Source organism: Homo sapiens, chromosome 13 (assembly GCF_000001405.40).
Source record: "Homo sapiens chromosome 13, GRCh38.p14 Primary Assembly".
NCBI classification, from domain to species: Eukaryota; Metazoa; Chordata; class Mammalia; order Primates; family Hominidae; genus Homo; species Homo sapiens.
Window position 1 is genome coordinate 62,636,198 of NC_000013.11, and position 288,358 is coordinate 62,924,555.

At 33.3% G+C, this 288,358-nt stretch overlaps 2 long non-coding RNA genes across 5 annotated transcripts, besides 1 other annotated feature; both read right to left on the reverse strand.

The window, feature by feature from the left end:
• Positions 6,585-7,784: an enhancer, noted in NCBI's record as "P300/CBP strongly-dependent group 1 enhancer chr13:63216915-63218114 (GRCh37/hg19 assembly coordinates)". NCBI's record gives its function as "activates an origin of replication core promoter dependent on BRD2, BRD4, P300/CBP, MED14 and CDK7 cofactors, with strong dependence on P300/CBP, by STARR-seq in HCT116 cells {active_cell/tissue: HCT116}" and the evidence as "EXISTENCE:reporter gene assay evidence [ECO:0000049][PMID:35650434]".
• On the reverse strand, positions 36,088-171,162 carry LINC00448 (long intergenic non-protein coding RNA 448). 3 transcript variants are annotated; one of them, NR_047029.1, is made up of 8 exons: positions 160,363-160,495; positions 158,299-158,374; positions 96,466-96,535; positions 96,097-96,167; positions 95,897-95,998; positions 64,419-64,500; positions 49,808-49,897; positions 36,088-36,261 (listed from the first exon to the last, which is right to left on the reverse strand). It is a non-coding gene; the product is annotated as a long intergenic non-protein coding RNA 448 (long non-coding RNA). The 3 variants fall into 3 exon arrangements; NR_120403.1 differs by lacking the exons at positions 36,088-36,261; positions 49,808-49,897; positions 64,419-64,500; ... (2 more) ...; positions 96,466-96,535; positions 160,363-160,495 and adding exons at positions 152,837-152,973; positions 171,126-171,162; NR_120404.1 differs by lacking the exons at positions 36,088-36,261; positions 49,808-49,897; positions 64,419-64,500; ... (1 more) ...; positions 96,097-96,167; positions 96,466-96,535 and adding an exon at positions 152,837-152,973.
• A 28,633-nt stretch (positions 171,163-199,795) lies between these two features.
• Positions 199,796-275,348, reverse strand: LOC105370234 (uncharacterized). 2 transcript variants are annotated; one of them, XR_942014.2, is made up of 4 exons: positions 275,220-275,348; positions 268,227-268,422; positions 261,176-261,316; positions 247,953-252,019 (listed from the first exon to the last, which is right to left on the reverse strand). It is a non-coding gene; the product is annotated as an uncharacterized LOC105370234 (long non-coding RNA). The 2 variants fall into 2 exon arrangements; XR_942013.2 differs by lacking the exons at positions 268,227-268,422; positions 275,220-275,348 and adding an exon at positions 199,796-203,056 and having other exon boundaries at positions 251,770-252,019; positions 261,176-261,216.
• Positions 275,349-288,358: the final 13,010 nt, after the last annotated feature.

Consider the following 288,358-nt stretch of genomic DNA (forward strand, 5'->3'; position numbering starts at 1 on the left):
AACATTATTTAAATAAAGAGATAGAAACTTATTGACTCACTCAAGGATTTATTCTGCTAAAAATTGACCAAATGTAATCAAGACCTTTTTTTTAACGTTGACTTTATATTTACTTCAGATTGACTAATCATATGCAAATTCAATGTCAGTAATAGTATTATTTTGTAGGCAAAGACTAATTTTCTTAAGGATTTTTGTGGTTGATAATTCAAATAGCTACCTTTACTGATGTTAGTACCTGTTATAAATACATTTTTTATTTAGTATAGGATTCTTTCTTTTTTTGCTTGAATATGACTTTTAAAAAATTGGTCTTCCTTCTTAATAGGTCTGAAATAATTATAAATGCTGATTTTTGTTTTGGCAGACCTTCATTACTGGCCTAAGTAAAGCAATATATAACTCATCATCAATCAGCCAATGTTAAAACTATTTTTAATTAAAAAAATACAGGCCTCCAGAAAGTCACTTCAGTTCTCCACTGGAATTTGCTTACTGGCCAAAGCATATATTAATGCTTGAGGCTGAATAAGATGAACATATATGTACCTATTTTCATACTGTTCCACTTGACTACCTCCCATTGGCATTGTTATGCTTAGTATCACATAACACTCTCCTATCAACAGTAAAATAAACCCCATATTGCAAATGTTCAGTGATGTACACAGGGTGTGTATTGGCCTCTGTCTAATGTAGTCTGGTTTCTATAGGTTTAAGAGTAATAAAGATTATTTCCTTTGCTCATATATTACAGATGGTTGCATTAGTCTGTCTTTTCATTGCTATAAGGAACTACTTGAGACTGGGTAACTTTTATAGAAAAAGAGGTTTAATTGACTCACAGTTCCACAGGTTGTACAGGAAGCTTGTCTGGGAATGTTTCAGGAAACTTAAAATCATGGTGAAAGGCAAAGGGGAAGCAGATATGTCTAACATGGCCAGAGAAGGTGGAAAAGGGAGCAGCGGGAGGTGTTACACATTTTTAAACAACCAGATTTCGTGAGAAATCATTCATTATCACAAGAAGAGCAAGGGGGAAATCTGCCCTCATGATCTAGTCACCTCCCACCAGGTGTCTGCTCCAACATTTGGGATTACAATTTGACATGAGATTTGGGCAGGGACAAAAATCCAAACCATACCAGTCATGTTTAAGGCAGGTGTTATTTCTTAGCTTTTTAAAAAGTTTACTTGAAGTCAATAATTACGTGTTTGTTATTTATTTTTTTTTTACTTTTTACCCATTATTTAATATTGTCTTTGATATTTTAACAGGTAATATAATTTAAACAAGAATAGTACTCACTTATAATTAAATTATCACAATATAAATTTTTTCATTAAATAAACTTAATAGCCAAAAAGAATTATTCACAAATACATGTCTTTTTCATGGTGATAATGATAATAACATACTAACATAAATCACTACAATCCCAAATTCTTTGGGAAATAATAATTTGTATTTTGTATTAAATTATGCATATGTTTTTCCTATGCATAATTTGTATTTTTGCATTAAATTATGCATAGGAAAAACATAAGCATAATTTCATAGAAAATGTCAATTATTATTTCCCAAAGAATTTCTGTTAGGAATGCAAACAGTATCCTGTTTAACATAATATAATCCTATATAGACTAATCCATACATTTTGTTTTAAAATAAATTCTAATGTAAACTATTTAATATATGTGTATTTTAATTTTTCCAATATTTTATATGTAAAAGGAATAGTAATTGATTAACTCTACCCCATCTCCTTCATCATTCTGCTATCAAAAGTATCATATTTTTCAGCCTTATATACTTAGACTTCTTAATATCTGTATAGATGTTTTCTGTGATTTATATATGTGAGATAATATAATCTATTTGGACTACACAGCTTTTTTATATAAACACTTTAAATGACATTTTTTTCTTTTTTACCTGATTACCTTAACTGTTTACAAATTCTACTTTATAGTTTACAAGACATTATGTTGTTTCAGAGAAAAGCTCCTATCAACTGTGTTTTTCCTCTGTTCTCCCACTGCCAAGTCAATCACCAATACAGAAGCAGACTGCTGTGACCAAACGTGTTGGTATTTTCCCCACACACCAAGCTGCAGACACCAGCGGAGTGTCCTCCAATTCAATTGTCACACTATCTACCTAGAGATAGTGTCAGATCCCACATGTTGGGTGCTGAGTCCCCAAGATTGCCCCACTCCCTTTAGATGCTTGTCACAGGTCCAAGCCTCTGGAACTTCTGACCCACTGGTTTCAAGTTGGGGTTCCCATGAGCCCCTGTTTGGGTCGGATTAATTTGCTGGAGCAGTGCACAGAACTCAAGGAATCACTTACACTTACCAGTTTATTGTAAAGGATATGACAAAGGATACAGATGAAGTGACACACAGGGCAAGGTATGGGGGAAGGGGTGTGGACCTTCCATGCCCTCCCTGAGTACAGCATCCTCCAGAAACCACCATGTGTTCCACTTTGTAGAAGCTCCTCAAACCCAGGCCTCGGGCTCTTATGGAATCTTCATGATGTCAGCATTCCTTCTCCCAGATTGTAGGGTGGACTCCTCTCTGGAGAGGGTCTTAAGACCCACAGTCAGAAAGGCATGGGAAGTTTAGAGCCCTGCCTTTGGGCAAGTACAAGGAAGGTAAGAGCGAGATTCTGTTTCCTGAGTTCTAAAACAGCCAACATGATAACAAAAAACTTTAATAAGGGCTATGGGAGTTATAAACAAAAAACCATGAATGAAAACCAATATATATCATAACACCACATATATAAAAAATAAGAACAAACAGAACTATATATAACTGTTTGCACAAATTCATCTTGCTAATTTTCCAAATATTTAATAGTGTATATATTATTAAATCTAATATAAATGTTAATGTCTCAAAAACAGCTGTATGAACCCAGGAGCCAAAGCAAAACATTTCAAAACATTTTTCTCAGATTTTGTCACACGATCACTTATTATTTATGTTCTTGATACCAAAAATAATATATATTTATTTTATAATGCTAAATATTTCTGTCATATGTTATGACTATAGCAATGCATAACTACTTTTGGAATCTTAGTGTGATATTTACCTAGGTTAACAATAGAAAATAATATTTTCAACATACACTTTAGTCAATTTGAAATGCAGAAACTTTTTTAAATGAATATTATATCTAATTTGTACACTAATATATTAAATAGATATAATTCAGATATCTTTCACATACCAATTATACTTCACAATTATAGATCAAATCAAAGTTGTCTATTTATAATATTTGGAGTAAGTGAATAGTTTAACATATATTTAAAGAGTTCTGCTTCTTCCTCCATAGTCAAACAATTATTTCTAGCTATAACAATAAATAAATTGAGGCACTAATCATGTTTTATGATGATTATGATATAATTTGCTGTTATAAATACATGCAGTTATGATTTTTTTTCCAGGCCATAGAAGCACTCGAAAATTTACACAGACATATAAATATTAGCACATTTATTTTAAATTACTCAAATTTATAACTTACCAGATTTTTATTAAATTGATGCAAAAGTAATTGCGGTTTCTGCCAATAAAAGTAACGCCAAAAACAACAATTGCTTTTGCAGCAACCTAATATCATACAGGAAGAAAGCAGTGATACGTTGGATTCCACAAGGCCTGGTGTTCAACACCAACATTAACATGAATTACAGCATTCTTAGAAACAGGTGCTTTTAGTCACCTCAGGCTAAGATTGCACGTGTCCAGTGGGAAGTAAATCAAAGTTTTCTTAATAAAATATTGCACTGAAACACATATCTGTTAGAAGAAGTGAGTTATTTTATTAAACATGTCTATAGGAATTTAGGATGTTTTATGAAAGTTTTATACCAGTATATACTACAAACTTGGCAATAGTTCCATTTCCCCTTAGAAATGATTGGTCTAGCTATAAAAATCCCTCAAGTCAATTTCTGGTCTTCTATCATTTCCTAAAATTTCTGGGAATTAAGTTGTCTTTCATCAGGCTGACAGAAAACTAGACCTCTGGAAGGGGTATGGGTGTTCCTTTTTAGAAAGTAAGATTATCCTGATGAGTACACTCTAGACTTTCTGCTTTTCTCAAGTGTTACAGTGAAACCTCAAAGACTTCTATTCTGAGTTACTTCTTAAATCTTACATAAGATATGCAAGATAGAAAATTTATATACATTTAGAAAATATACAAATATTCTTTATTATATTGAAAATATTTTATATAGAGTCACTGAAATCTAATAAAATGCAAACATTCATTTGCTCAGCAAATTTATATTGAGTATTTATTAAGTGCCAGAAATATTTTAAGGACAGAAAATAGATTAGTTTATATAATGAAAAAAAATTTTTGTCCTCATGGGCAAATATATCTTGTCTCTTATGTTCTGTGTCAGGAATCTAGTAGCAGTTTACCTGTGTGATTTTGACTCTAGCTTTCAATGTTACTGCAGTCAAAACTAGTCAGGCAGGAATGCAGTCTTATGTGAAGGCTCACATGAGAATGAATCTTTTTTCAAGCTTATTAACATGGCTTTGGAAGGCCTCAGTTTCACATCTACTGTTAGTTCCTCACTGCATGTCTGTCTCTATAGGCTAATGGAGTATCCTAATAACATAGATGCTCACTTCTGTCAAATACTATTGGTCACATAAAAAGACTCTTGGAAAATGTGTAGAGACCACAAAAGGGTGTGAATTCAACTGGCTGGAGATCGTTGTGACCACTTTGGAGGTTGAATATCACAAGGGGTAAAGAATATTATTGCGGAATCCCATAGAAGGTTTTAAGTGGAGAAATAAATGTAATATATTTAAGTTATTGTTAAGAAGGAACAATCTGGCTATCATGTTAAAAATGGATTTAGTTAATAAACCTCTCTAACACGAAGTGTGCAAGCTCTGCTGTTCTACTACAGAGTAAAAGCAAAAGTTTATGTATACATATACACATACACACATATACATGTACACATACATGTACATATATACAAACAGGTATGCATATACACACATACAGGCATACGTATACATACAAACATAGATACATTTAAGCTTCTAGAAATGGCCCTAAGGATAAACAGCAAATCAAGAAACATTTCTTCAAGAAAATCTAGAAATATTTAATAAGAAAGATGATAGTCTGTGGCATTTGAACAAGACCACTTCTTTCTTCCCCACTCCCAGCTCAGTGAGGTGAAGACTGCATTCTAGATTGCTTCAAACAAGAACAGGGCTCCTTCTATACCCATTTTTCAGTTGGAGTGCTTTCTGTTTTAAATAATCAGGACTTGGCATTTCAAATCCTGCCTTAGATATCCAAACATAAGCCTAAGCCCAAGGTTGGTACAGTTGAGAGGTGAGAATTTCCACCTGCTGTCCATCTTCCACCTATGTACTAGAGGCTCTGCCTAGGGCATGGCATGCATAGAATAGTGGGGTCCTCCTTGACCTTGCCCCTGCTAATGCAGTGGCTATTCCATGCCATTAGAAATAAGCCAAGAGGACCTTGGGATGCTGCCTTCACACATCCACATGACTGAGTACTCAGTTTCTAGAACAGGGGGACACTCAGAGAAGTGTAGGCCATTTTCAATCCAGTTCCAGTGCCGTCTCTCAGTGATTTTTTTTCTCACTGAGGGGATAAGCAGGGCTTACAAAAGATAATTTCTTTTCCATTTCCAAGGGTACTGACTTCATTTGAAAGAGTTTGGGAAAATAGATTTGACCTGACAGTAGAAACAATTAGCAAACTTGAAGATAAATTCATTGAGATTATGCAAGCTGACAAATAGCACAAAGAATCTAAAAAATAAACAGAGCCTCAGAGAAGTGTGGGAAATCATCAAGCACACCAATTCACATGTAATAACAGTACCAGAAGGAAAGGAGAGAAAATAGAAACAAAAAAAATATCTTTAAAAAACAATGGCAAAAATATTCCCAAATTTATTGAAGGGCACTAATTCACACATTCCAGAAGCTCAACAAACTCCAAGTAGGATAAACACAAAGAGATCCACAAACAGGCACATCAAATTAAAAATACTAAAAGTCAAATACAAGGAAGAAAATCTTGAAAGCAGCAATAGAAAAATAACTCATAACAAAAAAATCCTAATAAAATTAGCATCTAATTTCTCAGCAGAAACAACGGAGGCCAGAAGGCAGTGGGATAATCAAAATACTTAAAGACAATGACTATCAACCAAGAATCGTGTATCCATGGAAACTATTTTTCAAAAATTAGCAAGACTTTGTAGATACACAAAAACTGAGATAACTTGTTTCTAGCAGACCAACATGAGAGATATGAAAGAAATTTCTTTAGGCTGAAAGCAAATGACCTGAGATAGTACGTCATATACATACACAAAAATAAACGGCATCAATAGGATTATTGTGATGGTTAAATTTATGTGTCAATTTAAGTAGATCACAGGGTGCACAGATTAAACATTGCTGCATATGTTTCTGAAGATGTTTTCTGATCTCATTAGTATCTGAATAGGTGAACTAAAAACAGTAGATTGTTCTCTCCAATGTGGGTTGTCCTGATCTAATCTGTTGAGGGTTTGAATAGAAAAAAGGCAGAGTAGAGGAGAATGCATCTGTTACGCCTGATTGCTGAGCTAGGATATCAGTCTTCTGACTGATTGTTAAATATAAATTCTAAATTTTTCTTCAAAGAATTAATATGTCACTATATTCAATTCTATGCCTTCTACTTTTAAACTTAACTTTCTCGTAAGGCAACATTTCCAATTGCCTACTCCACCCTGACTCATTCTCCATCCTGACTTATTCTTCACCTTGACTCATTCTGATTACCTGCTCCACCCTGACTCATTCTCTGCCTTGACTCATTGCGATTACCTGCTCCACCCTGACTCATTCTCCACTCTGACTCATTGTTATTACCTGCTCCACCCTGACTCATTCTTCACCCTGACTCATTCCAATTACCTACTCAACCCTGACTCATTCCGATTCATTCTCCACCCTGACTCAATTCATAACCATTTTTCCTGCCAAACCACTCACCCTGTCACTCTCTTTAGTCAATCGGAATTAGTTTAGCCTGTGCCGTCTAACCCTAGCCAATAGGAGAACCACACAGCAGTAGGGACCACATGCATCAGGAATAAGAACACCTTTCCCTCCCTTGTCCAGGTGTGTGCTCACCATTGCTCCATCTTGAGGGCATACCCTTCTATAGAAGTACTTTGCCTTGCTGAGAATTGAAAATTTTATGTTTGAGTACTGTTTCTTCTGCAGCACCAAAACTTTATTTATAACACTGATGACTTACTTAAAACAGTGTCTACCCTGGTCCTTAGGACATCAGACTCAGATTGAACTATACCACCAGATTTCCTGGGTCTCCAGCTGGTAGACAGCAGATAATTTTACTTTTCAGCCTCCATAATTGTATAAGTCAATTTCCCTTGTTGCTTTATTTTCTATTTATCTGCAGAACCTCAGATTTCAATTCAAATTTTAGTACCACCCCAGCACCTCTCTTTGCTTCTATACTCAAGTCTCAGCAGGCTCCTAAGGGTAAGATACAAAATATCTGAGGAACATGTGTGGAAATGAATACTGAGAGTGTGGGATAATCATAAAAGAAAACATAAAGTTGGTTCAGGCCAAATTTATTGATATGGGCTCACTAAGCAAACATTCTGCATTTAATTTTGCAGCTTGGGGAGGTAGAAAGTGCACTCAGAGTTTGTGTGAGTAGTTGGGTGAAACTGTGATGGAAAGGTAGCCCACAGTGAGCAAACCGGAAATGCTGCATCTGCTTTCATTTAATGGAGAAAGAGATTCAAAGGCTTAAAGAAATGGAATGTTAGAGTAGATTTGTCATTTAAGACCCACTCACCCACATGGGAGAGTCCAGAAGTCATTCCTGTCACCAACACTGAGAAATTTGTGACAAGAGCCCCAGCATTTTTGAAGAGCTCTGTGATCACTCTGCTCTATAGGCCAGGTCTTTCAGTGAGAACTGCAGGCACTCAATTGGAAAATCTAAATGCAAAGTAGGTAATTGTGTCCTGGGGCAGCAGGGGCCAGGTGGCGGAACTGGCAAGTTGTTGCACTTAACTGCCAAAAGCAGGGTAGGTGCAGTTACCATAATTAACAGCAGAGCTAAAGCAGCAACTGATTGACACAGACACATGGCATTGACTAGTTAATCATGCTATTCCTAGAAGTTAAATAGATAGGAAGCCTACTAAATTCTTACTTGATCTGTGCAAGCAGAAAAGCCTAAGCAAGTAAACAGAAGTCTAACCTGAATCATAAAAACAGAGAGTCATGTTCTCTCCATTAATTTCCAGACATGAGCCAGTTTATAGATCCAGAAACCCTTGAATTAAAAGAAACCTGGGTCCTTTGAGGAAGGACCATGGAACACTGCTGAAAATTTAAACTGTTAATCTCTCTCCCAGTCATCTCCAAAAGGACCAATAGTCTCATCACAGTAACTGTGAATTGGAAAAATTGAAATAATTAAACATTTCTGGGACTACTGGACACTGGCTCTGAATTGACACTAATTCCAGGAAACAAAAAATCATCATTGTGACCCACTAGTCATAGAATGGGCTTGATGAAAATCAGGTGATTAATGGAGATTTAACTAGAGTCTATCTCTCAGTGGACCTAGTCAGTCCAGAACCCATTCTGTGGTTATTTCCCCAGTTCTAGAATGAATAATTGGCATAGATGTACTCAGCAGTAGACAGAATCTCTACAGTGACTCTCTCTCTTACCTGTAGAATGAGGGCTATTATGGTGGGAAAAGCAACTGGAGGCCATTAGAATGGTCTCTACCTAGAAAAATAGTAAAACAAAAGCAATACTGCATTCCTGGAGGACTTGCAGAGATCACTGCCACCATTAAGGATTTGAAGGGGGCAGGGGTGATGATTTCCACCACAACATCATTCAAATCAACTATTTGGCCTGTTTGGAAAACAGATGGATGTTGGAGAATGACAGTGGATTATTGTAAGCTTAACCAGGTGGTGACCCCAATTACAACTGCACTATCAGATGTGGTTTCATTGCCTGGGCAAATTAATATATCCCTTGTTACCTGTATTAATCTAGAAAATGCCCTTTTCTCCATGCCTTTTGATAAGGCCTACCAAAATGAGTTTTGTTTCAGCTGGCAAGGCCAGTAATACATCTTCACTGTTCTACCTCATGGGGATATCAACTCTCCAGACCTGAGTCATAATTTAGTTCACAGGATTCTTGATTACCTTTCCTTTCCACAAGATATCACACTAATCTATTACATTGATGACATTATGATGATCAGACCTAGACAGCAAAACGTAGCACCTACTCTAGACATATTGGTAATTCATTTACATGCCAGAATAAAAGAAATAAATCCAGAAAAAGCTCAGGGGCCTTCCATCTTGGTGAAATTTCTAGGGATCCAGTGGTGTGGGGCATGTTGAGATATTTATTTTAATGTGAATAATTAGTTGTTGCACCTGGCTCCTTCTAAAGCCAAGACAAAGGCACAACATGTAGTGAGCCTCTTTGGATTTTGGAGGCAACATATTTCTCAACTGGGTATGTTACTCCAGCCCATTTACTAAGTGACTTAAAAAGATATTACTTTTTAATAGGATCCAGACAGAAGAAGACTCGGCAACAGATTCAGGCTGCTGTGCAAGTGGCTCTGCCTCTTGCACCTTATCCAATAGTGCATTAAATGTCAGCAGCAGAAAAGAATGCTGTTTGGAGACTTTGGCTGGCTCCTATTGATGAATCACATCACAAATGCTTCAGATTTGGAGCAAAGCTCTGCCATCTTTTAAGACACAGCCCTTGACCTGCTACCATGTTTTAGTAGAGACTGAATGCTTAATATGGGCCACTAAGTTACCATGAGACCTGAGATGCTTATCATGAACTGAGAGATATCTGACCCACTAAACCATAAAGTTGAGCTTATACAACAGTATTCTATCATCAAATGAAGGTGGTATATACATGCTCAAGCCTGATCAGATCGTGAAAGTATAAGTAAGTTGCGTGAAGTGACCCAAATGCCCATGGTCCCCACTCCTGCTATAGTACGTTTTCTCTCCCAGTCTGCAATTATGGGCTCATGGAGATTTTTCTACATTGACTTAATGGAAGAAGAAGAGTCAGGTCTTGTTTATAGACAATCCTGCATAATATACAGCAACCATCTGAAAGTGCACAGCTGCAGCACTATAGCCCCTTTCTGGGACATCCTTGAAGGACAGTAGTGAAGAAAAATCCTGTCAGTGGGTAAAACTTTAAGCAGAGCACCTGGATGTGCACTTCATTTGGAAGGAAAAATGACCAGACGTGATTATAGACCAATTCTTTGCCTGTGTCCAATATTTTGCCTCAATATCCAGGAACTTGGAAGGAAGATAATTGGAAGAGTGATGGTAAGAAATTTTGAAGAAGAGGTATATGGATAGACCTCTCCAAATGGGCAAAGACTTTGAAGATATTTGTCCCATGTGAATACTTACCAAAGAGTGACTTCAGTAGAGGAAGATTTAAATAATGAAGTGGATAGGGTAACCTATTCTGCTGAAACTAGTTGACCTTTTTCCCCAGACATCCTTGTCATCATACAGTGGACTCTTTAAAAAAGTGTCCATGGTGGTAAGGGTGGTGATTATGCATGAGCTTTGCAAAATGGCTTTCTACTTACTAAGGCCAACATGGCTAAAATCACTGCTGATTAATGCTAATTTTAAGGGCCAATTGGACACTACTCCACTATGAAGAAAAGGAACAGTATGCCTGGTATATAAAAAATCTTTTAGAATGTCTTTTAGTATTTCCATGCCCTGTGATTAAGGTCAATGGAAAATTACAGTGACCTAGTCCAGGCAGGACTACTAATGGTCCAGACCCTTCAGGAATAAGGTTTTAGGTTATTCTACTAGGTAAAGAACCATGAGAAGCTGAGGTGCTGCCTGAAGGCAAAGGCAAAACAGGGTGCTTAGAGGTAAAAGGTAATAATAAATACCAGCTATGATCATGTGACCAGTTACAAAATTGAGAATTGTAATTGTCATAGTTTGTTATGAATACATTTGTGTGTGTATATTTGATTTGTTTCCTTTCTTATTACCCTATCATGTCACATAAGAATATTAACTTTATATCATAACATATAAATATTGATACTTTTGTATCATATTATTTAAATTACAGAAAATGGGCAAAGAGAAAACAACACTCAAGGACTTTACCTCTTTTGAGGAGGGGTTTGTGTATTTTTGATTGTACACAGGACAGTTCTATCAAGTCAGACAAATTTATAATCTTATTGCCTTTATTTAGAAAATAAGTATAGTGTAAGAAAATGCATATGGGTGCCAAGTCAAAGATTTGACTTGTGATAGTTATATACATTAACTTGACTGGATCCCAGGATGTGCAGCTATTTGGCTAAATATTATTTCTAGATGTATCTGTGAATGTGTTTTTAGATTAGATTAGCATTTGGAGAGGTAATAATATACTCAGTAGAGCAGATTCTCCTCCTCAATTTGCATGGGCGTCTATTCAATCCAATGAAGGGCTAAATAGAACAAAAGGCAGAAGAAGGAATAATTCAATTCTGCTGTCTGACTACCTGAGTGAAACTTAGGTCTTGTACCCTTGGAGTGAGACACACCATTGCTTCCCATAGTTCTCAGCCTCTGGACGTGTACTGAACCACATCACTGGTTTTCCTAGGTCTCCAGCTTATTATTTATATTATCTGAAATATTTTTAGAAACACACAGAAGCAAGTAAGTTGTGTGTATATGCTTTCACAAATCAGCACAGTTTAGGAAACATACTCTCCTTGTGAATTTCAGTTATAATGCAAAGTTACATAATATGGACATAAGTTTTTTTTATTATAAACAGAAATATATTAGGAACTGTGTATCTGTTATAAATTGAACTAAATATAATCATGGTCTTCAATAGCCATTATGTTACCTAATGTTTAAAAGTTCAGTATTCTTAACATCATCACTAAAAATAAATTTGTGATGAACACTTAACTTAATATTTCATATTTAATTATAGAATCATATCATTTTAACTGCTGCTACTGATAACTTTTTGTCCAGCTTCCTTATTTTATAAAAGGGACTTTATGACACATTTTTTTCATTCTGATGGTTACGTTAATAAAGAATGAAGAAGTATTATTAGAGAGACTTATAGTCTTTTAGTGTAGAGAGACATTATTAAACTAATTTTAGACGACTGACTATAAAATCTAAGAAGCTTTTTTACTTGCTTAGTTATAAATTAGTATTAAATATAAAAACAAGCAGTATTGAAATTGTAGTGCACATTCTGGTAAACATTTTCTTTGAAGAGGCAGATAGTAAATATTTTTATGTTTTGTGGGCCAGTCTCTAATGCAGCATGGCAACCCTATAGCATGAAAACAGTCATAGACATACACACAAGGATGAGTGTAACTGTGTTCCAATAAAAATGTAAATAATAAATAGAACATGAGTTGGATTTGGTCAATGGTCCATAGTTCACTGACTCCTAATCTAGTGTTCTATAAGATAATTATGATTTATGTGCCTAGAAAACTCTTTACCTTTTTAAGTCCATAGAATTCACATAATTTATGTTGTTGGCCTGACATTAGATAAATTCACATTAAAACCGTTTTGGTACAAATTTAATAAAGACCGTTAAATACATTACGTTGATTGAGTCCAAGGCAAAGTCTATGCTCCAAAATTATTGAACGATTATTATTAACCCAATTAAAGATTTATTTTGCTTATTTTAATTTGAACTATGTTCAAGTTTCTCTTTCATGCAAACTTATTAAAACACTTTAGTTCTAAGGTAAATAGGAGTCATTGACTTATTTTTTGTTTGTTTTGTAATTTAGACTTACCTCTCTTTGAAAACAGAAGATTGAGACTGATTTATTGGTATGGATAATACAAAAGCAAACTACTCAATTCCTCCACATCTTAGGGGATTGGCTTTGGATTAGAGGTGCCAGAAGGTCGGTATACAATTTCTGTAAGGTTATTATTCTAAACATATTTTTGGATGATTATTGTGTGTTAGGTGCTGAGACAGATATAAGGATAAATGAAGAATTTTTTCCCTTGTACAATACAGTAATTTTTGAATTCCAGCTGTTATTAGTACTTGTGTATGTCTCTAACAGAAGTCACCTCTCGTTCTGTACATATTTCTGAAACTCACTCACCACTGATAAATTAACAGTAAGCACTTGATATTCCTTCTGCCCTGGAAGTTTTCCATGCTAGCCAGCAGGCTACTACTAATAATTTTCCATTCTCCATCTTTCAAACTTAATGAAAGAATGATGAGTGTTTTCCAGGATTTGCCCTTACCACCTGATATCTTCTGGTAAAAGCCACTTTTAATTCATTTTCTTTGTCTATTTCTTTTTCTTCTCCTCCTGCTTTCCCCCTCTTTCTTTTTATTCTTTTTGTCAAGATGTTCAATTTATTATAGCTATTAAAATAATATAACTATTTCCTCCTAGGGATATCAGCAAAAGAGAAACAGAAAGAGATGGTTAGGGAAAATAACTATACATGTTACATAAAATTAAAATTTTTTGTAAATGACTACTTTTATTATTTACTGTTATATGAAATGAAACAACAATTTTAATTACCATGCCTTTTAGGCTATGGATAACATGTTGGAGTTTGCTGAAAAAGAATGATCTAAACTAAAAAATTAGCTATCTTCTGTATTGTCATTTTCAAACTAAAAGTAATCTTTATTTTTAGTTTAGAATTTTGCATTAAACTTTAAAAATGTGATATTTATCATCTATCACAGAATATTTCAAATTAATGTTTCTTAATATAAACCAGTGAAGTGATAGAATATTTCAAGTTATTTATGCTTTTTTGTTTTCACCAGGAACCAGATTGTGAGGCTTCTTGATCTGGAACTCCCTAGACTCTGGAACTGTGAGAAATAATATCTCTTGTTTAAGCCATCAGTCTATGATATTTTGTCATAGTAGCCTTAGGAGACTAATACAGTTGGGATATAGGCAATGGAGACCAGAGGAGAACATTCTATTTAATCTGAATGAATTTTTCAGTAATATTAAATCCTCAAACTCATAAATACTTAAAATGTGCTAGATTCTGATTACTTAGTTATTAGGTAATTTAATAATTATAACCACCATATTTTAGTTTTCCAGGACTGTATAACAAATCGCCACAAACCGTGTGGCTTATACCAATAGAAAATTATTTTCTCACTGTTTGGGAAGGTGGACATTTGAAATCAAGGTATAAGCAGAGATGTCTTCTCTCGAAGATTCTAGGAGTGAATCTATCTCATACCTTTCTCTTAGTTACAGTATCACCATCAGTCTCTGGCAGTCCTTGACTTGCAGCTGCATGAGTCCAGTCCCTGCCTCCATTGTCCCATGATATTCTCTCTGTGCATCTCAGTCTTCACATGATGTTTTCTGTTTTTATAGGGACAGCAGTCATGATGAGTTATAACCTGCATTAATGACCACATCTTTATTGATTATATCTGCAAAGCTTATTTTTAAGTAAAGTCATATTCACAGATACTGAAAACTGAGACTCCAACATAACTTGTTGGAGGACACAATTCAACCCATAACACAGACTATGAGAGAAAAATATTTTTAAAAACAATTGTTATTATCTACATTTTATAGATGAGGAAATTTGGGTCTTGAGCACTTAAATGATTTACCAGGGTCAGATAATTAGTAAGTGGCAAAGCTATACTTTGAAGCCAGAAAGCTGGGCTAGAAATTTATTGTCTTAGTCTTGAGCCATATCCCAGAAAGTATAAAACATATGTTCATATGATAATATTAAATTTTCATCCTTTGCCTCTCCTTTTAATCTAGGCAAAATAAGTTCCATAAATTGCAGTGAAAATGAACTGGAATAAACATCCTTAAACAGAAATATGCACTTAAACACAAATATGGGTTGTGGAAGTATATTTAAAAAAACATACTTTCCCTCCAAACTAAAAACAACCTTTGCAAGTATAGTCAGCTTGGAACTCAAATACCAAGGAACAGAGCCTGATGACTTTGAACAGTACTGTTGTCTCTTATTTTACACTTTGACAATCGGTCATCGAACACTGCCCATAATTTACCAGTGTTGGTGCGACATATTTCAGCAGTTTGAAATGATTTGTATCAGTTTCAGGAAATCAAATAGAAATGTTGTATATTCTTCCCCATGAAATATACTTCCATGTATGGGATTTTATTTTAATCATGCTGGAGGAAGATGTTTTTGTCAGCATTTTTTCTTTGAAATTGGTAAATAACAATAAAAATATATTTTTAAAAATGTATACTGCGTTCAAATTCAACAGATACATAGTGAACACAAAGAAGGGGTATTTATACACAATGCACAAGCTTCATGAAGGCAGGTTTATGTTGATTTATATATATCTATACCTCCAATGCCTAGCATATTGCCTGAGGAAAAATCTATTATTTGCATGAGTGAAAGATAGATACTGTTCCTTCTCTTCACGAGCTCTGATTTTAAAAATCAAGGTAGATTATTTATAAATAGGGGTAGACTAAATAACAAATAAATATAATATAATTCAGAATATTATTATGAGATGGTGGAGAAATAGCAATGTTTTTTAAAAACCCAGAAAAAGAATAGTTCACATCCATATGAGAAAAAGTTAAAGTTTAGAAAGTTTAGCTATAATTTGAAAGTAAGGGAGTAATACGAAGGCTGAGGAAAAATAAGTTCTTTGAATCTCTTAGGCACAAATATTTGTAAAATTTTTAAATCATGCTACCTGCACCCATGTCTGCACATCCCATCCATCAGCAAAATCTTCTGATTTGCTGATCATATCCCACCTCTTTCTCTGCAACTACCTGAGTCCAAGACACCATCATCTCTCACCTACATTATTGAAATAGCTCTCTAACCCATTCTTCTATTTTCATTCTTGCCTTCATTCATCTATTCTGAATATAGCAGCTAAAATGATTCTCTTCTAGGATTTCAGATAGATTGTATCATTTCCCTACTCAGCTCTCCAGTGGCTTTTCATCACATTTAGGTTAAAAGCCAGTTCTTATAATAGCCTACAAAGCCTTCTGACCTTTCCTTCTTTTTGCTTGGCTATTCCATTCCAGTCATACTGATCTCAGTATTTCTCAAAGGGTATAGGAATGGTCCTACTTCAAAATTTTTGCACTTGTTCTCTCTTCCTATTTTATTTTTTTCTGAAAAACATCTGCTCCATTTGACCACTCAGTTTTTCCAAGAGTCCAATAAATGTCTCCTTCTATGTGTGCCTTTTCTGGCTATCCTATATATACATATTTATCTTATACATACATTTATGGTTTTATTTAGTCTTCATCATCACCTCATCATCTAATTATATATAATATATATTTTATATATATTTTATATATATAATTATTATATATATAAAATATATATATATATATATATTTTTTTTTGAGACAGAGTCTTGCTCTGTTTCCCAAGATGGAATGCAGTGGTGCCATCTTAGCTCACTGCAATCCCACCTCCTGGGCTCAAGAGGTCCTCCCACATCAGCCTCCTGAGTAGCTGGGACTACAGGAGCATGCCACCACGTCTGGCTAATTTTTCTATTTTATTTTTTGGTAGAGATGAGGTCTTGCTAACTTGCCCAGGCTAGTATTGAATCCTTGGGCTCAAGTAATCCTCCTGCTTTGGCCTCTCAAAGTGCTGGGATTTCAGGTGTGAGCCACTGCACCCAGGCTTCTAATTATATATTACCGATCCAATTTTTCTTTTTCATTTTTATTCTGTCTTTACTGATTGGTAACCTCTATGATCCCAGGAATTTAACTCTTTGTTCACTACACTATTTCTATTTTTAAGAACTATAGCTGGAACAAATTATATACCCAGGGATTTTTGTTTGTTTGTTTAATGAATGAGTGACTGACACTTTACATTTTGAACCTAAAAATATATTGTATTATGTATCGTATCATAATTCAAAAAAAGGAGTTTGGAAGACACCATTTTTTTCTATTCATCTATTTTTTTCTATTCAATTGTCATTTTTTTCTTGGTATTAGAACCCTAATTTTAAAAAATGTGTTACACAATGTTATGCTTCATAGGTACCTTCCCCAGCAATCCTGCTAATCAGTAAATGACAGTTGCTTTGCCAGTAGTATGCTTAGGCATGAGAATCTGACTCCTCTAAATAATGACTCATAAAAGGAAATCTTTTTTATGGGCTCATGAGAAAGTTTATGTTCCTAGTATTAAAAAGAGAAATGTCCTTCCTATCTTTTTTATGTCATTGTGTGAGTATACAATCATTGATGTATGGCCATCATGAATAAAGAAGGAACAAGTCAAGGGAATTGCTGAAATGCTGCACTGAAACCCTGATGATGTAGAAACAGCAAAAGAACAATACAAATAAACACAAACAAATAAACAACAAAAAAAAACTATATCATTTCTGACCCTGAGCTACTTTTAATGTGAGACAATAAAACTCTTATTCCTTCAGGCCATTTTATTTGGATTTTTTTACTGCTGACTTACTGAAACTATCTCATGTAAATTATGCCCATGGTTTATAAAAAAGGTAATTCAGGAGGAGATCCTCATTCTATTTGTGTTGGATTTTAAATTTATGTATGTATTTTTTAGTTTATCTTTCACTTCTACCAAAATAGGATTTAAAACAACCTACCAAGACATATATTTAATACCACAGAAGGGATATATTTGCTATATAATTTATATATATAAAAAAACAAGAAAGCAAAAATAAAGGTAATTGTAAATTACATTCTAAGATACACAACTGAATAATTAAAGCTAAGCTATTATTTATTTGTGAATTCTTAAATAGCCAAATCAGAAATAAATACAATAAATTATGAGAAGTTCAGCATCCATATTGTGAAATTTTTCTTACAGTTATTCGGGAGAAGCACAGATGTTCCTGGTACTAAGACCCATGGAAAACAATTTTTATGATTCCTGTGAGCAGCATACTCAGCAGCACACCTAGACAATTAAAAAGTTTCTAATTACCACTTTTGCCCATCCCCATGTCACTACCTCATACAACGCCAACATTTTATCTCGTCATTCTGACTAGATCACTGTTCTATTTTATTTCCTTGAGTCCAGGTTTACCCCCCAACACATATAATTAAATCCTATTATAGACTGACAAGATAGTTCAGATAAAAAAGTAAAAATGTAGACGTTGTCTTAACTCTAAATTAATTTGCTGTCTAGACAGTAAATGTATGTAAGTAACATGACAGGAGACTTCTGGCTTTATCTGTGAAGGATAGCTTATGGAAGATGAAAAATCTAAACCAGAACAACAGCAATAAAAAAGCAAATCTGCTAAAATACACAATAATATTAAAAATATAAAGAAAATCTTCCGAAGAAATCATAACTTGAAGGTAGGATCCCAGAAAAATATAAACTACAGAGTTGAACCAACAATCACTGGGACCTTTTTTTCCCTTGGAACATTTGCCAATTAATGACATGGAACAAAGGCCAATAAACCAAAAATTTGCCAAAAATGAAAGAGGATGGCAGATTTTATTCTTACAATCATACTGTGCTTGACAGACTGAGGCTGAAATGATAAGAAAGTGAAAAAAAATTAGTAGCTAAGATATCAGTGAGAAGAGAGGCTCAGCGATGTTAACTTTTCATTTAATTGTTTGCCCCCAAGTCAAGGACAGTGTAAGAGGCACTCTCACCATATGGAGGAGATAAAAATTTGAGTCCATGACACACAGAATTGGAGTCATCCACATCTTCAGTCGTGATCCTTGGAGGGCTTTATCCTAGAAATGAAAATAAATCCTATGTACATAAACTTTAGAAAACAAAACAAAAGTTTGCAACATTACAGCACAGCCTTGAACAAGTTCATGTAATATGCCCTAACTGTATCTGTCTACAAGAGAATAGGATGATAAAAGAAGAAAAAAATCATTTAGAGCCTTGTAAAAGTTTCATAGTCAATGTCCAATGTTAAAATATCAAGGATTAAGAAGGAAAAGAAAAGTGATGAAAATAGGCCAAAAGATAACTAAGTTATTGAAATTATCAGCAATTGACTTTAAATACAAAATGACTCACATGTCAAAAAAAAAAAAGATGTAGAGAGTCATGCTAGAAAACTAAACAGGAAAAATAAAAATCAAATAAGAAATATGGGATTCAGAAAAACAAATTGAAATTAGGAACTCAGTCAATACATTTTATAGCAAATTGGAAAAGGGAACAGATTAGAGAACTGGAGAAAGTTGATATAAAATATTCTAACCAAAGCACAGAAAGTAAAATGGTTAGAAAATATATGAAATAAGTAGGAGAGGAGAAAGTTCTAACATTAGTGTAATTGGAGTTTCAGATGAGGGTGGAAGAGAACAATTTAGAAGCAAAGTTTGAAAAATAATGGACATGACATTAAATCTATAATGTTTAGTAAACACACCCATATCAATTAATTCAGCCCTATCTACTATTACATCCTTTCCTCTTTGGTCCAACACCCTTAATTTTCATCACCATACATATTCTGTTTTCTGTCAAAATATATTAGGGAATTCTCGTAATTATCTTGATATTTAAGTTATTTTCTCCTAAGTTATAATATATAGCAACTTCCCCAGATCATGTTCATATTTGAGAAATAGCTATGGATCTAATAGCAACAGGGAAATTGTAGTGGGTTTTGAGTAAAATGGGAATCTACTTATAAGGCGTCTTCCACAAATGAAGTTATCATTGTGTTTTCAAGAACAAAAGGAGTATCTTCTTAGAAAACACGATAAGTTACTGCTACTTTCATTCAAAATAATCTTTTTTTTTTTTTTTTTTTTTTTTTTTTGAGAAGGAGTCTCACTCTGTCACTGAGGCTGGGCTGCAGTGGCCCTATCTCGGCTCACTGCAAGCTCCACCTCCCAGGTTCACGCCATTCTCCTTCCTCAGCCTCCCGAGTAGCTGGGACTACAGGCGCCCGCCTCCACGCCCGGCTAATTTTTTGTATTTTTAGTGGAGACGGGGTTTCACCGTGTTAGCCAGGATGGTCTTGGTCTCTGACCTCGTGATCCGTCTGCCTCCGCCTCCCAAAGTGCTGGGATTACAGGCGTGAACCACCGCACCCTGCCCCAAAATAATCTATCTTATATCATGGTCTTTACATAATCATTGTTACCAAAACAGTCACGTACAACAGCCACATGAGCTTCCAAGATACATGGATCAGTTGGTACTTCATCATAATCAGTCACAGTGATAGCTTGATTAAGATTCCACTGCATGTCAGGGATTACTAGTATTTTATTTTCCATTGGCAAGGAGCTCAGCACTGTGCTTAAGCTCAAGGGCAAAACCAACACCAAATTCCATTTTTAGGGACTAGTCTTTTAAGTCCACTCCTGATACCAATTTTGTATTAGTCCAAACAATCAGGCAAGAAGCCATGCAGTGACATAAAAAGGGCAATTTTAATATAAAAAATAAACATGGCTCTAAGATACCACGTAATTAATAATAATACACTTATTTTTAATTAAAAGTAATTATAAGGTATAAGAAATATTTACATGGTATCTTAGAGCTGAGGGAGACTGCACAGGGATAGTCATACTTAGAAGGGGGCCCACTACCAAAACGGGCTTAGATCTCCACAGAGGTGTAGTTACAGGATTCTATATAAGAGAAAACTTTGTTGGTTTGCCTGGCCTAGAGTTCATCCACAACTGTGGGGCAAGCGGGAACAACAAATTACCTAGAAAACAGGAGGGATACCACTGGTAAGCCACAGCCAGTGGTTAGGCAGATGAATTCAGAGAAGGGGCGCCAGTGAAGGCAGAAAGCCTCAAATGCATGGTGTTTATGTTGGGAGATACACGGTGTTGCTAAGGCTGCAGCATCAAGAAAAATGGGAAATAAAGCTCTGGGGCCTTGGGGCAGGTAAGCGTAGGAAACGTCGAATCTGCAGAAGCCATGAAGCATACAGGGTCTGTGGTGAGATAGCTGCAGTGAGATGATGACCAGCCTGAGCCAGGGCTGCAAGGATGCCAAGAGATTATACTTTTAGATGTGTACTCGGGGCAGTTCTGATGCCCATATCACAGACCAAAATGTGCAACTCTGGAAATGCAAGCGCACTCCTTTCTCCTGCAATGTCCCTCCAGTGACCTTTGCTGAGGAAGATTAAATTGTAGTCTATATAAAGAAGAAATATTTAGAGGAAATACGTCTGTTATCACAGAAAATATATTGCAGAGTGAATTTGGAGCTGAGAGGTAGTAAATTGATAACTATCACAGAAATCAATGATATATATATTAAAATATTTATAATTAATACCATGAATATCCCTTGATATCAGTTGATTCCCTTTTAAGACAGTCTTTGAATCCTGGATCTTATTTAACTCATATTAAGTCAATAATCACAGCTAACACTATGTTTCTCCATTACATTTTTCTTTATATTGCCATCTGATACATTCACACACTTTAAAAAACCTTACTGGTCATGGAATAGAAATATATAATGCAATATGCTTATAATGAAAAACAATTCATCATTCAAACACAACATACAAAATACAAAATGTTAATTATAAATATGCTAAAATTATTATTATATTTGATTAATTGTATAACCGACACAATCATCTTTCTATTTTCATTAAATGTTCTAAAAGTTTGCAGTTCTAGATGTTTTCACAATTTGATATTAATTCATTTTGTACAGCTGCTCAGTCAGCATGTGGCCACTAACACATCATATGCTTTGTCACATAATATGGTGTGATTTAATGGGAAGAAGAGATCATTCCTCTTGGGGAATGGGTGACTCTGGACACCAGTTATCAGTTGTTAAAAATTTTGATTTTAAAACTTCTTTAAGAAATGGATGTATTTGACTTGCTCCAAACTGGTTATTTTGAAGGAAACATATTGTCATCTTATTCCACACGGGTTTTTTTTTTATAGGCTCTCACTCATTTTGAACATCACAAAGCTTTGAAAAAATGCATATTACTTAATTATTGAGTGCACATTATTCCTCTTAAATACTATGGATTTCTGATTACTTGACTTTTTATTCTGTTTATTTTGCTTAGAGGTCAAAGTATTTTAGTTGCTCTTTATACAATTTCAACTTATTGACAAAATCTTTAAAAATCATATTGAAATCCCATGCATTCAAGTATCCAGAATTTTGGTATAAAATAAATTGATTTTTTTAAACTTTTCAGATTTACATTTTCGTTATAAAAACTTGAAAATTTTCCAGATAAAACTTGCAATTGCCAGGTAGATATAGAACCACATACGTATGTGTAAAATTTAAAAATCACATGTGTGTATTTATAATCTACATGTTTTGCAACTCATTTACTTTGATATATTGTAAATTGCACACATACTACATTATAGAGTACTTGACAAAATTTTAGTAATAGAATTAATATAGGGCATGAGCTGTTTCAGATTGTCCATTTTTTAGATGTAAAAACTGGGATTTGAATAAATATTAGCATATACCCACATTCTTTTAGGTATTTTTATTAGGTATTAGGCATCTATTTCATAAAACATTTATTGACAAGCAGCTACATATGAGATTAGACTTGAAAAACCTGCTGACTTAGGAGGGAAATACATGGTCTATCTTCATTAAAAGACAGGAAAGTTTGTAATTTATATATCTTCATTTTTCCTTATTAACTTCCTAACTTTTGCTACTTTCTCCTTAGTCCCAGGTAAAAATCTTATCCTGATCCCAGTTATTAGAGGCCTCTTTAAAATTATGATAATGGTGATAATTGTTGAGAAAACAAATTACTTTCTACTAATCCAAACTGGAATTAGTAATCTACGATATTCATGTGTAACAAGTCAAGAAGGATGGTTTTACTTTTATTTAGTGTTTCTGGAGCCAGTCTCATTTAAACTTGTGATCAAAATAGGATTATTTATAATCCTAGCAGTTCCTGTTGAATTATTTTTGATCATCTACTCTCACACTCTCCAGTAACAGAACATTAAGTTGGATTTATATTACAACAAATATACCAGGTGAATCTGCTTCATTTGTACACAATATTGAGTCTTGTGTAACAACAAACACCCCGAATGGTTCTCCTAAGGAAGAAATAATATTTATTTCCAGAGGAGCCACTAGAGATTTGGTCACAGAGGAGCAGGAAACCCATAACTCACAACCTTGCCTTATGTCTTCTAATTTATAATGAAGTAGAATGATTACTGTTCCTCCAATATTTATTCCTCAGTGCCTGGAGGAGAGAAGTGTTTTGAGTGTAATCGTTACTTTGCAAGGATAATTTGACTGCTGTGGTTGGCAATCAGTGAATTTATTCTTAAAAGAGTATGTCTAAAAAATAAAATGCGCACATACAATTCAGTCTTTCCTTCAGGAAGAGTGTACTTTATCATAGTTTACTGATGTTTCTTTTGGCTTCTGAACTCATTGGCAATATCAGACATATTTTAGAATTGTTGAAAAATTTAGTAAATCTCTGATCATGATTATTTAACATGTCAGCTACAAAAATTCAAGTGATTTTAGATTTCATGTGTAATTTTAAAAGATCTTTAATTATCAGTACTCGATAACCAGGCCCTGGAAAGTAGCCTCCTTAAAAAAAAGACATGCAGGCTTAAGATTTATTTTCTTCATGGTAAATCCAACTCCAAAAGAAAGCAAATAATTTCAATAAGTAGTTACAATAAAGTGAGAAATATTTTGAAAGAAATACAGGATAGTTCTGGATGTATTTAGCAAGAAGCTTCTAACTTAATGTGGAGGCATTCTGAGAGGAAAGAAAAAAGTAAAAAAAAAAAATGACTTTACCTAAATAGAAATGTCATGTACAATATCAGGGAAAAAAATTGAATGAAGTTCTCGTTGGAATAAAAATTGAAATTGAACCTTATCCTGAGGGTACTGGGGTACCACTGTAATGATTTTAGAAGGTGTCAAAATCAGATCTATACTTTTAATGCAAAGGTAGTTATATTTAAATAGAAAGATTGTTGCTTTATTTCACTGACTATACAGACACCTGCAAACACAGTGTGTGTCAGAGGGTAAGTGAGACTTCGAGTATAAAATATAAAATTAAGAGCTTTCTGCATTTAAGAGCATACAGAATGCCTTTTTCTTTTAGGACATCTTGAAATTCTTTGTCGAGATAATGAAAGCAATGGATTTTATTCCCCAGATAAATGTATCCTCCTCAAACATAAACATAGTATTAAAAAATAAATATATGAAAATATTAAAATATTAACATTAATATTATATGGAAATTACTAACACCTGTTTATGGTTTTCCAATATTGTTTTTTTCTTGAGTGAATTTTCTTTCTTTCTTTCTTTCTTTTTTTTTGAGATACTCTCACTCTGTCACCCAGGCTGGAGTGCAGTGGCGTGATCTCAGCTCACTGCAACATATTCCTTCCATGTTCAAGGGATTCTCAGTCCTCAGCTTCCCAAGTATCTGGGATTACAAGCACGCACCATAATACCTGGCTATTTTTTTTTTTTTTTTTTTTTTGTATTTTTAGTAGAGACAGGGTCGCCTTGTTGTCCAGACTGGTCTCAAACACCTGGCCTCAAGCGATCTGCCTGCCTCCACCTCCCGAAGTGCTGGAATTACAGATGTGAGCCACCGTGCCTGGCCTCTTGAGTGAATTTTCTTTGCCCATCCTCCTGGAATTTCACCCTACATGATAGTAAGTGACCTTCATTAAGATAGGAAAACAAAACAAAACACAGAAGAAAAAAATTATTAAAACGAGGAGAGTAGTTAGGATGAAAATAGGAAGATAAATAACTTGTTCCTTTTTGATATGTATATGTTGAGATAACTAAAAGAGAATCAAGTGGATATGAACTTTAAGAAGTTAAAGCTTAGATAAGAGGTGTGGATTGGAGATATTGATATAAGTGAATAATCAAATATTATATTTATCAACAGAGAACAAAAGAACCTGAATGTCAAGAATCTTATCTCTGCTATTTGTTCTGCCTTCTTTATGCTAGCACCTTACAATGTTATTTCAGAAATGAAATACCACAGATTATTTTTTCATTGAAGCTATATGTTATCTATTGTTCTTAATCAAATGTCACAGTAAATTGAATTGTCCAGGGAGGAGCCAAGTCAAATTTCTTTTCAGTATAAAAAAAATATGCGATTCTTCAAAAGTGACACAATTTCAAGAAATTTGGTGTGTTTCTGTTAGTCATTCATGTGTAGCATTTAAAAGAAAATGCCTTTTGAACATACATATAATTTACTCATTCAGTATATTTACTGAGGGTCTATTATGTGGCAGGCACTGTTCCTAAAAGCCAAAAATACAATGATAACCCAGAGAAACAAAGTTTATGCTCTCATTCCATTGAAATCAGCAAAGAAACTTGATGTTTAACATATAAAGCAGTTACAAATGCATGAAACATAAAAAAGAAAGGTTAGGCAATAGGAAGTATTGTGAAGTGGTATTTTAATACTGGTATCAAGGAAGGCTTTAATACAGAAGTGGTGCTATACCTGAATATAATGAAAAAATAAGCCATTCAATGGAGAATGAATATAAGGCTCCAGCTTTTTAATGCTCAAAGCCTGCAAGAATGTCAGAATGGCTGGAAAGGAGTGAGCGAGAAGATAGAATAGTGTGTGATGAGTAATTAATAGATATGGGAAGGGTTCTTATCATGTATGACCTCTTTTTCCACACAAGATATTGTGGTTTTTATTCTTGGCATAAACAGGAGCAGACATTAGAGTGTGGGACTACAAAGTGATGCCATCTTCTTATTGTTTTTATATTATTATCTCAGGTTGAAATTGTGCTACCAAAACAACAATGGAGTGTCATGTGTTAAAGGGTGGCTTGTGAAGAAGAAAGAGATTCTAGAAGAATCTAAAATAATGATATTTGACCAGAGTCTTAACTGAGGTATGGGAGTGGATCACATGGAGATCTCTAAGGGATATTCCAGGCAATTGCTTTGGAGGAATAGCAGTAAGTACAGTTTTATTTGAGTTGGCCTGGTAGAGAGAATGAAAGGCAATAATATTGGAGAAGCAGATTTGTGACAGATCACATAGTGCCTTTTAGAGTATGGTCATGTGCTTGAGATTTTGGGGAACTGATTTGAAGGTTCTGAGCAAGAAAGTGACAGGCTTACTCTTTTACTGAAAACATAACATTGTTTCACCAAGGTGACTTTTACTGCCAGGGAACAAATAGTTTTTAGAAGAACAAAAGAGAAGAGGCAGGAGGGGCACCTCTGAAATTATTGCAGGAGTCCAATTGAGGGAGGGTGGTGCCAGGGTGTAGGGTCGTAATGGTGGCACATGGTGGGCAATTTGTGATATATTTTAGGTAGATTCAGACAATGTGAAAACAGATTGCATGTTGAGTATTAGAAGACTCAAGGAAACTCTTTTTAGTAAGATCTTACTGTTCTCTTTCAAACTTTCATTTTCAAATTTTTGGTGATAATGTTATTTTGTTTCCATTTAATCCTTCTCTTTTGTCAAAGCTCAAAATGAAAGAGAAACAGCAAATAACCCCTCTCTAGCTCTTGCCCTTCTTTCCCACTGTGTTATTTCTTTCTACTCAGATGTACATGTATGCTGCTGCACAGAATTATACATTTTTGTTTGGAAAAAAATAGAACATTCAATGCCTGATGAGCATCACAATAAACTTTTCTCATAAGTAAACTTCCTTACAGTGCCAGACACAAAATGTCAAGGAGTTGTTTAGCACTTTTTCACAGACTTCAATGTTTTTATTCCCTGCTCAGCACAGTTCTGTATTCGGTGACATTGCAAAGTCATTTGAAGGGAAGTTGCCTGGTGAGAGGGAAGATGATAGTCTTCTTCGTCTTTTAAGTAACTAAAAATGTTTCAGCAAGACAAATTTCACAGTGTTCTAACTGAGTTTTTCTTCCCTTTTCCAAGTGAACATGTGAAGACTGGAAACTGAAGAAATGCCCTTCTAACTGGTGGGCAAAAAAAAGGGCAGCTTTCTCCACTCTTTCAATCTCTCATTAAAATATTGAGTATTATAAAAGAGAATGGTTAATTCATGTAGGGTAAAATTATTTATCTTATTTTACATTTTTGGAAACTAAGCATTTGAAAACAAAACATAGCGAGTCTCACCCTCCAACTCCAAGGAAATTTCAATTTAGATGGTTATACTCAAAGGAAATGCATTTGATACAGGTCTTGAAGAATAATTCAAATCTCAAAAAAGAGACTGAGGATGGACACATGAAGAGGAATGAGAAATGGAAGATACAGTGCTGTCAAAGAAAATAATGCACTTGGAGTTAAACAGTCAAGGAAGACTTTATTAAAGATTATTATTAAAGACTGTTATGCTAGAGATCAAGACTATTGCAATAGAGGAGAAAAATGGAATTCAACTCCCCTAAAGAAAAGGCAGGAGAATTTTAAATATTTTTTTTAAGAGCTGGGTTGTTCTACAGCATAAGAGAACATCAGAAGGGATATTGGTCCATGTGATTAGGCCCTCTGTGTTTGCTACTTAGTGCTTAGGGAAGTTAGGCTCTTACCCTCCCACAGAGGCCGGGAGACAGAGACTGCCTTTGATAATTACATTTCAAAGGGATGACTCCTATGTCTTTGAGAAAGGGTTATAAAACAAGGTTTTAAAACAGGGTTTATAAAACAAGCATTAGGCTGGAAGAAAATTTATATCTCAATGGAGAGAGAAAAAATTAAAATGTTAAGTTTTCTAAAGTAAATGCTCTAAGAAAAGGGAGAACAGGGGCCTAGAGTCAGGCAGAAGCCTGTCTAAAGTCTAATCAATCAAAGGAGAACATTAAGGCTATCGTGGTTAGTACAAAATGAAGAACATGGGTAGAGAGGTTGACCTGCACCAAATCATGAGGTCTGGAGACATTCCTTTTTCTTGGTGCTATTATTGGAATATTGTTGTGGTTTTGATATAAAGGGTAAAAGGAGATAGAGACATACTCAAGTAAACTCTCTAGGAAGCTACTATATTAGTCATAAACACTAGTTAATAAAGTCCTAATGTAGTATTAAAGGCCATGTAAATGAAAGGATAGATGATCAAAGAATTACTGAATGAAGTAAAATATTTATTATATCTATCCATTCATCTATGTATCTATATTTACATATTTTCTGTCTTTATTTCTGGTAAACCAAACTTTTCTACAACTAGATTTTGCTTCTTTTGATTCTCCTGTGACTGTTGACAGTTTAAATAGTCACACAGGGCCCACAGGTTTAACAGACTGATGTCCATCGGTTAAAATAACAGATGAGCAAATCTCCTGAGCCACTGAAGTTACTTAAGATTATAATTACTGTGGCATTAGAGTTCCTAGATGTCTGTATAATCCCTGTCCATTCTCTGGATGATGGTTTAATGGTTTTGTTTCTGACATTAAGAATGCTGTTTCCAATATTCATGGCAAATTAATTCACTAGGGAAAGGTGAGTGACAGTGTACTGCCAGTGGTCATGACTTCCTCTTAGGCTGTCATTTAGTCTGTTGTTTTCTGTTTTTAGCATAAAGAAAACTTTCACTTGTTTGTGTCAACAATGCTCTCCCAAAGAGCTTAATCGTGTCTGTCGGCATAACAAATTGTACAACTGAGCCAATGCAAACATTAGATACGTAGTGTGTCACATAATTGCTTAACTCTGATGCATATTTGGGAAAGGTCATTTAGGGTTCCTAAATGAAAAATGTTGTCAATTTTAATTTACTCTTAGCAGAGTTAAATGAATAGTTTTCATGGCACTGAAAAAAATTAAAAATTAAGTAGCTGTAATACTTACTCTGATTTTTAAAAATGCACTCATTCAGATTATCATCTTTACCCAAAATTTATTTCATTCTTTTATCAGTCATCTCATTTTTTTGGAATTCTTCTTTGTCTTTGTATTTATTTTGAATAATCAAAGTAATTAATGATACACCAAGTGATATTTTTTGGTTAACTTTAGAAAAAAAATAGATAAATTAAAGTCCAGATGTGAGTGGAATATATTTACCTCTAGGTTTTATAAAATTTAGTATCAATCTTATGGTATTCCTATTTTGTTTTTTGTATTGAAATGCATCATCTTTATCCTGACCACATTCAGACACTATGATATGATAGATAAGTATATGTGTCTCTGTGTGTATTTGAACGTGATACATTGAAAAATTTTTTTCTACTTTATCTGTGAAAGTTAAAAACTAAGATCCAACTACGATTGTGCCAAGTTAAAACTGAGAACAAATGTGACACATCAAGATGTAGAATCCTTGAACTTTAGTTTCTATGACCTGTTATTGATTGCTGAACTGCTTGTCATGGAGAGACTGCACAGGTCTCAGGTCAGTCAGGGTAGGTCATACTTTGATCACACAAACAGAAGTTTTTGTTTACAGAATATGGTTCAGAATTGTTTTATAACTTCTTAAACTGTGTATAAAACTATTTTGACTGGTAACAACTAAATCATGGATTTGGGTTCATTTGATTCACATGTGGTTCTATGGTAAAGAAATTATGAGAAAAAAACATTATTATGCCAACATTTGTTATTTTAGGGAATAATAAAGGTGAAATAAATTGATCATGGTATACAGATTTATGTAATAGTGTATGTAGGAATGTAAATTCCATCCAACTAACCCACATTGTTCTGGTGATCAGTAAGGACACTGCTGTGAGAGAGAACACACAGTGGTTCTTTTGCTCCTCGTGATTGATTAGAAAATATTCATGCATTTCAGAAATATGCACAGCGCCTCTACTGTGCACCACATATGAAGGGACAGTCAAGGTTATATAATCCTTGCTCTCATGTAGCTTGTACTTTAGTACTCTGCCTTGCTGTTAGTAAAAACAAGAAAGTTCAGTATCATTTTATGGTAATATATGTTAAGGCTATTGTTGTATATAACAAGCACTTAATCTATTTCAGTAAATTGAAGGAATACATTTTTTCAAGTGCTAACCCTTTGTTCATTTTTCTGCCTCTGATCAAGGTAATCAAAATTATGATAGTGGGAAAATCTCTAAAGTTAATGGCTAGTTACAAAAAGGGATTAAGAAAGAATTGCATGCATTTCATGCTTGATATGTGTTACTAACAATATTTTCATTAATAAATGTTAACATATAAGGCCTAAATAAATGACCAATGCAGAAACACATGGTGTCTATTTTTAGGATTTTTAAAATATAAAGTATATTAATGTGTGTATTAAGCAAGGGAAGTGTCCAAATTCAAGAATTTGTGTGTATGTTTAATAATGTCAAATTACTGTGTGTAGGGGGAAAAATGCCTATAAAGTAGATAATCTAGCTCATGGGCATAATTGAGGTGATGCATTTGTGTTATAGTTTCTTTTTGTAATCAATCAAATGTTCCTATTAGAATGTACATTAAAAGTACAAAAAAATTATACCTCAGATATATATTTATTTCAAGATGGTAAAAGTTTCATATTTATTTTTATTTTAAATGACTCATAAAGTTTCTATTCCATCCTTCAGAGAAAGCCTTAAATTATCATTAAACAATTTCAGGAAAACTAAGCCTATACATAAAATCAATTTCAACATTTTAATTGATTTCTTTCATGTTTGAGTTGAAATATGATTGCTTGGAAATTTTACATTTTGATATTCTTAATACGATTTTAAATTTTGTTTTAAATTTAAATATCAATTTTCAAATTCAAATACACTTTTATACCTATAATGACTAAGCATATGCATGGACAATGTTTTTAAGTAATCCATTTTTTAAAAGTAAATTTAGAGGAGAGAAAATTAAAGTTAAAAAAGATGATGGAAAGACGAGAGGTCCTCTAAATGCCATATATTTTAAATTATTATTTTGTATAACTTGAGGGAGCATATTTTTCTTTCCTATTTTCTTTCTCTTTTTTTCAATTTTTTTTCTACCAGATTAACCAATAGACACCTGATATAGTTCAAAAAATGCCTTTTGTTCTTAATTTTCCCAGAATTTATATTTTCAGCAACTGTGCTATAAATACAAATGACTTTTCATTGTTATGTAAGCGTTTAGAGATTTAATATACTTTTCCATCTGTGAGATAGTTATCATTTACCATTTTCACATTATTTTATCATTACCAATAATAAATTGACTATAAAGATTCAAATGTACTAGCTGACTTAACTTTACTGAATTACCATTCATATCTTGATAAGTCTTTATAAATGAATGTACCACATACAGATAACATCTGATTATTGGTAGAACTGAAGTGTTTCAGTCTGTGCTTCAGAATGAAAGTTGTTTGTGGTAATATAATTTTCATGCTTCAGAGTTTATTATAGAATAATATTTGAATGGTTTGGAAAATTATACAATTTTATTTGCTTAAGTATGTCTTGTTTGATGTCCCTTATCTAATTCTTTTTTTTTTTTCTTTTTAGAATATTTCACAGCATTTGTCTTTGGTAGTTTAAATATACTTTTTCCTAAGATACGTTTAGTTCTGCCTATACCATAATGTGGCAGCAACTTGTTTCTTTTAAAAGAAGAAAGCAGAGATTTTCACTCTAACAAAGTAGTCAGGATATCTTTGTCCACATGTTAATCAACCATTAGGTAGATTTCTGTAAGATCTGTTTATAAATCAAAAACAAAATTCAATTATCTTATTCCTTACCATTAATCAGAAAATCACATCAAATAAGCAATGGATATTGCTGTATTTATTAGAGTATCCATTGCATAGTATTGCAATCCTATATTTTCATGAAATCTTCGATAGCGTTAATATTTGGGGAATGCATGGCGCTACTCCTAATTACAGAAGTTCCAGATGGTCCAGTATTTCCTATCCTCATTCTCTGGTAGCTAAAGTGCAGATTATAATCAAGGCTCCACCTGTTAGACAACCACTGAGTGCTTTCAGGTGGGATGAATCCTTGTGAATCCAGAGCTGAGATTAGAACTCATTTTTTTTTTTTTTTTTTTTTTTGAGATGGGGTCTCATTCTGTCGCCCAGGCTGGAGCACAGTGGCACAATCTCGGCTCACTGCAAGCTCCGCCTCCCGGGTTAACGCCATTCTCCTGCCTCAGCCTCCCGAGTAGCTGGGACTACAGGCGCCCGCCAACACCCCTGGCTAATTTTTTGTATTTTTAGTAGAGACGGGGTTTCACCGTGTTAGCCAGGATCGTTTCGATCTCCTGACCTCGTGATCCGCCCGCCTCGGCCTCCCAAAGTGCTGGGATTACAGGCATGAGCCACTGCGCCCGGCCTAGAACTCATTCTTAACAGGATGTGCCAGCAGAACAGAGGAACAGTGTCTGGTGGTAGGCACGTCTATCATGGCAATGCACTTTAGTGGGAGGAGTGGCAGCACGCTCTACGTAGATTATTCGTTAGATGCCAACTTGGGAGTGGCTTTTCTAAAACCTATTCTAACTTCCTTTATGTCAATAATGTGAATTTTCTGACATCCCCCCATGAAGTCATATTTGCTTACTTAGTTTTGGTTGCTTTCAACAAAGAACCCTGAAAAGTATAATTTCTCTGTGAAATCTTATACAAGCACCCATGATACAAGATAGACGTAATGCTTTTATTCTTATATAAACAAGTATAATTCTACAGTTATTAACTAATATAAAGTAGAGCCTAGCATCCTTCCATATGCAGATGGTGTGTAGTTTAAAAGTCAGAGATTATTTATTTTTTGAATGCTTTAAACATTTTTACTAATTTCAGTTAGTGTTAGTCATGAACTTTAAATGTATTTTTCTGATTGTGTAAGTTACATTGCATGTAACATAGCTAATTATGTGACATAAATTACATAGTCATCCTCAATATTCATGAGATATCTGTTCCAGGATCTCCTCAAGTCCCAGATATGAAATAGTATAGTATTTGCATATAGCCTATGCATATCTTCTCATATACTTTCAATTATCTCTGGAATACTTATAATACTAATACAATGTAAATGCTACATAAATTGTTGTTATACTGTATTGCTTAGGGAATAATGACAATGAAAAGTCTGTGCATATTCAGTACAGACACAACCACCCTCTTTTTTCCCAAATATTTTCGATCCGTGATTGATAAACTTAATAGATGCAGAACCCATGAATACTAAGGGTTGACTGTATTTATAAATGTAAGCTTGCCTGCCTGCAAACCTGTTCTTCTTTCTCTCTTTGTTTTAAAAATACAGGACCAGAGCTTTCTTTAGTGTTGTGATGAATATAAATTACCCCTACTCTCTGGAAGCTTGAAATCTATACTTTTAAATAGTATGAGTTCACTTGCTGAAAATCTAACTAGGGATAGAAAAACTGAGGCTGTCACATGCTTCTTTGCATGGAGTCTAAAACCCTGAGGGATTAGATGGTTTGCTTAGAATCTCACTATGCAGGGGTATGTTCATGAAAGGGTTGGAGTGGTATGAAAATGTAGAAGGTAGGCTTCTCCCTAAGCCTACAGAAGAATGTTATAGGATGTCCTAGATGTTTATGAAAGGCTATATTTTGTATTTTCCAGAGATGTTTGAAATTCACTGTTGCATAGTTCATTATGAGAGGAAGATCCATAAACAAGCAAGCAAACTTTTACCTCTCTAGCTGGGATTTTAATGTAACTTACTTTAAAAAATAAGCATTTCATTTAAAAAGAGAGAGAGACAGAAACGGTTTCTAACCATGGCATTTCAACTAGAAGAATTATACTATTTGCCTCTCTCAAAGTGTAGATTATTGATGACAGACTCTTAGAAAGCGGCTGTGCTCTTTGAGTGGACATTATGGGAACAATAATAGAATATATCTTTGTATTTCTTTTTTTTTTTTTGCCCTCCCTAATATTTTTCACATGTGAGTGAAAAATCTACTCAGAGCTGAACTAAGTATAGCAGCAAACTCAACCTCCACTCATTTCTCAAGATTGTCAGATGCTCTTGAATTTCCTCATAAATTATAGAAATACTATTTGGGACTGGGCGCAGTGGCTCACGCCTGTAATCTCAGCACTTTGGGAGGCCGAGGCAGGCGGATCACAAGGTCAGGAGATCAAGACAATCCTCGCTAACACGGTGAAACCCCGTCTCTACTAAAAATACAAAAAATTAGCCGGGCATGGTGGCGGGCGCCTGTAGTCCCAGCTACTCGGGAGGCTGAGGCAGGAGAATGGCGTGGACCCTGGAGGCGGAGCTTGCAGTGAGCCGAGGTAGGGCCACTGCACTCCAGCCTGGGCGACAGAGCGAGACACTGTCTCAAAAACAAAAAACAAACAAAAAAAAAGAAATACTATTTGGATGTTTTATTTTTGCCAACTCAATAATGCACGTTTATTAACTATTGGCTCTTAAGAAAGCATGTTCAAACATATCAAAATGTGTTATTGTTTATATTTGATATCTATAGAAGCATTATTTAAATTTTATATTTATTTCTAACATGATTGCAATAATAGAAAAGAAGCTTAAATTTCAGTGCCTAAGATTATAAAAATAAAAATGTATTTACTATAAAACAACTGTATGTATGCTCCTCTGATGATAGCAAAAAGAATATACTGTATCATTGTTGATTTTACAGATAAAGTACTGAACACAACCAATTGTTAATAAACTCTCATATTATCTTTTATAAATATTTGTTAAGTATGAGGGAATCTGAAATATATTTCCAAGTTTCTTAATCAAATCCTTAAAATTTTTGCCACTGAAATCATACTTTGATAATATCTTTAATGTCAAGAAATATAAAAGTGAGTAATAGAAATAATAAGTAGGGATAAGCTCATCCAATTTAATACATTAGTAATTGACAATAACTCTTGAAGGGTTTTGGACAGTTTTCCAATCCTGGAATGAAAATTTATTAGAATTTCTGACCAGATTATAATGCTCTTACATAATTTGTTAAATGGCTTATGTCAACAGGACAAAAAAACATGGATACAGATAGAAATGTTTGGCCTCTTTTAGTGTTTGAGTAACTATTGTATGTTGGTAGCATAGCTCAAAGGAAAACAATACCTACAGAATCCTCTCATTTGAGCCTCTCTAATGTATATGGCACTGATCTTTAGTAATCATTCAATATAAGCAGGATGATATCCTGAAAGGCTAGGAAAATTACAAAGTCTTAATAAACCAAAATATATCATAACGGAATTGTCTTAATTCAGTTCATCAAATAAGTAGTCACTTCCATGTCTTTCAGATATTCCAATATAACATTAATGTGTAACTGAAAGCTACAATTTTCATTGTGATTACTCTCTATTGATTGTCCACTACAAATAATAGTTTCACATCATGTGGTTATAGTTATAGTTCATATAAAATTGCACATAATTTTATTATTAATGTTATTTTGTCTACTTTTCAGGTAAGGTAGAATCATTGAAAAATAATTAAATGTAAAATTTGAATCTAAACATCACCAGGGTAGAATTATTATTAATAATTTATGTTTTTATCTTTTCTTTTTGCTTTTTTGCCATTTTCAAAATTTTCTAAAAATTTTGCTATTTTTGAAATCAGATTGTATATTTTGAATTAGTTATTTCAAAATCTTCCTTTTAGGTTACTAATAAAATAAACAAAATAAAAAAGATAAATATTTTAAAAAATATTTTTAATTAAAAAAAGAAGCAGGTTGTCCAATATAAAATTGAAAGATAAAAAATATAATTGCTAAAACTCTGTTATAATAAAAAAGACTTGTAGAATAAAATAAAATCCAGTCTCTGCATTAACAAAGAATTGTGTGTAGTAAAATCTTTTTAGCCAGTGTATAAATAACTGTATAAATAATCTAAATTGTTTATTACAGATATAATTGAAAAGTATTTTGTAAGTTTTAACCAATTTAATTATACAATTCAAATTTGGAGTATAGACAAGGATTGAGACATATACTATTATTGGAGGTGGAAGGCAGGAACAAATGGTGAAGCTAAAGAAGGCCAAGTTTCTCTTCCATTTCAAGAATTCACTTTGGTAACGTGTTTACACTCTTTATTCTTATCTGAAATTGAATGAAGACAGGCCCACAAATTAATTTCACAAATATTCTTTCTAAAATTATGTTTATTAATTCATTTACCTGTTCAGGTTCTATTGTATGTAATTTCTGGAGAATTATATATTTTTGGTTGGTATATGTGTGAGTCTCTGAATAGATAGGCACACCATTTATGTCTATCACATATAAATGAGGTGCTTGCCTGACTACAGAACCCTCAGATCAAAAAATTTTGCCCTAAATTCCTTAGTGATTGATAGATTGCCTAAATTTTCTTCCAAGGTTTTTATAGTTTTGGGTTTTACATTTAAGTCTTTAATGCATCTTGAGTTAATTTTTGTATAAGCTGTAAGGAAGGGATCCAGTTTCAATTTTCTGCATATGGCTAGCTAGCCAGTCCTCCCAGCACCATTGATTAAATAGGAAATCCTTTCCCATTGCTTGTTTTTGTTGGGTTTGTCGAAGATAAGATGGTTGTAGATGTGCAGTTTTATTTCTGAGTTCTCTTTTCTGTCCCATTGGTCTATGTGCCTGTTTTTGTACCAGAACCATGCTGTTTTGCTTACTGTAGCCTTATAGTATAAGTTGAAGCCAGGTAGCGTGATGCCTCCAGCTTTGATATTTTTGCTTAAGATTGTCTTGGCTATGCAAGCTCTTTTTTTGTCCCATATGAATTTTAAAATAGGTTTTCTAATTCTGGGAAGAATGTCAATGGTAATTTAATGGGAAAAGTATTGAATCTATAAATTGCTTTGGGGAGTATGGCCATTTTCACAATATTGGTTCTTCCTATCCACGAATATGGAATGTTTTGCCATCAGCTTGTGTCCTCCCTGATGTCCTTGAGTAGTAGTTTGTAATTCTCCCTGAAAAGGTCCTTCACTTCCCTTGTTAGCTGTATTCCTAGGTATTTTATACTCTTTGCGTCAATTGTAAATGGGAGTTCATTCATTATTTGGCTTTCTGCTTGTCTGTTGTTGATGTATAGGAATGCTTGTGATTTGTGCATATTGATTTTTGTATCCTGAGACTTTGCTGAAGTAGCTTATCAGCTTAAGAAGCTTTTGGGCTGAGTCAATGGGGTTTTCTAGATATAGGATCATGTCATCTACAAACAAAGACAATTTGACTTCTTCTCTTCCTATTTGAATACAATTTATGTCTTTCTCTTGCCTGATTGCCATCTCATGCCAGTCTGAATCACGATGATTAAAAACTCAAGAAACAGCAGATGCTGGTGAGGTTGAAGAGAAATAAGAATGCTTTTACACTGTGAGTAGGAATATAAATTAGTTCAACCATTGTAGAAGACAGTGTGGCAATTCCTCAAATATTTAGAACTGGAAATACCATTTGACCTAGCAATCCCATTACTAGGTATATACCCAAAGAATATAAATCATTCTATTATAAAGATACATGCATGCGTATGTTCACTGCAGCACTATTCACAATAGCAAAGACATGAAATGAACCCAAATGCCCATCAATGATAGACTGGATGAAGAAAATGTGGTACATATATACCATGGAATACTATGCAGCCATAAAAAGGAACGAGGTCATGTCTTTTGCAGGGAAATGGATGAAACTGGAAGCCATTATCCTCAGCAAACTAATGCAGGAACAGAAAACCACACACTGCATGTTCTAACTTATAAGCAGAAGCTGAACAATGAGAACACATGGACATGGGGAGGGGAACAAAACTAACTGGGGCCTGTCAGGGAGTGTGGGCAGGGGAGAGCATTAGGGAAAGAGCTAATGCATACTGGGCTTAATATCTACATGATGGGTTGATCTGTGCAGCAAACCACCATGACACACGTTTACCTGTGTAACAAACCTGAACATTAAAAAATTCCATAGTGATTGCTTCATTTTCTTCTGAAGTTTTGTGATACAGAAAAGCAATTACCAGTTTGAAGAAAATGAGATTTTTTGTCCAAATTTTTGTTATTCTTGAAACTCAAAAGATGGCAGGATTTTTTCTAAAGCAATACTTGTTGGCTGTTTTTTTTTTTTGTTTATGCTTTGTTTTTTATTTTCTTTTCAAAAATCAGAATCAGAAGTTTAATGTACATATTCAGGATGTTTTTAACTCAGTAAGCGCCTGGCCATGATGGATAGTATGACAGTTATTTTCAAGATTTTATGTTCTTCTTCAACTGCTCTATCTCCTTTTCTTCTATTACCATTTTACAAATTTTCTTTCTTCTTATGGCTTTTTTTTCCCCAGATTCAAGGAGATTGTGTATTCTTTCAACATAGTAGCTACATAAACTTATAAAGTTGTTTTTTTCAGTTTTCATTAACAAATTTTTTAAAATATTTGTTTGCCCTTTCATTTTTTTTTAATGTATTCTCCAGCTGTAGTTTCCAAAGGCAATAAAAGTTTTGAAAACAGGAATCAAGGACTACCAATAGTATAGGGGGTGCAAGCTGCTGTATATCAAACCCAGTGCCAATATCAGCAAGCAAGCTACTGAGTCTGGTGCCCAGAAGTGGCAGCAGGTTCTTTTGTCATGTGAATTTGTTGTCATTCAGATGTTACAGCTCCAAATCTAATTATCTACCAATGATACTATAAGTTATGTATAATTTTACTAACAAACATATTTTGTCCTAGAATTGTTCAGTTTCTGTTTATGTCATTTCTATCTGAGATCTAACTCAAAATAGGAAATCAGAATTATTTGCTCCTTGGCCTCTTTTGTTTATTTTCTCATGTATTCTGTGTTATATATCTTTGACTTACATTCTCATATATAATTTTATGGATGATATATTATTGCTACCATTTTAAAGATTTGTTAGCTACAGCTACCTTTCTTTCATTTTTTCTGTATTTTTTAAAATAATCATTGTTATTCTTTAATCTTTTTAGATAAAATTTTAATTGTTAATGTTTATATATAATTCTCCTCAACACACAAATTCTGAAGTTTTTTCTGGTCAGGAGGTAGATATTTTATATAAAGAAAGCCCCCTAGAATAATATCACAGGCCCTTCTGGAAAGAATATGACCAGGTGCTTTCTCCATGGTAACTGTCCCAAATAGAATTTCTATTTACAGAGACCCTATCTGTTCAAGATAATTCATATTAGTTGAGCTCTAGTCTAATTTATATGAACTGAACTGATTTAACCATTTATTGTCCTTTTAAGTGCCTTTGATTTCTGAGCCCTATATATTTATTTTTGTCAGTTCATTTATTTTTTTATTACACCTCTGAGCATTTCTCCTCACGTTCCTAATATTTTATACTGTGGCCTTACTTACAACTTATTTCATTGGCTGTTCTTCCCAAATACGTTTTTAAGCTTGCAATTCAGCCATTCCAAATGTGCTTTAATACTCACCTGCATTTGACTGTTCTAAATTAGCCAAATTACTCTCTACTTTTTCAATTATTTCTGATAGTTGTACTTATTATTTTATTCAACACATGTATAATAAATTCCCATTCTTCTAATTAAAGGTGATGATTACTTTTATTCAAAATTAATGCAACATTATATGGCAAGAAAAATGCCCATACTATTAATAGGCACTAAGCATACATTGTGGTTTCTTTAATAGCCATGTGGGAAATTTACACTGTTTTTTTTTTGTTTATAACCATAAATAAATTAATTAATGTGAACTAACACTGGCTCTGAAGAGATAGAATTTAATCAAACTCCATTATCCTATTAGTATTGGTAAAGTTTGAGGAAGCTGTTTGAGTCTTATTAAATTCTCAAAGCTCTGTGGTTCCATACCTCTGAAATGGTAATTAAATTGATGGAAAACATTCAATCTTGATTGTAGATTCCTTTATATTATTTAAAGTTTTAACCAAGAAAACCACATAATAATGAATTATACAATAAAGTTAAATAAATGCCAAGAACATTTATTTTTTAAGGTACAGAATTATATCATTGATTATCCTTTTTGTCCTTGCCTCTGTGATCTCTATTTTCAACAAATAACATATCAACCAGATTGATCCTTCTAAATGCCAATAGATCTCATTATTCACCTACTCAAGATTCTCCAGTGCACTTCCATCATTATCAGATTAACAATCAAATTCTCGATGGTCTATGAAGCCCTTTATGGTCTTTCACCACTCTCTCTTTCTCTCTCTACTTTAGGCATACTATCTTTATCACTATTTCTTTAACATGACAGATCCTACAACAAGGTCTTTTCCTTTGCTATTCTCTCTTTGCTTTTTCTGAAAGCTCTTCCTTCAGATAGACTCATCAGCATAATTTATATCTTAATCTCATCAGGGCTTTGTTCAAGTTTTTCATAATTTGTAGAGTTCTATGTACTTCGGAAAATACAAAGTCATTGGGATTTTCTCTGGAAGAGAGTTTTATTCATTCTGTTTCTTCCATGGAGAGAATCATCACAGAACCCTTTCATCCTAATCTATGTAGTTTGACTTCAGGTTTTGCCTAAAAATTGAACCTAGGGTATTTGAAAGGTTGAACATTTTTTGAATAAAGATAAAGGGTTGCCTATATACATTAGCTAAATACAAAATAAAGAACTGTTAAACACATATAACTTTAACAAAATAAAAGAAAAATGACTAGAGAGATAGTGCTATATAGAAGAGAAAAGAAAGCTGCTACAAAGATGGTGCATCATTAGCCAGGAATAGTGGTGCCTGCCTAGAGTCTCAGTTACTAGGGAGGCTGAGGCTGTAGGATCACTGGAACTCAGAATTTCAAGACCAGCCTGGGCAACATAGTAAGACCTTGTGTCTAAAGAAGACAAATAGATTGTGCGACAAAAGGGGTGTGAACAATAAAGTAGGTTTTTCATAGGACCCTTGAGAGATCCAGGTGCCGAATGTTGTTTTCAAAGGATGAGTAAAATAGTAGCTGAAAAAGTAATTTGAAATTTTTAATATTGAAAACTTGTCCCCTCTCTATAACCAGTGTTCAAGAAATTGGACTTCTATACCCCTAGGTAGTAGATAACGAGTGTTATTGGGAAATTTCAGCAACCCAAAGGACAAGATTCCAAGCTTTGGTATTTTAGAGTTAATTAACCTAAAGCAAAACTTGCTGATTGACAGGGACATTAAGTTACTAAGTTCCTAATTGGTTTTTTTTGTGTGTGTGCTATTTTATTCTTATATACCAACAGTTAACTCATGATAACCAGACAGTTTAGGAAAGTTTGCAACACAAAATAACGAAGGATGATATCAAAAAGTAATTACCCTAGAGGAAACAGATAACCCATGAAATAAAAGAAAATTTAGACAAATATCACTCTAATTAGGATGTTCAACAAATTTCCAGGAAACACTGTATCTATCATAAAGAGAATGTTTGGGGAAAAATCTGAGAAAAATAAATCTGGAAAAATATAACTATAGATATTTATGTGAAATAACTGGGAACTGTAGGAAAATTAAGTTAAAACATCTCCCAGAAAGTAGGGGAAAAAAGAGAGAAGTAAAAAGCATGAGCAAAAATATAATATAGAGAAAATTTTCAGGAAATCCACCATCTGATTTATACAATTCTCTGTAAATTATAAAAATAGAGAAAATTGAAGGAAGAAAATCTGCAAAACAATAGTGGAAATCTTCAAGAGAAAAATTATAGTACTCTCCAGATCAGATTTTATACATTAAATAAACATGCACACACATCTCAAGGTATATTTTCATGAGATTGTAGTAAAATTGGAGAAATACACCTAAAAGCTGCTAGACAGATAAACAAAACAAAACGAAACCAAACGGGTTATCTACAAACAACATGGCCTCTAACTTTTTCAAGAACTATGTTAGCCATTGGAGGGCAAGGGAGCAAGGCTTTCACGTTTCTCAGGGATGCTCTCTTCAACTCTTAAATGTGTAATTTCCTAAGCTATCAATTGATTAAAACACTATAAAACATTTTTCAGAAATGCCAGGACCTCCCACACACCCGCTCCTCTGAAATTATTGGCATCTGTTTTAAGGAAGACCTGTAATTGGGACTGGAGTCAAAGGCAGCCTCAGGAAAGGTGGTTCACAGCAGGAACAGAGGGCAAACAGTTTAGATGAGGCAGGAGAGCGAAAGAGTGTGTTTTAGGAAGAAGGTGTCAAGGGTCAGACTTAATAAAATACCGGCGATGTAACTTAAACATTTCTAAAAGTTCAAATGAGGAGATACAATAAATAAATAATGCAAAGACAGCAAAAGACAACAAAAGCCTATTAAAAATGCAATTAATAAAAAAATAGAAAAGCCAAACTGCAATTATAACACAGTAATATTTCTAAAGGCATGCATAATAACATAAATTTAAATTTAACTAAAATATGGCTAGAAAAATACTGAGAAAATTCATGACAGGTCTGATGGGTAAAGGAGGGGAAAAAGTAAAACAACATTTAGTCCCTTATAGCAAGGTGGCAATAATAAGGTCTAACACGAGTATTAAACAACACAATGCACATATTAAAAACATGAAGGTAACTGCTGAACAATGTTTAAAAGTGAGCATATTTGAGAAGCAGGGATGGGGTGAAGGTGGCATTGGGAGTATGGGGAAATAGGTGAGTAACATTTTTTACTATATTCTTTTGGTACTTCTTAAATTTTTTTTGCTAAGTTATGAACTATTTTGATTAAAGTTTTTTTTCCAGTTTAAAGAAGCATTAAAATATCTGATATGGTAGGACTCTATTGATTTTTATGGACTTGCAGAAGTCAGGATTTACTTATAAGGTTATCTTCATTTTAGACAACAAAATACTACCACAAATACATTAGAAAGAGACATTTTAGCCTAGCGAAATAAAACAATGTCTCTCTCTCTCTCTTCGTCGTGCTTTTGGCTCTGAAATTCACTTTACCTGACTTTATTTGGTTTGATTATTTCTACTCCCACTTACCATTTGTTCATTTTTTGCAGTATTTCATTCCTATCTTTTTTTTTTTTTTTTGAGACGGAGTCTCACTCTGTCACCCAGGCTATAGTGCAATGGCAAGATCTTGGCTCACTGCAACCTCCACATCCCCAGTTCAAGGAATTCTCCTGCCTCAGCCTCCCAAGTAGCTGGGATTACAGGTATGTGCCACCACACCTTACTAATTTTATCTTTTTAGTAGAGACAGAGGTTTCACCATGTTGGTCAGGCTGCTCTCGAACTTCTGACCCTCATGTTATCCACCTGCCTCAGAGCCCCCCAAAGTGCTGGAATTACAGGCGTGAACCACCACACCTGGCCTCATTCCCATTCTTTTAACTTTTACGTTTCTTGTCATTTTGTACTTGATGTGTCATTAATAAACTGCCAGATTTTGTTTTGTAACCACTTTGAGATGCTTCAGGTTTTTGTATTTTATAAGAAGAATTTAAATCATTTGCATTTATGGTGATAAATAATCTATTTGGTTTTATTCCTTCTCTTCATTTTGGTTTTACTATTAATTATTTATTGTTGTATTTTCATTTTACTCTTTCATCATGCTTGTTTTATTGGTTATGTTTCTTTTCCTTCTCTCTCTCCTGTTGATTTCAACTTACTAGTTGTCTGAAACCCTTTTGGGCCACCTTGGCATCTTTGCTCTTTACCTGCCAAAGCTGGAAACTTGGCTGTCCCTAGCCAGCCTCCAGAAGGTCTGTGGTATCAGCTTGTGAGACCCACAGAGATTCCATCTCCCTCCACATGCATACATGAGTATTTCTGTGTCAAAAACCATAGGAGCAGAAAGTATTACAAGATTTTTGTTTTTTCCATAGGATGTTTCCTTTGGGAAATTATTTTTTCTTTGTATAGACTGATTTTTAATGAATATTTTTAGTTTTAGGATGGAGTAGCACATGTAGGTGTGGATATGGGAGTGTGAATATTCTTTTCTAAAATTGCCTTCCTAAAGGAGATGGAGATCAGAGGATGTTGATTTCAGAAACGACCTAGAGGCGTATCTTCCTCTGATGTTCGCACCAGACTGTAAAAGGAACCAGACTGAAACTTCCAAAGTTCCATTTACACTGCTTGGCTGATTCCCATATGTGGTATTACTGAGGATGGAATATCTTATTCTGTGATAAAGATTCTCCAGCGAATTGTACAGTTGTGGAGGTTTTCAATGGAGGCCAAATAGGACAAGGCCAAGATCAGTGGGTGGGAATTAGTCTGATTTTAATTTTTCTTCATGGGAGTAAGTGCACAGAATATAAATCACCCTGCCTCTCAGAAGGTGAGTATTAAAGTGTTAAAATACTGGGATGTGGAAGAAAACCACCTGTGAAGAAAAATATTGATCATCTGTGCGACCTTGAACAAATAACATAAACTTTCTTTGCCTCAGTTTCTTTATCTGTAGAATATTGGTAATATTTTTGCCTATTCATGGAATTGTTATGCAACTTAACAAATAGTACCATGTGATGTGATTACAACAGGGCTTGGCACATTAATAATATATTTTAGCTGTCATTTATTCTACAAATAAACTCTACTATGTTCTATACTATGCTGTCTATCCTGCAGAACTTCTAATTGCATATATTAGTATTTTAGTTTTTAATCTTTGATTTTTCCATCTTCAAGTTTTATTTAACTGTTACCTTCTCAATGAAGCCTCTCCTGACCACTTTTTAAAACTACATCTCTCCATGTTGTTTAATCCCTTCTCCTCCCTTAATTTTCTCCTTAGTATTTAATACCTTGTAGTATACCTGCCTTATAATGTTATTTTACTTAACTATGTATCTGCTTCCACTAGAACAATGATCTGTTTCTGTGTGGTTTGCTACTGTATTTACAGTTCCTAGAATATTGATTGATTCAAGTTCCTAGAAATTGAGCAAAAGAAGTCTTTTTAATTTACTTAAATTATTAAATTTTAATCCTGAATTTATTCCTGAAGAGTCTTATCTAAAAGTAGAAATGAAGGGATCAATAAAAGGCAACTGATTTCAGGGCAAATACAAGAGAAGAAAGCTGTTAATGTTTATATTTTGAATGATTAGAGATTAGACTCTAGACATGAATGAATGAATGATGTTAGAAACTGGGGTCTGTTATTCATTAGGAAACTCATGTGACTCCTAGACTATGGATTCAGAAAATGGTCAGATTTAATATATGGCATTCACTTTTTAAATTAATTTTAATTTAATTCATGTATATTTATCTTGTAATGTTTGCTACATACAGAGTTCTTTATATTATTATCTCCTGGCCTTTATTCGGTGTTAAGAGATGTGTCTTCCTGTAGCAAATCAGTGCAGAGTGAGCCACAGCTGCTGACATGCAGCAGGACTCAAGAGGGAAAATGGTGAACTTCAGAAATGTAGAGAATTTATCATAGAACAAGGTGAGATGAGGTGACAACCGAGATGGGTTTTTGGAACTTGTTAGCCTTCCCTTATTCATAAAGTTAACTTTGGCAATTGTTGCCCATCTGTTGTATGGAGTCCAAGAGCCACATTTTGCTTCTTGTTGGTCAACAGCATTTCAAATTGAAGCACTGAGAGACAGGATCACATTTATTGCCTCTGAGAGAGTTCTTCTTAAGCTTTATACTTTTCTTTGGTGAAATTCCTGCCTTGTGGCTACAGGGTTCCAAATGTTGTCTTGTATCTTATACTATTTCTGCCTTGTATTCTTGTGTATCTATCTTGTGTTCCTTAGTTTGCATTCCTGAAGCCAGTTCAGATTAACATGAGAAAAGTTTTCTTATCATAGGATATTAGGAATAAAGCATATGTATAGATATATATAGATTCATGTATTTACTTAAGGAAAATGAACAAATGGAAAAATGCTAGAAACATTTTGTTCTAGAAAAAGCAAGTGGTTATAACAACAATGGAAAATTTAGGAAAAAACTTTAAATTTTGAAAATGAATAAAAACTAGAATGTACATTTTTAAATCTCTGTGGACCCAGAGGAAATATCATACTGGCACAAATCTTTCATTTAAATTGTTGAAAATATAATTGCCAAAGTTAGTCACAGAACTGGATTAGTCCTAAAACTGTAAGAGTGGTTCCTGTCTAGACCATATAAAAATGAAGTCATGTAGTAAAAGAGAAGAAAAAAAGGGAATATTGGCCAATCAAGGAGAAAAAGCAAGCAAACAACAAAAAAGTGAAAGATTTATGTCTTTTTTGAACTTCGGAATCCTTAGGAGAAAGAAGAGACAAGACATTTCTTATTAGTTTTATATTAAGGAATATTAGAATACCACATTTTATATACTATATCAATGTAATATGAAGAAAACATAAAAGCACCAATCACTATATGATTAGGCAGCTTTCCCGTAATAGCAAGTTGTTCATAAATTCAGTTTCATATAGTTTTTTCTTTAATTTCTTGCGTTGCTTATCTTTTAATTAATTTCATAAAATGTAACTTTCAACCTACCAGTGTCTTCTGCATCCTTTATTGGATATTAAATTACTTTTAAAGTTTTGCATATAAATACATATGTATTTGAATACGTACACATATGAAAATAAATCATTGTAATCACTAGTTGCAGCCAAGGCTAAGTATAGTAGAAATCATTAGCCTCAGGTTTAAATAACTGTCAATGAGAAACACTGAGTAAATGATGTGTTGTTGATACAGTTGTTTCCAAAATTCATATACGATTAGTCATTATATTTCATGTGGTAAGACACTAATATGTTAGAAAATATTTTTTGACCAGAATCCGTAAAATGTAAACTAAAAATATACTTTGATCTAGTTAATAGAGTTGAATTTCTATCTTTGTGTACTAGAAATGAACAAGTAACTCTTGTAAACTTCAGAGAGTTGTTTGAATATTTAATTCCCAAGTAATAAAATTATCTGAAAGTTTTCCTTCTCTCATGAAACAAATGCAACTAAAAATTTAAAGTTGCTTATGTAAGTTCAACTTAAAACACGAGACAGCATATTATTACACACAAAATATATTTAATCATATATTTAACTATACAATAGTATATAGTTCCTCATATAATTGTTTTTCAGAATTCTAACATTTACTAGAATTGGCATATTTAACTATCACAGCAACCTTAGGAGGTAGAAAATACTAAAGCTGAGGAAGAGGTATTTTACATAAATTTGCCGAGGTCATACAACTAGTGCAACATAGTCAGGATTCAAAGCCAGGTGGTCTGACTCCAGGACTGAAAATATTAATCATAATGCGGAGTTAATTCCCAAGTTGTCAAAATTTGAAAGTTTTTTATTTCTGGTTTTCTAAGTTGTAAAATTTACACATTTTAATTCTGATGAGCTTTTTAAAAATATGGACAATATTTTGATTGGTAGTTCACAGACATAAGGGGAAAATACATATTTTATTCATTGAAAAATGTTTTCATGTTTTTATTCTTTCAAACATGTATTGTAACAACATGAGTTTGTTGGTTTTATGTCTCAATTTTATCATTTCTTACTTGTTTTCTACATCTTTCAAACCATTTAAATGAGTATCACTATAAAGTTCTCTTGTATAATAGTATTTATTAAAAAATCTCTTTGAGTATTTACTGTTTTGTATATTGGTTGTTATACTGCCTGATGAATACATTTTTATGGATTAATATTTTATTTGTAAATTGTACTTTTGTTATCACTTAATATATCACTTTGTTCTAAATGGTAATTTAACCTTTAAAACCATCTTTCACTAACTTAACATATTGTCTTGAATTTTAAGAAATATATCTGATAATGTTTTGAGGAGCTACATTAACTGGAATATTTTTCAAAGAAGCCCAACTCTATTTTCACAATATATTCTTATTATTCTATCTTCAATTTTTTTTTCCTTTCTTGCTTTGTGTTATATTTTGGGAGTCAAAATGTTTTTCCTGTTAATAAACAAGAAGAGTTTATCTTTAAAAAAAAAAAAAAAGCAAAGCAAAAATTTGTCCTCACAGAGAATGCTAGCTGTCATTTATCCTACACTTTTCCATTTGAATTATTTTTTAATCTTCTTCTTATCACTTATTGAGGATGAAAATGTTACGCATAATTGCTAAAACAATCTCCAGTACCTAGCAAAATTGCATTTAATCTAACAGTGCTAAACTAAAATAAATATTTATCTAGCTCCCTGCCAAATCCTGCCCATGTGTGCAAATAATTTTTAGGCCATACTGCCTACATTTCTGATGGTGGGAGCCAGGGTACTTTGAACTGAAGCAAAGAGATGCTGAAGGGATAGAGACTTCTTATACCAGTGTTCACATAGCCCAGATGAAACACTGTTTCCCGGTCAGACAAAAACTCCTCACAAACTTTGGTATTAAGCTAGTCATCAATCTAAATTTCTTGGAAAGAAACTCTTCCTATGTCATTAAAATCATTTTCATGGAAAACTAGAAAAAAATATGAGATTGATTTTTAAAATCAATGTCATCTTCACACATTTTAATGTTTATATTTTCAACTGATTTCTCTCTGCTCTTCTCTTCACTGCCATTCGAGCTGAAACTATTTTAAAATTCTGATTTTATATGAAAAACACATTCTTTGTTAACTTCTTCATGCATTATACCTTGTAGAACATGTTCTTCTTTATAGATTTTCAGATAAGAGGGCGTGTTAAGAGAACAAGCATAGGTTTGGGATTTGAAAACATTAGCTTCTAGTCCTATCTGCCACTTGTGAGTTCTGTGACATTTTGCCTCAGTTTCTCTACGTCTAAAATAAAGATAAGAATTACTGCAGCATCAGAAGAGTTCTGAGACTTAGAGAAAACATATAGTTATTGCCTGCCACATGATTTGCACCTTTACTACCTAGAGCATTATTTTTAAAGGTATTTACATCTGGAAAATTTCTAACTCATATTTGATAAATTTAAAAATATTTGTAATCACTATTTAAGATTTTGAAAAAAAGAAACATTCACCTCTCCCCCCCTCCAAAAGTTAGGGCAAAGTAAAGTATGTTGAAAATCGAGATATTTTAAATTACACTAAGTGATAATGAAACAGTGGTATGTTATACACAATGAATAAATTATTAATATTAACTCTGCATCAGACATAAATGCAGTATTTCTTATGTTAATTAGTTATTTTAAACTGATCTAATACATTTTTCTTGAGAAAAAGTCAAGAAAATGAAAAGCATTTTAAATATAATTTAAATTAATTTATACTTAAGGAATTACAAAAGTTCTACATTAATTCAGCTGTCAGTTCAAAAATTTTAAACGTAAAAAATCACAATGCATCATAAATTACTAAATTGTAGTGATGCTGCCAATGTATTTCAATATTATTAGTGCCCTTAGTGTTGGGGCTGAATAGACCCTTTATTCCAAATTTTATTCTAATACTTTGATGGATCTTATAAGATAGCTTACTCCCAAATAATTAGGACTTCTATGAAGTTTTGGAAATAAATATGAATACCTAGGCACAAATCGTTGACTTTGAAGATTGTATGAAGACTAAATGCAGATTAATGTTAAATTTGTTTGTTCCAAATAGTCACATTTTATAAACCCAGCAATTGTTTATAAAATAATTTTTAAAAATAATATTTATCAAAATTATTTTAAATACTAACATTTTTTATCCGTGTAATAATAGTCTATTGTCTTGAGTATGCTTTTCTAAAATTAATTTTAGGCCTTTCTACAGAATCATCAGCTGCAACCTGAAAGGTAAAAAGAGAATATAGAAGTTCATTTTAACAGATAACCTTGCTGTTTCTATAATTTTATTAGCTACAGAAAAACAAAAACAATAGTAATTTAAAAAAGCAAGAATAAAACAATGACCTAATTTAATTTAATAACTCAAGTAATAAACTAAAAATGAAACAAGCATGACTTGAAAGGATGTTTCATAGATTCCAAGAGCAAGAATATAGTTAGGCTTCAAGAAATGGACTACCAGTAATCTTTTTTTTTTCTTTTCTTCTTCTAATTTTTCTCTTTGCCTTTCTCTGTGTTCTCTCTTCAGTCATTTATCTTTTACTCTTCCTTCAAGGTAGACCACTTCACAACTCCTGAAGTTATACAGGTGACAGGATAAGATGATAACCTGTGACTTTTCTATAATTGTATTTTGTCCAAGGCCCAAAGGCTGAAAACCATAGATTGGATTCCATTCACATGAACATTCAAATGGCAGAAAGAAATCTTTCATTGCAGATGTGTTAAAACTATGAACGCTTTTTTGCCAATGTGATCCATCACCTGCTTCCAGGCTATTTAGAATTCATCAGGAGAAACTATTCACTAGGAAAGAGGATTCAATAGGGTAGAAGAGATGGGAGAAGAAAAACTTTTGAAAAAGATTCAAGAAAACTCTTCATAAAAGAACCCAATAATGAAGGCTCACTATGATGATTAATATTGAGTGTCAACTTGAATAGACTGAAGGATACAAAGTATTGTTCCTGGGTGTGTCTGTGACAGTGTTGCCAAAGGAGATTAACACTTGAGTGAGTGGACTGGGAGAGGTAGACCCACCCTCAGTCTGGGCGGGCACCACCTAATCAGCTCTGGCATGGCTAGAATAAAGCAGGCAGTAGAGTCTGGAATGAGGAGACTTGCTGAGTCCTTCATCCTTCATCTTTCTCCCATGCCGGATGTATCCTGCCCTTGAACATCAGACTCCAGGTTCTTCAGATTTTGGACTCTTGGACTTATACCAGTGATTTCCCAGGGGTTCTGAGGTCTTCAGCCAATGACTGAAGACTGCATTGTCGGCTTCCCTACTTTTGAGGTTTTGGGACTTGGACTGGCTTCCTTGTTCCTTAGCTTGTGGCTGGCCTATTGTGGAACTTCGCCTTATGATCATGTGAGTGAATTCTCCTAATAAACTCCCTTTCATATACATCTGTGCTATTAGTTCTGTCCCTTTGGAGAACCTTGACTAATACACTCACCAAATAATGAGGAGCATCTAAATCCCATAAGGGTCCCACAAGAGAAAGACAATTAGGGGATATAGATTCTAGATAACCACCACATTAGTCAGTCAGACCTTTCTTGATCCTCATCTCCTTTCCCCTGTTCTAGCTGAGAAGACTCCCTTATTTCCTTGTGTATATATAAAATCTTATTAGGGATATATATATATAGTGATATATATAATATCTTATAAAATTGTATAAGATATTAATTATATGTAACTTATATAATCATATAATATCTTATGTATATATAAAATGTGAGATTATATATAATTATAGAACATATAAATTCTATATTTAGGATATAATTATAGAATATATAAATTCTATAATTATACATAAATATTATATAATTATGTTGCAAGAATTTTCCTAGTTCGGCCAAAGGTGGGGTTCTTAGCTGTCCCACAATCATGAAAATTTAGCCTTGCAGATGGTTTAAAGGATGAGTAAAGCAGGGTTTTATTGGGTGAAAAGGGAATAAAAAGGAAAAAAGGGATCCTATGTAAGGCCAGAGTCCCTGCTAGAGTGCCTCCCATCTGCTGTTTGAATCTCAGCTTCCACACAAGAAGAGGAGGGGCCAAGCTCCTCCCACTGCAAAGGGCGCAAACATCCCAAGGCTCCACTCAGTGGACAGGCTGGTTGGAGTTTCTCCAGGGCCCCCTCCCACCTGGCTGTCTCAAATATAAATAATTATATATAATTTGATATATAATTATATTATGCCTATAATAAATATTATAAATAATATATAAATAATATAATATATGATATAATATATAAATAATATAATATATAATATAATATATAAATAATATATAATATAATATAATATATAAATAATATAATATATAATATAATATAATACATAAATAATATAATATATAACATAATATATAAATAATATAATATATAATATAATATATAAATAATATAATATATAATATAATATATAACATAATATAATATATAATATGCTATATATTAAAATATATAATATGTTATATATTATATTATAATTATGTTATATAATATGCTATATATTATAATATATAATATGCTATATATTATAATATATAATATATATATTATATATAATGTATAATATAATATATTATATATAATGTATAATATAATATATTATATATAATGTATAATATATTATATTATATATAATGTATAATATAATATATTATATATAATGTATAATATAATATATTATATATAATGTATAATATAATATATTATATATAATGTATAATATAATATATTATATATAATGTATAATATAATATATTATATATAATGTATAATATAATATATTATATATAATGTATAATATAATATATTATATATAATGTATAATATAATATAATTATAGGCTATATATATCTAAAATCTGTCAGTTGGAGAAGGAGGAGGTGGAGAAAGAGAAGAAATTCACTGTTAGTTTCTGGCCTATGGTGGGATCAATCCGGATGAGGGAAGGATGTTTAGGTTAGATAATATTTAGATTTTGACATTACATTAGCTTGAAAAACACTTCCACTAAAAATAAAAGTCACTCACTATTTTTGTAAATCTAATTGAGAGTGATTAGATAAGCTATAAATTTTCACAAAATTATATCCTAGGGCAAATTTAAACACAGTTAACCCTCTGTATCAATGGACTCTGCATGAATGGACAACCAATTACAGTTCAAAAATATTCAGAAAAACAGTTTATGAAGTTCCAAAAAATAAAACTTGAGTTTTTACATTGCATCAATGAAATAAAATGTACAGGTGAAGTGTATAGGCACTATACTTAATACTATAAATAATCTAGAGATGACTTAAAGTATATAGGTGGATTTTCATGTTAATTGCAAATACTACACCATTTTATATCAGGGACTTTGGCACCCACAGAGGTTGGTATCAACCCTCAATGGAAACGTAGGAACGACTGTGTAACAATATCAGGTGAGAAGGTGAGAAGTTTGAGTCTCTGTCTGCAGTCAGATGGATTCAGTTTGTTCTAGTTATGCATTTGAGAACTCTAACCACATTCCATTTTTCATTTGCTGCGTTATAATTTGAAATTCTTGGAATTTGATTGTTTTATCTTGCCTTAAGTATTTTCATCAGTAGTATTGTGTGTGATAAAGAAAATATGGCTGCTGGGACTCCCAGACTTTATTCAGGTACCAAAAAACAGATACTATCTCAAATATGGTAAGTACATTCCTTTAAGTTATCATTTTACCTTATTTTGCCATATTTACAACTAAAAAGCTCATAAACAACATAGTCCTGCTGGTACTTAAAATTAGAAAATAAATAAGCATGTTCCATTTCCCATTATCTTTTCTTACATTTTTGTATTGCTGTTTCCTGATTCTAAATAAAAATAGGCTATCATATTGGCAGGAGATGATTAGGGCATTGTTATCTAAAATAAATTTGAAAAAGCTATGTTTAATAAAAAAAGGAAAACAATCAAAATGTTTATATGACAAAATATCTGCTTACTGTCTTGTACTTTGCTAAACGCTCCACTTGTATTACCTCTTTTAACTCTGACAACTGTCTATGTTAGGTTATGTGTGTTTTGTGTTTTCATACTTATTATACACATGATAAAATAAGACTCAAAGTGATTAAATAACTTGTCCAGAGTTACATAGTTAGTTCAGTCTTTTTTATCACTTGATACTGCCTTCTAAGGGCTTTGCAATGCAGGCTTTTCTTTTATAATTTACCAAACATAACTTGGTAGGTGCAGACATGCCAAGCAATTTTAGCACTCAGGGAACCCTCATTTATCTAGTGTACTACAAGCAGGGTTGTTCTCCTCTCATCTTACTGCTCCGATAAATCACTGCCCAAGGATCCTTGGCAGTTTTTTTCTGAAAAGAAAAGGTTTCACATTCTGGCTAAAGTGTTTAATAGAAATGAAGCACCACATATAACTATGAAGGGCTACATCAACACTTCTAAACCCAAACCTTCTTCTCCTCAGTGCATACATAGGTTCTCGTCTGCTAAATAGGGAGCTACACTTGGACTTTTGGCAGCCCTTACAGGCACCCATCACTAAAATAGAAATCTGACTGTAAACTGCCTGATTGTTCCTTTTCCTTATGACTCTTACCTAATCAAAGAAATTCTTTGACTTCACATCTAAAGTACTATTCAATACCAGCAAGGCAAATTAGAAAGAAAAAAAAAAGTAAATTTACATTTCAAGTGAAAATTTACATGTGTTTTTGTTTCAATCACCTGAAATTTCTTAGGCAAAACTGAGCTCAATTGTCTAAATTCTCTCAGCAATGTAATGCTCAGGCTCTCTTTTATGATAGTTCTGACTGTAGAATTTACTTTTCGTGATTCACACAGCATCCTTCAATATATTACTCCAGTGACTTTAAAGTATCTCAAGAGGATCATGACACATAAATTTGATATTTCATACTGTTTAGAAAATTAGTTTTGCCTGAAAATGTTTAAACTTAATTTCTATGAAAGGGACATTTGTTTCTAGAAAGCCCCCTCAAAGTTTAGCATTTTTCACTTGTGATTCAATAAATATAAATTTATTGCCATAAAAATCAAGAATTTTCTTCGAGAATTATATTGCTATCACCTACTTAAAAGAAGACAAAATTATCAATTTTGTCAATTGTATCCATCAACACTCCCTATCTAGTTGATACCTCAGTTGCGAAAATTTCCTGTTTATTATTCAATTGTTCAGTAAATACTTCTTAACTCCCAAATGTGTGGTACAGAAGACAATATTAAAGGCTTTGTCTTTGTGAAATGGAAAATACATAGCTCCGGGCCCCACATATTCTCTCTTTTTTAGTGAAATAGTCCACTAAATTTTTATCATTTACAGAAAATCCTTTAATCATTCCTGTCCTTCCTGCATCTTCCCTTTGTTTCATCAGCACATCAAATTGATTTATAAATTGCGCTTATTATATCTCAGGAATTTTCTTGAGTCTAGCCTATTTGATCTGTTCTTATTCAACTGTATGTATACAGTTGTGTATATATATATATATATATATATATACTGAGAAACAACTGCATATGTATATGTGTTATGTATATATGTATATATATGTGTGTGTGTGTGTATGTGTGTATATATATATACAGTTGAAAACACATATACATATACAGTTTCTCAGTATTGGTGGGGGATTTGTTCCAGTAACCTCTGCATATACCCAAATCCGCATAAAGTCCTGCAGTCAGCCTGTGGAACCCACTTATATGAAAAATTGGCCCTTCATATACATTGGTTTTGTATTCTTTGAATACTGAATTTTTCCCTCCGCAGTTGGTTGAAAAAAATGAAGATATATGTAGACTAAGGCAGTCCAAACCCATGTTGTTCAAGGTTCAGCAATATTTCTTTCTTACAACAAAATCTTTTTAAAGTTGATATCTCCATCTCACCTCTTTTTTTTTTTTTTGAGGCGGAGTCTCACTCTATCACCCAGGCTGAAGTGCAGTGGCATGATCTTGGCTCATTGCAACCTCTGCCCCCTGGGGTTCAAGCAATTCTCCCACCTCAGCCTCCCAAGTAGCTCAGATTACAGGCATACACCAATATGCCTGGCTAATTTTTGTATTTTTAGTAGAGACGGGGCTTCACCATGTTGGCCAGGCTGGTCTTGGACTCCTGAACTCAAGTGATCTGCCTGCCTTGGCATCCCAAAATGCTGGGATTACAGGTGTGAGCCACCGCGCCCATCCCATCTAACCTCTTAAATTTAATATACATTCCACCAACCACTAATCTTGCTGAAAAAGTTTTAATCACACATTCTACTTGGTGAGAGGCAAGGGACAGGTGGATGTGGGAGGAGGGGGGAAACAGATGACTTGAGAGGTGAGGGTGGGGCTTCCCATTTCAAATGATAAAAAAAAGTCCATCTCTCTCTGTTTAAGGTCATTTACAACCACATTCACTCTCACTCTTTTCTGTTTTCTACACTTGAGACAGAATGGAGATACCTTCTGAAACTATAATATCAGGATATCTTCTCACTGTCTCACTCCTATATACTATCTCTTCCAACCCCTCCTTTTCTTTTCTTTTTTTTCCTATAAATCTAATTCTTTCTCTTCTGTTCAACATTTTTCATTACTCCAAGCCCCCTTCCTTTCTTTGTGAGACATTCTTAAGAGTAGATTCTAGTCTCCTGTCTACTCACTTCTGCACTGACAACATTTGGTCTATTTTGGAAGTGAAATTACTTATAGTACCTTTTGGCCTTCAGTTCTTGCCTTATTACGGGTTAGTCCATAAGAGCTAGAAATTGAATGAAATGATGCAGGCACAAGACCTTTCCTTTAATTTTGGAAGGTCTAAAACACATTCATCTCCGTACTTCTTTTTTTATTAATTCTTTTTTAAAAATGTAGTAGAGGCTGGGCATGGTGGCCCACACCTGTAATCCCAGCCCTTTGGGAGGCTGTGGCAGGCGGATCACTTGAGGTCAGGAGACCAGTCTGGCTAACATGGCAAAACCCCATCTCTACTAAAAATACAAAACTTAGCCAGGTGTGATGGAGGGCGCCTGTAATCCCAACTACTCGGTAGGCTGAAGCAGGAGAATCAATCGAACCTGGTAGGCGGAAGTTGCAGTGAGCCAAGATTGGCCACTGTACTCTAGCATGGGCGACAGGGTGAGAATCTGTCACAAAAAAAAAAAAAAAAAAAAAAAAGGTAGTTGAAATTACATACAAATTACTTCAAGATAAATGGTGGTAGCATACAACTTGCACTAAAATATATAAATGCTTGATTGCTCACTGGTTGACTCTTGTTTTCAAATTTTGAAAACAGAAACACTGCCTTTTCTATCAAGGTACACAAAAACTAACAAGATGCTTTAGTTGAATCATAATTTTTTTAAGGCTTCAAATTTATCCAGCAGCTCACTATTTTCTTCATGGAATATTTGTATGCATTTTTTTTTTCATTATCAGTGGTGTAACATATCAAGCTTAAGCTCTGTAGTACCATTTTGTATACCTTTTAAGAATATTCGTGGTGAAACACTTATTTGTACTTTTTTTACAAGGCCCAATAAAAAAGATAAACCATTAATGGAAAAATTAGAACTATTAACCTGTAATAGTCATTCCATCACTGGCACTATAATTGAATTAAAATATGCATCAATGCATCACAGACTCTTCCATTTACTCAACTAGCTTTTTTTTCATGTAACGGAAAGATTAGATATTCTCAGGCATTAATGTCGAAATCACTCCTTCGGATAATGAATCTTACAACTAAAAACAGTTAATGTAATACTAAAGCTATGAAATAGAAAGAAGTATATATTTTTTGAAAAAATTTGCTAACTCATAAAATGGAAAATATGATCCCAAGAATTTAGAGCTTTCATTTTAGGAGAACTTTATGGAGAAAATGGTGTTAGGACCCCAGCTGTGGTTTTTAAAAAGACATTTATTTCAATTTAAATTCAATCTATTTTTACTTTAATGACAGTGCCGGTGGCTATTTTATGAACAGTTGCTTAGATTCAAATTACAATGTAACTTTCTAATTAAAAAGTTTAATTTCTTTTTAACTATAATAAAAAATAATTACATTCTGTGAGTGGTTCAAAAAAATTCTGAGTTGTTTCCCATACAGTCACTGTTTGTTAAATTCTCATTTTGAGAAAAGCTTTGATTAAAATGACTCCAAGGGTGTATATGTAGATTTCTTTATTGAATAAAAATTCTCATTTTTTGTATGCTCAAAGTATATTATTTTTGAAATTTTACATTATTTTACAAAATAAAACAGCTTGAAGGGGGATATATGTTCATTTATTTACATGCTTTTGGTGATACCATGAGCTGTTATTTCTAGAACATTTTTCAGTATTTTTGAAATTTCCTTGAAGTTGTATTATTGATGGAGCTCAATAAATTTCTAGTAGAAAACTGGCTCTTCTGGAAGGATAACATTTAGTCCTATTAATCGAATATTATCTATCATACTTACAATGACAAAAAATAACATCAATCTGGACTAATATATACAAGCCTCCTACTTCCTAAAGTGTGTATTTTTTTCCTTTGGATTTCAGATCTCAATCTAATAGTATATTTTGTACTTTTAATGAGAATACCTTTAGCATTGCCATTTATTAATAAGCATACTCTCATATTTAGCCGTTAAACTGTATTTTAATTGTATATAGATATGATTTTTCCATTTTTACATGGCAATTATAGTCAATTATGACCCTGATTATTAAATGTGTTGGGGCAGACCAAATGGGTACATAATAAAGAACTGGGGCTGATCGAATTGTGTGAGGTATTCCCTTTATGAGGGCTAGAACTGAGTATAGATAATGGGGAAGTGAAATCCAGAGATTTCACATTATATTTACAAAAACAGGCAACTGCTAGTCTTCACGTGAAATAAGAATATGCAAGATCCAAACCGAAGTAAAAAGGGTATCTGAGACTGCTACACTGTAGCACAGTAACAGTGAGCTAGAAATTGATGACATTAGATTTAATCAGACAGGCAGTTTTTTCTACTATGAATTCATTAGCAATTAGTAGCATACCAAGCAGTCTTAACCTGAAATTGGCTGCACAACAAAACCCAATGTCCTTCAAGTGAGAAGGGAATTGAGGATACCTCTGAAGCAAGGATTCAAGTATTAAAAACAGAGAAAAGGACACAAAGTCATGATAAGCCAGTAACATTTATGGTATTAAGATAAGCTCCATCATAGTGATACCTTACTCTATGGATTTGCACACATACAGTGAGTGGGTCGTAATTCAGTTGTAATTACTTCCCAAAGGCAGTAGTGAGAACTATTCAGCTGTGAGATTCAAAGGATGAATCTGATACAATTCTCCATGCTTTTTACCGAATATAATACTGGACCATTACACCCAGTTCTTACTGGGATTTTTCATTCTCACTGGCCATATTCTTTTTTCCTAAGTACTATTTAGTTACACACTTTCACAGTAATCCTTGTTTTTTATTTTTTTATTTTAAGTTCCAGGGTACATGTGCAGGATGCGCAAGTTTGTTACATAAGTAAACGTGTGCCATGGTGGTTTACTGTGCCTATCAACCCATTACCTAGGTATTAAGTCCCGCATGCATTAGCTATTTTTCCTGATGCTCCCCCTCCTCATGCCTGCCACCCCCACAGACCCCAATGTGTGTTGTTCCCCTCTCTGTGTCCACGTGTTCTCATCATTGTCCAGCTCCCACTTATAAATGAGAACATGTGGTGTTGGTTTTCTGTTCCTGCGTTAGTATGCTGAGGATAATGGCTTCCAGCTCCATCCATGTCACTGCAAAGGACATAACCTTGTTCCTTTTTATGGCTGCATAGTATTCCGTGTAAGCCTTGTTATTATATTTCCTTTTGATTTTGAATAAAAATATTAATATAATAATGTATCTGTACATTAAATTAATCTAGTTGTACATGTATAAAACATACCAACTAATCAAATGCAAGTATAAATATAGATGTAAATATTTAAAATTAAACGTAAATATAAATATTTTTGTTGTACTTAGACCATGTTGCCATACTGTTAGTCATTTTGCTTCTTCCTCTGAAAAGTTCCAAATTAAATGTATCTATTTACCTGGAATGAAGTTAACACATTCATTTAGGATTTACAGATTATTTCACATAATTGATGTGCCACAATTTGTTAAAATTTTCCCCTCTGATTGGTATTTACTCTTTAAATGTTTTCATAATACAAATAGCATTTCACTAAACATCCTTTATCATGTATTTACCTTTATGTATTCATGCATTTATTTCTATGGTTGAGAATCCCAAGAAGACTGTTAGGTCAAAAGTGTGTTGTTGTTTTCTTTTTAAGAAATACATATGTTCAATATTATCAAAAAAGTCTAATGTGGCAAGTGAAACGACATCTCTACATTAATGTAATTTGCACTTTGCAAAACAATAGGAGAGTTGTTTCTTTTATTTGTTAATATCCATTAGAATTTGTACTCTTTAGAAGTAGCTTTTTAAATTCTTTGTCCATTTTTTATTTCAAGTTGCAAATTTTTTAAAAAATATATCACAGTTTTTTATTAGTCAGAATTCTTAGAATTGAACAATGAAAAAAAATGGCCCAAATTAAACTGAAAGGAAATACATAGAAAGTATATTGAGTAGCTTAGAATATTTAACACAAGTCTGAAGAAACAGGCTAAGAGAGAAGGGAAAGGACAGGAGGAGCTAGACATCTCAGTAGCTATTTCACCATGATCTGTCAGGCAAAAACCACACTGCCACTGCCTTTGAACAGTGTGCTCAGAATTTGCTCTAGTGTCATATGTGAAACTGGGCACTGGTCATGCTGCCAGCACAACTTCAGGTACTTCTGCCAAAGCTACTAATGAAAATAAGATTTTGATGTCATCACTATCCTCCAAGAGAATCCATGTATTCATTCTTTTGTTAGCTTCTTGTTGGGCATTGATTAATTCAGACTGCTCTACTCTAATTCATACTCTTGTATTCACACTTCCTCGTCGGTATTTGAGCTTCCAAGTAGATGGTGATTACATTTTTTTAATATAGTACTCTCTTTACTGGAATACTGGCTTTATGATCCACCAAACTAACTGTATAGGGGAATCTCCAATTATAGAATGTGTACTCAGATACAGTGCATTCGATATTAAAAAATATATGTTAACCCTAGTCATATTAACCTTATCCGTGCTTCTGAATTGTAGATTATTTCTCTATATTCTATGCTAGCCTTCATTCATGGCATATATCAACAAATTCACTGTGAAAGCCCAATTCAAAAAACTGAAAAATAATCTGTGCGAAAAGAGGCAGAATCATGGCTTCCAAGGTACTTCTGGGTTGTATATGAGCTGCTAGATTGTATGTATCTTATGGATATTATTGACCTTGCACCAATTTATAACTTGGTACTATAAAAACACATACAACTTCAAAATGAGAAAAAAAAAGGTACTTGAGCACTTTGAAAATTTATTTCTTTTCAGTGTATTTTATTACTATTACTATTATTCTAGATATTATAATGCAAAAGACAATTTTTGCTTGGTCATAAATAAATTTATGCAAGTTATTTATGATTTCATCCAAAATAAAGTGACAAAACTGTGAGAGGCATTTTGGTGGATTATTTATTGAGTTTAGGAGAATGCTTACCACACAGAATAGAAGAGAATCAAACTAATTTTTCTCTGGCCACTGTCACTTCGAATCAATTTTTCTGTTATTTATATAGGGCAGCACAATGTTTTAAATTTGCCACTAAAAGGTAAAATCCATATCTTTTTCCTTAACTATTATGGATCACCCTACATAACTGCTTTTAGCAGATATCTGCTTTTCAAAAAGTGAGTATTTGCACATTTGAAGCAATGTGTCACATTTCTGCTTCACTGACTAGCATTGCTTTAAGTCTCTTGGATCCCATCATCTTGTGTTATGTCAAATCACATTGGCTTTTCTATGCGACAAAATATACAGTGGTGGAAGGTGACAGAAGAAATGTAATGCAATATGACACATCAGAAATTTAAAGGGTAAAGAGATTAGCTATTTGGTGTCAAATTAGATAGGGAATGTCAAATCCAAAATGAATCTGGCAGTCACTAATGGAGTGAAAGGTACAGTATTCACCCTATCTATGAAACAATGAATTCTGAACTTCATCAGAACATATTAAGCTAACTCAGAGATATGGTCTGGAACATCAGACAGTATTTTGGAAGATCATAGGCCTGCACTGCACTTCAAGGTCATAATGACATTGTTTACATAGATTTGATCCATATGATTCTTTTTTATAGAAAATATGCAATATTGATTATCATTGATAATGTACATGTTGTATTTAATAAATTATGAGTTTTAATTATGATTTTCAAAAGTGAAAGTAATACAATGGCATCCTGCCATGTTATACAGGATGGCATTATTTCACACAAACCAGCAAAAGCATTTTAAACTATATGGAATGGAATAAGAAGAACCCTTATGATCATGATAATACAAATTTCTGAAGATTTAGTTTGTACCTTTTACTATGTAAAGTTTTAAAATAGACATGGTATTAGAGGATTTTAACTTGGAAAATAATTGGTAAAAAGTTATATAGATTTATCTTTCCCCCCTCAATGAGATAATGGTAAGTGAGGATAAAATAAAGGCTAAAAGAAATTACCCATTTCTCTTGTCTCCTGTTGGTAATATTTAGTGATTAAAGATCACCATTTATCTGTTTTTTTCTGCACTTGGCACAATAATTTTCCTTGCTTACCTCAATATATTATTTTTTTAGAAAATTATATTGTTTTCTACTTATCATATTACAATTTACCATTTGCAACTGTCAGTTCTTTTCACTAGTGCATTTTGGAATAAAGTTTATTGAGGAGAAAACTTCCTACTGTTTAATTGACATTCACATTCAAAGAATAATTTTAAGAAAAAAAGCAAACAACTACTAAATTTGGGAGAAAGTAGTTTATCCTGTTCATCTTTATTTCTCTTCCCCCTTATCTCTTTCTCCTTTATCGTCTTGGGATTATTGAGCTAAAGCAAATGATTCCTAATGTTGACATTTAACCCTTTTTAAAAGACATGAAAACATTGAAGCTCTAATACGAGGCTGGGGCAAACTCTGAACTATTTTAATTTTATATTACTCCATAGATTAAAGGTGTAGGGTTATCTAATGAGAAAAGTAAAAAAAAAAATGATCTAAATGTAAACAACACACATGGATTACTTGCAAATAAGCTACTTCTGCTTTCTATCTTTTGTTAATCTAAAAGGTATTTTTATTTTTTTTTTTAGCAACCAGTGAATTTCTGAGGGAAGGCAGGAATATAAAGAGATCTAAAGAATAAGTAACTGATTGCTCTGCAACTCAGAGTGAATTATTATTTGTAAGCCTATTAGGATAAATTTATCAAAGATTAATGAAGGGTATTTCGAGAATTGGAGTTGAGATCATTAGACCATTCTAATTTGTCCTCCCTTTCTATCTCAGAGTAAAAATATCCTAATGGAAATAGAATGTCACTATATTATTAAAACTTGTCCTATATATTTTTCTGTTTGTATGTTTTTCAAGGGAGTTTATCAAACAAAATTCACTAAAAGGAGTTTAAAAACTATCACTTAAATGGTCAAATTTAAACATTTTCAAAAAGAAGATAAAAAATCTCTAAGCCAAACTTTTATTTATAGCACTTCCAAATACATTTCTGCAACTGTGGAAACTGCAATCTAAGCAACTTACTTAAAATTTGGGAAATTGTTAACATACTTTTAATGGAAATTTAAAAAAACACTAAATATCACTCAGTGTTGTAGCATGGCCACTTCTTTCTCAGCCTCAAGTTATAGTGAGTCAGTATTTTTGTTCATGCCCACATTTATAAAATTTTACTTTGAACTTACCTAAATTAACTCTTCAAACATTGTTTTATGATTTTGATATATATAATTAACCTATTCTATTAACATGTACACAAAAGCTATACATCCATTCTTTTAGTAATTTGTAACCAGAAAAATATTTAAATAAAATCCAGTCTTTGGACTATGTTTTGTATGTTTAAACACTTATGAGTATGCAATGAAAAACAACAAGAGTAAAATTCTCTCGATAAAGTCACATTCTCTGCAATTAGGACTAGGAGAAGCCCCTGGAAAGTCACATTCCTCCACAATATAAACTAATGTGATGTCTTGATTCTGATTACCGAAGTTTATAGACAGAGTTATTCAGAAGACATTTGTGAAGGTGGAACACAGAGATGTCCTGGGATACTCACGCTCACGTGATATCCTGAAAGTATTTGGCAGCTAGGTTTGCTTGATTGGTATGCCTCATTCAAGCAAGGATGATGGGCCTACACAATAGAGTTAGGGAGTGCCTCCATGCTTGTTAAATCTATGGCTTTTTCAACCTGTAAGGATCATCTCATCATCTACCCCTGCAAATCAGAAGGGAAAAGAGAAAAGAAGAAGAATATAGACCTACTTTGTAAACCCATAAATTAGAAGAGGAAAAAGACAAGTTGTAGAATGTGAAAGCCCTTCTTAAAATGTACCTCTGGCATACACACACAAAAAGGTACATGTTAATTCTCTTAGCCTTCCTTTGATTACAATAAATTAGAAGACCACACCAAAGGGAAAAGGAATTTAGAAATAGAGTACCTGGCTGGGCCCCTGGACCTCCACACAAACTGCCTACTGCGGACAGAACAGCATTGCTTTGGTAGAAATTTGGACATCTCTCCTAGACCAAACACATTCATTAGAGAATTATTTCTAGGCTCCACAATGTTATTTAACAAATGCTAATGGAAAGTTTTGGATAATTATATTTACACTGATTAAGTAATCACCTTTGTTCTGTTTATCCCTGCTATATTTCAAAAGCTAACAACTAGTGGACCATATATTTATACACAAAATAATTCAAATCAAATAACTGAGCCTGGAATATAGATAAAAATAATATACGTATTTCCCACTATGTATACTGCAGTACTTTTAATGTAAATTACATCAGACAAGGTGACAAATAGAATATTTACATACAATGTGCTTTTCATCTAAACCCTTTAAAAATATGCTGGAGGTATTCAATAAATAAGTACTATTTACTTATCTTTCTTTAAACATCATAATGAAAGTGAGAAAGACAACTATTAGCATGAAAGAAATGAAGGAAACTTTTCTTGCTGAAAAAGGAAGCTTTGGATAGTAAATACTACATAGTAGCTTCTGTATTTCCAGGCACAGTACAAAAGAAAGGATTCTCTTAGGTAGAGCTTTGTTTATAATGTAATTGACAAAAACTCATGAGACTTTTTAAATTCTGCCATATTCCCAATCCTTACACAATGAACTGAAATTTGAAACTTATGGCAATGCTTGGAATTTAGTTTGAAGTACAGCATACAAATCTCAACTGAAAGAGTGAATTCCTCCAAGTATATCATTACAGCTCGATCCAAATTATACACTAGTTGAGAAAAACTGCCTTTCAAATGTTTTAAAAAATACGTTATTTCTTTGCTTGTTCAAAGACAGTATATGATTATCAGATAGTATTTGATTAGGAAACTCTGTTAAAATCATTTCAGCCAAACCCAGGGCAAAGTGTTTATAATGTTTGTTCACTGTCATGTTCTATACTGAACATTATTCTCCCTACCCAAGGGTTCTCAACATTTATCACCAAATTTTGAACCATGTTAACAACTTTGAGGTTCAAGGTAAATTAAAAATGAAGAAAGCCAAGTGATAAGTTTTATTTTACAGAATTAAAAGAGATGAAAATCAAAGGCCAGGCTTAATGACTCACACCTGTAATCCCAGCACTTTGGGAGGCCAAATTAGGCAGATTGCTTGAGCTCTAGAGTTTGAGACCAGCCTGGGCTGTAACATAGTGAAACTCTGTCTCTACAAAAAAATTAGCCAATATGGTGGCATGTACCTGTGGTCCCAGCCACTTGGGGGACTGAGGTGGGAGGATCGCCTGAACCCAGGAGGCAGAGGTAGTAGTGAGCCGAGATCACACCATCCAGCCTGGGTGACAGAACCAGACCCTGTCTCAAAATAAACAAATAAAATAAAATAAAATAAAATAAAATAAAATAAAATAGAAAGTCGTACAGCAAGTGGTCAAACTAAAAATGGCAACAAAACTGAACCAAAGGACAAAATTCACATTATCACAATGGGAATAATTAGTCCATCTCTGAATAAAAGTATAAAGATAAATTCTTTCTAGAATTCTTGCAAGTCGGCTTTCTATCTAATAATTTAAAAAATGAGAATAAACTAATAAACCCTTTACTTAAGGCTTTAAAGTTTTATTTTCAGAAAAAGTGGGTGAATTAAATTGAAAGTCAGAATTGCAGCTATATTTTAGTGCACAATATATTTTTTATTAAAAAACATATATATTGAAAAATACTGCATGTTTTTGTATGATTATAATCAAAATAGATAAATATAGTTAGGAGGTCATTTGAGGATACCATCTGAGATAATTATAGCAGTATTTGATAGTTGTGATCCATGTGAAGTAGTGAGAAGATTACACTAAAAATAAATATGCTAGAACAAATTTGGCTAAAGTGTGCTTTCAATAGAATCTATCTTAGAATGTATTTTGTGTGTATATTCTAAAATTTATAATGACAGCATCTGCTATTTATTCATTATCAGATTATTTCAGCTTGCTTTGAAAAGGTTCTTGAACAGCCTTTATACCATCTGCCAGCAGGATGGGAATGTTTGCCTACAAAATTATCATTTTATGCACTCATTACAAAGTAGATAGTATGTCACCCTTATCACTTGCATGAGGACATAAGAGGCTGTTAAACTAGACTCTGTTGCAAATATATGTAATTTACATAATGTGATAAAGTATAATATTTAAGATACACAGGGCTAAGATGGATTTTAAATCATTTTAATTTTCTATTATTTTGGCCACTGTAGTCATCCTAAAGGGCTTGGAGCCCTTGAAATTGATTTTGATTATAATCATTATGGTTTTACAATGAAAAGTGACTTGGTGTGAGAGCACACCATCCATCATAACTTTGATGTAATTCCAATATACCAGGACAAAGCAATCCTAATTCAATCAAATAGATATTTAAAAATATATTATACAGCATTCAGAACTGCCAACTAAATATATACTAATGGATTTTCTGTTTCCACTGTCTAAATGACATTTATAAGGCTATGGTGAAGATGCAAAAATGATAATTTCTGAGCAATTATTTATTTTAAGAAACCAGTAAATCAATTAAGCTACCTGACACTTTATCATCTGATGAAAAATTTATAAGCTCGTTTGATTGTCATAAAAATAAAAGGATGTTGTCTTTGAAGATTCTAAAAGTCTTCTCAGAGCTAACATTACTGATAGTACACTGTTCAGACAGTGAAAAGGACATTTGAAGTTCACACCAAGGAGAATCAAGGAAAAGTTCAGTGTATACTTCTTGTAGTTATTGGATATACATTTTTTACATTTTTTAATAGAAAGAAATGCAAATATTAATGGTATGACTCTGTAAAAGGGAGTTATATTTTGTTATTTGCTTTAACATTTCTGTTGTAATATTTAGTTATTGTTTAGTTGATAATTTGTTTAGTTAACCCAAAAGAACGTTCACAAACATATTGTTTTTTACTAAGCCACTTTTAAAAGATCCATTAACAGAATTGCTTCTGGCAGTTTCATCTGCAGACCAGCAATTTTAAAGCCTTAGTTGTCACCAAACGGAAGAGTCCACAGAAGCTGAATAAAATAAGGAGAGAGAGATATGAGAAAACAGTTAGAGTTCAACACTGGGATTCAATTTATAAAGACCAAGAAAAGCCAAGTTTTTGTTTATGGTATTTGCACCTAGTTCCTCCTAGACTTAATCTCTTTTAAATAACTTTTCTAAAAAGCTTATGTTGAATTCCTGCCTTCCATTAGAATTCAGATAGTATTGGATGTAGCTAGTTTTGTTGTGCTATGCAGTGGTATATTTTAATTCATCTTTTTTTAGAGCACTTTTTTTGAAAAATTAAGACCTTAGAAAATAAATTTCTATCCCAAGTTTTTGTCTCCAAAGTAAATTTAAATGTACTTTTATAGATGACACATTGCCTACATTATTTTTATAATTTTTTATACAGCTGGTGATACTAATAATTATAATTTATTCAATACCAGAATACAGACCAGAGGACATTTTCTAATATTTTAAAAACCTGTTTATTATTAGTAGATGTGAGATTAACACATATTGCTGCATTACAGAACCTGTTCCATGAACAATAACATTTTAGAACAAATCATAATCTAAAAATGATTCACATTATATTTGTATTGACTGATTTATTTAATAATGAAATAAAATTTATATTTTAAACATAGTTATATTTATTCAAACAATACTCAGTATAATCATCTTTCTCAGAGGAGTCAGCTCCCTTGGTATGCAGCACAGTAGCAAAAATTATTGCTAATATTATTGAAATCCTCTCATGGCACTAATAAAATGTACAGCTGGTCTTTTCACCAGTACTGTATCTATTTTATCATATTGTGTTCTGAGCTGAAATATCCCATTACATTTTTTGACTTAAAATATTTTAGCATATACAGTCACCATAATGTAAAAAATGTCAAGAAGGTATATATATTATTATTTTTATTTATGGAAATGTTTACTTTTAGGAACAAGTACACTTAAATATTTACATACATAAAACTTAAATTTCAAACTATTTTGTTTTACGTATTCTGATTTCATTGGTTTGGATTTCCTCTTCACATATTTGAATTACAGTTTTCATGATTCATTCATTTTTTTTTCCATTTATGTTGTAATATATTCTTTTCAGCTCAAAAACATGTGATAGCATGAATGAAGGTACAGTGTATACATCCATAAGAAACCTAGGCTGCACATTTTTTAACATCAGTGTCCTGAGTTGCATTTTCATAATATTGACAGCTCTTGTTGCCATTGTACTGCACCACACTGAGTGTGCTGACCCTGCTGTGAAAGACCTTCTGTTATCAAAAATTGATGCTAAATCCAAGCTGTTAGCAGCAGCTTTTTATGTAAGTGCAGTAGATTGAACAAACAGTTTCAGTGCCCTAGAGTCATGGAAAGGTTAGAAATAGCTCTGACCATTAAATGATATCTATTAATTTTGCTCTGGAGAACAAGCTGCCCAGTTAGGCAGTGATAGAGATAATTGCTTTGACTGTGAAACCATTAAGCAAGTTTCAAAGAATTTCTTCAGTGGAAAGTATGATAATGCCTACTTAATGCTTTAAGGTAAACATTAAGCGTTCAAATGAGAATGAGAAAGACGTGTGTGTGTGTGTGTGTGTGTGTGTGTGTATGCATGTATAATTTTTCTATGAGATAAACTCTCATAGAAAATTAAAGTCCAGCCGTTGAAAATATTTGGATTTATTTGCCTAAGAAGCTATTTTGTTTGGGTTTTAAAAGTGTGAAATAATGAATTAAAAACAATGCCAACTGATTTAAGACACATATTTTCTAATTTAAGGGATCTTTCCATGATCGAACAGAAATAACCTGATGAAAGTATAAATAATTAAAATTTCTTGGGTAAAACTTTTAAATTTTTGAATACGCACACATCAAAATATATAGTTTTTGTCTTTCTCTGAATTTCATGACAGAGCTGTTAAGTTAAAGGGCAAGGACACAGAAAGATGAAGCCTAGCCTACAAATGATGAGAAAATGTAGGGATATATCATCTTGGAGTTTCTCAATATTTTTAAGAGGGAATTAGAAGCCAATGTGCATTGACAAGGAGGAAATTCAGGGCATCATAACCGAAATCTCTAGGATGATGGAAGCTACTGGCTAACATAAAGGCTTTACAGGTATACATATATGTGTGTGTGTGTGTTGGGGGAGTGTACTATGACTTCTAAAACTGAACATTTCTGAAACTGAAATTTAGTCTCTATGTCCCAGTGTTTAAGATACGCTCTCAATATATTAAATGTTAAAACAAGGTAGTCAAACATATAGGCAACCACATTAAATAACATTCTGTAAAAATGATTGTATAACAAACAAAACACAACGATAAGATGATCATGGAACATGCTACTCCTGATCTAATGAATCACTCTTAGATGAAGGCATATCAGATAAGTGAAGGTAGGAGGTTGTAGAATGAAAGAAATGTGCATTAGAAGCTTTGAATATCCCCTGACAAATGATTCATCTTTTCTACTTCTCTGTCTAATCGTGTGTTGTGCAGGTGCATGGAATAGTCATTCAGTTTTCTGGAACAGAGTAAATTGAAATGAATCAGTGTCTATGAATCATCAACAATCAATCAACAAAAACCTTCTGATGTATTTGTGGCTCAAAGCTAGTTGAAGGATTTCCTTCCTCAGGAGCCCATGGAGTGTGCACATTTGTGCGTCTATATTTAATAATGCTCACCATAAAGTAATAGTGTACCTCATTTTTTCTGTTTAAATACAATTTTCAGTTTAAATACAATTTCTCATTTTTTAAATGAGAAAGATGAAGCAAGAGAAAGTTGAACAAATATCTCACTGTCTTTTTAGTCATGAAGCAGTGAAAATTGGATGTGAACAGCTAGTCTGGTTTTAAAATCTATAAATTTAAACATAGTATTATACTGTATAGTGTGAGTAGGTGTCTTTTCTTCCCCCAACTCTTCTCTCACCTTTCGTTCATCTGTTTCCTGTCTCTTTTTCTCTCTGTTTATCCCACACTTTCTCTTTCCACCTCCACCTTCTTTTTCTCTTCTCTGCTTTTCTTTCTCCTTTTCCCCTCTTTGATTAATATTTCTTTTTCATTTTTCTATCACAAATTCCTAATAAATTATTTTAGATTTGTGGAATGTTAGCAAAAGCTACAAAGTAATATATATATACCTCAGAAACTCCAAAATGTAAGACAGGAATTTTTTTTTAATATACTAGTTCCCTCAGCTTCTTTGAGAAAATGAAAAAGAGAGCTCTGAATGTGCTTCAGGGCACAGGAATGAAGACCCTTAACCCAGGAAAGGAGAAAGCTGCCAAGCCCTACATGAGAACTACCCTAAGTAAGATGGCAAAATACCTCCCAGATGTGAAGGAGACAATAAGGACAATTTACTGAATATGAGGAGGAATAATTTTCAGTGTTCTCCTGGTAATATTGCACTGATTATTGTTTATGAGAGTGGAAGGGACGTAGTGAGAAGAGGGAAGGTAGCTTTTTGTTTGTTTTGTTTTTGTTTGCTTAAGAATATATAAACACTAATAGGGGAAATTATTCTCAGTGACATGTCAAACCATGTCACCAAATATGTCAGCCACAAAATTGCTAGGTGGGAAGTAACCCAGTTGGAAGTTTCATCCATTAAAATGAAATGTTTGCTAATAACACTCAGTGAGACCTCAGGGACCTGATGGGGAAAGGGAAATGCCTTTTATGACTTGGATCATTAATTTTAATTAATGAGGAACCTTTTGTTAAAGGTGTTTTAAGAACATTACTTGAATGCCTACAACAAGAAAAATGTATAATGGGAAGCAAGACTTACATTGCATAAACAATTCTTCTAATGGGACACATGGAATGAATAAATATTTCAGAAAAATAAAAAATGCAGCATCCCATACTTGTAAGGTTTAATCTCTAGAGAAATCAAAATGTAAAATACCATCTGATAATGTTAAATTCATAATTTGCAAAAATACAATCAACTTTATTCCCCACAGTTTAAATAAATTATCAAATAAATCTCTGTATGACTACTTGGCAGAATGCATTTATCTTAATATTTATGTTATAGATTCTATATGCTTAGTAGCTACATACTTATGCATAGTAATCATGTGTTGTGACTTTTAAGATCATGGTAAGAACAACTTAGCATGGGGTTGACCCGTTTAACAAAATTTTAAATGCCCAATACAATATTGTTAACTACGGACACAATGTTGAACAGCAGATCTCTAGAACATGTTTATCTCACGTAACTGAAACTTTTATACCCATTGAACAGTAACTCCCCATTCTCCCCTCCCTCTAGTTCCTGATAGCCACTATTCTACTTTCTGTTTCTATGAGTCTATTTTAGATACCTTAAATAAGTGGAATTATACTGTATTTATCCTTCAGTGACTGGCACATTTTTCTTAGCATAATTTTCTCCAGGTTCATCATTTTTGTTGCATATGGCAGGATTTTTTTCCTATTGAGGCTCAATATTAATCCAATATATGTAAATACCACATTTTCTTTATCCATTCATCCATCTATAGATGGTTTTTATTGTTTTCATATCTTAGCTATTGTGAGCAATGATACAATGAGATGGAAGTGCAGATACATCTTAGAGATTCGGATTTCAATTCTTTCGGATATATACCCAGATATAGGATTGCTGGATCATATGATAGTTTGATGACTACTACAGTTACTTTTGAAATAGTTTTTAATTTCTTCAGTGGTTATACCATTTTCACATTCGTACCCACAGTATACAAGAATTCTAATTTCTCTACATCCTTAATAACACTTGTTATATTTTGTTTTGTTGTGGTGGTAGTTTTTGTAATAGCCATTTTAACCAATGAGAGGTGATATGATGGTTTTGATTTGTATTTCTCTTATGATTAGAGATGCTTAGTTAAACATCTCTTCCTATCTCTGTTGACTGTTTGTATTTATTCTTTGTAGAAGTGTCTATTTAAGCGATTTAGCTATTTTCAGATCATTTTTGTTTTTGTTTTACTTTTGTGTAATAGAAGTTCCTTATATAGTGTAGATATTAACCACTTATCAAATACATAATTTGAAAATATTTTCTCCCATTCTGAAGGCTGCCTTTTCACTGTTGATTTTGTGTGTGTGTGTGTGTGTGTGTGTGTGTGTCTGTGTGTGTGTATGCGTGCTGAAGCTGTTTAGTGTCCTATAGACCTACCTGTCTACTTTTGCTTCAGTTGTTTGTGCTTTTGGTGTAATATCCAATAAATCATTACCAAAACCGATCATAATTTTTTTCTCCTTTTTTTCCCTAGGAGCTTTATATTTTCAGGTCCAAAATTTAAATATTTAATCAATTTTGAGTTAATTTTGTGTACGGTAAAAGTTATGCATTCAATTTCATTCTTTTACATGTGTATATCCAGCTTCCTCAGCTCCATTTAGTGAAGACACTAGTTTCCTCATTGTGTATCCTTGACATCTTTGTCAAAAATCAGTTTACTGTATATGTGCGCATTTATTTCTGGGCTCTATATGTCTATATTTTTTGCCAGTACAATACTGTTTTAATTATTGTAGCTTTGTAATACATTTCTAAATCAGGAAGTGTGATGCCGCCAGCTTTGTTCTTATTTCTTAAGATTGCTTTGGCTCTTCTGAGTCTTTTATGGTTTTATATAAATTTTAGAAGTGTTTTTTTCTTTTCTGTAAAAAATGGCATTGAAGTTTTGATACACATTGCTGGAATCTGTGATCACTTTGGGTAGTATGGACATTTAAAAAATTTTAAGTCTTCCAATCCATAAATACAAATGTCTTTCCATTTATCTGGATCTTCTTTAGTAAATGCTTTGTAGCTTTTTAGCATACAATTGTTTCAACTCTTTGCTTAAGTTTATTACTAAGTATTTCATTAATTTTGGGGCAATTATAAAGGGGATTTTTCTTAATTTCCTTTTTGGATAGTTCATCGTTAGTGTTTAGAAACACAACTGATTTTTGTATATTTATTTTGTATTCTGCTATCTTACTTAATAAGTTTATTATTTCAAATGGTTTTTTGGTGAAGCTTTTAGAATTTTATCTGTGGAAGATCATATCATTTGCTAACAGAGGTAATTTTGCTTTTCCTTGACTATTTTGATGTCTTTTATTTCTTCTTGGCTAATTGCCCTTGTTAGGGATTCCAGTACTATGTTGAATAGAAATGGTAAGAGTTCTTGATGTTAGAGGAAAAGCATTCAGATTTTCATCCTTAAGTGTAATGTTAACTATGGGCTTTTCTTACATGGATTTTACTGTGTTGAGATAAATCCCTTCTACACTTAGTTTGTTGAGTGATTTTAATATGAAAGGACGTTGGATTTTGTTAAAAACTTTTCTGCATCTACTGAGATGATAAAGTGATTCTATCCTCCATTCTGTTAATTTAGTGTATCACAATAATTGATTCACCTATTTTGAACCATCACTGAATCTTAAGGATAAATTCCACTTAGTCATGATCCTTCTACTTTGCCATTGAATTTGGTTTGCTAGTATTTTGTTGAGGACTTTTGTATTTATATTCACCAGGGGTATTGGCCTATAAGTTTCTTTTGTTGCTGTTGTTTTTCTTGTAGTGTATTTTTCTGGGCTTGGTATTAAAGTATGTGATTGTTAATTATATTTTCTGCTGACATATTTTATTATTGGTTTCCAGGTATTTTACTAGGAGTTAATTATTCTGTAAAAAGGTGGAAACTTCTTGGATAATACTGAGGAAACTATCAAATGCTAATACAGAAAAAAAATCAGTTTTTGTTCCCCTAATTGAATTCTAGTTGTCACTTGGGGTTATAGATTGCAACATCCTATCTCAGACTATGGTACAATTATCTCTGTGGTGCCACACAGAGTTCCCATGAAAACAAATAAGGTTGTTAAGTTTAGTAGGAAAGAAGAAGAAACAAGTCTTTGTTCTTTTTATTTCAGACTGCAGTACAATAAATGAGTTATCAGAGTTCCCCTATTTTCAGCTTCTTAGAAAAGAAAAACATGCAAGTTTGAAAGAAAAAATGAACTCATTTATTAAAATCTTAACATCTTCTTATAGGTTTATATCTTTGTTTTATTTATTGTTTAGATACAAAGAATTTTCTTAGCCATATGATTTAAAATTCTCATCTAATAAACTCAATTTCATGAAGCTTGAGCATGACTAAATGCATTTTGTCAGCACCAGGCTACTTTCAAACATGTGTTCAGACTTCTCACCCTGACAGCTGTTCTCTTTGCATTCTGCTTTTTATGTAATACACTTGAGGCAGGGTGACATCAGTCAAGCCATATTTGAACAGAAGAGAGAGTTTCCTGTGTTAGAATTTCTAGGATGCATCATTTAACTTCAAATGATGCATAAAGCATAGTTATAAAAAACAATCTTACGTTGTAAAATCTGTGAAATAGTTTCCTTATGATATCAAGGTAATAACAGCCATGCCAGGTAAAACTTGGTCTTCTAAATGTTAGCTCTAGTACACAATACTTTTTAAAAAAGAAAATGAAAGCTATGATTTTTTAAACTATCTATTTTGATCAGCTTATAAAAAATAGGGTAGAATCTCTCTCTCTCTCCGTTTTACTTTTTCTCTCTTCCTGTTTCTTCTACTCTCTGTGAACTAAGTCAAGGCCTATTTATCTGAGACAAAATAATACATATTAGTCCAAGTTGTATACAGAAGCACTAAAACTTCATTTCAAAATTTATCTAGTGTGTGAAAAATCAATATTATTACACAGGAGTGAGACAACTTATTAATATTTAATAATAATGACTAATCTTGTTTATTTCATTTGTCCTTTATTTCATTTTTTTTTTTTTTTTTTTTTTTTTTTTGAGACAGAGTTTCACTCTGCCACCCAGCCTGGAGTGCAGTGGTGTGATCTCGGCTCACTGCAAGCTCTGCCTCCGGGGTTCATGCCATTCTCCTGCCTCAGCCTCCCGAGCAGCTGGGACTACAGGCACACGCCACCATGCCTGGCTAATTATTTGTATTTTTAGTAGAGATGGGGTTTTACCGTGTTAGCCAGGAGGGTCTCGATCTCCTGACCTCGTGATCCGCCCACCTAGGCCTCCCAAAGTGCTGGGATTACAGGAATGAGCCACCGCGCCCGGCCCCTTTATTTCATTTTTAATGTATAAGTTTTATAGTGATAGAAATATTCTGATCAAAAATAGAGATAAGGTCAGAAATAACCCAATATCCATCAATAATGGAATATTAAGATGAATAATGAATCTGCATATTATTAAACAATTGAGATGCAAAGCTGGCTGGGCTTCTGGGTTGGGTGGGGACTTGGAGAACTTTTCTGTCTCTCTAAAGGTTTATAAATGCACCAATCAGCACTCTGTAAAAACGCACCAATCAGCGGTCTGTGTCTAGCTAAAGGTTTGTAAATGCACCAATCGGCACTCTGTAAAAATGCACCAATCAGTGCTCTGTGTCTAGCTAAAGTTTTGTAAATGCACCAATCAGCACTCTGTAAAAACGGACCAATCCGCATTCTGTAAAGTGGACCAATCGGTGCTCTGTAAAATGGACCAATCAGCAGGACGTGGGTGGGGCCAAATAAGGGAATTAAAGCTGGCCCCCCAGCCAGCAGAGGCAACCTGCTTGGGTTCCCTTCCATGCTGGGGAAGGATTGTTTTTTTGTTGTTCACAATAAATCTTGTTGCTGCTCACTCTTTGGGTCAGCAGTACCTTTACAAGCTGTAACACACCACGAGGGTCTGCAGCTTCATTCCTGAAGTCAGTGAGAACACCAACCCACCAGAAGGAAGAAACTCTGGACACGCCATCTTTAAGAACTTTAACACTCACTGTGAGGAACCAATTCCAGACACACAGTGAAACATAATGGGGTAGATATTTACTGATATAGAATTCACATTTTTAAAAGAAAAATTAAAAGATTAAAAACAAGTATGAGAGCACTTTGTAAACAAAATAAAACAAAAAGTAGATATTTAGGCTTGTGAAGATTTATGCTAAATTGTTGAACATACAGTCCTATAATTGAAGAAAGAGTGAAGTTCTGGCTAGGCGTGTTGGCTTGCACCTGCAATCCCAGCACTTTGGGAGGCCGAGGTAGGCGGATCACGAGCTAAAGAGATCAAGACCATCTTGGCCAACATGGTGAAACCTCGTCTATACTAAAAACAGAAAAATTAGCTGGGCATGGTGGTGCGCACCTGTAGTTCCAGCTACTCAGGAGGCTGAGGCAGGGGAATCGCTTGAACCTGGGAAGTGGAGGTTGCAGTGAGCCGAGGTTGCAGTGAGCCAAGGTTGCGCCACTGCACTCCAGCCTGGCGACACAGGGAGACTCCATCTCAAAAAAAAAAAGACTGAATTTCTGACAAAGGTCTTTGCTGTTTTATTTTCACCTTATTCATTAATGTAAATAAAAACATTAAGAAACAATGTCAGAACTACATCTGCTTATCACTTCCAACAATATAATTGCTGCAGATATAAAAGTTTAGCAAAATCAACTCACGTTTTCCAGAAAAATAGATACATGGAATTCACAAAAATGTTTTACATACACATTATTTGTATCAGTAAAATGTATGATTTGTAGATGTATATTTCTTGTACTTCATGAACCTCCTTATAAAATGAAAATTCAGGGTCACAAGACGAAAGATGGAGTCTCAGGCTTAAATCATTTTCTTTTCCTCAATAACTTTAATTGCAATCCTGTTTTTTTTATTTTTTATTTTGTGCCTGCTGTTTATTTTTTATATTCAACGCCTCATCACAAAACCAGACACATCCAAAAGTTGTTTGTTTCTGTAATTTCCAATTTATTTTCCACTACCTAAAACATGATAATGCTATAGTGGAAAGAGACTTCACATAGGTTCTCTTTTGCTTTTCACTGTTTGTTGATGAATGTATTCTAGTTCCCGTCCAAATCAACCTCATACATTGAAAGAATCCAGGGCCAGTAGCTTGCAGCAAAAATCTTATGTAATGGTCACAATTACTTGTTCTAATCAAACTTAGGTTTTCCTTTTTATCTAGTCAGTAGAAATGTACTTAATTGCTTCCTGCAGTTTTCTATATATCTTATCACGTAAAGAGGTAATTCTTCTTGTTAGTATATAGTAAATAACAACAACAACAAAAAACCTGACAACTGGTTGCTAGTTAATTTTCAGTCTGCTAAACCATTTCATTTTCTATTAGATAATTGACTTCAGAAACTTCAGACATGTTTGAGCCAATTGTAACTCCTTGGGCTATACTCTAAACATCCTATTAATATAATTTGTATATTTGCTATAATTTATTGTGGCTAATTAATAAATATATCCATATTTTATTCTTCCTTAACACCTTGCAAGACTACAGTCACAACACTTTGCATTTAATTGGAGCCATATGACTCTTTCTCAATAACTGAATTAGCTGAGTTGTTTATTTCGGTGCATGGAGTACAAAGAGGTAAAGACCTAAAACTAAACAATGAGGAACTCTGAATAAGGATTAGCTAATCCTACAAAAGATGACTGAAATTAAGTGGCCAGTTGGGAAAGAATCCAGGTGAGCAGTGTGCATCACAACTCTGAGCAACATATGTTTAAACAAGAGCGTTGTCAACAGTGCTAAACACAATTGAACCTTGAGAAACATGGCTTTGAATTGTGCAGGTCCACTTATGTGTGGATTTTTAAAATAAATATATGGGAAAATTTTTTGGAGATTTTTGACAATTCGAAAACCTCACAGATGAGAGTTTGCCTAAAAATATTTTAAAAATAAGAATAAGGCATGTTATAAATGCATAAAATGTATGTAGATACTAGTTTATTTTATGACTTACTGGCAGAAAATATACAGAAATTTATTATAAAATGTTAAACTTTATCAAAACTTATGCACTCACATACACACTATTCATGGCTGCATTTGTAATTGAGAAAAATGTAGAGAAACAAAAAAATGAAGTATGAAATTGTAATGGCATAAAATTAATGGTATTACATAACGTACTACTGTGATAATTTCATAGCTACCTCCTGTTTCTACTGCAGTGTGCTCATGTGTTGCTAGTATCTACCAAAAAGGCCATGTGATGCTAGTTGTCTACACGTGAGCAGTTTGATATTACATAATGTACTACTGTGGTACATTATGTACCACATATGTTATTAGATAAGGCAGTACTGTGGTAATTTCATAGACATCTCCTATTGCTATTGCGGTGTGCTCATGTGTTGCTAGTATCTACTGAAATGCCATGACAACATGCTAGTTGTCTTCATGTGAGCAGTTTGTCTTTCTAGTAATCATATATTGCAGCAAAAAGGGATCTCTCACAGCGCTCATGTATTTTTCATTGCGCTTAGTGCAATACCATAAACTTTGAATAACACCATGGGACTCATATGAAGAGCCACTAGTGATGCTGGAAGTCCTCCCAAGAAGCAGAAAAAAGTCATGACATTGCAAGAAAAAACTTGAATTGCTTGATAGGTATCATATATTGAGGTCTGCAGCTGTGGTTGTCTGCCATTTCAAGATAAATAAATCCAGCATAGGGACCATTGTAAAAAAAGAAAAGAAAATTTGTGAAGCTGTCACTGCAGCAACACCACCAAGCATGAAAATCTTATGCTTTTTGAAAATATCTTTTCATCTCATACTGAAAATGCAGCTTTTATGTGGGTATGGGATTGCTGTAAGAAAGGCATACCTATATACTTTAATACAATTTGAAAAAAAGTGAAGTCCTTTCATGACAATTTAATGTAAAAGGAAGGTGAAGGATCTAAAGTTGGAGAATTTAATGCCAGCAAAGAATGATTTGATAATTTTAGAAAGAGATTTAGTGTAAAAGATGTCAGTTAACAAGAGAAACATCTTCTGTTGACCAGGAATCAGCAAAGTCCCCAGACACCGTTAAGAAAATGATTGAGGAGAAAGGATGTCTGCCTGAACAGATTTTTAGTGCAGATGAATGTGTGCTATTCTGGAATAAAATGGCACAAAGGACATTTATTAGTAAAGAAGAGAAGCAAGCCAGGATTTAAGACAGAAAGGGATAGGCTAACTCTACTGCTTTGTGCAAATGCAGTCGGCTTTATGATCAGGTTTGACCTTACCTTATAGCTGCTGACCTCTGAGCCTTGAAGGAGAAAGATAAACATCAGAGGGAAGTCTTTTGGTTTGACAACAAAAAGCCCTGGACAATGAGAATCTTTTTTCTGATTAGTTTCATCAACACTTTATTCCTGAAGTCAAGAAGTACCTTGCCAGTCAGGGACTTCCATTTAATGTTTTCTGATATTGGACAATGCTCCTGGACACTCAGAACCCCATGAGTTTAACACTGAAGGTACTGAAGTAGTCTAGTTGCCCCCAAATATAGTATCTCAAATTCAGCCTCTAGATCAGGGACTCATAAGGACCTTTAAAGGCTTATTAAGCATGGTAATCTATGGAAAGAATCATCAATGACAAAAAGAAGAACCCTGATAGAGAGAACAGCATAATAATCTGTGAAGATTACCCCATTGAAGATGCCATCCTTGTTATAGAAAAAGATATGAAAGCCATCAAGCCTGAAACAATAAATTCCTGCTGGAGAAAGCTATGTCCAGAGGTTGTGCATGACTTCATAGGATTTACAATGAGATAAGCGAGGAAATCATGAAAGAGATTGTGGCTATGACACACACAAAAAAGAGATGGGGAATGAAGGGTTTCAAGAATGCTGTTAGACACCACAAAAGAGGAATTAGCAGAAGATGACTTGATGGAGATGAGTGCTTCCAAACCAGTGCCAGACAATGAAAAAGAAGGTTGTAAAAGAAGCAGCAGAAGCAGTGCCAGAAAACAAATTGATGTTGGACAATCTGGCAGAAGAGTTAAGATTATTTAAGATTGCTTTTGACCTATTTTGGGAATGGACCGTTCTATAATATGGACACTAAAACTAAAACAAACGGGAAGAAGGATTGGTGCCATATATAGACATTTTTAGAGAAAAAAAGCAGAAGAGTCAGAAAGAAATCATGATGTATTTCCATAAAATTTCTCCAAGTGTGCCCACCCCTCCTACCTCTCCTATCACCTCCTCCATCTCTTCACTTCTACCACCCCTGAAATAGCAAGACTAGTTCCGCCTTTTCCTCCCCTTTATCATCCTACTCAATGTGAAGACTGTGAAGACACACACCTTCAAAATGATCCACCTCCACTTAATAAATAGTAAATATATTTTCTGTTCGTTATGATTTTCTTAGTGATATTTCCTTTTCTCTGACTTACTTTATTTTATATGGTATAAATACATATAACATACAAAATATATGTAAATTGACTATGCTATTGATAAGGCTTCTGGTCAACAGTTGGCTATTAGTAATTAAGTTTTGAGGGAGTCAAAAGTTATACACAAATCGTTGACCCTGCAGGGCATCCATACCCCTAACCCCTATGCTAAGAGTCCGTTATAATGCTTAGAAATCAAATAAAATAAAGTCTAAAAAACTCCCATTAAGAATGACCAAGGAGTCACTAGGATAGGATTTTATACGTTTCTAGGATTCTACCATGTTGCAAACCTTTATTTCCACTGCACTTTGGCTCTTTATCTTGTGCTCTTTTCATCTCTCAGAGTAGAAATGCTTTACTCTCATTAAGGGAAGCTATATTTATATTTTGCCCTATCTTTTGACAGTTGATATCCTACATAATCAGATTTTCAATTTTTATTTCAAATTTTATTAAGATGTTTTTGAAGACAAAGTTAATACCCTCAGCTGTTAAATTTTTCACCTACAATTATATCTACCATACCCCATAAAAAAATTGAGCTATAAAAGGCATGGCAGTTTTTCCTACATAACTTAGAAATGTAGGCATAACAAATCAACAATGTATTTGTAACTATGTTCTTCCTAGAACTGTTAGTTCTTAAACAGAGTCAAAATGTTCAGATATTAGAAAGTAGTAGAACCAGCGGAAACTATTTTTTTCATATAGATGTCAAAATAACTGACTCACACCTTAGCTCCCCTCAATCTATGGCAATTGCCCATTCCATTTCAAAGTGCCTTTGGAAAGTCTACCTCCACAGTGACTGAACTAAATGTCATAATATTTAGAGGCAGAAATTAATTCAATATGATTGTAAAGCAGTAATATTAGCAGAACATATTTATATATGATTCCTTCAAGAGGACCATAAGAATGACTACTATGGGCTCTCATACCATAAATAGAAAGGTATTCTTTTATATTTTCATAATGCAAAGCCTTTAATAATGCTCTAGAAATAGAAAATAAACTTCCACTAGTCACTGTGTGAGAGAAGTTACAGATATATCAGATATATCAAAAGTGTGTTCCTGCTTCTCATATATCAATATATATTTTTTACCTTTAGCAAGATTAACAACATTTTATCAACTTTAAGCCTTACCTTCTCATGAAAGTCTTTTTTTTTCTGTTTACTCTTTACTCCCAATGCAGAGCTCATAAATTGTAATAATTTGAAGTTAAGCAATTTATGATTGCCATTTATTTTCAGGTCTCTTCTTCTATTCCATTACATGTGTAGGAGAATTGTATGTGTCCAATTCAATATGCTCATTTCAAAAGTCTGAGTTTAAAATGCAACCTCCCCTTCATTTCTTATTTCTGTTTATCTGAGAAATTGCCCTTCTTTACAAATTTGGAATTAAAATATTCCTACAAAAGTCCAGATCTCAAATAAGGAAACAATCATCACTAATGACGAGAGAAAGAATACCAATATTCTTTAAATGGTAATTACTATTTATATGTTTCATTTAGAATGAAAAGTATGGAATTTAGATTTGAAAACCATAATTAATCTCACTTTTGCCAATTATTTTGTGATTCAGAAGTAAGCTTTTAATCACTTAACCTCAGTTACTAGATCTGCATAGCACATGATTTGCTACAATTTAGGCATAAAGATTTATGGAAAATATTAGAGAAACATATGCTGTTATTGTTATTATTGATCTTTACATATCCTACTGTGTAAAGCATTACTACATTGTGATTTTGTTAAAATTTAATTGACTACATTAAGTTTTTATTTTTAAAATTATAATAAAAATGTCTATACTTATGAAACAGTCTAAACGAGACACAGTAATAATAATACTTGCAATGCTTAAACAGCTTACACCATGAAAGACATCATTCTGTATGCCTTATATATAATTTTCCAATTAACATTTGCAACAATTTTCTAAGGTATGTATTTTTGTTTTTAATTGACAAAAATTTTATATATATGGTGTACATAATGTTTTGACATATGCATACATTGTGGAATGGCTAGATCAAACTAATTAACATATACCTTGTTTTTAAAAATGGGCCATGGACCTGAATAGACATTTTTCAAAAATAAAAAGACATATACATTTGACCAACAGGTATATGAAAATGTCCAACATCCCTAATTATCAAGTAATTACAAATTAAACTATGAGATATCACCTTACATCTATTAGAATGGCTTTTATCAAAAGGTCAAAATTTAAAGTGTTGAACAGGATGTGGATAAAAGGGAACCTTAGTATATTGTTGGTGAGAATATAAATTAATAGAGCCATTATAGAAAACAGTATGGGTATTCCTCAAAAATTATAACTACCATTTGATTCAACAATTCCTACTGGGTATATATGCAAAGGATTTGAAATCAGTATGTTGAAGAGATAGCTGCACTCCCATTTTCACTGCATTATGTACAATAGCCAAAATGTGGAATCAACCTAAGTGTTCATCAACAGACGAATCTATAAAGAAAATGTGTCACATGTATTCAATGGAATACAATTCAGCCTTTAAATAAGAAGGAAATTTTGTCATTTGAGACATCATGGATGAACCTGGAGGGCATATGTTAAGTGAAATAAGCTAGGCACAGAAAAAGTAATACCACATGATGTCACTTATATAGTCTAAAAACCACTAACTCATAGAAGCAGAGTAGAATAATGGTTCCCTGGGGCTGTGGGCTGGGAGGATTGGGAAAATAATGAGTAAGGGGTACAAAATTTGAGTTAGACAAGAGGGATAAGATTGAGAGATTTGTTGTGCAACATGGTGAACTCAACATGAAAAAATGAGGTATATGTTTTATCATCTTTTTGTGAATAAACCAATGCAAAAAATGTTTAAGTAATGTGCTCAAGACTAGTAATTATCGTACATAGGTTTGGCATATATAGGCTGAAATAAAATTATCTGCTTTAAATTACAGCATTCCATTCTCTGACTATTATAAATATTGTTGTGTTTGTATGGGTCATTTCAGAAAAAAAATTAAAGTACAGATTTTTAAAAACTTTTTGCTGCTCAATTGAGAGGAAAAAACAAACTTGTTTTCAGAGCAATTTGTTTGCCTGAATAAATATTTTATTTCACACAGCCAGCTTCATTTTTAAGAGTTTCATAAAATATGTGTTAAAAAATAAAATGCCCTAATTTTTTATTTACTTGCTGTAGGAACAGCAGACATCTTTTAACTGTACCTCATATTATCCTTTCAAGAAATAGATATGCTATTTGAAGTAGAACTTGCTAGAGTAATTAAACATTAATTCTAAATTTTAAAACAAATCATATAATAAAATTTGCTTACAGAAAGGATCTTTAGCCTATTCTGCAAAATTATCCTGCTTTTAATAAACAACAAATTTGTGAGATAATATAATACATTATGGAACAAATTTACTTCATTTTCTCTGCCATGCTTACATTTACAACTACTCTATTAGATAAAGAGAAGAGATTCATAAGAGGAGAGAACTGGCAATAAATTTTATTCCATAGAAGGGATGCACTAATGTGCCATTTAAATGCTGCATTAACATTCTATGAATTGGGACTAAGACAATTATTGTCTGCCAGCCACAACAAAGAAGACAGGTCAATACTGTTTTTTCCCTTTTAGTTTTGTTTTTATTGCCTTGTTGTATGCTGGAGTTGAAAAAACAAGCTTTTAAGAAATTTGTTAGCTCATTAAGCATAGACTATTCTTGTAAATCAGAGTTTAAAAAAACCTGAAATATAAAATTCTTTGAGCCATAAATACATTATGCCCTTAGGAAATTTGCTTTGTACTATGTATACTTCTTGTTTTCAGTGAAAATATAACATGGAGCTATGGTAATTTCAACACCTTAGAAAGGTTTGATCAAAGATTTTAAGAAACAGCAAATAAATCTGAGTGCAGAAGTATTCCTAACATGTCAACTAACATTTTATGCTCCCATGCATAAATTTATAATTCTATATCTTTCACTTTAGACACATTTATCATCCATTCTGAATGCTGGTGTTTTACCTTCAATTGCCATTTTTAATAATTTACATTTCCTTTGAGTATTACTATATCTATTAATCCACAATTGCAATCTCATTATGAACCAAGCATATTGTTAGGCAGTGGAAAGACAGCAACTCATTAAAGACAAATGTCAAGAACCTAAAAATGTAGAAAAATTAGAAAACAACCATGATTATCCAATTTGCAGTGTTATGACAGAGACAGAGACATGTACTGAGTGCTTGGCGAACACACATGTTGACTACTCCCTGTCAGCTTATTCAATGATATAATATGTGCAACTGCATCGATGTCTTTTTGGTCATTTTAATGAATTATGCAAACATGTATCATTATTATTTATTATTCCCTATGGTAAAGATAATTCTGAGATGACTCCTACTGACCCATATCTTTGTGCAACTCACTCCCCTTTAGTGTGGCAAGGACTTGTAACTTTTTCCTAAGCAATAGGACATAGCAAAGCTGATGAGCTATCACTCCTGAAATCATGTTATATTATATGGCAGAGGTGAAAAGATTTTACTGATACAATTAGGACCTCTAATCATTTGCCTCTAAGTTATTCAAAAGGCAAGTTTCCTGGCTAAATCTTATCTAATCAAATGAGCACTATATAAGAGGGTCTGGATATCAGAGATAGAAGATATTAAAGGTTTCTTCTTCCCTGCTGTCCTGAAAGAGCCAAGCCATATGTTATAAAGCTGCAAGAAAATGAATTTTGCCCACATCCACATAAGCGTGGAATAGAACTGTATTTAGGATCACAGTTTTAGTAGACACCTTGATTGCAGCATAGTTAGACCCTGAACGTAGGAGCACTTAAGCAGTTTCTAGACTCCTGACTACGAAATAATAAATGTCATTTTAATCTGCCAAATTTGTGATAATTTATTAGGTAGTAATAGAGATCTAACACGTTTACCAACTTATTTTTAGTCCATGTTGTAGAGGAAGTGTACACTAAGAATTAAGAAAGAAGAAAGGTAAATAAGGCACAGTTCCCGACCAGGATGACTTTATGTTCTAGTTGGGCAAATAAGACAGTACTTGTATATAATGTGATTGAATAAGTGGATACAAAGATTAAAATGGATTAATTTAAACAATGTGATGAATGCTTTAAAAGCAATACAAATAAAGTGGTTTGATAAAGCACTGGTAAAAGAGATAACTTGGATACCATGGGAAATCAAGTGAGGTATCATTTTAACTAAGCACTGACAGGTGGTACATGCAAAGTCTGTGCTGGGGAGAAGAAAGAGTTCCAGAAGGTCACAGTAAATTGAGGGCACTCTTAGAGATGAGAAATCTCTTCTCAAGCTCAATTGGAGCGGCACTGAATTAGACTACGTGACCCACATATGTAAATAAGAAAGGTTAATGGTGGAAAGGAAAAGGGCCCCAGATCCCTTATGTTCCTAAGTGAAAACCTAACTAAGATAGTTTTTATTACATAGGTAATGGAGAATATTAGAGTTAGCACTCTCCAACATTAATTGTATTACAGTCGAGTGTCCCATTCTTTATTCTGAAGCCTCAGTTCTACTTAAGAGTTAGTTCACCATCCTTTCCTTCTGGTTATGATATTCTCCTCATTTGTCAAAGTCATGCTGCAAATATATGATGATCAAGTGATTCTATGGTGAGTCTTCCTCCTCTCAATTCCCTTTTCCATTAATTTCACCCTTAAATACATGATTGGCACATAACTTATTTTGTTTCAACATGAAACAACATTGCAGTGAATATCTGTACACCCACAATCTAAAATCTAGCATTCCATGATACTTGTTTTATTATGTATCTATCTATTCCAATGTTTGTTCACCAATCCGTCAGAGTTTTTTGATACATTTTAATGTAAATTGCAGCCATTATGACTACCCCACCTCCACCAATATTTTAGCCTCCATGTCTTTAGCTAGGGTTTAAAAATTCTTTGCTGTCTTTTTCTTTTCATATAAAATGTAAAAACAAAAATGCACTGTGGTGGATTTAATTTACATGAATCATTTTATGTGTCAATCTGCCTAGGCCACAGTGCCCAGATATTTGGTCAAATACTACACTGGATGATTCTGGAAAGGCATATTTTTGATGAGATTAACATATAAACCAGTAGACTTTCAGTAAAGCAGGTTACCCTCCTTAATGTGGCTTGGCCTAATCCAATCAGTTGGAGACCGTAAGAGAAAAAAGACTGACATCAACTGAAGAGGAAATTTTGACAGTAAACTGTCATCTTTTAATTCTAGCTGCAATATCAACTCTTCCCTGGGTCTCCCACCTACCAGCCTACCCCACAATTATTTGAGTGTATTCCTTAAAATCTCTCTTTCTCTCTCTCCAATATATTTGTGCATATATTATTCAGGGTTCTCCAGGGAAATAGAACCGATATGATGGAGAGAAATTGGTTTTATTTCTCTGGTGAATCTATGCACAAATCTTACATTCCTTTGTCAATGGTGTTGAAGATCTTTTCATGCACTTATTGCTCACTTGCTTTTCTTTGAAGTGCCTACTAAAATCTTTGACTATTTCATTTTCTTTTGTTTTCCCTTTTTATTGAGTTGTAGGAGTCCTTTGTATTTATTGGATACCAGTCATTTGTCAGATGTATATTTTGCAAATAAATTCTTCCATTCTGTGGCTTGATTATTTATTATCTTTCTGGCAATGTGTGATGAGGAGAAGTTTTTTCTTTGAGTAATTTTAATCACTGTTTTCTTCCATTATCTTTTGGTTATGGCACTATGTGACCTAACTAGAATCTTTTCACTAGCCCCAGGCTACAATAATATTCTCTCATGTTTCTTTTTAAAAAGTTGTATGGTTTTAACTATTATAATTAGGTCTATGATCAATATCAAATTATATTTTGTATATAATATGAAATAAGGAGTTCAAATTTCCATTTTTGCCCACATAGATATCCAGTGACTCCAGAAACATTTGTTTAAAATTTTGCCTCTCCCACTGGATTATTTTGGCAACTTCTTAGGGAAAAAAAAATATTGTATGAGGTAATTGATATATAATTTCTGGGTTCTCTTCTGTTCATTTCTATATCTGAAATTTGTAAAGCTAATTCTACATTGTAGTAACTATTGTACTTTATAGTCGGTCTTGATGTCAAATAGTTTTCTAAATTTTATTGATTTTTAAGGTTGCAGAGGATATTCTTCAATGCTGTAAATTTTATATAAATCTAAGAATATGCTTGTATTAATTTTAATAGATTGTATTTTGCCAGAAATTTGTCCATTGTGACTAAGTACTATTGGCATAAAGTTGTTCATAATATTGTTCCAGTATCTTTTTAATGTTTGCAGTTTCTGTCTGATAACGCCTCTTTTGTTCTTGATATTGTTGGCTTGTGTTGTCTCTCTTATTTTCTTGATCCATCTAGTTTTGAGGTTGTTAATTTTGTTGATCTTTTTTCATAGAACCAGGTTTTGACTTTACTTTTGTTCCATTATCTATGTTTTTGCGATGTTAATTTAAGATCTTATTTTATTAATCTCCTTTCCTATATCTGTTTTGATTTTAGTTTGCTCTCCTTTATCTAATCTTTAAATGTGGAAGATTAGTGAATTTATCTTTTTAATTATAAAAGACAAGCTTATCTTTTATAAGACAAAAGATTAGTGAATTTATCTTTTGAAATGTAATTGTAAAAATAAAACCAAAAATATCCTCTGAAGCACTAAATTAGCTTTATATCAAAAACGATGATATTTATTTTCATTATGATTCAGGTAAAACTATTCCTAATTTCCCTTCTACTTTCTCCTAGATCCACGGATTGTTTAGATATTTATTATTTAATTCCTTAAATGTTTGCTATTTTGCTAACTGTCTTCTCAGTATTTATGTATAGTTTAACTCTATTGTGGTTAGAATGTATGTTTGATTCCAGTCATTTTAATTACTATTTAGGCCAGGATATGGTTACTCTGTAATAAATATACCAGATATAATTTAAAAACGTGAATTTTACAGTTGTTGAGTATAGTATTCCATAAATACTAATTATATAATTATGGTTGATAATGTTGCTCAGGCAATCTACATATTTGCTGTTTTTTTGTGTAGTTTGTTGATTCTCAAAGTGTAATCCAGGTAGTCCTGGGGCCACCAAGAACCCTCAAAGATCCATGCAGCAAGCGTGCAAGATAGAATGATGAGTTTCAATGTAGAAGCATATGAAAGTTTACTAATATGGATTCATTTTTCATGTTAAAATTGAGCTTTAGTTTACCAAACTAATCAAGTTATGATGTGGTATCAAAAAGATACTACCTTACCTGAAATACTTACTAAAATATTCCTCCATTTATAAGCATCATATGTATCTAAGCCAAGTTTTTCTTTATACACAACCAACGAAACAATGTATTGCAACAGATTAAATGCAGAAGCTGATATGATAATCCATTCATCCTTTTTTTTTTGTTATTATACTTTAAATTTTAGGGTACATGGGCACAACGTGCAGCTTTGTTACATAGGTATACATGTGCCATGTTGGTTTGCTGCACCCATTAAGTCATCATTAAGTATTTCTCCTAATGCTATCCCTCCCCCTGCCCCCACTCCATGACAGGCCCTGGGGTATGATGTTCCCCGCCCTGTGTCCAAGTGTTCTCATTGTTCAGTTCCCACCTATGAATGAGAACATGCAGTGTTTTGTTTTCTGTCCTTGTGATAGTTTACTCAGAATGATGGTTTCCAGCTGCATCCATGTCCCTGCAAAGGACATGAACTCATCCTTTTTTATGGCTGCATAGTATTCCATGGTATATATGTGCCACATTTTCTTAATCCAGTCTATCATTGATGGACATTTGGGTTGGTTCCAAGTCTTTGCTATTGTGGTTAGTGCTGCAATAAGCATAGGTATGCATGTGTCTTTATAGTAGCATGATTTATAATCCTTTGGGTATATACCCACTAATGGGATCGCTGGGTAAAATGGTATTTCTAGTTCTAGATCCTTGAGGACTCACCACACTGCCTTCCACAATGGTTGAACTAGTTTACACTCCCACCAACAGTGTAAAAGCATTCCTTTTCTCCACATCCTCTGCCACATCTGTTTTTTCCTGACTTTTTAATGATTGCCATTCTAACTGGTGTGAGATAGTATCTCATTGTGGCTTTGATTTGCATTTCTGTGATGACCACTGATGATGAGCATTTTTTCATGTGTCTGTTGGCTGCATAAATGTCTTTTTTTGAGAAGTGTCTGTTCATACCCTTTGTCCAGTTTTTGATGGGGTTGTTTTTTCTTGTAAATTTGCTTATGTTCTTTGTAGATTCTGGATATTAGCCCTTTGTCAGATGGGTAGATTGCAAAAATTTTCTCCCATTCTATATGTTGCCTGTTAACTCTGATGGTAGTTTCTTTTGCTGTGCAGAAGCTCTTTAGCTTAATTAGATCCCATTTGTCTATTTTGGCTTTTCTTGCCATTGCTTTTGGTGTTTTAGTCATGAAGTCCTTTCCCATCCCTATGTCCTGAATGTTATTGCCTGTGTTTTCTTCTAGGGTTTTTATGGTTTTAGGTCTAACATTTAAGTCTTTAATCCATCTTGAATTAATTTCTGTAGAAGGTGTAAGGAAGGGATCCAGTTTCAGCTTTCTACATATGGCTAGCCAGTTTTCCCGGCACCATTTATTAAATAGGGAATCCTTTCCCCATTTCTTGTTTTTGTTAGGTTCATCAAAGATCAGATGGTTGTAGATGTGTGGTGTTATTTCTGAGGCCTCTGTTCTGTTCCATTGGTCTATATATCTGTTTTGGTACCAGTACCATGCTGTTTTGGTTACTATAGCCTTGTAGTATAGTTTGAAGTCAGGTAGCATGATGCCTCCAGCTTTGTTCTTTTTGCTTAGAATTGTCTTGGCAATGCAGCCTGTTTTTTGGTTCCAAATGAACTGTAAAGTAGTTTTTCCAATTCTGTGAAGAAAGTCATTGGTAACTTGATGGGGATGGCACTGAATCTATAAATTACCTTGGACATTTTGTCCATTTTCATGATATTGACTCTTCCTATCCATGATCATGGAATGTTCTTCCATTTGTTTGGGTACATTTTTATTTCGTTAAGCAGTGGTTTGTAGTTCTGCTTGAAGAGGTCCTTTGCATCCCTTGTAAGTTGGATTCCTAGGTATTTTATTCTCTTTGTAGCAACTGTGAATAGCAGTTCACTTATGATTTGTCTCTCTGTTTGTCTGTTCTTGGTGTATAGGAATGCTTGTGATTTTTGCAGATTGATTTTGTATCCTGAGACTTTGCTAAAGTTGCTTATCAGCTTAAGGAGATTTTGGGCTGAGACGATGGGGTTTTCTAAATACACAATCATGTCATCTGCCAACAAGGGCAATTTTAATTCCTCTTTTCCTAATTGAATACCTTTTATTTATTTCTCTTGCCTGATTGCCCTGGCCGCAACTTCCAACACTATATTAAATAGGAGTGGTAAGACAGGGCATCCCTGTCTTGTGCCAGTTTTCAAAGGGAATGCTTCCAGTTTTTGCCCATTCAGTATGATATTAGCTGTGGGTTTGTCATTCATAACTCTTATTATTTTGAGATACATTCCATCAATACCTAGCTTATTGAGAGTTTTTAGCAGGAAGGGCTACTGAATTTTGTCAAAGGACTTTTCTGCATCTATTGAGATAATCTTGTGGTTTTTGTCATTGGTTCTGTCACTTGCTTTGTGAACCTGGGTGCTCCTGTATTGGGTGCATATATATTTAGGATAGTTAGCTCTTCTTGTTGAATTGAGCCCTTTACCATTATGTAATGGCCTTCTTTGTCTCTTTTGATCTTTGTTGGTTTAAAATCTGTTTTAACAGAGACTAGGATTGCAACCCCTGCTTTTTTTTTTTTTTTCTTTTTTTTTTTTTTTTTTTTGCTTTCCATTTGCTTGGTAGATCTTCCTCCATCCCTTTATTTTGAGCCTATTTGTGTCTCTGCATGTGAGATGGGTCTTCTGAATATAGCACACTGATGGATCTTGACTCTTTATCCAATTTGCCAGTCTGTGCCTTTTAATTGGGGCATTTAGTCCATTTACATTTAAGGTTAATATTGTTATATGGGAATTTGATCCTGTCATTATGATGTTAGCTGGTTATTTTGCTCATTAGTTGATGCAGTTTCTTCCTAGCATCAATGGTCTTTACAATTTGGCATGTTTTTGCAGTGGCTGGTACCAGTTCCTTTCCATGTTTAGTGCTTCCTTCAGGAGCTCTTGTAAGGCAGGCCTGGTGGTGACAAAATCTCTCAGCATTTGCTTGTCTGTAAAGGATTTTATTTCTCCTTCACTTATGAAGCTTAATTTGCCTGGATATGAAATTCTGGGTTGAAAATTCTTGTCTTTAAGAATGTTGATTATTGGCCCCCACTCTCCTCTGGCTTGTATAGTTTCTGCTGAGAGATCTGCTGTTAGTCTGATGGGCTTCCCTTTGTGGGTAACCCGACCTTTCTGTCTGGCTGCCCTTAACATTTTTTCCTTCATTTCAACCTTGGTGAGTTTGACAATTATGTGTCTTGGGGTTGTTCTTCTCGAGGAGTATCTTTGTGGTGTTCTCTGTATTTTCTGAATTTGAATGTTGGTCTGCCTTGCTAGGTTGGGGAAGTTCTCCTGGATAATATCCTGAAGAGTGTTTTCCAACTTGGTTCCATTCTCCCGCTCACTTTCAGGTACACCAATCAAACGTAGATTTGGTGTTTTCACATAGTCCCATATTTCTTGGAGGCTTTGTTAGTTTCTTTTTACTCTTTGTTCCCTAAACTTCTCTTCTCACTTTGTTTCATTCATTTGCTCTTCAATCATTGATACCCTTTTTTCCATTTGATCAAATAGGCTATTGAAGCTTGTGCTTGTGTCACATAGTTCTCGTGCCATGGTTTTCAGCTCCATCAGGTCATTTAAGATCTTCTCTACACTGTTTATTCTAGTTAGCCATTTGTCTAATCTTTTTTCAAGGTTTTTAGCTTCCTTGTGATGGGTTTGAACATCCTCCTTTAGCTCGGAGAAGTTTGTTATTACCGACCTCCTGAGTCTACTTCTGTCAGCTTGTCAAAGTCATTCTCTGTCCAGCTTTGTTCCGCTGCTGGCAAGGAGCTGCGATACTTTGGAGGAGAAGAGGCACTCTGGTTTTTAGAATTTTCAGCTTTTCTCTCTAGTTTTTCCCCATCTTTGTGGTTTCATCTACCTTTGGTCTTTAATGTTGGTGACCTACACATGGGGTTTTGGTGTGGATGTCCTTTTGGTTGATGTTCACGCTATTCCTTTCTGTTTGTTAATTTTCCTTCTAACAGTCAGGTCCCTCAGCTGCAGGTCTGTTGGATTTTGCTGGAGGTCCACTCTGGATCCTGTTTGCCTGGGTATCATCAGCAGAGGCTGTGGAACAGCAAATATTGCAGAACAGCAAATATTGCTGTCTGATCCTTCCTCTGGAAGCTTCATCCCGGAAGGGCACCTGCGTGTATGAGGTGTCAGTCAGCCCCTACTGGGAGGTGTCTCCCAGTTAGGCTACATGGGGGTCAGGGACCCACTTGATGAGGCAGCCTGTCTGTTCTCTGAGCTCAAACACCATGCTGGGAGAACAACTGCTCTCTTCAGAGCTGTCAGACAGGGACATTTAAGTCTGCAGAAGTTTCTGCTGCCTTTTGTTCAGCTATGCCCTGCCCCCAGAGGTGGAATCTACAGAGGCAGCAGGCCTTGCTGAGCTCCGGTGGGCTCCACCCAGTTCGAGCTTCCATGGCTGCTTCGTTTACCTACTCAAGCCTCAGCAATATCAGACGCCCCTCCCCCCACCAGGCTGCATCCTCACAGGTCAATCTCAGACTGCTGTGCTAGTAGTGCTCAAGGCTCCGTGGGCATGGGACCCGCTGAGCCAGGCACGGGATGTAATCTCCTGGTGTGCCATTTGCTAAGACCAGTGGAAAAGCACAGCATTTGGGTGAGAGTGTCCCGTTTTTCCAGGTACCGTCTGTCACAGCTTCCCTTGGCTAGGAAACGGAAATCCCCTGACCCCGGGTGAGGTGATGCCCTGCCCTGCTTCAGCTCGCCCTCTGTGGGCTGCACCCACTGTCCAACCAGTCCCAATGAGATGAACCAGGTACCTCAGTTGGAAATGCAGAATTCACCCGTCTTCTGTGTCAATCATGCTGGGAGCTGCAGATTGGAGCTGTTCCTATTTGGCCAACTTGGAATGGAATCCATTCATTTTTTATTAAATTACATAATAGATCTAAAAAAAAGTGTAAAATAATACCAAGCATCTAATTTCCTTTTCTGAACAAATAGTTATGTTTTTGTAATGATAAGATATGTATTTAGCATGTAAGAATTTGTGTTTCAATAAAATATTAATTAAATAATAAATTAATAATATTAAACTTTTACTCATTTCATAAAATGGTAACAGTACATATAACCTAATGAAGAAAAGTTTTAAAAATATAAATGGTTTGAGACCAAAATGTGTAAAAATAGATGGACAAATTTTTCTAGCAATTTATGAGAAGAATATTAAATTGTCCTACAATGATGGTGATAGGCACATACATGTTTATGACTATTATGATTTCCTGATGAATTGGCCCTGTTAAAGTTCTAAAATGGCTCACTTTATTTTTGTAATAGTCTGCCTGGTTGTATATTTTATCTGATATCAATTTAACCACCCTAGACTTCTTATTGCTTGCTATTTGAATGATTTTTTTAATTAATGTATTTTGTTTTTATATTTAATCTTTGTCTTTATATTTAAATTTTATCTCATACAGGCAGCTTATAAATCATACATAAACAATATATTTTTTGAACATATGCTATAATTATTAAGGAGGACAAGTTAGAGTTGACCATTATTTGTATTCTGCCTGATCCTTATGATTATTCCTCACTGTTTCCCATGTTGTTTATTCCATTGATTATTTGAATATTGCTTGGAATACATTTTTAAGTCATTTATTGGCTTCTTAGCTATACAGTTATGTATTTTTGCTTTTCAACCTAGGAGCCACTAGTCATATATCTTCACTGAGAACTTACAATGTGGCTATTGTCACTGAGGTATTGAATTTTTAGCTTTATTTAATTTTAATTTTAAATATATATTAAACTTACATTTAAGTTCACTATTGGAAAATTTTTAAATTGTTTGAACAACTTAGGCATGTTATGCTACCTTTCCACCTGTAAGTTTTAGGAATTCAAATGCAGATAAAGTATTTCTACTTAAAAAAATTATCAAAATTGAAGTTTGTTATAAGGGTCAAATACAAACTGAATTTCAAAAATTAATTATAAAATAAAAGAATATATATATTTTATTTTTATCAATTACATATTAAATAGATAATGCAATGATTATATTGGATTAAATAAAATACATAAATTCACTTGTTTCATTTTGCTTTTTCAAACGTGGCTATTATATATTTTAAAATTACATGTATGTCCCACATTATTTTTCTCTCAGATACTGATTCTCAGGTATGATATTTATTCTTAACATTTCTCAGCCTACTTCAATGGATGTTATAGCATTACTTTAAATGTAGAAAACTTGAAACACACATGCCCATTTAACACATCTTCCAAAATCCTCTAGGCTTTAATCATAATATATTTCACAGCCATATACGTTATACACTACTTTCTTTAGCATTCTTGTTCAATAATTTTTTGGGGTGACAAATTATTTTGTTTTTCTTTTCATTGACATTATCATGTCACATTCATTCTTGAAGTATAATTTTGCTAAATATGGAATTCTGGATTAACTGTTTTTTGAAAATCACTTTCAAAATGCCTTTCTTTTCTTTCACCAATCTTCTGAGTGTATTGCTGCAACGGTTCAAGTATGGCCATTAGAATTCCTCTCTATGAGTCTCTAACATCCTTAGAACTTCTATAGTTGTTAGGGGTGGCAGATTATCTTGCAGTTTTACCACCATATTCCTTGATGTGGCGATCTTCTGGATCCATCAAAGGAACAAAGTCTGCTGTTGCTGAATTCCATGCATTAACCAGTGCACATCCAGAAGAGCTGTAAACTGAAAACATTGTGTGAAGTACATCTGCGTCTGGAGCACAGGAAAAAAAAAGTCTTTAAATATGTAATATCAGCTGGTGAGAAAGGAATATGAATTACCTGGCAATCCTGAGTTGCTTCCCGATGTCCTCAGCTTTGCTGATTATCCACATAGGAAAGGCATGGTTTTTCTGGCAATGAGACAAGATAAATGTAAATTACATGGCACTTCGGCTTGCTTTCCTGTGTTGACATTCCTCAGCTTAAAGCTTTGTTTGTTTACCATTTTCTAAACGATTAGAATATCTACTCGCCATACTGCTGTCTTCATATGGAGGTAGAGTATTTTATCCTAGTTCTCAATTATTTCCAGATTAATTATCTTTATCAAATCTGCATTTCAAGTGTATTTGTCTGTTCTCACACTACTGATAAAGACATATACAAGACTGGGTAATTTATAAAGAAAAAGAGGTTTAATGGACTCACAATTCCATCAGGCTGGGGAGGCCTCGCAATCATGGCTGAAGGTGAAAGGCATATCTTACATGGTGGCAGGCTAGAGAAAATGAGAACCAAGTGAAAGGGTTTTCCCTTATAAAACCATCAGATCTCATGAGACTTATTCACTAGGATGAGAACACTATAGAGGAAACCACCCCCATGATTCAATTATGTACTCCCTGGACACTCCCAGAGCAAGTGGGAATTATGGGAGCTACAATTCAAGATGAGCTTCAGGTGGGGACAGAGCCAAACCATATCACCGAGATATAGGTTGTGAAGGTGTTAGGGAACTCTTGGAGGTGGAATCTGGGATAGCTCTAGAGGCACCTGTAATTATATCCTCAGAGTAGGTAATTTGTTAATCACCAAAGAAGTTGTGATTCCTCATCCATTTTTTCAGGGAAGTTCACAAACAAAGGCAACAACCTATACAAACATCATCACCTCTCTCTTTTCAGGACTCAGTCTGAGGGAGAGAAGGAAAGTGGTAAGGGAAGCAGAGGGATTTATTGAAGACAGATGAGAAAGAAGACAAGAATTCTGTGAAAGGGAAAGTGCGCTTAATGGTGGCATTTTCTTTTTCATTTATCTCAGTATTTTTTTAGTAATTCAAATAATTTTTATAATGATATTTATCTCATAAGTGCCAGTAATTCATTTGCTTGGGATAAGCTTCTGCAAACATATTCATTCATCTAAATCAAAAGAAGCATTCTTTAGCCACTGCAAGAGTGGATTCTCATACACATTTCAAATATGACATAAAATATTAGCTCTTTAAGAGAAAGACCTGGAGGCAGCATTCATGGCTTCCCATATTTTCCAACCACATGGTGATCCCAATGGGTTATTAGAGCCCATGTTTTCCACAGTTATTCAACAGTAATATTTGGATTTTGAGAAGTTTGTCAGATTCATATTCCCAAAAGCGGAGAGCACTTGGAGGATCTTTTACCTGGTTGTTGTGCGAACATAAATTTTTAGCTGCTCCATTTAATTTGGGAAGTCCTAGACATCCTGTCCTTGTCACCAGGCATATGGAAATATAAGTGAAAACAAAATCTCCTGTGAACTCAGAAAATCTTCCTACCAAGTTAGAAAAGAAAGTGAATAATGAAACCAGGATGTGATGAGCATCACAGACAATCTGCTTGAGCATCACAGACAATCTGCTAGGAAACTGAAAATACAGAAATAAATTGTTCCCTTTTATACAGCCAAGCAGACATAACCCATTAGATGTTCTCAAGATAAATAATAATTAGCTCTCAAGAAAGAAGACTTGACAGCATAATTTGTCATGTATAGTTCATCTTAAATTCACTTTTTTTCTTGCAATGTCTTTGGTTATTCAAGCTCTTTTTTGGTTCCACATAAATTTCAGGATTGTTTTACTAATTCTGTGAAAAACGATGTTGGTAATTTGATAGGAATTGCATTGAATCTGTAGATTGCTTTGGGCAGTATGGTCATTTAAATGATACTGATTTTTCTAATCCATGAGCTTGGGATGTTTTTCCATTTGTTTGTGTCTTCTGTGATTTCTTCCATCAGTGTTTTTTAGTTCTTCTTCTAAAGATCTTTTGCTTTCTTTGTTAAAAGTATTCCTAGATATTATGTGTGTGTGTGTGTTGGCTTTTGTAAATGAGATTGAGTTATTGACTTGGTTATCAGCTTAAGTGTTATTGGTGTATAGAAATGCTACTGATTTTTGGATGTTGATTTTGTATCCTGTAACTGTACTAAAGTCATATATCAAGATAAAAAGTCTTTTGGGGGAGTCTTCAGGTTTTTCTAGAAATAAGGTTGCATTGTCAGTGAAGTGAAATAATTTTACTTTCTCTTTTCCAAATTGAATGCCTTTTATTTCTTTATCTTGCCTGAGTGCTTTGGTGAGGACTTCCAGTACTATGTTGAATAGGAGGGGTTAAAGTGGGCATTCTTGTCTTGTTCCAGTTCTTAAGAGAAATGCTTTCAACTTTTCTCAATTCAGTATGATGTTGGCTAAGGGTTTGTCATGTACGGTTTTTATTATTTTGAGGTATGTTCCTTTGATGCCTAGATTGTTGAGCATTATTTATCATAAATGAATCTTGGATTTTATCAAATGCTATTTCTGCATCTATTGAGATTATCATATGGTGTTGTTTTAAATTTTGTTGTGTGATTGGCCACATTTATTGATTTTTGCATATTGAACCATCCTTGCATAAATCTGCTTTAACATTCCTGTTTGCAAGTTTCAGTGCCTGAGTCATCTTTGTATCCATTTCTTTCAAGTTTTAACTATTTCTTAAATATGCCTGCTTTTTATTCACTCTCAGGGACTTTAGGAATGTTGTTTTGCTTGTTTATTTTGTTGTTTTCTAGAGCTCATAGTCATTGTCCATAGGAAAATTTATTTGGTAAGAGCCCACCCTTTCTTATCTGTTTCAGAAGCAGGCAGGACTTTCTCCTATTATTTCAATGTTAGTAAACATTTTGTGTGTTTTCTATTTTCTCAACCAGATAAAAAAACAGAAATGTCTTAATATATATGCCTGGGTTTCACACAAAGCATTGTTCGTAAGTTATTTGTGAATATTTGTCAAAAGAACTAAATAAATATGAGAAATTCAGAAGCAATTTAATTTCCTATAACAAATAGAAATCCTAAAGTCACCAGTTTTTCAGATTCTCCTTATTTAGTTATGCACTTATTCATTCAACAAGCAGACACTGATAACTTGATTAACTTGTTTCCTTATTAGGCCCTAAAAATTCAGCTGGGATGGCCACTACGTACAAGACCAACTCAACTTGAAATTAAAAAAAAACAAACTAATATTTATGTAATGATTATTTTCTCAGTAGGTGTTTAATGTCTTTCTCCAAACAGAGCCACATTAATCAGATGGGCACAAGTTGCACTGTTCACACTGCTATCTTCCTACACAAAAGATTGTTTTGAGAAGTATGTAAACATTAATTTTAAATATTATTTACTATGAAATAGCTTAAACATGTAGAAAAATATAGATAATAATAAACAGCCATGTACCCAAGCCATCTTTTAAAAGTTGTTAATGTATTTTACATTTGTTTCTCGCTTTTCTTAACCAAATACATTGAACAAAACTTTCTTTCCTAACATAGAGTAGTTTGAGGCAAGAATAAAATGAGAATCCATGGCCTTCAACTCTTATTCCTTTCTTTTTGTCCTTGGCTCTCTCTTTAAGCATTAGGGCTATTGTGCACATGTACGTGTCTGTTCATAGCTAATCACTCAGATCCTATCTCTGTCCAAACCTTTTAAAATAGACACCATTTGGCTACTCCTTGAGCCTAGGGTGCACAAAATCAGAACTGTGCCTTTATTTCATAAAAATTGGCCTGGGCAAGTGGCCCACATAGAACATGGTAGGTTAAGAAATTTTAGAGTTACAGAATGTGGTCTAGAAAGAACAGCTGGAAAGGGCTCTAGTGGTTCATGTTCTTTATCTTTGCTTTGTCCTCTGGGGATGGGTGCTGACAAAAGAGGGTCTGACAGAGTCCTCTAACGTGCTGGGATCAGAACAGCCACTCTTATCTCCCAGTTCAGAATGTAAAACTGAAGCCTGCAACATTATGGACTCAGTTCTAGTACCATTTACCCTCTGCTGCAGATCTAGCCACTCCCCTAAATGTGTTTATAATTTGCTAGACATTATTTTAGTACTATATAGATATGCATTACAAAATGATATAATATTTAGTTTTCTATTTTCAGGCTTTACATATTGATTAATTATACTAATTAAATTACAGCACTCATATTTAAATGTACTTTTCTTCACTCAAAATTTTGTATTTTCTTTTTGAGTGTAAATGTGTAGATACATGTACTTTTACTTCTTTCATTTAAACTTTAGTATGGTCCACCATAATATGAATATATTGCAATTTAAATATATCCCTTAGCCCAATGAGTTTCGGTTGTTTCCAAATTTTAATATTAGATATAATGCTATAATGAACGTTCTTTCCACATTTCCTTGTGAACATTTGCTAAGTTGTATACCCTGAAGTGGAATTCATATGGCTAACTTGTGCTTTAAAGTTGTAGACATTTATGCCTGAAGTATAAACGTTCCCATTGTTTCATGCACTCACCAATAGTTGATATTATGAGTTTTCTAAATGTTGCCAATTCTGGCAATTTGCATTTCTCTGATTACTTGAGAGGTCCCAAATATTTTTAAATGCCTGTGACCATTCAAAATTTCTCATCTGTAAATTAGTTAAAACTTTTGCCTTCTTTTCTGTTTTCTGTTTTGATTTGTTTTTTCTTGATATGAGATCATCATAAACACATAATATTAACCATTCGTTAGTCATGTATATTATAAATATGGTTTTACAAGTGCATGTTTTGCTTTCTTATTAATAATTTTAATTTACATTGACTTTTAAGTTCACCTTTTATTTTTAATTGTAATATAGGAATTTTGCTTAATAAATCCCTTTCTTATTTTTCCAAGTGTTTGAAAGTTTTGGTTTTCAGATTTAAGTTTTTTATTAGATAAAATACTAGGTAAGGGTAAATAACTCAGATAAAGGTTTTACTTCTAAATATGATGTAAGAAAGGATTTTAATTTTTTAACTTCGTTAACTAATTGCCCCATTACCAATTTTTAAATAATTAGTTTATTTCATATTTATTTATAAAACAGCTACTGTCACATGTCAAGTTTATGTCTTATAGATTCAGTAGATTTGACCTCTTGTCTATTCTGTGGCAAGACCACAGTGGCTTAATTACAATAATTTAAAAGTAGGTTTGATACATGCTCATCTTGTTCAACTTTTAAAATAGGTTAACCCTTCTCAAATAAATATGTTGAGAAGTTTTATTGGTATTGTGTAAAATTTTTAGGCTTCTTTTGGAAATTGTGTAGTGTTATGAAATAAATATTTTAATCTGTGAACGTGCCATATTAGCCATTAAATAAGTCCTTTTTACATCTTTAATAAAGTGTGTATATTTTCAACATTAATAACTTCCAAGTACTCTTAGATTTAATCATAGATAACACATTTATTAATCCTTTTAATTCCATTTCTAATTATTTTTCCTCATATGGAGGGATTACTTTATTTGTTGCTTATGCTGCAATTTTCTTGAACTCTCTTCAGTTCATATAGCATGTAGAGTCTCTTGGATTGTAAATGGAGATAATTATGTTGTCTGTAAAGTATGAAGTGTACTAGTTTGCTAGGACTGCTGTAATAAAGTACCTAAGATTGGGTGGCTTCAATAACAGCAACATATTTTCTCACAGTTTTATAGGCTAGAAGAGCAAGGTCTCAACAAAATTCATTTTCTTTCGAGGCCTCTCTCTCTTTGGCTTGTAGATAGCTATCTTCATCCTGTGTTTCCACCCCACGGTCTTTGTGCTGTACATGACTATGTCTTAATTTCCTCTTCATAGAAGAACACCATTTATATTGGATTAGGGTCCACTCTAATAACTTCATTTCAGTTTAGTTACTTATTTAAAGACCATTTCTTCAAATAGAGTCATATTTTGAGGAGTTAGGAATCAAATTTTAGTGGAACTCAATTCAGCCCATAATAGACGATATCTATTCAGTTCTTTTTCCTAGCTTTTTTTGTTGTGATATGCTAGTCTATTATTTGAAGATTAGAAGCATATGACAGAATACACTGTAGTTATTTCAAGCAAATAAGTATTTATTAAGGGTTGTAGATATTAATAGAAGACATTAGAAGACAAGACACAAACATTAGAATGATGTTTCAGAAATCACTCCTAAAATAATTCTTCTAGATGTAAGCTGTCTTTCAACAGTTAGAAATGATGAAATCAGGATACTGCCCCTCCAACTGGTGACTTCTTCAGGATTTTCCTTCTTGGCACTATTCTTGTAATGATTCATAACATTTAGCATCCTATAAGGATTTTTATAAAACTCTGTATAAATATCCTGATTTAGCAAAACCATGTGGAATCTTAGCTGTAAGGAAGACTGAGAAATAATGAATTTAACTGTTCAGCTTATCATGATAGGAAAGCTGTTATTCAATGCTACAGAATTTCTGCACAATAGTGCACAGACACACACTTATGTACACATACATATACCCTTGTATGTACATAATTTTATTAAAAATCCTGTTACTTAATTTTGTGTGCTTTGTACACACTACACAGCTGAAAGGTTATATTTTTTTAAATCATGGGTAAGTTAATCTATTTACATTTTTGGTATTTATATATTTGACTTATTTCTAACATCTTATTTTGTTCTGCTTACATTTTTGAAAAACTTTGTGTTCATTTTTTCCTTACTTTATCTCTTAACCTTTTCTTATTTTCTTCCTTTCCACCTGTTGATGTATTTAATTTATTTATTTAGAGTTTACATTTGCAATGCTTAGTAAACATATTTTTAAGAATACTTTTCTATATATTTCTATAAAATAGCCTTTTAAGATCTAATTTGATTAAATATTTTTATCCTCTACCTGATATGACATAGAATTTAGCCTATTGTGATCACTAGTTGAACTCATGAACACAAACACACATAGATACCCCTTACTGTTTTTGTCAAGGGTTTTATACTTCGTCTTCTTTAAATACAAACATTTAGCAATTAATGCTAACAATTTTTATTGATATGGAATATACAAGCAGAATATTTCACATAAGTTATCTGACTTACAACAAACAACAGAATGGTGCTACCAACATCCAGAACAAGAAACACACCCTTCCCAGCCTCTTTTTTTTTTTTTTTTTTTTAATTAGATGGAGTCTTGCTTTGTTGCCCTGGCTGGAGTGCAGTGGTGTGATCTTGGCTCACTGCAACCTCTGCTTCCTGGGTTCAAGGGATTCTCCTGACTCAGCCTCCTGAGTAGCTGGGATTACAGGCGCATGCCACCACACCCGGCTAATCTCTTATATTTTTGGTAGAGACGGGTTTTCACCATGTTGGCCAGGCTGTTCTCGAACTCCTGACTTCAAGTGATCGTCTGGCCTCAGCCTCCCAAAGTGCTGGGATTACAGGCATGAGCCACCATGCCCAGCCCTTTCCAGCTTCTTTAAATAACTGCTGTGGAATACACTTTCCTTTGAAAATCTAAATACATAGCCACTAATAAAATGTACTTAGGTTTTTATTTGTTTCTGACTCATAAACTATATCAGCCTTTAAAATTGCATATAATAAGCAGACACATTTTCTTTATTTTTCTTTCATTATTTTATTTAACAATTATAAGGTTGCTGGATTTTTAAAAATCTCCAGAATTGTATTGTGCTTATAATAGAAAGAATGATGAAAACGTGTCCTTTATCTATAGTTCTGTGAGGCTATATTAACAAAAGCATGCTTTACTTTTCAGTTTTTAGAGATAATATTATATTTCATTACATTTTTACATCACTCACTTTCCTGATATGTTTTATATGATTTCCTTTATAAATTTTTATGACGTTGTTTCTACTAATAGAATTTTCTTTTACACATTAAAATTCTTCCTTTTTCTGAAGCATTTTCTTCTATTCTTATGTGTCATTTTTATATATCCAGTAGTTGTTAACAATTATGATTATAGTTTTAAAAAGTCAAACCTCATTTTGAATGCTCATCTGTCTTAGTCTTCTCATGAATCATAGATTCATATAAAGAGATACAGTATAACTGTGGCGGACATGCTAATTTTGTCTTTAATATCCGTTCCTCTTCCTCATTATTAGGAGATCCACGATCTTTTAGGTGTAGCACTCTGCCCTGGTCCAAGGCAATTACATTATCATTATTTGTCAAGCCAACCATAGCAATCTTTTTCTCCTCTTCTGGGGACTCAATTTCTCACACTCCTTGCCATCAGAGGTGTCCTAAGACCCAGTTCTAATCAATTACTCCCCAGGGAAAGTGTGTTGAGGCTTTGAGTTAACTTTCTGCTTTCCTAATGAAAGGAATAAACACGACTGATTCTACCTCGCTTTTTTTCAGGCTTCTTGTGTTGCCCAGAGCAGCAGCAGCCAACTTGTGACGATAAACTAACAGTCTTAAACATGGAAAAATATCCCTCCTAAGGATGGGTACACGGTGGCATAATGAAGTTGACGCATCAGTTTTTAAATTATTGTATAATAAAAGACTGTATATTTGAGAATTAAATTGCTCTATTAGCTAAGCCACTGTTAGTAGGAAAACCTACTTAACATGACACAATATTTCTAACAATTTAAAACAGTTGGGGGAAACTGTGTGTGTAAACACACACACATATATAGTTCTAGGTATATAGAATACCATATATATAGGTATGTGTATATATACAGAATAGATAAAAAAGAAGCAAAGGCTAATTGAGCCTCGAAGAACAATTGTGAATCAAATAAAAGTGAGAAAATAAACTGAATTTGATTATATCCTCTACGGAAAATATTACTATATTAGTTATGCATAAATTTTTAAAGATTGAAATATACTTGGATCATTTGACATTTTCATTTTATTGACTGTAGTGATGATTTAAGTCAAAATGTTTCAAATTGTAGACTTTAAACAATTTATATTGTATATAAATTATACCTCAATAAAGTTATTAAAATATACTCAATTAAGGAATTATGTTGTATATGGCTTTAGGTTATGTTCCAAGAAAGAAAATGGGAATGTATTTTATCTTTACCTTTTATTTTTTAATAAAAAAAGCCCTTTATGTAAAATCGAAAGATTTTAGTTAATAATAATAGTCAGAATGTTACTAATGATAAAGTCAACTAGCATTTATTAAATGACCATTATGTGGCAAGTCTATAATTACATTACCTCTAATCTTCTTATCACGAATACAAGGAAGGTTATTATTACCTCCAACTGAGAGATGAGAAAAGAAACTCCGAGAAGACAAGTAGCTTGTTGAAACCACCTGGATAATTAGTTAGATCGGCTGTGCTTTCAACACAAGTCATCAAATCCCAAACGTGTCCCCTTTCCAATCTGCTATTTTGTCCCCAGCATGGCTACTCTCCAGAGTATTTATTTTAAAATCTGAGTACTAGTTTCATCATCTGTAAATATGAATAATGTAAGGTATTCTGTATACTATGTAGGCTTATTGTGAAGATGAAATTATATATGTGGATGTATGTTGTAAACTTCAAAGTGCTATAAAATTCTAGTTTTCATAATCAAAATTGTCATATTCAAGTCAATGATATTTATTTACTTTTAGAAATATACCATGAGTAATTTCACAGCTAATTCTAACTAAATGTCTTCTCCAGCTTTCTAGATGTCATCTAACCAGTTATATTCTCACTGATTCGGCAGTGTATTCAAAGAGACAGAGAAGGATTGACATGATGTGTTGATGAAGTTTAAATTTCAGAGGCCCTGTTGCAGGGGCCCTCAGAGTTGGGGGTCCATGTTCTAGCTGGGAGGAGACATGAAGAGGCCCTTTCTCTGTAAGCATTTGTGGCAAAGAGATCTCGAAAGAAATGGAACCAGTTAATGGAATCATTTTGAAATAAATACTTACCTTTGCATCTAATTTTGTATTTATAACCTTTTCCTCTCTTTCTTAAAGAGGACCCTCCAAATTTTATGAACTTCCAAGTCCACTAATCATGAGTCTGCCCTGATACAAAGGAAGGCATGTAAAATACTCCTTAGGTTGTATTCTCTACTGTGCAGGTTTTCAATCTGTAGAAGAACTCCTGATCTTTAAAAAAAAAAAAATAAAGATTGGGGAAGAGGTAGTAAAAAGATATTAAGTGAACATTTTTAAGAATGCTGATTTCATTACATATTTTCCAATACCAAAACATAAAATAAAAAAATCTGGATTTTTTATATATATTATGTATATAATATATATATTATATATAATATATATATTTAATATATATGTAATATATATATACTATATATTATATATATATTAGTATTATTATTTATACATATATTGAAAACTGTAAGGTGATTTGCACCATAGGTGCAATATAAATATATATATATATATAAAATGGGTGTATATTCAATTACAGATTTATTTTTTGCCCAAATTAACCTCTCTCATGGCTTTATCAAATACTTATATTTAATCAGTTTCTTTGTAACAGTTATAAAGAAATAAAATATATTATTTCTGGTCACAGGTGCAGACTATCACAGGAATAGGAAGTAAATTGAGTCATCAGTATTCACAACATTTTAACTCAGGTTTAGAATTAGTACTTGAGAGCGCTGTGAGAAGGTCCACCAGGAAGAAGAAGTTAACTAACATATGTCAACCTAATATCTTGCTTTCAAAACTTGATGTTTTAAGATAAAATAGGATCATGTAAGACATGTTGTGCTATCTATTGTATTATGATTCTATGAATAATGAGTGTATCTCACATATTAGAGTATTCCTAAGTATTCATGAAATTTTGTAGTATGTCAAGATACAAGTGTTGAGTAACTCAAGTATTTGACTCCTACTAACCAAAATAATAAACATTTAGGCTTATAACCAAAATGAGTAATTATTTATTTTGAGAAATATTATTTATAGAAAAAGAATACACAAATTTTTCTCCTGGTACAATAAATCTGTGAATTTCCATATGAAAGATTGTTTAGTGATCTTGGAATAAGCATAGAGTGAAATTATGACTTTCAAGGAAGAATTCATTATGACCACACTGAGAATTTCCTTTAGTAATGATTTCATTTATTTATTTTACATGTATTTATTTTGATCACATGACTTAAAATATTCTGAGGAATACAAGTAAGAAGAAAAAATAAAATAAAACAAAACATGGAACTGGAATTATAAAAAAGCTGTATCCCTCAAAGGAGACTTTAGTCATAATGGCAAGATTCCTTCATTCTCTAATGAAAATACTAGATAAAGACAGCAAATTCTTAATCTCTAGTGTTCATATAGATGTTACATTTACTTTGGGCGTTTCTTCAAGTATAATAATACCATTTGTTAGGCTACATTATTCTGTAGTTTAGGTCATTCTGCGTAATCTGATTCCTGCCTGAATTCTAGAACTCCATATTTTGCAAATTTTTCACTCTCTCTCTAGGGCAAGGAAGTTTCATTTTCATTGCATTTACCCAAATTTGTAATTACCTTTGATTATTGTATTTATTTCTTTTTTGTATTTCCAATTAAATAATGAACTTCATTTTATTCAGCATCTAGTAGCTTGGCATCAATAGCCTTTCTATACATATTCAGTAAATAAATGAATAAAGAAAGCAAAAATAAATACATATTATATAATTTTTTATATTCTTTTACTATCAGTCTTAGCATATGGGAAGTAGTTTGTTTTTTAAAATAACTTCTTGATGAAAAGCAAGTTAGCATATACCATTTTATATGCTACTTGCCAGAAGTACTTTTATTTTTTAATTTTCTAATTTATAATGAGCACTTTACAATGTGTTGACTATCTACTCTTCTTTTCTTTTCTTTCTTTCTTTCTTTCTTTTTTTTTTTCTTTTGAAACAGATTCTTGCCCTGCCATATGGGCTGGAGTGCTGTAGCTCAGTCTTGGCTCACTGCAACCTCTGCCTTCTGGGTTAAACGATTCTCCAGCCTCAGCCTCCCAAGTAGCTGGTATTACAGGCGCATGCCACCAAGCCTGGCTAATTTTGTATTTTTAGTGGAGACGGAGTTTCGCCATGTTTGCCAGGCTGGTCTCGAACTCCTTACATCATGATCGGCCTGGCTTAGCCTCCCAAAGTGCTGGGATTACAGGCTTGAGCCACTGTACCCAGCCAGCTATTTACTTTTCTTTAGGCAGAAAAGTATCATAATAATGATATATATTCCTTACATATATGAAGAGTTTTGTATTGTCCGGAGGAGTTGAAATAAGATGAAATAATACACACTTCAATTTAATCTTTACTGTTATTGAAATAATTCTCAATTCTAAGTCATTTTCTCTTAAATTTAATTTAATTTTAGATTCAGTAGGTACATGTACAAGTTTGTTACATGGCTATATTGTATAATGGTGGAGTTTAAGCTTTTACTGTATCCATTACCCAAAGAGTGAACATAATACCCAACAGGTAATTTTTCAGCCCTCCACTCTTCCCAACCTTCACTCTTTGGAGCCCCCAGTGTCTATTGTCTCCATCTCTATGTTCATGTGTATCCATTGTTTAGCTTCCACTTGTAAGTGAGAGCATGCTGTGTTTGATTTTTGTTTCTGAGTTATTTCTCTTAGGATAATGGCCTTCGGCTTCATCCGTGTTGCTGTAAAGGACATGATTTCATTCTTTTTTATGCAGTCATGAACAAAAATGAAATCATGTGCTTTGCAACAATGTGGTTTATATACATCAAACTTGCTTTACTCAGTTATCCCTTGATGGACACTTAGGTTGATTCCATAACTTTGCTATCATTTTATTTGTATTTCCTTTTTTCCACCCTGCTTCCACATGAAATCTGAGTTAAATATGTTTTGTCATTTTCAGTTTAGTTTGCCAAGTAAAAGATAAATGTGTGCTTTTCCTTTAGGGTTAGAAAAAAACTAAAATATACAAAACAGAAAATAATAAAATCAAGATATTTTTAATTTTTGTATGGCTGGTCTTCTCAAGAAAAATTGCCAAAAAAACTGTTGATCATTTTAGTATTATTATTTACACATATTTTGAAAACTGTAAGGTGATTTGGGCTTATTATTGCACTGTAGGTCTATTAAGCTTTCAAATTCTCCAGAGTAATGACTCAGATAATATTTAAAGTATAGGGGTCATGACTTTGAGAGCAGCCACCCGTGAAGGATTACAAGTTTTAAAATTATTTGGACATATGGTAAAGAATGTTGGAGATTCCTTAGTATTTCCAAATATAGTTCTTCAGTCAATACTCAAAAAGTAATTAAATTAAATTAAATTAGCCATGCACTAAGCAGCTATAAATGTTGGAGAGGGTGAGTAAAAACAATAAATAATCATACATGATGGAGGTTTCAATAGTGGAATGTATTCAAATTGTGAGGAATCACTTAGATGAAGAGTACCATGAAGTTAGGGCAGAATTTGGTTATTTCTCCAATAATTTTTTAGACCAACCTTTTATTATGTGTGATAGTATTTGGAAAAAGATAGTGATGGAGCCATATCCATGGTCCACTAGGCTTTGCTATACAGATGGCCCTCCATATCTGTGAGATCCACATCCACAATTAAGCCAATTGCAGATCAAAAATATTAATAAAACAAAAAACAATACAGCAATAAAATAATAGAGACCCTAAAACATAGTATAGCAAGTATTTACACAGCATTTACATTACATTAGGTATTATAAGTAACCTAGAAAGGATTTAAAGTATAAGAGAATATATTACCCTGTTCTCACATTGCTATAAAGATACCTGAGACTGGGTAATTTACAAAGAAAAGAAGCTTAATTTGTTAATGGTTCTGTGGGCTGTACAGGGAGCATGGCGACATCTGCTTCTGGGGAGGCTTCAGGGAGCTTTTACTCATAGCAGAAGGCAAATTGGGAGAGGTTGTCTTACATGGCAGGAGCAGGACCGAGAGAGAAGTGGGAGGTGCTCACACTTCTAAAACAATGAGCTCTCATGACAACTCACTCACTCACTATCATGAGAACAGGGAGAACAGCACCCAGCGGATGGTGCTAAACATTCATGAGAACCTAGCCCATGATCCAGTCACCTCCCACCAGGCCCCACCTCCAACACGGAGGATTATAATTTAACATGAGATTTCGGCAGGGACATATATCCAAATGATATTAGGGAGGATTTGCTTGTGTTATATGCAAATTGTACATCATTTTGTATAAGGAACTTGCCCATACTCAGATTTTGGTATCTGTGATGGTTCTGGAATCAATCCCTCCCATATGCTATAAGACAACTGTACTCTATATAATCTAAGAGTTTGAGAAGTGTAAAAACTATATAACCTTTTATAAGGAGGTGGAGACTTTAGAGAAGCCCTTCCAGCATTCAGAGGCATTTTTGTCTTACTTGTGTTAATGCAAGTATGTTAATTACATGTCAAACATTAAAATTTCTATTAAAATTATAAAAATATATGCCTAACTTATTTAAAAAGATATTTGATTTTATTTAACCCCACAAATTAAGTAATTAATAAATTTTACAAAAATAATATTTCAAGACTTAAGAATGAGAGCTAAATTCGAACATAACTTGATTTATGAAATAGAGAGCTGCCTTTTTGTTGTTAAACATCTGTGTGGATATGTAGGCTGTTCAAGAGATACCTCCTATTTATGTCTAGATGAGATAGTCGCTCAATGTGGTAGGTAGTCACCCCCACTAAATGTGTATGTCCTAGTCCCTGGAAACAGCAAACGTGATATCTTAAATGGATGAGAAAATAAATTTTGTAAATGTGAGAAAGTTAAAGATCTTGAGATGAGGTGATTATCCTGGATTATCCAAGTGAGTCCAGTGTAATCACAAGGATCCTTGAAAGACGGAAGATGGAAGAGAAAAGTCGGAGAAGAAACTGTCATGATGAAGCAGAGTGTGGAAGCAGAGATATTAGATGATGTTGCACTGCTGGCTTTGAAGATGGAGAATGAGGTCATGAGCTAAGGAATATAGTTGGCCTCTACAAGGTAGAAAGGCCCAAGTAATGAGTTCTCCCCCCAGAGCCTCAGGGAGGAAGACATACTTAATGACTCATTTTAGTCTTCTCACTTCAGGAACTGTAAAATTTCAGTTTGTTTTAAGACATTAAGTTTCTGGTAATTTTTTAAAGCAACAATAGGAAAGCAATATACTGGATAATTTACCTGGGACAACATAAAATAAAACATTTAAAGAGTTTAGATTATACTGATGGACAAAGTGATATGTTTTACATAACGGCATTACTGAATTTAAGGCAACATTTTCCTTTGCATCATTTATTTTAAATGTGTGAGATTTTGTTTGTTTAAATCAATGATAGGGATTAAAGCTTTTCCATGTTTTCCATTTAGCTGACTTATAAAATTTTGTCTTTCCTACTTTCCTTTTTCTTCCTGTCTGACACATCAATTCTGTCACTGGAACTGCAGCAGCCACTTTGAGACATGATAAAAACGTGAGCATGGGTGAGTCATGCTAGAAATATCAAAAGAGGAAGACAGAGAGAGCATGGGATGCTAATGATACTTTTAGGTTACTGGATAGCCCCGGGCCACTTGTCTCTGAAGTTCAGTTACTGTAAAAAACATAAATAAAAATGTAAGTAAACTGCCTTATTAAATTCCTCTTTTCTTCCTTATCAGGCAAATTCACACCTATCATAGCAATTACAAAATCCATCATACATTGTTCTAGTTACTTTTTGATGCTAATTTTCATGCAAAATTATAAATTATATGCTAAATTCCATGTTTGATTTTTTCTTAAGTTTAAAAAAAAAAATTACTGTCTCCTAGAGCCTAATTCCCTGTCTGGAGTAGAAACTCCACATTAGTGCTGTTATTTGAGTAAATCACTAAACTTCTCTACATTTAAATTTTCCTCAACAGGAATTATTGTGTAATAAAATATAGTTCATAGACTGTTAAAACTAAAGATATGTGTATGAACTTTGAAAGATGTAGAAAGTACCATAATAAAGAGACATTAAGGATAAAAGAAAGCAGATATATTGAGCAACTGCTACCAGTAAGGGCAAGATACTTTGGTCTCATCACCTAGTTCAAGTTTGTGTAACTTTCACAACTCTATATTACAGGTTATTTTATTATTGCTTACAAATGAAAAAAAAAATCAGGAAGAATAAATAGCTTCCCCAAGACCACACATCTAGTATGAAGCTAGAGTATAGGATTTGAACTTCACATTGAATCTAATGTTTATATACATTCTATGGTATCACATTACATACAACTGGTACACATTACTGCATAATCTTTAGTATATAATTCTCAATTTTAAATTAAATTAAATGAAAAATTAGTTAAAAGAAAAAATGTTTGTATTTGCTTTTAGTAGTATTTACATTTCTTATTCATTTTGTGTTATAAAAATGTACCCTAAATATTTACATAAATTCCTGATCTTTAGATGATGATTTTTAGCTAAAAGATGGTTTCAAGGCTCTCGTTAAGTAATTACTTATTCTCTAAGTAATTGTCTTGTATTTAGAAAGTCTATGGAAATCCAATGTGATTTTAAAATACGACTATGATGAAGGGTTAATGTGAATCCAAAAATATCACCTTGATTACTCTCTGCCTGCAGACTCATTTGATATAGGCATAATTCAAATGAGAAATTCATCTCCTTCATTTGTCATATCAGTGGCCACTTTGGCTAATCTTAGTGTGGGTGTAGCCCGCAACTGGCACCTCTAAAATTGCCCAGATGCTCCTATTAAAGTCAGTGAAAGTTATAATGTGTATGTCTACTCACCATTTTGACAGTTTGGAAACAGGAGATAATGCATCATAAATAACCTACCAGAAAATGTGTACTAAAGAAAAAGAATATAATAGAATTACAATTTATTCTATTTCTTTACTTATCAGCTTTCTGCATGTGGTTGATTTAAAACCTTGTAAAAGAGTCAGAATGTTATTTGTAATTTTTCTTAGTAGAAATGAAAGCCTTTTGAGCCCTGGCAGGTTAAAATATCAAATATGTTAAAACAGTTTTGCTATTTGACCGATATTTTTTTTAAATAAAATACAATGTGATAAAATATTCTGACTCAAGAAGGTGACCATTTTCAGGGAGATAAAAGCTGACATTGATAACAAAATGTTTATATTAGTGGTTTGTAATGTAAGAGTCCCATGCATAATTTTGTTATTTCTCTAGTTATGGGGAAGTATATTACATTTCTATATTTGGCATATGTTCAAGGTGAAAAATATTATTTTTATTCTAATGTTTTGGGCCCAGTAAAAGGGAAAGAAAGCAAGTTTGTTGCTATAGTCAGTATGTAGATAACAGCAAATTTAGCAAAATAAAGTTTTAACTACTCAGTTTGAGTGTATGCATGGCATTTTATTAAAATACTAGGATTATTTTTGTGTGTATGTGGAAGACACAAGGTTTGTAATAATTCTCATATTGATTGCAGTTGAATTTTTTAAAAAAATGTAAATTCACAAACCACATGCAATCGCCATAATTTCTCGCTTTTCCTATATATGTCTCGAAACTGCCCCAAACCAGAAACAATCTGGTTACCTTATATTCACTCAAATCTATTATTATCATTAATTATTATTTAGCTTCTTGTAAAATAGATGATAATAAAGATAACAAAAGGCACACTGAAGAAGAAAACTATACCATCTTTTACCATAGGATCACCAATTATTAAGGAATTACATAAATTATTTGGTTGAAACATTCCCCGTAGCATAAATTTATTTTTAAAAATACAATTTTCAGGACAGATATCTACAGGGCCTTATGTAACTTATGTACATACATACATTCATTTAAAATCATCAGACTTGTGAGCACAGAAGATAAAATTTTTTTAACAGTGTTTTTAGAATAGAAACCAACTTATCTAAATTAAGGCTAGGATTAAAACAAACAATTTAAATATCTCATTTTCAAAATGAGATCAGTGAAAAAACAAGAAACAAAGAAATGCTTATGGCCACACTTGCTATGTCACGAAACACATAAATAATAATGAAAGAAAAGGACAGAAACATTGTACCATGTAATAGCAATATGCTGCCTTGGAGTACAGGTATTTCATGACAGAGCTTCTATAACCCCTACACCACTGAGAGGAGAGGTAGTTCCTTAACTCATATCCAAATGAGAATTTTCAATGTACATGGTCATCACAACAACACAAGATAAGAGACTTCCAAAAGAGCTTTAGAACTATGTCTTCAGGAGTTTTCTCGTACTCCATGGGTTTACATCAGCTGGTATTGCATGACAGACTAGATGTCCTGTAACAAGTGGACATTGTTGAAAATAATAGATGTTGAAAATAGTAAAGTAGATGTTCAGTTAATATTTGTTGATAATGGACAATGTCAAAAACAAACAAACAAACCCAAGGTGGAAGGACTTGTTCTACCAATATGAAGACCTTTTATAAAGCCATGCTATATACTACACTGCCATACTGAAGCAGGGAACAAAGTATTTAATGTAACAGGTCTTGCACACAGGAACAGATCCACATATACTTGGATATATAACAGAGGTGGTACTCAGAAAAATGGAAAAAGGTTAAACATTTTAATAAATCATACTATGGGGGAATTACAAAATGAAAATGAGTCCCTGTTCCAGTCCATAAAAATAGATCACTTTCATGTAAATTGATTACCTTATAGTAATAGGCAAAACACAGAGTATTTAAAAGGTATCATAGTATATTATCTTTATGAAACCATGGTGGAGAAAGAGTTCTTAAATACAAATTTTAAAGAAAAATATAGACAGAACATTAAAATTAAGAATTCAATTAACCACAAGGTACTAAAAAGAGAATAAAAATGTGATGTTGGGTTATAACCCACAGCATGGCAGTAAATGAACTACAGTCTGTGAGGAGATATTTTCAACACTCATATAACCAATTGTGCTAGTTCATTGTCACATTGCTATAAGGAAATACCCGAGACTGGGTAATTAATAAAGAAAAGAGGTTTAACTGACTCGCAGCTCTGCATGGCTGGGAAGGCCTCAGGAAACTTACAATCATGGCAGAAGGCACCTCTTCACAAAGCAGCAGGAGAGAGAATGAGTGCAAGCAGGGGAAATGGCAGATACTAATAAAACAATCAGATTGTGAGAACTCACTCACTATCACAAGAACAGCATGGGGGAAGCTGCCCCCTAATCCAATTACCTTTACCTGGTCCCACCCTTGACATGTGGGGATTTTGGGGATTACAACTGAAGGTGAGATTTGGGTGGGGACTCAGAGCCAAACCATATCACTAATAAATGACAGGCAAATATAGAAACAAGAATACATGAATCAATTAAAAATAGACTACATAAATAGGCAAATGACTTGAAAAGTTACTACAAAAAGAGTAAATTGAAATTGCCAATGATCACATTAGAATAATATCATTATATCCCAGGAATTTAAAAGAAAAATAACAATGTGACCATAGTAGATACATGATAGATTTTCAAAAATAAAAATATTTGACAATGCCAAATGAGTTTATAGACCAAGCACATCTCTTATCTTCTGTCATATATTGGCACAATTTCTTGGAATACAATGTAACATTATCTAGGTAAGCTAAAGAAATCCAAACCTATGGCAACAATTCTGCTCTTAAGTAAACATCTTAAAGAAACTCAGGTATTTATGCAGTAAGGTATGTATTCATACCAACATTTCTATAATGCACCCAAACTCAGAAATATATAATGTTTATACACATTAAAATTGATTTAAAAAAATGTAGTATCCTCATCTAATGGAATGCTATTTAGCAATGAAGAAGAACAAATTCTAGCTGCTATCAATAATTATGAAAATTCACAAATAATAAGAAAAAATGTGAGACAAAAAATAAACACACATTTTAAAGTTATTGTTTTTGGATGTGTCTATAGTTGGTAAAACTATCATTGAGAGCACAAAAATGATTATCATGAATGAAAGGAGAGTGGTTACTTCCAGAGAGAGATGCACCTTTATTCTACCCTCTACAATATACTTCTCTTCAAGTAGTTTTTCCTCTTTCTATTCCTTACTTCACCTTTACTGCAACTTCTAAGTAAATCATCTCTAAACTTTTATCTGAATTACTGAAACAACATTTTTACTCACTCCAGATTTGCCCACTATAATTCTGTCAATAGACAGTAAGTAGCTGGAGTGATCTTTTTAAAAGTGTAAATTCCATAGCTGGGTACAGTGATTTGGGCCTGTAATCTCTGCTATACAGGAGGCTGAGGCTGGAAGATAACTTAAACCTAGGAGTTTGAGACCAGCCTAGGCAACACAGACCCTTTCTCAAAACAAAACAAAACAAAACAAAACACTGTAAATTCTTACTATACCGTTCAAGCGTAAAAGTATTCAGTGATTTAAACTTATAAAATTTGTAATTATTATCGTTTTTAAAAACTAAACATCATTATGCTTCTTCCTATATTTTTAATAACAAGCATATTTCTATTTTAAAAATTTTCATTAGCTGTGTCTATTAATGAAATTCACTTTGCTTTGATCTTCAAATGGCAAACTGCTTCTTAACATTTACATCTGTAAATAAATATTTTCTTTTCCCTGAAAATCTAATCTTAGGTAATCAAAGTCAATCTATATTAAATTATCTTATTTTTATGTTTTTAGATAATTTTTGTCACTTCCTGATTTTTACTTTTGCATTTTGTATATTAGTTTATTGTCTTTTATAGCCCATATTAACTAAAAGGATAGCATGCTGTTTATCTTAGTTATTGTTTTTTGTGGATTACTAAAACAGTGGCAGTTAGAAAGTAGATGTTCAGTTAATATTCACTGATGATTTGCATTTATCTAATGGCCAGTGATGATGAGCATTTTTTCATGTGTCTGTTGGCTGCATAAATGTCTTCCTTTGAGAAGTGTCTGTTCATATCCTTCACTCGCTTGTTGATGGGATTGTTTTTTTCTTGTAAATTTGTTTGAGTTCTTTGTAGATTCTGGATATTAGCCCTTTGTCAGATGAGTAGATTGCAAAAGTTTTCTCCCATTCTGTAGGTTGCATTAGGAGATATACCTAATGTAAATGATGAGTTAAGGGGTGCAGCACACCAACATGGCACATGTATACATATGTAACAAACCTGCATGTTGTGCACATGTACCCTATAACTTAAAGCATAATAATTAAAAATATATTTAAAAAATTCACTGATGAGATTTGAATGAATTGCCAAAAACCTAAATTTTCCACATGGAAAAAATATGTCAAATAAAATACAAATGAATTGCATAGGGGAACTTATACAACATATGTGATAAGGTTTCACAGTTCTTAATATAAAATGTTTCAAAATCCACCAAAATAAACAGCTTATTAGGGGAAAAATACTAAAAGCAGATGTAGGTAATTAATATTATATTGAAAATTTTCAAACTGTACTATAAACTAATAATACTTAAAATAAATCTAATATATTGTCCAATAAAGGATCTTTTGAGGTTGTTGTAATAACACATTCAAAAACTGTCAGTGTGGAAGTAAATATTACAACCTCCCTAAACAAATAAATTATATATTAAAAGTTTCTACAGTTTTACAATTTTTATCTAACAAGTAAACTTTTATAATTTATATATGAATATATTCGGCAAAAAGAATACAATGTATATACAAGCATGTTCCGTTCTGTTTTAGCTATAAAACACACACACATACTCATACATTTGAAATCGTGCCAAGATAAAATATAGGGTACTAATTATATAAGTATGTGTTATAACTGCAAATGGTAGCATCATATAACAGCTTGGGAAAAAATGTTTGTTTTCTTCTCCTTATAATGGGAAGAAAAGTCCAGATATTTACTGAGACTAAAGAAAAATCAAAATGTTCAAATTTTAAGCAATTAAATACCCATTAAATTTTAGCCTCATTGCCTTCTTTCAATTATTATACTTTCCAAGAATGTTCCCATAGAAATTAACTCTTAATATTAAGAATCCATTTATCCAGTCTCCAAAGTGAATCATGTCCCACTTTCATCCATTAATCATCAAGATCAAAGCTCAGGACCACATTTCCATTCAAGTTCTATGTTCACCCTGTTTCAATATTCAGTAGCCTTTATGCTCATTTATATAATTTATCATTAACAATACAACCTTATATACAATAATAAAAACATTGAGATATGGGAAAACATTAATTTGTTTTATACACACACACACACACACACACACACCCCTAAAATATTTAAAAAATAAAAAAGGAAAAGAAATGATTAACTTTTTCTCTGCTTATAACAACTTATAAGTGGTTATGATTTTTCTTTATTTCTACTTAATCTTTTCTTTCTGTTATATAAACATCAATTGGTCAGTATTTAAGAACTAATAGTTACTAAGCCTTCTTTCTTCAGATGTATGACTCTCGTTGATCATACATTATGGAGTCAAGAGTGTTTCATTAGCTTTTATCACCAGATATGACATAGAAAAAGGCACCATAACTTAAATGATTATGTCCCATTCATACTTGTCTTTTGCCCCCATTTTTAGCAGTCATACCATTTCACCTTCATAGTAAAGCTTATTCAAATCAGCAACTACTTCATTTTCACATGTTTTTCTTGGAGGCAGAAACTGAAATATCAATTTGTAAACTAAAGTAATTATTGTACTGTCACTAGCAGAAGAATTTAAACTTTTAATACTATTACCTCTGTATCACTAGACCTTGAAACTCTAAATGGATGAAAAGCAAATATTTTCAATTGGATAAATAGGCATAATAGTGAGGCATGACGTTGACAATTCTCAAAAGAAGATATACAAATGGCCAACAAACACATGAAAAAATGCTCAGCATCACTAATGATCAGGGAAATGCAACTTGAAACCACAATACAATGCCATCTTACTTCTGCAAGAATGGCCATAATCAAAAAATAAAAAATCAGTGGATGTTGGTGTGGATGCAGCAGTCAGGGAGCACTTCTACACTGCTGGTTGGAGTGTAAACTATTACAGCCACTATGGAAAACAGACTGGAGATTCCTTAAAGAAGTAAAACTAGAACTACCATTTGATCCAGCAATCCCACTACTGGGTATCTACCCAGAGGATGTCATTATTCGAAAAAGATACTTGCACACACATGTTTATAGCAGCACAATTTGCAATTGCAAAATCGTGGAACCAACCCAAATGCCCACCAATCAATGAGTGGATAAAGAAAATGTGGTATATGTATATGTGTGTGTGTGTGTGTGTGTATATATATATATATATATATATGATGGAATATGTATGCATATATGTATATATATATATGATGGAATACTACTCAGGCATAAAAATGAATGAAATAACAGCATTTGCAATGACCTGGATGAGACTGGAGGCTATGATTCTAACTGAAGTAACTCAAGAACGGAAAACCAAACATTGTATGTTCTCACTGATATGCAGAAGCTAAGCTATGAGGACACAAAGGCATAAAAATGACAAAATGGACTTTTGGGACTTTGGGGGAAGAGTGTGAGGGCGGCATGGGACAAAAGGCAACATATATGGTGCAGTATATACTACTTGGGTGATGGGTGCACCAGAATCTCATAAATCACCACTAAAGAACTTACTCATGTAACCAAATACCACCTGTACCCCAATGACTTATGGAAAAATAAAATAAATAAATAAATAATAAAAAGTCCATCTGGAAAAGTGTCTGTGTTTAAAGCCACCAACCTAATATGTTTACAATAGTTTACCATTAATTTCAAAGACATAGTCATTTTCTGTATTGTCCAAACTGGAGAATTCATTGTAGATGTGATAAGAATAATGTTTTGTGGATCTTTAAATTATTTCATGCTGTCATTAATTTCTGAGATAAACCTAGATATACATTATTATTTTCAATCTTGAATTTTGAATAAGATTAATGTCATTAGGTCATTTATTGTCCCCTTTTGATTGTAACAGGTCTTAACCCATGGGTTAGAGAATTAATATGGGGAGTACACTAGCTATGGTTACAACTAAAGGCCAAGTATCCAGAGAATTAATTATGGGATTAGTGCAGGGAGCCAAAGAGCCTTCAATAAGGCTTGGTTTTGTTTTGTTTTGATTCTTTTTCCTTTTATCCTCTGTTTTTCATAAAATTCCTCTATGAGGTAGACGACAGTAATTATTCTTCCCCTGAAATTAGTATCTCAAAATTGGTGTCTAGTAACCCCTCTACACTGGTACATTTCCCTTCTTTTTTTTTTGAACAGAGTCTATCTCTATCGCCCAGGCAGGAGTGCAAATGCGCGATCTCTGCTCACTACAACCTCCGCCTCCCCTGCTCAAGCGATTCTCCTGCTTCAGCCTCCCCATTTCCCTTCTTTAATGTTGTATTATGATAATGAATGGAAGAAGGTACCTTTGGAAGATTAGGGAAAATTTTAAAGTATAGGTTTTTATACTATTTTAGTATTTCTTTATGTATACACATGGTCTTTATTTAAAAAGGTCTAAATCAATAGACAGTGGGTTAACTGAAAAAAAAAGTTATGAAAGATTAAAAATTTGTTTCTTCCATCAGTCATCTGGTAAGTCAATCATATTATTATATCCTGATTATACTATAAGCCCCAAAGATTTTTATTATGACTATTCCCAGTGTGCCTTTGAAGTTAAATTATATAACAACTAAAATTTTTAAAAGCACTGTCTATTTGAGGGATTAATTTTATAGCTATTAGTTTATATATGACTAAAGATTTTCCTGAATCTCACAAATTTTTGTATTAAGTTCTCTAATTATTGTTGATTTATAAATAGTTTAAAACCATAGTTTGTTTATTCTATTATACATTTTTAATTTAAATATTTTAGAACAAAAGTTTATGGTTAGCTTAATTTCTTTTTGGCAATTGACCCTAATAGAACATATGTATTTGTTCTGTGTGGTTAAGGCTTTTGAGAGTATAAAAACTAACATATTTAAATCTGTTTGTATGTATCAATAGATAGATGTAACTTTATTCTTGTTTGTTTCTTTAAAAATTCTCAAGATTTTTATATTAATTTACAGGGCTTAGTGTGCTCTGAATTTTTAGTGGTTGCCAGCTTCAAATTTATCTTGGAATTTTTGCTCTGAACTGAACTTTGGTTGAGACAGGATTTTAGGTTCAAAATAGTTGCTACTTAGAAATTAGCAAGTATTCTTTTCTTCGATGTTTATGTGACATATCTGACAGGAATTTTAATATATTTTAAATTTCCTTTAAAGTTTTCCAGTTTTACTTTTGTTGTCTTTTTTGTTTACTTTTGTTGTCTTTTTGTTGTTTTGTTGTTTTACAAACAACCAACAGGTTAATAAAGAAATTAAAAGGGAAATAAAAAATCTATTCAGACAAATTAAAATAAAAACATAGCATTCCAAAACATGTGGGATGCAGCAAAAGCAGTTCTAAGAGTTCTAAGTGGGTGGTTTATAGTAACAAACCCCTACATCAAAAAAGAAGAAAGATTCTAAAGAAAGAACCTAATGTTATACCTCAAAGAACTAGACAAACAAGAACAAAACTAAGCCCAAGTTAGCAGATGGGAAGAAGTAATAAACACCAGAACAACAAGAAGCTAGAAAAACAATTGAAAAGATAAATAAAAACTACAAGTTGGTTTTTGAAAAGATAAAAAAAAAATTAAAAAACTTTACCTATATACTAAGTAAAAAAGAGAGAAGACTCAAAATCAGAAATGATAGATGAGACATTAAAACTGATACCACCAAAATACAAAGGATAATACAAAAATATTATGAACAATTATACACAAACAAGTTAGATGACTTAAACGAATAAATTCTTAGACTCATGCCACTTAGCAAGACTGAGTCATACACAAATAGAAAATCTGAGCAGACCAATAACAAGGCAAGAGATTTAATCAGTAAGAAAATGTCACTTATCAAAGAAAAGTAAAAAAACTTATGGTTTTACTGCTGAATTCTACCAAACATTTAAAAAAGTAATACCACTTCATTTCAAACTCTTCCAAAAGTTCAAAAAGAGGAAATACTTTCAAACTCATTTTAAAAGGCCAGCATTATTCTGAAGCCAAACCCAGAGAAAGATATTATAAGGAAGGAAAATTATAGGCAAATAACACTGGTGAACATAGCCACAAAAAAAATACTCAATGAAATACTAATAAACTGGATTTAACAGTACATTAAAAGGATTATTCATCATGATAAAGTGGGATGTATTCCAGGATGCAAGGTGGTTCAACATATGCAAATCTATAAATGTGATATACCACTTTAGCAGACTAAAGGACACAAGCCATATGATCATCTCCATAGATTCAGAGAAAGCATTTGACAAAATTTAACATCTTTTAATGATAAAATTTCTTAGCAAATTAGTCATAGTGGTAAGATACCTTAGCAAACTAAAAGCCATTTATGACAAACTAACAGTTGAAATCATACTCAGTGGTGAAAAGTCAAAAGCTTTTTTGTTAAGATCAGCAGCAAGACAAGCGTACTCACTCTTCCAATACCAGTCAACATAGTACTTGAAGTTCTGCCACAGCAATTTGTCAAGAGAAGGAAATAAAAGGCATTCAATGGCAAAGGAAGAAGTTAAATTGCCTCTGTTTGCAGATGATAAGATCTTATTTATATAAAACCTTAAAAATCCACCAAAAAATTGTTAGAGCTTGTAAATAAATTTAGTAAAGTTGCAAAATGTAAAATCAACATACAAAAATCAGTAGTATTTCTATACACTAACAATGAACTGTATAGAAAAGAAATCAAGAAAACAATTTCATTTAACTGCTGTCAAAAATAAGAATAATTTTAACCAAAGAGGTCAATGATCTGTACACTAAAAATTATAATCATTCAATGAAAACAATTTAAGTAGACACACAAAAATAAAAAAAAAAAATCCCAAGTTCATGAATTGGAAGAATTAATAATAATAAAATGTTCATTCTACCCAAAGTTACCTAAAGATTCAATTCAATCCCTATCAAACTTCCAGTGACATTTCTCACAGAAATGGAAAAAATGAATTCTAAAAATTTCATGGAAACACAAAAGACCCAGAATAGCCAAACCAATCTTGAGCAAAAACAAACAAACCAACAAACAAAACACAAAGCTAGAAGCACCAAATGATGTGACTTCAAAATATACTACAAAGCTATAGTAATCAAAACAGCATTATAGTGACATAAAGAAACAATGAAACAAAGTAGAGTCCAGAAATAAATCCATGCATTTATTGTCAATTGATCTTCAACAAAAGTTCTATGAATACTCAATGGGAAAAAGACAGTCTCTGCCTTGAATAGTGTTTGAATGACTGGATAGCCACATGCAGAAAAGTAAAATATGACTCTTATTTTATACCATTTACAAAAACCAACTCAAAATGGATTAAAGATTTAAATGTTAGAATCAAAACTGTAAAACTACTAAAAGAAAACTTAGGGAAAAAGCTCCATGATATTTGGTCTGACAGTGATTTTATAGGTATAATCCCAAAAGCAAAGGCAACAAAGCAAAAATGGACAAATGGGATTGCATCAAACTAAACAGCTTCCTCACAGCCAAGAAAGCAATCAACCTGTGGAATGGGAGAAAATATTTGCAAACCATACATCTGATAAGGCTTAATATTCAAACTATGGAAGAAAATCAAACAACTCAATTTTAAGAAAACAAATAACCCAATTAAAATGTATAAAGTATCTGAATATTTTTTCAGAGATATATAATTGTCCAACAGCTATATGAAAAAATGTTCAAAATCATTAATCATCAGAAACACACAAATTAAAATCACAATGAGATATTACTTCAGACCTGTTAACATAGCTATTATCAAAATGATGGAAGATAACAAGTGTTAGAGAGGACATGGACAAAAGGGAGCACTCAGACACATTTGGTGGAAATTTAGTACAACCGTTATGGAAAACACTATGGCAGTTCCTCAAAATTTGAAAATAAAACTACCATATGAATAAGTAATTTCACTACTGGATATATACTCAAAGTAAATAAAATCAGTATGTTGACAAGCTATCTGCCATCCTATATTTATTGCTTATTAAACACCATAGATAAGATGTGGAATCAAGTTAAGTGTACATCAATGAATAAACAGATAAAGAAAATTTGGTTTATATACACAATGGGATACTATTTAGCCTTAAAAAAAAGAAGGAAATTCTGTCATTTGTCACAATAAAGATAAATTTGGAGGACATTATGTTAAGTGACATAAGCCAGGCATAGAAAGACAAATACTGCATGATGTCACTTATATGAGGAATCTGAGAAATAAAAAAAGTGTTAAACTCATAGTAACAGAATGGAATGGTTGGTACCAGGGGCTAGTGTTGGGGTGAAGGGGACAACAGAAATGTAAGTCAAGGATGCAATTTTTTAGTTGTAAGAAGAATAAATTCTGGAGTCCTAATATACAGTATGTTGACTATAGTCATGGTGACTCTAGTTATTAGTACTATACTGTATACTTGAAATTTGCTGACAGAGTAGATCTCAAGTGTTCTTAGCAAACACACAATAGTAACCACGTGAGGTGGTAGATGTGCTAGCTTGATTGTTGAAAACATTCCAAAATATATACATATCAAACTATCATGTTATACACCTTAACTAATTTTTTGTGGATCAAACATCAATAAAGATGTAAACATAAAACAAAGAAAAAACAAAGAGAAAATAAATCATGACCAAGCACAGTGGGTCACGCCTGTAATCCTAGCACTGTGGGAGGCTGAAGCAGGTGGATCACCTGAGGTCAGGAATTTGAGACCAGCTTGGCCAAGATGGCGAAACCTCATCTCCATTAAAAATACGAAAATTACCTGGGCGTGTTGGTGGGTGCCTGTAATCCCAGCTACTCAGGAGGCTGAAAAAAATAGAATCACTTGAATCTGGGAGGCTGAGATTGCAGTGAGCCAAGATCACACCACTGCACTCCAGCCTTGGCAACAGAGTAAGACTCCATCTCAAAACAAACAAACAAACAAAAAGAAAATAAATCAAAAATATGTATTAAATATAAGTATGGAGAGGGAATACTGAAAATTTGGGAATAGAAATTAAAAAGTATGTATTTAGAAGAGTGAGAAAATAAATAGAAAAAGAACTATATAAACCTTGGGTAGCTTTAAGAGTACAATTAAGATACAGAAACATAAATTTAAATTGAGATCGGTCACAATGGCTGCCTCTTCAGCTGCAACCATGTTCAGCTACTTGGATACAGCTAGAGTAGGCAGAGAGATAGATTTAATCAGTGTTATTTACTTGATAAGTAGAGATTGCAAAGTTAAGGAGGAAAACATATTTGAAAGTACCTGAAAAAAGAATGACTAGAAAAATAACATAAGGAATTGAGGGTCAATAAAAATGTTGGTAGATCAAATAAACACAGGTAGAAATGACAGAGGGGATATTACAACTCACCACACAGAAATACAAATAGCCATCAGATTATATTATGGTCATCTCTATGCACGCAAACTAGAAAATCTAGAAGAAACAGATAAATTCCTGGACACATACACCCTCCCAAGTCTGAATCAGAAATAAACTGAATCTCTGAACAAGCCAGTAATGAGATCCAGAATTGAATCAGTAATAAATTGCTTACCAAAAAAAAAAAAAACAACAACAACAACAACAACAACAACAAAAAACTCAGGACCAGATAGATTCACAGCCTAATTCTACCAGATGTATAAGGAAGAGCTGGTATCATTTCTACTGAAACTGTTCCAAAAAACTGAGAAGGGAAGATTACTCCCTAACTCGTTCTATGAGGCCAGCATTAGCCTGATTTCAAAACCAAGCAGAGACACAATAAAAAAAGAAAACATCAGGCCAACATTGTTGATGGACATTGGTGCAAAAATTTTCAACAAAATACTGGCAAATCAAGTCCAACAACACATCAAAAAGCTTATCCACCATGATCAAGTAGGCTTTATCCCCAGGATGCAATGTTGGTTCAAGGTATGCAAATCAATAAATGTGATTCATCACATAAACAAAACTAAAGATAAAAACCACACATTTATCTCAATAGATGCAGAAAAGGCTTTCATAAATTTCAACGTTCTTCATATTAAAATTTTTCAATAAACTAGGCATCAAAGGAATATACTTCAAAATAATAGGAGGCATCTCTGACAACCCCATAGCCATCATCATACTGAATGGCCAAAACCTGGAAGCATTCCCCTGGAAAACTGGCACAAGACAAGGATTCCCTCTCTCACCACTCCTATTTAACATAGTACTGGAAGTCCTGGCCAGGGCAATCAGGAAAGAGAAAGAAACAAAAGGCATCCAAATAGGATGAGAGGAAGTCAAACTATCCCTATTTGCAGATGACATGATCCTATACCTAGAAAACCTATATACTCAGCCTGAAAGCTTCTTAAGCTAATAAACAACTTCAGCAAAATCCCTGGGTACAAAATCAATATGCAAAAATCACTAGCTTTTCTATATACCAACAACAGTCAATCTGAGGGCCCAATCAAGAAGACAATCTTGTTCACAATTTGCACACACACACACACACAAAACCTAGAAATACAGCTAATCAGGTAGGTGAAAGATCTCTACAATGAGAATTATAAAACACTTCTCTGTGAAACCAGAGATAGCACAAACAAATAAAAAAATTTCATGTTCATGGAGAGGAAGAATTAATTCTATTAAAATGGCCATACTGCCCAAAGCAACTTATAGATTCAATGCTCTTTCTATTAAACTACCATTAATATTCTTTACATAACTAGAAAAAAAAAAGCCCAAATAGCCAAGTCAATCCTAAGCAAAAAGAACCAAACTGGAAGCACATTGCTACCTGATTTCAAACTATACTACATGGCTACAGTAACAAAAATGTCATGGCGCCAGCACAAAAACAGACACATAGACCAATGGAACAGCATAGAGAGACCAGAAATAAGGCGACACATGTACAACAATCTGTTCTTCAACAAACCCGACAAAAACAAGCAATGGGGAAAAGATTCCCTATTTAATAAATGGTGCTGGGATAACTGGTTAGCCATATGCAGAAGATTGAAACTGGACCTTTTTCTTAAATCATACACAAAAATTAACTCAAGATGGATTAAAGACTTAAATGTAAAACCCCAAAGTACAAAAACCCTGGAAGACAACCTAGGCAATAACATTCTGGACATGGTAACAGACAAAGATTTCATGATGAAGACACCAAAAACAATTGCAACGAAAGGAAAAATTGACAAATGGGACCTAATTCAAACGAAGAGCTTCTGCACAGCAAAGGAAACTATTAACAGAGTGAACAGACAACCTACATAATGGGAGAAAACTTTTGTCAACTATGTGTTTGACAAAGGTCTAATATCCAGCATCTAAGAGAAACTTAAACAAATTTACAAGAGAAAAGAAACAACCCCATTAAAAAGTGGGTAAAGGACATGAACAGACACTCTTCAAAAGAAGACATGTGGCCAACGAGCATATGTAAAAAATCTCAACATCACTAATCATTAGAGAAATGCAAATCAAAACCACAATGAGATACCATCTCACACCAGTCAGAATGGCTGTTATTAAAAAGTCAAAAAAATAGCAGTTGCTGACAAGGTTGTGGAGAAAAAGGAATGTCTATATACTGTTGGTGGGAGTGTAAATTAGTTCAATCATTGTGGAAGACAGTGTGGCAATTCCTCAAAGAGCCCAAAACAGAAATATTATTCAACCTAGGAATTACATTACTGGGTATGTACCCAAAGGAATATAAATCACTGTATTTTAAGGACACATGCACATATACATTCATTGCAGCACTATTCGCAATAGCAAAGACAGAATCAATCTAAATGTCCCTCAAAGGTAGACTGGATAACAAAAATGTGGTACAGATACACCATGCAATACTATGTAGCCATACAAAAAAAAAAAAAAAAGAACGAGATTATGTCTTTTGTAAGAACATGGATGGAGCTGGAGGCCATTATCCTTAGCATACTAATGCAGAAAAATAAAACCAAATACTCCATGTTCTCACTTATAAGTGGGAGCTAAATTATGAGAACACATGGACACATAGAGAGGAACAACACACACTGGGGCTTTGGGGCTTACCAGAGGATGAAGACTGGGAGGGAGGAGAGGATCAGAAAAAAATAACTAATAGGTTCTAGGATTAATGCTTGGGCAACAAAATAATATGCACAACAAACCCCCATGATACAGGTTTACCTATGTAACAAACCTGCACATTTACCTCTGAACTTAAAAGTTAAAAAAAAAAAAAAGTCAGCAGATCAATGCACTATGCAATTTGGCAAGTCTGAAGAATTACTGGAATGAGATTAGTAGGAGGGCGTAGGAAAGGTAACTATGTGGAAAGGATAATTGGATGGTCTGAAATATGAATTGTGGAAGGCAAATTATTCATTAGATAAGGCCAATAAGACCTAGGGAATGATCTTCAGGATGTGTGACCAAAGCAGGGTGATAATAAGATTATTAGAGGATAAAAATTCCTTAGGAATGTATGTTTATATTATTTTCTCAGTTTTTTTTTTTGACAGACTGCTTTTTAGTAGTGACTTATTAGTCCAGATGGTATGTACATTTTTAAAACTTTTGATACATGCTTTTAAATACTGTGGCAATTTACATTCTCCATGCAGATATAAATATAATTATTTGTTTATATTATAGTTGACTTTAGGTATTATTATATTTTAATTATTTCCAATTTAAGAGATTACAATATGTCAATATTTTAATAAACATTTCTTGTGTACACATGGGCTTCCAGAGTGAAATAATAAACACTGGAGACTTGACAAGGTGGGAAGATGAAAGGGGGTGTGGGATAAGACACTGCCTCTTGGCTACAGCATTTAGTATTTGGGTAATGGTTACACTAAAAGCTGAGACTCCACAACTATGCGATATATCCATATAACAAAACTGTTTTGTACCCCCTAATCTATAACAACACAAATTAAAGTAAAAAAAATACACTAAGAAAACTATAAAAATAGACACTTTTATTTAGTGTTTTATTTATTATTTAGTGTTGAGTAAAATCTTATTGGATGTCTATTTTTATACGTTTCATTTGCTAATTTCTAATGAAATACAATGATTTCATGACACACATTCTTAAACATTTGAAACTTTTATCAAGTAACTATAATAAAAGTTCACTGAACAAAAAATAATTTATTCACTATAATGCTATTTTGGATCCTACTTTCCCAGAAAAAAACTAACTTCTTTATTTTATAATAAATAGGTTATTTGCCCCTCAGAAAGAGTGAGATTTATAATAATAATAGTAGTAGTAATAGTAAGTATCATAGAATAAGGGTGAAAGATAAAAAAAAAAGAAATGAGATGTAAACTTCCTTAAGTTTATTTATGTAAGTTTATGGTTACGAAGACATGACAAATGATCCACTATCAAGTTTAAGGGTAATTTGGATCAAAATTACTTTTTGTTGTGCTTTCAATCTTATGGAATTTTAAAATGAGGCTTTAAATTTAGAAATTGCGATTATCACATTGACATCATATTTGAGTAACTTAATTATATATGAATAAACTTTGTTAGCATCATTCTGGATGATTTATAAAAATGCAGATCCTGAAACTTCCCAGGACTTCTTGATAGTTCCATGTAATCTGCATTTTTACAAAGTCCCAGGTGACACTTCTACTCACAAAAGTTTGAGTATAACTGATAACAACATTCTCTGACATATTTGCAAACTTAATTATGTTAGAAATTGTGAGAATATGACAAACAATCTTTTATATCTCTGAGAAATGCTGTCTACATGAGCACTGATATTTATTCAAAGGGAAAGTTAAAAATAAAACTATCAGTAAAGCACATATATATGATATGTTAGTAACTCTCCATTAACATGAAACAAATGTGCCAGATGGTAAATGCCCTACTTATAAAACTTGGGGAATTGACTGATCCCCAAGCAGAGATCCCTGGGAAATAATTTGTGTCACTCAAGGCAACAAACATATTGATAAATTGTGCTCCGTGTTCATGAAAATGATTGGATTTAACTGAAGAACTTGAACATGTGGCATTATGGAGCAGAGAGCTTTTAGTTGATTAAAGTTCTCTTGCAAATATCCTGTATCAGAGAGCCAAAATCAAAACTGTGGTAAATGACTTTATTTATATTGCTATAAATCAAGTTTTTAAACTTACATTTTGGATTATGAATTTTACATATATATATTACTTTTTCAGTTATTACAGATGACTAGAGTAAGGAAAGTTTATGTGCTCAAAGTCTCCTTGTACCTTTAGATACAGCATTGCAATAATATAATTTAGAAGGTAAGGTGCATTGTGGCTCAGGCACCCATTTTCATTATTTTAATTTTAAATGGTGATTGTACAATTATGATAATGCATTTTTTAGAGATATGTAGTAACCATGCAAGTAAAATGTGATATTAAACAGGAAATGATATTGTCCTAGACATTAACATAGATTTTCTCATTTACTCTTTGAACCTATTTGGAATTTATTCTTCAAGTAACCTATTAAAATCTGAGGTTGGAAATGTTCAAATAATTAAGACCCAAGTTTTCTAAGTGATTCCAAACCAAAAACTTCTCTTTTATACTAAAATGTCAGAATATATTGCTGATCAATATTGTTTTGTATTTCTTTGTATTTAATTTAAATAATATCTACTCTTCTGATTTTAAACTTAATTTTTTTATAGAAATCTGGTAGATAAAAAACCATTCACATGTTACTATCCAGAGATGATCAATTATAAATTTGTTTGTGTGTATTGTGTATAAAATATAATTTTTTCTATGAGTCTTGTATGTGTGCATGTATTTATGTATGTACATGTCTGCATGTATGTATGTATCTATCATATAGCTATATTTGTTTGTTCTGTTTTTTTTTTTTTTTGCTGTTGTTGTTACTAAGCATCTGTCTTTTTTTTGGGGAAACAACCCTAGTTCTTTGAAGAATTGCATATTCTTCTATCTAGAGCTGTGGTTTTCAGAGAGAAAATATTGTTGCGGGATCCTTGGGGTGTCGCTTTTCTGGTCAAACATCTCTGTGACTGGTAGCTCCTTTGCCCGAGTTTGGCTTGGGCCCACTGGGCAGGTTCTGCCCACTCGGCCTATCAGACTGTGCGATGCTCATGCTACCAGCCTGGATCTTACGTCTGCCAAGGAAGAGCCAGGCATGGAGTAGCAATGGGTGTGTGGGCGAGCTGGTGTGGTGTCCGGCCACTGTGCACAGCCAGGCACACCAGCTGCTGCAGCAGGGCAGGCAGCTCCAGGTGCTGGCATGGTTGCCAGCTCTCTATGAGACTGTGGCTGGACCAGGTACACCACAAACAATTTCCATGACTGCCAGTGGGGAGCACGGTAGCATCTGGAGGCTTGATATGGTAGAATACTAAAATCTTTCAATGTTGTACTCAATTGAATTGAGACTAATCAATAACACCATTTTAAAGGTTTTTAAAGTGAAGAGTAATGATCCTTTCTGGGAATAGGTTTGCTCTACTTTTCTGTCACTTTTGACATTATAATTAATGCTTAAGTATTAGCATTATTAATACATTAAAATACATTAATACTAGTATTTTTTACTAGTTTTTATTAATACTAGTTTTATTAATATTTTACTAGTTTTATTAATTTCCCAAGAGTAAATACAAATATTATTTTACCAGGCATCCTGAATATATTATTATATGTATGTATAAATGCATATTTATATGTTACTTCTCTATGTTTTTACACAAATGCACTATACCCTATAATCCCCAAGTGTTTTTTTTTTTGTTTGCTTGCTTGTTTGTTTTGTTTTTCCTGAGACCAAGTCTCACTCTGCCACACAGGCTGGAGTGCAATGGTGCAATCTCGGCTCACTGCAACCTCCACCACCTGGGCTCAAGCAAATCTACTGCCTTAGCCTCCTGAGTAGCTGGGAATACAGGTGTGTGCCACCATGCCCAGCTAATTTTTGTATTTTTAGTAGAGATTGATTTTGCTATGTTGCCCAGGTTGGTCTCGACTCCTGGGCTCAAGTGATCCACCTGCCTCGCCCTCCCAAAGTGCTGGGATTTCAGGTGTGCTTTTATATTTTGGAGGTATTTTTTTCAAAAGTAAACTAAATAGTTGTTGATTTTACTGGGGAGCCAAATTATTCCATTAGTGAATACACCCACAATTATTTAAGCAGCCTTCTATTTTGGATACTTATGTTATTTCTAATATTTTACTATTAAAAATAATGTTGCAAGACTGTAACAATCAATCTTGTACTCATTTCATATGTATTAGAATAGCTGAGTAGAAAAATATTTTAGAAGCAATGTTTGTAGAATGCACATTTTTATTGTGACAAATACTGCAAAATTGTCCTTTATAGATGTTACAGAAATTTATATTCCAATTAGAAATGACTAAACTTCCTCTACAACCATACCACTCTGAACATGCCTGATCTTTTCTAATTTTGGAAGCTAAGCCCATTAGTTCTCAGGTGAGAGAGGTGAGTGAGCTTTGTAGTTTCTTTACACCCCTTTCATTCCACTATTTTATGCAACCTCTAGATCTTTGCCATTATAAGAAATATTTGTGACTATATTTTTAAAATTTTATCTCTAATCAGAAATTATTATTTCCCATAATTAAGGATCATTAGCATTTTCTGAAATGGATTCTTTATATCTTCTGTCTTATTTTTCTATTTGGGATGGAGTTTTTTTTTTCTCAGTGGCCTGTAGGAATTCTGTCAAGAATCAGCATTTTCTGCAGATATTAACTTCACATATTATTATTCTTTTGACTTTGCTTATGACCATTTTTTGCTATGTAGAAAATTTTTAATATACATTTATATTTATCAATAATTAATTTTATGCTTTTAGAAGTTTTATGTGAAAACTGGATGGAAAGATGTCTTCCATCCTAACTTGTAAAATAATTAGCCCACGGTTTGTTTTAGTAGAGTTATGATGTGCAATTCTTTAATTAAATATGTGGTTTATTTAAAATTTATATTTTTATGTGTTAAGAGGTTTTCTTTTTTTGATCTTCTAGATGTCAGTCTCTTTAAAAATTTAAAATTTCCCCAAATATTTGAAATAGTAAGATTTTCATACAATAGTATGTTTATTTACTTTTAGACTTTGAACCATTGTACATTATATTTACCTCTATTCATGTGCCAGTATATACTGTTTATATAATGATGCTTTGCAGTCTATTTTAATATATTTTACTGTAAATTAGGATTCCTATTACACTTTTAAAAAATATTTTTTTCTTTGAACTTTTTTATATTTCTATGTGAGCTAGACAGTGTTTTTGTTTCAAAATATTATACTTTATATTTATTTAGACACCATAAAAATTGTAGTTTACCTTAGGGGAACTGACATATATGTAAAGTAGTATCAAGGCACATATTATGCTTTCCCATTTGTGCAGGTTTACCTTGAAACTCTTTAAGACTATTTCATGATTTTCTTAATATAGATTAATTTATATCCTACAACTACTTTCCCCAAGAAATATTTTTATTCACATTGTAAAATACTTTAGCATCTCCTAACAGTTATTTAAATATATGAATTAAATTTCTACATGTTAATTGAATATCCTGCCATCTTATTGAAGTTCTTGGTATTTTGATGTTTTCCAGGAATAAAATTATATCATACATAATCTGTACGTTCTCTTTTTAAAATTTGTAGTTACATATATATTTTCCAATATTTCCCATGTTTATCCTTTAGTATCTCACGCTTCTTAATATGTTTGTTACTTTATTTATTTATTTAGAAACAAAGTCTCACTCTGTCACCCAGTTTAGTCTATGACTTAGTTTTGTATCAATGAAGTAACAAGTTAAAACAAACATAACTACTCTTAATTACACAAATTTATTATCCTTCATTGCTGTATGTAGAAGTTCAACATAAGTCTCACTGGACTAAAAATAATGAGCTACAAGGCTGCATTCCTTTCTCAGTATTCAAGGGGAAAATCCATTTTCTTGCCTTTTCCAACTCCTTAGAAAAGTCTCTCTCTCTCTCTGACTCAAGTAGACTAGGTTCTCCATTTTTAGAAATTCATATGATTAAATTGAGCCCAAGTGAACAATTCCAGATAATATTTTGATCTCAAGGTCCTAAATGTTGATCACATCTGTGAAATGCCTTTTTCCACAGTAGGTGAAATATTTATAGGTTTTAAGGATTAGGAGGTGGTGGTGGTGAGGAAAGTTGGGGAGGTTGTAGTCATTCTGCCTTTCCCCCTCTATTTTAAGTAATATATTCCAAAATATTTTATTTTTATGAAATTTTAGACATAAATGATTACATTTAAGTAAATGTACAGGCAGACATTATTATAAGGGAATAATAAGATTACAATTTGATAAACTATCACAGAGTACAAACTACTGGATAATCTGACACATTGTCTACATTCTGTAAGAAATTTTTGGTGACTTTGATCATGATCAATTTTAATTTACTATATTTGAATTTGATATAAATAACACAATGTAAGTTATCTCTGTGCTTGGCACCTATTGGTCAACATTATGTTTGGAAAATTTATTCATGCTGTTTATGTAGTAGTAATTTGTTTATGTTCATTGTTATGCATTATTCTATTACGTAATTTTATCACAAAGGATTGCTTCATTATACTTTTGATAGATATTTGGATTCTTTCCAGATTTGAGTTATTATGAACAATGCTCTTACAAACACTGGTAAAAGACTTTTTATGTGTATTATTTTGTGTTTAATTGAATGTATAGCTAGAAATAGAATTTCTGGAAATAAGGTAAATAGTATTTTTAGTTAGTACAGTCATTTTATTTTTTAATCTATGGGAATATGAATAATAACATAATAGATAAGGATAAATATAAAATAAATGTGATATTAAAAATGGCTGAATACAAATCGGAACAATCCTTAAAATAGTATTTTTTTCTATTTTTTAAGAATTGGAAATAGAGAGAGTGGTAGGATTTTGCATAGTATTACCTAGGCAATATATTCACAAAGGACAGTATGCATTATTTAATTAATGACTTCTTATTTACCAATTATAATAATGCATATTTTGCAACAAACTTCTCATCAAATATACAACTTGACAAGTTAGATCAAAGCTTTGCAACTTCAAATTTCTTGCTTAAAAAAGATCTAGTTACTGATCAGAATGATGAGAATGCACATGAGTATTATTCTCATTATATTCAGAACTCATATACAATGTATGCAACTTTGGATTGCCCTTTAGAACCTGAACACCTTTATATTCATGAATTTGGTAATTTAGACCAGAAAAATCAAACCCCTGGTGCTTTAGTGCTTTATTATATTTATTAGAGAATGTTTTTGGAAAATTACCAAGTCATCTTTGTGACAGCATGGGGATATTTCCAACAAGACATTATCCAATTCAAAGTAATGATCATGATTTGTCCACTGGGGGGATCATGACAGAACATTTGTAATTGTATTTTGTACCAATATATTGAGAAGTAGAGAAAAATCATAAAAACCAAATTTATATTTTAAATTCAAATGCAGATATATTTTTGTCATAGGAAAAAGAAAACAGAGATAGATTTTGTTGTTACAAGATAAGCAGTACCAATGAAGGATTTTTTTGCCTGGAAATACTTACATTCTCTAATACAAACAAAAATAAAAAGTAAATTACACTTGCATACTAACACTAGAATTGAAAAAAAAGAGAGAGATTTAATAAATAACATAGAATCAACAATATGTAACGCAGATGTGTAAATAAGAAAAACTTACATACTATTTTTAAGTAAACGAAAATTTATAAGCCAGTATCCAATATATGCTAAATATAGAGATAAATATTTTGGCACTAACAGGAAAGTGTTTATAGAAATCATAGAATATGACATTAAAATTTGCTACAAGGATGACTGAGCATATAAAACAACGATAAAAATAAACACAATTTTGAGAATGACAGTATCAAAATGAAATTATTAATGGGAAAATTAATAGGATGATATAATAAGTCAGGCAAAATAAGAGAATAAATACTACTCTATGAGGTTGGAAAAATAATGCTAAAGACTTCCTATTTATTATATATTGTTGAACTAAAAGGAAAACAAGTGAATAAAATGTAACATATATGTCATTGTTTTATATCTGTTTAGAGAATTGATATTAACACTTAAGTGAATCATAAAGGAGAAAAGTAATTTAGTGCATTAATTTAAAATATTGTGGAAGTTAAGCCTGTGTTGTTAATGGTGTTAGTGTTGTAAAGCAATAGGTATATAATCCAGAAAATTCAGAAGCATTTTTATTGTGATTTTTATTTTAATTTGGTCTCTAGGTCTTTGTGTAGAGTGTCGATAAGCCTAGATAGCCACTTTCTAGGAGAGACCTGCTCGAGGGAAAGTTAAGTTCAGGTGTATGTGTCAGATGAGACAAAATGAGGAGGTAAAAGAAAAATGAATGAAACAGAAGTATATTACTTGCAGATTCCAGAGAGGTTAGAGGCCCTGATGGGAGGCCAGTGGGAGAGGAGCAAGAGAGAGAAGACCTGTGGGACTATACTTTATTATGACCCATAGATTTTATCTTTTAGGCTTTCCTGTGGAATTGGCTAGTTTAAAGAAAACAAGTACAAAGGGGAGCCTTATTTACGTGATTTTGCTATTTACTACCAAAATTCATTTTGGTTTTATCATGGCCAGTAGCTATGGGTGTTTTGGGTTTTGGGTCAATGGGATGAGGAACAAGCAGGCTATACTGCAAACAACCACAGGGAAAGGAAGAGTTTTAACTAGGCCAAAAATAATGGGGTAAGACTAGGTTTTAAATAACTTGTGTCAGGCCTAAAAATGGATGCCAAAACAGAAAATTTATTAAAAGAATTTACATTTTTCTGTTTAATATGTACGTTTGCTACTATAAGACATGGTCTCAGTTATACGTCAATCATATATTCAGAGCAACTCAAATTGAATATACAAAATTTTGATATCAACACAACAAACATCTTGATTAACATTACATTCAACTGTGCAATCACTCAGATATACGATTAAAATAACCAGTAAGTTTTGTTAAACCAATTAGGTAATTTAATTAAAATATAGTATGCACTTAAGCAACATCTTTATATAATAAAAACTTATACTCATAATATTTGAAGAAATGCAAAATTATTTTTGAATTTTTACTTTTTACTATTCACATTTATTTGTATCTGTTACTTGCTACTAACAATGTTAACAAAAGCTGACAATAAAACCAATCAAATCTGGTTGTTGCTATTTTACTTTTTAACAAATTAAAAATAATTTAAAGGATATTGATTATATGTTATTTATTTTTGATATTAAATATGTATGAAATGCATGATATTCAAAATACGGTTTTGGTGGGTTTTTTTTTTTTTTTTTTTTGAGACAAGGCCTTGCTCTGTCACCCAGGCCGGAGTGCAGTGGTGCAATCATGGTTCACTGAAGCCTCCACCTCCTGGGGTCAAGCCATCCTCCCACCTCAGCCTCTCCAGTGACTGGGACTACAGGCTTATGCCACCACACTTGGCTAATTATTTTTGTATTTTTTTAGAGACTGGGTTTTGCCACGTTGCCCAGGCTGGAATATTCACTATATAGTATATAATTTTTAATATTAAAATAAAATCCTCTAATATTATGCAGATTTGTTTCTCTAAATGGAAATAAATCACATGTGAAATATCAGCAAATGTGACATTAGAGTTAAATAAAGGTAATCATAAAAAGGTAACAAAATTTCTTTGGGAGTATGATGGAGAAAATACTTATGAAAAATTCCAAATGTAATACCTATAAGATATTATTTTCTAGCCATTATAGATAAAAGCATTTTTCTCAATTGATGTGATATTTGAACAAATTGAACAATATTATGATCATTTGGCTTTATTTTTAATGTAGCAACCAAAGAAATATTGAATAATTTTAAAATATCTGTTAATTTATATATTTCATTGAGACAATGACAAATTATAAGAATGAGTTATGTTATGAAATTATAATATTCTAATATATATAAAAATCTTTATATGTGATTTCTTTATATTTAATAATTGCATGCCAATTTAAGTACACTTCTTAGAACTCTGTTTTCATTTGTCTCACCAGTTTTGTATTTTTTACCCTTTCTATTTTTTTTTGGATTGAATCAGATTTATTGACATATATGTTTTCCACTTATTACTTATGCACATTTACATACACACAATATTTACTAATTCTTTCATATTAGTCTACAGCATACAATCTTGACTTTTACCATGACTGAATAATGCTATTAGAAACTTTTCATCTATGGCAGTCTAACTTTAAAAAAAATTGTTTTTTTAATTTTTGTGGGAACATTGTTGGCGTTTATATTTATGGGGTACATGAGATGCTTTGATACAGGCATTAATTGTGAAATAGGTACATCATGGAGAATGGGGTATCTATCCCTTCATGTATTTATCATTTGAGTTACAAACGACCCACATACATTCTTTATTGTAGTAACCTAACTTTCTTGATGGATTTTCAATGTACTTAAAATTTTTTGGTACTTTAAACCTCATAGACATCATCATTCTTAATTTTGTTTAATATAGGCAGTGTTCATGTATAATCAATTATATATTCACCTTTTTTATTGAGCATTTCTGAGTTTTCATTAGATTATTTTTCTTCTCTATAAAACGTCTATACTACATTTTTCTCAGTTTTTGTATGCTTGAACATATTTTTATTTTTATGTAATTTTGAGAAATATTTTTACTGTATGTGAAATCTTAGATTTGCCTCTATATTGTTTTACCTTTTGGAAATGTAATTTCCTTGTTTTTATTAGCTCTCGGTGTTTTAGTTTTATTTTTTACCTTTTCTTCAGAGACCACCCCCTGCAGTGTACGTGTGTATGTGTGTGTATTTCAGAATGTTACCTATGTCTCTTATAACCTTTATTTCTCTTTTCTTCATGTCCTGTGTTTTAACTTTATTATATTTTTGTGAAGTGTTTCCCAATTCGCTTAATCTCTTTTAGTCCATCTAATCTTCTGTCAGTTAAGCCACCAATTGGATTATTCATTTCGTTCCAGTGTTTGTACTTTATATCTTCTATACAGTTTTTTTATTCTCTCAAGTCATATATCTTAATTTTCAAATTCTAGAGTAAATTAATTATAACTAATTCAGACTGTCTTATAACATCATTATCTATATTTCTGTGAATATGCATCTTCTTTTTTCCTGGTTTACTGGGTAAATTTAAACTACATGTAAGACTTTTTGTAGGGAGAATTATAGAAAAGTAATATGTGATATTGAATGTGTTAAATTTTTTTGAGTAAGAGATTTACTTATGCTTCAGCAGGCAACGAGCATGGGTGAAGGATTGCCTTAATTGTACCATGAATTTGGCTATTTGAGTATTGGTATCAATTTTTTAAGGGTTGGTCTCATTATGCTTTGCTCTTACTCTAGGTTGTGGATTTCTGCGTTTCCCAAATGAAAAAGTGTGAAGTTGGCAATACCTCTCCTTACATGTGCACACTTCACTCTGGCATTTTCCCTCTCTCCCTGTAGCATGGCTGCTTAAACTCTTAAACCACAGCCACACATAAGGTTCCACTTTTTTCATGGGTGACTTGTTTGGTAACAAACTATTCAACCAATACCAGCAGCACAGATTCTTAGTGGACATGGAACAAACGTCCAGTTCTTCTTCACTCAGATTTTGCTACATTGTTTAATCAGTGTGGGGCAGATGGTTGACTCTATTTTGAACTACTTCCTTGTCACATTTCATTTTTGTTGATTGGCATTGCTAAAAGAAATATAGTATTCTGATTAGCACAGCAGGTCTCTGAACAAGACCACCGTGGTTTATATCTTGGCTTCTCCATTTACTTACACGTGACTATGACAGGTTGCTTCATTTCTGTCTTATTTTCCTGATATGGTAAAGGAGATAATATTTATCTTAATATTAAAGATTATTTTCAGGGGGAAATAAGGTTACTTACATAAAGCATCTGGAAGGTTTATATTCTTCATGTTCTGAGTATTTCAAATTATTTCTTACCATATAAAAATATTTCAATGTTTACATCAGCAAATGCTTCAATTTCTCTAGTGATAGATAGAGTTCTTAGCGATTTACTGCTTAGGAAGATTGTCTCATTCAATATGTGCTTCAAAATGTACATCTCATGGATCACTAATCTGAAATGATCATTTACTGTTGTATTTCATGGACTCCCTGCAGCTCACATGAAAGAGTATTTAAAATTTTGTGTGTATGCACAAATGTACATTACAGTTTTGTAGGAAGGTATTACAGCATTCATCAAATGTCTGGTTGTAAAATAAACTGAAAGTGTTCCAGGACCAATTTATTGTGTATTCTGTGTACTGAAATAAAGGGAGAATTGTGTTGTATGTGGTGGTAGTTCGCGTCATTGTTGTTGAGAGTGAAAACATTACTCTAGAAGAGGCTCTAAGCATAAAGTATTTTCCCTCCATGGCGTGATGTTAAGGCACATTTTGTACTATACAAAAAAACACTCTTCCAGCTGCAGAAGATGAAGGAATAATTCTATCTTATTGCTTTATATCCACATATGTGTACTATATTTGTAAATTATATTCTTTATTTCTGATGATGATCTTCCTTTCCATCTAACAAAATCATATGTAACTGTAAAAGCCTTCCTGTAATATGGCCCTATCTCTGAGATTCATCCTACTTAAGGCAGAATTAATTTTTATGACTGTTTAAATTGTGTAAACAAGTACTATGTCTTCATCATTATTTTGCTTCTATGTGGTACAGAATGAACATGAAGAAAATATTACTGGACTTGGTTGAATTTGTTCGGCGTATGAGAGACAATATATAACCATTAAATTTCACAGCCATTTTCTAGTGACAAGATGCCCCTGTATATGACAGATATTGCTAGAAGAATTAAGGTTTTCTTCCAAAACACACTGTGATTGTTTTGGTTATCCTGCTTCATAATTCAATACTCTTTCATTGACAAACAAAAACTAGCACTCTTCTTCTTTTTTTTTTTTTACATTAAGCAGCAATCCCATAATTCATGCATATACTCAATAAACATTTATGAAATACATTTCAGGCACTAGGCACTTTGTAGGCCTTTTGTATATGGAATTGAACAAAAGAGACAAGGTGCCTGTCTCTACAGTATTCATTCAACTGTGGAAGAGAACAATAAATAGACAAATGTTACCTTAATCTCAAATTATATCCAATCTCAGACCACTTCCTATCATCACACAAACATGCTGTTATTTTTTCAATTTAGATTTTCCCTTTTCCATCTAGACTGCACTTTCTGTCTTCAGGTACCACACCATTTTTGTTCACCAATTTGAAGAAAAAATTCTTAAAGGAGTTGAGAGTTGCCTTTACTTCTTTTCCTCCTGTTCTCTCAAATCTTAGCACTGGTTTAAACCATCATTATATCTTGTATGGAGTATTGTAGTAGCCTTCAAATTATTTATCCAATTTGTATCAAAATAGTCTATGTAGTATTTCAGCATAGTAGCCTGAAAGTTACTATTAAAATGTCCGTGACTTTATGTCACCCCTCTGCTTAAAATCCTCCAATATCTTCCAATTTCTCTCAGAGCAAATGTTGCATCTTCCCAGTGTCCTGTAAGGTTCTAAGTAACCGTGCCTCAAATACCAATGACTTCATCTCCTAACACGTTCACTTTTCTTTTATTTTAGCTTTATGCTTCCACTTCAAGCATGCCAGGCATACACCCATCTCAGAGACTTTGCATTTTCTCTCTTTTTATTCTGAAATGCTATTTCCTGTATATAATTCCTTTCTTATTTCAGGGATCCTCTTAAATGTATCTTTGTAGGAAGACCTGCCGTAGCAAACCTACTTAATATTGCATAGTAACTTCAATTCTTCCTCATTCTCATTCTAATCTAGTCGTACCAGCATTCGAACTGTTTCCAAATACACCAATTACAATTCTACTTCAGCAGCTATTTACTTAATATTCCTTATGCATAGAATGTTTTTCTCCTAGACATACAGTTGGCCTTCTTATTCTGTTTGAGTCTTTCTTCAAATGCCATTTCTTAGTAAATTATTTCCTGATGTTCCTATATGAAGTTCCTCTCTCCTTTTTACACTTGGTATCCTCTTTCTTATTTTATTATAATTAATTGAATGTTTCAAATATAAAACTTATTATTTTTACTGGCTTCCTACCTATGCCCTCCTAATGAAACAAGACTTTTATGATAGCTTGAATGTTTACTTTGTTTAATACATGAGCATGTAGTAGACAGTAGGTTAATATCCACATGTAGTATGAAAGTTAGTGTTTAATATCGGATAGTTTTAAGTACTATGGAGAAATAAAGATGGCTAAGTGGGAAAGCTGTTATGGCGGCGTGTGCCTACTTTTCATAATATTGTCAGGGAAAAGATCAATGATGGGATGACACATAAATGAAGAAGCAGGGTGACAGAGCAAGCTGGGGGGGAAGGGTTTCAGACATAAGAAAAATAGCCCATGCAGATCCCCATGAAAGGAGAATTTTTGGCATAATATAGGAACTCAGGTAGACTAGTGATTCAGGAGATAGAATGAAATTATTTAGGCCGATAGTGAGGGCAAAAGAGTCCTCAGCAAAACTTCCATCCCAGTATAACGCAGCCCAAGAAATCATTTCTTTGCTAACAAAGAGCAGCCTGAGAGATGGAGCTGCAAACATACATAAGGAAGCTGGAAGCTTGCACAGGGGAATGCCGGCAGCTGCACCAATAGAAAAGGGCTCCCCCGGGGTCAGGAATGTCCAACATGGAAGCTCTATCTTTTCTTTTTTGTTAGCACGTGTGCAGTAAGAAGGAAATGGGCAACATGGAGAAGCTCAGGCCGAGAATCCATCTGCATAATAAAAGATTGGGGTGGGGAGATTTGCATCCTATGTAGATGGCACACCTGGTCATAACTGGTATTTCACACCCTATATAGATCAGACACCACTTCCCCACTAGCTCATCTATAAAATCCACTTCATTTCACTGCGGATCGCCAATCCACTTTTCCAGGACCTCCTATATAGCAGAGAGCTATCCTTTCTTTCGCCTATTAAATTGTGGCTCATAACCTCACTCTTTGTGTGTCCATGTACTTAATCTCCATGGCCGTGAGACAATGAACCTCGGGTGTCACCCCAGACAAGGAGGTCACTTTGCTAGTGTATCTGCATCAGAGTGAACCCTGAGAAAATAGGAAATAAGGAAATAAGGTCAGAGGGGAAATGGGGCCCGTTCATATACACAGTTAAGTTATTAAAAGAACATTGGATTTGCTTACAAGTGATTGTAATTACATTAAAGTGTTTTGAGCAGAGTGATGGCATAATCCAATTTACATCTTGCAAATGATCTTTCTGGCTGAAGGGGGAAGGGTTGGTTGGGATAAAAGAGTGAGATCAGTGAAAAGGCTACTGCCATAAAAGGGGTGTTTGTAGCTTGGCCAGGGTGGTAGCATTAAAGGTGACAGGAACTGCTTAGGTTCTAGTTATGATTTTAAGATAGCGGTAACAACATTTTCTGATTGACTGAATGTGGAGCTTGAGAGAAAGTTGGTCTTCAAGGATGATTCAGTGTTGGATAGGTTGAGTTGGAATAGTCTATTTGACATCCAATTTGCAAGTTAAGGGGAGAAATCTAGAGTAGAGAATATGTATGAATTAGCTATTTTTATTTAATCCACTTTAAGTTTAAAGTAAAAGAGATGAGGAGCAAGAATGAAAACAATTAATATGAGAAATAGATGAGAAACCAATAGAAAGTATTGTCCTGGTAGCTGGGCGTGGTGACTCACGCTTGTAATCCCAGCACTTTGGGAGGCCGAGGCAGGCGGATCACCTGAGGTCGGGAGTTTGAGACCAGCCTGACCAACACGGAGAAACCCGTCTCTACTAAAAATACAACACTAGCCAGGCGTGGTGGCACATGCCTGTAATCCCAGCTACTCGGGAGGCTGAGGCAGAATTGCTTGAACCCAGAAGGTAGAGGTTGTGGTGAACCCAGATAGCACCATTGCACTCCAGCCTTGGCAACAAGAGTGAAACTCTGTCTCAAGAAAAAAAAAAAAATAACAAAAAAGAAAGTATTGTCCTGGTAAAAACAAAGAACTATTTAAAGAAATGAGTATGCCACATGACAATGATAGATCAAGTGACATGAAAGCTGAAAATTGGTCATTGGTTTTATGAGTAGGGAAATTACTGGAGATCAAATCAAAAATCACTGATTGCACTCAGAGAAAGTATAGCTTGCAACGTTTCTGAATGTCTATGACTAACGTGCAGTAGCTATTACAGCAGAACATCTATCCTCCATTCATAATTCTCCATAAACCGACAACACACATTATAACCTGATTATGACCTTGCAATTAAGAAATGTGAATATAATGATATTAAATTTTTCATTTAATTGAGAGAGGGACTTTCACAAGAATTGGTACTCTTGGAATCCATAGCATTATATGAGGTCTGATAGAAAGAATCGAAAATATTTTTAAGCCTGAGGGTGAAGGCCTAATATTTTAAAGCCAGATATAATTTCTCAGGTTGCATAATGATATCAGTTTACTAAAAATAAATAAATAAACCTTAGGTATCTGAATTCTCTAAGTTCTTTACAATGTCTTGGTATTATCAAAATGTACTGGGCCTGCCAGAGAGAAATTATTTGATTTGGCTATACCAGGTCTGAAATGTTATAAATGCTCTCTACCTTAAGAAATTTAGTGAGACCATAATTTATTTTATAGACATCTCTTATTTATTGTTCTAGGATATTAATGGAAGATAGCTTAGATATAGAAGAGAAATACAAAAAATCAACAACACTTTATTTCTCTTGACAGACATTAATCTGTGTTAAATTTCCATGCAAGGTATTACAAAATTAAGACAAACTTAAGCTATTATAGAAGGAGCATAATTTTAGCCATTTACACCTGGCATTATAAAATACGATGTAATATCATTTTGCAAGCAGTAAGATATAATATCCAATCAGAAACTAATTAGAAATATAGTATTTTATCAACTATATCTTCTGTCATTTCAGCTTCCTTTTGAATCAGAATTGTCTAAAATTAAGATATCTTAAATATTTTAGATGAATGATCTGTCCTCCTGGCAGAATTAATATAAAAATAAAAATGATTTGCAAAGGGAAAGCTTTGAAAAGTTTAATAACCTATATTTAAAATGTAGCAAGACTTTTAGTACTTTCATCAATTTTGATATTAAAGTCTTCCCAGTCATTTCTCAAACTATAATAATGTGTCCTTAAATAATGACTTTCAACTTTAAAATGTTGGTGATGATCTTTGTATGAGAACAAGTATGTATTTATGAACTTTAGTTACCCAGTGAAACTCATGAATAAGTTTAACACTGTGTTTAGAGAATGATTTACTTTATAAGTTAATCTGGTGTCAGACATGTTGAAATTATAGGAATACCTTTTAAAAAAGTCACGTACACTACAGCTTGGTTTGTGAGTCACCAGTTTGTGGCACTGCAGAAAGCTACATTAAATAGAATTGATTCTGAGTGGTTGGATGAAACTAATTTGTATAGTTATTTATTTTATTAATATTTTAAAGTAGACTTTAATATATTGTTGTAAATTAAATTTATTTTCTATTTTTCAACCAGTCAATGTTTTAGAAATAATATTTATATTTGACTTAGAAATAAAAACTTTAAAATCACATAGAATTAGGTATTTTTTGTTTATTTATTTATTTACATTTAACATCTGATTCCAGAAATTAATACTATGAGGAAGTATGACTTAAGGAGAGTGATAGGACATTATTTCAATGCAATGTTTTATTCACCTAAAATTATATATAATTCATCTAATTTTACCCATAAATAAAATTCTATTATAAAAAAGTTTTCTCAATTGTTATTAATGCCAGTTATTGTAATAAGGTAAGAACACCTCAAACATTCCAAATATATTTTAATGTAACTTTGTTAAATCAAAATATGAGAAAAATATTTATGTTCACATAAGGTAAACAAAATAATAAACATACCAATTTATACATGATTAATATACTAAGTACTAATGACTACTAATGTATTCTAGTTGTAAGAATTTAGAATATATTATATAATAATTTATAGTTTAAGTATCAATAGTTTATAACTAATTTATAGTTTAAATATTATTTTATTTTATAAATAAGTAATATGGTTCAATTAAGCTGTATGATCATGTTTACCTGGTTTTTCACAATAGGTTATTATAGCATATGTTCTTAGAAAATCAAAACACTAAATGTATATTATAACTGAAATGTATGAGCAGGACTGTGATGGTTACTTTTGGGTGTCCACTTGACTGGATGAAGGCACACCTAGATAGCTGGTAAAGCATTATATCTGGGTATGTCTGTGAGGTGTTTCCAAAAGAGACTGGCATTTGGCTCAGTGGACTGAGTAAAGAGGATCTATCCTGACCTAGTGTGGATGGGTACCATCTAATCAGCTGAGGGCCCAGATAAAACAAAAGGAAAAGGAAAGTTGGATTATCTTTCTCTTCTGAAGCTGTGACACTCTTTTCTCCTGCCCTTGGATATCAAAACTCCAGGTTCTTGGCTTTCAGAGACTGGGACTTGTACCAGTATTCCCACAGTTTCTCAGGACTTTAGTCTTGTACTTAGAGTTGCACCTTTGGCTTCCCTGGTTCTGGGGCTTTTGAGTTTGGACTAACTGATGCTACCAGCTTCCCTGATTCTTCAGCTTGCAGATGGCTTATTGTGGGGCTTCTCAACATCCATAATTAGATGAGATAATTCCACTAATAAATCCCCTCACATCTCTCTCTTTCTAGAGAACCCTAACTAACACAAGGATCTATTCCTATTATTAATAGAGTTTAAACTTGAAAACAGAAATGATTATTTTGCTTTGATAACTCAAAGCTATAAAGGTTCACTGGAAATTTTCAATTTTTTAAAATATAGGGAATCAAATAAATTACTTCATCGTACTTTGGTGTTTCATATGCGTCAATATTAGCTGGCACTGTAGTGAATCAGTCTAATCTCAATGTTTGGCTAAATTATACTGAATTCCAGGCATAAAACTTTTCCCTGTATTTGGACCTGGGGTGCTTTTCTCTAGTGGATTAACCATTGTAGCCAGGATCCTATGAGTATGCATCTGAGAAGATGGGATGAGGGAGTTCAGGAAATAAAGGAAGTTGGTAAAGAGGATTCTCAAAAGACTGACTGACAGTACCCTCAAACTGGGTATCTGTGCCAAAAATCTTACCCACTACTACAGAGGAAAGATAATTGGCTAACTAGTTTAAAACCATGGAAACTTGATAAGAGTTAGAGAAACTCAACTAACCCTTGAAAGATGAAAATTCTAGAGATGAATGTCTTACAAAGATGATTTTTCACATTATTGGGACCCTAGCTGGCTTGAAATGGCCTTGAGAAAGGCTTGGCTTTCTATGTTTTTCTGCTGTGTACATGCGCCAAAGGTCGTGGTGAGTTTTTGTTGTTGCCTGCGTCATTGTCAATCATATTACTTGATTGCTCTTATTTCTTCCATCTAAGGACATAGGTATACATTTGTTTTGCTTCTTTTTAAAACATTTTAATGAAATAAGATGGGGAGGAAAAGAGGAGAAAAGAGAACAAAATGAATGCAAGTGATTATCTTTTTTATTTCTCAGAATAGTACTTTTAAAATGACTTATTTTAGCAAACTAAAAGATGATGTCTGACTACTGAGGAATAATACAAATCACTGACAGCTTCTTTCATTTAAGTTAATAACTGTAATCCACAATTTGTATAAACATTTTTCATTGAAATTGGAATGTCCCTCTGCCATAGATAATGAGTATGTTTCCTTTATTTCACTTCAGTATTTTCCGAAGAACATCATTTTACATATCACTAAATAGAAGCTATGTCTCCACTTTTGAAAACCCTCAGACACTCAAAAGAAAACTTTAAAATGACAGGGAAGAAATATTAATAAAACATGCATTGAAAACAGATTGCACTTTTATATTAGTAAATGTAAGTTAAAATTTACACAAGACAGTACCACGGATAAAGAAGACAGAGTATACAATGACCATGGTTTTACCTTTTTCTAAAGCAGTTTTTTTAAATGTCTCAGCCTAGACTATATCGTTATCTCTTTTATTTACATAGTGACCTTACTTGGATAAAGTTCATAGAACTATGTTAAATAAGTGTTTTCATATAATAAAAGCACCGTTCAACATTGCAACTTAAAAATTAGAAAAGATGATAAGTAAAAAGTCAGGAAATTTATTTTATATTACTATTAAAAACAATCTCTAACTTGTATTTAAAACAAAATTATTGAAAATACAATTTAAATTTTAATGTACAACATTATAAATTTAGCACATTAATCAGATACAACAGATTAATGTTTGTATTTGGAATTACCTAAAAACTAACTATTGAATTAAAGAATCAGTAAGATGATGACCCCAGTCATTTTTGAAAATGTATACCAAGATTACTTCAAATAAAAAAATTATCAAAAAGAGTAAATATATAATTAAAAATGGTTACTAATATGCTGGGATGCACCTTATTATTAAATCACTAACATTTAAATATTACCTCTTGCATATAATTGATCTCCTACATATATATTTTTTTCACAGGTAACCAAAGAATTTGAATAACCTGGTCAATTGCCTTATGTGCTAAAGACCATCATCTTGTGGTTGTTATTTATTTCTTTACTTTGCACTTAACACTTTTACCACAGCAACTAATACATTCCTTTACCAGCAATTATTGCAGTTGGAAGCAAAATTAACTCCTTCAAGTCATTGTGTTGCCAAATGACATACTCAAGGGATATTGTCTCCAGAAACTATTGCATTTTCTTTGAACCACACTTTGACCCAAATAAATAAATACGTGTATTTTTGTTTTCATTTGCAACAAGTAGATATCCCTGGTTAGATATCCAATAGAGCAACTAAAATATTCATATTTTGGATAGTGGAAGGGATAATATCTTTTCATATACTACATGTACTTTCACATTAAAATGTTTTTATGCAGAGAATGGTGGCTCATGTCTGTAATCCCAGCATTTTGGGAGGCTGAGGCGGGTGGATCACCTGAGATCAGGAGTTTGAGACCAGCCTGGCCAACCTGGTGAAACCCCGTCTCTACTAAAAATACAAAAATTAGCCGTGTTTGGTGGTGGACTCCTGTAATCCCAGCTACTTGGGAGGCTGAGGCAGGGAGAATTGCTGGAACCCAGGAGGCGGAGGTTGCAGTGAGCCGAGATCGTACCACTGTACTCCAGCCTGGGTGACAAAGTGAGACTCTATCTCAAAAAAAAAAAAAAAAAGGTTTTCATTAGTTATTCATATAAAATGCTAAAATATTACATTTTGATTTAAATAATTGGGTAGAAGGAAATAATGTAAATACACTTTGGAGATGGGAAGATTTCTATTTTGAAACAATTATTATCCTGAAACCTTGAGTCACATATTCATGCAATTATTTCTTATAATTTTATTATAATTATCCAAGTTAAAGATATTGGATATTCCACATGATGCATGAGTTAAAGAATTATTCCAGAAGGAGATCTTTCCAAAAAGAATCCTTGATAGAACATGAACAGATTGAAAGTAATCAACACTTTGCAGAATAATCCCCGCTTTTTCACTTTACTTATTCATGGTAGACAGTGAGGTTCTAAGAAAAACTTAGAAACTTAGATAGTTAGAGGTTAATAACACTTGCTCTGTGCTGATCCTGGCTAAAATTGTGACTTGGGACAGTTATTACTTGTACTTATCTATCAAATTTTGGTTCCCCTCCTCTTTAAAATTGTATCTAGAAATGTCATAGCATTGGAGTGTGTACAAGTTTCTGGTGAGGGCCAAGAAAGAAATTGTGATTGTCTTCATTTTGCCTGGTAAATCAAGTGGATATTTTCTCCCAATCCTTTTAATACTTATTCAAATCAATCTCTCTTTCTCTCACATGCACATACACTGTAGACAGATACTTAGATATTTGCTATGTGTGTGTATATATATATATAGAGAGAGAGAGAGCATGCTATATATACACACCAAAGTATGTATACATTTCTATATATGTATATTTATTTTAGTATGTATTTTTGCTATATATATTGACACAACTCTATATACCTGTATCAATATTGATATCAATTTTATATATTTGTATCTATTAACTGTCTATATATATGTATATATGATGTGTATGTATATGTGTGTGTGGAGAGAGACAGAGAACTATAAATATGTGTTCATAAAATTTTTGTTGAATGAAGAAAAATCCTAGATCTTTTTTTGAGCACATTAAATCAAAGTTAAAGAACTTGCTCAGTGATTAGAGCACTGGGAGAGAAAGCATAATTATCTTCTTTTGTGACGAAGTAACCATAATGGCTTGACATGTGCCCAGGCTTCTGTACTTGCATGGAAGGAGTTAGAGATTAAATGGATCTTTTACATTTTCTGGTGCTTAGAAATATTTTTGTGGTTTTTGACTTTGCCTTAGAAGAAAATTTTTGTCCAAGAACTCTGCCCATTTATAAGGTTACATTTGAGCCTCTAATGCTGTTGTGCTGTTTTGATGACAGTTGTTCATTTCCAAATGTGGCTGTACATTCTTTCTATCTACAATGATTACAACTGAATTGTGCTTACCTGGAACTATCAAAGGACAGAATAAAATATTTATGTTCCAGTGGACAGTCACTGAGGTGTTTGTCCCAGCAGGGTGATTAGAAACCTTTCTGTGAAAAATACTGATTGTGACACATATCACTATCTCCATCCTTTTTCACCGTCCCCTGTACTGAAAGGGAAGTGTTGGCTGAAAACTCTTGAGGGTTTGGTTTGAGTTTAGCCATTAGAGATACTTGTAAGACATTTGGAAGACGAAAGAGAGAGGCTGTCCTTTTAGAGTAGTAGTTGCTGAAAAGTGTGGGCATTAACATATGGAAAAGTTTTTCTCATTACTTTCAAATGTCCTTTTAAGAATCTCCTGTTTCAAGATTTCAAGCAGCCAAGATTCCCTGGCTGAACTGTTTTTCTCCAGTTTGTCTTCTTGCCACTCTTGATACCCACATGAGAGAATGCAAGATATTACTAAAAGCCTGGAACTCTTGGGGGAAAACAGGAGGCACCATGGACCCCATTCTGCGAAAAACCTGTTTTCCCGTAGAACCTCAGGAATTGACATGAAATAAACCTTTCTCAAAATATAAGGCTCCAGAATGGAGCATCCAGAATCCCTGGGTGTCATCCTGGAGGCAGTCTCTTTGGTTTTGCAGGAAGCTAAGATCACTAGTTGTAGCCTCTATGACCCTGTATTTTCTATTACTTCTACAACCTTCCAATGGTAATTGTCTCTAATCACCTTATTAAAACTCATTTTATCATAAAACAAATAACAGCAATAAAAAACTTGAGAGATGCACTCGGTTGGATAGTGTCCCCTGCAAAATTTATGTTATTTCATGAACCTCAGAATGAGACCCTGTTTGTGTAACCTCTCAATGGGGTCTCTGGGAGTTATCTAGAATCTAATGCTCCACAATTGTTAAATTGAACAATTTTCAAAAGACAAAGAAGGCAAATTTTATATTTGACCTTAATTTAGACCAAATGTTCAAATTTTGAAGACATTTTCATTTTACCAATAATCTTTAAAGTTGTCTTTATTTCCGAAAGATTACTAAAGTCACATGAACAAAAAATCATCAGTTTCTACTTTTCTGACATAATATGATTTAAGTGTTTATTTTTCTGATCCAATTAATCAGATATCTTTTATATAAACATCATACATACAACTCATATAAGTATACAGACAGACAGAAGATCCAGTAGTTGTTAAGATTTTTCTTTTGCTAGTTTCTTAATTAGATTACTGGTTTCAGGGTGGAGCCCTTGGAGGAACAGAACCAGGAAAGCTTGCAGTATCTAGAGCCTAATAAGCAGGCACAGCTAGAAGGCAAAAAAGAGATCCCCCAAATTAAGAGTGCCATTTTATATTGGATCTTGGATCCCCAAAATAGAGGGAAATACTATGGGAAGAGATAGTGCAGTGCTTCTACCATGCATTTCATTGCAAGGCAACCCAAAGCCAATCAGCCCCATCCCCCATGGGTCTCATCTCTCAGCAGGGGGTAGGGATACTTCCATATCTTCCAGGTGGCCAAGAACATGCTTCTCTAATCCAAGTGTGCAAAGAGGCAAGTATTTCTCCACAATTGCCTTAGCCATCCTGTAAAGTATATTTCCTCCCTAGTTATTTACACACCAAGGCTAATACACACAGTAATTTTTGATACTCACAAAAGTCAAAATTGTCAGCTAACACAAGACAAAACAGAACAAAGTCTTAGATTTTGAGAAAGGTTTATTTCATGTCAATTCCTGGGGTTCTATGGGAAAACAGAGGTTTTTCGCAGAATGGGGTCCATGGTGCCTCCTGTTTTCCCCCAGAAGTTACAGGCTATTAGTAATATCTTGCATTCTCTCATGTGGGTATCAAGAGTGGCAAGAAGACAAAATGGAGAAAAACAGTTCAGTCAACTGAGAAGGAAATTTTTTAATTAGAAAAACATGATTCAGGAATAGAAGAAAGATAAAGCCCTTTTAAATATATATGGTTTGGATATCTGTTTTTAATTAAGCCAATTTTAACCACAGAGTTATTTTGTTAAAAACAGAAAATCTTAAAAACATCTCTTATTACCACACTCCAGCCACGACAGCCAATATGTCTGGCCTTTGAATTCTACCCTAGTTAACCTCCTACATGAAATTAGTAAGTTTTAATTAAGGTTATAACTTAACCATAGATGCATAAGGTATTTTAAAATTACGGTAAGCAGTTTTGTTTTTTTTTGTTGTTGTTGTTGTTTTGTTTTTTTTTTTTTACAAGATTTAGAAACTCCCCAAAGGGAGTTCAGAGAAAGGAGAATTCAAGACAGGAAGTCAAAAGCTATCCATGGGGGTTGTAGGGGGGCAACCTCAATAAATGGCAGTTACAGAAATAACAAGCCAGAAAGGAATCATTCCAGATGCCAAGAATTGAACCTGGGTCACCACAGGAGATAAAGGCTTAGCTACTGAGTTACACAGCATTGAGCAGCTTCGACTGGTTTTCCCAGAAGAAATCTAGAACAGCCAATGTCAAGCTTGCAAAGCCTTTTAACTCCTCAAGAAAATTTTTAGGGCTAAATGTGACATGAACCCCAAAATTTCTGTCCTGTGGATGGTAGAGACCAAGATAAAGTGTCTTCACATGGTCACAAGGTTAAGCTCTTAAGGAGCAAAAGCAAGACAGAAATGTCATCTGGTATCAGTTTCAGAGACCTGCAGCAAACTTGTAACTGACCAGCCTACTGAGTTGGCTTGAAAAGCAGGCTTATAGGGGTCCTAAACTCATGTTCTATCCTATGATACCCCTCTCTCCATTACAGAAAGACAAATTATTAGCACAAAGTGCAACAAATTTGCTACAGCCTAAGACTAGTGTCACAAATCTTTTTCTTTTTTCACTATTAATCAAACCCTTCCAGAGGAGACACACAGTGAGGCTTATCATTTACCCTCCACGCCCCACCTCTCCCCCCGACACACAATGCAGAAAGAGAGAGAGAGACCAGCATCTCGGCTGTAAGAATTTCTTACAGCCAAGCATACCCGGTTTCCGGGTTCCCTTTCTCTGCAGCTTCCAGAAGATTGGAGCAGGCTTTGATGGCCCTGTTCACTGTGACATAGCTGTGAGGGACCAAGCCCCATTACAAAAGAAAGTCATCTTTCTCTGTTTTATGGAACCACAGACAAAAGCTTCTCAATTTCTCAAGATGCTCCCCGACAGGCTGCATGGGAAACCAAATTAACATTTTCCATCCCAGTGGAAGCAAAATACATGTAACCCAACAGACACTGGTCACCTCATTCAATACCCAACATCGACCTGGCAAGGCTCAAAAACTTTTTCCCATTGGTTCCTGTTGTCTTTGATCCACTCAGAGTGGGGAGGGGTGACCTCTTTTTGGGAATTCAATGGGTGGTCTCTGAGCAAGATGAAAAGCAGTAACCCTGAATCAGGCTTGTTAAATTTCTTTCAGGACTCACAGAATGTGACCAGATAGATATGGAGAGTTCTCCAAGTTAGGCCTGCTGGACTTCCGCCAGCAATTCCTTCAGATATCCCCTCCACATACACAAACATACACACAAAGACAAGATGGACAGAAGGCCTTCCAAATCAAGATTCCTAACCAAGAACTCCAGAGTATCCCTTCCAAACTACTCACCTATACTTTGTCTGAGAAATCTCTGTGAAATCTTCCTGATTGAGGAGAAGACTCCCAAACCAAGACTTTTTCTACTCGTTAGGGAAAGCCAACCAAGACCCCCCAGGAGCCAAACCGAGACAGACAACCCATGGTGGAGCTATAGACACCCTGCAATGGGGCTACAGACATACACCCCATGATAGGGCTACAGAAACAGTCGGCAGACGGAAGGAGGCATTGGCAGTGCCTAGGATACTCACCAACCCAGACACCCAGAAATGGGGCTACAGACACCCAGAAATGGGGCTACAGACAAACACTTTACCAAGGGGCTACAGACAGACCCCCTGTGATAGGGTTACAGTGATGGGACATCTCCCCAGAACTATTTCTCTATTATAATTAAATTCATGCATATTGGGTTGGCAGCACCCTGCCAGTAGCAAAAACTACCAGGGTCAGCCCCCAGTCCAAGAGAACTAGACAGCTGCTTGGGCTAATCTCTGAATCCATTGCTGGAGGGGGGCTACTAAACCTTGCATGGGCAGGTAGCCACAAGGGCAATCCCTGACGAGCCCCCAGATTTGTAACTGCCCAGTGGATTCACCTTGCCCGCTGCCTAGACAGAGCTGATTTATGAAGACAGAGGAATTGGAACAGAGAAAGAATAATTCACATAGAACTGGCTGTGTGGGAGACTGGAGTTTTATTATTACTCAAATCAGTCTCCTCGAAAACTTGGGGATCAGAGTTTTTAAGGATAATATGGTGGTAGGGGGCCAGTAAATCAGAAGTTCTGATTGGTTGGCTCAGGGATGAAATCATAGAGAGTCCAAGCTGTTCTCTTCTGCTGCATCGGTTCTTGAGTGAGGCCATAGAACTGGTTGGCAGGTCCAGGTGGGGCCATCCAGTTGTGAGAAATGCAAAGCCTGAAAAGACATCTCAAAAGGCTCATCTTAGGTTCACAATAGTGATGTTCCCTTAAAGAGTAATTGGGGAAGTTAAGAATCTTATGACCTCCGGAATAATGGCTGGTAATATTTAGAATTCTAGCCCCCTCATTCTAACTTGGTGGCTGGCGGTTTTTCATTCCGTTTACAAGATCAGTTTCACTTTTGGAAAGGGCTATTATTTAAACCATAAACTAAATTCCTTCCCAAGGCTGGGTTGGCCTACACCCAGGAATGGATAAGGACAGTGTAGGGATTAGAAGCAAGGTGGAGTTGGTTAGGTCTGATGTTTCTCACTGTCATGATTTCCTTAGTTATAATTGTGCAAAGGTGGTTGCATTCAGAAATAGGGGTTTGCTATAATATATAATAATAATAGTTAACTATAATAATAGTTAAGGTGAGATAATACTAAAGTAGGGTATACCCTTATTTCAATATGACTGGTGTCTTAAGAAAAAAAGAGACACGAAGAAAGACAGAATGCCATGTGAAGACAGAGGCAGAGACTGGAGGGATATAGCTTCACACCAAAAAACATTGCTGATCACCATCATAAATTAGAAAAGGAAAGGAAGAATTCTACTCAGCCTGTCTGAGGGATCATGACCCTGCTGACAGCTAGGTTTCAGTTGTCTGTCTTCCAGACTGTGAGGGAATGGATTTTATTTTTTTAAGCCACCCAGTCAGTTCCTGGTACTTTGTTATGGCAGTCCTCAGAAATTAATACAATAGATGGTTCCTATTTCTCTGACTAAACTTTCCAAGAACCAGGCATTTCAGGAAACAGAAACCAAAACAAGATTCCTTGGCACAATCTTGCCCAAGTATTTTAAGTGTTTCTGTGTTGTTAGAGACAGAATCAGTGAAAATTTCAGTGCCATATAAAAAGCCCATTTATTTATTTATTTCTACAATTTATCTTAGTGAAAGTTAGGGTCTGAAACACTTGAGTGTAGGATTAATGATTCCTATTACTCAGAAAACTTGGGACTAGAATAAATATCTTTTAAGAAGTTGGAGAATAGTAAGGTGAAGTTTGTGGAGCAAATTCAGACAGCTGAATTTAACCTGAAAAAGTAAGGCAGATACTATAAAGACAGTAGATGATGGAAAGCAAAGCAAAACAAATTTCCTTTAATAGCATGGGCGAAGATCAGCTATTTGAAGTTCTTTGCAATAGAGTAAATGCACATAATAATGCTTATTTAGCAATTAGAGAGGCCAGTATTCTAAGAACATTCTGCCAATTATTATATTTAATCCCCATAAAAATTTTATGAGGTAAGTACAAAAACCCCCTTTGGAAAGATTATTACAGTGAGAGAAATCTAACATATCTAACTCTATCTTGTGTCTAAACTCACAAGCTAACTGGGATTATTCATTCCTGGGCATAGGCCAAGCTAACTATGGGAGAAATTTAATTTATAGTTTAACCTTAAAATAAGAATGATAATAGCTCTTTTGAAAAAACTGCCTTCCTACTTGTTCAGGGACCAAAACCACCTTCATAAAACTAATGAAAGTCCACAAGGTTAGAATTCTGGGAGGGGCTTGAATTCTGCTAAGACCTATGCATAAGACTTAACCTGTGCAAAGGTTAGGCAATAACCAGCTGTGGTTCTATAGCTTGCTTACTGCTCAGGAGTCATGAAGCCTGAGGTCATAAGATTCAGAACTTTCCCAATTGGTCCTATAGATAGCATCACTATTGTAAAAAACCTGGGATTGGTCTTTGAGATATTTTTCAGACTTTGCATTCTAGTGGACCAACTGATACCATCTGGACCCACCTGGCAGAGTTGGTTATTTAAAGTCTTTGAAGAATTGGTCAGTGAAACCCCACCCAGAAACTGATTCAATGTGTGAAGACAATTTGGGCATTCTTATGATTTCCTCCCCAAGCAAGAAGCTGCACCGATTCCCTAACCCCTTGCCTGTCAATTATCCTTAAAAAGCCTAGCCTCCAAGATCTCAGAAAGTCAGATTTGACAAATATCTTCCATATTTCTGTTTGACTGTCTTGTAATAATTAAAATCTCTGCTGCAACACTCCTGCTGTTCTCAGTGTATTGGCTTTTCTGGGCAAGAAGAATCTGTCAGGCTATAGTGGTACTTGCATTATCTGTATTTTACAGATGAGGAAACTGTCATCTCAGCATTTGTTGACTGAGTGAACTTGGCAGAGTGGGTTATCTAAAGTCAGATGGTTTGGGTCAGAGCTGTTTTCCTGTACATATTTCTCCTCTTATATTAATACAGGTGGGAAGTTTTAGCCAGCTATTCATTTTTTTTTTTTAAGACCACACTCGTTTTTATTCCTGAAGTTCATTGGTAAGTTATTTCTGCTTTTCTGTGTTTCAAGTCTTTTTTTCTTTAGGCATTAGCTACAATTGTGATATTGATCTCCAATAACATTTAGATTATCTGACCCCACATAAAGATTTTTTCCTTTATAGTAAGAATAGGTCATACTAATTTCTTATTGTTTGTTAAGAAACAATCATAGAATACATCTTTTACAGTGTATCATTTTACCAGTTATATCACATTAATAATCATGGATGAAAAAGATGAAGCAAATAAATTTGACTTACAGAAGATTTCCAGCATTTGTTTTTGATTTTCAGTGTTTCATATTTCTCAACTGAAAGGCTATAAAGCTCTGAGGATCTAAAAGATAAAAAATATCTTCAAAACATTAGATTCTAACCTCCCAGACCAGCACTGGCATTATTAACTTTTAATAGGACAATAGCAGAAAACAAGATTTTGTTCTTCTTTTATCCAGTAATGAAAATTTTATCAATTGATAAGATGAATTATAGTGTCAAGAAATTTTTTTTATTAAAGATTTTTTCCTTTTTTTCTTCCCTGGGGGCTAGGCCTGGGAATTCCACCATCTATCTGAGAGAATGAGGTTTTTTTTTTTTTCTTGTTCAAGTATGATTCCCTTATAACCTACAGCATTTTTTATTCATGGTACAAATATTAGTGGTAGTGTTGGGAGATAAGATTAAATTATATTCACTAATATAATGAAGTATGGGGAAGAGACTAGAAGAATCAAGTTTAGTGTTTGAAAAATCAATAAGCTTCCCAGTATCTGGCAAATCCAGAGAGAATAATGATTGAAAGAACCACAAGAAAGTAGATCGTATATGTATCAGCCTTATTTGTAAGGAAAAAAATGTAGGAGAAAGAATATCAAACATAATTTGATATACAGTTGTGGAAGAAAACACTACATCCTCCAAATTTTACTATTTTTATTTTTTAAGCATTATATAAATAAGCTAGTACTTTGTTAGAATCAGACTATACTTCGACCTTAAGAAATTAACAGTTTAGAGGTAATTCTTTATGAAAATCTGGTAACTCAGGAAATCTTAGGCAATATTTGTTAGCCCTTTTGAGCTGAGAGAACAACTGTCTTAATTGCTGCTGCTTAGAACCCTGATATGACTTTCATGATGAAAAAAGTTATGAACCACTCTGGAAAATAAGAGTTCATGAGTTGAAAATTCTGCTGTAGGTAATGAAACAATAATGGAAGCAGAAAGGTTAAATAGCTTTTCTAAAGATCAACAACCAGTAAGTAGCAAAGCAAAAATCAGTATAAAATTTTACAACCTCAGGAGCTTTTAACCATATCACTGATTTTTTCTAGAGCTTTTTGTTAATGAAGTAACACTTTCTATAGACATGATGTTGTAGCTAAAGGGATAGCTCCCAATATTAATACTTAATTTTTTTTGGCTATACATTTTAAAAATTATTACCTTAAAACAAAGTAATAAAATCTCCTTGCATGCAATGGATTCTAAAATGGGTAAAGATAATACTAAAGTTGTCTAGTTGTCCTTTAATGTACTGTACTATAATTTCATTATAAAATCTGTTAAAATATTGAAAAACATTTAATATTACATTCTACATGAATTAGATTTTATAGAATTTTCTGAAATAAATACAGCCATAGCAATGTATAATAAAAGAAAGATATGAAAATAGAAAAAAACTTCAAAAAATGTTAAAACTTGATTTTTTATACTTTTCAGAATGAGAGAAACAAGTTTTTAAGTGAAAATGCATTATCAGGTAACAACTACAAAAAATCACCAGCTCCTCAGCTTGCAAAGATCTCAAGGCCAAGTGCCTTTTCCATCATCAAGGATAAGAGCACTAACCTCAATACTGATTCACAGGAAAGTTTTTATTTTTTTACTGCATTTATGAGCATTTATATAGTTTTCATACCTTAGGCAACAAAATGACAATGGCAGAATTGACCTTTTGAAAAAAAATATATTTTTACTCATTTCAAAAGAGAAATGAGTTCAGACATGGAGCTACAAAGTTCAAAAAAACAAAAAGATAAAAGATGCTGAAAATGAATGGAATAGGTACATATATTTTTAAATGTATATAAAATGTAATATATTAAAGTAAAAAATATAATTAGAGGTTAAAGTCTAAAAATTTTGAGTAAGTTGTTTGGATTTAGAAAATGTATGCTTTACTGAATACAGATGATTAATTTCTGGCGTGTAAGGGAAACATTATCTTTCTCAATAATATATTGCCCTAGTCTGTTTGGGCCGCTATAACAAACACAACATAGACTGGCTTGCTTATAAAAACAAAAATGTATTTCTCACAGTTCTGGAGGCTGAAAGCCTGAGTTCAGGGTGCTAGCACAGCTGGGTTCTGGTGAAGACTTGCTTCCTGGTTCATAGACTGCCATTTTCTCCCTGTATCCTCACATGGTGGAACTTGCAAGGGATCTCTCTGGGGTCTCTTTCATAAGAGCTCTAATCCCATTCATGAGGGCTCCACCCTCATGCCATTATCACCTCACAAAGGTTTCACTTACTAATCCAATCACATTGGGGGTTTCAATTTTGACATATAAATTTTGGGGAGGATACAAGCATTCAGTCCATAACATTATATATATATATATATATATATATATATATATATATATATATATATATATGGCTGGGGCAGTGATAAAGTGTTCCATATTATATATATATATGTTATATATGTTTCTTATATATGTTATATGTTATATATGTTTCATATATATGTTATATATTATATGTTTCATATATATGTTATATATTATATATGTTTGATATATGTCATATATTATGTATGTTTCATATATGTTATATATTATATATGTTTCATATGTATATATGAAAATTAAGCAGATAAAATTCCATTTTCCATCCTTCCAAGAAGAAGGGGTGAGTCTTCTATTAAGGATCTACTTGCTAAACTTAAAAGCCTGTTGAGAACTCAACCCTATATTTTTTGTACAATTATATTTTGGCATAACGAAAACACATAATTTATAAAATGCTCAAAGATACGTCATTTAAAAAGCAATACAAGAACAAAATACAGCATTTATATGCAATAAAGTATTGTCACAAGAATGAGGATGAATTATTTGGAATGTAACATGTATGCAATATGTTTTTATAAAATTGTGAAAAATGAAGAAGAACATAGGTCATGAATGAATGTAGATATATACTATAACACTGTAATGTAATGTGCTTAACACTTAGGTTTAAAAAAAGAGTTTTGGAAATGGTGTTAAAATAAGTTGGCTATTAATGTGATGTATTCCAAAAAGTTTTGGTTGGAAGAGAAAATGAATAAGCTGTCTTTCACACAAAACCAGAGCAAAAAATAAGTGTGTTTACTGACAATAAATAACTCCTTCTATTACACCAGAAAAGAAATGACTATGTACAGTATAGAGCTTTTTCCACAAATATGCCTTTAGTACTTATCTTTATGTATGTGCCTTACAAAAACTATTAATATAAAATATTTAATTAATTGCTATAAACGTGATGATTGTTTATGAGAGTAAAAGTAGGTCTGTTAAGTCGATGGCCCTTTATTTTGAGAAGTGTATATGTGTGTGTGTGTGTGTATGGGTGAGTGTGCGTGAGAGCGAGAGAGCGAGAAAGGGAGGGAAGGACAGGTATGTTTGTACATGCGTATGTTTGTTTGCCTGTTTGTTTTAACATTTATCTAAGATTGTTTTTTTCATTGAGGGGTTGGGGGGCGGGTGGCTTCAAATGACTTAGTCGGCTCATGTTTGCAAACTCAGGAGTAATTGCTGGGGCAGTGATAAAGTGTTCCATATAATCGAATTAAAATAATACATTGAAATTGAGTGAGGAAATATATAAATCCAGGTTAAGTGCATTTGGAAAAGAATCAGAGAGAAGAAATGCAGTGATGTTGAAGTGCAGCTGAGACTGAAGAAACAATAACATGTATCTAAAAGGGATTTTAAAATGTAATCTCTTTTATCATTTTACATAAGATAAAAATTTTCATAAAACTTAGAAATGTGCTGTCCTGTTTTCAAGTTAATGAGGAGATTTAAAAAATGCAAAGACAGGCACACGGAAGTTGGAAGACCTAGGAGTAGCACTATCTCAGTTATAAAAGAGACTGGACCAGTAGCTGCAGAGGACTAATAAAAACCATGATGGCTATTAAATTAGGCTATTTGTAAGTTTTCAGTGATGATATCGTCTGGAGTACAACATTTCTTCTCAATATGTAGACAGTAAACATTTTAGCAATGCTTTCAACTTTCAACTCAGCATTTATTTGCATCATTCAGTTAGACATAAACTTCTAAAATAAAATGTACCTTTTCCTCTTTTTGCATTCTTAAATATTCTTTAATATTTATGAAATTAGGATAGCTCTTTCAGTTTTTTTATTATTTGAAATAACATAAATGGTCCTAAAATGTACGAATTCAAAGTTATCTTAATGAATCAACTATACAAGCAATAAACATAGGACACAGGAAAATCATTTAAATTGATACGCAATTACATTGCAATTATATTGATGGCAGCGGTGGTCCATCTGGAGCGGCTATTGCCATCAAGGAGGCTGCAATGGGGGAGGCATGGCCGTGGCTGCAGCTCCACAGAGCCAGGAGGAGCCAGGAGGAGCCAGGAGTAAGCAGAAGCCCAGTCCACTTCTGAGTTGGCAGGACAGGAGCCTCCCGCTTCCCAGGTGCAGCTGCGGCTGTCCAGCCACGGCTGCAGAACCAGGCATTTCTGTGCTCTTGGGGACCAGGAGCAGGGAGGAGCTCCTCCCTCCTGGGTCCAGCTTCAGCCTCCCAAGCTGCGACTGCAGACCCAGGCATCTCTGCACTCTTGGGTGCCTGGGAAGCCTTCTTTCTCGACAAGCTCAGAGGTGCCTGCTCCCACTGCCTAGCCTCTCCCGACTCCTGGCTACCACTCTGATTTCAGAGCAAAGTTAAGGTTGAGCCTGGGAGCTGTTGCAACCCAGCTGGGTGAGCCCACGCTTGGGACAGCACTTACATGCCAGCTCCCTGTCCTCTCGGCCCCCTCCGGACTTTGGGTGCCAATGAGCATGGGAGGGAGTTTGAGGAGGGACTGAGGGTAGCTTGGTGCTGCCTGCAGGTGCCCCTCAGCATGAACAGCCTGGGCACCCTGAATAGCAGCAGGAGGTAGACAGTCTCTGGGTGGAAAGGGGCGGGTCCCGGGTAAAGCCCCACTTTCAAGATGGGGAAGGCCTGAAGCATGGGGGCCATTCTACCAGTCCTGTAGACTGGAGTGGAAACTTATGGTGCTTTGTCTGGGCCCACCCATGGCTGCCCATGGACTAATCAGCATGCACTTCCTCTCTTCTGAAGTCCATCAAAACCCGTGACTCAGCCAGACTTAAGAAAATGATGAGATGACCTGCCTGCAGAGAGGAGCTATCCACACCAGGGTCTCCTCTCTGCTTAGAGCTGAAAAGAGATGACAGGATGACCAGCTGCAGAGAGGAGCTACGCACCCCAGTGTCTCCTCTCTGCGGAGAGCTGGAAAGATGATGGGACAACGTGGAGCTACTCACTCCAGTGTCTTCTCTCTGCTGAGGGCTCAACACTTGCAGGGACACCCTGGCTGTGGAGAGAAGCTTCCCACTGTGGGTCTCCTCTGAGCTGTTCTATCACTCCATAAAACTCCTCTTCACCTCACTCACCCTCCACTTGTCTGTGCATCTTAATCATCCTGGGCATGGGACAAGAACTTGGGACACGCTGAATGGTGGGGCTGAAAGTGCTGTAACACAAACAGGGCTGAAACATGTCCCTTGCTCACCACATTGCGGGGTGACAAGAAGGAGAGAAGAGCTGCGGCCCTTTGGGAAGTCCAGGCCTAGGAGCTCCCTGAGCCAGGCCTGTGACACATCTTTGGGGCTCTGCATTTCCTGCTCAGTGGCCAGACCACATGCACACACCCCTTGTTGCTCTCCTTGCCCTTGGCAGGCATGGGATTCAAGCCAGTAGCATGAGCCAAGTGCAGCCTGCTAGGCCAAGTGGGCCAAGCAGGCCCAAGTAAAACTCGGGCAAAGGTACCACTGGCCACAGAGGTTTCCAGCTGATGAAGCAACATCCCAAGGATCCTGTAACAATTTGTATTACAAACCTTATATTTTTCAAACGTATCTTTTTCCAAATCTATCTAAATTATAATTTTTCTAATAAGTGCTTTACCTAATGTATTTATTCCTACTCATATTACATTCAATACAAAATCAGAAATCTTTTCAGAATACTATCAACAATTTAAAGATAAATGGAGCTGCTTATGTTTGTCTCCATGGTGGGCCACAGAAGTTGAGATATCAGTTGACAGACTTACCTGCATAGCCTTTTAAATAATTTCTGTTTTCAACTCCATTATTTTCTTCCACTTACCTATGAAATCTGAGTCCAAAGTATCTCACTGGTTCCTTGAGTAAACTGCACCATTTCTCTTGCAGTACCTTGGTTGGTTTTGTCCTAGTTTTATGTATCAATCTGTTTTTATTTTCATTCAATTATTTTTAAGTACATTTTTATGGATTACATAGATATGTATACAGCTGAATGAATTTACACACAAAAAAATGCCCATGTAAGCAGCATCTAGTTATTTAAAAGACAGTTTGAACTATATGAAATTCCAAGTTTTAACAATTTTTGACCATAAAAACAACAAGTTTATGTGTTTGTTTACTAGTACTCCAGTTTTCTCCTGGAGTACACTCCCAGTCATTACTATTGTACATATAGCTACCACTCTTGTTTTCTAACACACCATAGTTCTTGCCTGTTTTTGTGATTTATACAGATGGCATCATGTAATATATATTATTTCCTCTCTTCTACTCAAATCCTCAGTGAAATTCATCTTTGTGGTTGCATGCAGTGAGGATTCTTTGATTTTCATAGCTATATATTTTCCATTGTATAAAAATACTATGCTTTATGTATTCTCGTATTAAGAACATTTGAGATATTTTCATCTTGGTGTTATTATTGTTAATATAGCTATATATTTTTATTACCTATCTCGTAGTGAATAACTCCTTCTTTCTGCTCAGGATATTTCTAATAGTGAAAGTGATGTGTAAGAGTATGTGTATTTATGGAGGTTTACCAGATACATCAGATGATTTTCCATTTGTGTTTCAGTTTATACTCCTACTAGCAGAGTATGAGAGTTTTTGTTATTCCACACCTTTGCCATTATTTAGTATTGTCATCCTTTTTAATTTTAGTTCTTCTGCTGAGCATGTAAAGTATTACTTTGGATATTTAATTTACATTTCTCTGACCCTAATGAAATTTGATCAGATACCTTCTCCTGTTTGCTGGTCACCTATATATTTCCTTGGGTAAAGTGTTTCTTCAAGTATTTGCCTATTTCATTTTTTAATTATGTTATCTATTATCAATTTATAAGAAGTTTTAAGTGTGTAGCAATAACTATTAAAACTAGATATTAGTATACCTATGACCAGAATTTCCAGGCTTGGATATAGACCCTCTGTGATATTATGATATCATGTGCATATGGTTAATATCGATAGTTCTTGGTTCATAACTCTCATAGCCCTTGTTATAATGTTGGGGTGAGTCAGACCTGAGAAGCAGACCTTAGAAAATAGAATCTCACTCTCTGACCTGCTGATCTCCTTACATTTGCTCTTTTTTTCTCCCCAGGCAGGGCAGGAATCTTCCCCTACGTTTCTGTTTTGAAATTCTCTGACCTCCCTTATCTGATTGCAAATATGACTCCCATTTCAGAAGGGGTCCTGCCTCCTACCCTGTAGGAAGGAAAGCTTCACTGAAAGACCAAGAAGAATCTAAACAGACAGGCCGTGCTGTGTTTCCTTAAACAGTCTATTAGTATTAGATCACACCCTTTTGTCTAGTCTATACAATTGTCCTTACTTCAATCCTACTTACCTAACAAAGTTCTCCAGAAAATGCCTGAGAAGACAGGGTATGGGGAGCTTCCAGGACAGTTGACTGAATGCATGGATATTACGGGGGGTGGTTCACCTTGGGAGGGCATGGAAGTTTTACATCCTTTACCTCCTACCTGGCTCTAGGCATCTCTTCATCTATTTTCTTTGCAGTATCATTTATAATAAACCAGTAAACGTAAGTGTTTACTTGAGTTCTGTGAGCCACTCTAACAAATTAAACCCAAGGAGGGAGTTGTGGGAATTCTGATTTATAGCCCATCAGTCAAAAGCACAGGTACAACATTCTGAGGCTTGTGATTGGCATCAAAAGTGAGGAGCGGTCTTGTGGGACTGAGCCCTCAACCTGTAGAATTTGATGGTATTTCCATAGAAGACAGTATGGGGATTTCATTGGAGGACATTTGTCTTTTATCCACTGAATAACTGATTGCTTGCTTGCTGGTGGGAAGAAAATCCCACACATGTAGTCACAGAAGTCTTCATGTTGATCGTTGTGTTGTGAGAGCAGAGAAAAACTGTTTTTTCCACTCACATCCTTAAAACATATGCCTTTATGAATAGAAAGTTACAACCAAAAATTTCATTGCATCGTAATGTAATAGCCAAAAACCTTCAAATAGTTGAAATCTTCATTAACCATTGAATATATAAATAAAATATAGTATGTTCATATAACACATTATTATACACCATTGAGAATGAAGTATAATATTGATGAGACTCACATATATAATTGTATGTTTTTTTGTATAAGATGTATACAAAAAATATAGGCCACATGTTTCCATTAATATAAATCTAAGACACAGGTAAAACATGTTTATGTGTTAGAAGTTAGAAAGTGATGATGTCATTGCAATAAATGGTGATTCAGAGGGACCACAAAGGGGTCTCTGGTGTGTTGATAATGTTCTATTCATTGCAGTTTAACCTTTTCAGGCCCAGTCCTTACAGACATAAGTTTACTTAAAAATATTTTTAAAAAGTCAGATATTGAAATTCACTGATTTACTGTTGCATTTCTGTGGAATCATTCTAGTTTTGGTTTTTTTGTTTGTTTTTGTTTTTGTTTTTGTTTTTATTGAGACAGAGTCTTGCTCTGTCACCCAGGCTAGAGTGCAGGGGCACGATCTCAGCTCACTGCAAACTCTGCCTCCCGGGTTCACGCCATTCTCCTGCCTCAGCCTCCCGAGTAGCTGGGACTACAGGTGCCCACCACCATGCCTGGCTTATTTTTTTTATTTTTAGTAGAGATGGGGTTTCACCGTGTTAGCCAGGATGGTCTCAATCTCCTGACCTCGTGATCCACCCTCCTCAGCCTCCCAAAGTGCTGGGATTACAGGTGTGAGCCACTGCGCCCAGCCGGAATCATTCTTAAGTGACATAAATTTCAACAGTAAAATTCGAAATAAATCACAATAAGTTTCAAAAAATTCTTGGAGAATTTCCAAACTACTAAATATAGGAATATTGATTAATGCAATTATAGAAATAGCGATATTTTCATGAACAATTCCTTTATGCAAGGTTTGTTGAAACAAGGATGAAACTTTTATTATCAGCCAAAAATAATCTTGGCATAAAATCATTGGGATCCACTATATTATTAAATGGACAATACCGTATTTATATTTCATAATTAGATTTCAAATTTATTACAGTAGTATATTATACGAGGCTAAAATTCATCATTAAAGTAATTATCTTTACTTTCCTGTTTCTCCTCAATCAGTTTGGATATAGTGGGAAGAAAAGATGTTGTTTTTAGGATAAAGTCTTATGCAATATACACATGAAAACTGGAAAATATTGTTGAGAAGATTTTGTAACTATTTGTGTATTCATAAGTATGGAAAATATATAGTGTTTACAATATTTAGTTCTGGAAATGAAAGAAAATATTTCTTTGTAGCATATGGTACATTCAATTTTAAAAAGGAGTATTTTAGGAGAGAAATTATATAAAATAAAAATTTTGAGTATAGGCAAGAAAAATTCCAGTGAGAATAGTTAGAATAAATTTAACAGTGAATGCTACTATTTACAAATTCTAGTGTTCAGTAAGTAATAATCTAAAATCAGATGCTTTATTTAGCCGAACATAAAGCCAAAGTCACTTAAATATGTCATTTGGTCTGGCAAAAAGCATGTAACACTATATTGAACTAAAAATGTATAATTTTATATTACAGAGAAATAGCAACACTTTCACCTCCCGAAAATAAGAAAAATTATCACTGGCCTCTGGGTTTCTTTCCTCAAAATCAACGTTGTGGAACCCAAGATGTAAAGGTGAAGGTAAATTACAGGAACTAACTTTTGTACATTAACCTTAGTTAATCTGGTTGTGCAGAGTTCTTAGTTCCTTTTGATAAATAATTGTAGCCATTGGTAAAATTTGAAATAGATGGACTTATTTATAAAGTCTAACAACGTTCTAGTTTGCTGTATCTTAAATATTGTCTAACACTGACTTGCAAGAAAAGCTCACTGAGGCTTATTTTTGAAGGCAGGTTTCATTTACTGTTATGGCCAACTTGAAGCAATAATAAGTTAGCCATACCAATAGTTGGACTTGAGATCATTTAGAAATTAAACCTCAGATGACTTCGTTAAAGATATAGGTTATAGGCATTGTTAGATATGTAGGGTGTTGAGAGTATTTTAATCAATCTAAAAACTTGAATACTTTAAATTTTACTAATAAGAATTTACATCTAGTGTTTATAATGCTAATTAAAACATTAATTGTACCAATACAAAACTATTTATGACCTTCACTTTAATAATTTGCAACATTTCTGGTCTAGATCAGAGATAAAGGTAGCTGAAATATTTGTAGGAACCACCTCTGGAATTTAGACTTTCTGATAAAATGATAATTGACCACTCCTGAAATGTATAAAGTATTTTATTGTATTGTGTATGTACTGTATTGAATGTATATTGTATTGGCTAGTAAAAGACTAGCCAATCTGAATTATAATTGAATTTATTTGAAAAAACACACAGACACGCACACATACACTTGCATATATCATACTATACTGTCTTTGGGAAGGATTTTAGAGTACTTTAAAATATTAACTTTAAAAATGTGAGAAACTCTGGAGAAGCTATAAACAATATTGGACTGCTGTGCATTTGTTGAAGGTAGGTAGGGCTAGAAAGGAAAAGGTAGGTTAAAACCTGATAAAGAAAGAAGTCAGAGGCAGTTCTGAAGGAATAGCAGAAAAAAATATTTTTATGTTCTGATAATGCTGGTACACATTTCCATAGCTTTAAAGCAATAAAGGCCAAGACATTTATTGATGAAATCAGCAACAACAAATTCAGAACTACCAGTGCCAGTGTCAAGCAAGTCTTTTTGTTGAAGACTTACTGGATCAAAATCTGTACTTCCCTTTAAGAGGATAAATGTGAAATTCTGACTAAATAAATACGTGGCCAAGTGGTCTCAGTCAAGAGTTATCAAAAGTGCCTCTGTGAGGACTTCTGGTTTTAGCTCTTGCATGTAAAGCACATGGAAGTTGCAATTCCATTCTTAAAACAAGAACATGTTAAGAAAATTGAAAATAAATGACTTTCCTTGGATCCATCAATAATAAGCTACCACTGTAGAATTATTAGAATGGTTACAATCCATAAACCTGACAGCACCCATTGCTGGTGAAGATGCAAAACAACAGGAACTCTCAATCATGGTTGACGGGAATGAAAATGGTACAAACACTTTGTAAAATGTTTGGTACATTTTTTTACAGAGTTAAACATAGTCTTATCACATAATACAGAAAGAACAGTCCTGGTTTTTACCCAACTTATTTGAAAACTTTTGTCTACACAAAAACTTGCACATAAATGTTCATCACAGCTTTATTCATAATCACCAAGAACTGGAAAGAAAAAAAGATGTCCTTCAATAGATGAATCATACAGTATATATACTTTAGAGACTGGCTTATTTAGCTTAGCAATAGGTATTTAGGAATTTACCATGGCTTGATAATTTGTATAAGGTGTTTTCCACCAGAATATAGATTAACAATTCTAAAATCTTTATACCTGCATCCTGAAGTTGATTTATTAAACAAATGATGACAAATGGTAGAAGCCAGGCATTCTTACTATTAAAGTAGAATGTTACAGATAAGCAAGGGGTTTAAGTTAGATTGTGTGGTAGTAGACTAGATTTGGAAACATAAATATAAACTCATGTTTAACTTAATATGAATAGACATGCTTACATATAGGAATATTTATAGATATGTGTACATACTTTGGTTAGTACACATGCATATTTCTTTATTCTGGCACACGAGAGGTTCTAGTAGCAAAGACAGTCCATTAGCAACAAGCAAACCAAGCAGGCTGATTATGGTTTCTAACCGCAATCTCTAGTAAAAGAAACTAGGTTCTCTGTGGGAAAAGGGATGGTTGTTGGGCTGGGCAGAAAATATATAATATGAACCTGGGGTATTTTGTAGTGCCAGAATGTAATAACATACTCAAAAAAGAAAATAAAACAAACAAAAAAAACCCCAACAATAATAGTATGTCAAAAGGACACAAAGCCAACTAAAAGAGCTTCCAATAGTCAAGGCTGAAACAATTTGAGCAAGGACATACATAAAGTAGTGTTAGATTTTAACCCAACATAAAATAAATATTCATGTGCCTATGTTGACATAAACATATAATTTGAGTTGATCAATGGCAAGGAAGATACAAATGTCCTCTGCAGAAAAATCTGAAATAATTTAGATAGCTAGCTACTCTGTTATGAAGGAGGTTAAACATAGCTCCTCACTTCTTAACTGTGGGCTATACATAGTGATTTCCTTCCAACAAATACAATATGGAAAAGGGAAAAAGAGTAAATTTACAGTGAAGAAACCTGATAAAAACTACCTCAACCAGATGATCAAGGTTAGCATCATCAGTGATAACTCATTTGCATAGTGTCTACCCTCGATATGATGTACTGAGAATTGTACTTTATCTATGTAGTCTTCTGCCCCAACACCCATAACTTTGACCCTGAAAAAATTTGCAAACAGATCCCAATTGAGAAATATTCTATGAAATATCTCACCTGTACAAAACACTGTGAAAGTCATCAAAATCAAGGAGTGTATGGAAAACTGACATCAAGAGAAGCTTAGGAGACATTACTACCAAATGTCACGTGGTATCCTGGATCAAAACTTGAAAGAGAAAAAGGACTTGTATCAATATGGGTTTATACATTTTAACAAGTGCATTATCCTAAATGTAAGATATTAATAATAGAAAAAACTGGGTGCTGAGTATATGGGAACTCAGTAGTATATTCACAACCTTTAGTAAACCTGAAACTATTCTAAAATAAAAGCATTGATTTAAAATAATAAAAAGCAATAACCAAAAAAAGTGTCTCTTTGATGCATGTAGATAATTACTTTTCATGTTTTCCACAATTCATGGCCATTCCTAAAAACATATTAATAATAGAAATATATAAAATTTGTATAGTCATTGTTATGTGTTAGTCATTTTTCTAAGATTTACATACAAACACATACATACAGACAGACCCAAATACATATACATATGTTCATATCTGTGGAGTGTGTGTATGCAGCATATCTGTGTGTGTATATATGCATGCATACACACACATTTTATGTATATATCCATATATATTCAATATATATGTTTGTTATAAACACATATGTAAATTAAATTAACCTTATAACAACTGTTGCTTTTACTACTATTCTCAACTTACAAGTTAGAAATTTGGAGAAATACTGGAGATATATATTCCAATAAAAATTGTAATTTGCTCAAGTATATCTTATAATTTTTTATTAGCATAGGGCCATTGATAAAACCTATAAGTGATTTATGATAATTGGCATTTAATTCTCAATAAGCTACCCAATGAGTTACATACTAACATTTTTCCTTTTTTACATATGGGTAAACTGAGGCACAAAAAGGTAAATATTCTACATGCCACACATCCTTTGACTAGTAAGTTGTAAATATTACCAGCAGTGTACTTTGAATATAAGGGATCTGATTCCAGAGTAATGTGCTTAACCTCTTTTCTATCATGGCCCCCAGGCTCCACATTAAAAATTCCATAAAATCACAAATAGGAGAGGAAAGAAAAGGCACTCCTATATATAGTATATAAAATTTAAGAATATCAGAGGCCAAAATGAAAATTCTAAAATTTTATAGAAGAATAGGAACTCATTCTAAGAATTATACTATGAATCAGATTTTTCACCTGCAATATTACATGCAAGAAGACAAATAGAGCATTTTGTTTTTTGCAGGAAACTATTAAATACATTAGCATCTAAATTTCACATTTACTCAAACTTTTACTTAATTTGGGGAATAAAGAAACCATTAGATAAACAGGTTATTTGTGTTCTACCATACAAAATGCAGGTTGAAATATTTTGAAGGTTTTATATTAATATTTACAGAAATAAATCAAGGAAATGCTTGAAGACATAGAAAATGGAAATGTTCAAATAGCTTGCCACTTAATAGTTTCTTACACCATCCTATTATTTTTGAGAACTAAAGAATACCTAATGTTATTACAGACTATGTCTCATTTTTATGCTAAATGAGAAAATAAGAGCATTCTGAAATACTCCTTTTGTGAGATTATATAAATATATATATATATATTACTACTTAATCAATTGGTACATATTAACATACATGATTATCTAGTAGTGGAACATCATGGACATAAAAATAGAGTGCACATGCATGACTATTAATCCAACAGAGAAAATTTGGCCTATGTATTGCAAAACACAAAAGTGGGGCAGGAGGATTAACAAAAGAAATTCTGTAAATAAAAAGTATGAAAAAATATGGTAGGAAAAACCTGAACAATGATCTGCTAAATGTAGCTTAAATGAGTTAAACTCACAAAGTAAAATCCAAAGATCTTTTTGCATATTGGCTAAAGCAACATCATTCACCAGTACACTATCCGAAATTGACAATAAACACAATTTCCAACACCCCTCTTCCACACACAAATACACACAGAAAGACTGGGAGATGGGAATGATATTCAAGAAAAACAAAAGATTTTAGTGGTCAAGGCATGGAATTACGTATTGTGTACTGGTAAAAGTAACAATGGAACAAGAATGTATATCTATCATAAGCATTTGTGAACAGACCCATAACATAAATTAAATAAAGTGGACAAACTGTATGGAGAGTTAAATAAATCAATAGTTGTGGGATGTAGGATATGTTCGAATTTTAACACAAATTATGAAAAAAGTTTTTAAAAATTAGCAGATGCATCAAATATTTAAATAACACAATTTGTTCATTTGCATGGGCATATAAAACCTAAATATATCATTGGGCAATAATACAATTGAAGAAATAAATAACATGGTAGACTAAAAATGGTTACAAAACATAAATAGCATTGAGTCTACATTCTCTGAGAAAAAAGTGAGAAAATAAAAATTAATCTAAAATGGATAGATTCAATATGATTGACATATAACATACTGTCAAACAATTTTTAGACCCCCAAATAACAAAAGAATCTAAAGCAAATATAAAGGAAAACATTTAAAAAGTTCAGGACTGTTAAAATTATAAAGCAAAACACACATAAGGGATTACTTAAATAGAAGTCACAAAGGATTAGGCTATAAAATTATTCATCACAGTTATTATATATAAAAATATCTTAAACATACCAAGTGGGAGAAAGTATATAAACATTTTTTGATTTTTTGCCAATAGCTTGTGAAACATTATTGTCCTTTCATATTTTAAAATAAAATTTAGTATAATCAAAATTATTTTAATTTCATCTTTCATAATATAAATTACATGTATATTTAAATTTCAATAACACATAAAAATGTATAAATATTGGGTGATTTTATAAATATTTATTTATGCTTTAAAAATTTTCTTTCCAAGTTTGTATAAACTTAAGGGGTACAAGTACAGTTTTGCTACATGGATATACTGTGTGGTGGTGAAGTCTAGGCTTTTTGAAGAATTATCACCAGAATAATGCACATTGTACCCAGGAAGTATTTTCTCATCCCTCACCCACTTCCCATTCTCCCAGCTTTTAGTCACCAATGTTTATTATTCCACACTCAAAATCCATTTGTATACATTACCTAGCTTCCACTTATATGTGAGAATTTGATATTTAACATTGTTTCAGAATTGTTTCACTTAAGGTAGTAGCCTCCAATCCCATCCATGTTGCTGCAAAAGACATGATTTCATTCCCTTGTATGGCTAAAAAATTATTCCATGGTGTATATATACCACATTTTCTTTATCCATTCATCTGTTGATGGACCCTTAGGTTGATTACATATCTGGTTATTGTGAATAGTGTGATAAACAAACAAGTCCAGTTATCTTTTTCTTATAATTATTTTTTTCTTTTGAATTGATACCAAGCAGCGAGATTGCTGAATCAACTAATAGTTCTACTTTTAGTTATTTGAGAAATCTCCATACTTTTTTGATGGAAGTTGTATTGATTTACATTTCTACCAACAGTGTATAAGCATTCTTTTTTCTCTACACCTTTACCAACATTTGTTATTTTTTGACTTTTTAGTAATTGCCATTCTGACTGGTATAACATGATATTTCATTGTGGTATAATTTGCATTTCTTTGATGATTAGTGATGTTGAGCGTTTTTTAATATACTTGTTCATTTGTATATCTTCTTTTGAAAAATGTCTATTCATGACCTATGTGCACTTTTTAATGAGATTGTTTGTTTGTTGTTGTTGTTGTTGTGTTATTTGAGTTCCTTGTAAATTCTGGATATTAGCCCCCTATCAGATTCACAGTTTGCAAACATTTTCTTCCACTGTGCAGGTTGTCGGTTCACTCTATTGTTATTCTTTTATTCTATTATTTATTTTGTTGTGCAGATTTTCAGTTTAATTAAGTCCCATTTGTCTATGCTTGTTTTTGTTGCTTGTACTCTTGAGGTCTTAGTCATAATTTTTTTTTTTTTTTTTGCCTAATCCACTATCCTGAAGAATTTTGCCTAGGTTTTCATCTAATATTTTAATAATTTCAGGTTTTACATTTAAGTCTTATTCCATCTTGACTAGATTTTTATATGGTGAGAAATAGGGGTCTAGTTTCATTTTTCTGCTTATGACAGTCCCATTTTCCCAGCACCATTCGTTGAAAAGGGTGTCCTTTCCTCAGTGCATGTTTTTGTCTACTTTGTCAAAGATAAGTTGGCTGTAGGTATTTGGCTTCATTTTGAGGTTCTCTATTTTGTTTAATTTATCTATGTGTCTATTTTTACAAGTACCATGCTCTTTTAGTTACCAAATCCTTGTAATTTATTTTGAATTTGGGTAATGTGATGTCTCTTGTTTTATTATTTTTGCTTAGGATTGCTTTGGCTATTTGAGCTTTTTTGGGGTTCTATATGAATTTTAGGATTTTTTCCTAATTCTGTGAAAAATGATATCATTATCACTTCATAATAAAAACTTTAGCAAACTAAACATATAAGAAACATACCTCAAAGTCATAAAGGCCATATGACAAACCCACAGCAAAAGTCATACTTAATGAGAAAAATTTGAAGGAAATCCCCTTGAGAAATGGAACAAGACAAGGATGCCCACTTTCACCACTCTTATTCAACAAAGTACTGGAAATCCTAGCCATAGCATTCAGGCAAAAAAAAAAAAAAAAAAAAAAAAAAAAAAAAAAAGAAAAAGAAAAAAGAAATAAAAAATCCAAATTAGAAAAGAGGAAGTCAAATTATTTTTGTTCACTGATGATATGATCTTATATCTGGAAAGCCCTAAAGACTTCTCCAAAAATCCGTTAACTTTAATAAATGAATCAGGCAAAGTTTCAGAATACAAAATTAATGTACAAAAATCAGTAGCATTTTTACACACCAACAACAATAAAGTTGAGAATCAAATAAAGAAGGCAATCTCATTTACAGTAACTACAAAAAAAGTAAAATAAAATACTTGGGAATATGCTTAACAAAGGAGGTAAAAGTCTCTATAAGAAAAAACTGCAAAACACTGATGAAAAAAATTGTAGATGACACAAACAAAACACAAATAGAAAAATATCCCTTATTTATGGATGGGAAGAACTTATATCATTAAAATGACCATACTGCACAAAACAATCTATAGATTCAATGCAATCCCTATCCTAGGTATATTTAAAAGTTCAGTACAATAAAGATAAAATTTTTATCTGAATAAGTCATGTTATGTCAACTCATTAATTTTCATAATATTTAACTTAATTTTTGTTTTTGGTCATTTTTGAAATAATTATATCAATTGTATGTTATAGAATTTCTCTGGAATTTACAGGATTTTGAGAAAGTATGAGACTTGCTCTTTTAATTAAACACATCTCTACATAGCAGTTCTTTCAACTGTGTTTCTTTTTATGCTCTCCAGTGCTCACACCCTTAAAAGTTCTTTTCTGAAAAACAACTTCCTACCAATTGACTCCACGGGGTTACTGAGTAAGAGCAACAAGAACTAAGAAACAATCTTTTCTACTTACAGAAGAGCTTACTACTATAAAATAAAAAATTGAGGATATAAGGCTCTCTGACGTCTTATTTATATTTCTTAAGCTTTTTCTGTCTTGTTTGAAGATATATATTTGTGTTAGATATTATTTGATAATGCTTTGCTGTGTTCAAATATTTGTCCCAGGCCACTTTATTTCTGCTGAAGTCCTAAGTATTCAGTAAATGATGGTGGTGTTTTCTTATAATTTCCACCTCTATCTTTCCTTCTTTTTTTTTTGGTTATGTCAATTCTATAAAACAGGGAAGAGAAACTGATTTGGCTCATTTTTAGTGAATGGGAAAATGACTGATGAAGAAGAAAATGACTGTGTGAAGAGGGTTTCACACAGCTGATGCTATTAATTCTACCTGGTTGAAGAGGTAACAACAGCACAAACTAGTTATAGCTGGGAGAAAATTATACTCCTGCTGAAAACAGAAAAGGGTTTCCTGGAATTTTTTCTTACAAGATTAATCCATCTGGTGTCAAAGATTCTAATTAGCTCTTGGTATCATTCCCACTACTGAGCTCATTTAGAAATTTATGAGGGAAAATTACCTACAAAAAGCTTTCAAGGAGCAAAGACATTTTCAATTCTTTCAGGAATGAGAGGGTAGCTATGGCCACGGAAATAGAAACTGCAGTAAAAGTCTCATAAGTTTGTGGACAATTTCAGGGATATTAAGGCAAAAATGAAATAAGATATAGTGAACAGATATATGCATCTTCATAGACTTAGAAAATAAAATTTATATTATTCCCAAATTAATTCAAATTCCTATCAATTAAGATATCTCCAAAAGGGTATAAATTTTATTAGCCATCTAAAGGCATCATTTACTAGAAAATATAATAAAAGTCTATACAATGACTTAATTTATAACAATTTCATATTTATCCATTAACTATTCCAGGGCTTATAATGTTTGAAACAATATTTCTCAGTATGTGTTTTATAAGATAATAACTTGTTAGATGATAATAGGGAGTGGGAACATAAAGCATTTGTGATCATGTAAAGTCAAAATGTATTGATTTAAAAAATTATTTTATTTATTTCAGTATTTCTCTGAGCCTTCAATAATTAATTCATTCAGTAACTGATGATTATGACAATTTTATAAAAACTGTCTATGGCCTCTGAGCACTTCCACCTCAGGATATACTCTGATAATTTGTGACTTTATTCTACTTTTCTTATTGCTCACGGTAGTCATTTTCTTGTATTTTTGTTCAAATAGAAAATATATTTTACTTGTAATGATCTACACGTAATTGTATCTTTTATATCTTTCCCTTTTCAGTCCTCAATTTAGCAAATAAATGAACTCACCTTGTCTAATAGACAAATGTTTGGGGTTATTTGAGTGTGTGTGTGTGTGTGTGTGTGTGTGTTTCTTTACTTTTTTAAATTGATACATAATAGTTGTACACATTTAAGGGGTAATTGTAGATATTTTGATACGTGCATACAATATGTAATGATCAAATCAGGGTATTTAGGATATCCATCACCTCAAACATTTGTCATTTCTTTGTGTTGAGGACATTTCAAATCTCTTCAAGCTATTTTAAGATATAAATTATTATGAAATATAATTTTTCATATGCCCTGCTATGCTATTGCCCTACTGTGCTATTCCTAGCTGTATGTGCCCATTAACCAATTTCTCATCCCTCCCTGTCTTTACCCTTTCCACCCTCTAATAACCATCATTCTACTCTGTGCCTTTAGGAGATCAACATTTTTTAGTTCCTACATAAGAGCGAGAATATGCCGTACTTGTCTTTCTGCGCTTGGCTTATTTCATTTAACATAATGATTTCCAGTACCACCTATGTTTCTATGAATGACACAATTTCATTCTTTTTTTTGGTGACTAATATTCCATTATGTATATATACCACATTTTCTTTATCTGTCTATCTGTTGATGGACAATTAAGGTTGATTCCATATCCTGGTTATTGTGACTAGTGCTGCAATAAATATAGAAATGCAGGTATTCTTTTGATGTACTGATTTTCTTACCTTTGAATAAACAGCCAGTAGTGAGATTGCTGGATCAAGTGGTAGGTTTATTTTTAGTTTTTTGAGGAGTCTCAAATAATGTAGTTTGTACTTTTTTTTTTTTAACTCTGTAACTTGCCAATGGGTTATTTAGCAAAGTAACACAGTCCTCACTTATTCTTTCATTCTTCATATGGTGGACACAAATAATTTTGTGTCAGGCATCCATTTCCAATTTCCTATTTTTGAACAGACTTTTATTATTATTTTTTAATGTATTCACTACATAAATAAAACACATAGTTTTTGATAAGATAGTTCGGGGAGAAGTGATGGATAAATAGGTGGAACACAGGAGATTTTTAGGACAATGAGATAATTCTGTATGACACTGTAATGGGGGATACATGATATTATGCATTTGGCAAAAGTGACAGATCTGTACAATGTAGAAAGTGAATATAAATGTAAACTATAGGCGAGTTAATAATAACATATTAATATTGGTTAATCAATTATGACAAATGTGCCACACAAATGCAAGATGTTAATAAGGAGAGAAATTGAAGATGAGGAAAGTGTATGAGAACTATCTGTGCTTTCTGTTCAATTTTTCTATAAAGTGAAAATTGCTCTAAAATATAGGCTATCAATAATAAAATAAACATGAAGCAATAGTGCAATTATGACATGGGCTCTGGTTAGTTTTAAATTGCTTTTCTTTGATGACTGCTATAGATCCAATTGACATTGTTTTTGTCAATCAAAGGGAAAAGGTAGTGTTTCTTATATTGGAAAATATATAGTTGATTTTTATCATTCATTATGAAAAAATTATACTTTTTAAAATTGCTGTGATAGGTATCTAATGACCATAAGAAGAATCAGACTTAGGATAAAGGCAATGCTTTATTTATGTGTCAAGTCACTGAGCAGAGAAACAAACCTGGTCTTTGATGACAATGTTTGACAGCTGAATGAAACAACCACAAATAATGCCCTACATCTAATTTCATGTTTTGTATCACAAAAATCTATTGCTTAAGCCACTTTAGTTAGAGCCTTCAGTTTCCTGCAGACAAAAGCATCCTAAATGATAGTACAATCTAAGTTTTTCTAACGCCTTTTTGAACATACTAGAACCATTGACTTCTATTCCCTCTTTCCTTAACTCTCATTCTCTCCACTGCTCCATATAATCTAGGATCTGAAAGAAACACAGAAAAACAAAAACAAAAACAAAATAAGCTAAATGAATGTCAAATGTAAACCAAAAAATAAAATTCTAAGCGCCCCCAGCAAACTGAATGGACCCTTCTATAGGTCAAGGGGACCCAAACAAACCTGAAAATACTAGTTCAGGCCATGACAGGAAGAGGAGGGTTGGACATGTCTCATTTTGCTCTGTTTCTCTTGGAGTTTAGACACAACTGACAAGCATTAACTTTAAAATGAAGATCTTAAAACACATCTATCCTCTTAGAAGCCTGCTAACTGGAGTCTTCATCTCTTCATCTACATGACAAGAACCTTGGCTTCCACAAGCTCCCCTCTTCTTACCTTAGCTCAAGCTAATTTCAACTCTTCAAGCAGAGCTTAATCTTTTTAACCAATTGCCAATCAGGAAATCTTTAAATCCACCTATGACCTGGAAGCTCTCCTGCTTTGAGACGTGCCTCTTCAGGCTGAAGAAATGTAGAAATGTATCAATACATGTATTGATTTATGTCATTGCCTGTAACTTCTATCTTCCTAAAATGTACAAAATCAAACTGTAAACCACTCTCCTTGGGCACATGTTCTCAGGACCTCCTGAGGCTGTGTTCTGGGTCATGATCCTTAACCTTGGCAAAATAAACTTCTAAATTGATTGAGACCTGTCTCTGATACTTTCTGGCTTATACCAATAATCCAGGCACCAGAAATCTACATTAATAGATCTAAGACCCAACACTTGTATGTATATGATATAGTTTGAATATTTGTCTCCCAATCTCATGTTGAAATTTGATCCTCAATGTTGAAGGTGTAGGATAGTAGGAAGTATTTTGGTCATGGGGGCAGATTCCTCATGAGTGGCTTGGTGGCATGGGAAGAACTACTGTTTATAAAAAGATCCCTGCACCTCCTCTTGCCCTCTCTCTTGCTTTGTTCCTCTTCCCATGTGATGCCTGCCCTCTTTTACCTCCTGCCATAAGTGGAAGCTCCCTGAAACCCTCGCCAGAAGCAGATGATGGTGCCATGCTTCTTGTACAGGTTATAGAACTGTAACCCAAATAAACCTCTTTTCTTTATAAATTACCCAGCCTCAGATATTTCTTTATAGAAATGCAAAGCGGACTAAGACACAATATTAAAGACTGTAGTGTGAAATTTTCATCATTCTGCTCAACTAAGTGCTTGCATATAGTGAAGATATCTTTGGACTTTCTTTAAATTATAAACATCAATATTAAGATGATCAAGTCTCATTGGAGTGAATTCATAGAAGTAAAAGCAAAAGACTATTTTTTCTTCATATCCTTTTTATCTTGTTATTTATGTTTATATGGAAATAAAGTATACATGAAATAACTTCACAGTACATTTTTGCTCAACATTATTGTTGTGACATATGCTCTTCTTAATTACTTCATGGATACTGTATATACACCAATACGTTAATGTTATAGTTTATTATTTTTCAGAAACAATTTGCTGTTTTTGTTAATCCAACTATTTATAAACACAATCACTAACATTTTATATTTTATATTATACATCTTCCAAATTCATTTTTTTGTGAAATTGTTTATATATGTGTGTGTATATATATCTATAGTAACATCAAATATTGACATAGAGAAGTACATATGACTATAATGAACAAATATACATTTAGTACTATAAATTTTACAGTAAAATTCATTAAATTATTGTGCTATAAAACCATTGTAAATAGTATTGTCATATTTTTAATCTAATTTAAAATGAATCTAATTTTTGCTTTTATCTTTTCCATGTATTTAATTATATTTTGACTGCCAGATTATTTGCACTTGCTTGTATCCAATAGGAATGTTTTCTATCAGTATATATACATTATTTAGGATATTTTTAGGATTGTAGTAAAACTCAATTTTAAGACTGGAAGATGCAGACATGAAAGAAGAATTGTTTTACTCACAAAATTTTCCTTTCATAAAAAGGCCTATTGATTTCTTAGTGGAGTGAAAACTAAGTTAAATAACTCACTGTCAGGTAACAGATGTTGAAAAAGATTAGCACGGTATTTGAATACACATTTACTAAAAACATATACATAAAACGCTTAATGATTCAATGTTTGTGCTCTTTTTGGTTTAAGATTCAAATACTTCTAGTCAAACTAGTTTTAAACCGAAAACAATAAAATGAATCATCTGAGAAATAAAATAAATAATTTCAATTGACAAAGAATGTTTCATAAGTGTATTCTTTTCTAGAGTATAAAAATTTTTAATTATTCTGCTGTTCCTACAGTATAATGACTACTGCATATGGTGGGCAATGAAGGCCAACTTTTCAAACTAATAAGAATTACTGATTTTAATCTCAACTAGGTCTGGCATCTAAACTCAAATTTCCTATCTTGAGATTATTTTACTCCTGTTCTTTTTATGAAATTAAGAACTTTATCAGTTAGAGTTCAGTGCAGTCAATTAATATCCCTCTAGTTTTATAGCAACAAAGTGATTTAATACATGCAAATATAGGGTTATAAAATAACTAGCAAAACTTGAAAAGTGGGTTTCAAGAGGTGATGTCCAAGAATGCCTGTAATGTTAGTTCATATTGGAAATTGAAATGCTGTTCCAGATATTTCAGTTATCTCTGGATAATCACACTTTTATGAATTTTCTTTCCAGCATGAAAGTGGCCAAAAGGGGCAAGGAAATACCCTCCTCTTTACTTCTACCTCTCAAATATTTGCAAGTGTACATGTTTAACAACCAAATTAACTTGGAATACTATAGCCACAGATTGGTCTAAAAGGCATAGTTTTGAAAAATTATAAAAACATCAAGTATATTTTTAGGTAGCAAGATTAGTAAAATATTGTCCATGTACAATCGCCCAACTTTATCAAAAGTATCAATTTTCTGCTGCTCTGTGAGAAACCACCTCAGAATCGTGCCTTAAAACAACATTCATTTGTTTGTTCATGATTCCGCTATTTGAACTAGATTCAGGTGGGCTGTTTTTCTGGGATTGTACCTGTAGTAACTAATATGGATGCAGGAATGTTATAGTCACCCTGGAGCAGGATATTCCCAACAGTTTTAGCTTCAAGTCTGATAGTTATTTTTTTCTAGTCCCTTTATTTCCTGAAAACTGTTAAATAGGTCCATAAGCATGATTAAATATAGTTTTAATATATTTGGCAAAATTTTTAAAGATGATGATGTTTACTGCTGTTTACTTCATACCAGGAGGCACAAAATGATTGATTCTCTCACTTTTAATAATGCTATATTCGATCAATAGAGTTGAATCAAATGTGAGCCTGACCCCTCCATTGTAGTGGCTTTCATCAAAATGAGGTTAAATAGCAATTTCCAATTGTTTCCAAAAGCTGTTATTTTATTTGAGTTTTATTTGGTATTTCTCACTTCCTGGCACAAACATAAATATATGCATTATTGGTGGGCACATTAAAATATTGAGTACATCAATTTTTGTTTCATTAAAAATTCCAATTGTTATTCAAGGGACAGAGAAATGATGTCATACATAGCATTGCATAAGTGAAAGAGAGGTTACAGGATTTTCAAAATACATAACTGGAACATAAGAATGCTAAACAATACCTTTCTAAATATATAGATATATAATTACAAAAACACACAACCCAAGTTGATATTCTTTTGGAAACACTTCATTCATGAGATAAAAAAAAAAAAAAAAAAAAAAAAAAGACAATGGGAGTTCCAGGAAGGTTCAGCAAACTTTTACTGAAAGAGCTAGATAGTAAATATTTTGGGCTTCGAGAGCTCATTGTCTTTATCACAACTACTCAGCTATGCTGTTGAAGCCTGAAAGCAGCCATCATCAATGTGTAAACAAATAATTGTGCCTAAATTCTAGTAAAATTGTATTTCCGAAGCACACCACAAGCAAGATTTGGACCACAGATGAAACTTTACTGACCCATGATTTAAAAAATAGAAATAAAGGCACAAACAGAATTATAAGATGCATGGCCCTAGACATTCCCTTTGCATTGATTCTCAGTAAAGTGGATGGGACCAAGGGCATTTACTTCCCCAGGTGGATGCTTTATAACTGAACTCAACTTCTTATAGTACAAGGAGTTTCCCACACCACAATAGTTGGACATGAGCTTGGTCCCATCTTCCCTTAGGTTTTCAGTTGCCCGGTGGCAGCAATTCATTAAGCTGGATGGGATTGATTCTCAGTAAGATGGATGGGACCCAAGGCATTTACTTCCCCAAGTGCATGTTTTATAACTGAACTCAGCATCTTATAGTACAAGGAGCTTCCCACACCACAGTAGTTGAACATGAGCATGGTCCTAACTTCCTTTAGGTTTTCGGTTGCCATCTGGCAGCAATTCATAGCAGTTGTATAATAAGTGGTTACCACTAAAGCTTAGACTCTCTGGTACCTAAACATTTATTTTTGCCCCATGACCTAAAATTCTATTCTCCTATTGTCATATAGAGGTCAGTCAACTGGAGCAAGGCACTCTTTGAATGGGTGGTGGAAAGCAGAGGATCTCAAGAAGCACTTGGATCCAACACGTATAAAGTTGTTCTTGCTAACTGTTGTAGTAGCCACACCCATTGTCAGACACAATCATTTAAATGTTCTATCATTTAAATGTTCCATGTACATCTAAATGTACATGGATATTACTGATGAAGTGATTTCTCTTAAAAATTTAGAGTTTTTTGGATATATTATCTCTATAAAATTAACTTTATGACATTTTCTGGCATACATTGCTTGTTCAAAATCAGTAATTTTCATATACAGTATGCCAACAGTATGCATCAAGAATGTGAGAGTTTTAAGCAGAAAAAAAATGAGCCATCAGTTCATGTTACTGCAATTAGTCAATCAATTTTCAATAGAGATTGACTGCATTTAAATATTAAGCAATGTGTATTATTCAGGAGACATATATCTTTTTTTCTAAATCACAGTCATGTGCTGCATAAAGACCTTTGGGTCCATGACCAACAGCATATAAAATAGGATCCCCTAAGATCATGATGAACCTAAAAATTTTCTATTGACTTGACATTGTAGCCATCCTAAAGTCATAGTGCAACACATTACTCATGTGTTTGCAATGATACTGGTATAAACAAACCTATTGTACTCCCAGTTATATAAAAATGTAACACACAATTATGTACAGTATATAATACTTGAATATAATAATAAATGGCCATGTTACTGGCTTATGTATCTGCTATGTGATTCTTTTTATCATTAAGGCATACTCCTTCTTCTTATAAAAAGAAGTTAACTGTAAAACAGCCCCAGGCAAGTCCTGCAGGATGTATTCTAGAAGAAGGTATTGTTATCATAGAAAATGTCTGCTCCATGCATGTTATTGCCCCTGAAGGCCTTCCAGTGGGATAAGATGTGGAGGTGCAAGACAGTGACTTTGATAATCCTGACCCTGTGTAAGCCTAGGCTAAGGTGTGTGTTTGTGTCATAGTTTTTAACAAAAAGGTATAAAATGTAAAAGAAAATAAGATTCACATATAAAAACCTATATAGAATAAGGATATAAATAAAGAAAATATTTTATACAGTGGTACAATGTGTGTTCTAAGCTGCACTATTACAAAAGAGTCAAAAAGTTTAAAAAATTAAAAAGTATAATAAAGTAAAAAAATTACAGAAAGCTAAGGTTAATTTTTTACTGAATAAAGCAAATATTAAAAAATAAATTCAGTGTAGTCTAAGTGTACAGTGTTTATGAAGTCTATAGTAGTGTACAGTAATGTCCTAGCCCTTCACATTCACTCATCAATCATTCGCTAAGTCACCCAGAGAAACTTCTAGTCCTGCAAGCTTCATTTATAGTAATTACCTCATACAGGTAGTTACTGCTTGTCTTTAAAAAATCTTTTATACTATATTTTTATTGAACTATTTCTATGTTTACTTATGCTAAGATACACAAATATTTAACATTGTGTTACAATCACCTTTAGTATCAGTACAGCATCATGCCTAGTTTGTAGCTAGGATCAATAGGCTATAGCATACAGCCTAGGTGTATAGTGGGCAATACTATCTAACTTTGTGTAAATACACTCTATGATGTTTGCACAACAAGATCACCTAATAACACATTTCTCAGAATGTATTACCATTGTTAAGGAATGCATGACTGTATTGAATTTAATTGTGGCTAACTGAATTATAGACCATGCAGACTCTTGTATTATAAGAAAATATAAAAGGCACTAGCATAGACATTAACAAACGAGTGATGTCAACAAATTTTAGAAGAAAGTATAAAATGTAGAACAGAAAAAATTCATGTATCTCTGATATGACAATTATGATGTTTTATTTTTACGCCCTTTATGCCAACATATTTATGTGTAGATTACATAATTATAAATGTACTCGGTGTACAGTTGCACAATAATTTTTAATATTTCATTTGGATATTCAGTGAAGTGTATGCTAACAAAGACAGCAAAATTTAATAAAGTAGCTATAAACAAAATATTTTATCCTCATTTCATAGTTCTGCTATTTATAATTATCTCAGTGTAAGATTAAACTTGCTAACATTTAATACATTGTTCAATACATATTAAATGCATTCTGTAATTAATTTTTGTATTTCTTCTGATCAGAAACATGTAACCAGTTTACCTTAGGTTAGGAAATTTTTATGACTGAAATAGAACAGTTTGAGTACTCTTTGTAACTTATGTTTTTAAGTTTAAATACTATTTGTATGTGAATCCTGGCTTTACCACTCACAAATGATGAGATGTTGAAGACATTAGTTCATTTGTTCATTTAAAATATCTTGATGATAATTCCTACCTCAGAGTATTATATTAAAGACAAAATATAACAATATACGTGAAAGTTCCTCCCCTATTGCCTAATACTAAATCTAAATTCACAATTTAACATTCACAAAATGCTAACTCTCATTATTTTTGAATCTAAAATAAAGTGGGAAAATATTACTAATTAAACAAAACACACTTTATGTGTCAGAAATATATGTGGTTTCTAAGGACTTGTTTATTTTATTTATGTTGGTAAAATGCTTAGGACAATTTTGATCATAGTATTTCCTTTTTGTACTTCTAATGTTGGTAGGAGTTATGGTGATTACTGGTACTGTTACTGGTACTTTATGTGTGTGTGCACTTGAGTGTGTGTGTTTCTCATTTGTCTTCATTAATCTTTACATTGTTTTAGCTATCTTGTTAACTGTTCCAAGATCTAAATTTTTTAAAAAATTGTATTTACCTCTACTTATTTTGGTTTCAATTAGCTTTTTTTTTTCTTGTTTTTAAAGTTACCATTTGGATAACAGATTTTAAACTTTTCTTATTTCTCAAGATAGAGAACCTTATAATTTCCCCACCAATCATATTTTCATAGTATCCTCTTAGGTTCCACCAGGGGCATATGAAGGGTTAAGGCATGGTGAATGCAATCTCTACAGGAAAGGCAGAGTTGGAATATTGAATCCTGTCAAGTTAAAAGAGTAGGATAAATACCTTGGGCACCTCACAGATTCTCCGTAAAACAGCATAAATTTAATCTGATTTTCATTATCTCTGTTTTATTCTCAACTCTGTAGTGGCCAATTTCAGGCAAGTCTTCTGTAGTCTCACCCTGCCAATATATCAAACAGTCCTCTACCAAGGACTGTCAGGAAATAACCTTACAGTCGCAGCTCCTTCTTCTCTGGCATCTGTCTCATGTCACAGACATGTCTCTGTTCCTAACTTTGATCTGTACCTTCTGTATTCAGTGGATTTCCCCGGCACCCCATTTGGTTTGGAATTCAGCACCCTTCATCGCAGGGTTGGAATTTCCCCTGTTAGTAAACCAGGGTAAAAATGGGATTCATCTCATGTGTTTTCCTCTAATAATTTTATAGTGTCTGTTGCCTCAAAACAGCTACATATTTTGCCCAGTGTTATGGTTGTTTAGCCTAGGGTGCTAGCCCAATACTAGTTACTGTATCATAGTTGGAAGTAGATGTTTCCCTAGACGATTTTTAATTATGCAATAAAAAGACTTTCCAAAGAAACATAAGATAGTGAAATCAATTGTGACCTATTAATAGACATGGTATGAATGTTTAATAAGAATATTATAATTCTAATTTGTTTTCTAATTTCTAAATTTTTACATCATTCTCCAATATGAACAAATAAAGTAGCATTCTAATGAATTTCTACATTATCTGTTTCACTGTATGTATCACTTAGGAAAACATATTTTCAAGGGGAAAGAAAACTTTCGTACATTTAGAGGTACACTAGTATGAAATGTTACAACTTGTATGAATGGTGACTTTAATTTATAAGCAGGAATTTGATTCACCTACCAAGGCACTAAAATCTCTAATAGAACTTGCTCTGTCATTATTATTCATTATTCATAAAGTGATGCAAATGGAATTAGAGCCTCAGAAAGGTTAGGATACAGATAAATCCATGCCCTAAAGAACTTGTAATTTAAAGACCCTTTCAATTAGCTGCCCATCACCCAACCCCTGGGCACTCATTAGAATAAGACAGCTTGTGATCACTATTCCATTTGGCATTCAAAACAGAAGTTATAATTCAAAAGTATATTTTAAAATTTGAAAACAAAATGTATAATACTCTGCTAGATCTACATTATCTTCTTAGGTTTAAAGTATAATATAAATATTACCTGAATGATTTAGGGTATAGCAGAAGGGTAATATTTTATTTCCAATTTAATGTTATGCCAGTTTTTTTCTATGGCAACTAGAACAAGAAACAGAGGTAGAACTACTCCTCCAGTATTTGAACAATTGGACTGAAATAAATAAACTTAATTTTCACCTGTACTTCATAGCTTAATGAAGATCATTTTCCCTGATTCTGATCACTGGGCACATGTCTACATAGTGATTTGCTGTCTTAGTTATTGCTCTTTTGTGACTTACTGTAATCTTCAGAAGTAAATGAGATAAATCAGAATAGTTCAAAATTTTATAGAAATTAATATCTTAACGAATATTGGAATCACTACAGCAACTTCATTTAGAACTTACCTTTCAGATTAGGGTGGAATGAAGAAATTCCTTATATAACATTAAGAATGTAGAAAATCCTTTTCTTAGGTTAATTCTGTTCGATAGATGTTCTAAAACAATTCTACTTAATACTTTATCAGTTGAGAATAATACGGTTTTCTTTTTAAATAAGCATATAAGTGGAGAATCTCATATTTTTCTACAGCTACATGAAAAAGCTCTGTTTCAAAAAAAAAAGCCAAACTATTTTTATGAGTTTCAAAGAGAGAGCAGAATCATCTCATTCTATGGAATTCTGAAGAGTTTCTTGGCCTAATGCTTCTGACAGTGTGGATAAAACTCCATCCCAAGGAACCCAGGGAGAAGGTAGAAAAGGCAGGGTTCAGGAATCAGTAGCTGAAAGCAGGCATCCTCTTGCTTGTAGGAAGAGTCTCTACTCTTGTTTCTGAGGGTGTTCCAGTCTTCCACCCTCCTTATTCCACACCTAGGAGGCATGGTACCAAAAATAAGGACTCCAGCATCACTGACTAGAGTAGAAGATAAAAGTTTGGTGATCAAAGAAGTTTAAACTCTTCTGTTTCTCTATTCTGTAATGTGTGATCTCTTTAGAACACTTTTATACAATTACTTTGTATTCACACTTTCTTGACTTTAACCTTCTTTCGGAATTTTCCTCTCTTCCAACTGGCATGGTAAATGGAGACTAAAGCTTCCTCTATCTCAGGAAGGCTCTTCCATATAAAGGTGGAGAATTTAGGCCAGCTGTGCTCTGTGCTAGGTTTTTGGGGGAAAAAATCATTTTATTTTGGTGCTATCTTTCTGAGAGACTTCCCCCAACTTGTTTTTCTGATCAAGTTGTAAAAGTTCAGGGGCCAAGATTAAGATGGGGCCTAATGGGATGCTTGGAGTGTCAAGGTCAAATCTAAAACTGACCACATTTGGGGTTTTAATTTCAGGCATAGGAGACAAAGCACTCTCATAACTAACAGTATTCTTTTGTTTGGAACATCCCTTACATTGTTGAGTTTTTAAATCTGTGGTGGAAGGAGTCAAGTGGAGAATTCTGAGAAGACAAGAGATCCTGACATTGCTAACATTCTTTACTACAAAAAAGCTGACAAAAGGAGATAGTGCAAGTTATTAATTTTCAAGTTTACAGCCAGTTATTTCAAATATGGGGATTTTTTTTCTATATTGACCATGAGAACTTTAGAGTTGAATCTTCAGCCTGGTAATAGCATAACCCTAAAATATCACACTTGTCAGGATTTTTTAAAAGTCTTGTAATGGGATCTTAAATTAGAAAAATTACTAAAGACTGCTTTGTATTTTAATATATTGAGGTACATCCTAATAAAATAGAAATAGGTACTATGCAGGACACAATGTAAATAATGTAATTTTAAGTGAAAGTAAATCACAAAACAACCCATGTAATGTGATTTAAAAAAAAAAAACATTAAATTGAAATATACGTGTGGTACATATAAATTTAAAGGTCTCCAAAGCTTTGCAAATTGTAAAGTCTAAAATATTGAATACGCTGGATTTCATTGATTTTTGAGTTCTACCTTACCTTACATTTTGCCATTTCCAGTGTCGGAAATGTGTTTAATAATAGATAGTGTATCACAGTTTAATAAGTACAGTTTTTTAACTCAATGGTAGATTTAATAACACTAACATCCTAGAGCTGAAAAGAAAATGCTATTCTTATCTGAATTTTCTTATTTCTACCTGAGAGCAAAACACAATCTCGTCACTTTTTCTCATTCCAGCACAAATTTTATGTTAATTCCTGTTGGTTTTTGTCTTAGGCATTTTCCTCTATTAACTATCCCAGATTGACTTTGCCCCCTACCCCCTGAGGATGTTTGTCAACGTCTGGAAACTTTTCTGATTATCATACAGGCATCTACAATTATCCAGTCTAAAATGTCAATAGAGCCATGTTTGAGAAATCCTGCCAAGAAACTTCTCTGTTGTGGGCAGCAAAATTTGTCCCCCGCCAAAATTATTCAGACCCTGGGGTATGAGTCGCATATAAGATAATATAGCACTTCACCATTTCAAATAAACACAAAAACAAAACAACAATGCAAATCTTACACCCATTGTGGTAGTAGTGAGCTAGAACATATCAACTGTGCCACCATTTTTACTGAAATAGAGTTTTTTTCTATTTTGACTTTCTATAGAATTTAAAAGCATTAAAAATGCTGATGCCTCAGTGCCACCTCCAGAAATTCTGATGTAGTTTGGGCATTGGGATTTTTAAAACTCTCCCAAGTGATACTAAGCCAAGGTGAAAAAATAGTTCTGTAATGTCTCTCTTTTTGTAACTAGATGGAAAAATTATTTTAAGTCGAATCAATGTACTTTGAACTCTAATATTAAGCTGATAACTTTTGAACATATAAGTTTAGAGAAATGGCATTTTATTTCCTAGTTTTTTAAGTAGGAAATGTTGGTCCCATTTCTTATAGACTGGGAGAAACTCTGAGAAAAGAAAATGTTGGAGATCCAATGCTATATGTTACAGCCCACTAGTGCCACACCGTCAATAGAGGCTCAAGAGAAATTCCTTATTTTTCTCAGAAAAAAGCCCAATGCCTGACTGATATTACTGTAATTTTGGGGATAGTGAAATTATATTTCCAGTGTGAATTCTTTAATGAAATATTGTAACACTGCTGTGCTAATTGTAGCACTGTAATACACCGAGATTGGTGTGTGTGGAATTTTTCTTTGTACTTGTAAGCACATTTATCTATTTAAGTGTACAAATACATATTAAGTGTATATGTGTACTTAACATTTATTATATGTAATATTTAAATTTACATGGTTTAAGATTATAATTATAATTCATATAAATATATATAATATAAAATCTGCTAATTTACATGGAAAATGATTCAATGTTTTATACATCTGTGCCAGAGTGAAAGGCAGTGTTTTTAATTTAAGGATAAAAATTTAGGGAAGAGATAAATAATTTAGTGCTAGGTCTATTGAGTTTTATTTGCTTGTAAGATATTTTGGTGGGCAGTATGATTAGGCAGTTAGAAATGTATAACATAGCTTATAACATGTTCAAGCTATTAATATAAACTTGGCAATGATCTATAGTCAGATGGTGCTAACAATTTAACAATAAGTGGTAGTTTATAGTGGCAAACTTTAAAATGGAATAAGGAAAATGGCAAGAGATGTCATTCAGGGGGGAATCACTGCATTTGTGTGGTGAGAGGTGAAAAAGAACAAATAAACACAGAAGGAACACTCAGAAGACAAGGAATACAATCGGTAATCACCTGCCACAGAAGGCAATAGAGGAGACTATTTTAAGATGAATAGAGATAATAAATTGGCACAATGCTAAAAGGAAATTAAAAATTATGACAAAAGAAGATGGGTTATTGACTTTGGCATATAGGAAGTTATTAGTGATTTTTGTGATAATAGCTGTTTAAATGGGTGAGTAAAATTGAAAGAGCCAGAGCAAACGAGTCAATAACTGAAGGCCTTACACACAGATTATGCTATCATATGTTGAGTAATACAAAAGGAAAAATAAAAGGAAAGTATCTTGAGGTGATAGCTGTGTACAAAGAAAGTATATATCTGCTTGCTTTAAAGATTTTTAATCCTTCTTTTAATATATTTAGAATATTGAAGACAGCTTAATTGTGAGAAAAAAAGGGGAGCAGTAAGACATTAAAAATGAAGATTAAGGGTTAAACAGATAATTGATATAACCTTAATAAATAACTTACAAAACGAGTTACTATTGCATAGTGGTGAGAAGCACTGGTGATCAGTTAGCTTTAGATAAAAATAGTTACTTCAACGGTAAGGGAAAGAAGTAGTGAAAATGCAATCTGAAATGTTACGTTAGAGGCAGTGTAATCTGCTAAGGGTGAGCTCTCTGGGTATCTTTTCACAGAATTAGTTTGAATTTGATGTGCATTGAATGCCTACCACTGCCTAGATAAAGTAGTAATACTGAGGATACAATGTGATGAATGGTGACAGTCCACACGTGTCATACACTCCAGTGAAAGATACCAAAATGTTTCTCATTTTTAAGATAAAATTTCAATATTTGAAATGATATTATTATGATTTTAAGGTAAAGTGATATACAGACTTCCAAAGTGAAATTAAAAAGTTGAATTTAAATTAATAAATATTAAAAAAATAATTTAAAAATATTGCATGCACATAAAATACTTCTAAATAAACATTTGGCAGAAATTTAGGATTCACTAAGAATTACTTTTGTGTGTTAAAATATTTTCTTTATAATTACCGTTTGTTCTTGAATATGAATTAAAAGTTTCAACTAATTTGGGGGAAAAAAAAACTAAATGTTTATCCTCAGGGCATCGTAATTGGCCAGAAACCTACTTTTTCAAAACTAGAAAGTACATGACGAATATAAATTAATTTTCTCTTCCAGCAAGCAATGAGAAATAGTTTTGAAACATCTCCTGCTGTGTGAAGCAAAGGCTTTCCTCCTCTGTGGGATCATGGCTGAGGTTTTCAGAAATCCATAATTAACACTAAACACTTTAAAGAGGAAGCCAAAGTAAATTATGATGGAATTGATCATGGTATTTTCCTTTTGTGTCTCCTTTTCCCTGCTATTTCAATACTAGTTACCATTTCCTTGGTTGCCTGTGGGAAATAACATTCATCTGCTGATCAAGCTAAAACTAATTAAACATTTCTATGTGAAATTTTATATGTGAACCTATAGAGTAAAATAAAACTAGAGAATGCATATCATACTGCAAGAAATAAAGTCTTCATTATGTGTATAAAAATACAGTTTTTTTTCCTTTTTTTTTTTTTTTTTTTTTTTGAGATGGATCCTCATTCTGTCACACAGGCTGGGGTGCAGTGGCAATTCTCCTGCCTCAGCCTCCCAAGGAGCTGAGATTACAGGCGCCTGCCACCATGTCCAGCTATTTTTTTTTTCTTTTTGTATTTTTAGTAGAGACCAGGTGTCACCGTGTTGGCCAGTCTGGTTTCTAACTCCTGATCTCAAATGATCCACCCGCCTTGGTCTCCCAAAGTGCTAGGATTACAGGTGCGAGCCACCAGAAATTGTCTAAAGCATCAAATTACTTCTCTCCTGAAATTAACAACTAAATGACTTAGTTTTCTATTCGGTTTTGATCTTGCAAAAATCACAGTTTAAGATTACACATGTTCTGTTCATGTGGGTGTAAACAATGTTGAATAGTCAAACTCTTCATAGGTACACAGGAGGATACACAGAAGGCTTACAAATCAGCCTCTCTTTCAGCATAGATATTTTCTATATGATAATGGAGTCGTGCTTAGAAGGCTTTGAAGTCAGTGATTGGAATTTGCACATTGTATTTCCATATTATTAGGTTGGTGCAAAAGTAATTGCGGTTTAGTCATTACTTTTAATGGCAGAAGCTGCAATTGCTTTTGCAGCAACTTACTTGTACGTGCTTGGCAATTTACATGGGCAACTTGGTATTTAAGTTTCTTCAGTGGCAATTAAAAACATTCACTGACTTTTTTGTAGTATTCATATAATCAATAGTACAAGAACACTAATAGTTGTCATCAATTATTATAAAAAAGTAATAGTAACAATAATAATGAAGACAGCAATAATAAAAATGAAGCTTCTTTTTCTTGTAATGCAAGGGCTAAATTATGCAGAACAAATTTGTGGGTATTCAGAAGTAATTGTTCATAATCTTATTTAAGATTTGTTTTTGAAATTAGTTTCTAAAATTGTTATCCAATTTGACTCAGTTTTCTGGTTGACTAATTGACCATTTATCACCTTCAGTACTCCAACAATGCTGTTGTTATCACCTCTTGTTTCAAGACCATGAGTGGAGAGAAACAAGTGCATGCTCTCCTACAGTAGAAAATGAAGTTACAATGGGGCTATGGTACATATGTCTTCCATCTGACTGATTTATGAGGGAACATAACTGAGAATACCATACAAATGGAAATAGACAACGACCTAAGTAATGTGTTCTCCTATGTAGTTATACTATTGCATCTAATTCAAGCCAGATTTAAATATAGACAGAATAGATAATTGTATAGGATTTAAACTTTGAGTGAAATTAATCATTCTCCAGGTAATTAGTCATTGCCAACCTAGAAAGATTTTTTTCTTTTACTCATTTTCAAAGGTGTGGCTCATTACTAGCCAATTATTAGGCTTGCTTGTATTCAATATCTTGTGAGCTACTTCTTAACTGTGTTCTCTAGATAAGAATTTCAATGTATTGGATGATCTTATAATTACCCCTCACAACTACGGAAGATAATATAATGTTTTTGTACATATCCAATGATAACAAGTTAATCCCTAAAGACTTTTCAGTGATATTTACAATATATATTTAATATTCTATAAGTTTCACTATACTTCAAATTGACTAAGATGAATGTGCTTGTGTATGTGTGTGTGTTTGTGTGTGTGTGTGTGTGTGAGAGAGAGAGAGAGAGAAACAAAGGGCGACACATAAAGTTATTAGAAGTTTAGAAACTGATCTCAGATAAAAGCACTAAAGATATGCAGCACAGAAAAACACTTTCAAGATCATCTTCTTTTACTTAGCTTTACATGTTTTTTTATTTTGCATAGTATATGGATATGTACCCTTTGATTTCCTAAAATTTTCATATAGATATAAACTTCAAATGAGAAAATCAGAAATAACTTATATTATGATGTGCTGCCTCTGAATGCAATTGCAGATTTATTTACCTTTCATAGGATATCATTGGCAGCTCTGAAGTCAGGGTATAAAATAAAGATAATTAAACATTTATTTGACTTTGCTTTTTCTATTGAATATAGACAGCATCACTCTATGTCCTGGCGTTATAACAAAGCAAGATACAGCAACGTACTTGGTAAAATAATTTAGAAAGGATTGATGAAAGTTTGATAATAGAATACTGATGTTCCATGATTGAAAGTAAAATACATAAAATCATTGGGTGGGCAAGAGAAGATTATTATAAACTGTCTCTAAATTCTTTGTTCAATACTATGGATCTCTGAGAATAACATTGCTATGCTTGCTTGGGAAAAAGGTATCCAGCTCAGAGCTCAACTGCGGTTGGTTATCGGTCATCAGATTATTCCATCTAGAAGACAAGAGATATCAACCTAACCTCTTCCTAAAGCATCTTGCCGGCTGACTGAGGAGTTTTGCTTCTCTTAAGCCCAGTAGATGGCACTTATATGCTATTCCAATCAAACCAAATAGAAATAGTTTCAACTGCCAGTCTCAGCTGAATCATGTCATGATCTGAGGCTTTTTGTTCTTTCCTAGAACTAAATCTGCTTTGTTAGTCTATTTAAAAGTAGCTTCAATCATATTGATATTTATTTTAAAACATATATTTACAATTGTATGCATACAAAATTATATGAGTAAAAAAGTTTTTAAATTAATTTTCTGTGCAGAAGGCCAAATGTGGTTAAATCTCAAGAAGAAACCAGTGATCCTATGTTCACTGTTGGTTAGGAAACATAGTAAGACATGACAGAGGGTTGACTTTATACAAATAAATCAGGTTTATTTTATTAGAATTGGTATAATTGACATACTTTATCTTTTGTACATTTTGAGGTGTATCTTTTATACATTTTGATAAACATACATTGTTGTGTAGCCACCGCTACAATCTCCAGTTCATTTCCACTAGCTCTTAAAGTACACTCATATCCCTTGTAGTCCCTCCTAGCTCCTTAGACCATGCCAAAAATCGACCTATAGTCTACCATTACAGTTACTGCCTTTTCCAGAATCTCTTAAAAATTAAGTCATATATTATCTAGGCTTTTGATTTGGCTTTTTTTACTTATAAATATATAGTTGCGGCCAGGAGCAGTGGCTCACACCTGTAATCCCAGCACTTTGGAAGGCCGAGGAGGGCGGATCACGAGGTCAGGAGATCAAGACCATCCTGGCTAACACGGTGAAACCCCGTCTCTACTAAAAATACAAAAAAATAAAATTAGCCAGGCTTGGTGGCGGGCGCCTGTAGTCCCAGCTACTAGTGAGGCTGAGGCAGGAAAATGGCGTGAACTCAGGAGACGGAGCTTGCGGTGAGAGGAGATCGCACCGTTGCACTCCAGCCTGGGCGACAGAGCGAGACTCCATCTCAAATATATACATATACATATAGTTGCAATTATTTTGTGTTGTTAGAAATATAAGTAGTTCATTCCTTTTTGTTGCACAGTAGTATTTTGCTATTTATATGTGCCACAATTTTTTCATTCACCATTTGAAGTACCTTTTTAATTTCTAGTTTTTGGTGATTAATGTATATATGTATGTATCTGAAAATGCATTTTATATTTTTTCCATTAACTCTTCTGGAGTGAAATTGTAAGAGATACGAAAAGTGTCAAACCTTTTTCAAGACGTCTGTCATTTTGCATTCACACCAGCAACAAATGAGAGTTTTAATTTCTTTGCATCTTTCTCACCACTTACTGTTAAGTCTTTTCTTATTTTTTTTTTTTATTTTTTTAGACAGGGTCTTGTTCTGTCACCCAGGCTGGAGTGCGGTGGCGTGATCTCAGCTCACTGGAACCTCTGCCTCCCTGCTCAAGTGATTCTCGTGCCTCAGCCTCCTGAGCAGTTGAGAATACAGGCATGGGCTACCATGCCTGGCTAATTTTTGTATTTTCCATAGAGATGGGTTTCACCATGTTGGCCAGGCTGGTCTTGAACAACTGACCTCATGTGATCCACCTGCCTTGGCCTCCCAAAGTGCTGAGATACCAGTCCTTAAACATTCTAATGTTTTACTTGTATCCATTGTGGTATAAATTTGAATTTGCCTAACAGCTAACAATGTTAAGCATCACATAATATCTTTGCCACTGATTCCTTGCTGAAGTCTCCATTTAAATACTTTTCTTTATTTTAGTTTATTTTTTTAGTCAGAGTCTCACTTTGTTGCTCAGTTGGAGTGCAGTGGCTTGATCTCGGCTCACCGCAACCTCGGCCTCCCAGTCTGAAATGATTCTCCTGCCTCAGCCACCAAGTAGGTGGAACTACAGGTACACACCACCATGCCAGGCTAATTTTCTGTATTTATTTTATAGGGACAGGGTCTCATTCTGTTGCCCAGGGTGGTCTCAAACCCCTGGGCTCAAGCAATCCATTTGTCTTGGCCTCCCAAACTATTGGGATTACAGGCGTGAGCCACTGTTTCTGGCCACATTTCCTTAGATGTATTTTAATTTCTTACTATTGAGTTGTCAGAATTTTTAATATTTTCTTTGTATTTATCTGTCAGATATTGGTCATATATATGTATATAAAATAATTTAAAGATACTTATTTACATATACCCATTATATAACCATTAAATATGTATTTGTTCAATATATATATTTTTATTAAATATACATGTGTATATGTGAATACTATATATCTCTCCCAATCTATAATTACTGTTTCTTACTTTTAACAATGTCTTTCCAATACAAAAGTTTTAATTTTGATCCAAGTTTTTCTTCTATTTCATGCTTTTTTTTGGTCCTGAGATAATTTTGTCCAAGCTAAAATCACAAAGTTTTAACTCCTATGTTTTCTTCTATAAGTTCAATAGTTTCAGATTTTACATTTAATATATGATTCAGTTGAAGGTGGTTTTTTATGTGGTGAAAATATGGATCAAAGTTCTTTTTTGGGGCATAGAACTATGAAATTCTATATTGTTTGTTGAAAGATTATCTTTTCTGGATTGAGTAGATTTGACATATTTGTCAAAAAATCAATTGACTATATATGTTTAAGTCTATTTTCACCCTCTATTCTTATTCATTGAATGGTATGTCTATAGTTTTGACAATAATATGATTTATGTATTACTGCAGGCTACTAGTAAGTCTCTAAAGTTGTTCTTTTACTAAAGTGTTTAGGGTCCCCTAGTTCTTTGCTTTGCCACATCATTTCTATAATAACTTGTCTTAAAAAAATCCTGCAGGGAGTCTGACTGCCAATGTCCTTCCTGCAAGCCTGCACTACCGGCAGTCTCTCTTGTCCTCTGCCCTGCCCTTATTCCATTCCTCCAGCAGCGAAAGGAGGACTGAGAAAAAGAGGATATGAGTGAATGTGAACTTCCCTGTCTTGATGGGAATCTCATTGTAGCTACACCGTCACACTAACCTACACTGGATATTTTGATAGCCATTAAAATTTTAGCTCATTTCTTATCAGCTTTTCTGTCAGGCTGTTCCTTCATCCCATGCTCTGCCGCAGATGAGACAGTCAAGTATTGTCTTCCCTTGACATAGGACCATCTTCCTTACCTTTCTGGCTACTCCATTTTCCTAGGATCTTACCTCTCTCATGGGTTAAAAACAAGTGCTGGCTTAGTAGTTTAGCTGGACTTTTCTCATTGCTTTTTGCTTTCTATATTACAGGTGGACACAAAATTGAGTTCTCTTTTTATTATTATTTTAAGGAATTAATCTATAAAATTGTAATATTAAACTATTTTTCTAAAACCATTTTAGAAGAGACTTTTGCAGTATGAGGGCTTGGGTATCAACACAGGAAATTTTGAATTTGCAAGTAATGTAATTATTGACTGATACTAATTATTTTCCTAAAGGACACATTCTATTGAAGAGATTATAGTTAACAACATAGGTGTAAGCAGGAGGAAATCAACGTTAAGAAGGAGCAACCAGTAGTCAACCTTAAAGAGACTATATTTACACAGCTCTGCCAGACATAAGCATTCCTGATTATCCTTTCTTTCCCTTTTCCCTTTTCTTCCTTTTCATTGTTTTCTTTTTTCTTCCTTCCTCCCTCTCTTTCTTTTTTTACTTCCTTCCTTTTTTATTTTATTTTTCATTTTTTCTTTACTTCAATTTAATTTTCACTTACTTTCTCCCCCTTATTCCTACTAGTCATCAAGCCATTTCTAAAAATCCATTCTCTTAAATGGTAAGTATACAGAAATGATGTTTTCAGTTTTAATTAGTTCACATTATAATGAATTAAAATATATAATTAATATGACAAATGTTATAATAGAGATATGAAAAAAATTTTTGTAAACATAGCATAATACAAGATTAACTGTACTGGAGCTGGATGTAAATTGATACAAAATTGTATCTTGAAGACAATTTCAGCAGGTAGTACATGGAGATAATGGAAATTGACATTTAACAAATTACACACAAGGACCTCAATTAAAGAATGCAACATACGTTTACAAGTGTGGTAAACTAGACATCCTTGATACGTAACACTAAAATGTCCTTGAAGAGATACCAAATTCAAGTAACTGAAGATAAGATTTTAACTGGAAATAATAGCCTTTTTTCTTAGCCAAGCAAAGTGTAAGAGGTGTATGAAGCTATGAACTCAGAAAAGTTATACAAATTCTGTTTCTCTTTACAAACTCTATTCTTGTCAAAATAGGTCAAAGTGTTGCATAAAGTTAAGATAACTTTGATGGTGCTTTCCAATTGAGAAAAAGCTTTTTTTTTAAAATTATTATTATACAGATGGCTTCCAACAATTTCCCCCTGGAAGTTACCAGAATATCCAGTTTCTTTATTTGTAATTTAATATTGTAACTTTAATTGTTCATAAAAATTTGAAGGAATTTGATAACAATAAACTTAATATATTTTTAAAGCAATATTTTTGTCTTTTATGACTACTTTTCTTGAAATGCAATTGATATAAGTCAAAGATACATTTTTCAATTACAAAAATGTAATAGAATGCATGCTACATAGTCTTATTTTAAGAAAAGAAAAAAGCACATATGAGACTAGTAGCATATTTTTTGGCATCAATATCAATATTTATTCATCTAATACTATTTAACAAAATATTTGATGTAGATAGACCATATTTTAGAGACTTCTTTTATGTCAAATACATTTCATCACAATGATAATCAATTTGATTTATGCATTATATTGTTCAAAGAAATGATTACTTAAAATCTCTCAGCTTGTTAATGGTAGAGATGGCGTTAGGTAGTGCTGTGGGGCCTGCAAATATAAACATAATGGGCTGCAAAGAGTTGAGCAAAAGGTAAATGAGCAAAGAATATTTGAGACAAATGAGATTAAGATGGGATGAATTTGAACTCATCTGTTGAGAACTTATGCTGTTGTAGAATACCCATATTAAAAATCAAATTCAGTTTGTCCTTTGAAACATTTTATTCCAGGTTAATTAAGAGTATTTTTAATAAGACAGATGAACAAATTAAAACAAAAAAACTTTAGTTTTTATAAAGTACAAATATAAAACTTAAATCTGATTATCATTGTAAGCATATAAACTTTGATGTCCCCTTTAATATCAATTATGTGTGGTATATAGACTCATATATGAAAACCCATGCCTCTTTATTTTATTCACAGTTCAAATTTTCAATTTCATTTTGTACACAATAAACACAGATGGCTCTAAATTTGGTTGACTGCTTCTAAGTAATTTTTATGTGGATATAATTTTATCACAATGACATCTCATCAGAGTAGCGAATAATTTAAGAATACTGTTGCAAACACATGTGTGTGTCTGTTTGTATATACATGTTTGTGTCTCTGTAGCTCTATTCATCAGGATACAAATAGTGTTAGTCATGATAATAGTAATTTTGTGATTTTAAAAATTCATTTAGCAAATCCACGTTATATTTTGTTAATATTTAAATGTGTAACATTAATAATAGTGAATACTGCTGAAAATATCTGCAATGTTAACTTAGAGCCATGATGTAAACAGAAACCAACAGAGACATATACATGCCCTGGGAGGAACAGCAACTCCCCGGCAGGAATTCTAAATTGGAGTTGGAAGAGCATTCTTTGGATCCAGTTTCAACATTGACTAGCTCTACGTAAGTTATGTAGCCCTTCAGTATTGCATTGTGTCCTTAAAATAGAAAAGGATATGTGTATGCTAGACTGTTTTTGTAACATACTCATGTAATGTTTGAGCTGAGTCATCTTCCTTCCAGCTTAAAACAATATTGATTATATTACAAATACAATGATGACTATGTATATATTTGTAATATCATTTATCAGTTTTCCTTTAAAATAATAATTTTTCAGTAGCTCATGCCTGTAATCCCAGCACTTTGGGAGGCTGAGGCGGGTGGATCACAAGGTCAGGAGTTCAAGATCAGCCTGGCCAAGATGGTGAAACCCCTAAAAAATACAAAAATTAGCCCAGCGTGGTGGCAGATACCTGTAATCCCAGCTACTCGAGAGTCTGAGGCAGAGAATTGCTTGAACCCGGGAGGCGGAGTTTGCAGTGAGCCAAGATCGTGCCACTGCACTCCAGCCTGGGCAATAGAGCGAGACTTCATCTCAAGAAAAAAAAAAAATTTTTTTTTGAAATGACAATAAGATTGACATACACCAGTATATGTATATCCTTAATTTAAATTCATTAGAAAAAAGGATACAAAATGTGAGAAAATCTGTTTTTATATGGATATGAGATATATACTATATCATTGCACTAATGAGAATTATTTCAAGACAAAGACAGTACATCAGTGTACCTATTTTATAAAATATTAAACATGTCTATGCTTTAAAATACTTGTCACCTATACTTTATAAGGAAGATTATAAAATTGAATTTATTCTCATAAGGATTTACTTTTGAGCATAGAATATAATTTAATTTTTAACTACAATCACATATCTACGTTGAAATTACTTTTTATCTTTGGAGGGGAAAAGATAGCAATGACATTGCTGTAAAAGCACATTTTCTTCCTGCACTCATCTCTAAGAAAAAATAAAGCCCATAATTGTTGTTAATGTAATACATGCACTAACATTGTATTTTTGCTATCAGTTTCTAGGCCATAATAAAGATAAATAGGCAGCTGACACAGCTTTGAAGACACTATTTCAAATGTCTGGCTTGTAAAAAATTCATCATGCTGTCTAATACTTACCAATGAAAGTAACTCAAGGACAGCTCACTCTGTACCAGCACTTCATCATTTCAAAAAGCTTACAGCCAAAGGAGAGTTTTTAATTGTTTATGTGATATATGACTTGATTGTCTCCACTCTGCACCTAGGAAGAACAGAGTAAATTAATAATAAGCTTAGGCACCACTGCAAAAAAAGTTGCTAGGAAATTCAAGTGATTTATATCATGGTTGATGATGCTTGGACATTAGATAAATAAGGAATATCAATTTTCTTCTAAATCTCAAGTCGGAATGTAGGTTTTCCAAATTTCAGTTGAAATAATCATCTTTTAACTATGAAGGTTAGGAAGAATACAATTGTGTGTTCACATTGATGGGAAAATGGCAGATGAAAATTGGATGACTTTCTGTACTATGTTCTTTAGCTTTGTCATACATTTATATGGAGCAGCAGGTACTGAATTTCTACAAGGAAGCAATAATGAAAAGTAATGCAGACAGAAATAGCTTGCCTCCAGCTAGACTAATGGCAAGGTCAGATTACATCAATTAAATCAGAAAGTCTCCAAGATAAAGTTCACTAATACATTCAGGGATTTTATTTTTCCCCAAATAGATGTCTGCTTTTATAAGTAGAAAAATTTCACTGTAGTTTCATGTAGGTAACAAAATACATTGAAAAACAGTAAAGAAAAAAACAAGTAAAGTTATATAACTATATAAATACATATATATAATTTACGTGAATGGTATTTGCAGAAAGCCAAATACCTTTTTTTTGGTAAATGTATCCTTACATTCATTGATACTGTAATGACATTGCTAGTAATAGTTGAGTTTTATTTCCACTCAGAAACAAATGTTGACCTGAGAAGTGCCTAGCCTAGTCATTTAAAAAAGTGCTATTTCTCTTATTCAATATTATTTTAAATTACATTAATCATTTGAGACATAGCATGCAAAGTTAAGAAATAGAGTAACAGTAATAGGTAACAAAAGGAGTAGGTCTGCATGGAAAATGAATTTTGGCAGTAAAAAATATATTTTTACTTCTATATTATTTTTCTTCAGAAATTAAAAGTAGTACATTGGCTTTTAATACTGCAGAAAATAAAGGAAGACTGTATCTAACACTTTCTATTAATAACCTTTACTAACTGCCTACTGTGTGCCAAACTTTGTTGCAAGAAATATAGAAAAATTGAAGATGAACTCTACATAAAGGCATCTCTTAGGTAAGTTAATAAGAAAAAGAGAAAAGCACACCAAGTAACTATTCTACATGATAATGCAAAGGTTTGAGGTAAAAGCATTGTCAGAACTGATGATTTTCAGTCAAATAATATGTGAGTAGATATATCCAATTAAATAACAATTTGTAGAAATTTGGAGCCTAAGAACCCTTTCCCATTATTGTCATATTAGAGTGTAGAGAGATAAATCATAACATTTTCAATGTACAATAGTAGAAAAATAGATATCCAAAATTTTAAATATGAAAAAATTTAGTTTATCTATGTAAAATAAAAGTGAAGTTATAAGGATGTGTAGAAATATAAATTATATATAAGAAATCTATAAATTTTCTTATAATTTTTAAACCATCAATACAGAGAGCACGTGATCATTAAAACAATGTTTCAATTATAAACTTCTATTTTTTAATGATTTTCTGTATATAGCTTTATGTATATTCAGTGAAGAATAAATGAATTTGAATCTCAATTTTTAATCTGTGAAGTCACTAATTGAACATGATAGCTTCATGATTTTTTCAAAAAACTATTATATTATCTTCAGCAATAACATTACTAAGGTACATCAGTCTAGTTCTGAATTGGGCCTAAGTCAATTAAAAAATTTTTTATTGCATTTATTTGAAACTTACAAAAATTTAAAGAGAGGTGAGTATTTATGTAAATATTTACTCATTAATAAACTTGCATTATCAATAGATTTGTAAGGGTTACTTAGTTTCCATTAACTCATGTTTGTATGCACACACACACAATGTATATATTTATTTTAAGTTTATTTTCTAATTTTCTCTTCTCTTTTTTGCATCCTTCTTACTGACTCATCAGTTTATTTTTATTTAATTTTCTTCAGAGGAGTAACTTATCTTGACATCATTACAAATTTTATTTAATTTTCTTCAGACGAGTAACTTATCTTGACATCCTTATAACTTGAAAAGTAACTATTAATAATACAATTTTCTAAGCAATTCTGTTTCTATTGATGGCTCACATTGTGTTTAACCTGAATCTCATCCTTTGCACTGTCTCCATGCTTTTGTATCTTTTGCTATGAATTCCTGGAGTACCTTTAATCTTGTTTCATTTCACTGGACTTAAAGTTACTCTGGTTTGAGCATGGTTATTATCTTCTCTGCAGGGTGTTTCTTGAGTCCTCCTGCTATGTTAGGTGGGCACCTGCTGTCCAGCGCATCTCTCTCTCTCTTTAACTCCTATTATTTTTATGACCCTCCTGGACGACAGGCTAATACAGAACAGACACTTTGGCTTATCTATTATTTTAGCTTCAGAGCCTAGCAGTGCTAGAAATATATAGTCAGTATCAAATTATTATGTATAAAATAACTAAAGATAGTATATTAAGAAGTTATTTTTCTTTATATTTTATATAGATCTCTCACCCATACTTTTTCACAATATGTCCCCTGTTTCTTGAATCCAGCTGACATCATTCTAAAATAGATTCTTACTCTCCTATTCCTATATTACCCCATTTAATTTTTTGTGGTTTTCTTGTTCAAGGAATCTTCTTCCAATCTATCATAGACACTGCACTCATAATAATTTCCCTTGGATGCTGAAGGTTTTAGCAATTAAGTTCAGCTGTGGATTGTTTCATTTTAAAGGTTTGGTTTTTGTTCTGAGTGAGGTAGGAAGCCATTAGAGGGATAAACAGTGATTATGTCCGATTTAAGACCGAAAAGGCTTATTCAAGCTGTGAAAATATAGGCTGTGGCAAGGTTCAAGTGTGAAAGTAAAGAGTACTGTTAGGATGCTATTTTAATAATCTTGAGGGAAATAATGGTAAGATAAGCCAAGGTGAGACCTGAGAATGTGTAAGAAGTGGTTGGGCTTTTTACATCTTTTAAAAGTATATCTAGCTTCAGAACTGAGAGGCAAAATATTAACAGGATATTATTAGTGTTTGTGACATAAATAGTTAATGATCAACTAACTCATAATCTACTTTGCTCTTCTTTTTTAATTAATAGAAAACTGGTTTTTCTGGAGTTATCAAAAAAATTTTGACTCACCCTTGAGAATATGGTGTCTAATAACTATGTCATTACTTATTAGGGAAGCTAAAGTTAAAATTATGAGATTCATCTACACAGCTCTAGAATTTTAACAAAATAACACAATGCACAACAATGGCGAGTGCTATGAGGATTTAGAGCAACTGGAGCTATTATACATTACTTAGAAAACAGTGTGGTAGTTACTATAAAGTTAATCATGTCCCACTAATCCAACTCATACTACTAACTTTTGGAACTAGAGCTTATCTTCATATAAAAATGTACATAGATTTTATACAGTTCTTTTGGTAGTCACCAGTGAGTTGAAAGAACCCAAATGCTGTTCATTTGGTGAATGGATAAGCAAAGTGAGACTTATTCACATAATGAAATAGTAGGTAGTAATAAAAAGAACCAACTATCAATACAAGCCTGGGTAACTCTTGAATGCAGTGTGATGAGTGAAGGGATGCAGGTTCAATGAATAAAGAAAGTATGAATTGGTTGATGGCAGAGGGTCACAAGGAAACTATCTGCTGTTATGGGAAAGCTTTACATATTAATTACAGTGGCTGTTACATGACTGTATACATTTGTTAAAACTATACATTGTAGAGGGCAAATGTTTTAGTATGTAAAATATATCTCAAATTCTGAAATATACATCAATAAATTTGAGATATATTTCACATACTAAACATATTTATTGAGATATATTTCACATATTAAACTATACATTATAAAGGGCAAATATTTTAGTATGTGTATATGTTTCACACACAAAAACATTTGCTCCAAGCCTGATCCTATGCATAAAAAGTTGTAATCAAAGCTAGGGCTGAATTTATCATATATTTCTAGTTTTTTAATCCACATATTACATCATGATAAATCAGTTCCAATTTTTGTTTAAGGGACCATTATCCCAGTGGATGGGGCAGGATAAATAAATATTGATGGGACTGGTAGTACATCATTATCTGCATTGCATGTGATCAAAAAGATCTTTATATAATAGTGAATACAGTCAAATTTACATAAAGAAACTTATGGGGTTAATCTTCTAAAATTAAAGATATTTTATCAAATACAAATACCTAATTATATTGTCATGTCTTAAATATAATATATATATACATGTATACATAATGTACATTGATAATTATGTAGCAATTCTCTTAAAGGTTGGGTGACTACCTATTCCAGTGTATGATTTATGAAGAGGTTCTGACCTTTGTAGGATTCCTTCATGTATTACGGAAATCTTATATAAGTAGTAACCTTATTCACAAAAAACACTTCCTTTACTGTTGGTTTAAAATACCTAGTTGAGGATTTTATTAGTTCATTCTCATACTTCTGTGAAGACTACCCAGGGACTGGGTAATTTAGAAAGGAAAGAGGTTTAATTAACTCTTAGTTTCACATGGCCAGGGAAGACTCAGGAAACTTACAATCACAGTAGAAACTGAAGGGCATGCAAGACACCTTCTTCACAAGGTGCCAGGAGAGAGAAGTGCCAAGCAAAGGGGAAAAAGCCGCTTATAAAACCTTCAGATCTCATGAGAACTCACTCACTATCACGAGAACAGCCTGGGGGTAACCGCTCCCATGATTCAATTACCTCCCATCGGATCCCTCCCACAACATGTGGGGATTATGGGAACTACAATTCAAGATGAGATTTGCTGGGGGACACAGTAAAACCATATTAAGTATGAGGTCCTCTAGTCTACTTCCTTTAGAACAAGTGCTTCTGTGCTCTCTCTTGCTCTTTCTCTCAATGGATTAAAAATTAAGAATGCAGCAGAGTTTACCCTAGACCCCCAATGCCTTCGACAACTTACACAAGCCCAATATTAAGACAAATAGTGGGATTTAAATTTTGACTTATAAACTATTTCTGTTCTTCCAGAACAAACTCACTTGCAGTTACTGGATATTTTTGTACATTAAGGTACATATATGATGTTCTTTATTTCTTGAATAATTCTAGATATGCAAAACTTTTATCTTCCTATATAATGGTCTTAAAGAACATTACCTTTGCATTAGACAGCACGTTTTTATATCAACTCACATGAAGCATGGGGTATTATTCATTATTTTCATTTCCTTTTATTGTCACTCATACGATAAACAAGGCATCATCATCTTGTCATTAAAACTTTTTGAAATTGAACTGTAAAATATCATACTTTGCAAAGTCTTCATATTAGTACCTTATATATCTGTGACTTGTATATTACTGTTTATATCTATCACTGATTTTTGTTATTTCCTAATTTTGTACTTTTACACAAATTATTTGGAAGTAACAGTTGTAGTTTTACCTCTAGTTGCTGAAGTACTTTCAAATAGATTATTTTAAATAGATATTAGTTGAACAAATGAACAGATACTTGCATCAACATTAATATATTGTAATGTTTTAAAGATAAATTTTGTTAAAATTTATCACCAAGATTGAAACACACAAAATTAAATTAGTATCTGGCCATAATCTGAAAATCTTTGATTTTATCCTTTTTGTTTTTGTTTTGAAATTTTATTTCACATTAAAGGTTAGATGTTCCTGTCTGTATTTTTCTCTCCAAAGGTAAATGCAAGTGTTTCTCCTGTAGGAATTCCATTTTCAATAGTTTTCTGGGACATTAACAACTACGACAACTGAAGTGATAATTTCTATTCTTCTTCCCTCTTTGCCTGTTCCTCCTCCTTCTTCATCTAAATTTGGAAGGTTTACTGATTCACTTGTCAAACTTTGATGACCAATGAAATAAAAATGGAAATGGGCGAAAATATTTTTGTATTCATATATCATTATTAACAGACATTTATGATTATTTTTAGATTGCTTACTATTTTTCCTAAAAGAACCATATTAATGGGATTTTCTGTGTATAGAAAATAGAAAACTTTCTGCCAGTATATCTTGTAAATAAATGTCATAATGCTTCACTAGGCCATAATCTGGACAGAAATCATTCAAATATTGGATGAATCTTAGATAATGCCTCTGGCTTAAATATTGCATTTGAACCTAATGTGCAGAAATGTGTGTTTGTAGCAAATGGTTTATGTTATAAGAAAAGAGATTACATTATATGGTGTATTATTTTCTGAAATATTTACTGAATATGTTTCTTTCTGGGAATGTATAGCCACATAATTTACCTATAGAGAAAAATAAAAGAGAATATAGCAGGTGTTGAACACCATGTTGTTGCATGCAAAAGAAATATTTACTTACAAATAAATTCTGTTTGCATTATCGAATAGGTTAATTAAGTTTAGTATCCTAGAAAAATAAAGAGAGATTTTAACTGCTCTCTAAAGACAGAAACAACTAAATCTACAGAAGTTGTCATATTCTTTGTGAAAATGTTCAGTGCAGAGAGGCCTACACTCAACCTTTTGTAAGCCAAGCAATCTCATCTGTATTTTAGCAGAAACATCAGCATTTTATAAATTTCAAGGTAAAAAGAGAGTATTGTTCACTCTGCAGACATACCAGCAGTAAATAATATTTATTCATATGAATCAATTAGGCTACATTTAAAACATCAACAACCTCAATATTAACTACTTTAGTATTTAAATCCTTAAGTAAAAACCTTGCATAAAGTCATCTCTTGGTTTTGCTTGCATTCGTACAGTATTAAGCCTATGGAATCTGCTAAGAACTTAGAATATTTAGTATTTCTAAATTAAAACAAATGTATCTGAAGAACTTTTATAATGAACATGCAATTATCATTAATAGTAATGTAAATTTGTTTTTAAGAATCAATCCAGCTTCCTTAAAATTATCTTAGTTTTGGGAAAAAGTCCTTCAAGTATGAATTTTATTTGAAGTTACTTTTACAAAGTTTTTCTATTATATATTACTACTATTTGAGATTGCATCATGCTGGCAAGAAGGTAAAGAAAAGGGGAAAGTGTAAAATGCTTTTCTATATAAATGACGTACTCTTGTGGCATATAATTTTGGTTAAAAATCAGTTGCAATTTAAAAAAGCACTTCTAAAATTGGTAAGCAGGAGGAAACTCAGGATGTCTTACATGTTTTGAACACATAGATGAGTAATGATGAATCACCCATAATAACAGGGAGAGATGATCTTATAACTATTTTCTGCCAGTCTCCCAAGTAATAATTTTTGTTTTATTGTTTATGTTGCTCAGCTTTCTGCATCACATTAAGTGTATATCATTTCGCTTTAGGAAATATTAAATGGTTTCACAGTAGAATAAATTGCCAGCTTTCAATCAGTTTTCATAATGTCCTTGACCACAGCAGGTAGTCATTGATGCCATGAGGTGTAGCTGAAGTCATATGGGAATTTGAAATGAACTGCATACTGAATTTTAAGAGAAAATACAATTCCTCTTCATATATTTGCAAAATATAAAGATGCCTTTACACACCCTCAACAGAATGTTTGCAATTTTCACTGAACTTGTTTCTCAATTTCTCCAATCACATCTGTCTTTTAAGGGGAAAGAGACCCAAAGCTCCATCCTCCTTCTCCCTGCCTCTTTGTACAACTCATTCTTCCAGATATCTCTGCAGTGCTTTTTAATGCAATAATTGAATTGCTTTTGGTTTGCAAAAGTAGCATATTAAGGACTGTGCAGTACATACTCTCAGTCCTATATATGAATAGCACTTGGTCATTTTCCATTTCTAATTGAAATGCTATTTACTATATGAATTAAAATATCTGTGGGATGTGGTAAATAAGCTTTTTCAATGCTGGATATTTAATATCGTAATTTAGTCTACTTTAATCTAATATTGCTTCATGTTTTCCTTTAGAATTGCATATTTTACTCTTTGCTTTGTGTTAAATTCATTTGAATTCACCAAGTATTTCCACACTACTGAAATGATATGCAAGGTATGCTAGCAACTTATAACCTAAATAAGCAGGTTAAGCAGGTTAATTGGGTTTTCACTTTCCCAATTACATCCCTGCTTATTTTAGTGAATATTGTTAAAGTATATTGATATTATATTAGCATCTGCTATATAATTTTCTTTCATTCATGTGCAATTTGTGGTGTTTGCCCTTTACTTTGGAGAAGCCACTCATTCAAGAAAAATTATATTTAACAAGTATTAAAGCCTTCTTTTCTTCACTTCTCTTTTTCATATGTATCTCAGATCTAATTAAATGTCTAAGAAGGTTGTGTCTCCTGTTTAAACAATTGACTGCATACACAGTGCTACCCCACTGGTTTATTGGGCTGAATTAAGTTGTTTATCCATTATCTCTTGCTGGGGCTGAAGAAATTCAAGACAGTATGGGACCCATAAAAGATGTCACCACTTAATGTCAAAAGCCCAAATAAAAAACATTTGATTCAGTAGATCTTTGTAAGGGTTTAGTATTTAATTTCCATGTGCAAATGATATCATCTATAATGTTGACACTGTTGTCCTATGATATAAGTGAACTGATCACATAACACAGTTTAAGAGGTATACATTGATTTATGATTTTTAGCATCGCTTTACTAAACTTCATAAGATACATGTCTAAGCAGCTTACTTTCCTTCGCTCACTTAATTGTCTAAGCAACTTACTTTCCTTCGGTCACTTAATTTCCAGGACATTTTTTTCATTCATTGGTCATCCATGTTCTTTATTTGATATTAGCCCTTCACAGTTGGTATTATTTACCGTGTCTAAGGAAAGGTGTCTCTCTCTCACACACACACACAAACACACCAAGCATATTATAATGTTGGAGTACAGTATTATGGTAACAAACTGAGCCCAAAGACAATACAATGGAGTTGTTTAAAAATATGCCCTCAATAACTGCAAAGATGGGGTTCAAATCCTGACTCTTATTTTTACTTGTGCGATTTAAAAAAAAATTTAATTTTGTGGTTAGATGGTAGGTGTATATATTTATGGGATACAGGACGTATTTTGATACAGACATGCAATGTGTAACAATCACATCAGGGTAAATAGGATTTCCATCACCTCAAACATTTATCCTTTGTGTTACAATCTAATTATACTCTTTTAATTATTTAAGAGGTACAATTAAATTATTATTGACTAGACACAGTAAGGTTAAGTAAATTGCTTAAAATTACATGACAAATTTGTGGGAGCTAAAAACTTGTATGATTTTAAGCAATTTATTTAACCTTACTGTGCCTTATTTTTCTGTCCTTAATCAATGTCATTGTAATACTACCTGCCCTTGAGGTACATAGTACCACTCATTACTCTAATAACGAGTGAGTTGTTATATGTCGTTATTAGAAGAAGACCTGCCATTAAGTACTAAGTCAGTGCTAGCTTCTATTTATTCTACACAAAATCTTAATGAAGTCATAGCTGTTCTAATACTATACAATATATAAATAATTTGTTCTTGGGATGGTCATATATCCTATTATGTTTAGGAAATTTTTAGTTTATCATTGTTTCCAGTGTAACATTGTCTTTGTCTAAACATTCATTCATATGATAATAATTCAGTGCTGCTTTTTACTCTCAGAAGTGTAAGTTCTTAGCATATGGTCACCCTATGATAACTCTACATCTTCTATGTAGCATGTACTGTTTTTCAGCTTCTTCCCATATTTCTTCAGTAAAGCTGTTCTCCCTCAATAAGGTGACTAAAGACTTCATTTAGGCTAATCCCATTTGACATTTTAAAATTCTTATCTTAAACTATTATAACATTATGAATGTTATATAGCATATAACATTGCTAATCAATTCCCCATTCTTAAATTCATCTTCCCTCTCAGAATCTGTATCTTTCTTTTTCCTGAATGTCCATTCTCACTTTCTTTTGTGTGATCCTCTTCTTCCCCTATTTACTATATATTTTTAATTGCTCATAGTTTTTCTCAGGTTCAGTTTTCTTCTCATCCTATATTACTTGTACCCTGGAACACGCATTTATAATTTGCACAGACTACCAATATCGGGTGGTTAATTTTAAACTACTGTCTGCTGATCAGTCTCTTTTATGAAGTTAAAACCCCAGATATTATGCTGCTCATGTGAATTTACCACAGATATCACAAACACAACCAGTTCAAAATTTAACTTGTCACTCACTTGCTGTGTGTCTGCTTCTTCTATATTTCCCATCTTGATGTTTCACACCATCATCAATCCAATCCATTAAGATATAAATATGAAAAACATTCATGTATCTTCCTTTTGCCTTACTGAACCGAATTATAAAGTGATTACTTTTTGTAAAATATTTACACGTTTTATTGTTTTTTCTTCTTTATTACATTAGGTTGCTGTACATTCTTGCTAGAATTTATTGGACAGTCTATAATCTAGTATCTCAGACTATAATGCTGCCATCACATGATACATTTTTATAAATTTCTGCAAGATTTATCTTTGCAAATGTCAATGTGTTTATAATATTCTTCTGTTTATGTTTTTTAACTAAATTTCCACTGGCTTCAAAAACCAGTCAAAATGACCCAGCTGGATTACAAGGCTTTCAGCCTTCCTCTAAATGTACCCTTAACTCCTATTTCTTCAATGAATTTAGTGTGTTGCAACTGTGTGAAAGATTATATGTGTATGTAATCTTATATGTATATATAAGATTGCTATATATATATTTACTATATATATAACTTCTCAACTCAAAATCTGCAGTCATATTAAAAACAAACTAAATGTTTTTCTCTAATATCTATTTTTTATTTTAGTCAATTCAAAAATTAATAGTCTATCTCTTTTCAAACCTCAAAATCTCTTTCTCCAGACTTATTCTTTTTTGCAGACACATACACACTTTTTCATATTGGACATGCTGAGCCTTGTTACTTCTATGAGCTTTTACCCCTTAAAGAGCAATCCAGGAGAAGCACAAAAATGTATAGGTCTAGTAGTAAGCTTGCCTAGATGCTTGGAAGTGATATTTAGTTTTTATTTTACATTATTTAATTCTCTATGGTAAATTATCCTAGAGTGACTAACAAACTTTAATCTGAACGTCTGTGTTATTGTATAACATATCAATGCAATCTTTCAAAGGGATGGCACAGAAGTGCTTGGTGATGACAGGTTGAATTGAATGAGTAATTTCAGAGGAGATCCTTTTCATTAAAAATGTACTAAAAATGTACTGAAAATGTCTCCCATATGTCATCAACAGATGCGTTTTGTTGATGTAGTTCACGATAGTCATATTTAATGAGGTATAAGCATATTTGTCAAACATCAACTAATTGGAAGTTCCCATTATGAAAATTTAATTTTCTCAAAAGACTCATGTTTATAAATTTCCCTAAAGTGTTCAGTAAACAACAAAACAATATAAATAATCAAAAACATGCCTTTACATCTAGTATACTCAAAAATGTTTGTTGTAGAATTATGTGCTTTTTTATAATTAGTAAACTCTCATATATATTTTTAAATATTATAATTTTTTTGTACCACATGGAAATTTTATTTTACATAAATATTTGTTTCCCTCATAAAAATTATATCAACATATATCAGTAGATGAATCTTCATGGTAATAAGTGATTTTCAATAATTTTGTTTCTTCAATGATGTAAGAATTTAAGCCCAATATAGAAAATGCCAGCATCAATAGCTTAAATTTACTTAGAAAAAATTCTATTACAGAAGTCCATTTTATATACCATCAAAATTATATTGGAATCTATATTTACTTTATGTATATTGTACTATGCCTTTGAAGAATTACTCAATTTTTATTCCATTTGGTTATGTATGCATGGACTATCTTGCAGAAACAAGATTCTTACACATTGACATGATCACAGATTACACGAATGAAAGAAGAAAGAAAGAAAGAGCAAGAGAGAGGGAAGGAGGGAAGGAGAAAGCAAGAGAGAGAGAGAAAGAATGAAAAAAAGAAAGAAAGAGAGAAAGAAAAAGAAAGAAATAAAAGAGAAAGAAAGAAAGAAAAAGAAAAGGAAAGAGAGAAAAGACAGCTGTAACAACAACAAACTCTAATCTAAGCAAGGACACACAGACATTTGAATTTCAGAAATCTTTGCCAAGACCAATGTCTTGAAGGGGTTCCCTAATGTCTTCCTCTAGTAGTTGCACAGTTTCATGTTCTACATGTAAATCTTTAATTCATTTTGGTGTGCTTTTTGTATATGGTGAAAGAGAGGGGTGTAGTTTCATTCTTCTGCATATGGATATCCAGTTTTCTAGAACTGTTTATTAAGGAGATTGTATGTTCTTGGCATCTTTGTCGTAGAGTTGACTGTAAGTATGTGGATTTTTTTCAGGGTTCTCTATTCTCTTGCATTGGTCTATGTGTTTGTTTTTATGCCAGTACCATGCTGTTGTGGTAACTATAACTTTGTAGTATGCTTTGAACTCTGGTAATTTGATGCCTCCAGCTTTGTTCTGTTTGCTTGATGGCTTAATGTATGCAAATCAATAAGTGTGATACATCACATTAGTGTAATGTAGGACAAAAACCTTGTGATCCTTTCAATGCATGCTGTAAAAGCATTCAATAAAATTCATCATCCCTTCAGGATAAATATACTTGAAAAACTGGGTATAGATGGAACATACTTCAAAATAATAAGGCCATATATCATGAACCTACAGTTAACATAATAAGAAATGGGAAAAACCTGAAAGCCTTTTTTTTATAAAAGCTGGAGCAAAAAAAATAATTCCTGTCTTTAGCACTTTCATTCAACAGAGTACTAGAAGTCCTAGACAGAGCAATTAGACAAGAGAAAGAAAGAACATCCAAATTGGGAAAAGGTCAAATTGTCCTTGTTTTCAGGTGATATAATCTTATATTTGGAAAAAATAAAAGACTCCACCAGAAAGTCTATTAGAGCTGATAAACTGATTCAATAAAGAGTCAGAATAAAAAATCAACATAAAAAATCGGTAGCATTTCTATACGCCAGCAAAGAACACTCTGAAAACAAAATCAAGAAAGTAAGCCCATTTACAATACCTATAAAATAATAAAATACTTAGGAATAAACTGACAAAAATAAGTGAAAGATCTCTGCAATATAAACTATAAAACATTCACAAAATAAATTGGAGACACAAAAATATTGAAAGATATTTCGTGTTCATTGATGAAAAAAACAATATTGTTAAAATATCTATACTACCCCAAATTATCTATAGACTCAAAACAATCCCTAACAAACTACCAATGACATTCTTCACAAATATAAAAAATTGTAAATTTATATAGAACCACAAAAAACTTAAAATAGCCAAAGCAATCCTGATCAATTTTATTTACTTTTGAGGCCAACATTTCATAATGCCCCCACTGATGATGATCGGAAGAGCTACAGTCAACAAATACTCATGCTGTTTATTCTTGGATTTCAGTTCCTGGTTCCACTGTTAGCAACTGTGAAATACAGCAGTTATCCTTATCTGCTGGGGATGAATTCTAAGACTCCTAATGGATGCGAGAAACAGCCAATAGTACCAAACCCTATATATATACTATGTTTTTTTTCTATGCTTACATACCTATTATAAAGTTTAATTTATAAATTAGCAACATTAAGAGATTAAAAACAATAATAATAAAATAAAACAATTATCATATACTGTAATCAAAGTTATGTGAAAGTAGTCTGTCTCTCTCTCAAAATAGCCTATTGTATTGTACTCACTCTTCCAGTTTTCCTTTAATCTTATAACCAAGATGGCTACTATCTGACTAATGGATGGGTGGGATATGCAGTGTGGATATGCTGGACAAAGGGGTGAGTTACATCCTGAATGAGATGGAGTGAGATAGTGCGGGATTTCATCACAATACTCAGAATAGTGCACAACTTAAAACTTATAAACAGTTTATTTCTGGATTTTTTTTTGAGTTTTAAAGGTTTTTTTTATACTTTAAGTTCTATTTAATATTTTTGAACCATGATCAATCCCAGGTGACTGGAACAACTGAAAGCAAAAGCGAAACTGAGGATAAAGGAGGATTGTTGTATATAAACATTATAACACAATAACTTAAGCAAAGAAGGATAGTGATAAGTCCCTCATTTTTCACAGAAAGAAGTTGTGGCTTGTTTTGGCCTTTTGTTTTAGTCTAATGCTTATTCTTCAACTTTAACTTTCTGTATTGTACTTCATTAACACTTTCTACATATTAAGATATTTTACATGTTATCTAAATGATATACAGTACTTTGTTAATGACTAAATAAAAACAGGATAGATGAAATGCATTACTAATGAGGTGACAGAGCTAATGTGTAAAAACATATTACAGTGCAAAACTGCTCATATATTCTCCTAGAACAAGGAGTTATAGTGTTAGAATTACACAATTATCCCCTAAGTATCATGTGCTATCAAGCATTTGTCAAAATTTACTTTTGCAGTGTACTTCTTTCATTTTAAATTAGCTAAAATTTTCTAAAAATACTGAGTTACTTTTCAAAAGAAGTAGGCACACGCTCATAAATTTTCATGTGACAGTAGTTACAATGCTATGGCATTGTTATACAGAGGCATTTATTTCTGAAATTCAATGTCTAAGTGTCCTTGCTTAGAATTTGTAGTTTCTGTTACAATTGCTTTTTTCTTTCTTCCTTACTTTCTTCTCTCCTTCCTTCCTTCCTTCCTGCCTGCCTGCCTGCCTTCTTTCCTTTCTTTCATTCTTGTAATTTGTAATCATGTGAATATGTAAGAATTTTGCTTCTGCAAGGTATTCCATGCATACATACCCAAATGGAATGAAAATTGAGTAATTCTTCAAAAGCATTACACATTGTCTGCCTATATTAAAATATCACATGTAATCCATAAATATGTACGGCCATTAGGTATTCATTAAAATTCAAAATAATAAATTTAAAAAATCACAATTGTTATGAAACATTTCTGGTTCTTATGGTGCTCACTAGTCATTGTAAGAAAACTTAATATTTTTGGATATTTCTAAGTGTGTTTATATTTTTTTCTATGAACAAGAAATTATAATATCACCATTAGTTGATGCTGTTTTAGATCTTGCATATTGATCTTATGTTCTAAAGAAATTTTCTTTACCTCACTAATTAGATTTGCTTTCTTGTTTCACTGATTATCTTCCTATTATTTTTTGCGTCAAGTTCTAAGCCCAACATTACAATAGACAAGTGTTGTTATGAGACCCAAAGCACTGAAGATCAATTATAATGTTTTAACTGTTATTACTGGACTAATTTCAATTGTCCCCTGAGTCCAAACAAATTAAGAGTTTGTTTTTAACATGCTACATTCTTTCAAGAGCAGATATTCTGAAGCTGCCAACTGTACACCAGTTGCTCTACAGGAAGTATTACATAATGTAGATATACATTTCTTACATTTTTTACCTTATTGTTAAGTTATTGTCATTTTATACAATCAACTTGATCTAGAAAAAGTTAATTTAAGAAGGTACAGATACATGTGGGCATCAGCGACTGGCATTTGTATTGTTTTAAAATAGTTAAACTGGAAATGATGTCTTGGGAGTGAGGATAAGTAGATAAACACATAGAGATAATAGGTACACATAAACACAGATATCCAGATGTAGTTTGCTGATAAGAAAACATATGATCTCAATTTCTAATATGAAAGATGATTAATGCTACTTTATTTAGATAGAGCATATGTCAAAGGAAGGTAAAATAGAAAGGAGATTTGCAGTAGCAGAAATAAGAAAATATGATCTATAAAAGAAGTCGGCATGTAGGTTTTTAAAACCCTGGGTATATTAAGGAACAATGTCCAGAAAAACCTGGTGATATATTATCTGTTGTAATGTAAAAAGTGATATATCTACAGATAAATTCACTCTTTATTTAAATAAAAGTATAAAAGTCCAAAAATATGTCATTCAATGAATAATTATTGACTGCTAACCATGGCCCACTGTAGATCAGGCCCCGTTCTAAGACCTGAGGGTACAGTGGTTAGCAAAACCCCAAGGCCTCTGTTGACATGCAGACTGATAATATTTTTGAATTGAAAGACAACTTAATTATTAAGTTGAGAGATAATTTAAAAAATACACTTAAAGTATATTAGGTGGAACCAAATGATGGTGTAGGAAGGGTTATTTACAGAGGTTCATCAGGACAGGACACTGTGATAAGTGAATGGGAGACTAAGAGTTTATGACCAAGAACCCAAAAGCAAATGCAACAAAAACAAAGATAAATAGATGGGACCTTATTAAACTAAAAAGCTTCTGCACAGCAAAAGAAATAATCATCAGAGTAAACAGAAAACCCCCAGTGTGGGAGAAAAATTGTAGCAAAGTATGCATCTGTCAAAGGACTAATGTCCAGAATCTATAAGAAACTCAAGCAAATCATCAGGAAAAAATAAATAACCTGTGCCATCAAAAAGTGGACTAAGGACATGAATAGACAATTCTCAAAGGAAGGTCTGTAAATGTACAATAAACATATGAAAAAATGTTTACCATTACTAATTATCAGGGAAATACCAATCAAAACCACAATGTGATACCACCTTACTCCTGCAAGAATGGTCATAATTAAAAAATCAGAAAATAACAGATGTTAACGTGGATGTGGTGAAAAGGGAACACTTTTACACTGCTGGTGGGAATGTAAACTAGTACAACCACTATGAAAAACAGTATGGAGATTCCTTAAAGAAATAAAAGTAGAACTACCATTTGATCCAGCAATCCCACTCCTGGGTATCTACCCAGAGGAAAGTAAGTCTTTATATGAAAAACACACTTGCAGATACATGTTTATAACAGCACAATTCACAATTGCAAAAATATGGAACCAGCCTCAATGCCCATCAACCAAAAAGTGGATAAAGTAAATGTGGTATGTATATATCGTGGAATACTGCTTAGCCATAAAAGTAATGAAATAATGGCATTTGCAGCAACCTTGATGGAACCAGAGACCATTATTCTAAATGAAGTAACTCAGGAATGGAAAAGCAAACATCATATGTTCTCACTCATAAGTGGGAGGTAAGCTATGAGGACACAAAGACATAAGAATAATGCAATGGACTTAGAGTACTCAAGGGAAATGACTGGGAGTGGGGTGATAAAACCCTGCACTTTGGGTCCCGTGTACACTGCTCAGGTGATGGGTGCACCAAAATCTCAGAAATCACCACTAAAGAACTTATCCATGTAATCAAAAACCGTTTCCCAAAAACTATTGAAATTTTTTAAAAATCACATTTTGCATTTTTCCTAAGAACATTATTGTGCTGATATTTTCTATCAACTTTGACATATGGTTAGCTGAATTATTAGTCCAGTTCTCCACACTACTCAACTCAGGATCCACAGCCTTGACATGGCCCATGTGACTTGCTTTAGCTAATGATATGTAGACAGAAGTAACAATGAGCCTTCCAAGCCTATGCCTTGAGAGACTTTATGTATTTCCAATTGCCTGCTTGTCCTTTGCCATTGCTATGAGAATAACATGTTTCTGCAAATTTGTTGGTCCATCCAAGAAGGCAATGTGGACCAGAGCCACCTCAGTCAACACACAGACCTGCAGGAAAAAGCCAAGCTGGGCCAATCATCACAGTCTCAGGTGGACTCACCCAGACAAGCCTGAAAAAGATCAGACCTGCCTTATCCAACACACAACAGCAATAATACTTTTTTTGTTGTTTCATGACAGTAAGATTGTGCTAGGTAGTATTTTTACAATAGCTAACAGATGCAGTCAACTATATAGATGCTCTTTAATTTAATCTCCCCTTTAAAAAAAACTTGAAAATCAAAAATGCCCTTTTTTATTGGAGTTAAACTTTTCTGCAATTTTTATTTGATGGGGCATGAAGAACTTCACGATGAATTGTTTGTGTGCATGTGTGTGTGTGTATGTATGTATCTATATATGTATACTTTTCAATTAGCTCCTTTTTTACACATCTTATAATAATTTAGTATACCTTTTGGATATAAGATAGGGGAAAATCTGAGCAGTGAACAATGAGTTATGTGCAAAATTGTCCTTTTCCATTCTTATATTTTGATGTCAGTCAAAATTTGTTAGATTTAACTTTGTGTCTCAGAGTAAGTTCTATCTATACCTCCACTTTTAAGGGTTTAGATTTTTTTCACCAGAAGGTTAAAGTTTTAAACCATAAGTGAAATATGAGGGAGATATTGTTTTTCCCAGGTAGTTTCTCACGACTGTGATTTAAGAGATCCAAATAGATGCCCCTTTATCAACTAAGAGCTATAATAAACCCTATGTTTAAGGAAACAAAAAGTTACTGGCCTAGGGCTCAGGGATTGGTTGGCATGACAGCTCCCTAAATTCACACGGCTATAAAACACAAAACAAAAGCAAAATCACATTCTTGCTAAGCTGCCTAGCAAATAAGAGCTATCAGGCAAAATATTGGACCCTTCTGGCCTCTGATTTACTTACTACCCAGTCTGATTGGACATAGGACCGGACTTAAAAACATTCTTTCCTGAAAAACAGCCACAGACTTCAAGTCAGTTCTGGCCAGCTTTTAGAGACTGTGCACACTGTCTTTGTGCCCTATGGTTCACTTTTTGAAGTAAGGAGCCAAATTCCACTTTATTTTAATACTAAAACACCACTCCAAAGTGAACATGAAATGTATGTTACACATGTTTACCATTGCACATGCACTTGACTCACCTTATAAATATGAATAATTTCCCTGAAACGTGCTAAATATTTATGTCATTATTGTGTAATACAGACCTTGTGAAGCCTAAAAGCCAACCTCTCCCTTCCCTCTTTGAAGAGTGTGTTCAGGTCGTGTCAGAGACTGTCTCTGTTTGCAAACTGATAGCACCAATAAAACTCTCTTTTCTATTACTTAGCCACCCTGATATTCCTTTTAGATGACAATGCCTTCAATTGAAATGACTTTCTAGTTTTTGACCATACTCAGAGATATCTGAATTTGTAGTGTGCTACCAGCCTAAGCCTTGATTAAAGAGCCCTGCTACATATGATTTAATCAGCATTAAACTTTGTTTTCCATAATGAAATAAAACAGTAAAGGCATATAAAATTATATAAGGTGATGTTGATAATGTTCTTGCATAGGATGTTGACCCAAGAGAAAAAAACAAAAACAGAAAAAAGCTTGTCAATGGATTTGTCATTGACAAAAAGCACATAGGAGAATAGGAGAATAAAAAGTAGTAATAAAGGTGTGGATGATTTATCTAAATTATTAGACTTAGATCATCTTCTTGAAAAGGGAAACAATCAAATTTATCTGGCAACTGAATAACAATAACCCAGGTGGAAGGAGGAAAAATATAAAATGGAATTTACACAAGTCTCTATATTACAGCATATGACAGAGATTAGCACAAGACATCCAGTGCTTGTAAAATTGCAAGAACATACGTATAAGTAGACATATGTTTACTCCCTTACAAACCTAAGGAAGAGGCCTCGTATGCTAATGTGTTAAATAAAGGGTATGATACTTTATATTTTTAATGGGAATGGTTTATTAAGACCATATAATTATTAAACTTAATAAGAAATTGGAAATATGGTTTTCTGAGTATAAGGGAGTTTGTATTAAGTTGAGACAATGGTAAAATTTATAGGCAACCTATATAGGCTTACTTTTCTCACACTCCAGGTATTGGAGAATAAACTGTATGGCACATTTTTTGAATCTCCTGACAATTTGGAGGCATACAGAGAAAGAAGTAATCTTTCTATCTTCTAGGTACTCTATTAAAAAATCTCAGTATAAAACCAAAAGCAAAACTTAGTCTTAAAATATTTTTTCTACATTTCCTTAACAGACATTAAGTGCAGTGGTTATTATGTACTGAGTATTTAACATGAGCCTGGTACAGTGCTTCATTTTCATGCATAGTTTCTTTCATTGAATTCTCATGCAGCTCTGTAACACAACATTTAATTAACTTTAAAGTCATACAACGAATATGAGCTAAAACAGCTACTTGAACCTAAATTTGACCCATCTTATAGCATTCAAAATTCAATGTGCTCAAGATAAAACTATATCTGAAACTACTTTTAGTGGTTTTGTAGATCAATACACGGTGAATGCAGTAGATAAATGAAAATGTTACTAAAAGTCTCCTGGAGAAGCCAGATATGATAAAAAATAAGGATTGCTATTAAATGGATACTTATTATTTCTTTGACAATCTCCTCCTCTATCACCAAACAGCACATAACGGCATATATTAAAAATTTTTAATGCTTATATATTATGTGCTGAAGATACACATCTTAAAACATATGATTGAGAAATTCAGAACAATTCTGGGCTATGAAAATCTCACTTGCTAATATCAACTAGATGAACTTAAATAGAACTTAGAAACTAAAGCCCATTGGATCAAATCCAGTCAGTCACCTGTTTTTATTTAAAAAAGCTTTATGGGAACACAGCTACACCTTCATTCATGTATTGTCTATAGCAGCATTTGGGCTCTAATGGCAGAGTTGAATAGTCACAAAAGAGACTTGTGGCCCAAAATGCCTAAAATATGTAATACCTTGGCCTCCCTAGCAAAAGTTTTCCAACACCAACTCTAGGAAAGTAAAACATTGTCCTATAATACCAAAGTTAATTTGTAATCAAGGCTCAGGGCTTCCTGACAGTCACCACACAGCCCACATAGGTGTTATTATAAGGTAGTAAGTAAAGAAAATATTTGCTCTCAGAAGCTTTTTTTTCTTGCTATCGTTTCCAGGGGTTGTGAGAATATGTCATAATGTGACAATGTGACAACTCTCGCTTTTGTGGGGTGGACTTGTTTTTTACATATTAACTAATTTTATCGTGGATCTATACAACATTCTTTGAAAAAGTCATACTTATTCAAGGAGTTTCAAGCTTTATTTAGCAGACTTATCTTTCATTTGTTGGTTTTTAAAGTTTTCCATAGTAACTCTTATTTTTAAAGTTTTCCTTAATAACTGTGATTGCATCTTGGTTGCTTTCAACCTTATTATTTTATCTGTCCTATTAGAAATCATTCCTAATGAGCAGTCTTAAAAGTAGCAAGCATCCTTTTATTTATTCACTTATCTGAATAAGTATTAAGCAAGTACTATATTCTATATGTATCAGTTATAGAGAATAAATAATATATATATGCTGCCAAGACAGCCAGTTAGTCAAATAAAATCACGTGAGTTGATAAACTAGATTTCTGTTTGAGAGAAGTTGAAAAATTATCCATGAATTATTTTTCACTGATAGTTGAAGGCAGTGTTTAGAAAACACGAGTATCTTAGTGTTTTCTAAGAGGATGCATATATGACCAGGTCTTTTCTAATTATTTTACATGAGGACATCCATCCTTTTCAAATAGTAGATTTCTGGAGATTATATTTTTTATAAATAAATATTGTAGGGTTAAGAACACAAAGAATTTTGAGACATTTTTGTTATATACATATTTTTAACATGTGAAATCTTATTGATCAAAAAAATGTAGAGTCCATATAATATTTTAAAATAAAAGTGATTATATAAAGGTTGCAAGAAAACTAAATTTAAGTAAACTATCTTAATTTTAAAATAAAAATAATGTTCTAAGTTTATGTAATATGTAATTCTTATGCCATAGGAATATATTGTAACCTCTTTTTAAATTATATCATTAGTGATTTCTAGACATATAAGTTTCCAAATCTCAATATTACTAGAGTAATAAAAAATAAGGTTGATCTGGTTTGCATTCTAAGTAATGGCAAACATATTTTATCCTGCCTCTCTAAAATAAAATACTGTGCCAATTTTTTAGGCTCTATAACCTCAGCGAATCACCAGGATTACAACTGTCTCAATCATGTTGTATTAGTCTCTTTTCACACAGCTATAAAGAACTGCCTGAGACTATAATTTATGAAAGAAGGAGGTTTAACTGACTTACAGTTCCTCATGGCTGGGGCGGCCTCAGGAAACTTACTATCATGCCTAAAGGCAAAGGAGAAACAAGCACTTTCTTCACAAGGCAGCAGGAGACAGAGCCAAGTGCAGGGGAATCTGCCACTTTTAAAACTAACAGATCTCATGAGAACTCCCTCACTGTCAAGAGAACAGCATGAAAGAAACTGTCTCCATCAACCAGTTGCCTCCCATCAGGTCCTTCCCTCAGCACATGGAGATTATCATTCAAAATGAGATTTGGGTGGGGACACAGAGACAAACCATATCACATGTACGTCATCTCCATGATGAAAGATAAGATGTTGCATCTTGCACCACATACCAGTATAATAAAGGCACATTGCTTGATCAGACTTCTTGGATTTAGGAGGCAATATATGTTACATCAGTTTGTGCTACTCAACTATTTCCCAATTCTTAAGGTTGCGAGAACTGAGTAGGAAATTGAACACAAAAACAAGCAAGTCTGCAGCAAATCTTCACTGCAAACTGCTCTCCTTTGGTCTTCCCCTGTAATGATCCTTGAAGTGTCTGTGGAAAATCAAACCTCTGGCATATTATGATACAATAATTGCAGGGTAGTTCTCTGTGGTTTTAGATAAATCATGTCTGCTTCTTCAAGTGACTATTCTTTTGAGAAACAACCTCCAGCTTGCTACTGGATCTTGGTAGAGATGAAAAACTTAAAATGGCCCATTATTTGATCATGAGACCTGAAGTGTACTTCATGAACTGAATAATATTTGACCCACCAAGCCTTATCTTTGTTTGGTGGTAACAAATTATTTATCAAACAGAAATGATATATGCACAACCATCCTGTGGAAGGTCTTTAAGGAACAATAAATAGCAAGAGAAAGTTTCTTAGACTCCCTTGATGCTCACACCTGTTGCTTTAGCTTAATCCACACTATGGCATCATGAAAAGTTATTGATGTTCAGTTGAACACAGAGAAAAGATCAAAAGGTACAAAAAAACTTTGTGCTACTTTACAATTGGTTCTACTTATAATATATGTTGGTACAACTTGGAAGTTCACAGCTATAATATCACAGTCCCATTCATGTGTGAGCCTCAGAGCAATAGTGAAGAAAATCTTCTAGTGGGTAGGATTTTAGCAGCTCATTTTGTTTTCCCCTTTATCCAGATAAACAGATGCTTAGAAGTGATGAACACATAGTTTAAAATGGTTTGCCTGGTTCATCAAAAATTTAAGAAGAGCTATATGATGATGGCAAGGAAGTATGCGAAGATCCATGTGGATGCACCTCTCAAAATGGACAAAGACTGTGAGATATTTGAATCCCATGTAAATGTCTACATATGGCATTCACAGGAGAGGAACCTTTGAAAATCAGTTGAATAAAGTGACATAGTTTATGGAATGTCAGATTTCAAAGTTTACTCAGGGATGGTAGTGGACAGGATACAGAAATCCATTGTGTTAGTCACTTGGACTCTCCTTCACCACGGTTTTATTTCTGACAAATTCCAAGTGGATAAACAGCAAAGAGCAATGCTGATTTCCTTTAATGACACTGTTTTCCAGTTATTAATAATCAACCTGTAACATGTTTAGTACATTGGACCCCTTTGATCATGAAGGGGCCAGAGATTTGTTGTACTCATTAAAATAATCATGAATTCTGAATATGAGTTGAACCTCTGCTCTTGTGATCCTGTTATCAGAACTACCACGAATGAATCCTTGGAATGCCCTTTTAATTGCCATGACATTCTGTACAATGTTACTTCAGATTAAGGAACTCATTCTGAAACAAAAGGAATACAGTAATAGGATCTTATATATGATACAGAAGGCTTTACTACATACTCCATCTCTAAAAAGCAGTGGTTTTAATAAAATGGCATGGCTCACTGAAAATTCAGTAATGGTGCTAACTTCATTGAAGGCCACAATCTGAATGTGTAATATTTTATCTTAAAGGATTTAGTGCATGCCCTGAATCGGGATTCAATATATAATGTGATATGTCTCTTTTTTTTTGAGACAAAGTTTTGCTCTTGTTGCCCAGACTGGAGTGCAATGGCATAATCTCGGCTCACCGCAACCTCTGCCTCCCAGGTTCAAGCAATTCTCCTGCCTCAGCCTCCCCAGTAGCTGGGATTACAGGCATGCACCACCACGCCCAGCTAATTTGTATTTTTAGTAGAGACAGGGTTTCTTCATGTTGGTCAGGCTGGTCTCAAACTTCCAACCTCAGATGATCTGTCTGCCTCGGCCTCCCAAAGTGTTGGGATTACAGTCATGAGTCACTGTGCCCGGCCTGTGATGTGTTTCTTATAGCCGGAATACAAGGGAGCAGAGCAAAAGTGAGAATGGCTTCTCTTACTATTATAACTAATAACCCATTCATAAAGATTTGCTTTTAATTCCTGCCACTTTGGCCACTACAATTTGAAGTTCTTGGATCTCAAAAGAGAATACTTCCAGGAATTGAAGCAACAGTAGTTACATTTAATTGGAGGTTGAGACTGCTACCTGGTCATTTTGTTTTCCTTTTTTGCTACTGAAAGAGAAGGCAAAGAATGCTTTGTTTTTGTTTTAGTTTTGGTTTTCTTATTTTGAATGACTGATCCAGAGTACCCAGTGGATATTAGTTTTCTGCCACAGAGTAGGGTCAGAAAGAATTAAGTCTAGCATCCAGGAAATATTCTCGGGCAATTTTTAGTAGTTTCATATCCAAGAGCAAATGATAGTAAAAAATTATAGCAACCAAAGAGAACTCAAGAGTATGTAGAATGCTGACCTTTAATGAATGAAGTTTCAGGTCACCCTATGCATGAACCAAGTCTACCTTTGGACCTGTCTGGGGGCAAAGAAAGCATGGAATGTGTAGGGGATTTAGAGGTTACTGATATTAGCAGTGACTTTGTAATCAGTTACTAAATTAAGAACCATAATAGCTGCACATATCTTCATTTCTTATGTGTATAGTTAAATAGATTTTTATACAATAACTTAATTATTTTTATCTCTCCTCATTTCCTTATTACTTAATAGATATTTTGTTGGAAGTTAACTTTATAATTTAATCTTTAGAAAGAGAATGTTCAGTTGAGACTGTTATCAGAATGAGAAGTAAGTAACATAGCCAAGAAATGGATAGAACTTATGACAATTGTTTCCCATAAATGAAATGTAATTACTATTGAGACTTTGTGTCTTCTCAATTTGGTGACAGGATGAGAGTATCTTTGATTCTATAAAACAGGCATTAGAAAAAAAAAATACCTCACGGGCCAAATTCACCCTTAAGCTTGTTTCATACCACATGCAGCCTAAGAATGTAACTGTGGCTTATTTTGTTTTGCTGTTTACATTTTAGAGGTTGCCATAAACAAACTAATAAACAACAATAAAAACAATAAAAATAGAATATGCAACAGACCATTTGTGGCCCACAGGACCTAAGATATTTACCACATACCTCTTTACAGAAACATTTTGTTGACCTTTAATATGAAGGATAGTTGCACATCTTGTTAGTGGAAGCATAAAGTTGTTTCTTTATTGTAAGAATGTAAAAACACATGAAGAAGTGAGTGCACAAGTTCTTAGTAATTAAAGAGTTGGAGTTTGTGTCAACTCACTCTTCTAAACATTAGTTTGGGATTTGGGGCTGAGACACTGCAATTCACATTTCTCTGGAGAGGCAGCTGTCATCTTTTAAAATTCAGCCAATAGCATTGGATGAGGAAAACAGAAAACTGGAGGAAAGAGTTACTCCTTCAATTTGTTTCTTGTTCCTTTTCAGCCTCTTGTTTTTTTTTTTTTTTTTTTTTTTTTTTTTTATATGAACATCGCCTACCATTTCTTCCTTCTGACTGTGACAGTGTTTTTAGTTTTATTTTTACTTTTTGCTATGGAGTCTTGCTCTGTCGCCAGGCTGGAGTGCAGTGGCGCGATCTCAGCTCACTGTCACCTCCACCTCCCAGGTTCAAGTGATTCTCCTGCCTCGTCCTCCCGAGTAGCTGGGACTACAGGCGCGTGCCACCACGCCCGGCTAATTTTTGTATTTTTAGTAGAGACGGCGTATCACCATGCTGGCCAATATGGTCTCACTCTCTTGACCTCATGATCTGCCCGCCTAGGCCCAAAGTACTGGGATTACAGGTGTGACAGTATATTTTAATGACAAGACTCAATACACTCTTTAGCTTTTTCCAGTACTTAAACTTGCAGCACATTTTGCCCTCCCAACAAAATTAGCCCTAGCCTACCAGTGCGCCTTTCAGAGGTCTGGAATCTCTTGTCCCCTTCTGCAACTTCAAGGGCAACAGCCCCAGCTGAGAAGCACCCCCTACTCAATGTCTGAGTGTCAGCTTTGCAACGGTTTTGCTTTAATCTTATAACTTTTAATAATTTCAAATACAGTTTGTTTCCTCAGTTCTAGGATGAGTAGTGGCTTCTTTCTTTTGATACCTCTATGATATCTTAGTGTTTTTCTATTGTCTTTTAAATACAGTTAATGGCTAGCTAATAATCCTTTGTACTAACTTCTCTTTATTAATAATTGAGGTTTCCGTATCCTGAATGGAGCCTGATTTAGGTTGGCATGTACTCCAATATGAGTGTCAACTTAAAATCTTTGTGAATTGTTTCTTACACAGATTGCTTTTTCAAATTGCTTTTTCTGCAAATGTCTGAAAATACTTGTCCTGAAGCCGTAATTTTTATGAGCTGATAATTTTAGATATGCAAGCCGTTGATATTTTATTTTCTAAGTTGCTTTCAACTAATTGCTTCTTTAGATTAAAAAAAGGTAAAAAAAATTTGGAAATTGTGTGAGCAAAGAAAGACGAATGAGTGATTTTGGAAAGCAATGTGATGATTCCTTCCTTTATAAGTGTGAATGTCCATAAATGGACCTCACAAGTGTTATTAATCTTACAAGAAAACTTGCCTCAGTAATACTTCCTCTTAGGAATTTAAAATAGATTGGGCATCATAAAAGCCCTACAGTAATTATTAAGTACATCAATTTTTAAATAGAGAACATACACTATGTGTGTGTCTATAGAGAAGTTATACTTGCTGTATACCCCTCTGAATATTGTTGAAACATTAGTTCTAGCCTTACTGAGGCTGAATATTTCTTTTCCTGAATGACTTATTTCTATTATACATAAATCGCTTTGTTCATTGGTGGAGTTGTAATAGAATCCTAATTCAATTGGTTAACTGTAGTTTACATGATTCTATGAAATAGAAAATTATGGATTTTTCACATACTATTTTTCAGAAAATGAACTTAAATAAAATTAGCATATGCTTTTTATTTTCCTGAACCATGAAATAGCCTTTATTGTGTAAATAAATATCAATTCAAGATAGAATTTTATAGCTGCAATAATGTATAGCACATGAAAAGAATTAGATACAAAAAATGACAATAAAAGTAAAAAATATATAATAGAAAGCAGGATATAACAAGCAAACCACAAGATATAAACTATATTCATTTGAAAGGATGTGTGGAAGATACTTTCTCAAGCTATTACTTAGAATTTGTACACTACATTTTTCATGACCATCACATCTGTCAAATCCTAAACAACTTCTCAAAGCATAACAGAAAGCAAGTGTTTGTTATCTCGTCAGTTGATTGGTATATGTGTTTTTATGTCAAACTATTTAGTCACCTATTCTTACCATTTAATAAGAAGGAAATAATTTTATCAGTAACACATATATCAATTTTGAACATGTTCAGTCTCATATATTATTCAAATAAACACTTTACTTCAAAGAACACATGAACATGTGGGAAAACATTTCTTGATATCTTTGCATTTCTGTAGAAATTTTAAATTATTGACAGAATGAAATATGATTTTGAGCATGGTGCATAGAGGATATGTATAATAGTGACTTTGGTATGTGTGAATTGAAATTCAAATTTGCAAGAAAATGCCTTGATTTGTGGTTATCTTTGCTTATTATTAATACATGCAAATCATTTTCATATAACAATACATTATACCGACAGTAAAAATATGCTTTAGTCCATATGTATAAAAGAGAACAAATAAATATGTTATCTATGAAAATAATGGTATGTAATAAAACGTTGTGCACTCATAGATGCAAATGGAAACAAAATCCTAAAGAATTATAGTGTCCTATATCAGTATTTTTTTGTTTTAAATAAAATCTACACAAATGTGAAATAAGAAAAAAATGTTGTCATAAATTTATGGTGGGTTGTGTGAGATATATTTCTTGCTGTTGGAGTGGAAGCTAACAGATAAGCCATGAGAGGAGGCTAGAATGATCCATTTGGTAATTTTTCTATAAAAATAACTATATAAGGAAACTTCTTGGAGAAATAAATGATAATAGGATTGGTGCATTATACAAGGAAATATATAAGATGGGCATGCAGCATTTTAGAGTGCCAAAAATTCAGTGCCTCTCCCACCAAAAAAAAAAAAAAAAAATTTGGATATGCGTTGTGGGTATGTCAAAGTGATACACTACCCAACTGAAAGAGTACTCTATATCCAATGGTAGAACAATTTGAGAACAAAAGTAGGTAGCATTTGATTATAAGCTAAAGTATAAAATATATATCAATGAGTCCACACTGTTTAAATAAATAGATAGATAAGGGGAAAAATCTCTTGTGCAGAAGAATTCCAAACAATATATGAAGATACTCTGCCCTGAAGAACGTGGAACATAACTTCTTATTTTTAAATGTGGGCTGAACATAATGTCCCTGCTTAAGAACAGAGTGTGGAAAAGTGGGCACGAAGAGCAACTTTATTATGGAGAAACCTGACAAACACTACTTCAGCTAAGTGGTTAATGAGAGCATCAGCAGTGATGTCATGTTGATAGCATGTACACCCAATATGGTGTGATGAAAACAGTATTTTACCTTCTTTGTCTTCCTCCCATAAACCCACAACCTTCATCTAATGATGAAGAAAAGCATGAGAATAACCCCACTGGAGGGAAACTATACCTGACTAGTACTCCTCAAATCTTTGGAGATAATCAAAACCAGCAAAGTATGACAAATAGTTACAGACAAATTGTGCTTATCGAAATAAGACAATAAAACATAAAGTAGTCTTCTGGATAAGATTCTGAAACAGCAAATTAACATTAGGTAAAAGCTAAGAAAACTTAAAGCATAGACTTTAGTTTATCATAGTGTATCAATATTGATTCAGTAGTCATATACAATATATCATACTATTCTATAATTTTAATAATAGAAGAAAGTGGGTATGGAGTATGAAAACGTCCTGGGCTATCTGCAATTTTTTTCTGTAGTTTTAAAACTACTCTAAAAGGTTAAGTTTATTTTAAAAATACATGTTTTGGGAAATACTATGTGATGTTGCCCAAATTAAGTAACCACATTTTAACATTATCTATTTCTTTTTATGTTTTAAAGATATCAAAATAACCTGTACAACAAAACCCCATGACACAAATTACCTATGTAACAAAACTGCACTTGTACCCCGAACTTAAAATAAAAGTAAAAAAAGTGGTATCACTTAAAAATATTATTTTACACTTTTATAAGGGATTCAATTAATCTGTTATCAAAGGAAGAACTATTGATTTATTATTCTCATTCAGACAAAGTGCTTCATCCTTGTGAACATTAAATTTCTCATGGGTAAAATTAATATATTAATTGCTTTACCCTAAAGTTGTTGAGAAATTTAATGGTATCATAGGTATTAAAAGACTTAGAAAATTATAATGTGCTATACAAGTTGTATATATAATTTCTCCCTTCAGATTCTTAACACTGATATATTATACTCAGTATTTATTACTATTTTGAATATCACTAAATGTTTATTATTTTTATGGATATACTGAAATAATTTAATATTTGCTTAATGTAGAAAGCTCCATTATAAAAAAATCCATAACATATTGTATTAATAAAGAAACTCCATTATAAATATGCTGGCTTCTAGCATACCATTCTTTTGATTTTCTCTGCATCTAAGTTTTTCTTGTTTGTTACTTACCTTCAAAAATGCTAAATAAAAGAAATCCCAGAGAGTATGTTTTTCTCCTTGTCTCTCTACATATTTGTTTCACACATATCCATGAATTTATAAAAAATTATCATTTTACGACTGCTGTATATACAGGGTTCTGCCCATCTAACTCTTTACATATCATCACTGTTTAGGTATGTACAATACATCTCAATTTAATATGTTCAAAGTAAAGATTTTACTCCTCTCCAATCTCTTTCCTTACCTAAGCATTCACAACTCAATTAATGGCATGAAATTTCTCCCATCTATATTCATCCCTGAATCTAGTGGTTATTCTCAACTCTTCTATTTTTTATAACTTTTATTCAAATATCACCAAGTCCTGTTTACTTTAAAAAAATTCCAAATGTGACCACCTTTCACCAACTATTATCGTCATACTCCAAATCCATTTTCATGTCATCTACACTCTACTTATTCTTTGTATTTTCTACATCTTATCCCTTCATAGCCATTATAATCATAATTATGATTTTTGCTCAAAACCATCAAACCTTTTACAAAATAAAATTTAAAATCTTTCTCAAAGACTGTACATTCTTACATGATATAACCCTATTGATCTTTTTGTTTTTTCTTATTTTTTTTCCTAATGCAACTCTCATTTTCACACATTCTTCCCCAGATACACTGACTCTTGCTGAACTAGAAAAATGTCAAACTCATGAGTGCTTTATATCCTTTGCCTTTGCATTTACTGTGGAGACTTCTGAAATTGTCTCACCAAAATATGTCATGGCTCTTTTTGTCATTTTAACTATGTCTTTTCTTAGAGACTTTGTAGTTCATCCTATATAACTTGACACCCTGCCCATACAAAATCTCTTTTTTCTTTTTTCCCTGCTATTATGAAAATAAAGAGAACAAATGTATATGTTAGGTTGGAAGCTCTGTAAAATTTGCACACAAGATCAAATGGAGAAGCACACATATGGCCCATAACAAGTCACAGCATTTCTTAGTGCCATATATCTTATCAAAATATTATATGCATGTATAATGTAATATCACAGCCAACGTTTTTAAAACATATATGCAGAACAAATATGCAGAGATATATTGATAGCTTGTACAAGTTATAGGGGTTCTCTTACTATTTATTTTATTTTATTGTGGTAACAACACTTAACGAAGATCTAATCTTAAACTTTTAAGCTTACAATACTGTATTGTTGATAACATAGGCGGGATGTTGCAGAGCAGATCTCTAGATTTTGTTAATCTTGCTTTACTGAAACTTCCTGCCCCTTGATTAGTAACTCCCCATTTTCACCTTCTTCCAGCCTCTGGTAACCACCACTCCACTCTGGTCCTATGAATCTGACTGTTTGAGATAGTTCATGTAAGTGGAATTATGCAGTATTTGTCTTTCTGTGCCTGGCCTATTTTACGTAGCATATGGTCCTTCAAAGTTCATTTATATTATCACATATTACAAAATTTCCATAATTTTTAAGGTTTAAAAGTGTTCTGGCTGGGCATGGTGTCTCTAGTCCCAGCACTTTGAGAGGAGGCAGATTGCTGGAATGCAGGAGTTCGAGACTAGCCTGCACAACATAGTGAAAGCCCGTTTCTACAAAAAATACAAAATTAGCTGGGCATAGTGGTGCATGCCTGTAGTCCCAGGTACCCAGAGCACCGAGGCAGGAGGATCACTTGAGCTCAGGAGTTCCAGACTGCAGTGAACCATTATTCTATTTTTTGTATTTTTAGTAGAGGTGGGGTTTTGCCATGTTGCCCAGACTGGTCTAGAACTCCTCAGCTCAGGCAATCTGCCCACCTCGGCCTCCTAAAATGATAGGATTATAGGCGTGAGCCACTGCGCCCGGCCTTGTGCTTGGCTCCTTTAATTCAGCAAAATGAGTCTGAGATTAACTCACGTTGTTATATGTATCAGAAGTTCATTTCTATCTCTTGATAAGTAGCATTTCAAAATATGGGCATATAAGTATTGTTTGTCCTTTCACTTGTTGATAGATTGTTGGGACATGTCAGGTTTTGGCTTTTGGAAATAAAACTGTTGTGAATATTTGAGTACAAGTCTTTGTACAAATACAGGCTTTTGATTCCTTTTTAAATAACAAAAAGTGAAATGGCGAAATGAAAAACAACTGTACAATGTTGTACCACAGTTGTTTCACTTAGTTCCTTACCTTGAATTATGCACGTCTTTTCAATTTTAGCAACTCCAATGAGTATGTAATGATAGCTTATGGTTATTTTAATTTGCATTTCCCTGATGTTGACAATCTATTTTTTCTGTCTATTGGGTATTTTTTTCATAAGCTTTTTCAACATGTTTGGTAATATTTCATTGTGTTACTTGTATTCTCATTATTGGTTAATTATTTTAGAAATTACATATGCATTAATAATCAGATGCATGTATTGCTAATAATTTCCTACTGCCATTTTTTCTTTTTAATAATATTATTTAAAGAACAATAGTTTTTGATGTTTATAAAGTTATAATTTGATACTTATATAAGAATCATATTTTATTTTACAGTTTCTTCTGCAAGTTTTGTGTTTTAGTTGTGATATTTGGGTTTATGGTCCATTTCAATTCATTTTGCTTATGATGTAAGATTATATTTATATTCTTTTTTGCCATAGAATCATCCAGTTTTTCCAGAATATTTTGTTTAAAGATTTTCCTTCCCCCATTATTTTGCTTTGACACTTTTGCTGAAAATCAATTGATCATAAATGTGCAGTTCTTTTTCTGGGCACTTTATCCTGTTTCATTCATCAAAATGTCAATAATTTCACCATCACAGCACTGTCTTAATTGCTCTATAATTATAGTAAACTGGGAAATCATGTTGGTTAAGTCCTCATTTGTCAGATTAAGTCTTTTTAGAATTTAACTTTTTTTACAATAGTTTATTGTCATGATACGCACAGAATCAGATGCACATGCTTAGTCAATTTTATCATTTCAGATTTTTTTCTTTTTAATACAAGATTCTTTTCAAGTAGTATCATTTTTGCAGGCTATTAATGACAACAATTTCTATTCACTTGCACAAGTCTGTGACCTCTATTGGTCTAACTTAGTAGTATAGTCTTGGGTAAGGCAGTGACCTGATCCTACATTATGATCCTTAGCTACAGTCCGATACTCTCTAGAAATATAGTTCAGTTAACTTTGGGGTAATTTATTCTATGGCAAACCTCCTTGCCTAACATTGAGCCCATATCATGAGTTACCTAGTTCTATGGCTAGTTATTATTCTGTCATCATTATGTCATATCTCCACTGGAACTGTCCTCTTCTCTGACATGAAGTCCCATCAGGAAATTAGATATTTTTATCAGATAGTTAATAACATAAGCAAGGTTTTTGCAAACTAGGTTCCACAGGCCCAATCTAGATCACTGCAGTTTATAAAATATTTTATTGGAATACAGCCATGCTCATTCATTTATGAATTTTCTATGGCTGCTTTCACACTACAATGGCAAAGTTGAGTTACTTCAATAAACATCATATAGCCTGTGATATGGGTTGGCTCTGTGTCCCCACCCAAATCTCATATCGAATTGTAATCTCCACGTGTTGAGGGAGGGACCTGGTGAGAAGTGATTGGATCATTGGAGCAGTTTCACCTACGCTGTTCTCATTATGGTGGGTGAGTTCTCATGAGATCTGATGGTTTAAAAGTGTGGCACCTCCCCCGTCATTCTCTCTCTCCTGCTCTGCCACTGTAAAGATGTGTGTGCTTCCCCTTCACCTTCTGCCATGATTGTGAAGTTTCCTGAGGCCTTCAAAATATGCTTTCTATTCAGCCTGTGGAACTGTGAGTCATTTAAACCTTTTTTAAAATAAATTACCCAGTCTCAGGTAGTTCTTTATAACAGACTAATACAGCCTGTAAAGCTTTAAATATTTACTGTCATAATCTTCACAGGAAAATTAAAAATTTTCATCCATGATTGACATCAGGAAGTCATTTCTGTATCCAAAAATGATGATGCTTTTGTAGCCAGCTGAGACTTCAGGGGCCCAGCTAGACTTGTGATTGCACTATTATTCCATTTTATGATAGAACTTTCTGGTACTTACCCTACCTTTAATATCTTAGTTCAGAGAAAACTCTTGCAAGATAGATATGTCTGGGCAAATCATCTATCTCCACTAGGGCCCTATAACAAACCAGTAATTTTTTCTCAAAATGTATATATTATTCAATGGCTGGATAAAAACTTTAAGTTCAGAAATTAAAAGTCAAGAGAATTCCAAGAAAGTTTAATTGTCAGAGACTCCAGTAAGATGTAAAATCAGTCATAGAAACTTGCAGTTCTAATATGTGTGAAAGACACAGGGATGGAAAGCTTAGGCCTGCCTGCTTTACAGCTACTTGGAAGCTTCCTGTTTTGGATACTACTACTCACTAGAGGCCTGCCTGGTAAGATGCTATAAGGACTCTCATAAAATTCTTAAATGTGAGATGTGTTCTTTTTAATACCATGGAGAACTATCAAGTGTTGTAAAAAATCAATAAACCGTTATCAACATCTCAAAAAAATAGATTGAGTTTGTGAGTGGAAAGCCTAAGGAATGGTGTTCCTAAATAGAGTTGAGAATTGAAAAACAAAAATACCAATATTTGGAAAATATCCATGTTTATGACTAAAAATTTATTTTCATATTTGGTTGTATATCTCTTAGATTAAATATGTTAATTAGGTGATTAAAGTCTAGATTCTTACAAATTTTGTCTGTTTTACTTACTAGTTTTTGAGGAATATTATTAAAGTATTATATTTAGATGGTATGTCAATTGCTCCATATAGTATTTGTTCTTTGACCCTTATGTTTTTGAGTCTATAGTTTTTCATGAACATAAACATTTCTGAATAGTTCTGATAAAAGAACATTAAAATAATAGTAATTATAACAATCTTTTAAACTCTGGTAAGATTTTGCCAAATATATTATAGGTTTCGGTTATCAGTTCATTGCCTCTCAACTTCAAATGCATAATTTAATATATATACATAAGATATATTATTTATCTAAGTAAATAATAACATTTATGGCCTAGCACAGTGGCTCACATCTGTAATCCCAGCACTTTGGGAGGTCGAGGTGGGTGGATCACGAGGTCAGGAGATCGAGACCATCCTAGCCAACATGGTGAAACCTCGTCTTTACTGAAAACACTAAAATTAGCCTGGTGTGATGGCATGTGCCTATAGTCCCAGCTACTCGGGAGGCTGAGGCAGGAGAATCACTTGAACCCAGGAGATGGAGGTTGCAGTAAGCCGAGATAGTGCCACTGAACTCCAGCCTGGCAACAGAGTGAGACTCTGACTCAAAAAAATAACAATAAAAAAAATAACATTCCTTTAAGCATTTCTTATTTAAAATGAGCACAATAACTAACTTTATCATTAGAGGGCTTATTAAAGACATTATAATATAGAGTAAGGGACCTTTTGCATTTTCTAGTGTGGGATAGGGTGATGAGTATGGGTGTGAGAATATCCAGTGGCACCTGATCACAGCCTCAGAATCTGTTCTCCCAGCCCAGCACCAGTCTAGCAATTACCTTTCCTCTGCACCCTTGACATGAAAATCAGAAGCAGCAGGCTGTCCAGATTCCTTCAGCAAGCCCCTACATAATGTGGACTCCAGAGGTTTCCCAGCATCTTCAGACCAGCTCTGGCCTGGTTCACCAAGCAAAATTCTCTGCTATCCAGTGGCTACACCACAACATCCCCAGTGAAGGTTGAACCTCTTCCATGTATGTCTTTTCTTGAGTCCTCTCTCTCTGTCCTAGCAAAATATATAGTGTTTCCTTATATTTTATAGTTATTTTAATCATAGTTAATTATTTGTATTAAACTTCAACCTGTTTAACTTACTGTGTGGTTTATGTCTCCTGACTTGACTCAGACTACCGCAGAATTTGTATCAGAAGTGGTCCCAGGGGAAGAACTCAACAGAGGAAATTTAGATATGGTTTGTTCGTGCCTTTTGGGCTTGCCTGCAATTCTGAATTACATGCCAATTAGAAATGGAATATAAGATGAGTAAACTGTGGCATACAATGGCATCACAAGTAAGCCTGCAATCACTTGTTGTTGATTTTGATGAAGTGCCAATTCAACCACTGGCCTTGGGAGCTCAACTGGCTTCTGAAACTTGATCATTGTGAGTGACTGTGACTGTAAAGACCCTGATGTGGGTGATATTATTTGAGTGTACTTGAGTGTTAAAAAAGAAAATGACAAGCTAATGTCTTTAACTTTCGTCTCAAGTTATAGTCTGAGAAAGAAACAATTTCCATAACAGCTCTAAAAGAGTCTCTTGTTTTTTGAATCTACAGATTTGATATTGCTAAAAAGGTAAACAATATTTAATTGTATGAGTTGCCAAATTACAATGAGAATTACATTCATAGCCTTTTTGGTTTTTCATGCCAAAGTTAGGTCATTACTTGGGAAGAAGTGAATTGTGAATTATGAAATGGGTACAGCTGGCTGGATCAAGAAGCAACTGGTAATCTTGAACACCCAAATATTTCTGAGATTTTTTTACTAGTAAAAGTAGTTTTTCTTTCTGTGTCCAAAACAACTAGACTTTCTCAGCTTGAAAATCTTGTGATAGTCTCAATTGGTGTACATATCATGAAAAGAAATGCTCATTCTCCTCAGGATCCACCATAAATAACCTCCATTTCTGGTAGAATATAAATAGGATCAAATCTAAGCATGGTTCAAGATTCAGGTACACACTATGAGAAATAAATAACTTCTATACAAAAGAATTTCAGAACCCTGTGTATTATTTCATTTTCATGCTGCTGTAAAGAAAACATACCTGAGACTGGGAAAATAAAAAGGTTTAATTGGACTTACAGTTTCACATGGCTGGGGAGGTCTCAGAATCATGGTGGGAAGTGAAAGGCACTTCTTACGTGGTGGTGGCGAGAGAAAATGAGGAAGGAGCAAAAGTGGAAACCCCTAATAAACCCATCACATCTTGTGATACTTATGCAGTATCATGAGAATAGCATGGGAAAGCGCAGCCCCCATGATTCAATTACCTCCCTTGGGTCCCTCCCACAACATCTGGGAATTCTGGGAGGTACAATTCAAGTTAAGATTTGAGTGGGGACAGAGCCAAACCATATCATTCTGCCCAAGGCCCCTCCAAATCTGATGTCCTCATGTTTCAAAAACGAATCATGCCTTATCAACAGTCCCTCAAAGTCTTAACTCGTTTCAGCATCAACTCAAAAGTCTTCAGTGTGAAGTCTCATCTGAGATAAGGCAAGTCCCTTCCACCTGTGAGCCTGTATTATCAAATGCAAGCTAGTTACTTCCTAGATACAACTGGGGTACAGGTATTGGGTAAATACGGCCATTCCAAATGGGAGAAATTGGCCCAAACAAAGGGGTTACAGGCCCCATACATGTCCAACAACCAGCAAGACAGTCAAATTTTAAAGCTCCAAAATGATCAACTTTGACTCCAGGGTTCTCACATCCAGGTCACACTGATGCAAGAGGTGGGTTCCCATAGTCTTGGGCAGCTCTGCCCCTGTGGCTTTGCAGGATATAGCCCCCTTCCCGGCTGCTTTCACAGGCTAGTGTTGAGTATCTGTGACTTTCCCAGGTGCACAGTGCAAGCTTTCGGTCAAACTACAGTTCTGGGGTCTGGATGACGGTGGCCCTCTGCTCACAGCTCCACTAGGCAGTGCACAAGTAGGGATTCTGTGTGGGGGCTCCAACCCCACATTTCGCTTCTGCACTGCCCTAGCAGAGTTTCTCCATGAGGGCCCCACCCTGCAGCAAACTTTTGCTTGGGCATCCAGGCATTTCCATACACTTTCCAACATCTAGGTGGAGGTTCCCAAACCTCAATATTTGACTTGGGTGCACCCACAGTCTCAACACCACATGGAAGCTGCCAAGGATTGGGGCTTTCGCTCTCCGACACCATGGGCTGAGCTGTACCTTGGCCCCTATTAGCAACAGCTGGAATAGCTGGGACAAACGGCATCAAATCCCTAGGCTGCACACAGCATGGGGACCCTTGGCCTCGCCCACAGTACTATTTTTTTCTTCTAGGCTTCTGGGTACGTGATGGGAGGGGCTGCCATGAAGACCCATGGCATGCTCTGGAGACATTTTCCCCATCGTCTTGGTGATTAACATGCAGCTCCTTGTTACTTATGCAAATTTCTTCAGCCAGCTTGAATTTCTCCTCAAAAAAATTGATTTTCTTTTTGACTGCATCATCAGGCTGCAAATTTTCTGAACTTTTATGCTCTGTTTCCCTTTTAAAATGGAATGCTTTTAACAGCTCCTAAATCACCTTTTGAATGCTTATTTGCTTAGCAAATTCTTCAGCCAGATACCCTAAATCATCTCTCACAAGTTCAAAGTTCCACAAATCTCTAGGGCAGGAGCAAAACGTCACCTGTCCCTTTGCTAAAATATAACAAAAGTCACTTTTGCTCCAGTTCCCAACAAGTTTCTCATCTACATCTGAGACCACCTCAGCCTGGACCTTACTGTTCATATCACTATCAGCATTTTTGTCAAAGTCATTGAACAAGTATCTAGGAGGTTCCAAACTTTCCCACATTTTCCCGTCTTCTTCTGAGCCCTCCAAACTGTTCCAAACTTTGCCTGTTACCCAGTTCCAGAGTCACTTCCACATTTTCAGGAATCTTTTCAGCAACATCCCACTACTGGTACCAATTTACTGTATTAGTTCATTTTTATGCTGCTGATAAAAACATACCTGAGACTGGGAAGAAAAAGAGGTTTAATTGGACTTACAGTTCCACATGGCTGGGGAGGCGTCAGAATCATGGCGGGAGGACAAAGGAACTTCTTACATGGTGGCAGAAGAGAAAATGAGGAAGAAGCAAAAGTGGAAACCCCTGATAAACCCACCAGATCTCCTGAGACTTATTCGGTATCACAAGAACAGAACAGGAAGGACCAACTCCCATGATTCAATTACCTCCCCCATGGGTCCCAATGGAATTCTGGGAGATACAATTCAAGTTGAGATTTTGATGGGAACACAGCCAAACCATATCACCCTGGTAATACATATCACCAAATACCTGAGGAACATGTGTAGTAATGGACTCTAATGGTGTTAAAACAAGGAGGGTGTAATATAACACTGAAACAAGCAAATTCATTGATACATGTGTATTTCTCAGTGATTTCTGTTTAATGTATTATTTTGTATAGCTGAAGGTGCCTCTAATCACTTGTTTGTTTGACTGAAACTTTTATGCATTGCTGGCCTACATTTAGAGAATTTTGAATGCCATTGCTTAGCTGGCATGACAAGAAGGAGAGAATTGAAAATGTTAGATAGGAAAGTTGGAGTGGATTTATCATATGTGACATACATACCCACTTATTCCCCAACTACGTACCATAACAAGGTACAAAAGATACTTCATTTACTAAGAGATTGAGAAATACACTAGAGGGCAACAACTCCTTTATATTTCAGCAACAATATAGGATAACCTGGCTTTCTTTGGATCTGAAATAATAATTTAGAATTCGTCAGTGCTGTATTTGGTTCTTCCCAAATCTCCTTTATTCTTTAACATTATTCCTATGTGCTGCTAACAGTTTTGTCTTTCAATATTATTTCTTTAAATATATAACATGTATTTATTTTAACTATAAAATCCAATAATTGCTTCATGGTTTAAAATTTACTTCTGTTATTTTTAGTGGTTTTTATTTGTACATAATGTGGTGTTTCTTCTTGCACTAAGAGATTTTTGACTGTGCATTCTTTACATTCCACTGGGCTTTATATCTCTTCAAGACCACAGAATAAAGTTGCTTTCCTCATGAGAATATTGACTTCTGCTTCAGCAATTTGCCTGAGGCATGACTAATATGAGAGTACATTAAACTAAATTAAATTCTCTGCTTGAATCTTTGTGGACCACACAGCATGGATTTGGGCTACAAAAGTATCTGGTGTCTTGCTATGGTTATGAATTCTTAGGAATGATTTTGTTTTATCTCTAACCAAATTAAAGTGGAGAGAAACAAGCATCTCTGTGTCCCTTTCTGTGTATTGAGTTTGATTTCTGGTATACCCTTTTACCATTCTAATATTTGTAGTAATCTCCTATGAGATTATACAACTGAGACAGATCCTAACTGGTAGCCCCTCTTCCTAGCACTCTGTGAATCAGAAAGCAAAAGCTCAAATTTTTATTTTGTAGACAAACTCAGGAAAAAACAATGTGTAGCTGATTATTTCACAGGCTTTCTATTATTTTTGTTAAGTATCAGCCCAGTAATACATGCAAAATGGTTTAGTTTCATACAAAATTTTATTGTTTAAGCTAGAAGGAAGATTCAGTCTCCTGTTGCCAAGAACAGTAGTTAATAATACAAACACTTTATCAGATTTCCAAAATGAAGTATACTGCTTAAAAGTTATTTCAAAAACCCAGCAGGCATTTCTAATAACAACTGTAAGTAAAAGATAAATAAAAAGAAAAAACAAACATTAAACATATTTTTACTCTACATAAGCAGATATCATTTTAAATGGTGAAAAATTAATAGATAAATTCTGAAACACATACAACCAACCAAGACTGACCCATGAAGAAATCCAAAACTCGAAGAGATCCATAACCAGTATTAAGATTGATGCTATAGTAAAAAGTCTGTCAGCAAAGAAAAGCTTGGGACCCGATGGCTTCAGTGCTGGATTCTACCAAACATTTAAAGATGAAATAATACCAATCATACTCAAACTATTCCAAAAATAGAGGAGGAGAGAGTACTTCTAAATTCATTCTATGAGGCCAGTATTACCTTATATCAAAACCAGGAAAAGACATGGCAGATAAAAGCCACAGGCCAATATCTCTGATGAATATTGTTGCAAAATCCTCAACAAAATACTAGAAAACCAAATTCTACTATAAATTAGAAAGATAATTCATCATGACCAAGTAGGATTTATCCCTGGGATGCAAGGATGGCTCAACATACACAAATCAATTAATGTGATACAGTATATTAACAGAATGAAGGACAAAACATCTTCTGATCATTTCAACTAATGCTGAAAAAACACTTGATAAAATGTAACCTCTCTTCATTATAAACACTCTAAAAGAACTGGGTATAGAAGGAACATACCTCAACACAATGAAAGCCATATATAACAGACCCACAGCTAGTATATCATACTGATGCAGAAAAACTGAAAGCCTTTCTCCTCTGATATGTGGAACAAGACAACATAGTACTTGAACTATTAGCTAAAACAATCAGGCAAGAGAAAGAAAGAAAGTTCTCAGCATCACCAAATATCAGAGAAATTCAAATCAAAACCACAATAAGATACCATCTCACACCAATCAGAATGGCTATTATTAAAAAGTCAAAAAGCTGCAGAGAAAGCAGAATGCATATACACTGTTGGTGGGAATGTCAGTTAGTCCAGCCAATGTAGAAAGTATTCCAGAGATTTCTCAAAGAACTTAAAACAGAGCTATCCTTAGACCCAGCAATCGCATTACTGGGTATATACCACCACTCCCCCCAAAATAAATCATTCTATCAAAGAAACACATACACTTGTACATTCATTGCTATGCTATTCACAATAGTAAAGACATGAAATAAACCCAGGTGCCCATCAATGGAAGATTGGGTAAAGTAAACATGAAGCATATGCACCATGGAATACTACATAGCCATAAAAAATAATAAAGTCATGTTCTTTGCAGTAACATGGATGGAGCTGAAGGCCATAATCTTAAGCAAATTAATGCAGGAACAAAAAACCAAATACTGTGTATTCTCACTGATAAGTGGGACCTAAGCATTGGGCACATATGAACATAAATATGGGAACAATAGGCATTGTAGACTACTAGAAGGTGGGAGGAGTGGGTAAAAAACTATCAATCAGGTTCTATGCTCACTACCAGGTTGACAGAATTCATACTCCAAATGTCAACATCAGACAATATTCCCATGTAATATATCTGCACATGTACCACCCTGTATCTAAAACTTGAAATTAAAAAAAGGGGGTCATCCAAATTGCAAAAAAAAAAAAAGTCAAATTATTTGTATTAGTCTGCTCTCATGCTGCTAATGAAGACATAACCAAGACTGGGTAATTTATAAAGGAAAGATATTTAATAGGGTCACAATTTCACAGGGCTGGGAGGACTCAGGAAGCTTACAATCATGGCAGAAGGGGAAGCAAACATGTCCTCCTTCACATGGCACCAGGAAGAAGAATGATCAAAGAGGGGAAAAGACCCTTATAAAACCATCAGATCACGTGAGAACTCACTATCACAAGAACAGCATGGCATAAATCACCTCCATGATTCAATTACCTCCCACCAGGTCCCTCCTAAAACATGCGAGTACTATGGGTACTACAATTTAAGATGAGATTTGGGTGGCTACACAAAGCCTAACCATTCAAAATCTCATGTTCTCACATTTTAAAGCACAATCATGCCTTTCTAACAGTCCTCCAAAGCCTTAACGCATTACAGCATTAACTCAAAAGTCCAGGTCCAAAGTCTTATCTGAGATGAGGCAAATTCCTTTACCTATGAGCCTGTAAAATCTAAAACAAGTTAGTTATTTCCTAGATACAATGAGAGTACAGGCATTGAGTAAATACATCTCTTCCAAATAGGAGAAATTGGCCAAAATGAAAGGGCTACAGGCCCCATGAAAGTCTGAAATATAGTGGGGTAGTCAAACCATAAAGCTCTGAAATGATGTCCTTTGACTCCATGTCTCACAATCAGGTCATGCTGATGCAAGAGGTGGGCTCCCACAACTTGGGGCAGCTCCATACCTGTGGCTTTGCAGCATACAGCCTCCCTTGAGGCTGCTTTCATGGGCTGGTGTTGAGTACCTGTGGCTTTTCCAAGTGGATGGTGCAAGCTGTTGGTGGATCTACCATTCTTGGGCCTGGAGGATGGTGGCCCTCTTCTCACAGCTCCACTAGGCACTGCCCCATTGATGACTCTGTAGGGGGGCTCCTACTTCACATTTCCTTTCTGTACTACCCTAGCAGAGGGTCTCCATGAGGGCCCTGCCCCTGCAGCAAACTTCGGCCTGGACATCCAAAAGTTTCCGTATGTCTAAAATCTAGGGGGAGGTTCCCAAAACTCAATTCTTGACTTCTGTACACCGGCAGTCCCAACACCACATGGAAGCTGCCAAAGCTTGGGGCTTGTACTCTTTAAAGCAATGATCTGAGTTGTGCATTGGTCCTTTTTAGCTACAGCTGCAGAGGTTGAGACACAGGGCATCAAGTCCTTAGGATTCACGGAGCTTGGGGGCCCTGGACACGGCCCAGAAAACCATGTTTTCCCTCCTAGGCCTCCAGGCCAGTCATGGGAGGGGCTGCTGCAAAGGTCTCTGACATGTTCTGGAGACATTTTCCCCATTGTCTTGGTGACTTACATTAGGCTCCTTGTTACCTATGGAAATTTTTGCAGCAGGCTTGAATTTCTCCCCAGAAAATGGGGCGTCCTTTTCTATCACATTGTCAGGCTTTAAATTTTCCAAACCTTTAGCTCTGCTTTCTCTTGAATGCTTCACTGCTTAGAAATTTATTCCACTAGATGCCATAAATCAAATCTCTCAAGTTCAAAGTTCCACAGATCTCTAGGGCATGGGTAACATGTCACTAGTCTCTTTGCCTAACAAGAGTGACCCTTACTCCAGTTCCCAAAATGTTCCTCATCTCCATCTGAGACCACCTCAACTTGGACTTCATTGCCACATCACTATCAGCATTTTGGTCAAAGCTATTCAACAAGTCTCTAGGAAGTTCCAAACTTTCCCACATCTTCCTGTCTTTTAAGCCTTCCAAGTCTCTAGGAAGTTCCAAACTTTCTCACATTTTCCTGTCTTCTTCTGAGCCCTCCAGACTGTTCCAACATTTGCTTGTTACCCAGTTCCAAAGTGGCTTCCACATTTTTGGGTATTTTTATAGAAGCACCCCAGTGTCTGTGGTACCAATTTACTGTATTAGTCTGTTCTCATGCTGCTAATAAAGACATACTCAAGACTGGGTAATTTATAGAGGAAAGAGGTTTAATTGACTTACAGTTCTGCATAGCTGGGAAGGCCTCAGGAAACTTACAATCATGGCAGAAAGAGAAGCAAACACTACCTTCTTCACATGGTAGCAGGAAGGAGAAGAATGAATGAAGAGAGGAAAAGTCCCTTAGAAAACCATCAGATCTCATGAGAACTTACTCACTTTCACAAAAACAGTCTGGTGGAAATCGCCTCCATAATTCAATTACCTCCCACTAGGTCCCTCCCATGACACGTGGCGATTATGGGAACTACAATTCAAGACGAGATTTGGGTGGGGACACAAAGCCTAACCATATCATTATTCTTGTTTGCTGATAAGATAATCTTATATTTGGAAAAACCTAAAGACTCCACTAAAAAAAACTATTAGAACTGAGAAATTAAGTAAAATTGCAGGATACAAAATAGACATTAAAAAACAGTAGCATTTCTATATGCCAACAGCAAACAACACAAAAAAGAATTCAAGAAAGTAATCCTATTTACAATAGCTATATATAAAACAAAATACCTAGGAATAAACTGAAACAAAGAATTCAAGTGTTTGTATAATAAAAACTATAACATTGATGCATGAAATTGAAGAGGACACCAATTCTTACAAAATAATATGAAAGAAGCTACAAAAACAATGAAAAATAAAAAAATGAGTATTTTAATTAAAATAGTGCATTGAACTTTACATTATTAATTAGACTATAATAATGTCAACTGAACATGGATGATTGAAATACCTGTCTAAATACATTCACAAACATATATATTCTTACATCACAGAAGGATATACATGCACATATATTGAGCAAATATCTATTAAAATGTCACACAATATTTTAAAAGATCAACATGATATTAAATTGCATAACACAGCATTCTCAGCAAGACAAATATCCAAGAAAAATATTTTTGGTAAGAAGAAGATGGTAGACTTATATTGTTTGTTGAATTTTGTACTAATGTGTTATGTAAGAATTATAACCATTATCATTTTGCAAATGAGAAAATAAAAATTAAAAAATTAATAATTATATCTAGGATTACCTTGGGTAAAAGTTGAAAATATAATGCCTAAACACATTTTTTAAGACTCCTAAGCCAGTGCTATTCCTCTGTTTCATAGTACTCATGTTGTTTTAAAACAATCAAAATTGGCTGTATTACCTCCTTAATTCTATGAAACTTGCTCAGTTTCACATGCTGTGTAGCTAGTTCTGGGATGGGAGATGACATGGGCATTTGTAATTTGTGTCACATGTTATAGAAACAAATGATATAAATATAATCTGAGAAATGTCTGCTTCCAGAATAGGTGAATTTAAGAGAGTATATTTCCCCTACTACCAAAACAAACAAACAAAAGAAAAAACAGAACAAACCAAAAAATCACCAAAGATAAAACATGTAAAACAAGGGTTTTCAGACATTGAAGTATAAAATAGCACAGGTGAGTGATCCATGAGAAAGACAGATAAAATGAATTGAACCTATAATTGGCTTAGCATACTCCCTGGAATCCTTTACTGGACGCAATGCCAAAAAAGGTACTTGGAAACTGGTTTTCATGAACTGAGGAAATAGGAGTGGGAAGCTGGAGAGGCCAGTCAGCTAAAATATGGACAGAAGCGAGTGCTCAGGCGACAACTGTGTAGGAAAAGAGTTCTGAGTTCTACAAAGCCTCCTCCCCTACCTTAGTTTTCGGCTGCCTACAAATCAGCCTCTATCTGTGAGAAAAACACCTGAGGTCAAAGCAAAGATCACCCAAAAGGAAAAGATGGAAAAATCCTTGTAGCTTACACAAAGCTGGAAATAATTCTGCTGCCACTAGTCAGATTGAAGAACCTAATAACTGAAGGGGAATAGGAAAGAGTATTTAGAAGATTATTGTCTCAATAGTGGGCCAACATTATTCCTAAATTAAAAACTACTCTGGTCTCACAAAACAGTTCAAAAAGAATATCTAAAATTTTTTTTATCATGTACTGATTTATTCCAGCAAATGAAAGATTTTCTTATTTTGTTGTTGACTTTTATTTTAGGTTCAGAGGTACGTGTGCAGGTTTGATATACAGGTAAATTTTATCACTGGGGTTTGTTGTACAGATTATTTCATCACCCAGTTGATAAGCACAGTACCTGATGGGTAGTTTTTCACACTTACCCTTCTTCCTCTCTCCACCCTCAAGTAGGGTCTGGTGTCTGTTGTTCCTTTCTTTGTGCCCATGTATACTCAATGTTTTGTTCTCACTTATGAGAACTAAACTAAATCCAGTAATAGGATTACTGGGTCAAGTGGAAATTCTCCTTTGAGTTCTTTGAGAAATCACCAAATTGCTTTTCATAATGGCTGAACTAATTTACATTCCCACCAGCAGTGTACAAGAGTTCCCTTTTTGGGAGGCCGAGGCAGGTGGATGACTTGAGGTCAGGAGTTCAAGACCAGCCAGGCCAACATGGTGAAACCCCATCTTTACTAAAAGTACAAAAATTAACCGAGCATGGTGGTGGACACCTGTAATCCCAGCTACTTGGGAGGCTGAGGCAGTTAAATTGTTTAAACCCGGGAAGTGGAGTTTGCAGTGAGCCAAAATCACACCATTGCACGCTAGGCTGGGCAACAAAAGCAAAACTCTGTCTCAAAAAAAAAAAAAAAATACAGTTCCCTTTTTTCCATAACCTGTCAGCATCTGTTATTTTGTTGACTTTTTAATAATCACCATTTTGACTGCTGTGAGCTCTAAATGACATTTCATTGTGGTTTGGATTTGCATTTCTCTAGTGATCAGTGATGTTGAGCATTTTAAAGTATGTTTTTGGGCTGCATGTATGTCTTCTTTTGAAAAGTGTTTGTTCGTGTTTTGCCCACTTTTTAATGGGGTTGTTTGTTTTTATGCTTCTAAATTTGTTTAAGTTTCTTATAGATTCTGGATATTAGACTTTTTTGGATGCGAAGTTTGCAAATATTTTCTCCCATTCTGTAGGTTATCTGTGCACTCTATTGATAGTTTATTTTGCTACGCAGAAGCTCTTTAGTTTAATTAGGTCTGATTTATTAATTTACATTTTTGTTACAATTGCTTTTGGCCTTTTGTCATGAAATATTTGCCCGTTCCTATGTTGGGCATGGTATTTCCTAGGTTACCTTCAAGAGTTTTAATAGTTTTGGGATATATATTTAAATATTTAAACCATATTTAGGTGATTTATGTAGATGGTAAAAGGAAGGTGTCCAGTTTCAATCTTCTGCATATGGCCCAGCCAGTTATCCCAGCACCATTTATTGAATGATGAGTCTTTTTCCAAATGTTTGTTTTTTGTAGACTTTGCTGAAGATCACATGGTTGTAGGTGTGTGACATTATTTCTGGGCTTTCTATCCTGTTCCATTGGCCTATGTGGAATCTGCTGTCCTGGAGGTGTTGAAGAGTTCCTGGACTGCTGGCCACAACAATCCAATGGGTGGTGACAGCCAAAGTGCTTCACCAGGTGATGGCAGTGGGATGTGTGCTCACCTGCATGTGCCAGCAGCAGTGGCAGTTTCTCATTGGCTGTGGTGAGGTGCTGACGGGCATAGGGCTGGCAGCCTCCGTGTGTGTTCACTTTAGTGGTGGTGGTGGTGCAGGACCAGTGGCATCCATGGACACATTCTCATTGGCAGCAGTGTTGGTGATGGGGGTGGAGTGCTGGTGGGAACAGGACTGGTGGATTCTGTGTCCGTGTTGACACTACTGGTGGTGGCAATGTGGGGCTGCTGGTCTCTGTGCATGCGTTCACACTGGCAGCCGGTGGTGGGCTGGGTGAAGTCGCATCAGCAGCAGTGGTAGAGTGGGGTGCATGTGCACGCATGTGCTGGTGGGGAAGGGGAGGCAACATCACCCACATGCATGCATGGTGGCAAAAGAGTGGGTGTGTGGCCATGGGCGAATGCAAGCCAACCAAGTAGTGCAGGGAGGCTATGGTAGAGGGAGGTTGTGTGTGGCCTGGTGTGTCAGTGGGGACCACTCTGCTGGAGCTCTCTCATGGTCAGACACGGTTTGCCAGCACAGAAAGTATGATGTAAGTCCCCTGGTTGTGCATGAAGGCTACATTGCAAGCAGGTGTGGCTAGTCTGGGGCCTAAGAGAGGGCAGCAGACAGGGGGTTGTACAGGTTGGACTGGCTTTGTCTCACGGGCAGAGTCACTTTGCTCTGTTCAGGTCTGATAGGTCCTCTAAGTCTAATATCTCCTAGGGGACCAAAGTGAGCCTTTGGAGATGGGCATCCATGGCCACGCTCCACTGCAGATGTTGCCACACCAAATACTCTGGGCTTCACTCAGGCTGGAGTCCTGCCCCTACCACTTCTCTAAGTCTCTAAGCAGCTCTCTCTCTCCCAGCTCAAGTGTCCATGGGAGTTGTGGAGTCTCCTGTTAACAGGATTTCAGAGGCATGTGGTGAGAGCAGGTTGCTCCTTACCTTCTTAACTCGTGCCTTCTCCAGGAGTTGTTGAGGCCAGGAATGAGTCCCAGTGTGTGGTAGCCCTGTCCAGAGTTCCGAGCCTCCTTGTTCTTCAGCCCAACATCTGTGTCCTCCCTGCATCCATTCTCAATGCCTTCCCTCCAGAGATCGGCTCAGAGTGTACCACTCTTCCCAGTGTCCCAGTCCCTGAATGGCAGATGTTCCTCCTGGCTGCATCTAGTTGGCCATCATCCTCTGAAAAGCCCATCTAAAAATAGTTAAATTGGCTTTAAGTAACTTAACTGAGTTTCAAAACAATATTAACACTAAAATATGTGGTGCTAAAGAAGTTATAAACACAGTACCTGACATTCAATAAATAAATTACGATATGTTCAAAGAAGCAAGAAAATATGACATATAGTAAAAAAAAAAAATCAAACAATGAGAAAAGACCCAGAAATCACATGTATGTTAGAATTAATAGAAAAAATATTTTAAAAGATGCTAGAGGAAAGATTGAGCATGTTAAGCGGGCAAAATTGAATGAATAAGGATAAAAAATACAATGTTGGAAAGAAAATATGAACTAAGGGTACTGAGAGATTGCAAATGAGAGACAAAAAGATTAGTAAACTTGACTATTTAGCGATGGAAACTATCAAAAATGAAGCATGAAATGCAAAATATTGGGGAAAAACCATATAAAGAGACCCAGAAAATGTGGACAAAATTTTAAATGGCTTACTGTAGGTGTAATAGCAGTCCTCCATGGAGGATAGAGGACAGAAAATCATTGAAGAAAATAAAGGCTGAAAAACTCCTAATTCAATAAAAATGATAAACTCAGATCCAATAAGCTGAATAAACTCTTAGCACAACAAATATAAATTACACCAATAAATATCTAAGTCAAGTTGCTTAAAATGAGTAAAAAATGAAAAACTTAAAAGCAGCTAGAGAAAACAGCATACACGCACAAATGATAAATGTGAAGAATAACAGAAACTTCTCATCATAGAAAATACACTCCAAAAGATAGTAGAGCAACTTCTTTAAAAAGGAAAGAAAAGAATTAATTTACTATTGTATACCAAGTAAAATTACCATTACATACAAAGGGTAAAATGTGTATGTATTCCAGACCTACAAAAGCTAAAAGAATTCAACAATTTCAGAACTGCACTACTAGATATGTTAAAGGAAATTCTTCAGGCAGAAGTGGAATAGTTCCATATGCAAATCTGTATTTATACAAGGAATGTAAATGTGAGACTGAACTTTCTTTAGATGATAAGTCACCGAATAAGCAAAAATAGTAATAATGTATTGTGGTGCTTATTACATAAGTATATGTAAAATGTATGACAAAATTATGCATTTAGAAATAGAGATATGGAAAAATAGTGTTGCAAAGATGTTATATTCTGTGTGAAGTGATATTACTGTAAGGTAGACAATGATAATTTAAAGGTATATACTATAAACCCTGAAAAACTACAAAAGTAAAGAAAAAATAGTACTTAATAAACTAACATATAATATAAAATATAGCAAAAATACTTAATCTCAAGTAAAGCAGAGAGAAACAAAAATGGAAACAAATGTTTAGAAAAAATAGCATGACAAATTTGAACCCATTTATACTAAAAATAACTTTAAATCTAAATGATCTTAGCACAATTAAGAGAAATTGTCACATAGATGAAATGTAATGGGTAGTACTAAACTATATGCTACCTATAAAAAATCACTTTAAAAATAAAGATACAAATATGGCAGACTAGCCCCAAGTGTCTACTGAGTGCTTGAAATTAGCCTGATCCATATTGAGATGTCTTGGAAGTATAAGATAGATACACACTAAATTTATTGACTTAATGTAAAAAAATACTTCAAGAGTAATTTTATATTTATTACATGATGAAATTATGATATTCTGATTGCATGGAGTAAAATAGAATATATTTTTAATAAATTTTTTATTTTTATTTTACTTTCTAAGGTAGCCTCTGTAAAACTTAAAATTTGTCAAGTTGCTTGCATTAGATTTGCAGTAGACAGCACTTATCTGGAATATATAAATAACTCATAACTTGATAAGAGAATATAGAACTAAATTAAAAAAAGAAAACGTATTTGAACACTTTACCAGATAAAATACATGAAAGGCAAATAAGCAAGTGAAATGATGTGCAACATCATTAGTTATTTGAGAAATTTTCTTTGTATTTAAGTACAGGTTTGCAGTTAATTTTGGTTAAGAGATTTAAAGTTAATCCACTATAGCTGGGAAATAGATTGTACAAAGTCTGAATGTTTAAACAGTGAGAAGATAATAAACATTTCTACTAGTAAACTCTTTTTGTCTTGCCAATAATGAAATTACACATATTAGTATTACGTGATATTTTACACAAACATGAACACACAATGATGTATTCTGCTTGAATGGAGTCTCAACTGTAGAGAGAGCAGCAGTATTTGCAATTGCAGAGAAAATGAAATTATACTAAGATAGGAGCAATATGATAAACAAGGTTATGTTCTATCTAGATCTTCCATCGTTACATTCTATCTAGATCTTCCATCAAGAGAACGTGCTATGTGAAGTATATTTGACTCACTCTCCAGCGACATCTTTGTTCTGTTTCTCCCAGCCTTCTTACAGTCACTAAACTCAGCAAAGGACCTGGAACTATGCCATTCTTTCCTGGATATGGGGTCTTTCTGTGAGCAACTTTTGTTAGAAGATTCCCATAGATCTGATCAAAGTTTCTTAGAGCTGCACTGCAGCCGGCAGATTTTTCTATCCACTCTGTTTTTCTCTCTCTCCTTTAAAAGGTATTAGATATTCATCAAGACCTAGAAGTTCTCTGTGTTATTCTCTCTTCCTCTTTATTTGTCACAACTGTTTCTCTTGAACAAACTCTGCATATCACATCCTGCCTTGATGTCATCTTGGAGAATCCAAAGTGGCACAGATGGTGCAAAGAGTGGACTAGGAAAACAGGCAGTCATACAGTACTTAATATTAGCTTCCTAGCTGTCAAGGAACACCAAATCTGGAGTGGAAGGAGGAACATGGATATTCACAGGCACAGAGTAATAGCCTAAGCATTGAAAATTTTGCAGGTAGTGACCTATGGGAATCTCCACTGCAAATAAACAAGTGCCCTCTCACAAGCTACGCCTGTCTGCTCTTCCGTACAATAGGAGATCTTCTCTTCAGTTTTCTTTTTGCAAACCAAACAACTTTGCACAGCAGCCTACAAGCAGACACATTTTTTTTCAGTCTATTAGCTAGAGTGGCAGAGGCTTTTGCTTAACTCAGTCACTGGCAAGGTGAAAGATTCCCCAGGTGTTTGCTTAAATGACTAAAGGATAACTTTTGCACTTAGGTTGCATTTACTTTACAAGTCACATAAGGGTAATAATTATCTATCATTCTTTTACCTCCCTCTCTCTGCCTCTCCTTCTTTCTCCCCTTTACCCTCTTTCATATTCACTATCATTACCATTACAAAATTGTTTATAAGACCAAAATCTGGAAATAAATTGTTTATCCATATATAGGAAGTGATTATTTTAATAATGAGAGATCAATATTATATAATAATAATCAGAAGGAAAAAATATGTATACATGCAGACATAAAATATTTATTATATTGTTACAATTTTTAAAAAAGCAAAACACAAGTTTTATAACATGTCATAGGGAAATCCTGTTTATTATAAAAATATTAATATAGAAATATAGATATGGATGTATACATAGACATATCTAGAAAGTGACATTCTTAAACATGGGTATAATATTTATTAGAAAATATACAGAAAACAGTTGTGATTTACATTGTAGAATGGGAAAATGATGAGCGAGTGAATTAGAAAATGGGATTTATATTCTCATTCTTAATTCTCTTATATAATTGGACATTTCTTTTATAATTATTACTACGAAAATAATAGGAAAACGACAATTAGAAATAGAGCAAAATGAAAACAGTGATGGGCAGAAAATCATTATATTATGTGGCTTGGTTTTACTTTTCCCAGCCTCCCATGTGTGCTGCAATGCCCTTATGTTATTTCAGAAGTAAATGTATTCATTTTCTTTCAAAATATAAACCACTATAAAATTATCTTTGGCTGGGCGTGGTGGCTCACACCTGTAATCCCAGCACTCTGGGAGACTGAGGCGGGCAAATCACCTGACGTCGGGACTTCGAGACTAACCTGGCCAACATAGAGAAACCCTGTCTCTATTAAAAATACAAAATTAGCCATGAGTGGTGATGCATGCCTATAATCGCAGATACTTGGGAGGCTGGGGCAGGAGAATTGCTTGAACCTGGGAGGCCGCGGTTGCGGTGAGCCCAAATCGTGCCATTGCACTCCAGCCTGGGCGACAACAGTGAAACTCCGGCCCCCACCGAAAAAAATTATCTTCACAAGATATCACTTGACCTCCTATGTCATGCCTACTCATCTGTTACTTGCTCATATAGAAGAAGGTTTTTGAAAGAAATATTTTGACCAAAACTTCTATTTAAACTAAACGAGGGCTCAAGTTGAATAATATTTGGGTCTGAGAACAGTTTATCACAATGTCAACTCAATGAAAGCAGTACTTTTCTGGCTCAATAAATCATTGGGTCAAATAACTTATAATAAATCAGTGATATAAAGTCTCAAGAGTTTTTCAAATCTATCCAACTTAAATATTATATTTCTCATCTTTTTTTACAATGCTTGTTTTAATGAATATTGCTTAGAATTAATCCAACATTTGTTAGTTTAATTTATGTTAATTCATGTCATACGATTTACATCTTATAAATATTTTATGTTATTTCTGCAATAGCAGTACACATGGTGCTGCAGTCCAGTATGTGTTTGTAGTCTGATATAATCCTTATATTTATTTTGGAAACACATTTGTATGTTTTTTTTGTTTATAACTAATATCAACAAAAACATTATCTACAATATTTTTATTTAGCATGAATTTTTAAGTACCAAAATTACTGCATCATTCTTGAATATAAAGAGTGTAAAGCATGATATTTTATTCATATTTTTCACCAAACCATTCTTAATTCTTAGCCCTGTGCCTAAAATGCCAATGCTGACGTTCCTAAAATTCTCCTTTGGGGAAAAAAAAAGAGAAGTTTTTGAGGAAGATGCCTAACACAACAATTTGCAGTTACAGTGTATTTCTCACTCTTTTGCATGTTTCGTGCATAGGAAATTTTATTTTATGTAAAACTGGAGTAGGTCTATACTTTACTTCCACAGGTTTTATAGGACTGGAGAGCTGTTTGTGATTGTGGCTTGTGTCACAGAAGAGATTTTGTCTTTTCTGACCTGATGTGTCTTCTTTTACTAGCCTCTCATGCTGAAAATGAGTTCTAAGTTTCTGCCTTAAAATTAATGTAAAAAGTATTTTGCTTGATGACATACAGTGATGCCTGAAGTATTAGATGCTTTAATGCCTTCCTACGTTTCAAACTAAAATGAATTTCACCTCTTTATATTTAATTTTTATGTATTTGTAAGTTCTCAAACATAAATATTTAAGAGCTATATATTATAGAGATGTTAGTAGTGTTCTGTATTCACAAACTCAAAACATAAAGAAAGGAATGTAATTTAATTATTTGATTCACATATTTATTATTTGAGAAAATTATTTTAAGCCTAAAAATTTAATAATTATATTTTAAATGATCTCTTGTAATGCTTGAAATTAAGGTAGAAATGAACAATTGTTGGACTGAAATGCTAAACTGTGTTATTGCTTATAGGCTTCCACTGGGAGTCTGCAACAGTACTCATTAGGGTAAGGCTAATCAGCATTACATCAGGGAAACAGCTAAAGTAGCAACTAAGGAAATAATATAAAAATAACTATAACAATTAAAGAAGCTAAACAAATAAGAAGGATATATGAAATTGTTTAATACGCTAAGGGTTACAGTCATAAAATAGTATAATGTAAGCTATTTCAAATGGATATGTTCTAAAACTCTGTAGTATCATGATAAATCAATTAAAAGTGAGAGAAGGAATGTTGAACATTGGAAAGGGAATATTTGGACTGTCTATAAAACTTGAATATAAACTTATAAAAGAGTTCATCTTATTAAATCAAATTGTAATGTAGAAGTGAACACTGTTATGTTTGATGCCAAACAAGTGGAGCTTTTATGTGTGTTATCTATCAAATTAGTGTGATAAGTTTCTTATTTAAAGTAGGGCTCCTTAAGATATTCTTACATGGAGTTCATTAATATGTACCAGAAGATACCTCTAGTTTATTAAAAAATAATTGATGTTGGGACAAAGAGAAATAATTCAATATCTTCTCCTGTGTCTATTACATGCATTAACTAATGCAATGGTTCAAATAAATATATGTCCTTTAATCAAGGCTTCTAGAACTTGGGATAGGGAAGTGAGAGTCTTTCAGATGCACATATTTTAATTTCATGGATAAAACCTTGAAGAAAGGCTACATTTATGAAGTTGTGATTACTAAAAGATATAATTTGAATAGCTCAGATACTAATAGGTATTTCATTGATATTTGAGTGTAAAATCACTTCCCTTTCTTAATTATGTGGTATAATTGCTTAAGACTCAGACCTGTAATACATCCTATGCAGTTACTATGATCAGTATATGGTCTACAAAGTCACGGGAGCAGCAGATGTCTGGCTCCATAAGTTAATAAACAAACACGTATGGGAAACAAAAACAAACAATAAAAAAACAAAAACTAGTAAGTATTATAGTTCTCATTCTAAGTCTAAAAAAATTTAGTAAGCCTGATAATGTCACCATTATGACCCATCTACTTTTCAGATAATTTTCATCCATTTTTCTTCACTAAAATTGTTCTGTGATTAACACCTTAATCTCATATCATCCATATAACAATGAAGAAATGAAACAGTGTAACTTTCTTTGGGAACTTTTTATGCCTGAATTGTGTTCCCCAAAATTTTTATGTTGAAGTCGTTGCCACAGGTGGTACCTCTGTGTATAACTGTGTTTGGAGAAAGGACTTTACAAAGGTAGGTAAAAACGAGGTCATTAGCCAGGGTCCTAATCTAATATGATTGGTTTCCTTATAAGGAAAGGATATTAGAACATGTATACACACACAGGGAAGACTATGCAAGAATACAGGGAGAAGACAGCCATCTGTAAACCAAAGACAGAGACCTTAGAAGAAGCCAACCCTGCCGACAACTTGGTCTTAGACTTCTATCCCACAGAACTGTGACAAATTTTTAAGCCACTCAGTCTGAGGTACTTTGTTTTGGCAGCCTTAGCAAACTGATACATACCTGGAATCAAAAAGAACTAGTCTGCATAAAATTTGTGGTGGCATGGTTCATATTTACATTTAATTTTAGGTGAAAAATATTGCCTTATTTAATTTGGCCTCACCTAAGTATGACACAACTATATTAAATTTATTAAATTATGTATTTGTTTACCTGCTAGGAAATTTTAGAGTATAAAAGTTTAGAATATAAATCTTTTAGGTAAAAAAACAGATAAATATTTTTGTCATAATCAATGTTCTTCACCATTTAGTTACATACTAATACATGAAGACAAAACATTTTGTACAATTTTTATGTTTGTAAATAACACAAATAATCTTTTTAAGAAACAAGTATAATATTTTAGGTCTGTATTTGGGCTTATGCTATCAGAATATACAACATCTGTAAATAATAAAAATAACAAAATATTAAAATATTACATTTGCCAGTTTACTTTAAAATTCAATTTAAATTATTTTAAAATTGCCTAGCTTAAAGTTTCAAAATGTTGTTTCTTAAAATGAGATACATAATGGATATTACCTCTTTTAAATATATTTACCACTAATGAAAATTTCATAATGCCATATTTGCATTTTTATTTTTTTTTTAAATTAGGTATATTAACTTAATATTCACTTTATATTGTGGATGTTCATCCAATTGGATGTTCACCCACTTTTTAATGGGGTTTTTTCTTGTAAATTTGTTTAAATTCCTTGTAGGCTCTCGATGTTAGACCTTTGTCAGATGGATACAATGTATTTTTCTGTGTTTCTCCTCTCTGTTCTCAAGACTGTTTACAGCACATAATATTCTTGTGGAAAAATACTAATCCCAAGGTAAATTGTTACCTATCTATTGGATAAAACACAAAGTAGAGAATATTGTTTATGACTCTGCAAATTTTTATTTGTATATAACCTACATTAGAACTCACTGTTGGAAGCTGCTTGGGATAAATTACAGAGAAATTATCAGATTTTTAAATTGATTATTATATACATACATATATATATATACACACACATACATACAGAATTGTGTAGTACTAATGATTGTCTTTCTCATAATTTTTAGATATATTTTCTTAAAGGGAAAATCAAATTGTGAAAAAAGAAAATTTACCACAGTTAGCCAAATATCCAATAGAATTTGAGAGATGCTGCAAATTCTTTAAAACAAACAAACAAAAATACTAGAAATTTTTATTTGGACTGTTTCCACTGTCAAAACTTTAATTAAAAAATAATGAGCTGGAAGTAAATTTGCCTCCAAAATTATACCACAATGTGATAAAATCCCATTGATATTCTATTTTTGCTTTCGATAACACAGTGATTGTTAACATATCTGTTTATACTTAAGGTTAATCTTTATGTATTAGACATAAGGTTGTATATAACCTTTCTAATTAGATTTCTGTGAGCATAACTTACCTCATTATTGATACTGCCAGGTTTTAGAAATTGAGATGTACAAAATTTTCTGTAAGGGGCTGGTAGATGAATAGGGAGAAACAGGCTAACCTAATTAAACATTCATGCCTTGAGTCTTATCACAGTAAAAAGGAGAGAAATTTAAAGAAGTTTAGGAATATGTTTCTCTTGAGAATATGTAATGTGAACTCACCCTTGAAGAAACTGTAATAGTTCAACAGGCAGAAAAAACAGGTAGATTCAATTTAGCACAGAACGTATCAGGCAATTATGAAAGACAAAAGGACTGTGAGATGGCCAGATATATTAGGAAATAAATGTTCTTTTACATGTTAAAGAGTGGATAAAAGGAAATTAACATGAAATATTGTTCCAAATGATAACATTAAGAGTGGTTTGATAATCAAAAGAGTAGTTTTTACCAAAAAATTCTAAACTATAGTGAGATATTGAAGAATTTTGAAAGCAGTTATAGGGCCTCTGAATCTAGTTACAATATGGTAGAGATTGAAACAACTAGAATAACCTGAATAAATCATATTTTCAAGTATATCAGATACTCATTAAACAAATAAGTTTAGTTAAATTAAAATTCCAGAGACTAGAGATAGTTTGACTTCTTCTTTTCCTGTTTGGATACCTTTTATTTCTTTCTCTTGTCTGATTGCTCTGGCTAGGACTTCCAGCATGTTGAATAGGAGTGGTGTGAGTGCGCATACTTGTCTTGTTCCAGTTCTCAAAAGGAATGGTTCCAGAGTTTGCCTGTTCAGTATGATGTTGCCTGTGGATTTTCATAGATGAATCATTATTTTGAGTTATATTTTTTCAATGCTTAGTTTTTTGGGATTTTTTTGTTATCATGAAGGGATGCTGGATTTTATGGAAAGTGTTTTTTCCGTGTCTGTCTAAATGACCATGCGGTATTTGTTCTCAGTATCTGGGTGACAGATTAATTCATACTCCAAACTTCAGCATCATGTGATATACTTATGCAACAAACCATCATGTGTACCCTTTGACTCTAAAATACAAGTTGAAATAAAAAATCCAGAGGAACGAACGGTACTATCTAGGTGACATAAGATCATCAGACATTGCCACCCTCACTCTCCAGGGAAAATTGTTGAGTCTGAGTACAAGGCGAAGAATAGGTTTAACACAGGTAGAGGGATGCAGTGGCAGGAGAAACCAACAGACCTTTGGTCAGTCAGGTAACCTTGCCTGAGAGACTGGAATCTAGAACATCCCCAAATGCATAGGGAATTATTCCCATTGGATATTTGCTAAGGGCTGAGGAGGTGAAGTGAAATCTCCCATGGTTACATGACATTTTAGGCAAGAAAAAATCATTAGGTAACAAAACCTGCAGCATACATGTGACAATTTATTTTTTTATCAGGATTTTGAAATCAGAGGTAAACTGGATTTAGCTGAAACAATCAGCTGATTGGCTTCAGATGATCAGGTTTTTATAGTGTCTTCCTGATTGAGCAAAGAGTGAATTTTCCCTGGTGAAATTATATCAAATTCTGGATCCACATTTTTATAAACAAATTTACAGCATATAATTTCATGGCAGACAAAAAGGGACATGAATGTATGAGTGATATCAAGAGAGAAAAAAGAAGCTGACTTCCAAATGATACATCTGTAGGAACTAGCATACCCTACCCAATTATAAAATAATTATTATAAATACATCAAGAAAAATGGAAGAAATAATGGTGTATATTAAAAAAGCAGCAATGTATTAAAGTAAAAAGAATATTCTCATACTGAAAATCACAGTATCTGAAAATAATAAGGTACTGATTTGGCTTAAGTGGAGACTGAAAATAGAAGAAAAGAGTTGACAACTTGAAGCAAAGTAAATGCATAACATTCACAAAAGAATGAATAGAAGATACCAGAGAATAAAGAAGATCTGAGACACAGTTTAAAGTTACAACATATGTATGTGTTGTCTCAGGTGGAGAAACAAGAGAAAATAATACAAAAACAATTTTAGAAGGTTTATAATAGCTTAACTTGTTAAAAACTAGTAAAAGACTTTAGTCCACCTATACAAGAATTTAGTAAACCTCAAGTCAGATAGTGTACATACACACACAAGGTAAGAAAAAATAAATCAAAGTACTAACAACAAGCCAATGGCTGACTGTTGAGACCTACAGAATCCAGAAGAAAGTTGCCTCTTTTTAGAAATCTGAAAAACAAAATAAAAAAATAAAAAATAAAAAAGAACAATAACAACTACCTGATCACTGGTAATTTTCTCTGATTTAAAGTCTAATTTGTCAAGTATTAAATTGGCCACTTCATTTTCCTTTTGCAGGCCTGTATTTTTCTATTTTCTTTTACTTTTAACTTGTTGACATCACAATGTATTCATTTCTTTTTGTATCCAGTATGTATTTGGAACACATTTTATTTATTTTAATCTGAAATTTCCCTTTTAAATTTTGTTTATATAGGCCAATTACTTTAGATGTATTTATTTAGAATTCAAATCTAGCATTTTATTATTTATTTTTGTTTGTACCACCTGTTTGTTGTTGTTGCTCTCCTCCCTATTCCTGCCTGCTGTAGAATTATTTGAATACTCACATTTATGTATTGACTTCTTGGTTATATTTCATTGCATCATTTTTCTTTTCTTAGTCACTGTATAAATTAAACTATACTAAACTACACTTTCACATTCTATTTAGTTAACATTGTACCAATGTAGAACTAAAATGTTCTCATTATATTTTGCATTTATTGTTCTATTTGGTATTAGTTTTATTCCAAGTGAAATTTATTTTAATTAACTTAAGTGGGAAAATATTTTATTTATGCAGTTATTTACCATTTTTTATTGCCTTTCCTTTAAGCTTTACCTTCTAAGTTTAATTCTAATTTGACCTTTTTTTTTTTTTTTTTTTTTTTTTTTTTTTTTTTTTTTTTTTTTTTTTTGAGACAGGATCTCTCACTCTGTCACCCAGGCTGGAGTGAAGTAACACAATCATAGCTCATTGTAACCTCAGACGTCTAGGCTCAAGCAATCCTCCCATCTCAACTTCCCAAGCAGCTAGGACTATAGGTACATGCCACCATACCCAGGTAATTTCTTTTACTTTTTTTCTTGGTTTTTTAATTCTTTTGTAGAGACAGGGTCTCACTATGTTGCCCAGGCTGGTCTCTAACTCCTGGCTTCAAGCAATCCACTCACCTTGGCCTCCCAAAGTAATGGAATTATAGGCATGAGCCACTATGCTTGGTCTCAACATATTTTTTAATATACTTTTATTGGCTGAAGTCTTTTAGAAATAAGAACTATGTCTTTTACATTTCAATTTCTTCCACATGTCCTTATGAAGTGATTTAATTTTAAGTGATTTAATAATTTACTCTATGAGTTCCATAAATCTATATGAATAGTAATCTGTATTAAATATTAAATACTCTTCAAATTATCATTTTAAATATAGCAGAACTGAGATAGTTATATTAGAGAGAATTCTTATTTTTGCCATATTTATTACAATTTTTGTGTTTGAAAAAAACCCAACTACTGTATCACAGAAATACATTTTCTTCTAAGTTAAAAGAAAAATTTAGCCACAATGATGAACAATATAAAACCTTAGATTTACATTTCATTGCACATTAGATTTATGATTTTGGGGTTTTCATAACTACGTATTTCAACACTATTTCCTTAAGTACAGCGATATCATTGATGTATGAAATGAGGAAAAAACCATAGTCATAAGCTTCTTTATGCAAACAAACAAAAATATATAAACATAGTTTTGGTTTTTTTTTTGCATATGACATGATCTTATGTGTTTATATTTTGCATACAAGATCCACTCTCTGGAGCTCCTTTTTGCTTCAAGGTTGCTTGATGAAGTTCTATTTAACTTTCAGGGAACCATTGTTACAAATTTTGGAAGTCTTTTTTTAAATTTTTATGTAAAATATGTATTTTTTAAAAAGTTTATGTGCTTATTGCAGGAGATTTGCTTAATACAAAAAAAAGAAAAAACACCATCATTTCATAATTCATAAAGAGCTATTGTATTTGTTTACAACCTTTCAGATCTGCCTATACATGTACATTTTTTAAATAAATCAACATAGTTATCATCCTATTATTGTTATTCTTTAATCTGACATTTTTACTCTTTAAACAATATATTGTGACCATATTTTTTGGTCAATAAATATAAATCTACATAGGTAATTTATCTATGGTGTTAAGTTATTGGCCAATTTCTAAATTATCTAAGTGATTATTAATTAATATGCATTTAAATTTTTCTCAATTTGTCACTATTGAAAACAATGTATATTCTTGTATATGTTTTTACACGCTTGCCAAATAATGTCTCAGATGTTTATAACACTTGTTTTTAGTCAGTAAATGTTTTTAAATTAATCATTTGATTCTAGAAGTTTTAGATAAACATTAAGAATATGAAGATAGTAAAAAGAATTTCCTTACACCCAACAACCAGTTTCCTCTGTTACTAGGTGAGTGCAAAAGTAATTGCAGTTTTTGCATTGTTGGAATTTAATGTTTGATATTGGAATACATTCTTAAATAAATGTGGTTTTTTTATACATCATTTAATGAGCAATTCTTGCTTTATGTTTTTTGCTAATGGTGTATTATTTGCTGTTTATTTTAGACTATGGAAATAATGTTAGACAAAAAGCAAATTCAAGTGATTTTTTTATTTCAATTCAAAATGGGTCTTTATTAAAGCAGCAGAGACAACTTACAATGTCAACAATGCCTTTGGCCCAGGAACCTGCTAATGAACGTACGCTGCAGTGGTGGTTCAGGGAGTTTTGTAAAGGAGAGGAGAGCCTTGAAGATGAGGAGCATAGTGGTCGGCCATTGGAAGTTGACAATGACTAATTGAGAGCAATCCTGGAAGCTGATCCTCTTACAACTACACGAGAGGTTATTGAGGAACTCAACATAGACCATTCTATGATCTTTTGGCATTTAAAGCAAATTGGAAAGGTGAAAAAGCTTGATAAGTGCATGCCTCATGAGCTGACTGAATATCAAAAAAAAAAAATCACAGTTTTTGAAGTGTCATCTTCTCTTATTCTAAGCAACAACGATGAACCATTTCTCTATCTGACTGTGACATGAGATAAAAAGTGGATTTTATACGACAACCAGTGATGACTAGCTCAGTGAGTGGCCCAAGAAGAAGCTCTAAAGCATTTCCCAAGGCCAAACTTGCACCAAAAAATGGTGATGGTCACTGTTTGGTGGTCTGCTGATGGTCTGATCCACTAGAGGTTTCTGAATCTTGGCGAAACCATTACATCTGAGAAGTATGCTCAGCAAATCGAGGAAATGTACCAAAAACTGCAATGCCTGCAGCCAGCTTTGGTTAGAAAGGGCCCAATTCTTCTCCATGACAACACCCAACTGCATCTCGCACAAAAAACGCTTCAAAAGTTGAACAAATTGGACTATGAAATTTCGCCTCATCTGCCATATTCTCCTGACCTATCGTCAACTTACTACCATTTCTTAAAGCATCTCAATAACTTGCCAGGAAAATGCTTCCACACCAGCAGGATGCAAAAAAAAAAAAAAAAAAAAAAAAAATGCTTTCCAAGAGTTTGTTGAATCCCAAAGCATTGACTTTTACACTACAGGAATGCACAAAGTTATTTCTCATTGGCAAAAATGTGTTGATTGTAATGGTTCCTATTTTGATTAATAAAGATGTGTTTGAGTCTAGTTATAATAATTTTAAATTCATGGTGCAAAATCACAATTCCTTTTGCACTAACCTATTGAGAGCTTACTTTAGAATAGCATATTTTTTACAATTACTGAATCAATATTGGTGCATTATTATTAAGAAAAATCCGTACTTCATTCAGACTTTCTTAATTTTTACCTAATGTCTTTTAGTTGCTGTTGTTCTAGGAGCTTATGCAGGATACTATATTACATGCAGTTATTCTGTCTTTAGGCTCCTCTTGGTTGTGACTGTTTTTCAGACATTGTTTTTGGATGGCTTAGGAGTTTTGAGAAATACTGGTCAGGTATTTTCTACAATATCTCTCAGTGGGATTCGTCTGATGTTTTTCTCATGATCAGACAAGAGTTTTTGTATTTTGGGGAAAAGACCACAAAAGGAAAGTGCCTTTCATGAAGGCGTATATACTAACAATATGAATTATTACACTTAATGTTAACTTTAATCACTTAGGTGGGGTCCGTTATCCGATTTCTCCTCTGAAAAGTTACGTTTTTACTACATATTGATAAATTATAATTTTATGTATTTATAAGGTGAAAAGTGATGTTCTTATTTTCTAATACAAGGTGGAAAAATTAAATTAGGATAATTAACGCATCCATTGCATCAAATATTTAATATTTTTGTGATTACTATTTTTTTTCCTTCTTTCCATTCTATACATTTTGGAAGAAGGTTATTATGCACAACCCATGCTTAAAGAGTAGGCAGTTGTACCAATTTACGGTCCCACCAACAGTGTACATGTATACCAATTAGTACAGCCACTATGAAAAATGGTATAGAGGTTCCTCAAGAAGGTAAAAATAGAACTACCATATGATTTAGTAATCCCACCTCTGGGAATCTATCCAAAAGAAGGAAAATCAGTATATTGAAGAGATATTTGCATCCTCATGTTTATTGCAGCACTGTTCACAACAGCCAAAATATGGCATCCACTTAAATGTCTATCAACAGAAGAATGGATAAAGAAAATGTAGAATATATAGACAATGGAAAATTACTTAGCTCAAAAAAGAATGAAATATTTTCATTTGTGGCAACATGAATGCAACTGGAAAACATTACATTAAGAAAAAGAAGCCAGGCACAGAAACACAAATATCATATGTTCTCACTTATATGTGGGAATTAATGTGTCTCATGAAGGTATTTAAATAGAATGGTGGTTACCAGAGGCTAGGAAGAGTAGGGGAGATGGGTAATAAAAAGAGGATGGATAATGGGTACAAAAATGCAGTTAGGAAAAAGAAATAATTTCTAATGTTTGATAGCATAGTAGTGTGACTATAGTTAACATATTTTATTATATATTTTAAAATATCTAGAAAAGTAGATTTGGAATGTTCCCAACACAAAGAAATGACAAATGTTTAAGGTGATGGGTATCATAACTACTCAGATTTCATTACTACACATTGTAGGTTTGTATCAATATATCACATGGATCAAAATATCACAAAATATCCCATAAATATGTACAACTATTTGTTGTACATAATGTTTTTTAAGTGAGAAGTTGTACTCCACCTCCTTGAAAGCAGAGTATTTGCACAAATTATTTAAGATCTTCTGAGCTGGAAATTTGTTTATTCTTTACATTTATTTATTTATTCAATTATTTATATGAGCAAAGACTCAAAGATATTCATTTTACACATTATATTCTTATTCAATAATATTTTATTTTGTTGCTCAAATTGTTTCAACTTTGACCTTTGCGAGCTCCGGCCCTTGTGTACCTCTCACATAACCCCATAATTGTGCCTATTTTTAAAGTACCTCCTATTAATTAGCAAGTATAATTACTCTCCATGTTAAAAAAAAAAGAGAGAGAGATAAATATAAACTGTATAAAATTTAACAAAAATTCCCAAGTTCACATGAAAAGAAGTGACTTACCATGATTGTAATTCATACAACTTGACTCCAGAGCCATACTCGTGGTTATGAGTCTTTCGGTTAATGGTTAGGCAGCAGAAATTTGAATGGATAATTTAAAATATCATTTTTGAATGGATAATTGGCTGTCTGTTTCCTTTTAAGTATAGCCAACTGGTTAAGAGGAGCTCAAGGGATTTGATTTTATAAGTGACATCTATATTGGGAAAAATAATGCATTGGTTACCTAATGTGATTTAGAGTCATTTACTGCTGAATTTATTTATTTACTTGAGAAATGTTTACTTTGCTATTACAGTGTCATAATCTTATAGTAAATATAAAGTCCTATTCTAATTTATCAATAGTTTATGACATTTTAAGTCAAAGTTTGAAATATAAATATATACTACTTCAAATGTAAAAATAATTATAACATTATTTTTGTGCACATCTGCTGAATGAAAAAGTAGAATGTACAGTAAAGCAGGACAAATTATTGTGTATTAATTTACTGGACACTGAGCATGAAACTGAATTAGTGTATGAAATTTCACAAGTTATCCTCATGTTTATAAGCTTAAAATGTCTCAAAGAGTTGAGAGACACATCTTCATTGCGTCTTCCATCTGCCTACTCTTTTACAGTACAAAAATGAGTACCTGAAAACTAAAATTCATTTGGCTGTAGATGTATATCTAGCTGTTTTATGTCTGACAATTAATTATACGTGTGGGACCAGCAGCAAAGCAAAGATATACAAATAGAAAGTAAATTAGTCATCACTGTATATCTCTATATTAAGTAGATTGAATAAAATTTTTTAAAAAATGATGTGGGACAGATAGAACCTTGATATATGGATTAAGCTAAAACCCTGTTATTGGTAACATTAAATTTGTTTTAATACACTCATTTTTCATACTGTTGCCATAAATAGGATTTTTGTTTTTAGTTATAATACTGAAATTGTATGTTGCTTTGATCAAAACTTATATCAATGATTCCTTTGGCCAAAAAACAATTCATGTAATCAAAAATCTATTGTAAAATGTCCAGCTTCATTTTTAAAATGATTTAAAAAACTAGTAACTTACTTTAACACTGATTTATTTAAATTGTTTTTTAAAGAGTGAAATAGAAAGAAGAAAATCTATTCATTTAGAGACATTTAGAAACACTCCAGTGCTTATTATCAACACCTCTCATGCAAAATATTTAAAACCTGATGATACAACTTTACAGTAATTGAAGTGTAGAAGATCTAGAGTCACAACAAATCAATACTACTATATAATATCATTGTGATACATTGTCTTAACCTTAAATGGTTTATATTACCTGGTTATTTTTAGGTCATTCCTTATGAGGAGTTGTTGTAACCATTTAGGGAGAAATAACAATAGAATTACATTTAAATATATGCATTGTCTAAAATGGGAAGTAATGTTTTTAAAAAAATAGATATTAACTACTACTAGTAAAAACTTAAATTTTCTACTTATTAATTTTGTTGTAGTTAATTATATAGATGATTACTTTATCTTCCGGGTTTCAGGATAACACTCTTAGCTAGACCAATATTTTACATCTTACAGTCGAAAATTCTCTCCAGTTATTTATTTGTAATTTTCTAGAAAATTAACTTTAAGAGTTTGTTAAGTTAATAAAGGCTGGTGATTTTCCTTTACAAACAAACCTTGTGGTGTAAACCACTGTACTACTTTCTAGGGTATAGTGCATCTCTAGACTCTGAGGACTTTCAGATTTATCATAATGAATTTCTTTGCTATTTATTTTCTTTGATGATGGCTTCAGTTCCAATTATCCTGGATATGCTAAGTAATTTATCACTTGCTACCTGATTTGCAGTTTCCCTTGTCATTGCACTTGATATCCATAATTTTGTTAAATAAAAAATATTTTAAGGAGGCAAATAAAAGTAAATTCTTTCTTTCGGATAACACTATATTTAGGCCTGTGTCAGGGAAAAACTGCACACTGGATGGAGTTAAGAAGCAAGGAAAACTTCATTCAAAACTATTACAATGAGAGAGAGAGAACCTAAACCCACTGAAACAAAAGGGGGGAAGTTTTAAGCACTGAGGTGGGCTAGTAGACAAGGAATGGAGGACACTGAGAGGGTAAGGGGTGGCTGGTCAATGTGGTTAGGGCATCTGCATTTGCTGACTGGTACTTAGTGATGTCAAGCTTCTACCTTCCCATAGAGACTGGGAGACAGGGTCTTTATCCTCCTTGATAATTACACTTCAAATAATGACTACCAGGTCTTTGAAAAAGGCATTTCTAGACTGTAAAACTGTCAAGACATTGGGAGAAGATTTATATCTTCAATGGGCAGAGAAAGAATCTTCTATTATAAGTTCTCTAAAGAAATTGCTCTAAGCAAAGGTAGCTTTAGGGTCTAGAGTCAATAAGAAGACTGACCAAAGTTTAGTCAAGCTGAGGAAACTTTAAAGCCATAATGATCATTTGACAAATATACAGATTTTTAAAATACAGCCAGATTGTTTAACAACTGTGCAATGTAGCATTTATGGTACATATTTGTACATATCCATTTTAAACACTATGTTATTGGGAGTGTAAAAGAGAATCAATGTGCTGCTGGAGAAACTGTCACCCTAGAGATCAGGAAAAATGTCACAGAGAAAGAGAAGGTGACACTTTTTATGATGCAAATTGCTTCAACATCAAGAAAGAACCTCTAGAGGTTTCTAGCTCTTCCTTGATTGATGGCTACATGGAACATTTCATTGCAGGAAATCCAATATAATGTGACTATTAGATTAACATATAATGACAAATGAGCTTGGTCTAATTTTGGGAAGTTTTATAAGAATTATTTTAAGTAGTATAATGATTTGCAGATTACTAATTACCATATGTTTTATTTTAGACTGTCTGAAAGGATACTTTTATTAAATGCTTTAAATTATTCTATTATAAAAGAAAGCATATTTTTATTTGTAAATTTCCAGAGATTATGTATTTTAATTCTGTCTCAAATGTACTTAATACATATTTTCAACAATTTACATGTAAAAATATATTACAATATAGGAGTGAGACATGTTGTAAAATAAAATGTCTTTACATTTTAATCAAATAAAACCAATGCAAATGTTTGTATTTTATATTTATCCTAATCTTTAAGGAAATGTTGTAGTAGGATTCACTTTTAATTTTCCAAGTTTAAGGTAATTATTTTAATTTTGAGTAAGGAAAGGATATTCCTTTAGCCTCATGTTATTGCAAATGGAGTTAAAATTGTCCTGTATTAAAATAAGAAAGAAATGGCAAAAGTGGATGGAAGTTTTAAATTTTGTGTTTATTTTTAGAGCCAAGTGAATTTTCCATTGATATTTTAGAATATCTTTAGAATATTATTATATTTTTATTATTTATTATACAAAGTATATTTACTTTGTTTCTTTTATCTTTGAGGATTGTTTTGCCTTATGATGTGCTTGATTGGTATGCAGTATTTGTAAGATATAGGCAAGGAATGTTATAGAATAATTGTGAATATTACCTCTTTAAATATTATTGCATATTTAAATTCTCCTAGGCTATTTTTGTGGTTGGAGAAACTGAGCCTCAGATAAGTAACATGTATATAATCACAGGACGGTTAGTGTGTGGGGCTATCCTTGTAAGAAATGTATTTTTCTCAAGCTTGGTAGAAAATAGAAATATCTCTCCCAAAACACTAACACACGGGAGAAAATGAGGCTAAAACAATGGACAAATTAAAATCTAAGAAATCAGAAATAATGTCCTGAAGCTATCAGGTTCAGACCAGAGGCTTATATAGAAACTACATAATGATTTCTCAAATCCCCAAGCAAAAACTCAAGTTACAACAAACACATAAATAAATATATAAATAAATTAGTAAACAAACAGCAGGAAGGTCAATAATGTGAGAATGAAAGTTTTTCTGGGTCATTATCAAGAACTTTTCCTATTTGTAATTTTCATTTATGTATTAGGCAAATAGTGGTTCTCGAAAAGACTCTTCAGGCTTACAAGGTCATGACTTTATCTTGGCATGCTCCATAAATTGTGACTCTTGGCGATAGTGCCAAGGAGAATCAAGTACTTTACTCATCATGTAAAATGCTTCCCAGATGTTGAATTTCAGGATGTCATCTGGAGTGCAAAATGAATAGCATGTGCTAGTGGGTCACACAGCAGGTAGAAGAAAAGATTTATGTATTTGGAAGTGGCTGACAGAGATATAAAGGCAAATGGTGTGGTTTCCATGAACCTGAATGTTCTGTATCGTACACTTCTTAAAATGCCTAGTTCTTTCTATTTACACTGTGAAACTCTTGCCACAAACTTGTTTAACAGCATAACTCATTGTAGCCATTTGAAAGCAGAAATGTTTTGTAGTATGTAACAAATACCCAATGTTTTATCAGGAATACATTGTTTATATATTTCATCTTATATTTATTTACTCATTCATACTAAATCAATTTGACAATTTACTCATTTATTAAGAAATATTTAAAATTTGTGGCTAGTGCTTGGTAGAATGATGAAGATAGGTAAAATTTCTGTTTTCAAGCCATTTACATTGCAGTGAAGAGGATATAAAACAAAATAAAAAGTAAGTGTACAGAATATCAGGTTAAAAGTTACGAATAAAAATAAAGCAAAGTAATGGTGTTGAGAATAATGTGATTGTGGGAAATATTTTAGAAATAGTTGACAGAGAAGACCTCTGCTATAAATTTCACTCAGGAATCTAACATTAGGTGAAATAGGGAGTCACGTGGTAAGTGTAAATAAGTGTAAAATTACCAGTAATTAAGGTCTTTGAAAACTATGAAAGAACACTTACTTTAATAAATGTTTAGGAAATGTTTTTCAGAGTATATGAACCCAGTTTTAATGGGTAAAATCATTTTAGAAATATATATGGCCACCAAGAGAGCCTTTTAGGAAGATGGACATACAAACACAGGTGATGAGATAAAGAAATGAATAGCAATATTAATTAGAACATCCATATAAAACATAACATTGCATCCACATTCACCCCTAGAAAATGAAATGAAAAGTCAACAACAGGTTAACAACAGTTAAGTAGGTGGACCCAGCTATAACTTTTGAGACATAATCAGAAGAAGCCTTATACATCCTTATTGCCTGTCTTAGTACATCCATGCTGTTATAACAAAATACTATAAACTAAGTAGCTGTGATCCCTAGTCTTGATAAGCAACTCAGTAAAGTCTCAGGACACAAAACTTCAGTAAAGTCTCAGGATACAAAAAAGACAAAGGAAGTGAGAGATCTCTACAAGGAGAACTACAAGGAGAAAACACCCACAGAAGAAATTGGACATGACACAAACAATGGAAAAACATCTCATGCTGATGATTTGGAAGAATCAATATCATTAAAATGACTATACTGCCCAAAGCAATTTGCAGAGTCAGTGCAATTCCTGCCAAATTACCAATGTCATTTTTCACAGAATTAGAAAATAAAATTTTAAAGTTCAGATGGAACCATTTAAAAATGGCCAAATAGCCAAAGCATTCCTAAGCAAAAAAAAAAAAAAAAAAATCTGGAGGCATCATTTTTTTCTGACCTCAAATTATACTACAATTCTATAGTAACTAAAATAGCATGGCAGTGGTACAAATATAGAAACATAGATCAGTGGAAAGAATAGAGAACACAGAAATAAAGCCACATACCTACAACCATGTGATCTGGGATGATGTCAACAAAAGTAAACTATAAGAAAAAGACAGCATTGTCAACAAATGGTGCTGGGAAAACTGGCCAGTAATATGCAGAAGAACAAAACTGGACCCCTATCTTTCACCATATGCAAAAATTAACTCAAGATGGATTAAAGACCTAAACGTAAAATCTGAAACTATAAAAATTCCAGAAGACAACCTGGGAAACCTCTTCTGGACATCAGCCTAGGCGCAGAATTCATGACAAAGGTCCCACAAGCAAGCACAACAAAAACAACAATAAACAAATGATACATAATTAAACTAAAAAGTTTTTGCACAGAAAAATAAACAATCAACAGAGTAAACAAACAAACTACAGAATGGGACAAAATATTTGCAAATTGGCCTCTGATATACACCCTGAATCCACAGCGAATTCAAACAATTCAACAAGAGAAAAACAAAAAACCTCATTAAAAACTGGGCAAAAGATATGAACAGATATTTCTCAAGAGAAAAAAATGTAAGCAGCCAACAAACACATGAAAAAAATGCTCCACATCGGTAATTATCAAAGAAATAAATTGAAACCATACTGTGATATCATCTTACACCAATCAGAATAGCTATTATTAAAAAGTCAAATAAAAATAACAGATGTTGTCACAGATGCGGAGAAAAGGAAACACTTATACACTGTTAATGGGAATGTAAATTAGTTTGACATCTATGGAAAATGGCGTCCATCCAGCAATCTCACTACTGGGTATCCATCCAAAGGAAAAAAAAAGCATTATATAAAAAGACATTGCACTCAGCACTATTCACAATAGCAAAGACATAGAAATAATCTAAGGGTCCACCAACAGCTGACTGCATGAAGAAAATCAGGTATATATACTACTTGAATACTAAGCAGTTGTAAAAAGAAATGAATGCAATTATGTCCTTTGCAGCAACATGGACAGAGCTGTAGGCCATTATCCTAAGTGAACTAAAGCAGAAGCAGATCAAATATCACATATTCTCACTGTTACACAATTGGTACATAGAGTCATAATAATGAAGATAAAAGACACTAGGAACTCCAAAATGGGGCATAGTGGGAGGGAAGTGAGTGTTGAAGAATTTCCTATTAGGTACAATGTTCAATATTTGCGTGATGGGTCCACTAGAAGCCCAATCCCCACATTATGCATGTAATGCCCTAGCACACATACCTCCTGAACCTAATTCAAAAAAAAAAAATAAGAAAAATAAATAACAGAAATTTATTTCTCACAGTTCTGGAGGCTGGAAAGTCCAAGATTAATGTGTCAGCAGATTTGGTGTCTAGTGAGGACCTGCTTTCTTATAGACTGTGCCTTTTAACTGTGTCCTCACATGGTGGAAGGGGTGACCTAGCTCTCTGGGGTCTCTTTTACAGGGGCACTTATCTCATTCTTGAAGAGAAAGCCCTCATGACCTAATCACCTCCCAAAGGTTCCATCTTCTAATTACCTTGGTGATTAGGTTTCAACATATGAATTTTGGGTGGACACAGACATTGAGACCATAGCATCATTTTAAAATTCATTATAATTTTAGAGGTGAGAAATCAAAGGCATGGATGCATAGGCAACTTTGTCAAGTTCAAATAACTAGTGAGTGATGTAAGGAAGCCTGGGTACTGGCCAGGTGCGGTGGCTCACGCCTGTAATCCCAGCACTTTGGGAGGCTGAGGTGGGCGGATCACGAGGTCAGGAGATCGAGACCATCCTGGCTAACACGGTGAAACCCTGTCTCTACTAAAAATACAAAAACAAAATTAGCCGGTCGTGGTTGCAGGTGCCTGTAGTCCCAGCTGGGAGGCTGAAGCGGGAGAATGGCGTGAATCCGGGAGGTGGAGCTTCCGGTGAGCCGAGATCGCGCCACTGCACTCCAGCCTGGGCGACAGAGCCAGACTCCTTCTCAAATAAACAAAAAACAAAAAAACAACAAAAAAAGAGAGAAAGCCTGGGTACCTCTGGATGTCCAAAGATATCCACATGCTATCACCCACAAATTTTAAAATGCAGTTTGAAAAAAATGCTTTTCTGATAAAATATATCTCAATTCCAATAGGATGTTTGCTATAATGATTTTTTTTTAATTGTGGGCATGAGCAGATTTAAATTATATATAACATTATTTTAAAGAACATATCCTAAATAACAAAACTGGATTAAATACCATTATCAGTCATTTCAGTAAACGGTTAAACCAAACTGGATTTGTGCAGGAGCCTATTGAAGTGAGAAGGAATGAAAGCCAGTAAAAGTTGTAATTACGTATAAAATTATTTGATGGAAGTTTTTAGAAATCAGTTATATAAAACCATCCTTGACATTTAATTTCTGGTTCTCTTCATGAGGGACAAGTAACCTAAAAACCCTCTTGAGGTGCTGGCAACCCATTATTCATCTTAAAGTAAATATTTTGATTAAAAGCAGGCTGGCCTACTTTTTCTATATGTTATAATCTGTATTGAAATGAATTTCAGTGGATGAAATTGAAACAACCTAAGAAAATAGTCAAGTCTGAAAGAAATCTAGAATTTTTACCAGTTTTATATTTCTCCTGAGAAAGATTCTTTTAAAGAATTTTAGTAGACATGGGAATACTATAGGCTTTTATGTTTAAACTACAGGTTTATTTTTCTTATAAATAATTAGAATATAAAATGCATAACCGTTTTTAATTAGTTATATGAAATAAAGAAATAGCAAATACAGGAACTGTCAAACAGGGAGACTTGGATTCTCTTAGATGCTTATGTGTCATTTTAAAAAATTATACTTCTGTTCTATTTGTATCTCTTTAACCCCAAACTGTACAACTGCAGAAGCAATCCCTGATTCTTATTTTGTCATCCAAATAGCAAATACATTTTTCTCCACAAATTCACATATGTTCCACATTTATCATCCTCACTAAATACTTATCTGGGTGCTAGTCTTTTTCATACATTACCGATAAAATTTTTTCTCTGTCTTCAAATTATATGAATAAATTGTCAAATGAGCAGTTACATATGATTAGAATAAACAAAGACAATATTTTGGTAATGAATTAGGCAGTAACTATGATGTGCAATAATAATAGTACATACTTGACAACTACTTATTCATCTTAGACCCTTAAAATGAATTTTTCAAATGCTAATGTAACTACTAAGTTGTAATTTCTAAACTATTAGGAATATTTTATATTTTTCTTTTTACTATTGATATATATGTTTGATTTATGTCATCATATTTAATTAACTTATAAACTCATATTTTAGTAATTTACTTTTCTAAGAGGTGAAACTGCCTCCTTCCTTTTTAATAAACTCCACTATGGATTTTTCAGACGTTAACTGCACATCCAGGGACATTTCTATAATCACATTTTGTATGCACATATAGAAACTCACAATTTGTAAAAAATTATGAATAATATGTGTACCGCCACCAATTACAAATATATCTATATTCCACATTGTTCCTAATTTGGTAAAGAACATGTGGTTATGATAATATTTTGATATTATACTTCATCAAAATTCTATCAACAAAAAAACTAACGATTGGATTTAACCTGAACTTAACTGAATTTATAATATCAGTCACAATGATGTCAAGTGTTTTAATTTATACAGAATGAACTTCCTAAGTTTTACTTAGGAAATTTGATGGACAAAGCAAATCATTACGAAATTTAATTTCTTTATTTTATATTCTCTTGAAATATCAAATGAGGCTTATATAAAAAGGACATCATTTAATTGAATGTGAAATTCCATTTCTGCTAATGGGACTGACATATCAGCAATCATTACTTCACTATTCATACATGTAAAAGAAAACATGAAAGCAAAAATGAGCTAAATAAAATTAGAATGATCATTTGATCTAAATGAAAAGTCAGGCTTTAAAGAACAATATGTAAATATATCTTCTGCAGTTTCACAAGCTAAATTGTCAACTTCAGGTCATAAAAATCACTGCTATTTTGAAAGTGGATGCTGACATGGTCAGCGGTTACCAGTTCCTCATACTGAAATGGTAAATGTCAATAAACACTTTGTAAAAATTACACATTTATCTTCAAATTCCTTGAGAAACAGAATTCATTAGACATGAATTTTAGCTCAATGTGATGGGAAATTACTATTGTATAACACAAAAACAATTACTATAAAATAGTGTGTCTACAATAGTGTCTCTAAACAGTCTCTATAGTAAGTGACAAATCCATCACATCAAGGGTAATTAGCCTACTCTCTTTAAGTTCTATACTAGTACTGTTCATACTTAGTCTTATTGCAGGCACATATCTTGCATGTAATTCCCTCCCTATTTCCCACTGTACCTGCCTATTAGCACTCTGGAGGCTTCATGTATCTTAAAGACCCGCAGCTCTCAAGGTATCCCAATTGTCTAGCATACTACTGTTCCAAAGGGTTATAGGTATATTTCTCCTATTAGCACCCAAGACTGGAAGAATTAGCAGTCTCTAGCTTCTCCCATCCAAACACACCTTAAATATTTGAGTGCCTGTGTGTTATCTATTGTATTAGTCCATTTTCACACTGCTGATAAAGACATACTTGAGACTGGGCAATTTACAAAAGAAAAAGGTTTAATTGGGCTCACAGTCCCACATGGCTGAGGAGGCCTCACAATTATGGCAGAAGGCAAGGAGAGGCAAGTCACATATTATGTGGATGGTGGCAGGCAAAGAGAGAGCTTGTGCAGAGAAACTCCCGTTTTTAAAACCATCAGATCTCTACCCATTCACTGTCACTGTCACGAGAACAGCACGGGAAAGAACTGCCCCCATGATTCAATTATCTCCCACCGGGTCCCTCCCACAACACAGGGGAATTATGGGAGCTACAAGATGAGATCTGGGTTGGGATACAGAGCCAAACCATATCATTTATAGAAGATATGTCTATCCTTTTCAGCATCAGAAAAAGTGGAGTTATGAATGATTATCGTTCACATTAAATTATTTATTAAAGGGAGAACTATGTTGACAACAAACATACATCATACATTATCAGAAAAGATGTTAGAGAAACTATAAGTATAGAATGACCATCTACAAAATTCTGCCTGGTTTATTTTATATAACCAGTCATTATTAACCTTTATTTAAAAAAAAAAATCTAGAGTCGGGTATGGTGGGCACTCACCTGTATTCCCAGCCACTTGGGAGGCTGCAGTGAGAGGATCCCTTGAGCCCAGGTGTTTGAGGCTGCAATGAGCTATGATCACAGCACTGCATTCTAGCCTGGGCAACAGAGCTTGACCCTTTCTCTTAAAAGAAAAAAAAAATCTAGTAAAAAACTGTGACAAACTAATACCAAAAAATAAACTTAACCACAATTATGAAGCCCATTAAAATTGTTTGGTTTAGTCCAAAATATTTGCATCTGCAGAACAGAACAGCATGTAACAAATCCTTAGAAGGGGTCTATATTATTTAAAACAAACCAACAAACAAAAGAACTTTAAAACAGGGCATGGTGGCTCACGCCTGTAATCCCAGTACTTTGGGAGGCTGAGGTGGGCAGATCACCTGAGGTCAGGAGTTCAAGACCAGCCTAGCCAACAAGGTGAAACCTCATCTCTACTAAAAAATAGAAAAATTAGCCAGGGATGGTGGAAGGTGCCTGTGATCCCAGCTACTTAGGACACTGAGGCAGGGAGAATCACTTGAACCCAGGAGGAGGAGGTTGCAGCAGTGATACGAGACTGTGCCACTCCACTCCAGCCTAGGTGACAGAGCAAGACTCCGTCTCAAAAAAAAAAAAAAAAAAAAAAAAAAAAAAACACTTTGAAAATGACCAAGGATATTTCCTAGATAATTTAATCAGATTTTAATGCAAATCTTCTGTCATTTTTAGCAATTTAGCAGCTGCAGGGAATTTTGTAGGCAAAAGAAATTTGTTGCTTGAATTGAGAGCACAGCAAAGGCCCAGGTCTGTGTACCTATTATGATGGTGTTAAATTTGTGAACTTCTTATTAATAATAAAGAAACCTGAATTCATGGCCTATCTGTTGACCTCTTAGCATCAATTATACCATTGGTTATAACAAAATAATACTTATTGCTTGAATAAATATAAGGGTAATATAAATACCCAGTAGATTTTGATTCATATTTGGTCCTTAAATATTGGTTTGTGAGTTACTATTGATGTTCATGGAACCTCAGAAGAAAAATTCATAACACTCTTTTTAGCATTATATTCTTAAATTATTTTTCTATTTATTCTTGGTCTTCTAAACAGAATGTACTTTATTTTAGAAAGAGAATCTCTCTTTTGTCAATGCTGGTTTTACAGAACCTAAAATTAATGAGAGAAATAGTTTTGAAAGAATGAAATTGCCTGCCTTTCTGGCTCATTTAGAGCCTTCAAAACGAGTATGGGTTATATCATAATAAATAGTTTAATTTAAAAATAAATTTATTAGTGTACAAATATTCAAACATAAATGGCTATAAGGAAATTTTTTGACTCATTATTTCATAAAATAGAAGGTTTTAACCCCACTATCAGTGACAAAGGTGAAGTTGAATATTTGCCTGATGCTTTGTATTTTGAAAGGTATTTTTTACCTGAGTTAGCATAATCATTCTAGAAAGTTTAGAAAATATGCCTAACTGAAAAGAAAAAAATTAAAATTACCTGTGATCTCACTTTCAAAATTGATCACTGTTAATATTTCCGATAACATGTAGGATGTTCTTATGTGCAATATCCCATATTTAAAAAACACTAGTCTATAAGATTTTTTAGTAATAATAAATTATGATATGTCCATATCATTTTAAAAATAGGGGCAGATTATTCAGTTTGTAAAGATGAGAGGGGGAAACAGTAAATATTTCTGTTGGTTAAGTCATTTTAACACAGTCACAGCCTTCTAAAGTTTGTCTTACTTCAAACATCTTATGTAACATACACTTGGCAGTAAAAGGAAAGGATCCAACTGAGCCAGAAAGGCAAAAGCCGATTTCATTCTACTAACAAGTTTCATATTTGGATAATTGCCGATGTTGTTTCACTTTATTGACAGAACCTGGTCATATCTGATATAAATTTTGATATAAATATATGTTTCTTAATTTTCTATTTATGTATTTAAAACTACTATCTGCATAGGTTTCTTTCATAGGTGCTGAAGACAAGAGACTATCAGCCACATGTGATATGAAGTATATTATAATGTGGTGAAACACATTACAGACAGTGGTACAAGTAGTGAATTCTCCCTGAAACTAGAAGGACAATAATTCGGTAATTATTCTGACTCTGTTAACAAAATTTACTAGAAAGACTAATACATGTTCAAAACTGGGTCATGCTGACAGCACATACATACAAACTCTTGCCTAGCTTTCCATTAACTGACTCATGAAGACACCAAAAAGCCAATCTCTTGCAATGGCAATGACTCCTAAAAAGATGAAGAAAACCATGTGAAAAGTGCTGCGGAGAGCTTCTGCAACTGAAGACTTACCCTAAACATTCTTTCATTTATTATTTAACAGAACTTGTAAGGACTGGAGGGGAAGTAGGGAATTTTGTTTTATCTATAGAATTTGTTTGCATCTATGCAGGACATAAAGGATTCTTGGGTTTGAGAAACAGCCTATCTTTACCCCACTTCATGAGGAATCTTTGAAATTTAAGGAAGTGTTTTCTCTTTTCTATTTTCTAACCCTAGTTTTCATATATGATTTCAGAATCTATAACTCTCAGCATAATAACTACCAAATAAAAAAGGAAAAGCAGTATAGTCTCACATCCTGAGGTATGTAGTGGCCTCAACGAACATCACTCCAGGCAGAGCTGGGGGTTATTTGAGCCCAAGAGAAATGTATTATGGTGATTTAATCTTTTTTCTAATTTACTTTATAAAAACAGAACCTGTATTCAGTGGCTTCACAGGTCACACTACATCCCAAAGATCAAGTGCATTGGAAATGGTTTAGAGTATAGTCTTTTCATGTTCATCAATTAATCGTTATTTTAGAGAAAATATCTTTAACATACAAATGATGTGTGGGGTGAAGAATACTCTAAACGTATACCTGATACAGAATATTGAAATTGATAGAATTTCTTATTTCAGAAAAATGAAACATAAATATAGAAGTAATGTCAAAAACACACTCTAGAATTTTTGGGGGAAATGTTATGATACAAAATAAATAAACAATGTCTCATCCTGATCTCTTGAAAATAGAGAGCCTGAGGTAAAGTTTAGATGTCAATGTTTTATTGGAGGAGTGGAATTTCAGCTAAGCAAAAAATGAGAAAATACATGAAGCAGAAAATCAGGGCGTTTTAAGGGACTGTACGTACCTTCACAAGTAATCACAGCTGAGTGCCTCGTTGTAGGGAAAGTCTTCAAATACGCTATAGGGATACAAAAATATCTCAGATCAGGTGAAAATATTTCAGATCAGGCAATTGACTGAAAGATTGATGCTCACTTATCTGATGCCTCTTTCTCATTTGTTTTTACTTGGTCAATGTTTGCACCAGAAAATATCAACTCTTTAGCAATTATTGATTTTGTTAACCACCCCTCATGGGCAGCTGCTGTGAAAAGCAGATGTTCCCTGAGGCCGTTCCCATTCGACTTAAACCTACTGAATCTTCTTCAGCCCCTACATCACATGACAAATACAATGGATAAGTGATCAGTACACTTTTAAAATACAGGGCATGTATTTTATGTAATAAATACTTTAGAATTTGTGAGTCATTAGTTTTCTTGCCATTAAAAAATAGATAATATAAAACTAACAGGTGTCACTATATTCAAATTAGACAGTATATAAAAATACAGATTGTAAGCTGAATATAGGCCATGGATTTACCAAATCCTTCAATAGAGGATATGCCAAGGTCTGCCCGTCTCTTGGAGACCAAAGTAATCAGTATTGTTAGAAGATAAGACACCATTGTTGGGCCGCTCCTAAGTGTGGGTTCCCTGAAGGGCCACAGTTCTCTCCTTTTCTGTTCTCTCCTTCTCGTCGCCCACAACGTGGCTAGGGGCAGGGCATGTTTCAGCCCTGTTCATGTTACAGCTCTCTAAATTCCACCATTCGGCAGATCCTGTGTTCTTGTTCTACATCCAGGAAGAATGAGGTACACGGAAAACTGGAGGATGAGCAAGGCAAAGAGGTGCTTTATTGAGCAACAGTACAGCTTTCAGGAGACCTGAAGTGGATAGCTCCTTTCCTCAGGCAGGTTCTCCCAACGTCTCTGCAGCCCTCAGCAGAGAGAATACCCAGAGTGTGTAGCTCCTACCTACAGTCAGGTCATCCCAATAAGTGTCCAGTTCTCAGCAGAGAGGAGACCCAGAGTGGGTAGCTCCTATTGGCAGGCAGGTCATCCTTTCTTCTGTGCAGACCTCAGCACCCCCTCGACCTCCCTCGCATGCTCGTTGGCACCCAAATTCCGGAGAGGGATGAGGTGGCAGGGGGCTGGCATGTCAGCACCGCCGTGAGTGCACACACACCCGAAGGGGTCGTGATAGCGCCCAGGCTCGGCCCAAACTTTGCACCAAAATCAGAGCAGACACCAGGAGCAGGGAGAGGCCAGGCAGCGGAAGCAGGCACTCCCACGCCTGCAGTGTCCAGGGGTTTCCTGAGCCCTGAGAGCACAGGGATGTCCAGGTCCACAACTATGGCTGGGCACCCCACCAACTCAGAAGAGGGTGGGGCCCCTACCTGTTCTGGCTCCCACGGGCTTCGTGTAGCTCTCAGCCCCAGCCAGGCCTCCCCTGCTGCATCTGGCGTCTTTGTGGCAGCCACTCAAGATGGGCTGCTGCTGCCATCACTATCAATTTAATAAATAAATAAAATAAATGTTTCAAAAAGGCCACCTGTCTTCTGTGTGCTATTGCATAAGAGGGACAGGCACACATCTTACATATATGATGTAGTTGTGAGAAAATTTTCAAGTAAAGAAGTGATGGTTTCCATAGTTTTTTGAAGTCTCATTATTCCAAAGCAGAGGCAATGCATAGATATTTTGTAAATATGATTATTCCAGCAGAAAATAGTATTCCTTGGCCAAGAGAGAGCAAGCCCTGTTCCCACACTGTGTCACATGTAGTTAGGTGATCCCAGTGAGTCACAATATGTTTCCTGGATCAAAAGTATGAGTGTCACATGGGAACTTAGAAGAAATAAAAATTATAAGGCAACTCCCCAGATCTACTGAATCACAAACTCTGGTGGTGAGGTCAGCAATCTGCGTTTAATAAGCACTCAATATGATTCTAATTAAGGTTTGAGAAACACTGGGTTGGCCTAAGAGGAGTGGGAGGTAAGACTCCTTTTTTCTAAGAAGTAATTAGGAGATATGTGGGCCCAGGAAAAGCTACGTGTGTGAATAGTTTTGAGTGTCTGGCCAGGTCCCCCTGAGCCAGCTCTCTGCTCAGTTACTAAAATGGGGAAGAAATAAGACTCAAGTGCCACCAGATGCTGTGAAATAAAACAGAATGACAATGATCCTTTATGCTAGGGTTTTAGAAATTTTTTTTGGTATAGATACCACCAGGTAAAATAATTAAATTATTTCGATATATTTTTCAGATTGCATTTCCAAATTATTTGTGATTCATGTTTTAAAGATATTCAAAGTATGAAGCTATTACTTCTGGTTAGATCTTTTCTTCTTTTAAACAATTTGTAACCATATTGCATGGAAACAGCTTTATTTTGATTTCAATTCTGTTTTGGATACAGCAATATAGTCCTAACACTCTTTAATACAAAGACATACAAGTTATTTTAAAAACCCTAATTAATTTACATTTTGTGCCAATATCTTGACCAGTGGCTTAAGGAAAATGTTTCTTCTCTCCTATCTCCTTTCTTTCTCTTTTTGTTTCCTTCCACTTTGAAATGTCTTTCCTATCTTTAGTCCTTTCTTTCTCTTTCTTTCATCTCTAGGGTTACAAACAAAAATCTACTTATTCTTAATGCAAAAAAGACAACATATTGTAAAAAAATTTAATATGATGAACATGAATTTTTTAAGGAACAGAACATTACCAGTATCTGTACAATCCCTAGCAGGCCCCCTTCTAGTCACTACCCCATACTATATATTTATATGAGTGTATAATTTTTTCTATTTTTCACTTGTATAATTGAAATCAAGCAATATGGTCTGCATCACTTTTAATTCTTTGTCATACAACTAAAGCTATGAAACCATAACAAGAAATGCAGAAGGCATTTGCAGATGATTTTTAAATTTATCATCATCAGTAAGTAATATAATATATTAGCACATTAGAAATTAGTATTGATTTGGACCAAGTATATCAAAGTACTTGAACTATTGCAACCAATATTCCCTAAAATAAAATAGTTCTCTTGTTTTATGCGAGAACCTGCATTTTGCTTTTGTTTTGGGTTTCTTTGTTAATTCAACTCAATTTAATTTTAATAATTTAACCAATTATAATAATTAATTACATTTAATTATGTAGATTTAATTAATGGAAATCAAAATATTGATGAAACTAATAATTAAATCTTTTTTAAACTCTTTTCTATCTCATATAGAATATTTCAAATGATGTTTATAATTTTACTCATATATATTCTTATAATACCGTAATTTTGCCTTTTTTATTTGCCTAAAGAATTGTACTACATAAATTATTCTATTTCTTAGATTTTCACTAGCACTGTATTTTTATATCTAGTTTTTGATGTTTAATAGTGATATGGCATTATATTTTTCTAATCTATTGGAAAGTTTTATAAGGTTAGATGTGTTTATTTACTATTGAATGTTTGTAAATCCTTCTTACAAAAGAACTTGGTAATCTATATTAGTTATTTATTATGGGAAGGTATTAAAATATTGGCTCCAATTATAAAATGGTAAGACCATGCAAATTTTCTATTACTCTTGAGTCACTTCTGGTAATTTTTTAGTTTTGTTTTACTTCTTTATTATTGGTATATAATAGCTGTATAAATTGAAAGCCTTTCCACTTAGAATGTTCCCTTTCACCACTTTTATTCAACATAGTACTGGAAGTCCCAGCCTGAGCAATTAGGCAAGATGGAGAAATAAATGGAAAACAACTTGAAAAAGAAGATGTCAAACAATTCTTTTTTGCAGATGGCATGATCTTATATTTAGGAAAACTTAAAGAATCCACTAAAAAACTCTTAGAACCTATAAACAAATTCAGTAAACTTGCAGGATATAAAACCAACATACAAAAATCAATAGTGTTTCCATACACAAACAGCAATCAATATGACAAAAATAAAGTAATCCTATTTACAATAGCTACAAAACAATAAAATACCTATAAATAAATTTAGCTAAAGAAGTAAAATAACTCTACAAGAAAAACTATAAAACAATGATACAAGAAATTGAAGAAGACAGAAAAAAAATGGAAGGATATCCCATGCTCATGAATTGGAAGAATTGATATTGTTAAAATGTCTATATTACCAAATACTACAGATCCAATGTATACTATAGATTAAATGCAATGCAATCCTTATAAAAATACCAATCTGATTGTTCACAGAAATGTTTGTTTTATTTCTGTTAAAATACATCTATTTATAATATATATTGTATATTTAATTTCTGTTACATTCATATTTGATGACCTCTATTTCATTCCTAATATTGTTTTTATTTCAGTGTTATCTTTCCCTGATAAATCTTGTAATGTTTTATATTTCTTCTATTTTAAGTCTTTTTAAAAAAATTAATTTGAGATATTGAATATTGTCTGTAGGATACTTGTTTTCTACTTTATTGTTTCCTTCTCTTATCTTATTATTTCTTCTGCTTTCTTTGGTTTTATTTAGCTCTATTTTTATTCCAATTTATATTTTAGAATATTCTTTTCAAATATAAACATGTAAGCAATGGTGTTCTGGCAAAAAAAAATAATAAAATGTATGAATTGTAGCATTTAACTGTAACTGTAGTGTCACAGTGATAATGGTGGAATGGATGCTTCCACCATTCAAGCTACCAACGTGATGTCGGCAAGCTCATAAAATTTCTAAAAATTTAACAATGGACATGCTCAAGTAAAAATGAGCCATTTCCATTATAAGCCTTCATTTAGGCTATGTGTTATTTTGTGAAGACTGTCTTGGTTGTATTCCACAAAATTATAAATGTAGCATTTTGTTTTTATACAGTAGTAGTTGATATTTTCAGCATTTATTTCAATTTATGATGCAATATTTTTGTAGAATTTTTGAATTTTCAAGTATACAAGCTTGTCTAGCTACCTATTCTGATGTCAACTTACTCAAAATTTAATTATGAAATATGACCATTATGATATCTAATTGTGGAGATTGAAACTTGCTTTATGGCATAGCATTAGATTACATTTAATTTTTGTAAATGAACTTAGAAGAGTGCATATTCTCCAATTTGGAAATGCAATATTCAATGTATACTCTTAAGATTAATTTTGATAATTTGTTTCAAATACTCTAAATGAACTGTTATCTAACTTACCAATTACTCAAAGGAGACTGTCCATATATCAATTTCACCATATATGCATATAGATGCACACATATATACATGTATATTTTTTTCATGTCACATATCTAGGACTATACAATTTTTTAAAAAGCATAGCTTCCTGGTGAATTCAAATTTTAATCACTATGCCTTTACCCCTTCTGTTTCTAATAATGGTGTTTGGCCTTACAGTCTGTTTTGGCTGATATTTATAAAAGTCAGCTATTTTTATTTTGATTTAATTTATTTGCTTCCTTTTTCCTGCCATATTTTTGTTGGAATATAAATTATATTTTTAATCTCTAATATTTAATTTATAAATAATAGTGTTATGGCTGTTCTCTGCTATTTTTCATAGTAATCTAATTGATTTCTGTATTTTATTATTCCATTCTAAAAAATCCATTATCTCAGGTTAAATATTCAATCATCTTATGTCAACTTTTCTATTCATTTAATCCATTCTTTATTATGTATATTAGCAATTATCTTCATGTAATAAAATATTTATTGATTCATAAATGGCTTTAAGTTTTAGGATTTTCACCCTATCCTTATGATGATTTTATACTAAATATCATTTATAACCACAAAAAGTAAACTAGCATTTCATCTTTTGTTTCTGAAGACAATTCTACAGCTCTTTAAAAATACCCAAATTGAAATGAAGTAGTTGAACAGACGAAATGGAATTAATATTTTATTTAGCCTGTAAAAGTTTGATATTCTTTATCAAAATCCCCATATTAGTCAGATTTTCCAATATTTAGAGTTAAAGAATGAGAATGCTCCAATAGATGAAGACTTGGGATGGTGTAGCTGTCATTTTTCTCTGCCAAGGAAGATT